Raw genomic sequence first — 266,901 nt, 5'->3', positions numbered from 1 at the left:
CCAGGACTCTGCTGTCTATCTTCATCTTAAAGGAACAGTCCACCATACTTCCATAATGAAATATGCTCTTATCTGAATTGAGACGAGCTGCTCCGTACCTCTCCGAGCTTTGCGCGACCTCCCAGTCAGTCAGACACAGTCAGACGCGCTGTCACTCCTGTTAGCAATGTAGCTAGGCTCAGCATGGCCAATGGTATTTTTTGGGGCTGTAGTTAGATGCGACCAAACTCTTCCGCGTTTTTCCTGTTTACATAGGTTTATATGACCAGTGATATGAAACAAGTTCAGTTAAAAAAATTGAAACGTAGCGATTTTCTATGCTATGGAAAGTCCGCACTATAATGACAGGCGTACTAACACCTTCTGCGCGCTTCTGCAGCGCATTGATATCTGAGCTCCGTATCAATGTGCTGCCGAAGCGCACAGAAGGTGTTAGTACGCCTGTCATTATAGTGCGGACTTTCCATAGCATAGAAAATTGCTACGTTTCAATTTGTGTAACTGAACTTGTTTCATATCACTGGTCATATAAACCTATGTAAACAGGAAAAACGCGGAAGAGTTTGGTCGCATCTAACTACAGCCCCAAAAAATACCATTGGCCATGCTGAGCCTAGCTACATTGCTAACAGGAGTGACAGCGCGTCTGACTGCGTCTGACTGACTGGGAGGTCGCGCAAAGCTCGGAGAGGTATGGAGCAGCTCGTCTCAATTCAGATAAGAGCATATTTCATTATGGAAGTATGGTGGACTGTTCCTTTAACAACAAAGGTCACTCATTTCAGGATTGCAACATACGCATTTTAGCCAGAGAGGATCGTTGGTATGAGCGAGGAGTTAAAGAAGCCATTTTTGTCAACCTGGAATGGCCATCACTGAACAGAGGTGGGGGTCTAAGACATCACTTATCAGCCACCTACAATGCAGTCCTTGGCACACTTCCCAGACAACTGAATGCACACCAAAACCCAGCTGTTTTCAGTGACTCACAGGAGGACAGAGAGAACCAACAATCCATTGATCATGCCAACGACTCTCTAGGCCGTTCCACCCAGCCCCCACTGACCCACACCAACAGGATGACTCAGCGACACCTTAGGATTGATTTTCATCCATGAGAGGATAAATACCTGATACTCCCTATCAGTCAGACAGAACTGAAGAAGCCTTTCGGATGAGAGGTGAAACGTCTTCAAGAATCTTCAAGCAAGTCCAGTTGCTCTCTTTTACCACCCACAAAATTCTAAAGGGTTCACAAACTTTCAAGCACCACTGTACAAGCTATATATAGAAGCTATATCCACCCTGGGAATACCAACCTATTTGCCAGAAAGAATCCAAAATGATGAGGAATTGACTAAGAAGAAGCGATTTTTTTGTTGAACTGCTCATTAAGGCTTGATTAGTCCATAACTTCATTAATAATTGTAATTAAGCAAATCTGGGTAGAAGTTATATGCACCCTAGGTACCCCTATCTTCATGCCAGAAAGAATCAAAATTGGTGAAGAATTGAGAGAGAAGAAGTGATTTTCGTGAAATGTGGACAATGCCGGATGGACGACGGACAACACATGATGGCATAAATTCATCACCTGTCAGCCGGATGACCTAATAATATTGCAAGTCACTGATAAATATTTAGTTAGATAATTACTTACATTGGCTAACTTTTTTCTTTCCAAATATATATCTTAAATAAGTTTAAAAGACTCAAAATAAATCCTAACAAATGATCTAAAAGTGTTTATGAAAGCAGTCATTTCATATCAGTAGCTTTTCTGATAGATAGATAGATAGATAGATAGATAGATAGATAGATAGATAGATAGATAGATAGATAGATAGATAGATAGATAGATAGATAGATAGATATGACTTTACTAGCTAAGTAAATGTTGACTGCAGAGGCTAGTTATTACCTAGCTAAGTTCATTAAGTTCATCTGTCAGCTATTGTCCTTGATTGCAGACAAGGTGCAGAATGTAATTCAAGTTTAGTTAATTTTCACAGAGTAAATGTCTTCAATGGAGGATTTTAGGTTGCAAACTTGATGCTAAAAAGTAACTTTACCCATGGTTTTAGCTAGCATCAGTCCTTATATTACTGAAGCTAGGCTGTTTTGTCAAAAATGAGCTAGTGGAGATTCAGTACTTTTGTGCCTAGTTTTACAGTAAGATTTTTCAGGACTGTAAATATTTTCCTGCTGTATCAAAAACATACAACATTATTTAAAGCATTATTTTGGTTTGAACAGTATCCAGTATATAAATGTAGATATTATAGAAATTCTTCTAACTGCATTGCTCATCCTGGGTAAATATCTTTTCGATTGTCACAAAACAGCTTCACAGAAATCTGGATATACATGTAGATTCCTAATGAGCAAGCAAGCTGCAACACTGGCAGGAAAAAACTCCCTGAGATGATATGAAGAAGGAACCCATCCTCTTTTGCATGGCACCAGATACTAATATTAATTAGAAGGACACTAGGTAGAGTCCATACCTCCACCAAGCCACATATTATCAACATCAAAATCAAATCACTTGAACGTAGGATAGTAGTAAAGCTGTACACCAAATTTCATTCAAATCCATTCAGTACTTTGAGTTATGTTGGGAAAAGACAAAAAAAAAATCTTGGCTCTGTATATATATATATATATATATATATATATATATATATATATATATATATATGGATTTGCATCAAAATCTAATCAGTTGTTCCTTGGCCAATGAGTCACCTTTCCTCAGAATTTGATCAAAATCCATTCACTACTTTTTGAGTTATGTTGGGAACAGGCAAACAAACAAACAAACAAACAAACAAACAAACAAACAAACAGAGGTGAAAACATAACTTCCTCCAACAAAGTTGGCAGAGGTGTAAAAAAAAAAACCCACAATATACAGGTGCAAAAAATTAGAGGTAAAGCGTCGTCAGGCTGTTCAGTATGCCATAGGTGTGAAAGAAGGCACCTGGACTTGCTTGAAATCCTTGAAGAGGTTTCACCTCTCATCTGAAAGACTTCTTCAGTTCTGTCTGACTAGTGGGGAGTTCCAGGTATTTATCCTCTAGTGGACCAAAAGCAACCCTAAGGAGAGTCGTTGAGGTCACGTGGGTCATTGACCCGATCAGTCATCCTGTAGGTTGTTAGAGTCACTTTAAGCCAAGCGTGAACGACTCTCCTTAGGTTTGCTTTTGGTCCACTAGAGGATAAATACCTGGAACTCCCCACTAGTCAGACAGAACTAAAGAAGTCTTTCAGATGAGAGGTGAAACCTCTTCAAGGATTTCAAGCAAGTCCAGTTGCCTTCTTTAGCACCTACGCATTACGATGACCTGGATGACCGAGAACCTTCACAGACAGATGTTCAGTATGAGTATACTGTGAATAAGAGTCCTGGGATGAGCACAGGACAGTCTTTACGACTAAAGCAACTTTTTTGGGGTACAAATCTCCAGTACCAAGCTGAGATTATCCACTGAAGCAAAGGTGAGTCTTGGGAAGTGCATATTATCGCAAGTGTTCCTTAGAGTAAAGTTAAATAAATATGCAATAGTCTACAGAGGCTTTGAGACAAAAGTGCCAATATCATCAGTTCTAGTGCATTTGAAAGATTTTGTGGTGTGATGTTGGGTTTTTTCTCTCAGGGTATAAATGAATAATCATCAATGAAAATTTTAGATTAACCTTTCAGTATTACAAAAGCTGAGTCATGTTTTAAATCTTTTGACACACTGCAAAACAAGCAGAAATGCCCTCAGAGTAGAAAAGAAGTTGAATGGTAATAAGCTCTTAGAAAATAATAGAGTTATACTGTACCCACCTCAAGGCAGAATGCAATCTCTCAGAACAATCTACCGATATATAGATATATATATATTTATTTACTTACAGAATCACCAGATCAGAAAGTATATAACTTTCTGGAGCGTGTATGAAGCTCTGTGTGTGTGTGTGTGTGTGTGTGTGTGTGTGTGTGTGTGTGTGTGTGTGTGTGTGTGTGTGTGTGTGTGTGTATTCTAGGTCTTCACATGTTCCCCGAGCTGTTTTTAGAAACCTCAGTGAACAGTGACGCACGAGACACCCATCACGGCCCACCCTTTATCAAAAACATCCACTCCTAAAAATAAGGTGGCAGCCTGCAGCGATATATTGAGACTACCTGTGATCTCTATGAAGCTCTAATTCTGTGTGGATGGAGGTGGCAAAGGAGCACCAGAAGGTCACAGTGATATTCTTGATGACCTACGTCATGACTGAGAACACTAATGAGATGACTGGGTAAGGGTCGATCATATCAGGCTGTAGACATCACCATTGGATTAAGAAAAAGTGGATTGCTTGAGCATGATATAAATAGTGCTGCAGAACTGAGGGAAAATGGCAGCGGAAAAATAAAATAGCTCATGGGAACACGAGTCATTGATTTGAACAGTTATTCCTACTGCAAAAGCACAGAGTGGCACCATTTATTTTTATACAGGTCAGGTTCAAACAATATTGAAATTTATTTGGATGGATGTACTGTGTGTGTGTGTGTGTGTGTGTGTGTGTGTGTGTGTGTGTGTGTGTGTGTGTGTGTGTGTGTGTGTGTGCACTCATCACTTGCTCTGGCTGAGTCCAAGGAAACTTTAGAAGGTCAGCAAGCTGCTGGAAACCAATTACTTTTGAAATTATGAGGAGAATGGCTAAATGTATCAAAATTTTATGACACATCTTATCACAAAGTCTCCTAAAGTGGTACAGACCTAATTTACAGAACTGCTTGCACCAGTCAAGCAAAATCCCAGAGCAAACCATGGAGGACATATTGTATACAAATATAGTATAAGCTAAAAATAAAAGAAGCATGCACTAATGCACTATTTTACTTATTAAAATCTGCTTACAGAACTGAAAGAACACAAACAGCCTAACTATTATATGATCATTTCTAGATTTAGGTGAAATTATTACAAGATTTACAACCCCAATTCCAAAAAAGTTGGGACACTGTGTAAAACATAAATAAAAACAGAATGCGGTGATTTGCAAATCATGGAAACCCTATATTTAATTGAAAATAGTAAAAAGACAACATATCAAATGTCGAAACTGAGAAATTTTATTGCTTTTTGAAAAATATATGCTCATGTTAAATTTGAGGTCAGCAACATGCTTCAAAAAAGTTGGGACAGGGGTATGTTTACCACTGTGCTGCATCACTTCTACTTTTAACAACACTCTGTAAACATGTGGGAACTGACAAGATCAATTGCTGTAGTTTTGAAAGGGAAATATTGTCCCATTCTTGCCTGATATACCGTACAATTTCAGTTGCCCAACAGTTCGGGGTCTCCTTTGTCGTATTTTGCACGTCATAATGTACCAAATGTTTTAAATGGGAGACAGGTCTGGACTGCAGGCAGGCCAATTTAGCACCCCGACTCTTTTACTACATGGAGTTTTAATGTGCAGAAATCGGTTTGGCATTGTCTTGCTGAAAGAAGGAAGGCCTTCCTGAAAAAGATTTTGTCTGGATGGCAGCATATTGCTCTGAAACGTGTGTATATCATTCAGCATTAATGATGCCTTCCCAGATGTACAAGCTACCCATGTCATGTGCACTAATGCCCCCTCATACCATCACAGATGCTGGCTTTTGAACTGTGAACTGATAACAAGCCAGATGGTCCCTCTCCTTTTTAGCCTGGAGGACGTGGTGTCCATGATTTCTAAAAAGAATTTCTACTTTTGATTCATCAGACCTTGGGACAATTTTCCACTTCACCTCAGTCCATCATAAAAGAGCTCAGGCCCAGAGAAGGTGGTGGTGTTTCTGGATATTGTTTATACTAGTAGTTATTGCCCGTGAACCTGATTTCCTCTGAATGGGTGCTCTTCACAGGGGCTGTGTTGGTCAATGTGTTCCATCAAAATGACGTAAATCACTCCCCGCCTCTCCTCAGTGACGTAGACTCGAGCCTAGCGGAAGTCTTTAGCGAGGACCGCTGATTGCGAGGTCCTTTAAAACTTTAAAATTGAAGTTGAACTATGTTGTATAAAGATTCCTTAGCAATTTATCCTATTTTCATTAATTCATATTTATTTTACATAACCACTTTATACTGGTCAGGTTCATGCTAAATCCAGAGCCTATCCACAAAACCCTGAGTGTGAGGCAGAAATACACCCTGCATGGGGTACCATTCCATTGAACCCTCTCACTGACACCTAGGGGCAACTTATCAGAGCCAATCCACCTACCAGCATGTGTTTGGGAGGTTGGAGGAAACCAGAGAACCCAGAAGAAGCCCATATGGACATACAGAGAGCATGGTAAACTCCATATAGTAATCCGGTTTCAGGATCAAAATTATGTCCCTGGAGCTGTGAGGTGGCAACAGTTAATTACTTGTATCATGCTGGACTTTGGGATTTTTGTTTTGATAGTAAGGAAGCAAGAAGTAGACTGAAGGATTTCGGTCAGATGTTAAAAACAAGTATCTAAGTATCTGTTAGTAGTTAGATTGGGAGAATAGGGGTATTGGAAAGTTTTGGAAGATGTTGGTTGTGGTCTAGTTCTTTATTACTTGCTGCTTTGATTTATTTGTTTGCCTATTTACTTGTCTGCTCTGCTGAATGGAAGCAGATTGTCCACCTGCTGAATTTGTTGGCTTTGCTTAATCAAGGTATGGGCAAAGTTAAGAATTTAGGATTCAACATTTCAGTTTGGAGCGGCATGGTGGTGTAGTGGTTAGCACTGTCGCCTCACAGCAAGAAGGTCCTGGGTTTGAGCCCAGTGGCCGACGGGGGCCTTTCTGTGTGGAGTTTACATGTTCTCTGCATGGGTTTCCTCTGGGTGCTCCGGTTTCCCCCACAATCCAAAGACATGCAGGTTAGGCTAATTGGTGGCTCTAAATTGACTGGGAGTGTGAATGGTTGTTTGTCTCTATGTGTCATCCCTGCAATGATCTGGTGACTTGTCCAGGGTGTACCCTGCCTCTCACCCATAGTCAGCTGGGATAGGCTCAAGCTTGCCTGCAACCCTGTACAGGATAAGCGGTTACAGATAATGGATGGATATTTAGGATTGACTTCTTGTTTAAGCAGAGCATACTATACTGTCCATCCATCCACCCAATTTTAACTAATTCATCCATTCATTCCATCCATCTAGCCATTCAACCAATTCTATCCATATACTCAACTATTCTATTTATCCATCCAGCCAACCAATTCCATCCATCCAGTCATCCAACAAATTTCATCTCATCCATTCAACAATCCTATCCATCCATCCATCCATCCATCCATCCATCCATCCATCCATCCATCCATCCATCCATCTATACATCCAGCCAACCAATTCCTTCCATCCAGTTCCATCCCATCCATCTGTCAATCCATTCATCCATCTGTCCAATTCCATACCATCTATCTCCAGGAAGTGCTTTAGCTTTCTCAGGGTTGCAATGACTCACCTCTTCAGGCTGCACCTCTCCCTTTCTTCCCTACCCACTGTGTAACTACATTTCAGTCTAGACCAACCCAGGCTGTGTACTGTCTAGTCTGGGGTTAGCTGTTTGAATTCTCTGTTTAGTTGTACTTTGTATGGTTAGCTTGTTTCCTTGGCTTGGTATTGATACTTCAACAGAATATTACACTAAGTATCATTGTCACTTGTTCAGTTGGCACTAGAACTTTCTTGTGCCTGACTTTTGCACTTGTTGTACATCACTCTGGATAACAGTGTTTGCTAAATGCCATGTAATGTAATGTAATGTAATGGTGAATCCTGGGAACACTGGGTGCAAGATGGGAATACACCCTGGATGGGATGCCAGTCCATTGCAAGGCAACACTACCCCCCCACCCCCCCCCCACACACACACTTTTCACACCAGGGGTCATTTTTAGCAGAAGGATGAAATCCACACATTCACAGTGAGAACATGCAAAACTGGCCAAACAGTAACTAGATTTGTCTAAATTTGGACCCTAGAGCTGTAAGTTGGGAACATTACCCAGTACGCTACTGTGCCGCCGAATTTCTCTCTGTCCTTGTACAATCCCCCTTGAGTTTCCTTGCTTAAACTGTTTGTTTGACATGAATTACAGGCAAACAAACCAAAAGCAGTTTTGAGCTGAACATCACTATCTGTGAAATGTAATTTCTATTCCCTAAATTAACGAACACTGTTTCAGTTATAAATAGTCCTTCATCAAGAAGCAAACCTGCTCCTCTTGTGATTTTTACAAATTAGTCCAAAATTCAAGAAACAGCTTCTGATGCCTCATGAAGTTTTTTGAAGGTTTTGAGAAATTGGATCCATTCCCAGGAGCCAAAAATTTAATGTAATTACACTGTTTTACTGAGATTACCTTAAAAGTTATTTTAATGATCCTTGGCAACAGCTTTTGAAATTCTCCCCACCACAGCTAATCATTCTCTTGAACTGGGCTCTGTCTCATCCATAAGAACAAAAAATGAACCATGCAGTCTATACATTTTGCTTTTCTCATCTATCATGAATTATGACTCTAAATCTCTAAAATCAGGCAAACCATAACACGTAAACCATCATAATTAAGTTTATTGATTCCCTTTCATTCTCGCTGTCATGTATTTTCTCCAATAAACCCAGCATGATGGCACAAGTCTGAGCATATTTTATTTTTTGTGCATGTCTGTCAATAAACAAAACCACAAGCTGTGAATATGTACTTTTAAAAATTAAATTCTTCAATAACAAAACTGTTTTGGTTGCAAAATAAACCTTCTACATACTTGTCTTGTGAAATTAGTTTTAGAATAAACACACTCCTAGTGCCCAGTAATATTACTTAATTGTAAAAACACAACATGCAGGACATGCTGCTATAGGAAAACGAGACCGTCAATAACGGTGTAGCTCACTCCAGCCCCATCTAGTCCAGAAGGAATGATCTGAAGTGGGCCACCTTGTGCAATAAATGTTGAAAGCTATATACACTATATACAAGCTATATATAGAAGTTATAGCCACCCTAGGAATACCGACCCATTTTCCAGAAAGAATCCAAAATGGCAAGGAATTGACTGAGAAGAAGCGATTTTTGTTGAACTGCTCACTAAGGCTTAATTAGTCCATAACTTCATTAATAATTGTAATTAAGCAAATCTGGGTTGAAATTATATGCATGCTAGGTACCCCTACCTTCATGCCAGAAATAATCAAAATCGGTGAAGAATTGAGGGAGAAGAAGTGATTTGTGTGGAAACTGTTCATTTGGGCTTAATTACTCCATATCTTCATTATTAATTGCAATTATGCAAATTTGGGTAGAAGCCATATGCACCCCAGGCAGACCTACCTTCCTGCAAAAAGAATAAAAATCGATGAAGAATTGAGACAGAAGAAGTGATTTTCATGAAATATGGACGACGACAGACAACACATGATGGCATAAACTCATCACCTGTCAGCCAGCTGAGCTAATAACCAACAACAGGGTGGTGTGATACAGCCCAGTGTGGAGCAGAGTTATTGTTACCACCCCGAAGTTGATTATTTCCCAATAGCACCACATTTTATTCTTCTTCCAACACAGCAAGGACACATAAAAAATTTAACTGTTTATAATTATTTTTAATGTTGTAAAACTTCCTGTTGTCTCTTACATTACAGAGCTGTAACAGTCATTCCCTCACCAGCATCTCTCTTTTTTCTCTCTTGAAATGAATAATCATGAGACCTTGTCCTCCATCCTGAAGACTCTTTAATAGGAGAATAATTACTGAAAGTTACAAAGCACTGACACTGGAGGCTCCTTCCATATACATGAAACAAGCATCTCCTTACAGAAAATATCACCATATCAACAATTGGTTTTTTTTCCCTTTCTTATACAGCAATACATATTTAAATCTGTTTACTGGTAGCTATAAAATATTATTATACATACAGGAGACTTTTTCAATGGAATAAAAACTTTTTTTTTTTTTGCGGTCCAAATCCTGCGCTCTGATTGGCTGGCGAGTGGGTCCATATCCTACAGTATGGACCCCAGTTATGGACCCCGGTTACAGACGTCTGGCGACTCGCTCGTTCACAACAACAAACAACATAGTAGTATTTTTTGTCAACATTTATTTTCGCATTTTTCAGGAGAATAATATTAATTTTACATCATGGATAGCAATAACGACAGTGTTCACAGCGAAAGCGAGTTTTACTGCCCTGAAGAAGAAGAAATAAAAGAAAACATTTCAGGAGAAAGATAAAAACCTAACTTGCTAACGCCGAGCAAAAACATGGCTGAATCCTGAATGACTCCTATTTGTATAAATAGGGGAGTACATAGGGGGCAAAATGTAGGTTTTTTTTCCTGCCATGGAAGTGCACTTGTATACTGAGGAGAAAGCAATTTGCATTACAGCCATGAATGAGGATTCAAAATGGTGCCTCGCCTCAATTTTCCCTTTCGGGCGCTCTCGTTTTCTGTTAGAATTTGGTAAAGAAAAAAAAATCAATATATTATTTACCAGCTTAAGGTCGGTCCGTATGGTGAAATACCGCGACCTTGGCCTTGAATACTGACCTCGGCCCAGAGGGTCTCGCTCAGTACTTTCAAGACCTCGGTCACGGTATCTCACGATACGGACCTCCCAGCTGGTAAATAATATACTGTATATGTATTCTATTTCCTTCTAGCGAGTTTCCTTCATTTGGTTTGATCACATGCAATATTGTTAGCATATCACTTATCCTACATGTATTACGTCACTCTACCCAATGGAGAATGAACATTGAATATGGGTTACAATATTGTATGGTTGTCAAGACAACATGACATCAGATGTCGGAGCTGAAGCGAATATCTAATGACAAAACTTTTCTGCTGCGTATGCGCAGAAGCATTTCTTTGTTTGCCGGGAAAGAGAAAGTTGCATTGAACAACAAAAAGGCTACCAAAACTTCATTAGATATTCTTTACACATATTTACAAGAGAAAAACATGCCAACGGATATCAAAAACTGGAAAAGAGACACATTGGAGACATAAAACTTCTGTGCTAGTAAGCGACTGTGGCAATTTGTAAACAAACATAGCCGCCAGGTTTGCTTCATTAAATACGGAAGATTTTGAGAGAATTTTGAAAAAGAAAGACGCGCTGAACACTCGAAAGGAATGCGTATGTATAATAATAATAATAATAATAATAATAATAATAATGGCTAGCTTATTTTCATGGTATATCAGATAACTCATCTTCAACTCGTTCTATATCATGCTAGCTGAATGGAATACATATGATATACCATGAAAAAAAGACAGCCAATATTATTTAAATGTAAATTGTCCACAATACAAGTTACTTTATAAGTTATATAGAAAAGTAGAAATGTATAGAGGAGACAGGATGGAGGATTTCATACAGAAAGCTTAATTTAGCTATTTATTTTTCACATAGTTCAGCTCATATTGCTTACCTCTGTGGCTCGGTCAGGTCACTCCAAGCTGTCAGTCCAAGGGTCCACCTCCTGTGTTTTAATTAATTTCCTGACCTCTGTTCAGGAAACGATGCTCATAGTTACCTATCTAGAGTGCCTCCATCCCCTTGGGCACAATTATCAGCCATGACTGGTGACTCCAGGTTTCCACACCACTTTTTAAAAGTGCAGTTCAGTTAAAAAAATACTCATATTAAAACAAGTGACAAATTCAAGAAAAAAAAACTAACAAAGTGCTTTAGTAAGGTGTTGGACCACCATATGCCACTAATACAGCTTCAAGTCTTTGGAATGGCACTGAATTAATAAATATGGTCCTATCAAGAAATCTTCTCTCGATTGTTGCTTTGATAATGACAGAGAGAGAGAGAGAGTGGTCAAACACATTACTCTACAATCTCTCATTAGCGTTCAGCTGGGTTGAGATTTCATGACTATGAATCCAGATCCTACAAGTCATATCATTTTCATCTTTATTAAACTGCTCATTGAGCCCATCCATCCATTCTCCCCTGATGTCTGTCATCAATAAGGCATTATCACCCACAACAGACACTCACTGGATGTTTTTTTTTTTTTGCACCATTCTTTTCAAGTCTGTTGTGTGTGAAAATCCCAGGAGATCAGTGGTTTTGGAAAAACTCAACCCAGCCCATGTGGTACCACCAACCATGCCATGGTCAAAGTTAGTGAAACTATACTAAACAAGTGTTGCCAGGCAAAACAAATCTCGCCTGGCAGCGCTTATTTTATATCTATATGTTGATAATGGGGGCGGCACGGTGGTGTAGTGGTTAGTGCTGTCGCCTCACAGCAAGAAGGTCCGGGTTCGAGCCCCGTGGCCAGTGAGGGCCTTTCTGTGCGAAGTTTGCATGTTCTCCCCGTGTCCGTGTGGGTTTCCTCCGGGTGCTCCGGTTTCCCCCACAGTCCAAAGACATGCAGGTTAGGTTAACTGGTGACTCTAAATTGACCGTAGGTGTGAATGTGAGTGTGAATGGTTGTCTGTGTCTGTCAGCCCTGTGATGACCTGGCGACTTGTCCAGGGTGTACCCTGTCTTTCACCCGTAGTCAGCTGGGATAGACTCCAGCTTGCCTGCGACCCTGTAGAACAGGATAAAGCAGCTAGAGATAATGAGATGAGATGTTGATGATGGTAATATTTCTCACTCATCAGCTGTCAGATTATAGTCCTATGAAAATCCATGACCTTGAGTTTGACATTTCAAAGTCATTCAAGGTCAAAGTTCATAGTGCCAAACAAAAGCCCATATGGCATTTCCTATAAGTTGATAATGGTAAAAATCTGTCTACCATCAACCATTTTCAAGTTACAGCCCTCTGAAAATCTGTGACCTTGGGTTTGACCTTTCAGGATCACTCAAGATCAAAGAGCATGGTGCCAAATGAAAGGCCATATAGGAGTTCCTATATGCTCATAATAGTAAACATCTGTCTGTCAGCAACTGTTTTTGAGTTATAATGGAAAATATGTTATTTTGACCAAAAGGTTGAGCTTTCCAGTGACCTTAACCTTCACCTTGACCCGATTACCCCACAAAATTTAATCAGGTAATCTACAGACCATTAGCCACCTACCCTTAAAATTTGAAGTCAATCTGTGCAACCGTCTAGACACTAGATTGTTAACAGGCAGACACACAAACAAACAAACAAATGAGAGTTTGAAAGAAAACTATGAGAGATACCCTGTCATGTAGCATGTCAATGGAAGCAGAATTGAAAGATGAACATTTTGGAATTGGTTTAAAGTAAATATGATGAATATGAAGGAAGATATCATGAAAAAAATGACTTTGACTTTTTTGGTGACCTTGACCAGATGACCCTCAAAATGTTGGAGGTTCTATTTGAGACCAATGCCCATCTATCCTGAAAGTTTCGTGAAGATTGGTCCAACTATTTTCCCATAATGTTGCTAACAAAGAAACCCCACCGAAAACAATACCTCAACCCCTGGTGGACTCTATCCTGGGTGAGGTAATTAGCAGGATTTCTAAAATGATTATTTAAGACCTATTCGTAACATTCATGTTCAACAACAATAGAATTCTGAAAAGATTTCTATTATTCTTCTATCTACATTCACTGGATATGAGCAATTGTGCACTCTGATTGGCTACTCTACTACTAGACTATCAGCTCATATACCGTGAGTAGAGAAAAACAAAATGGCAGAGCATGTTGCTGAACCAATCGAGGATGAAATAAAAACTCTCCTTGAAAACAAAACCCCCAAAAAAGTTATTAAGTATTTAAAAGAAACAGAAATAGCTAAAAGAACATCGTTCCCCCCCCAGTATCTCCTGTTCCACACTCCAGCCCATTCGGTGGCAGTAATGCACCTTTAAGTTGGTTTGCCAACCGCTGAAAAGCCCAAAAGAAGAAGAATAACACAAAAAAATACAAAAAAAAGCAACAAAATACAGAATAAAAGTATTTGATGGTAAGAATATATCTTTTTTATTTTTCAAAGATTATTACTACTGCATTTTTCACAAATTGTGACTGTCATTTCGCTGGTTTGTTTACATTCGAAGCAGAAATTATTTTGTCAGATGTTTTGTATAAAGTTTTTATTTATCAAATTTCTCATCTCGTCTTCTTCCGCTTATCCGGGGCCAGGTCGCGGAGGCAGCAGCCTGAGCATGGAAGCCCAAACTTCCCTTTCCCCAGACACCTCGGCCAGCTCCTCAGGAAGAAAACTGAGGTGTTCCCAGGCCAGCCGAGAGACATAGTCCCTCCAGCGTGTCCTGGGTCTTCTCCGGGGCCTCCTCCCGGGGGGACATGCCTGGAACACCTCCCCAGGGAGGCATCCAGGAGGCATCTGAAAGAGATGCCTGAGCCACCTCAGCTGATTCCTCTCGATGTGGAGGAGCAGCAGCTCTACTCCGAGCTCCTCCCGAGTGACTGTGCTTCTCACCCTATCTCTAAGGGAGTGCCCAGCCACCCTGCAAAGGAAACTCATTTCGGCCGCTTGTATCCGCGATCTTGTTCTTTCGGTCATTACCCAAAGCTCATGACCATAGGTGAGAGTCGGAATGTAGATCGACCGGTAAATCGAGAGCTTCGTCTTTTGGCTCAGCTCCTTCTTCACCACGACGGACCGGTAAAGTGACCGCATCACTGCGGAGGCCGCACTGATCCGCCTGTCGATCTCACGTTCTATCCTTCCCTCACTCGTGAACAAGATCCCGAGATACTTAAACTCCTCCACTTGAGACAGAACTTCTCCACCAACCTGGAGAGGGCAAGCCACCCTTTTCCGGTCGAGAACCATGGCCTCTGACTTGGAGGTGCTGATTCTCATCCCAGCTGCTTCACACTCAACTGCAAACCGCCCCAGTGCATGCTGAAGGTCCTGGTTTGAAAAAGCCAACAGGACAACATCATCTGCAAAAAACAGAGATGAAATCCCGTGATTCCCAAACAGGATTCCTTCCGGCCCCTGGCTGCACCTAGAAATTCTGTCCATAAAGATTATGAACAGAACCGGTGACAAAGGGCAGCCCTGCCGGAGTCCAACATGCACTGGGAACAGGCCTGACTTACTGCTGGCAATGCGAACCAGACTCCTGCTCCGTTCGTACAGGGACCGGACAGCCCTTAGCAAAGAGCCCCGAACCCCATACTCCCGAAGCACCCCCCACAGAATACCATGAGGGACATGGTCGAATGCCTTCTCCAGATCCACCAAGCACATGTGGACTGGTTGGGCAAACTCCCATGAACCCTCGAGCACCCTATGAAGGGTATAGAGCTGGTCCAGTGTTCCGCGACCAGGATGAAAACCGCATTGTTCCTCCTGGATCCGAGGTTCGACTATTGGCCAAATTCTCCTCTCCAGTACCCTGGAGTAAACCTTCCCTGGGAAGCTGAGAATGTGATTCCCCTATAATTGGAGCACACTCTCTGGTCCCCTTTCTTAAAAAGAGGGACCACCACCCCAGTCTGCCACTCCAGAGGCACTGTCCCCGACCGCTACGCGATGTTGCAGAGGTGTGTCAGCCAAGACAGCCCCACAACATCCAGATACTTGAGATACTCAAGGCAGATCTCATCCATCCCCGGTGCCTTGCCACCAAGGAGCTTGCTAACCACCTCAGTGACTTCGGCTTGGGTAATGGACGATTCCACCTCTGAGTCATCAGCCTCCGCTTCCTCAATGGAAGACGTGATGGTGGGATTGAAGAGATCCTCGAAGTATTCCTTCCACCGCCCGACAATGTCCCCAGTCGAGGTCAACAGCTCCCCACCTGCACTGTAAACAGTGTTGGCAGAGTACTGCTTCCCCCTACTGAGGCGCCGGACGGTTTGCCAGAATTTCTTTGAGGCCAATCGATAGTCCTCCTCCATGGCCTCACCGAACTCCTCCCAGTTCCGAGTTTTTGCCTCCGCAACTGCCTGAGCTGTGGCACGCCTGGCCTGCCGATACCCGTCAGCTGCCTCAGGAGTCCCGGAGGCCAACATGGCCCAATAGGACTCCTTCTTCAGCTTGACGGCATCCCTTACTTCCGGTGTCCACCACCGGGTTCAGGGATTGCCTCCACGACAGGCACCGGAGTCCTTGCGGCCACAGCTCCAAAACAGCCGCATCGACAATGGAGGCAGAGAACATGGTCCACTCAGACTCAATGTCCCCTGCCTCCCTCGGGGGAAGCTGGGAGAAGCTCTCCCGGAGGTGGGAGTTAAAGACCTCCCCGACAGAGTGCTCGGCCAGATGTTCCCAGCAGACCCTCACCATACGTTTGGGCCTGCCAGGTCTGTCCGGCTTCCTCCTCTGCCAGTGGATCCAACTCACCACCAGGTGGTGATCAGTTGACAGCTCAGCCCCTCTCTTCACCCGAGTGTCCAATACATAGGGCCGGAGATCCGATGAAACGACAACAAAGTCGATCATCGACCTCCGACCTAAGGTGTCCTGGTGCCACGTGCACTTATGGACACCCCTATGCTCGAACATGGTGTTTGTTATGGACAAACCATGACTAGCACAGAAGTTCAATAACAAAACACCACTCAGGTTCAGATCGGGGAGGCCGTTCCTCCCAATCACGCCCCTCCAGGTATCACTGTCGTCGCCTACATGAGCATTGAAGTCCCCCAGTAGAACAATGGAGTCCCCAGTCTGAGTACCTCTCAGTACCCCTCCCAGGGACTCCAAGAAGGACGGATACTCTATACTGCTATTCGGCCCATAGGCACAAACAACAGCAAGAGCCCTCTCCCCGATCCGAAGGCGCAGAGAGGCGACCCTCTCATTCACTGGGGTAAACTCCAACACATGGCAGCTGAGCTGGGGAGCTATAAGCAAGCCCACACCAGCCCACCACCATTCACCATGGGCGACTCCAGAGAAGTGGAGAGTCCAGCCCCTCTCGAGGAGCTGGGTTCCGGAGCCCAAGCTGTGTGTGGAGGTGAGCCCGACTATTTCTAGCCAGTACCTCTCAACCTCCCACACAAGCTCAGGCTTTTTCCCCCCCAGCGAAGAGACATTCCATGTCCCAACAACTAGCCGCTGTGTTCAGGGATCAGGTCGTCGAGGCCCCTGCCTTCAACTGCCGCCCAATCCACACTGCACCAATCCCCTATGGCTACCTCTGTGGGTGGTGAACCCACAGGAGGTCAGGCCCACGTCACCGCTTCAGGCTGAGCCCGGCCGGGCCCCGTGGGCAAAGGCCCGGCCACCAAGCGCTCGCATATGAGCCCCAACCCTGGGCCTGGCTCCAGGGTGGGGCCCCGGCTGCGCCATACTGGGCAACGTCATGGTCCTTGATCGATTGTTATCCATAAGGGGTTTTAGTGAACTGCTCTTAGTCTGGCCTGTCACCTAGGACCTGTCTGCCTTGGGAGGCCCTAACAGGGGCGTAATGCCCCCGACAACATAGCTCCTAGGATCATTCAAGCACACAAACCCCTCCACCACAATAAGGTGGCAGTTCTAGGAGGGGTTATCAAATTTGCAAAAAATAAAAATGCTCCGTTTCTCAAAATCCAATGAATGTGGATAGAATAAAACAGTTATTCCACTCAATCTCATCATACATGACTTATAGCCAACTCGGTTGTAGGTGCATTTGGTAATTATTAAGTGATCAATCTCATTAAATCAGTCTCATTAAATCTGAAGGTTAATAATTAAATTGAATCAGTCTCATTTGAATCGTTTAAATTGAATCAGTCTCATATTATCATTAAATCACTCATGGAATCAGTCTCATTAATTAATACCATTAATTTGTGCTTAATAATAAATTACTAAACAGCTAAATTATGGTATATTCCAAATTATTATGATCACTTACCACATTACATAAATCATATGCACCTTTGAATTCTTAGAGATTGTGTGACTTCATAAATATTGGAACACAAATAAATACACAGTTTCAATAATAAATGAATTTATTATAACAAAGATAAAAATGGATAATAGCAGATGGAATCATTATATACAAATATGGTGTGTGTGTGTGTGTGTGTGTGTGTGTGTGTGTGTGTGTGTGTGTGTGTGTGGCCTACACAAAAGAATTAGCTTTGGTTGCTAAGACAAAAGAATGTTACCTAAGTAAAACAAAGAATTAGCACGTGTTGCTAATGTGTGCTTGTGTGTGTGGCCTGTGTGTGTGAAAGGCCCTATGGCCTGAGCAGAAGGAAGGCTAGCGTGGGTTGCTAGCTAAGGTAAAGGAATGCTAGCTAAGGTGTGTTTGTGCACGTGGTGAGGCCTAGATTAGCTTTGTGTTGCTAAGTGGACAAAAGAATTAGCCATGTGGCTAGCTAAGGCCCAAGGACCCTACCTCGTGGAGTTAAAACAAAAGGTGTGTATGTGAGTGGGGGGAGGACCGCCACATGTTGGAGACAAAAGATTAGCTCTGGGTAACTAACTCCACATGTGTTTGTGGGGGAGGGGTTGACCACGTGGTTGGGCCTAGATTAGCCTCGTGTGGCTAAGCTAAGACAAAGGAATGCTAGCTAAAGGTGTGTTTGTGTGTGTGGGGGAGGACCGCCACGTGTTAGAGACAAAAGATTAGCTCTGTGTAGCTAACTCCACATGGTGGAGGCCTTGTGATCCCTTGAGACAATACCCTTAGCCCTGGAGGCCAATGGGACAAAAGAATTAGCCGTAGGCCAATTTCACTAGCTTATAACAGTACTAGAGCCACTGAAATCTTGATGCGATCAAGATACGTGTAATAATGAAATCAAAATGTTAGTAAGGGATAAAGACGCATGCACAGCCTATCTATTAAAACAATTGAGAGATTACAAAACAGAACAATCAACAATTCAACACGCTGCGTGTCGAACAGTGTAAACAATTAAACCTGAGTTTAAATTCACACTACTTCAATAAAAGCTAATTCCTAAGACTAGCTTTAATTATGCCCAAATGCCAAATCTTACTCAGTATCTTGCCTCTAGCAAGATTATGAAGAGATGTTCCAAGACTTTTGGAGTTTCGCCGTTGTAGAGCATGTGAGTCGCTTCCGTGAGGCACAGAGAACTTCCTGGTCCGACGCGTGGTCGCTCGTGATGAAAAGAAAGTCTCTGATTAAACAATGTGCACAGCTTTTGAATTAAAAAGGATCCAGTCGCTTCTTAACTTTAAAATAACTGCCTGGCTGTAGTAGTACATACTTATAAGGAACAAATGAAAAACCGGTTGTAAACTCAAGCTGAGTTTAAAATCGCGCTATTCTGGATTTTTACCGTGGCCAGTGGTAAACAAAGAAATCGCGCTGAATCGTGGATCTTGCAAGAAAGAGAAGAAAAAGACGTCTTTCTGGGTTTGCTCGTGGAGCGAGCGATTCCTCCCTGTGTCCGTGTTGAAATCACGGCGCCAAAAGAGGAGGAGCTAGGAGTTTCCGGGTGGTTTATGCCTTCCTGGAGGATGTGACGTTGGTGATCCCGCCCACGCGTGCCGTAGGTCAACGCGGAAGTTGGCTGATGGGAAATGTAGTTTCTTAAAGGGATGGGCTGTATGTACCTACACGGTGCTATGCGCCTCATCAGCTATCAGCTCATGTACGACTCGATTTCATGGAATAACTGTTAAATATTTCAAAAGAATTCTAAAAATTATTAGAATTTTTAGAATTCTAATTAGAATTTTTTGAATTTGAGAAAAATGCTCCGTTTCTCAAAATCCAGTGAATGTGGATAGAATAAAACAGTTATTCCACTCAATCTCATCGTACATGACTTATAGCCAACTCGGTGCTATGCGCCTCGTCAGCTATCAGCTCATGTATGACTCGATTTCATGGAATAACTGTTAAATATTTCAAAAGAATTCTAAAAATTATACCTAACCTGAAATGTTTGTGTTTCTTTATGTACACGCTGTATATGACACACCCATGAGTCTGCAATCTGCAAGAAAGATCCTAAATATTTAACAGTTGCTTCTGATTTTTTTTTTAAATCCAGTATAAAAGTCCACTCAAGTTTAAGACGAATACATCTGTTTCTTGTGTATCCTGATGAAAACCAGTGCAGTAACATTTTGTTCCTTTGCTGCACACATGTTCATCCATCTTGCACCTTGCATGTGAAAGAACACGACCAATTACTCATAGTGTCAGTTGACTGTGATGTAACACACTGCTACTATGCAGGATACAGAGGGAATTCAGCTTTAACTGCACCCTGACCTACATACCTGAGCCTGGTGCTGTTGCCCTAAAAAATGGATGACGACAGAAGCAGGAAGTAGAGCAAAGGGAGATGGGGACTGGGTGTGATTAAGGTAGTACAGTAGAGTGCAGGAGGAAAAACATGGAAGGTAAGAAGAAGGTCATGAAGAAGAATGAACAACTTTGCAGCAGATTTTCTGCTCGTGGTTTTGCTTCCTTCCTCCAGTCAAGTACCGTTTGCTGAAATCTGATCTATAAATGAAATTACAGAGATCTGATTACATGGCATTGGACACCACATAGAGACATCATCCACTATGATTTATGTCAATATGTCATTTTTTTTTCTTTCCACTCCTAAACTCCATTGTGTCATTTCTTTCCTCCATCTTGTCTATCTCATCTCATGTCTGGCTCCTGAAACACATTGAGCTGACGGCTTATTCCTGACAGCCACCTGCCCTGAAACTCGTTATCTGAAGTGCTCAGCTATTCTCCAGAGACTCAAATGCATCCTCCTCAGGGATTCCAGCCACATCAGGGGCCGTGCTCAGCACTCAGTGCTTGTTGTCCTACATCCACATATATCCAGATGTCTTCGTGTTTTGGCCTCCCGTCCACATGAAAATGAAGATTAAACACCCTCAAAGTGCTTTTGAGGACAGATGTTCTCTTTTTTCATGAGGATGGAAAAAATGCTGACACACTATCAATTTGGACATTTCTGGTTGGTGTTTTTAAGCATTTGTCTACTCTACCATTCAACATCCATCCATTATCTATAACCACTTATCCTGTGCAGGGTCGCAGGCAAGCTGGAGGCCTATCCCAGCTGATTATGGGTGAGAGGCAGGGTACACCCTGGACAAGTGGCCAGATCATTGCAGAGCTGACAAACAACAAGCATCACAGAGAGACAAACAACCATCCACACTCACAGTCAATTTAGAGCCTAACTTGCATGTCTTTGGACTGTGGGGGAAACTGGAGCACCTGGAGGAAACCCACATAGACACGGGGAGAACATGCAAACTCCACACAGAAAGGCCCCTGTTGGCCACTGGGCTTGAACCCAGAACCTTCTTACTGTAAGGAGACAGTGCTAACCACTACACCACCACACTGCCTACCACGCAACATACATGCTCTTAACCCTATTCTCAAATGTTTATGACTATCATTTCAATCACTGAGCTGGTGTGATGTCTTCTTCTTCTTCTCTTATGGTCCCCATCAATACTAACAATGGGGGACTCTTCGGTGTCATCGGGTGCACCGCTAAAGTCTCTGCTTGCAAAGAAGCTTGCCATTGGTTATGTGGTGCCTCCAGGCAGGACAGTTGGCCATTAGGTGATGCCAATCATTCTCCAGGTCAAAGATCTTGACCCCCTCCTTAATACAGTCCTTCCACCTTTTCTTTGGTCGGCCACGCAGTTTATGTCCATGAGCTAACTCACTGAAGAGAAGCTGCTTCAGCAGCCGGTAGTCTGGCATCCTAAAAATGTGGCCAAGCCACCTCAAGCAATTGCCACGGATCATGGTCTCTATGGTTGTGGAGCTAGCCCTTCTCAGCCCTTCACAACTTTGGTCACCTTCTGCCACTACTTGATCTTAAGGATTTGTCTTAATGATCTTTGATGGAACATTTCTAGCAGGTGCACATGATGTACGAGTGTGCACCACATTTCACTACTGTGAAACACAGTCCAACATACATGCTCTTAATCCTATTCTCAAATGTTTATGACCACCATTTCAATCACTGAGCTGGTGTGGAGATGTAAATGTGTTCAAATTGCATTGCTTCACTCCAGCTTACAACACAACACAAACTTGAGCCATGCAAAAAAAAAAAAAAAATCCTGTGGACAATTTCACAAGTTGAATGCAAGTTTCATGATAAGCCATGGTGTAAAGTTGATCCTGAGCCATACATAGTTTAAAACTTGTATGGTGTAGAATTTTGGTTGCACGACAGATACTTAAGGTACCTCATAAGCTTTTGGTGCATAAAAAAATGGTAGCTTAAAACTGTCTCAGAAAAAGTAACGCATTTCATAATCATGAGCCAATCAGAAACGCAATTCCACATAAACCAGGAAATACCGTACTGCGTCCACAATCAAGATAAATCAAATCAAAGTTCTTCCCATGCCATGTCCATCTTTTTTTCTGGCGGCATGGTGGTGTAGTGGTTAGCACTGGCATGTCACAGCAAGAAGGTTCTGGGTTCGAGCCCAGTGGCCGACGGGGGCCTTTCTGTGTGGATTTTGCATGTTCTCCCCGTGTCTGTGTGGGTTTCCTCCGAGTGCTCTGGTTTCCCCCACAGTCCAAAAACATGCAGATTAGGTAAAATACTCAGCCACTAGAGTTGCACAAGCCAGTGCATACTTGGTACCAGTCTCAAGCCCAGATAGACTGGGGAGAGTTGCATCAGGAAGGATGTAAAACCTAAGTCAAATCAAATATGTGGATCATAAGTTGGGAAGGATGATCTGCCGTGGCGATCCGTAATGGGAGCAGCAGAAAGAAGATACTGATAATGGACTTATATAACACCATTTCCGTGAGTTCAATAGTGCTGGAATCATCCTTTCTTACAGCTGAATTATGAAGGACACAACTCAACATGGCCGAGTCGAAGGCATACACTACCGTTCAAAAGTTTGGGGTCACTTTGAAATTTCCTTATTTTTGAAAGAAAAGCACTGTTCTTTTCAATGAAGATCACTTTAAACTAATCAGAAATACACTCTATACATTGCTAATGTGGTAAATGACTATTCTAGCTAAATTCTACTAAATGTCTGGTTTTTGGTGCAATATCTCCATAGGTGTATAGAGGCCCATTTCCAGCAACTATCACTCCAGTGTTCTAATGGTACAATGTGTTTGCTCATTGCCTCAGAAGGCTAATGGATGATTAGAAAACCCTTGTACAATCATGTTAGCACAGCTGAAAACAGTTGAGCTTTTTAGAGAAGCTATAAAACTGACCTTCCTTTGAGCAGATTGAGTTTCTGGAGCATCACATTTGTGGGGTCGATTAAATGCTCAAAATGGCCAGAAAAACTTCTTGACTATATTTTCTATTCATTTTACAACTTATGGTGGTAAATAAAAGTGTGACTTTTCATGGAAAACACAAAATTGTCTGGGTGACCCCAAACTTTTGAACGGTAGTGTACAAAAGTGCAGCTGGCAGATGCCATACTACTCGTACTCAGATATTCACACTTGAGGGCAATTTAGAGCAGCCAGTTAACCTAACTGTGTGTCTTTAAACAGTGGGGGAAACCAGTAGGCTGACCAGTACACCACCATGCCACCATGGTGATGAAGAACAAGAAGAAGAGCCATCTTTTTTTCCCCCAATGTTATTATATATTTCAAGCTAGACGGCCTTTTGATTTCATAAAATCAGTGAAATTTAGTTCCCTCTGAAATTTGGTCATTGTGATATATGTTTATTTCTGTAATATCTCACAAAATATCAGGCCATTCTGTGTCTGGGAAGCTATTTAATTTGAGGTGATTAAAGCAAATAATGTGAATGAAATCACTCACTTAACACAGTCAAGCAGACAAAGGAAGTCCATGTGGGCATGCGCAGGTTTACCTGCTGCTGCTTCTTCATCTTCTTCCTCCCTTGGATTTTATAGTAGCTGGCCTCCACAGTGTTGCATTACTGCCATCTACAGGTTTACCTTTGACCGTGCACTGACAGTTCCATCATTCTGTTGCTAAACGAACAGCTGATCACACCGAGGTGCTCGCTGACTGCTGATATTTATTAGTTTGGTCCTGCGTTTCCTTTCCTTTGTATATAACATAACGTCATTTCTTCTTGCTTTCCGTTACTGTAGTCAGTCTCTCACATCCTCCATTTTTCTCTCCTGTTTCAAATTTGTATCCCACAATGCCTTGCGCAAACGGGGAAAGCCCACCACATAATTCATGATGTAGTATCTTGAATTGGGTCATGGTGAAGCAGGAAAAAATAGCAGAGAATTCAGGGCCATGTGGCCTTAAATTCATTAATTGTTCTATTTTTAAAAAAACGAATAAAATTGGAAGTCTGTGATTCGAATTCAGTAGCTTTCAGTCCAGTAAACAAAAATAATTGGGTGTCGAGGAAAATTATTTTTATGACCTACACTTGAAAAATCTGAAAGGCAGTCTACCTTTAAGTTATATTTTAACTGTAGATAAATGAATAAAATTAAAAAAATTGATTTTGCTTTACAATAAATTAGTGACTCAATTTATCCATCTTTTGTAGATTTATTTACCTCCACCAACTTTGCTGGAAGAAGTTATGTTTTCGTCTCCATTTGTTGTTTGTCCCCAATGTAACTCAAAAATAGTGAACGGATTTTGATGAAATTTGGAGGAAAGGTGAGTCATGTACCAAGGAACAATTGATTAGATTTTGATGAAAATCCGGATATGTATATGGATCCAGGATTTTATTGCCTGTTCCCAACATAACTCAAAAAGTAGTAAACGGATTTGGATGAAATTTGGTATACAGCTTTAATATTATCTCAGGTTCAAGTAAGTTAATTTTGATGCTGATAATATGTGGCTTTGTGGAGGTACTCACTCCCCTGAGTGCTCTTCTATTTTGTACTGTTATGCCCTTGTTCTGTTGGGCAGCTTTGATTCTTGTGTTTGAGTTATATCTTATAACTTTATGAAAGACTACTTTGAAACTACAGTGGTGCTTGAAAGTTTGTGAACAAAAATATGATACTTGGTCATTTGATTTATTGAGGAAAATGATCCAATATTACATATCTGTAAGTGGCAAAAGTATGTGAACCTTTAGGATTAGCAGTTAATTTGAAGGTGAAATTAGAGTCAGGTGTTTTCAATCAATGGGATGACAATCAGGTGTGAGTGGGCACCCTGTTTTATTTAAAGAACAGGGATCTACCAAAGTCTGATCTTCACAACACCATGTTTGTGGAAGTGTATCATGGCACGAATAAAGGAGATTTCTGAGGACCTCAGGAAAAGCATTGTTGATGCTCATCAGGCTTGAAAAGGTTACAAAACCATCTCTAAAGAGTTTGGACTCCACCAATCCACAATCAGACAGATTGTGTACAAATGGTGGAAATTCAAGACCATTGTTATCCTCCCCAGGAGTGGTCGACCAACAACGATCACTCCAAGAGCAAGGCATCTAATAGTCGCCAAGGTCACAAAGTACCCCAGGATAACTTCTAAGCAACTGAAGGCCTCTCTCACATTGGCTAATGTTAATGTTCATGAGTCCACCATCAGGAGAACACTGAACAACAATGGTGTGCATGGCAGGGTTGCAAGGAGAAAGCCACTGCTCTCCAAAAAAAAAAATATTGCTGCTCATCTCCAGTTTGTTAAAGATCATGTGGACAAGCCAGAAGGCTATTGGAAAAATGTTTTGTGGACGGATGAGACCAAAATAGAACTTTTTGGTTTAAATGAGAAGCATTATGTTTGGAGAAAGGAAAATACTGCATTCCAGCATGAGAACCTTATCCCATCTGTGAAACATGGTGGTGGTAGTATCATGGTTTGTGCCTGTTTTGCTGCATCTGGGCCAGGACGGCTTGCCATCATTGATGGAACAATGAATTCTGAATTATACCAGCGAATTCTAAAGGAAAATGTCAGGACATCTGTCCATGAACTGAATCTCAAGAGAAGGTGGGTCATGCAGCAAGACAACGACCCTAAGCACACAAGTCGTTCTACCAAAGAATGGTACATTTGTCCTCTGCTTTTCTCACCCTCACCTCTTTAGCTTTCCTTGGAGCTCTTTATGGACAGGTCAGTTTTAATCAGTCGAATGCTGTACTGTTTAGTTTTGTCTCAGTTGACGGAGCGGTCATCCTCCAGGCTTGGAAAATGGGATGTTTCTGAAGAAAGGAGGGAGAAAAGAGAAAACTATAACAAGGGAATGATTGAAGGAGGAGGTCAGAGAACCATTATCTAGAATGTTTCTAAATGGATGTCTGAAAAGCCACTGTTAAGCACAAATAAAATTACATCATTAGCTTTACATGCCGGGAGATTAAAGTACTATTCAGACAGAATAAGATTTCCGTCAGCAAATGAGATTTGTCATGATTATGTCTGATTCATATGGGATAAGTTACAGAGCTGGGAGTGTGTGCACTCCATTGTTGTCACACCAAAAAAGCCATTCACCGTCTCTACCACTTATCCATCAGGGTCATGGGGGAAGTTGGAGCCAAGTCCTGCTGACTTCCAGTGAGAGGCAAGGTTCACCCAGGGCAGAGTAGGCATCCTTCAGTCTCAAGAGACTATAGAGTTGCGTTCTGGGCATTGATTCTGGTACAGCGCCAGGTGTGGCTGAACAGGCTGATGCAGGAGTGACAGTCTCTCCTGCACAGAGCACACATGAAGTCTGATGCTGATCTGTCCGACTGGGCTCTGGCTTTCTTTCTCTGTCTCTTTGTCTCTGATTCTTGGGCAAGCATCTTTTCAAATGTGGAGAGGCCTTTCTGGACAGTCTGTCTCCAGACTGATTGTTCTGAGGCTGCCGCTTCCCAGGTGTTTAGGTTGATGCCCAAGGCCTTGATGTCTGTCTTGCAGGTGTCCTTGTAATGCAGTTGTGATCTGCCTATGGGGCATTTTCCCTGAACTAACTCGCCATACAGGAGATCCTTGGAGATCCAACCATCATCCATACGCACGATGTGGCCGAGCCAGCGCATGTGTCTGTGCTTCAGCAGTGTGAACATGCTGGGGATTCTGGCTCTCTCTAGTACAGCATTATTTGCAACTTTGTTCTGCCAGGTGATCTTCAAGATGCGTCGTAAGCAGTGCATGTGGAGGGTGTTGAGTTTTTGCACCTGCCATGCACGCAGAGTCCAGGACTCCCTGTCATAAAGGAGGGTGCTCACAATGCATGCACTGTAGATATGGATCTTGGTGTGCTCAGTCATCTTCTTGTTGTTCCATGCTCTCTTTGTCAGTCTGGACATACAGTGGTGCTTGAAAGTTTGTGAACCCTTCAGAATTTTCTATATTTCTGCATAATTATAACCTAAAACATCAGATTTTCACATGAGTCCTAAAAGTAGATAAAGAGAACCCAGTTAAACAAATGAGACAAAAAATATTGTACGTGGTCATTTACTTATTGAAGAAAATGATCCAATATTGCATATCTGTGAGTGGCAAAAGTATGTGAACCTTTGCTTTCAGTATCTGGTGTGAGCCCCTTGTGCAGCAATAACTGCAACTAAACGTTTGCGGTAACTGTTGATCAGTCCTGCACACCAGCTTGGAGGAATTTTAGCCCATTCCTCCGTACAGAACAGCTTCAACTCTGGGATGTTGGTGGGTTTCCTCACATGAACTGCTCGCTTCAGGTCCTTCCACAACATTTCGAATGGATTAAGATCAGGGCTTTGACTTGGCCATTCCAAAACATTAACTTTATTCTTCTTTAACCATTCTTTGGTAGAACGACTTGTGTGCTTAGGGTTGTTGTCTTGCTGCATGAACCACCTTCTTTTGAGATTCAGTTCATGGACAGATGTCCTGACATTTTCCTTAAGAATTCGCTGGTATAATTCAGAATTCATTGTTCCATCAACGATGGCAAGCCGTCCTGGACCAGATGCAGCAAAACAAGGCCAAACCGTGATACTACCACCACCATGTTTCATAGATGGGATAAGGTTCTTATGCTGGAATGCAGTGTTTTCCTTTCTCCAAACATAACACTTCTCATTTAAACCAAATATTCTATTTTCGTCTCATCCATCCACAAAACATTTTTCCAATAGCCTTCTGGATTGTTCACGTGATCTTTAGCAAACTGCAGACGAGCAACAATATTATTTTTGGAGAGCAGTGGCTTTCTCCTTGCAACCCTGCCAAGCACACCATTGTTGTTCAGTGTTCTCCTGATGGTGGACTCATGAACATTAGCCAATGTGAGAGAGGCCTTCAGTTGCTTAGAAGTTACCCTGGGGTCCTTTATGAACTCGGCGACTATTAGATGCCTTGCTCTTGGAGTGATCTTTGTTGGTCGACCACTTCTGGGAAGGGTAACAATGGTCTTGAATTTCCTCCATTTGTACACAATCTGTCTGACTGTGTATTGGTGGAGTCCAAACTCTTTAGAGATGGTTTTTTCACCTTTTCCAGCCTGATGAGCATCAACAATGCTTTTTCTGAGGTCCTCAGAAATCTCCTTTGTTCGTGCCATGATACACTTCCACAACCATGTGTTGTGAAGATCAGACTTTGATAGATCCCTGTTCTTTAAATAAAACAGGGCGCCCACTCACACCTGATTGTCATCCTGTTGATTGAAAACACCTGACTCTAATTTCACCTTCAAATTAACTGCTAATCCTAGAGGTTCACATACTTTTGCCACTCACAGATATGTAATATTGGATCATTTTCCTCAATAAATAAGTGGCCAAGTATAATATTTTGTCTCATTTGTTTAACTGGGTTCTCTTTATCTACTTTTAGAACTTGTGTGAAAATCTGTTGATGTTTTAGGTCATATTTATGCAGAAATATAGAAAATTCTAAAGGGTTCACAAACTTTCAAGCACCACTGTAGTGGTAGCTGCCAGGACTGCTGACTTCCGGTGAGAGGTGAGGTTCACCCAGGGCAAGTCACCAATCTATCACAGAGACCGATAACAACCACACTCGTATTCACACCAAAGGGCAATTTAGAGTTAATATACATGTCTTTGGACTGTGGGAAGAAACCAACACAGGCACGAGGAGAACAAATAAACCCCAAACACAAAGGTGCCAGCTGACCAAGAGATTTGAACCCACAACCTTCTTGCTGTGAACCAACAGTACTAATCGCTGCACCTCCATAAATGTTAAATAAACATCTACTTCCAGAAAACATCACCATAGTTTTAACACAATGCCACTTTTTCTTTTCTGATACCATACCGAAACACATCTGAGATTTGTTTTCTTTAAAAACTACTAAGCTTTGAATTAAACTTCACACAAAAATCATTTATAGCACAACTCCCTGTGTGCAAAGTACGCAGAGCGAAGCACCATACTGAAGAGAATATGATAATTCATCGACCTGATTGTTGATGGCTTTAGCAAATGTGCAACATTCATCTCATCTCATTATCTCTAGCCACTTTATCCTGTTCTACAGGGTCGCAGGCAAGCTGGAGCCTATCCTAGCTGACTACGGGTGAAAGGCGGGGTACACCCTGGACAAGTCGCCAGGTCATCACAGGGCTGACACATAGACAACCATTCACACCTACGGTCAATTTAGAGTCACCAGTTAACCTAACCTGCATGTCTTTGGACTGTGGGGGAAACCGGAGCACCCGGAGGAAACCCACGTGGACAACATGCAAACTCTGCACAGAAAGGCCCTTGCCGGCCACGGGGTTCGAACCCGGACCTTTTTGCTGTGAGGCAACAGCGCTAACCACTGCACCATCGTGCCACCCCTTATTACAACATTTTCATATAAAACTAGTTCAAGCATATATATATATATATATATATATATAAAGTATACAGTAAATATAATAAAATCAAATCTAGCAAAAGAAAAGACAAATCACACTTTTATGTTCAACTTTCCAGTTCCAAAAATGAATTTATTCTCCAAATCCAGTTCCAATCTTTGCCATTTGTAGCAGGCAGGATGTGATATCTGATATGTTTTTTTTTTCTGATGTCTGATATGTTGCAGGATGCATCCACACCAGCCCCTAGTAGAATGCCCTTTTAAAAATGCGGTACCTTTTAGCAGCACTAACAGGGTCATTACATTACATCCTGGAGCCTTTGAACTTTAAAGCTAGATGGCCTTTCAATTTCATAAAATCAGTGAAATTTAGTTCTCTCTGAAATTTGGTCATTGTGATATAATGTTTCTTTCTGTAATATCTCACAAAACATCAGGGCATTCTGTGACTGGAAAGTTATTTAATTTGAGGGGATTAAAACAAATAATGTGCATGAAATTACTCACTTCGCGCAGTCAAGCAGACAGAGGAAGTCCGTGTGGACATGCGCAGGTTTACATTTTTCTTCTTCCTTTGGGTTTTACAGCAGCTGGCATCCAGTGTTGCATTACTGCCATCTACAGGTTTACCTTTGAGCGTGCACTGACAGTTCCATCATTCTGTCACTAAATGAACAGCTGATCACACCGAGGTGCTCGCTGACCGCCGATATTTATTAGTTTGGTCCTGTGCTTCCTTTCCTTCACAACATAACGTCTTTTCTTCTTGCTTTCTGTTACTGTCGTCAGACTTCCATGTTTCATTTGCACACTAACATCCTCCATTTTTCTCTCCTGTTTCAAATTTGTATCCCACAATGCCTTGCGCAAACAGGGAAAGACCACCATGTGATGCATGACATAGTATCTTGAATTGGGTCATGGTGAAGCAGGAAAAAATAGCGGAAAATTTAGGGCCACGTGGCTTTAAATTCATTAATTGTTCTATTTTTTAAAAACTAATAAAATTGGAAGTCTGTGATTTAAATTCAGTAGCTTTCGGTCCACTAAACAAAAATAATTGGATGTCGGGGAAAATTATTTTTATGACCTCGACTTGAAAAATCTGAAAGGCAGTACAGCTTTAAGGAGAGAGATAAAGTAAGAGCGGTTTGGCGTGTCTGATACAATTAAGACCAAAACCTGATCATGCATCCATGCGAAGAGATAAAAGCCTTAAGTAAAATTCCATCACTTTTGACAAAGTAATGCTATATTGATTCGCATTTATAAATGCATGCTGCTGGCACGTACAATCACTCTGCCTGAGGCAGAAAGAGAAGCGAAGTGTGACGCAATGCTTGCTGTGCTCTTTTCTGCACTGTTCCTGTGTGAACTGATATTGGATAGTGCTGCTGTAGGCTTTAATACAGCACAAGGATGGTTATGTACCATACAATATATTAGCACAATACATAACACTCACTGTCCCAAAGCAATAATAACGTTTTAAGATTTAGTAATAATCTTAGTTTTAAGATTATTGCCAAGCAAAACTCGCTTTAACATTCCATGATGTGTTATGATGCTTTTGGGTCAGTAATAAACACCGGTGACTCATGTTCCCTAGTTAGTCATGCCATGGATGTGTGTTGTGTGCCGTCCTCGCTGTTCTGCTGAATGTGAGCTGAGTGTTCTGGAGCTCTGGGGCCTTTAGTTTCTGTTGTCTTCTTCAACAGCTCCTAGTTCTTGGCTATTTAAAAGAGCAGCCATTCCCGGGTGGCCTTCTGAGACGCCAGACATTTCTCCAGCTCCTGCAATGATAAGGACTACCGTTACTATGACCACCGCATTGGATGTAACATGGACCATTTTGGTCAAAAATGCATTTTAATCACACAACAAACAAAATTCTGTTCTCGCTTAGGATAAGAGTATTTAACAGAGACTTGACAGCTCTTTTCTGGGGATACACGCTGATTAGTTCAGCTCAGAGCGCCTTTCAGTTTATCCGTTGTTGATCAGTTTGATTGCATGCCGCAGACTGCCTGCTTGATCCATTGGAGAACACACACAAAAGAACAGACTTTCAATCAGGATTTGATTAATCAATTAATCATTCACTCAAAGCACAGGTTTATATGAAAGCACACTTTCTAATATGTTATTGTTTCTATAGTAACAAAAACAGGGATGCATATGGCAAACACTTCACATAATCTAAAACTAACAAGACCGTCAGTGACGGCATACAGTGGTGCTTGAAAGTTTGTGAACCCTTTAGAATTTTCTATATTTCTGCATAAATATGACCTAAAACATCAACAGATTTTCACACAAGTTCTAAAAGTAGATCAAGAGAACCCAGTTAAACAAATGAGACAAAAATATTATACTTGGTCATTTATTTATTGAGGAAAATTATCCAGTATTACATATCTGTGAGTGGCAAAAGTATGTGAACCTTTGCTTTCAGTACCTGGTGTGACCCCCTTGTGCAGCAATAACTGCAACCAAACGTTTCCGGTAACTGTTGAGTCCTGCACACCGGCTTGGAGGAATTTTAGCCCATTCCTCCGTACAGAACGGCTTCAACTCTGGGATGTTGGTGGGTTTCCTCACATGAACTGCTCACTTCAGGTCCTTCCACAACATTTTGATTGGATTAAGGTCAGGACTTTGACTTGGCCATTCCAAAACATTAACTTTATTCTTCTTTAACCATTCTTTGGTAGAACGACTTGTGTGCTTAGGGTCGTTGTCTTGCTGCATGACCCACCTTCTCTTGAGATTCAATTCATGGACAGATGTCCTGACATTTTCCTTTAGAATTCGCTGGTATAATTCAGAATTCATTGTTCCATCAATGATGGCAAGCCGTCCTGGACCAGATGCAGCAAAACCAGCCCAAACCATGATACTACCACCACCATGTTTCACAGATGGGATAAGGTTCTTATGCTGGAATGCAGTGTTTTCCTTTCTCCAAACATAACACTTCTCATTTAAACCAAAATTCTATTTTGGTCTCGTCCATCCACAGAACATTTTTCCACTAGCCTTCTGGTTTGTCCATGTGATCTTTAGCAAACTGCAGATGAGCAGCAATGTTCTTTTTGGAGAGCAGTGGCTTTCTCCTTGCAATCCTGCCATGCACACCATTGTTGTTCAGTGTTCTCCTGATGGTGGACTCATGAACATTAGCCAATGTGAGAGAGGCCTTCAGTTGCGTAGAGGCTGTCCACATGGCAACGGATTCAGGTGAATCTGATAAAATTGTTTATCGTTTCGGCCTGGCGTCCACACGACACCGGCGTTTTGGGTGCCCCAAAATGAGAACGGGTTCCAGAGTGGAAAAATCTGGCAACGGCGCCGTTGTGAAGTCGTCTGGATGAGTAGAATGGATTTGTTTACAATGACATCACAACCACATGACTAGAACAAGCAGCACTCTCGCTGTTTTGTATGAACCACTGCATTGCATTCACTTTTGTATACAGCTTTTCTTTTAAATAAACAAGTAACTGAACCATTTCTTGAATTTCTTTTTTTATTGGATAAGACTGCTTTTCAAAATGTTCACAGACAATATAAAAAGTTATATAAATTATATAAAAATGCTTTTCAAAATGTTCACACACAATAAGAAAATTAAGTTTTATATAAAACTATGCACACTAATAAAACTAATTTGTACACACAGAAGGCACGATTTCTTTGCGTAGTCGCAGCCATCTTCTTCTTGTTGTTGTGTGTTTGTTCCTGAGAGTGCTTCACGCCGGGTAGAAGAAGGGGTTTATGCGCATGCGTCCTACTTCTTCTATTGTTCTGGTGTCTCCGATGGGACCGTCTTACAGCGCACGTAGAGGTGTGGCATGTGTATTGCATCGTTTTCAGCAAGCGTTGCGTTGCCATACGTACCTGATATTTTACTGATCCGTTGCCCATGTGGATGCGATATTATTTTTTAATAAAATCTCATTGCCGTTGTCATGTGGATGTAGCCTTAGAAGTTACCCTGGGGTCCTTTGTGACCTCGCCGACTATTACACGCCTTGCTCTTGGAGTGATCATTGTTGGTCGACCACTCCTGGGGAGGGTAACAATGGTCTTGAATTTCCTCCATTTGTACACAGTCTGTCTGGCTGTGGATTGGTGGAGTCCAAACTCTTTAGAGATGGTTTTTTCACCTTTTCCAGCCTGATGAGCATCAACAACGCTTTTTCTGAGGTCCTCAGAAATCTCCTTTGTTCGTGCCATGATACACTTCCACAAACGTGTTGTGAAGCTCAGACTTTGATAGATCCCTGTTCTTTAAATAAAACAGGGTGCCCACTCACACCTGATTGTCATCCCATTGATTGAAAACACCTGACTCTAATTTCACCTTCAAATTAACTGCTAATCCTAGAGGTTCACATATTTTTGCCACTCACAGATATGTAATATTGGATCATTTTCCTCAATAGACAAATGACCAAGTATAATATTTTTGTTTCATTTGTTTAACTGGGTTCTCTTTATCTATTTTTAGGACTTGTGTGAAAATCTGATGATGTTTTAGGTCTTATTTATGCAGAAATATAGAAAATTCTAAAGGGTTCACAAACTTTCAAGCACCACTGTAGCTCACTCCGGCCCCATCTAGTCCAGAAGGAATGATCTAAAGTGGGCCACCTTGCACAATAAATGTTGTGAGCTATATACACTATATACAAGCTATATATAGAAGCGATAGCCACCCTAGGAATACCGACCTATTTGCCAGAAAGAATCCAAAACAGCAAGGAATTGACTGAGAAGAAGTGATTTTTGTTGAACTGCTCATTAAGGCTTGATTAGTCCATAACTTCATTAATAGTTGTAATTAAGCAAATCTGGGTAGAAGTTATATGCACCCTAGGTACCCCTACCTTCATGCCAGAAAGAATCAAAATCAGTGAAGAATTGAGGGAGAAGAAGCGATTTGTGTGGAAACTGCTCATTAGAGCTTAATTACTCCATATCTTCATTATTAATTGCATGTATGCAAATTTGGGTAGAAGCCATATGCACCCCAGGCAGACCTACCTTCCTGCCAAAAAGAATAAAAATTGATGAAGAATTGAGAGAGAAGAAGCGATTTTTGTGAAATGTGAACAATGCCTGATGTACGATGGACAACACATGATGGCATAAGTTCATCACCTGTCAGCCAGATGAGCTAATAATTAACAGATTTGAAAAAAAATTGTTCTCAGGGCAGCATGGTGGTGTAGTGGTTAGCACTGTCACCTCACAGCAAGAAGGTCCTGGGTTCGAGCCCTGCAGCTGATGAGGGCCTTTCTGTGCGGAGTTTGCATGTTCTCCCCGTGTCTGCGTGGGTTTCCTCCGGGTGCTCCGGTTTCCCCCACAGTCCAAAGACATGCAGGTTAGGCTAATTGGTGGCTCTAAATTGACCGTAGGTGTGAATGTGAGTGTGAATGGTTGTTTGTCTCTGTGCCAGCCCTGCGATGACCTGGTGACTTGTCCAGCGTGTACCCCGCCTTTCGCCCGTAGTCAGCTGGGATAGGCTCCAGCTTGTCTGCGACCCTGTAGAACAGGTTAAGTGGCTACAGATAATGGATGGATGTTGTTCTCAAACAAGTAATAAATTATAATCATGGGTGCAATGAGGAGATTTGTTAAAGAGAGATTATTTTACGTTTATGGAAGGAGTCTCCAGTGTTAAAGTTTTGTAGCAGTAAATTTTCCACCATGTGAGTTTTCAGAACAAAGGACTGGGCTTTCAAGTTAATTTTTTTATTAACATTGAGAGATAGAGAGAGAGACTAGTGAGGGAGCAACTGTTTATAGCTGCTAGAGAAAGTATGTGATGATGTGATGGCAGGAGCTATAGTAATTTCTTTTATCGGTTTCCCACAACATTAAATGTGACTATAAATGGATAAAGAATGATTGCTGTTCTTTAATAAATAAATAAAATGTAATAAGTGGACAATGGCTGTGGTATAAGAGGAATAAAGCACATCCAAGAGCACCCTGCTGTGTTTTATTCGTTAGATATCAGAATATTGTTTACGATGTATTATCATACTCTGAACTGCAGCAGGACTTTTGTGCTCAGCCACAACTTCAGGTATATCCTTTTCTCCCAGGGCCACAGAAAACACACCATAGATAAATCTGACATTTCTGATACCTTTAGGATATGAACAAATTTTTCTTATCACATTCAGTTCCACTCACCTCTAAAAAAGTAATTTTGATTTCTCCAAGCTGTTGTTGATTTTCAGAGCAGGCATGGCGTTGTGTTATTCATTCTCTCTCTTGCTTTCTCTCTCCCCAACTCCTGGTCTTTCTCTGCCTGTGCTGCACTCATCTCTTTCTCCATGACCTGCTGCTCAAGCATCATCTGCTTCTCCATTTGCATCAGCCGAGACTGCATGCAAAGAAGCAGGGTCATGGAAAACAAGTTGCTGTTATTAAACACTGAGTAGGAATGACATCTACATCAGTGCTGTTCATATGAGTTAGTACACAGCGTAGCAACCAGGTCAGCTTCCTGAGCACCAAACAGGTACAGCGCAATGGGTGCTGAAGCTTTTCCAGTTCCTGGGGCATCTCCATCACCTTCTGAGAAACACAAAAGGACAAAAGTGTATAGTGTATATGCATGTTTCTTCAGAACTAGAAAAGAAGCTGATCACAGATTCTTTAGATGAGAACTTTATTTTAGGCAGACTTTTTTGGGGGGAGGGGGTCTTTTCTTTCTTTTTTTAATTTTCTTACAGAATGTTTTCTACCTGGCTCACCCTCTGCTATAAATAAACATGCACAAGAACACACATTTAATTGAAAGTATATGCTCCATGGTATGGTGGATTAGGATAATAATGGTACTGAATAATAAACCCTTAGAGTACAACATGAAATAATCACTTCAGTGCAAAGGATCACCTGCGTATTCCGGCAGGGAAAAAAATTGAATTGCATTGTACAATTTTTTTTCTACAAAATTAAATAATTCCAAGTTTAAAAAAAGAACTCTTTGACCCTTTCCAAAATTGGTCTGAAGAAAGTAGTGTATGATATTCAGCACAGTTATAATGCAGATGTGAAGAAGCATGAGACAAAATTTCTCAAACAATCTGGAACAGTTAGAAGTGAAATGGAAGAAAGAATAAAGTGTGAACAGTGCAACTCAAAGGTTCCAAACATCGGTCAAAGGGTTAAAAAAAAAAAGTTTGCCGCAGTGGACATACAAACTATCAGAGAATATTTATATCACATGTGAATAGCACACAGTGGTGCATCTGGTTTCACTGTTGCCTCACAAGGATTAATATCGGTATCATTTTCATTTCCATAGTAATATCTTAACATACAATGTTTAAGCATTTTTATTTAAATGATAAAGTGACACATTAAATGTCTTTTCTGGATTCAATTAACCTTTTTCTCCTAGCTTGATTTTGTCCCAGGGTGCACAAACATTTTCATCTGACTGTACACACTACACACTGTGAATCATAATGATGAATGTGCAAACAAGCACAGTGGATTCTTGGCAACAAGCAGCTGTGGTCTGTGAAAATTAAAAATCATAGAAATGTACATCCAGCTGGATCAGAATAAACCTGCTGGCATCATTTACTGAAACAGTAAACATTTTGGCCGCTCTGGTGAAGGTAGGAATAGAGTTGGGGTGAAGATAAGTTCACACACCAACTGTGCTCAGACTGGCATCGCAAATGTCACAATATCAGCAGTATGTCCAATTTGTCCATTTTATTGACATCTATCTGAGTTACATTGTCTCTGTCCATGGCACTCTTACCCAAGTTAAATTGTCTTTGTTCATTGTACTGAAATCTATTTGGGTTAAATTGTCTCTGTCCACTGTGCTGAAATCAACTGGAGTTAAATGGTCTCTCTCTGAGGAAGTGGTATCTATTTGAGTTAAACTGTATCTGTCCATTGTCCTGACATTTATTTGGACTAAACTGTATCTGTCCATGGTACAGGAATATATTTGAATGAAAGTGTATCTGTCCATGGTAGTGAAATCCATTTTCGTTAACCAGTCGCTGTCTGTGGTGCTGAAATTCAGTTTAGTCCTGCTGTGTCTGTCCATGGTACTGAAATATATTTTTTAAGTGAGATTGTCGCTGTCTATGGCAGAAGAAGAAGAAAGAAGAAGAAACCTTTTATTTGTCACATGCACACTTCAAGCACAGTGAAATTCATCCTCTGCATTTAACCCATCTGAAGTAGTGAACAAACACGCACACACCCAGAGCAGTGGGCAGCCCAGAGTGCCCGGGGAGCAGTCAGGGGTTGGGTACTTTGCTCAAGGGCACCTCAGCCCAAGGCCGCCCCATGTCAACCTAACTGCATGTCTTTGGATTGTGGAGGAAACTGGAGCACCTGGAGGAAACCTACGCAGACACGGGGAGAACATGCAAACTCCACACAGAAAGGCCCTCGCCGGCCGCTAGGTTCAAACCTGGAACCTTCTTGCTGTAAGGCGACCATGCTAACCACTACACCACCGTGCTGCCATGGTACTAATATCTATTAGTTAAATTTGAAAACAGAAACTTATGAGTTTTGTGCTTCAGTCTTCAACCTGCAACTTCCTGTGCTGTGCTTTCAGAGTGTGTTATATATATATATATATATATATATATATATATATATATATATATATATATATATATATATATATATGGGTCTGTCTCAGACACTGGGTACTGTGGGGGTACCCCACTAAATATACTCAGCCAATCTATACGGTTTTGAATGGTGATGTTGGTTTTAATTTGAATGATGAAAGAAATAATACAGATAAAACTAAATCTTTGATGTGAATACTCTATTCAGAATTTGGCAGAAATTCTGCAAATTTATGGAAAAATGGCAGCTTGATCTGGGACATGATAAATGGTTGACTACATCGCATTCCCTTAAAAAGGTTGCAGTCCACTGAAAAGTCTACAGTTATCACTAATTGTATTTTATGTTGTAACTTTATGCACCTAAGGATTGGTGCGCTCACAGAATAATCATAACCGTAAGAAAACATCATGCAAAACATTTGATCACCGTTGTAACTCCATTTTCCGCAGACCCAAAACCAATACGATCGTGTGTTTTGATCTAAATGGAAAGCCTCAGGGTCGAGGTCACTACCTCACCAAAAGTAGTAACTTAAAATCACTACGCCATATAAAAATTTCATTATAAATGTGATTTTGTTTTTTTAAACGAAAGCTGAAAGTTAGGTATAGAATATGTTTCTTACAGAATATGTTACGATGGTAGCTGGTCTTGTATGAATTTCTGAGCTATAAAATGAGTTTTGGTCTATTTTTTACCGTAGCGTGTTATTTGTGTGCGGGGAAGGACACGCATTAATAATTTGCATGTGTAGAATGGAATTTTCCACTCCATCAGTTAGAAGTTGATCGTGCTTCCATTTGCAGTCTTTCTGTTACGCGAGTGATCTGTTCGGATGTTATCACTGAAAAGGTGAGTTTTGACAGTTTTATTTTGTTTTAGTCTTGCAGTATAAGGCAATAGAATGTTTCTTTTTCATCGTACTTTCATATTTCATAGTATTTGCATATTTTTGGCCAATATTTTGCAACCATGGTCAATTTAGATCGAACTTCTGATAGAATCTACGGCCAGTCATTTTGACCCGCCCCTGCCTCGCGCTCCGTCCGGCGTGATAGTGATGTCCCGTTGCTCACGCGCCGCAGCAGAGACCCACGCGACCTTCAGCCGGTACAGTCGCTGTTCTTTTACCAGCGCCGTTATTCTCATCTTTCCCGTGTGTTCTTGATTTTTCCATTGTGTCCTATTTCGCCATATCAAATACCCAAAATGTATCATATTATTCATATTTAAGTGAATAATCAATTCAGTCATCATAACTTGGCATTTTTCACCCAAGCAATCAAAAAGAGGAAATTTATTCAATATTTTCACTCATCTGTGAAGGAGGGGCTTTAATTCTTCATGATGTAGTTATTTTATATGTAAATCAATTTTACAAAAGCATTTGAATTGTAATCAAAAACATTTTCCACAGTGGAAGCCAGATAAAGCATGATACTATCTTTATTCTTATTAAACATGATGAAAGAAACATTGAGTGTTGGGTAAATGCAAAAAAAATAGTAAAATTAGAAAATGTATTTTTTGACCATAATGTCCCAAATGAGAGACCAGTTTCTGAGACAGACCCATACACACACACACACACATACATACACACACACACACACACACACACACACACACACACACACACACACACAACCCCGATTCCAAAAAAGTTGGGACAAAGTACAAATTGTAAATAAAAATGCAATGCAATAATTTACAAATCTCAAAAACTGATATTGTATTCACAATAGAACATAGACAACATATCAAATGTCAAAAGTGAGACATTTTGAAGTTTCATGCCAAATATTGGCTCATTTGAAATTTCATGACAGCAACACATCTCAAAAAAGTTGGGACGGGGCAATAAGAGGCTGGAAAAGTTAAAGGTACAAAAAAGGAACAGCTGGAAGACCAAATTGCAACTCATTAGGTCAATTGGCAATAGGTCATTAACATGACTGGGTATAAAAAGAGCATCTTGGAATGGCAGCGGCTCTCAGAAGTAAAGATGGGAAGAGGATCACCAATCCCCCTAATTCTGCGCCGACAAATAGTGGAGCAATATCAGAAAGGAGTTCGACAGTGTAAAATTGCAAAGAGTTTGAACATATCATCATCTACAGTGCATAATATCATCAGAAGATTCAGAGAATCTGGAAGAATCTCTGTGCGTAAGGGTCAAGGCCGGAAAACCATACTGGGTGCCCGTGATCTTCGGACCCTTAGATGGCACTGCATCACATACAGGCATGCTTCTGTATTGGAAATCACAAAATGGGCTCAGGAATATTTCCAGAGAACATTATCTGTGAACACAATTCATCGTGCCATCCACCGTTGCCAGCTAAAACTCTATAGTTCAAAGAAGAAGCCGTATCTAAACATGATCCAGAAGCGCAGACGTCTTCTCTGGGCTGAAGCTCATTTAAAATGGACTGTCGCAAAGTGGAAAACTGTTCTGTGGTCAGACGAATCAAAATTTGAAGTTCTTTATGGAAATCAGGGACGCCATGTCATTCGGACTACGTGTGTGTGTGTATATATATATATATATATATATATATATATATATATATACACACACACACACACACACACATACACACACACACACACATTATATATATATATATATAAACACACTTTTAAAGCACATCTTTCATAGACAGCATGCATGAATGTGGATGGCCTGAGCGCACACAGCAATATCAGTAAGCATTGTCATGAAAATGAGTACAAGGTGTTATGCAAACAGACAAAGGTATTCATGAGTATGGAACAGCAAATGTGCAGACAAACTGTCACTTCAGTTCTGCAAGCACCGAGAACTAAGCCACGCTCTCCAGTGTCTACATTTGACCTCTGAATCAGGGTGCAATTTCTAGCACCTAACACACAATTTTTAGTGATCACCACTTGCGAATGCTGCTTTGCGAGTTCGGGTTGGACGCCCTTACACTGTCTAGCATGAGGCTCTCGAGCATAAATTGAGTTCAGTGCTTGCAGCACACAACAGCAACCAGAATAAATGGTGATAAAATATTCCATTATGTGCCTGATTGATTGATATTAAGCAGATTATTCATTCATTAGTTTCGGTATTGATGGGTACAAAAAAAAAAAAAAGAAAAAACCCCAAAGTACTCATACATGGTCTGAAAAAATGGTATTCTTGCATCCCTGACTACAAGTGTGCAAATTGGAACATAACCACAGAACCATATCAACCAACAGGGAATGGGTTTTTGAACTGGTTCTGTCCAGGATTCTTTGAACCTTTGTGCCTGCTTGTGAACCAGCCCACATTTTCACCAGTTTTGAGCAGAACCATTGTAATCAAGGACGTGTCATGAACAGAGGGTGTTGTACAATGCACAATGGAAGTATACAGTAGTCGCAAGATGGCGGTGCATTGATTACCTGTGAGCTTTTGTTGTGTTATCCATTGCTGTGCTCCACTTCCTCTCCAAACTAATGACATGCCCACTGATGTCGTCACAGTTCACGCTGGAAAAACCAATTATATTTTGGTTCCAACTGGGAATCAGCTTTTCAGGTTACAAAACAATTTTTGGTCGAAATGCTCCAAATGGGTCAAAATATGGTGCATGAAGAAGAATGTAACCCATTCCCTACTGGTTGAAAACGGGTACCACGGAATCACATTGGCATCAAACAAGATACAAAAACACACTCAGTCATACGTTTTTTTGAAAATAATTTTTATTTTTAGGTCACATTAGTTTAGAGTAGTTCAACAGAACCAAACACATATCCGAAATGTAAAACCCTGCATTAAAAACAGAGTTGGTTCCAGGTTGACAATAAAGCATTTCCTATGTGTTAAATAATACTGAAACACCGTCTACTTCATCATAATGAATGTCAATCACACACTACAGTATTACATTAACATCAAAACATACAGACTCACTAAAGCTATTTTCTCACTGATTGACAATCACAGACAAACAAAATAAGAACAAAAAGGTTCACACACACAAAAAAAATTATATATAAATAAATTGCATTGATTGGCTTGCGGAGTTTGCATGTTCTCCCCGTGTCCGCGTGGGTTTCCTCCGGGTGCTCCGGTTTCCCCCACAGTCCAAAGACATGCAGGTTAGGTTAACTGGTGACTCTAAATTGACCGTAGGTGTGAATGTGAGTGTGAATGGTTGTCTGTGTCTATGTGTCAGCCCTGTGATGACCTGGCGACTTGTCCAGGGTGTACCCCGCCTTTCGCCCGTAGTCAGCTGGGATAGGCTCCAGCTTGCCTGCGACCCTGTAGAAGGATAAAGCGGCTAGAGATAATGAGATGAGATGAGATGATTGGCTTGCATTAGAAATGCTATTAGAAATGAGAAACCGGAGCACAAAGGCCTGCGCGATATGTACGTGTGTGTACAGCAGCATATCTAGGAGTCAAATATTTAGTATTAAAGGGATACTCACGAGTTTATCGACCTTATCTCTATCCACTGGATCTGTACAGTATGTAGAAATACCATGGAAAAGAATTAACGTTTTCCTGTATTAGGAAAAGAACAAATATCTTGTTTGCTCAAACTTCACTTAGAATAAAAGTCTAAGGGCAGTCGCTAAACATTTACGCAAAAAATTTTACTTGTTAATTTTCAAGTACAGAGAATTATAATGAATTCCTTGTCTCTAGTAATAACGGATATGCTACAGATGAGGTGGAGAGAGATTAGTGTGAAAATCACTGGAGTATCCCTTTAATCTATGGAAGATACACAGTTCCAGGCTTGAAGGATCACAACACTGGCCACCTTTTTTTTTTTTTAAATACTTGTCCACTAACTCTGAATCAAAACACTGAATTGTACAAAACTCAAAAACTGTAGTCAGAAATATGGGCCCTTGATTTCACAGGAAACATTGACTGCTTTAAACCCAGTTTGTCTGTCCGTCCTGTTCACTTTACTCAAGCTGCATTTAAAACTCAAATTACATTCCCTCCCTTTTTGCTTTGAAATGACCAGTGAACAACTGTTACATCATCTAAAGAATATGCAAAAGCCAGAGATGTGGCCTCTAGGGGTGAAACCTCAGGCTTCCACATGACATGATATGATACTAATTCAATTCATAAAGCAAAGATTTCATATTTGATGATAAAACTGAATTTGCTAAGACATCAATTTGATATTTTTGACGACACCACTGATTCTGCTATGATACAATAAGATTCCCTTCATAAGGCAACGATCCGATATTTGACAATATGACTGAATCTGTAACAATACAGTACGATTCTTAAGGCAATGATTCAATATTTGATGATACCACTGAATTTACTGGAGTATGATATGATTTGATTTCGTAGCCTCCTGATCAATATTTCACCAACCCTGTTCAGAATCAGGACTACTAATGTATTTATAGATTGTTTCCACACATTACACTCACCCCAAAGCACGCGTTACACTCACCCCTAACCGCGCATTACACTCACCCCAACCGTGCATTATATTCACCCCTAACCGCGCATTACACTCACTCCTAACCACACATTACACTCACCCCTAACTGCGCATTACACTCACCCCAACCGTGCATTACACTCATCCCTAACCACACATTACACTCACCCCTAACCGCGCATTACAATCACCCCTAACCGCGCATTACACTCACCCCTAACCTCGCATTACACTCACCCCTAACCGCGCATTACACTCACCCCTAACCACGCATTACACTCACCCCTAACCACGCATTACACTCACCCCTAACCACGCATTACACTCACCCCTAACCACACATTGCAATCACCCCTAACTGTGCATTACACTCACCCCAACCGTGCATTACACTCATCCCTAACTGCGCATTACACTCACCACTAACAGCGTATTACACTCACCCCAACCGTGCATTACACTCACCCCTAACCACGTATTACACTCACCCCAACCGTGCATTACACTCACCCCTAACAGCACATTACACTCACCCCTAACCGTGCATTACACTCACCCCTAACTGTGCATTACACTCACCCCTGACTGTGCATTACACTCACCCCAACCGTGCATTACACTCACCCCAACCGTGCATTACACTCACCCCAACCGTGCATTACACTCACCCCAACTGTACATTACACTCATCCCTGACTGTGCATTACACTCAACCCTAACCGTGCATTACACTCACCCCAACTGTGCATCACACTCATCCCTAACCGCACATCACACTCATCCCTAACTGTGCATTACACTCACCCCAACAGTGTATTACACTCATCCCTAACTGTGCATTACACTCAACCCTAACCGTGCATTACACTCACCCCAACTGTGCATCACACTCATCCCTAACCACACATTACACTCATCCCTAACTGCGCATTACACTCGCCCCTAACTGCACATTACACTCATCCGTAATTCATAAAGGAACAATTTCATATTTGATGATAAAACTGAATTTGCTATGAGACCAAGATAAGAATTTGCTATGAGACCATCACATAGAGGAATCAGAGTATCTCTCTCACACACACACACACACACACACACACACACACACACACACACACACACACACACACACAGCGAATCACCTTAATAGCTTATTTATATATCAATTTAAAAACATGAATTATTTTCTACACACAATCAATTTATAGTGGAGCTCCTCGAGCTCGATATGCACGGAACAACACTTCATATTTAAGAGAATATGGTAATGCACTGACCCGATTTGTGATGACTTTTGTGACCGTACGATGTCCGTACATACGAATGACAAACGCGTACCAGCACAGGGAACCCGATCATAAGTGCAAGGCATCTCATAAACACTTGACCACCGGACAACGAAATTTGTATCTTTATTTCCATAAGACGGATGGGTTTTAAATCCAGCGCTTATTTTTAATTTGCTTTTTAAAAAGCATAACGTGGGATTATTTATTAACACATACACTCGTCAGGAGCTCCGCTTTTAGGCACTGCCTGTATGTATTTATCCTATCCACAGTCACTGGATATGAGCAATCGTGTGCTCTGATTGGCTACTCTACTACTAGAATATCAGCTCATATACCGTGAGTAGAGAAAAACAAAATGGCGGAACGTGCTGCTGAAGCAACCGAGGAGGACGAAATAAAAACTCTACTCGAAAACAAAACCCCAGAAAATACAAAAAAAACCAAAAGCAACAAAATATGGAATAAAAATATTTGATGGTAAAAATGTATCTTTTTTATTTTTCAAGAATTATTATTATTATAGCATTTTTCACAAATTGCGACTGTCATTTCGCTGGTTTATTTACACCCCAAGCGGAAATGTGTCAGATGTGCGCGCTTTGGCACGTGCAGCAGACAGACTCTCGCATGTGCGCCGTTAACAAGACACACCTGCACAGGATTAAGATGCATCAGCGTGCCGATAAAGATTTTATCAACACACTCAGTGCAAAGTATTCCGCTACATTACGTGCACATTACCCAGCCTTGATTTCCTGTAGTTGTTTTCCCAGTTTACTAATTCCTGTTCTCGTTTCCCGATTGTGTTTTTATCTGTTCCTTTGATGCTCTGTTTGTGCCTCGCCGACCCATTGCTTGTGTAACGTTTATGATTCTCTGCTCACTGAATTGGATTGTTTGCCTGATGTCACTATTATTATTAAAAGTATCTTCTGCACTTACAGCCATCTCTGACCCTTCCTTGACAAAATGATTTTGTCGGATGTTTTGTATGAAGTTTTTATTTATGGAGTTTGCAAAAAATAAAAATGGGGCGTCACGGTGGTGTAGTGGTTAGCGCTGTCGCCTCACAGCAAGAAGGTCCGGGTTCGAGCCCCGTGGCCGGCGAGGGCCTTTCTGTGCGGAGTTTGCATGTTCTCCCCGTGTCCGCGTGGGTTTCCTCCGGGTGCTCCGGTTTCCCCCACAGTCCAAAGACATGCAGGTTAGGTTAACTGGTGACTCTAAATTGACCGTAGGTGTGAATGTGAGTGTGAATGGTTGTCTGTGTCTATGTGTCAGCCCTGTGATGACCTGGCGACTTGTCCAGGGTGTTCCCCGCCTTTCGCCCGTAGTCAGCTGGGATAGGCTCCAGCTTGCCTGCGACCCTGTAGAAGGATAAAGTAGCTAGAGATAATGAGATGAGATGAGTTTACAAAAAATAAAAATGCTTTGTTTCTCAAAATCCAGTGAATGTGGATAGAATAAAACAGTTATTCCAGTCACTCTCATCATACATGGCTTATAACTGTATAAAATGGTCAATTTATGATTCCAATCATTGCCTCTTAAATCGTCTGATAGTCATTGATCCAAACCGTCTGATCGTTACACACCGAGTATCCTCACTCCTTCCTCATTCCGTGTCATGGCTTGTATGATTGGTGTTCCGGTGCCGTCTTTGTCTCCTCACCATCTTGATTTCTTCATCCTGTGTAAAATATGACATCATCAAAAACAAACAGTGCTCTTTACAAACCAGACTTTATTCAAGCGGTCTTACTGTATCGGCAGTGTCAGCTGTCTCGTCTGTGTTCTCGTCCTCCGTCTGCTCAGGCTCACTGCTGGGGTTGGACAGGTCAAAGTCGGACAGCACCATGTCCTCATCATAGTCTGTGTGATACTCCGAATCCTCTGTGTGATTCGTAGATTAAAGGAGTGAGTATAATGTGTGGAATTAAACAAACAGTCTATAAATGTATGAAAAAGCTGCTCAGTTCTCACCGTTCGCTATGACCTGCTTCACTGGATCTATCCGGGACACGATCTCAGCCAGGTCAGTGAACGAGGCATTAGGACAGGTCACCACCTGCAAGGCAAGAAAACTGGGTCTTTATTTATTCACTGATTATCATCAGTTAGGAAAGAAATGATTGGGTTTATAACAGCTCGCAGAGTAATTCATTAAAAGGTTATTAAGAATTACTGAGCAGCTGCTTAATGAAGAAAATGCTACAACTAATCTAATATTTAATCAAACGACTGAGCAAGACCGTGTTGCGTATACAGTAGGGTCCAAAAATCAGAGACGACTACTAAATACTTTTTCGACTGAGAAAAATTCTAGCATCTTGTTTGACAGTCAACAATACTTCTTACTGACTGCAAACAGTAGCAATAAGTAAGTAATACAAGCGTCATCAGGAGATGACATATCTCTCCCTGACCCACACATGAAACCCCACTCCAAATTTCCCAAAGTTGAATTGGTTGCCATGGAAATATGGAAAAATTAAAAATCACACAAATCCCAAAATGTCAAAAGGTACAATTCCTCTAGTCACTTAACATACAGTGGGGCAAAAAAGTATTTAGTCAGCCACCAATTGTGCAAGTTCTCCCACTTAAAAAGATGAGAGAGGCCTGTAATTTTCATCATAGGTACACTTCAACTATGAGAGACAGAATGGGGGAAAGAATCCAGGAAATCACATTGTAGGATTTTTAATGAATTAATTGGTAAATTCCTCGGTAAAATAAGTATTTGGTCACCTACAAACAAGCAAGATTTCTGGCTCTCACAGACCTGTAACTTCTTTAAGAGGCTCCTCTGTCCTCCACTCGTTACCTGTATTAATGGCACCTGTTTGAACTCGTTATCAGTATAAAAGACACTTGTCCACAACCTCAAACAGTCACACTCCAAACTCCATTATGGCCAAGACCAAAGAGCTGTCAAAGGACACCAGAAACAAAATTGTAGACCTGCACCAGGCTGGGAAGACTGAATCTGCAATAGGGAAGCAGCTTGGTGTGAAGAAATCAACTGTGGGAGCAATTATTAGAAAATGGAAGACATACAAGACCACTGATAATCTCCCTCGATCTGGGGCTCCACGCAAGATCTCACCCCGTGGGGTCAAAATGATCACAAGAACGGTGAGTAAAAATCCCAGAACCACACGGGGGGACCTAGTGAATGACCTGCAGAGAGCTGGGACCAAAGTAACAAAGGCTACCATCAGTAACACACTACGCTGCCAGGGACTCAAATCCTGCAGTGCCAGACGTGTCCCCCTGCTTAAGCCAGTACATGTCCAGGCCCGTCTGAAGTTTGCTTGAGAGCATTTGGATGATCTAGAAGAGGATTGGGAGAATGTCATATGGTCAGATGAAACCAAAATAGAACTTTTTGGTAAAAACTCAACTTGTCGTGTTTGGAGGAGAAAGAATGCTGAGTTGCATCCAAAGAACACCATATCTACTGTGAAGCATGGGGGTGGAAACATCATGCTTTGGGGCTGTTTTTCTGCAAAGGGACCAGGACGACTGATCCGTGTAAAGGAAAGAATGAATGGGGCCATGTATCGTGAGATTTTGAGTGAAAACCTCCTTCCATCAGCAAGGGCATTGAAGATGAAACGTGGCTGGGTCTTTCAGCATGACAATGATCCCAAACACACCGCCCGGGCAACAAAGGAGTGGCTTCGTAAGAAGAATTTCAAGGTCCTGGAGTGGCCTAGCCAGTCTCCAGATTTCAACCCCATAGAAAATCTTTGGAGGGAGTTGAAAGTCCGTGTTGCCCAGTGACAGCCCCAAAACATCACTGCTCTAGAGGAGATCTGCATGGAGGAATGGGCCAAAATACCAGCAACAGTGTGTGAAAACCTTGTGAAGACTTACAGAAAATGTTTGACCTCTGTCATTGCCAACAAAGGGTATATAACAAAGTATTGAGATGAACTTTTGTTATTGACCAAATACTTATTTTCCACCATAATTTGCAAATAAATTCTTTAAAAATCAGACAATGTGATTTTCTGGATTTTTTTTTCTCATTTTGTCGCTCATAGTTGAGGTACACCTATGATGAAAATTACAGGCCTCTCTCATCTTTTTAAGTGGGAGAACTTGCACAATTGGTGACTGACTAAATACTTTTTTGCCCCACTGTAACTTCTACCCAGATTTGCTTAATTACAATTATTAATGAAGTTAATAGTGGACTAATTAAGCTTTAATGAGCAGTTCAACAAGGGGCGGCATGGTGGTGTAGTGGTTAGCACTGTCGTCTTACAGCAAGAAGGTCCGGGTTCGAGCCCAGCGGCCGGCGAGGGCCTTTCTGTGTGGAGTTTGCATGTTCTCCCCGTGTCCACATGGGTTTCCTCCAGGTGCTCCAGTTTCCCCCACAGTCCAAAGACATGCAGGTTAGGTTAACTGGTGACTCTAAATTGAGCGTAGGTGTGAATGTGAGTGTGAATGGTTGTCTGTGTCTATGTGTCAGCCCTGCGATGACCTGGCGACTTGTCCAGGGTGTACCCCGCCTTTCACCCGTAGTCAGCTGGGATAGGCTGTAGAACAGGATAAGCGGCTACAGATAATGGATGGATGGAGCAGTTCAACAAAAATCACTTCTTCTCTGTCAATTCCTCATCATTTTGAATTCTTTCTGGAAAATAAGTCGGTATTCCTAGGGTGGATATAGCGTCTATATATAGCTTGTATATATTGTATATAGCTCACAACATTTATTGTGCAAGGTGGCCCACTTTAGATCGTTCCTTCTGGACTAGATGGGGCCAGAGTGAGCTACGCCGTCATTGACGGTCTCGTTCCTTTTATACCACAGCAATTTGCCAGCAGTTACTTATTAAACAATGACATGCAGCACAGTTTACGCAATCATGGAATGATGGGGGGGGGGGGGGGGGGGGAACCCAAGTTCCTGTTATTTCTTCTTATACAGTTGTGTTCACAATTATTCAACCCCCACTGAAATTAAGTGTTTTGGCCAGTTTTACATTGATTTTGATCATTTCAGTCATCTTATTTACAATTAAATCAAAGAGGCACTTGTAAATTAGACAAATATAACATAACATTTATAATAAAATGGCCACAAATGTATTTTCTGTGCTCACATCATTATCAGTTTTATTCAACCCCCAAGTGGCATTCATTCTTAGTACTTAGTACAACATCCTTTTCCAGTTATTACACCTTTCAAGCGTGAAGCATAGCTTGACACAAGTGTCTTGCAGCGACCAACGGGTATCTTAGCCCATTCTTCATGGGCAAAAGCCTCCAGTTCAGTCACATTCTTAGGCTTGCGCGCTGCAACTGCCTTCTTTAGGTCCCACCAGAGGTTCTCAATCGGATTTAAGTCTGGTGACTGCGATGGCCACTCCAGAATGTTCCAGCCCTTCATCTTCAACCATGCTCTAGTGGACTTGGATGTGTGCTTAGGATCATTGTCCTGTTGAAAGGTCCAACGTCTCCCAAGCCGCAGGTTTGTGACAGACTCCATCACATTTTCTTCCAAGATTTCCTGGTACTGAAGAGAATTCATGGTACCCTGCACACGATGAAGCTTCCCTGTACCATTAGAAGCAAAACAGCCCCAAAGCATAATTGACCCCCCGCCATGCTTCACAGTAGGCAAGGTGTTCTTTTCTTCATAGGCCTGGTCCAAACATAGCGCTGGTCCATGGGCCCAAACAGTTCTAATTTAGTTTCATCAGTCCACAGAACACTTTCCCAAAACTTTTGTGGCTTGTCCATATGACTTTTGGCATACTGCAGTCGACATTTCTTATTCTTTGGAGTCAGCAAGGGGGTGCGCCTGGGAGTTCTGGCATAGAGGCCGTCATTACGCAGTGTGCGCCTTATTGTCTGTGCTGAAACCTCAATGCTCAATGCCCACATCTGACAGATCTTTTTTCAGTTCCTCACCAGTCACACGGGGATTTTTATCCACCTGGCGCTTCAGGTAGCGCACAGCAGTCGCCGTCAGGATCTTCTTTCTGCCACGACCAGGTAGCGTTTCCACTGTGCCCTTTGCCTTGAATTTACAGATGATGCTTCCGATAGTATCTCTTGGAATGTTTAACATTTTGGAAATCTTCTTATATCCATTGCCATTCTTGTGAAGAGAAATAACCTCTTCTCTTGTCTTCTGGGACCATTCTCTTGCCTTCACCATGTTTGTCAACACACCAGTAAATGTCTAGAAGGAGCTGAGTATCACAGTCCTTTTAAATCTGCCTAATTGGTGCTTATTATGCTTGACTGATGCTCGTTGACATCCACAGGTGTTTTCAATACCTGATTGAAAACACTTGAATGAACCTCTGTTCTTAAGAGTGGTAGTCTTAAAGGGGTTGAATAATTGTGTCAATGAAGAAATCACAAAAAGGCCATTTAATACTTTATTACAAAAGCAGTTTGTCATTTTAGTTGCATTTGGTTCTTTAACAAGTCCTTGTAAGATGTCATTATGAACACAATCACAAATGTACACTGAATTCCCTAAAACCCTTTACAGCATTGGGGGTTGAATAATTTTGAACACAACTGTAACAGCTATAAACAGTCATATTTCCACCAGCATCTCTTTTTTCTCTCTGATGAAGTCAGTTAGACAAAAGAAATCAGTTTTTTACAGAGAAACTGGGAAATACACTGGGAAATGTGCGCGTGCTTAGGAAACACCTGATACTGATTTAAGCGCAAATCAGCATACATACTGTAGGTACGGACGCTGTTTTCACAGAGGCTTTGCGAAGTATTATCATTATCACGGTCACATTTGTTTCTAGTAATATTCATAACGCTGTTTAAATACTCTGCTTTTGGTTTTGCTTGTGTTTAAAAAAAAACACACACACACACCTGGAAGACGGCTCTGGACACTTACAGTAATGCATCTGTCTGAGGACTTCAGTTGACTTGCTAACTTTGGAACTGCAGTCATCATGAACAGTTTTGCACTCAAGTTTCCATCATCGAACAGTTTATAACTTCAACAAAACAGACTTCATGTCAAAACTATCATGAATTTCCTGGTTTCACAGTTATACTTTGTGACTCTATAGGACACTGTTATAGAAGCGAGTTATTTATAATCATGTTGTCTGTCATCATCCAAATGAGGATGGGTTCCCTTTTGAGCCTGGTTCCTCTTGAGGTTTCTTCCTCATGTTGTCTGAGGGAGTTTTTCCTCGCCACAGGCTTGCTCATCGGGGATAAGTACGGGATAAAATTAGCTCATGTTTAAAGTATTTAATTCTCTGTAAAACTGCTTTGCGACAATGTTTGTTATTAAAAGCTCTATAAAAATAAACCTGACTTAAATATCACACCTGCTAATAAACACTCTTCCTGCATTTAGATTCATCTACCGCCATCTAGCTTGTTGTGTCCTGATCCCAAGATCTTTAACCCAGCCACATACAAAAAGTTGTTCACCTCCATGCTCTTCCAGGTTTTCATCTGCGTGTCTGTGTAGAACGAAGTCTGCAGCACCAGGTAGTTTGAGACGTCGGGGAACTCAACGGATGGGTAATTTTCCAACTCGTAGGAAAAATCCTTCTTTGTTAGTGTGTAAGGATCTCATCCCATTGAGTGGTTTCTATATCCACTTCTTTTGAGTGTACTTCTTGGTTTTAATAGACCCCTTCGCAGTAAACGTCATTCATACGTAAGCGGAAATTGCGTGCGCAGCCTGGACCCAAAAAAGACTCAGAAATGCCTAGTTGTTGTGTTGTCGGGTGTCAGACTCGTAGCAGTGATGGGGTTAAAATGTACAGAATTCCAGCAGGATCTCACCCATTCCAAAAAAATCGCCGACGTCTATGGCTACAAGCCATCAAACGTGTAGACTGGGATGAAAGCACTATCAAAAATGCGCGGGTTTGCAGCGCCCACTTCATCACAGGTAAGATCAGGCTATTTATTAAATCTTTCTTTTTTATTCTTTCTAGTCTTCGTTTATTGATGTAGCAAAATACTTTGGTAACGTTTGTCTGATTAGCTGGGTCATAGTTACACAATGTAATGAATATTGTTAGCATGTTAACTTAGGTCTCGCTTGACTCAAGCAGTCCAGGTTTTGTGCCATCATTATTTGTGTATGCCGAAAATCACAATTTTAAAGCAAGGATGGAAAGGTAAAATTGTGTGCCCTCACTCTAAATGCCAACTTACGTTGACTGCTCTAACCTAGCTCCCGCCCCGTTCAGTTTCATTTCTGCTCTCTGCCTCTCGCTTTTTACGCAGCTCTGATTTCTCTTAGCTGCACTCTTTACACTATCATTCCTTTCATGCCATCACCTCCTGCAAATTGCTGTTTAGTGTTGGTATTTGCTGTTGTAGCTAAAGCCACATTGCCATCACATCACTGGCATAATTTGATTAAAACAAAATGAATATGAATGTCCCATTGTTAATCAAGTTGTACATGCCCGCACATAACATAATCCTATGCGTCTAAAGACTTGTAGGCACAAAGTTTTTCGTGGGTGTACACTGAAGTCTTGTCAATAAGGTACGAGTATATCTGGCCATTGTATACCAGGGAACTTACTAACATCGTCCGTCCACTCTTTAATTAAATGCGGATCCGGTAGGCGATGTCCACTTGTTAGAGTTAACTTATTTATGTAGCATTCTCGATCTTGTAACGACAATTGTTTGGCATAATCTGACAGCTCATAATGCCGGTCTATGGGCAGCGCCATTGTTTCTGAGTCCAGGCTGCGCGCGCATCCTGGCAACGGTCGGTTTGTTTACAAACATGCGAAGGGGTCTATAACTTGCTTGTTTGCTGAACACAAATATGGCAATAAGTTCTTGTGTTAATGGACCAGACTCCACTTTTGGATCATTAATCCCTTTTGACTGAGAATGATCGGCATGCATGGTTTTATTTTGGCTTCTGGCACATCCATACAGTTTTAAATACAATACCTACAATTAAAAACAGTTTGTTTTTATTGCACTTATTTAATTCCTGGGCTCCCATCTGTAACAGATGGGAGCCCAGATGTTGCATCCCATTAATACAATTTACAGTAGATTATTAGATTCTAATAGAATAGATGAGCCAAAATAATCTATTTTAATGTGCTCCAACTCGTTACAAGCATGAATAGGTGCCCCTTAAAGCAGAAAAGGTTGAGAACCCCTGCTCTGGAGGAACTCTTAGAGTTACTCAAATCACTGTATCTGCACCGTATATTAGTTTATACCCCCATGGAGTTCTCCAAGCTGATGTGCATTATTTCTGTACAACGGCAGGGACAGGAGTGCCGACTGTAACACGAACAATAGGTTTATATTCATGGGCTCATTCTAATACGTTACTGTTTCTAGAGTAACAGCTCATACACAGGGATTTGTACAGTGGATGCGCCACGTGATCCAAGATGGCTAATAATTTTTTTTTAAAGTGTTGCTTTACAAAGTAAAGTGTATAATCGTAAATGTTGTGATGTTTTTGTTAAAAGACATTTCATTCACATTTATGGAAGGAGTCTCGGTTTTCAGTGATTTGTAACAGTCATGGTGCTTCACCTGCATGGGAAAGTGTTCAGGACGGAAGAGTTTATGCCTTCGAGTTTCTATAAAAATGACGAGGTATGTTTTAGAGAGAGAGAGAGAGAGAGAGAGAGAGAGAGAAAGAGAGAGAACAAATGAATACATGAGAGCGAGACAACAGGGGAGTGAGAGTACAAATGAATAAGTAAGAGACAGAGAGAGAGACAGAAAGTGAATAAGCGAGCGTGAGATAGCATGAGAGAGATAACAATTGAGTGAGAGAGAGAGAAAACAGGGGAGTAAGTGAGAGTGCGAGAGTGAGAGAGAGAGAGAACGATTGAGTAATTAAGAGACAGAGAGAGAAACCAAGAGTGAGAAAACAAGTGAGAGTGAGACAGAGAGAACAAAGTGATAGAGAGAGAAAACAAACTGAGTAGTGAGAGAGAATAAAGTGAGTAAGAGAAAGAGAGAGAGAGAGAGAGAACAAAGTGAGAAAGAGAGAGAGAGAACAAAATGAGTAAGTGAGAGTGAGCTACAGAGAGAGAGAGAGAGGGAGGCAGGCAGGTAAGGGAAGGACTGTTGAATGTGACGATGATGAGAAGAGAATCTTATGCTGTGTTCACACTTATACCGGTACGAAAGTGGTATAACTGTATCGATGCAAAGTATACCGGTACAGTTTAGTGCATCTGTCCACACTAGCGAGAAATGTTTGCGGTTTATCTTTCACGGTAGTTGAAATGCGCATGCGTGAAATGTTTCCGTGGTTACCAAGTAACTTCCTTCCGAGAATATATGGCATCCGTTATTTCGAGATCTCAAGAAAACAAAAGAATTATTTCATGATCTCAGCTGGATCACTGTATCTCCGTCGGTAGAGACGAAGCCGGGCCAGTCTTCTGCGGAGGTGCCGCGGACTAATTTTGAAATTATCCCTTATTAAAAGACTTAATGCAATCTCTCCCTGTGTCAACCCCTGATCAAAATATTGCCTTATTAGGTGATCGATTATTCCAGACATTCTAATGACCAAAGTTGCGTCTATACAGAATGAGAAATAGCCCCAAAGTCAGCATATCTCAAGTCTCTTGGCGCACCTGAATGAACCATTTCTCAGCTGTTTACTCGAGATCATGAAATAATTGTTTTGTTTTCTCGAGATCTCGAAATAACGGTTTTGTTTTCTCGAGATCTCGAATTAGTTGTGTTGTTTTCTCGAGATCCTGAATTAATTATGTCGTTATCTCGGGATAACAAGGTGAATAAAAAAAAAGGATTATATGAAGGGCCTCTTTCGGCTTCCGTACGGATGAAACAACGTGTGTGTGCTTTTTGTTGTCAGTGTACAGTCTGTATTTCTGGTGGTCATTTATTCAGTCGAATCGTATAAAACGCGCGAGGCAGTTGAGAAAGAAACAAATGAATCTCCGTTCTTCACTATTTTATTCAGCGAAGGCATCGATTGAGGTGTGTGACTTTGCGCATGCGCGTTATATTTGTATCGATACAGAGCCGCTTCATCTGTCCACACTACAGCGAAGCGCTACAGTACCAATACTGTACCGGTACGAAACCAATACATTTGTGGGTTTCGTACCGATACAGTTATACCGCTACAGTGCCGGTATAGTTGCTAGTGTGGACAGGTGTTGCGGTACGAAAGTAGTTTCGTATCGGTACAAAATCCCTAGTGTGGACAGGGCATAACTTGTCTCTTGGCTGTTCCCAACATTAAGTCCACCATAAACCGTTAAAATGTGTGACGTGTCGTTCGTTAATTAATTAAACACTGTAATCACTGGCCAATTGCTGCGGTATAAGTGGAATAACACACTCCAGAACCTGCACCTTGGAGTTCGTGTCAAACCACCCCGGAGTGAGTTATGTTTATAAAACCAGACAGTCAGTGGTGTGTTATTCTTTATTCAATAACAGATTAATAAAACACAGACAGTTCGTCTTGGACTTTTGAACCCGACTCTAGATGACTCTTAGCCTGGGCCCGCCCATCCTAAGCGTGACGCAACACGAGGCCCTGTTCCGAGCTTAGTCTGGCCAGGCAGGCTATCTACAGCATTTCCAAGCTCCCGAAAAATCGGGAACCAATCAACTTTGAGCATCTCCAACGGCCCTGGGTAGAGGCGTGTTCAAGGCAGTGACGTAGTAGAACTGCGACCGGAAGCCATAGATTGTTTACAGAATCTATGCCGGAAGCGCTTCATTCACATCACGAACATGGAGCAGCGGCAAGCCTTTGACACAGCGGTAGATGCTGTATTGAAAGCATTCAACGGGAAGTTCTCATTGAAAACGGAGCAAAGAGCAGCCCTGGAGGTATTTATTGAAAGGAAGGACGTTTTCGCCTTGCTCCCGACCGGCTTCGGTAAGAGTTTAATCTACCAGTTAGCCCCATCGCGTCGCATACATCAGAGGAAAGAGTGATGTGATTGGTTTAAGCTTCATCACAGCCTTTTCTGGCTTCGACCAGTAGCAAACTGAGGCATTTCAGGGAGGCGGGTCAACCACGGGCTCTGGGAAACGGTTTGGCTCAATAGCTTGGCCAGACCAAATGCTCGGAGAGCTTTGAAGTCGCGTTAGCCAGGCTAGATGACTCTCTCTTACTGAGAGTCGCTGTTCTACTTACATTGGTGCTCTTTGTCTTGTGGAACTCCTCCTGGTGTCGATCCTTCAGCATTTTCTCCACCACACCACTGCGGCACCACACGTCAAACACCGTCTTCCCGTGCTGATAGCCCACATCCTGCAGAGACGAGAAAACGGACAGACGAGACAGAGGTGTTATCATTGTGCTATCACTGTTCTCATTATCATGCTAATTGTGCTGCAACGATGCTCAGAAAAGGTCGATGGAGTCATGATTACAGCTCCTCCACATGGAACCACCTCAGACGTTAAATGAACATGTCCCTTAGACTGTTTAATCAGAAAAAAGAGTTTTATAAACTGAAATGTCCTTTCTTACTACTCATGTGTTAATCAGTGGAACTGTCATAAAGGTTTTTTTTCATATTCTACATCTATTAACTTTATTAACATACTAAAATTGATGATTGGTAGATTGACCTTCAGCTGTACTCCAGCCAGAATGCATGAGTGTGTCACACTTTCTGAAATCACAAATTTTATTTCGCACATAGTCTCATGCCAGTGAAACTAATTCCTGGCTACACAACTGCGGAAGCCATGTCCTGATGGTTAGAGAAGCAGCTTTGGGACCAAAAGGTCACCAGTTTGATTCCCTGGACCAGCAGGAAAGGCTGAAGCTGGAAGCCCACTACATGATGCATGACGTAGGTAGTATCTTGAATTGGTTCATGGTGAAGCACGAAAAAATAGTCATGCTGCTTCACCTGCAGTGTTCAGGATGGAAGAGGTTATGCTTTAGAGTTTCTGTAAAAATGGTGAGGTATGGTGAGAGAGAGAGAGAGTGAACTAGGCACTGTAAAAAATAATTTGCGGTGTTAACTTAAAAAAGTGGGCGGCGTAGTGGTTAGCGCTGTCGCCTCACAGCAAGAAGGTCCTGGGTTCGAGCCCCGTGGCCGGCAAGGGGCTTTCTGTGCGGAGTTTGCATGTTCTCCCCGTGTCCGCGTGGGTTTCCTCCGGGTGCTCCGGTTTCCCCCACAGTCCAAAGACATGCAGGTTAGGTTAACTGGTGACTCTAAATTGACCGTAGGTGTGAATGTGAGTGTGAATGGTTGTCTGTGTCTATGTGTCAGCCCTGTGATGACCTGGCGACTTGTCCAGGGTGTACCCCGCCTTTCGCCCGTAGTCAGCTGGGATAGGCTCCAGCTTGCCTGCGACCCTGTAGGACAGGATAAAGCGGCTACAGATAATGAGATGAGATCTTAAAAAAGTGATTAACCTGGTTGCCTTAAAATTTCAAGTTTGTTGAAACTCATATAGTAAGTTAGTACAATGCAAGTTGATTGCATCATTATGCTCACTTACTATACGAGTTTTAATGAACTCAAATTTTTACAGCAACCAGGTTGCTCACTTTTTTTTAATTCAAAACAATTTTTTTTTTTTTTACAGTGGGGAGTAAGCAAGAGTGAAACAGAAATAGACAGAGAGAGAGACAGAGAAAGAGAGAAAGCCAGAGTGAAATAGAGAGAGAAAGCAAGAGTAAAAGAGTGAGAGAGAGCGCGCACCAAAGTGAAAGAGTAAAAGAGAGTGAGCGAGACAGAGAAAGCAAGAGAGAAAGCAAGTGTGTGTGTGACAGAGAAAGAAAGAAAGCATGAGAAAGAGTAAGCGAGAGAGAGAGAGCAAGAAAGAGAAAGCAAGCATGAGAGAGAGAAAGCATGAGAAGGAGAGAAAGAAAAAGCAAGAGAGAGAAAGCAAGCATAAGAGAGAGAGAGAGAGAAAGCAAGCATGAGAGAGAGACAGAGTAAGCAAGAATATGTGTGTGTGTGTGTGTGTGTGTGTGTGTGTGTGTGTGTGTGTGTGTGTGTGTGTGTGTGAGAGCTCTGAGAGAGAGAGAGAGAGAGAGAGAGAGAGAGAGAGAGAGATTGTGAGAGAGAGACAGCAGGAATGGCTGAAGTGCCCTTGAGCAGGCCCTCTAACCCCCAGCTGCTCCCCAGTTGATCTGGGTGTGTTGTACGTCACTCTAGATAACAGCGTCTGCTAAATGCCTGTAATGTAATGAAACACGGAGGGCGGATGAACGAGGAAAGGTTGCTCACAGCGATCTCGTCGAATTTGCCGAACTCCAGAGTGCCATAGCGGTCGATAGCAGGCCGGATGTACTCGCAGTAGTTGCTGTCTTTTACCAATTCCATCTGACGCACGCAGCACACGTAGGCCAGTCGCGTCTGGATCTCCGCCATGTTCAGCACCTACAGGGTCATTCGTCACGGTTACAAATCACATGCCTTAAGGAAACACATTTTTCACGTTACTGTTCAGCAGCTTGTGCCTCCAGGCCAGAACGAATAAAGAAAAGCCAATGAGGCAGAGTTTGCTCAAAACCAGATGGTCATCACTACATTATCTTTGCTGGTGAATATATATTTTCACTGCTACAGCCAAGTGGTAGGAGTTTGTCACTGATGTCGGGCTGCACTGCATTATTTATTCCACGAGCTGCTTCCATAGTCCTAACCTTCACTCTCTCCGCGAGAGGGTTCAAGCGTTTCCATAGCAGCCACCACCCGGATAGAGAGTCTCCATAGTTGGTGAGGTTGGTCTCATCCTGGCTGCCCACGTCAATCGCAATCACTACTTTGGCACCCATCGAGTGAGCTACATCAGCTGGGAACACAGGAACGCACAGGATTTATTCGTACATCAGAAACCCTGACTTATTCAAACACATGTAACCAACATGCGATCTTACCAGGCAGATTGTTGATATAGCCACCGTCCATGAGTAAATGTCCATCTTTCGGGTCACAGAGTGGAGGCAAATAGCCCGAGAGAGACATGCTGGCACGCACGTACCTCCATAGAGAGCCTAATTGTCAAAAAGATCAAATAAACAAATATACAGTTCACTGACAATCCAGAGAAAGACAAAGAGAAGAACAGAAGAATTTGAAGGGAAAGCGCTGACCGTCGGTGTGCACTCTCATGGCAGAGGCGCTGATATCTGTCGTGATGTTAAAGTATGGAATCCAGAGGTCCTGTAAGAAAGTGAAAAAAAAAAAACACCCACACAGAAGCTCAGAATTAAATAAGGGTGTATAAATAAAAAGGTTACACAGCTGCATGACTCATCACAGCTCTGATAATGAGTTGATGAGATTTCTCAGCTCACAGGGAACACAACCGAGCATGCTGAACAGCAATACCTTTCAAGCTCAGCAAGCAAGAACAAGCAAGAACAAACTACATAACAATTACAGGCCTTTGAGATATAATTAACATTCTTGTACTGCACTGTATTTACAAACCCCTTATCAAGGTCTTTACCAAGCTCAGGTGCTCCACAGGTGGGCCATTCTCAGAAAACGTGATGAGCAACGGTAAAGACATTTCAAAATTTTTGTACATACTAATTTTAGTTAATCCCTGTAAATATATTTAATAGATAAAAAAGCATATGAATTCACAAAGCAAGAAATATCATATCATTATTATGAAAAAAATAATAATGCCCAGTTGTTGTCTTTACCGTGACCCTGTAGAGTCACGGTAAAGACAACACTGGGTAAAAGTAAAGACATCTCATGGCATTTTTGGGTCACTGAGTGCACAAAAAAAAAAAAGATAAACAAATTACGCATTTATTATCCCGTCCTTACTTGCTACTTGGCTAACTAAACTTTTTCAACATGCAGCAGTATTATCTTTAGCATTCGGGGTAACGGCAAAGACAGTTAATTTCCCTGACATCTCCAAATTTCATATTTACCTGATCAGTATCCTGGATTCCAACATTCATGCACCAATGATTTTTTTCAAAATGGCTGCTCAATAGCCCGGTCCTTCCTCATGTAGCTGTACTACCCTCTATTGTCAAAGTCCTGAGTTACAGCATGATTTTACCATTCGGGTAACGGTAAAGACATCCAGAAAGTACACATTCTTGCACGTATATTTTAGGCTATACACCAAAAATCAGTGAAGCAAAGATCATAATATTTTCCACAATAAAAACTGAAGGTATAGAGGTAATATTTCAGAAAGAATAGTGAAAATAAAATTAAAAAAACAAAGGAATTATTTTCATTCAAATTTCACTAATCCTCATTTAGACACATGGTGGTAAAGACATCTTGGTATATTTAGGCTAAATAGAATTTTTGCAAATGCAGACAAGTTGTCTAAATTTTTTTACTGTGCTGTTAAATGCTTTCTTAAAATAAATTTATAATAGACGGCCAGGATTAATGGTTTTAGAGAGAAAAAAATACAAGCTTCATGTTTAAAATTGAATTTGTCACATTTTCTGAGAATGGTCCAGGTAAAGGACTGGTTTTAAAGAGGAAAACTGCAAGAAAACCTTGACAAGGCTTCACCTTCCTGCCAATCAATTAACCTTGATGTCTCTTAATGCTTTGAATGTGACCTGGTTCGATTCCCTGGACCAGCAGGAATGGCTGAAGTGCCCTTGAGCAGGGCATCTAATCCCCAACTGCTCTCCAGGCTGCTCTGGGTATGTTGTACATCGCTCTGGATAACAGCGTCTGCTAAATGCCATTAATGTAATGTAATGAATGCAGAGTGAGCTGTTTATAAAGGAAACAGAGGGTTCTGTCTGGAGGTATAGCTAATTTCAGGGCCAGAAAATGTAAACCAAAGCCTTAAAGGGGCCAACTCAGCCTTCCCAGAATCCAGTTTGTTGTTTTTGTTTTGAAAGCATGTGACAGCTATCTGCTAGCTCTCCATGCAGCAAAACCTCCGCAAATTAACTGTTAGTGATACCTTCGAAATCAATCTCAAATGTTTCTTTCACAACAGAATAATTGGATGGTGTAGTGGTTAGCACTGTCGCCTCACACCAAGAAGGTTCTGGGTTCAAACCTCACAGCTGATGGTGGCCTTTCTGTGTGGAGTTTCCATCTTCTCCTCCGGGTTTCCCCCACAGTCCAAAGACATGCAGATTAGGTAATACCCAGCCACTGGGGTTGTACAAGCCAGTGCATACTTCGTGCCAGTCCCAAGCCCGGATAGATTGGGGAGGATTGTGTCAGGAAGGGCATCCGGTGTAAAACCTATGCCAAATCAAAGATGTGGAACAGATCCACTGTGGCGACCCTGAACACACGTGAGCAGCCGAAAGAAGAAGATGATACCATATGAAAACAACTTAAATATAGATGTTTTAACAACATATCTTCAATTGTATGTTACAATTGAAGATATGTTGCCAGATTGTTTTTGGACTATCGCCATCATCGAAAATGGTGACTGGCTGCTTGGTGGAGAGGATTCTGGGAAGGGTGAGCTGGATACTTTAAATCAAGAAACTAATTACATTCATGGCATGGCAAAACTGCAAATCACAGCTGTTCTATGGTAGCTTAAAGTGTAATTAAAATTTAATTAAAATGCATATTATATACTTTTGGTAACACTTTATATTAAGTAAAGAATAAAACTTGCGACAGGGAAATAATCAATGGCAAGAAGGTGTGATGGAAATTCCTCGGTCTTAAAGACTTTCTGCCAAAAATGCCAAAACCTCACAGAAATCTTTACCATATCAACAATTACACACATTTTTGATGAATTTATTTGGAGCGTCCACGATACAAGTCCTCATGTTAACTGTTACTATAGAAACTATATCATATTAGAGTGACTGCATTAATATAAACCATATAAACCTGTGATTTGCCCCTCAGACAAAACTTGTCATGCTCCGCTCCGGACATCCACTCCGGAGATTATGAATCTCTCACGCCAGCACCGATCCAAATCCGGAACGGGAATTCCTTCATGCCTGCATTCACTTCCTGGTTTTCTCTGCTGTTATAAAAACGCCGTTCCCAGACAGGAACTTTGCCAGAACGTCTCGCTTTGCTTCTAGCCGTTTCTGTGCCTCTGTTATGTTTCATGGTTGTTTGCTCAAGCTCATTTTTCTATTTCATGGTTTTTGCACTAAGGGTTTATTCTAGTTCATGGTTTTTGCACTAAGGGTTTATTCTAGTTCATGGTTTTTTGCACTAGGGTTTTTTTCTTGTTTTTGGTTTCTTGTCCTAGCATTTTTTGTCCTTGCCTGTTTCGTGTTCTTGTCTAGTTCTCTGTCTATTGTTATCTGGATTATTTTTGCCATTTGTTTTTGTCCTGTTTGTTTACCCTTGTGCCACACCCTTTTCCCTGGATTAAAACTCTCTATTTATTTGATTACTGTCTGTGTTCTATTCTTGGATCCTACTCACCACATCTCACCTCCCATAACAAAACTAGCATCAGAGCTACTGTTAGAGAAAACTAATCAACACCTCTGACCAATAAGAATCGAGAATTCAGCAGCGGCGTGGTAAGAGTCCCTCCACAAGCATTAATTACAGCATTCAGCATACAGTAACAAACCATAAAGTTCAAAATTAATAAAATACACCTTTATTAAAGATAATTAATATTTTTTTTCTTCTTAAGAAACCATAACAGATTATCAGCAATTCTGCTAATTTATGATTATGGATGGAAACTGAAATAAAACGACCCAGTCAGTTTCTTTTGTTCTGCCCATTTCAGTAAACATGTGCTTCAACAAGCTGTTCAGATTTCCCTCCCCTTTCTATGTCACAAGGGGAGCTCATTAGAATAACCCCACCCCCTCACCTAGGTATCTCCACTCATGGCTTGAGAACCGCCTTTGTGAATGAATATTCAAGAGGAAAGTGCAACCTGATTGGCTGGCAAAAGAAGGCTGTGGACCAAGCAGTGGCTCATTATCATTTAAAGGAACAGGCCGCTCCTCAAATGGGCTGTTTAGACAGCGTGAGAAGGGAGCTGTGGTGTTTTATCTTTGTGGTATTTTGACAACGTCACAGACATTTCATTAAGACCTCAGGGCAGTGTGTTAACTTGTGGAAAAGGGGTAGGTCATATTTAAGGAAACTTTGTATCTAGGGCTGAAGAAAAGATCAGAAAAAAAAGAATGTGGATTTTCTCCACATGATAAGACTATTTAAGCTCAGAGAAAGAGCTCGTATTTATCATATCCTAGACTTGAATCAAAGACAATTTAAAAAACCTTAACCCGGAGCTAAAAAGTTCACACTATTTCCCACCTCAATTTGTTTGTCCTTAAACATTGCACTGATGCTGGAGTTAAAGGACGCCCCGGTAAACATGGAGGTCACTGGATACGTCAGGTCTAGGATTTTCTTAAACATTGACCCAAATTCCTAGAAAGCAGATGAGAAACAAATAAACAATGTGTTTGAAAATCTAGACAGTTGTTGAACACAGTGCTGCTGAAATATCCGGTCTGTTGTTCTCACCATGGCCCATTCACGTGCTCTGACTCTCATTCGGCTGTAGCTTCTCTCCTCGGCAAACAGCGCCCCCATCAGGGAGCCGATAGAAGTGCCGCCCACCAGATCAACCGGAATCCCTGCTTCACACAGAGCCTGGATGATGCCCACCTGAGAGCAGCCTCTGTAGGGTGGAGAAGGTCAGTCAGCTGAAAGGAATGTAATCCTGCACTAATAATATGCACATGTTTAAATAGAGCTCTTTTCGCATCATAGATGACGACTGAAAGAGAATATAACTGAAACCCAGGCATGCTTTATATCATCTTTTCACCCACCTTTAATATAATCCAGAGTCTGAGAGGTAAAAAGTACAGACAAACAAACACGATCAGCAAAGGATACATAAACACACACATGCATATATCTAATCAGATTGCAAATTATGTATAGGACAGAGAGTTCCAAGAAAATTCCAGCAAACAGAAAGGAAAAATACTGAAATTCAGTGGAGAACGTGTGCACAAAGCAACAGTAAGAAATCAGCATCTGATAATTAGCATTTCCTTCATTTTTTACTGACCAAAGAGACCACAGTCCCTCAATGGGTGCCACTCGTTCTCTATTGACTCACAAGACTGTTCTTCATGAACTCACAGCTCAAATTTCACCTCGATAAAACTGACAAGAAGCAAAAGTAACTGGTTCGAGAAGCAAATATGAGACTTTCACGTCCCACGTCCTTTTCCTTTGGCTATTCTGCCTGGAGAAAACATTTATTCGTGTTTTTTTTTTTTTTTTCCCTGACCGCTGCTTTAGCTGAAAAAAAAAAGCATAAAATGTCACTTCAGTTGTATTTTACATCTGTATTTGTGTCAGTCCACCAGATTTTCATATCAGATACTCAGATTATGGATTTTGAGTTATACCTGCTGCATTAGTCCTGGGTATGACTTTAAACTGCAACCGGTGGTGAGTCTCAGGTCCAGGAGGACTTGAGTATTGGGGGAAAATGGAGTTACCCCTTAATCACCATTGCTCCCAGGTCTGTTCTGACCCGGAGTGGTAGCACCTGCCTGGGTTCCAGCTATGGGTTAAATAGTACGTCACCAATAAGGTGCTGGCAGCAGGGCGCTTTTCGATGCAATGTGGCAGATGAACCCAACAGGGTCAATGGCGCACCACCGGATGGCATGTGGAAGACCCACTCAAATGGTCAACGGATGACATCACTGGGCAAGTCACTTGTCACTGTGAGGCAACTTCCATACCCATCAGGTCTGTGGCACTTTTGTGCACCACTTGCCATCAGGTCTGGCGGTCCAGATAGACAACACAGTGGGGGCACGACATAGTTTGTCTTACCCTACTGTACAAGGTGCTTCGTTAGGAGAGGAGAATAGCATGCGAGAGCTCACAAAGACAGACATTCCATGGCAGCTTGGCAGGGCCGTTCGTGCCGCTGGTGCGGACCTCGCGGCCCATCTACGTTTCTGCGCATCCTAATGAAGGAGTCATCATCGCTAGTGATGGATAGCCGCCGATGACGGCATTACACTCCCAAGCCTCCGTATGCAGGAAATACAACCCAAAGTGAAATTGGACCAAGGGAAGTTACTGTAAATCTGACATGAAATCATGTGCACACAACCCAAAATGGTACATTTTCCAGGTACTGACTACAGATAATACAGAACTTTGTGAATCCATCAGGAGACGATCTCGACTGTAGATTATTGGCAAATTTCCCAGATTTGTTGAGCAACAGACCAGAAAATGCTACTCGGAAGGTCAGGAAAACGTGGTGAACTATTAGCGCCGCCAAGCGAATGTTGCGCAAAAACAGAGCTTGCATGATTGGTGCATTTTCACAACAAATCAAAACATCATTCGTTGATTTTTATGGCAGAAGGAAGATCTATACTTGTTTTTGCACCATTCTGTGTCATCTCGAAAGACTATTGTGTTTATGGAAATCCCAGGAGATTAGATTAGCAGTTCTAATTTGTAAATGTTAAATGCTAAACTGTTGGCACCTCTGTTGAGTCCATTTGTGTTATTTAGTGGGTGGAGAGGATCGCAGAGCTGAAATTAAATCAATGTTTAGACTAATGGGAAATATTGGAAAGTCATTAATTAAAATCGATTAACGTGTCATGAATATGGGCATGTGTTTGATTGATGATGGTGCTGGCAGCAGGTGTTGAGTGAGTGAGCAGAAATGAAGTGTGTGTTTGTGCGTGACAGCGAGAGAGAGAGAGAGAAAGTGTGAGACAGAGCAGTACCTAGCACCTCCTCCCCCTAGCACCAGGGCTATGGCATTGCCTGTCAGCAATCGGGCCAGGCGAGAGAAATCAGAGTGGCGATCTGGAGGCTTCTCAAACACACGCTGATACATCTCTCTCTAAAAAGAAGAAAATGAGAGAGAGTACTTTTTTTTTCTGTGTGTGAACTTGAGATCAGCATTTCCATTAGGCATATCAGATGCTCGCTGACCGTGCTGTGAAAATTGGGCATGCAGATGCTCATCTATGTTTCCAAATTTATTATTGCTTAACTCTTGAATATTTTATATTGTGAATAGGATGATTAGAAAGCTTATAACCTCTGCTTTCCAAAGAAATTTATATCGTTAAGATCTGTTCAGTATTTTGGGAGTAACGGCAGGTTGAAGTCAGTACAACAGAGTAAACTCTCTGCTCACGGGACATCGGGAAACTGCCGGTGCTTTTCTTTTTGAATCACAGGAAAGTGGTCAGGCTCTCTCTCTCTTCTGATCGGTTTCTGACTGGATTACTCATGAATATCAAATCAGATAACTTTTATAGGGATGTTCTCTCGCGCTCACTGTTTCTAATGAAGTATTCAGCAAAATTTTCCGTCTGCTAGTTTTGATGTTATGATTCACGGAAGACTTTGAAATGAGTTTTCATAGCTTTACCTACTTATTTTTTCAAATCAAACTGATTCATGTAAATAAATAGCTATTTTAGAATATAACTGGAGTTGTTTTGATGAAAAATATTGGGATCTTAGTGGTCGGAATAATATTTAAAAAAAAAAACAGAAGTCAGAAACTCGAGTGTCAATTTCAATTAAATTAACTGGAATCATTTATTGGATGTGGATCAGACAGATTTTTCAAGGTTAGCCTTGAAAGCTGTGAATATTAATCGAAATAATAATTTACATTCTTTCACATAAACACTAGTAGGCCCTACTTAGAAATACAAAGGCCTACAGAGCACAGAGGGTATTAGAAATATTCTTTTATTACTTTTTGATTGTGATAGAGAATGGGAGATGTGAATGACATTCAATGCTTATTTATGCAGATTTTATAATTAAGATTGATTTCTGTATAAATGAGAGTTAAGATCAGCTTTATATTGCACAAATAAAGCCATCTGGTGAAACTTTGAAGAAGAGAGAGTACCGATTTAACGCTTTTACCTAATTAGCATAATTAATACTAATTAAATACTAATTTGCATCATTGGTTTTTACTCATTTATCAAACTTTGTATTCAGTATACAACCATCTATGTGCTGCCAATTTCCATGTAAATATCCTGAAAAATAAAAAGTTATTAAGAAAAAAAACATTTGATCTCATTGGTTAATGAGGCCCATTTTGGACCATGTGCTCCTCATACAGAATATTACTGCAGTTTTCTAAAAATTAAGCTGTTTTTTCAATCTTTGATTTGTAATACCTCAAGAACAGATAAACATATTTTAACTCTGTAAAGTATGTTGTCCTGCATTCAATTCTGAATTCATTGAGAGCAGTTTCAAGCAATTTGGACTGAATTTGAATTTTCACCTGATATGCCTATTTACATTAATGGTGAGATTAGCATAAACTGGCTGTGTGTGTCAGATCACTCAGATCATATTTTCGCATTAGCAGTTAGTTTTAAAATGAGCGTGTCGGCTTTGGCACCAGTTTGGGCAGGCTCCTGCGACTGAAAACCCTACGAGGGCAGGACAGGTGCAGATGTCTGGAGATCCAGCTGCGCATGTTCAGCCACTCAGCTGTTCCTCGAGGTGGAGGTCCGTCCTCCCGATGCAGGAGCACCAGCTGCTTCTGAGCCCGAACCGCGCTGCCCTCCAACATCTGCTCCAGCTACAGCAGACAAAAAGATGCATATGAATGTTCACAATATCAGTGCTTTTGAATTCTCATCACTGACTAGTCAGATGTTGATTAACTTTTCTATAACAGTACAGAGCTCGACATTAACTTTTTAATCTACTCGTCCAGTCAGACAAGCAGCAATGTTTTTCACTCGTCCTGCCCATAACCTTTTTATTACTATGTATTTAGTAGTTCAGTGAAAGGAAAGCGGTTAACTTTAATTATGAACATGCTATGTTCATTGCTCTGTTGATAGTGGGGTTTGCTTGCTGACCGGTGAACTAGCTAGTGTTAACCCTCTCTCATGTTATTTGCCCTGTTGATAGTGGGCAGGGCTTGCTGAGCGATGAACAAGCTTTTGATCTGTAGCCTGTTAACTAAAACAGGGCAGTCGAGCAGTAACGTTAGTCCAACACAGTAGCAGAGACACTTTCACATAAAGGCAGCAACAGCCACCGTCAAATGGTGCGGTTGGAGTCTTGTTCTCGGACTTGACTCGGATCAATAGTGGACTCGACTGAAAATTTTCTTTAATGACTTGGACTTGAACACTGGGGACTTGAGACTGCCAATCACCTGAAAAGTACTGCGCTTATTGAAGACAAAGCTGATTTACAATTAGCAATGTTCACAAAACTCCATAACAGGGAAGCTGAAAATGACAAAATGATGACTACACGGTAAAAAAGTGTGTTAAATCCTCCAGTAATGCAGCTCAGCCACTGCAGCTACCACAGGCACACACACTACTTCTTCCAACTGCTATGGATTGACGTTACATTTGTCATAATTGAACACCTAGGGTTATTTGTTTTAATTTACAAATTTGTTTTAAATTGTGTTCTTTCAAATCAGTGATTTGATATTAATATGAAATTTTCACTAAATTAATATGAAGTCAAATCGATCAAGGTTTACATACGGTAAGTGAGTTTACTTATATGTAAATGTACGCTCAGGAGTTCTTGTATTTCCAAATGTTTTTTTTTCTGAAAATAAATTTTTTTCCACGTATACCATGTTGATAAAAGAGGCCCAATATGTATAGGATTCTAGGAATTTCGACCAAAAAGCACTTTTTTTTCCAAACTATAAGTAAAAAAATTCAAGCATCAAGCGCAGTGTGTATAGTGTGTGCATGTGTGTGTACCTCTCCTACAGTGGGTTCTTGCTCTCCCAGGCCCACAATGAGAATACAGTCGGCCTGGCGGATACAGCGTTGCGTCCACGGAGTCAGTGTTCCATCTGACTGATACACAACGATCCTGTGGATGTCCTCCTGCTGGCCCAGCCAACTGGACAACCGATACTCATGAACACTGAACATGAGACAGGACAGTACAAGTCACAGAGATATAGTACCTGGAAGAGAGAGGTTGTGCTACAAAAATGCTGGCTGAGTAACCAGGCTGACCTGTCAAGTGCTGCGGCACCCAGGCGCTGTTTGATGATGTCACTGGTCAGGAGTAAAGTGGGCCCTGGGATAGGGACAAGGTCATGATCATTTGTTATTAAAAAAAAAAAAAAAATCCCCACACTACATACAGTTGTGGTCAGAAGTTTACATACAGTGACATGAATGTCATCTTGGATATGAATGTCATGGCAATATTTGGGCTTTCAGTAATTTCTCTGAACTGTTCTTTTTCTGTGGCAGAATGATTGTATAGCATACATCTTTAATTTAAAAAAACCTACAATTTGGTGCACAAGTTTTAATTTTCTTTGGGTTTTCTGAAATCAACACAGGGTCAAAATTATACATACTGGGTCAAAAAATTTACATATGCTCACTTAGATTATTAATTCAGAGGTGCTGAAACTTCCAAAATGTATTTTATCTTGCCAAGGCCAAGGTCTCTTAACTTCCTGTTAGTGATCATGATTGACTACAGCTGGTAGCTCTGTGCCTTCATAAAAAGGGTTTGTTTACAGCACTCATTGGATTGACCAACACACAGTAAAATGGGAAAGTCCAAGGAGCTCAGTGCAGATCTGAGAAAGAGGATCGCAGATGTACACAACTCCAGAATGTCTCTTGGAGCCATTTCTAAACAACTGCAAATTCCAAGATCAGTTCAAACAATTGTATCCAAGTTATTGTGAGGTGTAGTCACTTTGCCAAGCCACTTTGCTTCAAGAAAACCCAAACTGTCACCCTCAGCTGAAAGGAAATTGGTTTGGATGGTTAGGAACAACCTGGGAACCACCATGGCACAGCCCTGCCATAAACTGGAAGCTGAGAGATTACTGTCTATAGTTCAGATCACCATGGACTAAGAGGCTGCTATCCAAGAAATAATCCCCTGTTCCAAAATTGACACCTTCAAGCTTAACTAAAGTTTGAAGCTGACCACATGGACAAAGAAAAAGCCTTCTGGAGGAAAGCTGTATGATCAGATGAGACAAAGATTGAATTGTTTGGCCACAATGACCACCATGTACAGAGGGACACTGTACCAGCTGGTGGTGGTGGTAGGATCACCATACTCTGGGGTTGTTTTACTGACAGTGGAACTGGTTCATTGCACAAAGTGGATGGAATAATGAAGAAGGAGGAATTCTTCAGCATAAACCATCAGAAACTTGAACACGACTTGGGAGTTACAACAAGACAGTGAACCCTAAACACGCATCAGAGCTGGTTGTGGAGCTTAAAACAAGTCCTGACTTCAACTCTATTGAAAATATATGGACCGTGCTTATAAGTCAAGTCCATGCCAAGAAAAAAAAATTAATTGAACTCTACCAATTCTACCATGAAGAGTCATGAAAAATCCAACTATAATTCTTCCAGAAGCTTGTTCATGGTAAACAAAAAATGTTTGGTCAAGGTGAATCTTGCAAAGAGATATTTTACCCAAATATTAGGTGTGCTGTATGTATATTTGTGACCCAGTATGTATATTTTTGACCCTGTGTTGATTTCAGAAAACCCAAAGAAAATTAAAACTTGTGCACCAAATTCTAGTGTTTTTTCTTTTGTAAAGATGTATGCTGTACATTCTGCCACAGAAAAAGAATAGTTCAAAGAAATTATTGAAAGACGAAATGTTGCCATGACATTTATATCCAAGATGACATTCATCTCACTGTATGTAAACTTCTGACCACAACTGTATCCTGCTGATATCTTTCGGCTTATTAAAATACTCAAGCTTCTCTTTCCCACTGATTAGACAGAGTGTTTTCTCCACTCAGATATTTCATTTCTTCCTTTCACTTGTCTCTTGTCTGAATATTAAGATATGTAATGTATATTAAAATGACTTTTCATGTTCGAGTACCTAAGCTAAACAGAAACTTGAAAAATATTAGCAATTTAGAATTGCCCAATTTTTTTTTTTTACAAATGTAAAAAGGGGCATGGCCTTATATAAGGCTGTGAGGTGAAGTTACCGATAGCACTGAGAGCGTGCTGCAGCTCCAGAGCAAAGGATGTCATGGGCACGTCATCAGAAACAGGCAGGATGGAAACGGTTGACAGGTTGGAGACAGGATTACCTGCATCCCACTTACTGCCAGAAGAGTGCAGACCCAAACCATGAGCTTGGGGGTGCAGCCAGGAAAGGAGAAAATCAGGGGGAGGGAAAATAAAAGAAAGTATGTTATTTTATAATGTTTATCAATGCTGTATTATTATTATTATTATTATTATTATTATTATTAACTAACCTCATTTCCAGAAAAGTTTAGATATTTTCCAAAATGCAATAAAAATAAAAATCTGTGATAATTCACGTGAACCTTTATTTAACTGACAAAAGTACAAAGAAAAGATTTCCAATAGTTTTACTGACCAACTTGATTGCGTTTTGTAAATATAAATGAAGTTTGGATTTGATTCCTTCAACACACTCAAAAGTAGGGACAGAGGAATTTTTACTATTGTATGACTACACCTTACCTTTTAATAACACTTTTTAATCGCATGGGCACTAAGTTTTCCGATTCTCCTCTTCATGATGCGCCATACATTCTCTATAGGAGACAGAGCTAGACTGGCAGCAGGCCAGTCAGGCACACGCACTCTGTCTCCAAAGCCACGCTGTTGTAGCCCATGTAGAATGAGACCTGGCATTGTCCTGCTCAAATGAGCATGGACTTCCCGGGAAGAGACGTCACCTTGATGAATATGTCTCTCTAAAATCCCAATATATGCCTCTGCATCAATGGTACCTTCACACACATACAACTCAGACATACTGTTGGCACTGATGCCCCCCATACCATCACACGTGCTGGCTTTTGCACCTTTCTCTGACAACAAACTGGATGATCGTGTTCACTTTTGACACTGAGAACTCAACATCCAGTTTTCCAGCAAACAAGATGAAATGTGGACTCTTCGGACCACAGAAAATGTTTCTACTGTCTTTCGGGCCATCTGAGATGAGTTTGGACCCAGAGAAATTGGCAGCATTTCTACATAGAGGGGAGGAATCGCTTCCTCCTTGCGAAATAATTACAGTTTGCATTTCTGGATGCAATAGCAGATTCTGTTAAGTGACAACAGTTTTCCAAAGTACTTCCGAGTCCATGTGGCTATATTTGTTACATTAGCATGACGGTTTCTCAGGCAGTGCCACTGAGGGCTTGAAGGTCAGGCACATTCAACAGCAGTTTCTGACCTAGCCCTTGATACATTGAGATGTCTCTGAATTCCTTGAAACTTTTCACAATATTATGTACTGTAGATTTTGAAAGACCTAAAACCTTGCATTGAGAAATGTTCTTTTTGAATTGATTAAAAATTCTCTCACAAATTTGGGCACAAAGGTTTGAGCCACGCCCCATCCTTGCTTGTAAATACTGAGCCTTTGATGCTGCTCCTTTTATACCCAATCATGTTCCCAATTAACCTGCTTATTGTGGAATCTTCCAAAATGGTGTTACCTGAACATCCTGTAAACTTTTCAGTCTTATTTTGCCTCCGTCCCAATTTTTTTTGAATGTGTTACAGGCATCAAATTCTAACTTTGTTTATATTTAAATACAATTAAGTTGGTCAGTTAAATAAAGTTTCACATGAAGTACAAAATCACAGGTTTTGGTTTTTATTGCATTTTGGAAAATATCCCAACTTTTCTGGAAATGGGGTTAGTACTTCTCTTCACTTTTCCAATCAGCTTTAAGATAATAACTTGAGCTTTATAGAGGAAAACATACAAGAGGTGGTACTTAGGATTATATACTAATGTTTTTATACTGTTTCAAATGTATAAAGGGAGTATAATGTTAATTTGTCAAGAACAATGACAAATTTGTTTCATTTCTTTGTTCCTTATTTACTTCCTTTCTTCCTCTTACTTTTGAGGCTGTTGATGCTGCCTTCAGGGCTGTGGTTTTTGTCCACATGGGAAATGTTGCATGTCTGGTTGACCACAGGATAGCTCAAGTAAGGAAAGATTTACCTTTACAGCATTTGGCAGACATGCTTATCCAGAGCGACTTATATTTTCTTATTTATGCCAATGAGAAGTTGAAGGTTAAGGGCTTTGCTCAAGGACCAGCACTGGCAGATTGATTTGAAATCACAAGCAGCTTCTATCTCAAGCAGGTAGACAGGTGGATCTGACTTATCTTGGAAATATTTATACCTGATGCCTGTATGCAGTGATTACATTAAACTAAGGACATGACCCCTGAAGACTGCAGGGACCAGTGTACCCTCTTTATAATGGGCACTCCAATACTGTGTATGGAATTAAATATTTGTAACTGAGCTGTAACTCACTGGCATTTTAACTTTGATCATGGAAATCATTGTTTAGATTTTAGAATTGAACAGTGACATCTTTATAATGCTAAAATGTTTCATGTTAATGATGGATACATGAACTGCAAAATAACCTACTAGACTTTTTCACACTATGACATCCGGAAATGTATGTTTGATGCAGTAAGTGCTGGCTTTTTCCACAGTTGACACCAGAAACACCCACACTTCTGCTTACTCGTTCAGCTCGAAAGTTCTCACAGCTCTACCACAGCATCTAATAATGCAGCAGCTCACTCACCACTCCAATCCCAACTGGAAACCTGGTTGCCAGTATTGTAATGGAAATTTGCTTCATGCTGGGAGTCCCTGGGAATATTGCTGTAGTGGTACATTTAGCTGGATGGCTGAAGGTAGACAGTTTCACCCCCAAGCCTGATGTTAAGCCTGGCCATATCAGATCTGCTCACTCTGCTTCCTCTGCCAGTTTGGATTTGGGCTCTTCTTCATGGCTGAATCTTTGGCGTGATCCTGTGTAAGCTCTTCTCCTATTTGGTGTACTTAAGCTTGTATTGTAGCACGTGTGTGGTTTTGATGAGTGTTTAGCGATATATGCAAGTGCTGCATCCTCAGAAATGGAACAAGCTTGGCAAGAAAGGAAAGAAGATACTCTTGAGTGGAATTTGGATCTTCAGTGGAATAATATTGGCCTATGCTCTTGTACAACGCAATGTAAGTCGGGACAAGGAAGGATGGCTTCTGTGCATGCGGTGCTACCAGAATGATGTTGAACAAGTGGCTATTTTAATCTTGGAGATCCTAATTTTGATGGTTTCATTCCTCACACTGGCTTACTTCTACTTTTGTCTTCACCAGGGAGTTAATAACTCAATTTTCTTCAGCAGTAACTGTGGCAGCAGGGGCGTGGTCAAGCGTCGGTTTGTGACCGGAGGGGGGAGTCAGGGAAGGTAAGTGGCAGAATCACTGCACCTGATGTCAGTTAACATGTGTTTTGTGTGTCTTCCCTAGTGACCACGCCCTATATAAGGAGAGAGAGGGCAGAAGAAGGGAGCTGTCTCCCCAACCAGATGCCTTGTGTGTGTGTGTGCATGTGTGACTGGGAGAGTGGCAAATAAGTACACTGAAAAGTGGAAAATAAAAAGAGTTTTGGTGAACTCAGTTCTGGCCTGCCGTCCTTCTGTGCTCCACCCACCCGTCAGAATTCCTACAGTGGTGCCGAAACCCGGGACCGGAGCACAGAGAAGAACAGCCCCATGGAGTCCTCCCCCTTCGCAGACCTGGTCCACGCCCTCACCACGGCCCAGCAGAGCCAGCACTAGGCGCTAATCGCCCTCCGGAAGGAGCAGGAGCAAAGGGTCGAGGCCCTGGTGCTGGCACAGCAGGAAGATCGTCAGACGTTCCGGCACCTCCTCGCGTCGGAGGGGTCCACCACCTCCACGGGCCCTCCCCACCTCACCCTAACGAAGATGGGCCTGCACGACGACCCCGAGGCCTTCCTCACGCTCTTTGAGCAAGCAGCAGAGGCCTCAGGCTGGCCGGTGGAACAGCGCGTGGTGCGCCTCCTCCCCCTGCTAACAGGCGAGGCGCAGCTGGCCGCGCTACAGCTCCCCACCGACAGCCGGCTGGTCTACGCGGACCTCCGCCAGGCCATCCTCCAGCGTGTAAGGTGCACCCCCAAATAACATCGACAGCGCTTCCGCGCTCTGCACCTGGAGAAAGTCGGCCGGCCGTTCGCGTTTGGCCAGCAACTCTGGGACGCCTGCTGGCGGTGGCTGAGGGCTGACAACTGCGACGCCGAGGGAATCGTCGATCTGGTGGTACTGGAACAGTTCATCGCCCGACTACCCGAAGGGACCACGGAGTGGGTCCAGTGCCATCGCCTGGCATCGCTGGATCAAGCCATCGAGCTGGTGGAGGACCATTTGGTGGCTGTTCCAACGGCAGGACAGCAGATCTCCTCTTCTCCCCTCTCTCTCTCTCTCCCCCTCCCCTTCTGTGTCTCGTCCTTGCCCCGTTCCCCCACCACGGAGGCTGGGGCCGGCTCCACCCCAGCCAGCCCGCCGCACCCGCGGTGCCCTCCCGTTTCCCGCTTCTGTGTCTGTCTCTTCCCCCCCTCAGGTGAGTGAGCCTCAGAGTACCGGTGCAGAGAGAAAGCCCGGGCCGGTTTGCTGGCGCTGCGGGGAGCCGGGGCACCTCCAGCAGCAGTGCTCGGCAATGGAGGTGGGCGCGGTGGTCCGGATCCCCGACACGCCAGGAGCCGCCCTCGATCGGGCTGGAGCATATCGCATACCGGTGAGTGTCCAAGGGGATACATATCAGGCGTTGGTGGACTCCGGCTGTAATCAGACCTCAATCCACCAAAACCTGGTGCAAGACAAGGCATTGGGGGGAGCACAATTGGTGAAGGTGTTGTGTATGCATGGGGATATTCACAACTACCCTTTAGTGTCGGTCCACATTCTTTTTCGAGGGGAAAATTTAGTGTAAAGGCGGCAGTTAATCCTCGCCTTACCCACTCGATAATTTTGGGGACTGATTGGCCGGGATTTCGGGAGTTAATGAGGCATTTAGTGAAGAGTGGGTCCTGCCGTAGTTCAGCAGGGGGAGGTCCTGGAGTGGCATTGGTGGGAGCAGCTGTCACAGAGCCGTCTACGTCATCTCCGTGTCAGAGTGAGGAGCCGCAGGCTCCTCCTCCCTCTCTCAGGGATTCCCTTGCGGATTTCCCATTAGAGCAGTCGCGAGACGAGACTCTGCGGCATGCGTTTGACCAAGTGTGAGTAATCGATGGTCAAACGCTCCAGCCAAACGCCACCCCGTCCTTCCCCTATTTCTCCATTATGAGAGATAGATTATACCGAGTGATGCAGGACACTCAGACTAAGGAGCCGATTACACAGCTTTTGATTCCAAAGTGCCGCCGGGAATTGGTATTCCAGGCGGCTCACTTTAATCCCATGGCTGGACACTTGGGGCAGGATAAGACACTAGCCCGAATAATGGCCCGGTTCTATTGGCCAGGGATTCGCGGTGATGTCTGTAGGTGGTGTACGGCGTGCCGCGAATGCCAGTTCGTAAATCCAGTGGCCATTCCAAAAGCGCCTTTGCACCCCTACCATTAATCAAGACCCCGTTCGAAAGAATTGGGATGGATCTCGTTGGGCCATTAGATCGGTCAACACAGGGGTATCGCTTTATTTTAGTTCTGGTGGACTATGCAACGCAATACCCGGAAGCAGTGCCTCTTCGCAGTATCTCAGCAAGCAGTATTGCAGAGGTGCTCTTCCGCGTCATCTCCCGAGTCGGAATCCCCAAAGAGATTCTGACTGATCAAGGCACCTCGTTTATGTCACGCACACTGAGCGAACTGTATGGGTTATTGGGAATTAAACCGATCCGCACCAGCGTTTATTACCCACAAACGGACGGTTTAGTCGAACGGTTCAATTGCACACTCAAGAATATAATTTAAAAATTTGTTCGCGAGGACGCACGCAATTGGGATAAATGGCTCGAACCCCTGTTATTTGCAGTGCGAGACGTCCCACAAGCCTCCATGGGGTTCTCCCCATTCTAATTATTATATGGGCGTAAGCTGCGCGGCATCCTAGATGTACTGTGAGAAAATTGGGAGGAGGGACCTTCCCCCAGCAAAAATGAAATTCAATACGTTATTGACCTGCGCGCAAAACTCCACACACTCACACACTTAACCCAGGAGAATTTGCGGCAGGCCCAAGAATGGCAAATGCGCCTGTACAACAGGGGTACACGCCTTAGGGAGTTCGCACCAGGAGGTAAAGTACTCATACTGTTGCCCACATCGAGCTCCAAATTGATCGCCAAGTGGCAAGGACCCTTTGAGGTCACACGGCGAGTCGAGGACGTCGACTACGAGGTGAGGCGAACGAACGGGGTGGGGCGCTACAGATTTACCACCTCAATCTGCTCAAACTCTGGAATGAGGAGGTCCCCGTGGCGTTGGTGTCGGTGGTTCCGGAGAAGGCGGAGCTGGGGCCGGAGGTTCAAAAGGGAACATTGACATAGCATACCTCTCCGGTCCCCTGTGGAGACCACCTCTCCCCGACCCAACTCACGGAGGTTGCCCAGTTGCAGACCGAATTTTCGGACGTGTTCTCGCCCCTGCCCAGCCGCACCGACCTCATAGAACACCACATTGAGACGCCCCCAGGGGTGGTAGTGCGCAGCCGCCCTTACAGGCTACCCGAACACAAGAAAAAGTGGTTCGGGAAGAACTTGAGGCCATGCTTGAAATGGGCATCGTCGAGGAGTCCCACAGTGACTGGAGCAGCCCGGTGGTCTTGGTTCCCAAGGCCGACAGGTTGGTCCGGTTCTGTGTGGACTATAGAAAAGTCAATGCGGTGTCTAAATTCGATGCATACCCAATGCCTCGTATTGACGAGTTGCTGGATCGACTAGGCACGGCTCGCTTTTACTCGACACTGGATTTAACAAAGGGTTATTGGCAGATCCCCTTGACTCCACTATCCCGAGAAAAAACGGCCTTTTCCACACCGTTTGGCTTACACCAATTTGTTACACTTCCTTTTGGCCTGTTTGGGGTGCCCGCTACGTTCCAGCGGCTTATGGATAGGGTCCTCCGCCCCCACGCCACCTATGCGGCCGTGTACTTAGATGATATCATAATCTATAGTAATGACTGGCTGCAGCATTTAGAACACCTAAGGGCCGTCCTTAGGTCGCTGAGGTGAGCGGGTCTCACGGCCAACCCGAAGAAGTGTGTGATTGAGCGGGTGGAAGTACGGTATCTGGGCTTCCACTTGGGCAACAGGCAGGTGCGTTCCCAAATTAACAAGACAGCAGCGATTGCGGCCTGCCCGAGGCCCAAGACCAAAAAGGGGGTAAGACAGTTTCTGGGGCTGGCTGGCTACTATCGGAGGTTTATACCTAATTATTCGGACGTCACCAGCCCGCTGACTGATCTCACTAAAAAGGGGGCACCAGATCCGGTCCAGTGTACGGAGCAATGCCAGCGGGCTTTTTCTGAGGTGAAGGATGCACTGTGTGGGGGGCCACTGTTACACTCCCCTGACTTTTCTCTCCCCTTTATGTTGCAGACAGACGTGTCGGACAGAGGGCTGGGGGCTGTTTTGTCCCAGGAGGTGGAGGGGGAGGATCGTCCAGTGCTGTATATCAGCAGGAAGCTGTCGGTGCGTGAGGGGCGCTACAGCACCATCAAAAAAAGAGTGCCTAGCCATCAAGTGGGCGGTCCTCGCCCTCCGCTACTACCTGCTGGGACGCCCTTTCACCCTCTGTTCGGACCACGTGCCCCTCCAGTGGCTCCACCGCATGAAGGATGCCAACGCGCAGATCACCCGTTGGTATCTGGCACTCCAGCCCTTTAACTTCAAGGTGATCCACAGGCTGGGGGCGCAGATGGTCGTGGCGGACTTCCTCTCCCATCGGGGGGAGTCGGCTGCAGGCCGGACGGCCGCCAGGCCTGAGTCGGGCGGTGGGGGTATGTGGCAGCGGGGGTGTGGTCAAGCGTCGGTTTGTGACCGGAGGGCGGAGTCAGGGAAGGTAAGTAGCAGAATCACTGCACCTGATGTCAGTTAACGTGTTTTGTGTGCCTTCCCTAGTGACCGCGCCCTATATAAGGAGAGAGAGGGCAGAGGAAGGGAGCTCTCTCCCCAACCAGATGCCTTGTGTGTGCGTGCGTGTGTGACTGGGAGAGTGGCAAATAAGTACACTGAAAAGTGGAAAATAAAAGAGTTTTGGTGAACTCGGTTCTGGCCTGCCGTCCTTCTGTGCTCCACCCACCCGTCAGAATTCCTACAGTAACTTAATAACAAAGCTGGTGACCAGAATTGTGGTCTGTTTCTTTATTTTTTGGTTCCCAATGGTCATCTCCAACATTGTGATCATCATTGCCATGTTGGTTCGGAATGACAGTCTGTTAAGATCTGCAGAAGCTGCTGACAATATTACTGCAGCTTTGAATGAATGAATTTATTTATTTCGAACATGTATAAAAATGTATGTAACTATTTATACATACAAAAGAAAGAAAATGAAAAAAGTGACAAAAAAAGAATAAATAAAATAATATAAAGAGCTAATACATTACAATACACCGCACATTGTTCGAAAAAGGAGTGGGAAGAAGTACAATACTTTTTTTAATTTCCCACCCCTTTTTAACTACCCCGAAATCCAAACTACATTAATACACTTATAAAAATATATACCACATATACACTTCATGATTATCCATATAAATATATAATTACAAAAATAAATATATACTACATACCATATCCATATCCATATATATACATATACACATAACTATCTATATAAATATATAATTACAAAAAAAAAAATATCTACTACATACTTATCCCTGTAAATATGAAGATATCTATCCCCATAAATAAATATATACCATATACTAAGCTAGTTCTAATATAACAATCAACCCTATTCTATTTATCCCTCATCATCCTCCATTAACATATTTCCTCTGCAATATACTTGTTTAAAAATATTTTTTTGTACCTTTTTTTAAACAGATTTATATTTGCACTTTGTTTTATTTCTGTCTCCAGTCTGTTCCATAAAGTCACCCCACAGCTCGATACGCACATGCTTTTCATATTTGTTCGAACCTTTGGTTTTTTAAAATTTAGGTCTCCCCTTAGATTATATCCCCCCTCTCTCTCACTGAACATTCCTTGTATATTTTTTGGCAATAGATTATTTCTTGCTTTGTACATTATTTGTGCTGTTCTGAATTTGACCAGATCCATAAATTTCAACATGTGTGATTTTATGAATAGTGGGTTTGTGTGATCTCTGTATCCTGTTTTGTTTATTGTCCTTATTGCTCTTTTCTGTATTGTACATATCGGCTGCAGAGTGGTTTTGTAGGTGTTTCCCCAGACTTCGACACAATAAGTCAGATATGGCAAAAATAATGAGTAATATAGAGTATGCAAAGATTTACAATCAAGAATATATTTTGTTTTCCACAGAATTGCCGAGCACTTTGCCAGTTTTGCTCGTACGTATCCTACATGAGGTTTCCAGCAGACTTTAGGATCCAAAATCACACCAAGAAATTTAATTTCCTGTACCATTTCTATCTTAGTATTGTCTATTATCAATTCTACATTACAATCTATTTTATGTCTCCCAAACAACATAATCTTTGTTTTGCTTAGATTTAATGATAATTTATTTTTGTCAAACCATAGTTTTAGTTTATTTATTTCAGTTGTGATTATCTCTAAAGTCTGCTGCAAATTCTCACCGGAACAAAAAATATTGGTGTCATCTGCAAACAAAACAAATTTCAATTCTTGCGAAATTGTACATATGTCATTGATGTATATTATGAATAATTTCGGACCTAATATTGACCCCTGTGGTACCCCGCAGCTTTGACTTTCATTAACAGTTGTGTGAACCCCTTTCTGTATGCTTTCTCTGCTCGGGCTGTACAGCAGCACACAACTAGAAGAGAAAACATTTAATTCCTTCATGACGTCGAAATTTGAGAGAGTTGATGGTTTCTTGCTGATAGCCAGTGGCTTGTTGCATTTTAAATGGAACTGCAGATAATTTTACTTCTTATTGCAGTCTATTGTTATTGTGATTTGTTTGCAACTTTTAAAAGATTATTTTAAAGGGGTTCTTATGGCCTCCTTTTTTTAAATCTACAATTTAAAAAAGTGTACTTTTTGTCACTGTAACTTTTGGTATCGTGACTCTGCAAGCAATGCATTTACCTGCACAAACACCACAGGACTTCAGACTTCTGCTCAAATTTCTCAAGTTTTCAGTCAGTTTTTAAATAATAGAGTGAATAAATAAATAAATAAACTTTGATTTTTACAGCTGCTGAGTGCCAGCTCTCATGCCAACCATATGCTCTTTCTTTGGTAATAAACATTCAGAGATGCCATCATTGACAAATGAAAAACGGTAACATCTTTGAGCGCAACTTGATGAAGCCGAGCAAATCGAGGCTTCCTATTAGGCCCGGGGTCTGGGGGCTGTGACTTTTCGGTCTTATTTTGCATCTGTCCCAATTTTTTTTTTGAATGTCTTACATGCATTAAATTATAACTTCATTTATACTTACAGTCGTGCTTGAAAATTTGTGAACCCTTTAGAATTTTCTGTATTTCTGCATAAATATGACCTAAAACAATCAAATTTTCACATAAGTCATAAAAGTAGATAAAGAGAACCCAGTTAAACAAATGAGACAAAAATATTATACTTGGTCATTTATTTATGAGGAAAATGATCCAATAGTACATATCTGTGAGTGGCAAAAGTATATGAACCTTTGCTTTCAGTATCTGGTGTGACCCCCTTGTGCAGCAAAAACTGCAACTAAACGTTTCCGGTAACTGTTGATCAGTCCTGCACACCGGCTTGGAGGAATTTTAGCCCATTCTTCCATACAGAACAGCTTCAACTCTGGGATGTTGGTGGGTTTCCTCACATGAACTGCTCGCTTCAGCTCCTGCCACAACATTTCGATTGGATTAAGATCAGGACTTTGACTTGGCCATTCCAAAACATTAACTTTATTCTTCTTTAACCATTCTTTGGTAGAACGACTTGTGTGCTTAGGGTTGTCTTGCTGCATGACCCACCTTCTCTTGAGATTCAGTTCATGGACAGATGTCCTGACATTTTCCTTTAGAATTCACTGGTATAATTCAGAATTCATTGCTTCATCAATGATGGCAAGCCGTCCTGGCCCAGATGCAGCAAAACAGGCCCAAACCATGATCCTACCACCAACATGTTTCACAGATGGGATAAGGTTCTTATGCTGGAATGCAGTGTTTTCCTTTCTCCAAACATAATGCTTCTCATTTATACCAAAAAGTTCTGTTTTGGTCTCATCTGTCCACAAAACATTTTTACAATAGCCTTCTGGCTTGTCCACGTGATCTTTAGCAAACTGCAGATGAGCAGCAATATTCTTTTTAGAGAGCAGTGACTTTCTCCTAGCAACCCTGCCATGCACACCATTGCTGTTCAGTGTTCTCCTGATGGTGGACTCATGAACATTAACATTAGCCAATGTGAGAGAGGCCTTCAGTTGCTTAGAAGTTACCCTGGGGTCCTTTGTGACCTCGCCGACTATTACATGCCTTGCTCCTGGAGTGATCTTTGTTGGTCGACCACTCCTGGGGAGAGTAACAATGGTCTTGAATTTCCTCCGTTTGTACACAATCTGTCTGACTGTGGATTGGTGGAGTCCAAACTCTTTAGAGATGGTTTTGTAACCTTTTCCAGCCTGATGAGCATCAACAACGCTTCTTCTGAGGTCCTCAGAAATCTCCTTTGTTCGTGCAATGATACACCTCCACAAACATGTGTTGTGAAGATCAGACTTTGATAGATCCCTGTTCTTTAAATACAACCCCGATTCCAAAAAAGTTGGGAAAAAGTGCAAATTGTAAATAAAAACGGAATGCAATGATGTGGAAGTTTCAAAATTCCATATTTTATTCAGAATAGAACATAGATGACATATCAAATGTTTAAACTGAGAAAATTTATCATTTAAAGAGAAAAATTAGGTGATTTTAAATTTCATGACAACACATCTCAAAAAAGTTGGGACAAAGCCATGTTTACCACTGTGAGACATCCCCTTTTCTCTTTACAACAGTCTGTAAACGTCTGGGGACTGAGGAGACAAGTTGCTCAAGTTCAGGGATAGGAATGTTAACCCATTCTTGTCTAATGTAGGATTCTAGTTACTCAACTGTCTTAGGTCTTTTTTGTCGTATCTTCCATTTTATGATGCGCCAAATGTTTTCTATGGGTGAAAGATCTGGACTGCAGGTTGGTCAGTTCAGTACCCGGACCCTTCTTCTACGCAGCCCTGATGCTGTAATTGATGCAGTGTGTGGTTTGGCATTGTCATGTTGGAAAATGCAAGGTCTTCCCTGAAAGAGACGTCGTCTGGATGGGAGCATATGTTGCTCTAGAACCTGGATATACCTTTCAGCATTGATGGTGTCTTTCCAGATGTGTAAGCTGCCCATGCCACGCGCACTAATGCAACCCCATACCATCAGAGATGCAGGCTTCTGAACTGAGCGCTGATAACAACTTGGGTCGTCCTTCTCCTCTTTAGTCTGAATAACACGGCGTCCCTGATTTCCATAAAGAACTTCAAATTTTGATTCGTCTGACCACAGAACAGTTTTCCACTTTGCCACAGTCCATTTTAAATGAGCCTTGGCCCAGAGAAGACATCTGCGCTTCTGGATCATATTTAGATACGGCTTCTTCTTTGAACTATAGAGTTTTAGCTGGCAACGGCGGATGGCACGGTGAATTGTGTTCACAGATAATGTTCTCTGGAAATATTCCTGAGCCCATTTTGTGATTTCCAGTACAGAAGCATGCCTGTATGTGATGCAGTGCCGTCTAAGGGCCCGAAGATCACGGGCACCCAGTATGGTTTTCTGGCCTTGACCCTTATGCACAGAGATTCTTCCAGATTCTCTGAATCTTTTGATGATATTATGCACTGTAGGTGATGATATCTTCAAACTCTTTGCAATTTTACACTGTCGAACTCCTTTCTGATATTGCTCCACTATTTGTCGGTGCAGAATTAGGGGGATTGGTGATCCTCTTCCCATCTTTACTTCTGAGCGCCGCTGCCACTCCAAGATGCTCATTTTATACCCAGTCATGTTAATGACCTATTGCCAATTGACCTAATGAGTTGCAATTTGGTCCTCCAGCTGTTCCTTTTTTGTACCTTTAACTTTTCCAACCTCTTATTGCCCCTGTCCCAACTTTTTTGAGATCTGTTGCTGTCATGAAATTTCAAATGAGCCAATATTTGGCATGAAATTTCAAAATGTCTCACTTTCGACATTCGATATGTTGTCTATGTTCTATTGTGAATACAATATCAGTTTATGAGATTTGTAAATTATTGCATTCCGTTTTTATTTACAATTTGTACTTTGTCCCAACTTTTTTGGAATCGGGGTTATAAAACAGGGTGCCCACTCGCACCTGATTGTCATCCCATTGATTGAAAACACCTGACTCTAATTTCACCTTCAAATTAACTGCTAATCCTAGAGGTTCACATACTTTTGCCACTCACAGATGTGCAATATTGGATCGTTTTCCTCAATAAATAAATGACCAAGTATAATATTTTTGTCTCATTTGTTTAACTGGGTTCTCTTTACTTTTAGGACTTGTGTGAAAATCTGATGTTTTAGGTCATATTTATGCAGAAATATAGAAAAATTTTAAAGGGTTCGCAAACTTTCAAGCACCACTGTATAAGATGTGGTAACTGCGAGTATATAGATTTTTTTTTAAATTCTGTTTCAAATGTATTAAGGGAGTATAATGTTAATTTCTCAAGATCAGTGACAAATTTGTTTCTACATTTCTTTGTTCCTTATTTACTTCCTAACTTCCTCTGACTTTTGAGGCTGTTGATGCTGCCTTCAGGGCTTTTGTTTTTGTCCACATGGGAAATGTTGCATGTCTGGTTTACCACAGGATAGCTCAAGTAAGGAAAGATTTATCTTTACAGAATTTGGCAGACACGCTTATCCAGAGCGACTTATATTTTTGTCTTATTTACACCAATGTGAAGTTGAAAGTTAAGGGCTTTGCTCAAAGACCAGCACTGGCAGATTGATTTGAACTCACAAGCAGCTTCTATCTCAAGCAGGTAGACAGGTGGATCTCACTTATCTTGGAAATATTTATACCTGATGCCTGTATGCAGTGATTACATTAAACTAAGGACATGACCCCTGAAGACTGCAGGGACCAGTGTACCCTCTTTATACTGGGCACTCTAATACTGCATATGTACCGTAATTAAAGATTTGTGACTGAGCTGCAACTTACTGGCATTTTAACTTTGACCATGTAAATCATTGTTTAGATTTTACAACTGAACAGTGACACATTTATAGAGCTCAAATGTTATAATGTTAATGATGGATACATGAAAAACTACAAAATAACCTGCTAGTCTTTTTGACACTATGACATCCGGAAATGTATTTTTCACCCAATGAGTGCTGGCTTTTTGCACAGTGGACACCACAAACACCCACACTTCTGCTTACTCATTCAGCTCAAAGTTTCTAATAACTCTACCACAGCATCTAACAATGCAGCAACTCAACTCATCCAACAGCTCACTCACTACTCCAATCCCAACTGGAAACCTGGTTGCCAGTATTGTAATGGCAATTTGCTTCATACTGGGAGTCCCTGGGAATATCGCTGTAGTGGTACATCTGCCTGGATGGATGAAGGGAGGCAGTTTCACCCTGAGACTGATGCTAAGCCTGGCCATATCAGATCTGCTCACTCTGCTTTCTCTGCCAGTTTGGATTTGGACTCTTCTTCATGGCTGGGTCTTTGGCGTGGTCCTATGTAAGCTTCTCTCCTATTTTGTGTACTTAAGCATGTATTGTAGCATACTGTGTGTGGTTTTGATGAGCGTTCAGCGATATATGCAAGTGCTGCATCCTCAGAAATGGAACAAGCTTGGCAGGAAAGGAAAGAAGATCCTCTTGAGTGGACTTTGGATCTTAAGTGGAGTACTATCATCCTATGCTCTTGGACAGTGCAATGTAAGAACGAACAAGGAAGGATGGCTTCTGTGCAAGCGAGGCTACCAGAACAATGTTGAAAAAGTGACTATTTTAATCTGGGAGATAATATTATTTGTGGTTTTCTTCCCCATAATGGCTTACTTCTACTTTCGTCTTCACCAGGGAGTTAATAACTCAACTTTCTTTAGCAGTCAATCATTGACAAAGCTGGTGACCAGAATTGTGGTCTGTTTCTTTATTTTTTGGTTCCCAATGGTCATCTGCAACATTGTGCTCATCATTGCCCAATTGCTTCAGAATGACAGTCTATTAAGATCTGCAGACGCTGCTGACATTATTACTACAGCTCTGATTTTCATTAACAGTTGTGTGAACCCCTTTCTGTATGCTTTCTCTGCTCGGGCTGTATAGCAGCACGCAACTGGAACAGAAAATATTTAATTCCTTCATGATGTCGAGGTTTGAGAGAGTTGATCATTTCTTGCTGATAGCCAGTGACTTGTTGCATTTTAAATGGAACTGCAGATAATTTTGCTTCTTATTGCAGTCTATTGTTATGATTTGTTTGCAACTTTTACAAGGAGTATTTTACTTAAGGGGGTTCTTATGGCCTCCTTTGTTAAGTAATTTTTGTCACTGTGATTTTTGGTATCTTGACTCCGTAAGCAATGTATTTGCCTGCATAAAAACCAAAGGACTTCACACTTATGCTCAAGCTTTCAGTTAGTTTTTAAATGAATGAATGAATGAATGAATGAATGAACTTTAATCTTTGCAAATGCTGAATGCCAGCTCTCATGCCAACCCTATCCTCTTTCTCTGGTAATAAACAATAAATCATGATTTCCTGTAATTTTATACATCATGATATTTATACAGCATAGCCGAGGTCCTGTGTCCAAGTGGTTTTACTGTTACTCGGTTCACATTATAAATACTATAAATGTCTAATTGATTCTGCATGAAAGCAGGTTGTGTTAATTTGCCAATATCAATGAGAAATAATTGTTTCTTACCAAACAATCTCCATGTATATTGTTTAGGAATTCTGACACTGTGGTTGGCCCGAGGCTATTTTTTGCCTGGATTAAGGATGATTACCTTTAAAATCGGGTCCTTCACTCTGTTCAGCCAGTGGACAAGGGGATCACCCATCAAGGGATTTAGAAAAAAAACCCTCTCTGTTACAGTTGGGGTCAGAGCACAGGGTCAGCGATGATATATCACACATGGAGCAGAGATGGTTAAGAACCCACAAACCTCTGATTAATAGTTTTGAAAAAAAAAAAGTACATTTGAACTTCCATTCTGTAAATCAGCATGTAGATTTTGGAAGTCATTCAACAGTGAAACATTTATAAAGCTTGGATGATGAAATCATCATGAAATCTTGCAATTAATTTAATTTTAATTAACACTGAGGACACTTTTAAAGGGATTTAAAAACAAAAGGAATGCATCCAGAACTGACAAATGCCTTATTAGGTTTTATTTTCATAAGTGTAGCTATGATGCCTGTAATGTTATCTTTATCTACACAGATAACCACAGACACTTACACTTCCCCTTACTTGATCATCTTGAGCTTACATCCGGGTACCCTGCAGATGTGTCAAACCATGCAGCAGCTCAACTCATCAAACAGCTCAGTATCCAATCATGTTCCCAATTAAGCTGCTTAACTCTGAAACTTTTCACAATATTATGTACTGTAGATTTTGAAAGACCTAAAAGCTTGCGTTGAGAAATGTTCATTTTGAATTGATTAACAATTCTTTCACAAACGTTGGCACAAAGTTTTGAGCCACGCCCCATCCTTGCTTGCAAAGACAGAGCCTTTGGTGCTGCTCCTTTTATACCCAGTCATGTTCCCAATTAACCTGCTTATTGTGCAATATTCCAAAATGGTGTTACTTGAACATCCTGTAAACTTTTCGGTCATACACTATATTGCCAAAAGTATTTGCTCACCCATCCAAATTATCGGAATCAGGTGTTCCAATAATTTCCATGGCCACAGGTGTATAAAATCAAGTACCTAGGCATGCAGACTGTTTTTACAAACATTTGTGAAAGAATGGGTCGCTCTCAGGAGCTCAGTGAATTCCAGCGTGGAACTGTGATAGGATGCCACCTGTGCAACAAATCCAGTCGTGAAATTTCCTCGTTATAAGAACTGTATTATAAGAAAATGGAAGTGTTTGGTAATGACAGCAACTCAGCCACGAAGTGGTAGGCCACGTAAACTGACGGAGCGGGGTCAGCAGATGCTGATGCGCATAGTGCGAAGAGGTCGCCAACTTTCTGCAGAGTCAATCACTACAGATCTCCATACTTCATGTGGCCTTCAGATTAGCTCAAGAACAGTGCGCAGAGAGCTTCATAGAATGGGTTTCCATGGTCGAGCAGCTGCATCCAAGCCATACATCACCAAGTGCAATGCAAAGCGTCGGATGCAGTGGTGTAAAGCACGCCGCCACTGGACTCTAGAGCAGTGGAGACGCGTTCTCTGGAGTGACGAATTGGACTTCTCCATCTGGCAATCTGATGGACGAATCTGGGTTTGGCAGTTGCCAGGAGAACGGTACTTGTCTGACTGCATTGTGCCAAGTGTAAAGTTTGGTGGAGGGGGGATTATGGTGTGGGGTTGTTTTTCAGGAGCTGGGCTTGGCCCCTTAGTTCCAGTGAAAGGAACTCTGAATGCTTCAGCATACCAAGACATTTTGGACAATTCCATGCTCCCAACTTTGTGGGAACAGTTTGGAGCTGGCCCCTTCCTCTTCCAACATGACTGTGCACCAGTGCACAAAACAAGGTCCATAAAGACATGGATGACAGAGTCTGGTGTGGATGAACTTGACTGGCCTGCACAGAGTCCTGACCTCAACCTGATAGAACACCTTTGGGATGAATTAGAGCGGAGACTGAGAGCCAGGCCTTCTCATCCAACAACAGTGTGTGACCTCACAAATGCGCTTCTGGAAGAATGGTCAAAATTCCCATAAACACACTCCTAAACCTTGTGGACAGCCTTCCCAGAAGAGTTGAAGTTGTTCTAGCTGCCAAGGGTGGACCGACGTCATATTGAACCCTATGGATTAGGAATGGGATGTCACTTAAGCTCATCTTAAGCTCATATGTGAGTCAAGGCAGGTGAGCGAATACTTTTGGCAATATAGTGTATTTTGCCTCTGTCCCAAATTTTTTATTTATAATAATAATAAATTTTATTTATAAGCGCCTTTCAAGGTACCCAAGGACACTGAACAGTAAAAAAACAAACAATAAAAAGCAAAACATTAGGATAAGAACAACAATAATAAGATAATGAGAAATCAATAATAACAATAACATTATTAAAAATCAGACAGAAAGGGCCAAGCTAAAGAGATGTGTTTTTAGCTGTTTTTTGAAAGTGGACAGTGTTGAGCATTGGCACAACGCTAGTGGCAGGGCATTCCACAGCTTAGGGCCATTAACACTGAAAGCCCCATCACCCATAGAGCAGATCCGAGAGTAAGGGACTGCTAACAAGTGGACATCATTTATGTGTTACAGGCATCAAATTCTAACTTCGTTTATACTTAAATACACTTAAGTTGATCAGTTAAATAAAGTTTCACATGAAGTACAAAAACACAGATTTTTGTTTTAAATACATTTTGGAAAATATCCCAGTTTTTCTGGAAACAGGGTTAGTACTTCTGTTGACTTTTCCAATCAGCTGTCAGTAACAACACTGAAAGCCTGAGTTTGGAGCAGCCTCCAAACATGGCCGCTCTGGAATACACTCCCCATGAGTCAGAGCACCCCTCATCACCACAGTACTGATTACATCACCTGCCACCAATTCACCTGCCAATTACCTCGCCTACTTAAACCCCGCTCAAACTCTCGTTCACTGTGAAGTGCCATTCTGTGTCCTGTGTCTGACTTTACTAAGCCGTTTGTTTTCTGACTGACTTCCTGTTTAAGACCATCGTTTATGTTCATTCTCGACCTCGTCTTCACGTCTACTCTGCACTAAGCTGTTTGCTGCTCAGTGCGAGTATATTCCACAGGGGCCACCACAAAGACCCACACTTCTGCTGACTTGTTCAGGTCGAAGTTTCGCACAGCTCTACAACAGGATTTTTGATGCAATGAGTGCTGGCTTTTTCCACAGTGGACACCACAAACACACACACATTCTGCTTACTCGTTCAACTCAAAGTTCCTCACAGCTCTACCACAGCATCCAACAATGCAGCAACTCAACTCATCTAAAAGCTCACTCACCATTCCAGTCCCAACTGGAAACCTGGTTGCCAGTATCTCATCTCATCTCATCTCATCTCATCTCATCATCTGTAGCCGCTTTATCCTGTTCTACAGGGTCGCAGGCAAGCTGGAGCCTATCCCAGCTGACTACGGGCGAAAGGCGGGGTACACCCTGGACAAGTCGCCAGGTCATCACAGGGCTGACACATAGACACAGACAACCATTCACACTCACATTCACACCTACGGTCAATTTAGAGTCACCAGTTAACCTAACCTGCATGTCTTTGGACTGTGGGGGAAACCGGAGCACCCGGAGGAAACCCACGCAGACACGGGGAGAACATGCAAACTCCGCACAGAAAGGCCCTCGCCGGCCACGGGGCTCGAACCCGGACCTTCTTGCTGTGAGGCAACAGCGCTAACCACTACACCACCGTGCCGCCCGGTTGCCAGTATTGTTCTGGCAATTTGCTTCATACTGGGAATCCCTGGGAATATCACTGTAGTGGTATGTCTAGCTGGATGGCTGAAGGGAGGCAATTTCACTCCGAGACTGATGCTAAGCCTCGCCATATCAGATCTGCTCACTCTGCCAGTTTGGATTTGCGCACTACTTCGTCACTGCATCTTTGGCTTTGTCCTGTGTAAGCTTCTCTCCTATTTGGTGTACTTATGCATGTACTGTAGCACACTGTGTGTGGTTTTGATGAACGTTCAGCGATATATGCAAGTGCTGCATCCTCAGAAATGGAACAAGCTTGACAGGAAAGGAAAGAAGATCCTCTTGAGTGGAATTTGGATCTTAAGTGGAGTAATATCTTCCTATGCTCTTGTACAGAACACTGAATGTAAGGATGGGGAAGGATGGCTTAAGCCAGTATCTCACTGGGCTGTGACAGCTTGCGATAAATTGCGAACGTCATTCACGAGAGTGTTTCAAAAGTGTCTTGAAATATTCGCGGGGCTTCTCAGTTTCCTCGCATGAGCCGCAAAGTGTCGCTCCTTCGTCGCTGAAATTTTGAACATGTTCAAAAAAATTTGTGTGACAAAATTTCTCTCAAAATAGCCGCAAACACGTCGCTGGTATCACAAAGCCATCACAAACCCTTCTCAAGTCAGTTTCCGTGAGGCTTCCTCTACTTCCCTGCCTGCCGAGGGAAAGCTGGGCTGCGACAGCCTGCAACTAGTTGGAGACACAACAATTGCGGTAAAATATGCGAATATCAGTTCAGTGTGATTCCAAGTGAAAATTGTCGCTAATTAGCATATTTTATCGCAATTGTTGTGTCTCCAACTAGTCGCGGGCTGTCGCAGCGCAGTGAGATACTAACCTTAGTGCATGCGACGCTACCAACATTATGTTGAACGACTGGCTACTTTAATCTTGGAGATTATAATATTGATGGCTTCATTCCCCACACTGGCTTACTTCTACTTTCGATTTTGCTGGGGAGTTAATAACTCAACTTTCTTTAGCAGTCAATCATTGACAAAGCTGGTGACCAAAATTGTGGTCTGTTTCTTTATTTTTTGGATTCCATTTCACATCAACAGTGTGATCATCATTGCTGAGTTGCTTCAGAATGACAGTCTGTTAAGATCTATAGAAGCTGCTGACAATATTACTACAGCTCTTATTTTCGTTAACAATTGTGTGAACCCCTTCCTGTACGCTTTCTCTGCTCAGGCTGTACAGCAGCACGCAACTGGAACAGAAAATATTCAATTCCTGCATAATGTTGAGATTTGAGAGAGTTGATGGTTTCTTGCTGATAGCCAGTGACTTGTTGCGTTTTAAAGGTCATAGGCAACGGTTTTCAATTTATGCACATTTGAAACTTTATATGTTAAAAAACCCTCTGTAATTTTCTTCTGGTCCCAAGAAGTATTGTTAATAAGTAATAATTAAAATAAGTTAGTGTGGATCGTGGCGAATTTCTGTTCGGCAATTTTCGTGACCACTCGGCGCGTGACGTCATTCAAGACAAGCAAACCACTTGAGTTGAGTCCACTTCTGTTTACTTGCATTGCCGTTCGGCTTGAGTGCAGATGTGCGTTCGGGAAATTTCAAAGAAAAACCCCCATGCCTTATTGTTGTGCAGTGAACTGCAACAACGGGACCGGTTCAGGAAGAAGTTTTTACCTTTTTCCGAGAGAGGAGAAGAGGCGAAAAGAGTGGATTGGCTTTTTCCGGAAGAGGAGAAGAGGCAGAACGAGTGGGTTGGCTTTTTCTGAAAGAGGAGAAGAGGCGGCGCAAGTGGGTTGGCTTTTTCCGAAAGAGGAGAAGAGGCGGAGTGAGTGGGTTGGCTTTTTCCAAAAGAGGAGAAGAGGCAGAGTGAGTGGATTGGCTTTTTCCGGAAGAGGAGACGAGGCGGAGAGAGTGGATTGTGCACGTGAAGCCAGAGGGTTGGCTTTTTCCGAAAGAGGAGACGAGGCGAAGAGAGTGGATTGTGCGCGTGAAACAAAATCAAGCAGTCAAAGAAGAAACGGACCAGCAATGCTCAAGCAAAAAGGAAAAGATTGGAGGTAAACATTTTTACCGGTGCTTGCAATTGACAAGTCAAGAATCCTGAGGGATCCTGTACAATCATTGTGGAAATGAAGCAAAGGGATATTTCCTCACTTAGAGTAGGCTATAAATAGTATAATGCCGCGGATAGCAGGTTAATGTGGCCTACCGGCGCACTGTCAAGTAATCGTTACCTATATCCACTAGGGAGGGTGGTTTAATTATTCTTCAAAAGGGCTCTTATTTAGTATTACGACAAAAGTAGGAATTTATCATAACTACCAGGGTAAAGTGTTTGGGCGCGAGTCTTGTTGAGGTCCGGGGTCACCGCGGTCAGACTCGGCCGAGTCGCTGGTCTGATTCTGAGGCCGCACAGTCAAACCAGTGAGCCACATTCACCGATTGCTTCGCAATAGCCATAGGTTCATACATATATGGTTTCACCTCTCGATATTCAATTTGGAGAGTTCCTACTTCAAATTTGCTATCGCTTTTAGACATTTTACACAACCTCTCACGACCAAAGTCCGTACACGTGTGCTCAGTTCGCAAGTAAACACAGAACTGCTCCCAGTCTGTTTGCCTTGAATGACGTCACGACGACGGTCCCCTGGCAGTAAAAGTGCGCATAAGTGAGATGTAAACAAACCTTTGGAACTTGCGCAAACCAGTATATTTTAACCATTTTATTCAATTTTAGGGTGCAAATTAGACACCAGGAAGATTGAATTCGCTTTTTGGGTTGTTCTTCTAGAAAATAAAGTTGATATTCTACGTTCCACCTCCGACCCTTGCCTATGACCTTTAAATGGAATTGCAGATAATTTTGCTTCTTACTGAAATATATTGTTATTGTCATTTGTTTGCAACTTTTAAAAGTATATTTTAAGGGGGTTCTTTTGGCCTCCTTTTTTTAATCTACTTTTTGTCACTGTGACTTTTGATATCTTGACTCTGTAAGCAATGTATTTACCTGCACAAAAACCACAGGACTTCAGACTTCTGCTCAAATTTCTCAAGTTTTCAGTCAGTTTTTAAATAAAAGAGTGAATGAATTAATAAATAAATAAACTTTGATTTTTGCAGATGCTGAGTGCCAGCTCTCATTCCAACCATATCCTCTTTCTTTGGCCATAAACTTTCAGAGATGCCAACATTGACAACTGAAAAACAGTAGCATCTTCGAGTGCAACAAGGTGAAGCCAAGCAAATCGAGGCTTCCTATTAGGCTGGGGGTCTGGGGGCTGCTGAGGGCCCCAGAAACCAAATTTCAGGGAAGCTCAGAAATGCAATCTAGGCCATTTTGCTCTACTTTTTGAGCAAAATAAACGCAGGGTTTCCTGTACTGGATAAGCTAAATTATCCAAGCTCTATGAGGAAAAAGTTTGGCTAACTAAGTGGATGTTCAGATAAAAGGGGTTATGATAACTGAGCTTGTACTGTAATACAGTGTTTCAGTAGTTTCATCATGATCAACAACAAAAGTCAGAGTGAAAGACAAAAGATTTATGCATAGGTCTTTCAATAACAACAAAATTAATACAACCCCCATTCCAAAAAAGTTGGGACAAAGTACAAATTGTAAATAAAAACAGAATGCAATAATTTACAAATCTCAAAAACTGATATTGTATTCACAATAGAACATAGACAGCATATCAAATGTCGAAAGTGAGACATTTTGAAGTTTCATGCCAAATATTGGCTCATTTGAAATTTCATGACAGCAACACATCTCAAAAAAGTTGGGACAGGGGCAATAAGAGGCTGGAAAAGTTAAGGGTACAAAAAAGGAACAGCTGGAGGACCAAACTGCAACTCCTTAGGTCAATTGGCAATAGGTCATTAACATGACTGGGTATAAAAAGAGCATCTTGGAGTGGCAGCGGCTCTCAGAAGTAAAAATGGGAAGAGGATTACCAATCCCCTAATTCTGCGCCGACAAATAGTGGAGCAATATCAGAAAGGAGTTTGACAGTGTAAAATTGCAAAGAGTTTGAACATATCATCATCTACAGTGCATAATATCATCAAAAGATTCAGAGAATCTGGAAGAATCTCTGTGCGTAAGGGTCAAGGCCGGAAAACCATACTGGGTGCCCGTGATCTTCGGGCCCTTAGACGGCACTGCATCACATACAGGCATGCTTCTGTATTGGAAATCACAAAATGGGCTCAGGAATATTTCCAGAGAACATTATCTGTGAACACAATTCACCGTGCCATCCGTCGTTGCCAGCTAAAACTCTATAGTTCAAAGAAGAAGCCGTATCTAAACATGATCCAGAAGCGCAGACGTCTTCTCTGGGCCAAGGCTCATTTAAAATGGACTGTGGCAAAGTGGAAAACTGTTCTGTGGTCAGACGAATCAAAATTTCAAGTTCTTTATGGAAATCAGGGACGCCGTGTCATTCGGACTACAGAGGAGAAGGACGACCCAAGTTGTTATCAGCACTCAGTTCAGAAGCCTGCATCTCTGATGGTATGGGGTTGCATCAGTGTGTGTGGCATGGGCAGCTTACACATCTGGAAAGACACCATCAATGCTGGAAGGTATATCAAGGTTCTAGCGCAACATATGCTCCCATCCAGATGACGTCTCTTTCAGGGAAGACCTTGCATTTTCCAACATGACAATGCCAAACCACATACTGCATTAATTACATCATCATGGCTGCATAGAAGAAGGGTCCGGGTACTGAACTGGCCAGCCTGCAGTCCAGATCTTTCACCCATAGAAAACATTTGGCGCATCATAAAATGGAAGATACGACAAAAAAGACCTAAGACAGTTGAGCAACTAGAATCCTACATTAGACAAGAATGGGTTAACATTCCTATCCCTAAACTTGAGCAACTTGTCTCCTCAGTCCCCAGACGTTTACAGACTGTTGTAAAGAGAAAAGGGGATGTCTCACAGTGGTAAATATGGCCTTGTCCCAACTTTTTTGAGATGTGTTGTTGTCATGAAATTTAAAATCACCTAATTTTTCTCTTTAAATGATACATTTTCTCAGTTTAAACATTTGATATGTCATCTATGTTCTATTCTGAATAAAATATGGAATTTTGTAACTTCCACATCATTGCATTCCATTTTTATTTACAATTTGTACTTTGTCCCAACTTTTTTGGAATCGGGGTTGTACTGTATTTACTTCCTGAACTGTGCATCAGTCTAACACTAGACTTAATAAAGCTAATACCAATGCCCAACAAAATCAATACTGTATTTACTTCCTGAAGTGTGCACAATCCATGGTCTGTCTTCACTTCACACCTGACATTAGTTTGTGAGAGAAATCGAAAGTTTCAGTTCTGGAACATGACCGACGAAAACAGTTTGCTTCCAGAAAGATGACTACACATCACTACTCTGCATTTCTGAGCACTGCATTTCACAAACGCTGTAATTAGCTAAGGGCATGACTCAGGTCACCTCTCAGCCAATCACAGCGCAGCTAACATAAGGATGTAGAAATTATTGGAATTATCTGGATCAGCGTAAATCATGACATGTGGAACAGTCCAAACGCCAAAAATATGTTGATTCGATCAATATCTGGGCAAAACCGGTTGAAAAACGTATTATTTTCAGGTCTACACATAGCACCGTAATTGTGCTTCAAATCCATAGCTGCTACGCCTAAATTGTGTATGTTGGTATCTTTGAACATAAAATCATGACTTCCTGTGTTTTTATATGTCATGATATTTATACAGCACAGCCTAGTTCCTGCGTATAAGTGATTTTACTGTTATTTGGTTAACATTATAAATATTATAAATGTCTAATTGATTCTGCATGAAAGCAGGTCATGTTAATTTGCCAATATCAATGAGAAATAATTGTTTCTTAGCAAATATCCTTAGTATGGGCACTGTGTGAGACGGCTGCCTCTCCAGTAGCGCTGTAGTTTTTAGCTCTTTAAACCTCTTTTTTTACTTTTCTGCTCTTCTTACAAAGACATAGTGTGTTTTACTTATATAACATGGATATTTTTTACTTTAACACGCAACAGGAGCCAGTTTTCTCACTTATTCAAGAGAGGAGCTGCTGGCCCTGAAAACAATGGGACGAGCCAGGATACAACACCCCATCCCGGCCGAGCTGAGGAGGAAACCCAGGGGCTGCAAAGCTGGAGCTAAGCTAAAGGCTAGGCTAGCGGACAACCGGCGGCGCTACAAAGCATCCATCCCCTCTGTTATCATGAGGAATGTGAACTCGCTGCTGAATAAAGTCGACGAGCTTTCTGCTCTGAACAACCAGCGGATTTACGGGAGAGCAGCTTATTTATCTTTACAGAGACATGGCTAACACACCTTGTACCGGATGCTAACGTGGACCTGCGGGGATTCACTGCTGTGAGAGCCGACAGAGACACTAACACATGCAGGAAAAGCAAAGGTGGGGGACTCATCATGTATGTCAACGATTGCTGGTGTAACCCGGGACATATCTCCGTAAAGACAGTTTTATGTTGCCCGGACATGGAGCTGCTAGCCATTAGCCTGCGGCCATATTATCTGCCGAGGGAGTTCAGTCACGTGATCACCATCTGTGTTTACATCCCTCCGAGGGCAGACGCAGCCGCTGCATGTGAGAGGATTCACTCTGTCACAGCAAGGCTGCAGACACAGCACCCTGAGGCATTTATCATCATTTCTGGGGACTTTAATCACACTACTTTGGACTCTACTTTGGCTGCTTTTTACCAGGCTGTGGATTGTCCAACAAGGAACAACAGGACAATTGACTTGCTGTATCCTAATGTGAGGGATGCATACAGAGCCACACCCCTCCCCCCACTAGGGAAGTCTGACCACAACCTGGTTCTTCTACAGCCGAAGTACACCCCCCTGGTTCAAAGGCAGCCTGCAACAACTAGCTCCATCAGGAGGTGGTCCCCTGAAATGGAAGATGCCCTCAGGGACTGTTATGACATCACAGACTGGGATGTGCTGCTTAGCCCACACTGTGAGGACATAGAGGGGCTGACACACTGTCTGACGGATTACCTTAACTTCTGTGCAGACGTGGTCTCCCCTGCCAAGACTGTACGGTGTTACCCTAATAACAAGCCATGGGTAACACAGGAAGTCAAAGCTGTCCTCAACAGGAAGAAAGCCGCCTTCAGGAGCAGGGATAGGGAGGCGATGAAAGCAGCACAGCAGGAGGTAAAACGCTGCGTGAGGGAAGCTAAGGACAGCTACAGGAGGAAGGTGGAGCAGACGCTGAAGGAGAACAGCATGAGGGAGGTCTGGGAAGGTGTGAAAACCATCACAGGCCACAATACAAAGACCAGAGTCATTGAGGGGACAGTGGAGAGGGCAAAGGAGTTGAATGACTTTTTCAATCGGTTCAACCAGCCCACATCCCCCCACCCTCTCCCTCACTGCAACCATCTCTCCTTCTTCCCTCAACACACCTCCCCCCAGTCATCACAGCAGCCCCCTCCTCAACACAGACTCCTCCATGCATTACTGCAGGCCAGGTCAGAGGTCAACTGAGGAAGCTTCACCCCAGGAAAGCAGCAGGCCCGAACAAGGTGTATCCCCGACTACTGAAGACCTGTGCTGCTGAACTGGGTGTACCACTCCAACGCATCTTCAACCTCAGCCTGCAGCTGGGGAGAGTGCCCACCCTCTGGAAGACATCATGTATCGTTCCAGTTCCCAAAAAGAATTGGCCCAGCGAGCTGAACGACTTCCGACCGATGGCGCTCACTTCACATCTGATGGAAGACGTTGGAGCGGCTCTTCCTCAGCCTCCTCAGACCCCAGGTACAACATGCCCAGGACTGTCTGCAGTTTGCGTACCGGGCAGGTGTCGGTGTGGAAGACGCCATCCTCTACCTGCTACACCGAGCCCACTTGCATCTGGATAAGGGAAATGGCACAGTGAGGATCCTCTTCTTGGACTTCTCGGGTGCCTTCAACACCATCCAGCCCCTATTGCTTCAGGACAAACTGAATAGGATGCCAGTGGACCCCTGCCTGGTCACCTGGATCTCCAGCTACCTCACTGACAGGCCGTAGTACATCAGGCTGAAGGACATCACGTCTGACACTGTGATTAGCAGCACCAAAGCACCCCAGGGCACAGTGCTGGCCCCTCTTCTCTTCACCCTGTACACCGCGGACTTCTGCTACAACTTGGAGCTGTGTCACATTCAGAAGTTGCCGATGACACAGCCATCGTTGGGTGCATCAATGACGACAGAGAGGAGGAGTATAGGAGCCTGGTGAGGGACTATGCTGTGTGGTGCAATAGGAACCATCTGCAGCTCAACACCTCGAAGACCAAGGAGCTGGTCATTGACTTTGGGAGGTCCAGACCAAGGTCACGACCAGTTCTGATCGAGGGAGTTGAGGTGGAGGCTGTGGATTCCTACAAGTACCTCAGGCTGTGGCTGGACAGCAAGCTGGACTGGACTTGCAACACCAAACACTTATACAGGAAGGGACAGAGCAGGCTATACTTCCTTAGGAGGCTGCGGTCCTTTAACATCTGCAGGAAACTCCTGTGGATGTTCTATCAGTCTGTGGTTGCCAGTGTCCTGTTTTACACTGTGGTGTGCTGGGGGGGCAGCACATCCAAGAAGGACACATCCAGGCTGGACAAACTGATCAGGCAGGCCAGCTCTGTGGTAGGCGTGAAGCTAGACTCTCTAGTGACGGTGGCAGAGAAGAGGTCTATGGACAAACTATTGAACATCATGGATGATGCCAGTCACCCTCTGCACACCGTCTTCAGCAACCAGAGGAGCTTGTTCAGTGACAGAATGCTGCTTCCCAAGTGCAGGACGAACAGACTCAAAAACTGTCCATCACGCCATCAGACTGTACAACTCCTCTCTGGGGGGGAGGAGGGGTAACAGGAGGACAGAGGATGGGAAGGAGCAGTAGCCTAGCTTAACAATAAGCAATACCGGACAATGTGCAATATAAAGTGCAATATCTCTCCTACCACCGCCCCCCCTTCTCCCCACCTTTCCCCCCTCCACCTTCCTCTCTTCCCCATATCTTATTCTTTTTATATATTTGTATATGTAATACTTAATTTATTTTAATTTATCTAGAAGTTTTCTCTATTTCTTTTCTCTGTTTATCTGTAATGATGCTACTGGAATCTCAATTTCCCTGAGGGAACCCGCCTAAAGGGATCAATAAAGTTTTATCTAATCTAATCTAATCTAATCTAATCTAATCTAATCTAATCTAATCTCCATGTACGTATATTATTTCCAAATTCTGACGCTGTGGTTGGCCCGAGGCTATTTTTTGCCTCAATCACCCATCGAGGGGTTGGGGGGGGGATACTAAATTTATCTACATAGGTAACCACAGACACCTACACATCTCCTTACTTGATCATCTTGAGCTTACACCCAGGTACAGCGCAGATGAGTCAAACCATGCAGCAACTCAACTCAAACAGCTCACTCACCACTCCTGTCTCAGCTGAATACCTGACTGGGAGTAGTGTACTGGCAGTTTGTTTCATATTGGGAGTTCCTGGTAACATAGCAGTAGGGGTATATCTCTGTGGATGGCTGAAGGGAGACAGTGTCACCCCAAGACTGATGTTAAGCCTGGTCATATCAGATCTGCTCACTCTGCTTTCTCTGCCAGTTTGGATTTGAGCTTTTCTTCATGGCTGAGTCTTTGGATTGGTTGTATGCAAGTTTCTCTCCTACTTACTGTAATTAGGCCAAACAAAAAAAAAATACTTTGTTTCTGGTTACCCGACCGACACCCCCCGTGACTCCGACCCCCTCTCAGTCTACAAAACGTTCATGTGATGCACACAGTGTGGTTGTCCCTGATCATAGACCAACGTCCGTACGTTATGCATAGCGTGAGTGTCTCTCGCATCATAAGTGGCCGATTGTACGCATGCACGTGACTACCTCTAACGGGAAGCAACGAAAATGGTGGTGGTTTGTGTGCTGAAAGACGCGTGTCTTGCACATTGCAAGCCCAGTTTTAGACAAATTATGTCGCTAGAAAAAGAGACATTTAAAGACATTGAAGATTTGTTAGCTTGTACCAGTAGTTCTAGAGTAAATATAGAAATAATCTATGCGAAGCATCGGTTGACACACCGACAACAAACAGCACTCACTGTGTTGCTGTCAGAGTTCGAGTACTCTTGCGGGGCACCAGTAATACCCCCCGAACATTTTCTTGCCTCAGTTTGTGGTGTCAGAACGCCGCTCAACTGTGCAGATCCTGCTGAAATAGCCTACTATAGCAGTGGATTTGAAAGAACAGACATTTGTCCATATTTGTCCATATGTGTCAGTTCTCTGTCCATGGAGGTCATGAATGGGGTCCCCCAAGGCTCAATATTGGGTCCAGTCCTTTTCACCATATACATTAACACCATTGCCTCTGTTGTTGGAAATGCTAAGATCCATCTGTACGCAGATGACACAGTTTTATATTGTGATGCCTCGACCCTGTTTCAAGCGAACCAATTGTTACAGCAGTCCTTTAACTCATTACAGAGTACTTTTGCTGACCTAAGATTGATTTTAAATGCCAAAAAGACTAAGGTCATGCATTTCACTAAATCACGATTAGCTTCCACTTCCCTAATAATAACCACCTTAGATGGCCAATGTATAGAGAAAGTCTCAGTATACAAATACCTAGGTTTGTGGATTGATGATAAGATCACTTTTAAAGTTCACATAGAGAAACTGGCCCAGAAACTGAAAATTAAGCTTGGATTTTATTTTAGAAACAAAGCATGTTTTACTCTTCAAGCTAGAAAGAAACTGATAAATGCCACCTTTCTTCCTGTACTGGACAATGGTGACATCTTATACATGAATGCTGCCTCTACCACCCTGCATGCCCTCGATACAGTTTACCATGGTGCACTACGTTTTATTACGAATGCCAAACCACGCATTCATCATTGCACTCTTTATGAGTTGACTGGTTTCAGCTCTCCCTCACTGCGCAGATGGATCTCATCTCATTATCTCTAGCCGCTTTATCCTTCTACAGGGTCGCAGGCAAGCTGGAGCCTATCCCAGCTGACTACGGGCGAAAGGCAGGGTACACCCTGGACAAGTCGCCAGGTCATCACAGGGCTGACACATAGACACAGACAACCATTCACACTCACATTCACACCTACGGTCAATTTAGAGTCACCAGTTAACCTAACCTGCATGTCTTTGGACTGTGGAGGAAACCGGAGCACCCGGAGGAAACCCACGCGGACACGGGGAGAACATGCAAACTCCGCACAGAAAGGCCCTCGCCGGCCACGGGGCTCGAACCCGGACTTTCTTGCTGTGAGGCGACAGCGCTAACCACTACACCACCGTGCCGCCCCTGTGTGAAACCAGATCTGAGAAAAAGATTTAAAACAGTTTGTGGCAGCGGGGGTGTGGCCAAGCAGTAGTCTGTGAATGGAGGGCGGGGTCAGGGAAGGTAAGTGGCTAAGTCATTCCACCTGCTGTCAATGTGTGTGTGTGTGTGTGTGTGTGTGTGTGTGTGTGTGTGTGTGTGTGTGTGTGTGTTACAGGGATGGACCATAAAAGGAGAGAGCAGAGAAAAGGGGCTCTCTCCCCGACCACAACACATGTGTGAGTGAGTGAAAGAAAGAAAGAAAGAAAGAAAGAAAGAAAGAAAGAAAGAAAGAAAGAAAGAAAGAAAGAGCTGAAAAGCTCAATAAAAGTGTTTGTGTTTAAACATCAATTCTCGCCTGCCGTGCTTCTGTGCTCCACCCACATCAGGAACTGTTACAGTCCGACAGCAGGTGGAATGACTTTGCCACTTACCTTCCCCGACCCCGCCCTCCATTCCCAGACTGCTGCTTGGCCACGCCCCCACTGCCACACAGTTATTGAAGTATGTGACGAGTGCCTTCAAAAAGGCATAAAAGACATTTGCTACAGGCCATATGGGAAGTACACATTGAACAGCTGATCTTTACAGTTCAACGCACATGCTCAGTGTGAGAAGTTTGTATACAGTTCGAAATAAATCTTTGAAAAGTGTTCTTTAGTGTTTATTTCTGAAAACAGAATACCTGCAAACATGCATTCAAACAGAGTGCTGGGTGGGTGGATATTTTATAGTGAATATGGGGGAAAAGAGTGGCGATAGCCATGGAAACATTTCTTCCAAAAAAAAAAAAAAGAAATCCCTACCGACCTACCCTAATTTTTCAAGGCAGGTAATAGGAAACAAACTATTTTTTTTGTTTGGCCTTAATCCTGTACTGTAGCATACGGTGTGTGATTGGGCACTGTGAACCCAATCAAGTTCCCAATTAACCTGCTTATTGTGGAATCTTCCAAAATGGTGTTCCTTGAATATCCTATGAAAAGTTAAGTCTTATTTTGCCTCTGTCCCAACTTTTTTTTTGAGTGTGTTATAGGCATCAAATTCTGGCTTTGGTTATATTTACAAAATACAATTCAGTTGTTCAGGAAAACTACTGAAAATCTTTTTTTGTACTTTTGTCAGTTAAATAAAGGTCTACATCACTGGTGCCATGGTGGCGGCCCGCGGGCCGGATCTGGCCCGAATGAACATCTAATCCGGCCCCCTTGCTGATGGCCCTCTAATCGTTTGGCCGGCAGAGAGCCATCAATGTCTGCTGCACCCCATCGAACAATTATTACAGAACAATTACCTGTCTTTCACTGCCGATCGCATTGACGTCAGAGGCGGAGATTTGCCTGATGGCCCTGCCATTTGCATCGGTCCAATTCGCGCCACAGACTGTTTAAATTTTTAATTATATTGCCACTGTCAATTTTATCAGAGCGAGAGGGCTCAACCACCGGCAATTTGATGCATTTTTATCTGAAAATGACATCCACCAGGGCCTTCCCTATCACACCGATGTGCGTTGGTTGAGCCGAGGCGCAGTGCTCAAACGGTTCTACAAATTGCGCAAAGAGATAGCCGAGTTCATGCACGCTAAAGGGAAGCCTGTGGAGGAATTGGACGACACCGAATGGACCAGGGACCTTGCCTTTTTAGTGGACATTACCGAACACCTGAACTTATTGAATGTTAATATGCAAGGTCGCAACAAACTCGTTACCGAGTATTACGACGGTGTCCGTGCGTTTCAACGTAAACTTGCGTTATGGAAGGCACAGCTCTGTCAGCGCAATGCAGCCCACTTCCCCTGTTTGAAATCTCTGTCTGTCAGTCATCAGAGCATGGACAAGTATGCAAACTTGCTTTCCGGTCTCATGCACGAGTTTGCCAATCGATTCACGGTTTTCACTGAACTGAAAAAGGACTTTGCGTTTTTTGGCTCTCCATTCACCACGGATGCTTCCGAGGTCCCCGAGGCGATGCAAATGGAACTGATAGACTTGCAATGCTGCACGCGGTTGAAGGACATGTACAAATCTGTTGGTATTGAATCATTCTACCAATCGTTGCCACCTGAGTACCCGACTATCACTGCATTTGCAGGTAAAATACTCTGTATGTTTGGGACAACATATTTATGTGAGCAGGCATTTTCAGTTATGAATATTAATAAATCGAAAATGCGCAATCGTATGACACATGGACATCTCAATGATGTCATGAAAATAGCCACGGCCCAGAGCCTGTCCCCCAATGTGGACAAGCTGGTGAAAAATAAAAGGCTTCTGGCTTCGACATGTAAAATGTAGCTGGCTTGTCTGCCCATAGTGCTGTGAAGTAATGATTGGGAGGGTATGTTTGTGGGAGTGGGAGTTTGTGGGAGTTGTTTAAGTTAATGTACCATCTGTTATTTATGTCTTTTTATTATTAAGTTCTAGTGAATATTTAGTCACTTGGCCTGTTGGTGGAGTACTTAACCTTGGCACATCTTTTGACTTCTTTAGGGCTACTTAGGGCCATCTTTTTTAATTGGCCTAATTAGGCCTGTGTATTGACATGGTTTTATGTGCAAGTTGTCAATAAATCTGATCAAAGTAATTTACAGTTTAGTTGTGTTTTTATGTGTCCTTGTCCATTTTGTTGTTTTTTTATTATTTAAAAAAACAAACATTTATAAATAATATTTATATTCATAAATGATATCAAATAGTATGTCTATTTGTTTAGTGTTTGGTCTTGTCACGCCGGTAATGCGGCCCCCTGAGGTCCCACTTGAAAACAATCTGGCCCCCTGACCAATTTCACCCTGGCACCCCTGGTCTACATGAATTAACAAATCACCGATTTTTGCTTTTATTGCATTTTGGAAAAAATATCCCAACTTTTCTAGAAATGGGGTTCGTAAATCATTGTTTAGACTTTACAGTTGAGCAGTGACGCGTTTATAAAGCTCAACTGTTATAATGTTAATGATGGATGCATGAAGAACCGCAAAATAACCTACTCAACTGTGACACTATGACGTCCAGAAATGCATGCTTGATGCAATAGGTGTTGGCTTTTTACACAGTGGACACCACAAACACCGACACTTCTGCTTACTCATTCAGCTCAAAGTTTCTCACAGCTCTACCACAGCATCTAACAATGCAGCAACTCAACTCATCCAACAGCTCACTCACCACTCCAATCCCAACTGCAAACCTGGTTGCCAGTATTGTAATGGCAATTTGCTTCATACTGGGAGTCCCTGGGAATATCGCTGTAGTGGTACGTCTGGCTGGATGGCTGAAGGGAGGCAGTTTCACCCCGAGACTGATGCTAAGCCTGGCCATATCAGATCTGCTCACTCTGCTTTCTCTGCCAGTTTGGATTTGGTCTCTTCTTCATGGCTGGGTCTTTGGCTTGGTCCTGTGTAAGCTTCTCTCCTATTTGGTGTACTTATGCATGTACTGTAGCATACTGTGTGTGGTTCTGATGAGCGTTCAGCGATATATGCAAGTGCTGCATCCTCAGAAATGGAACAAGCTTGGCAGGAAAGGAAAGAAGATCCTCTTGAGTGGACTTTGGATCTTAAGTGGAGTAATATCATCCTATGCTCCTGTACAGCGCACTGTGAGAAGAAACAGGGAAGAACGGTGTCTGTGCAAACGAGACGATCAGAATTATGTTCAACGAGTGGCTACTTTAATCTTGGAGATTATAACATTCATGGTTTCATTTCTCATACTGGCTTGCATGTACTTTCGTCTTCACCGGAGAGTTAATAACTCAGCTTTCTTCAGCAGTAACTTAATAACAAAGCTGGTGACCAGAATTGTGGTCTGTTTCTTTATTTTTTGGATTCCATTTCACATCATCAACAGTGTGATCATCATTGCTGTGTTGCTTCGGAATGACAGTCTGTTAAGATCTATAGAAGCTGGTGACAATATTTCTACAGCTCTTATTTTCATTAACAGTTGTGTGAACCCCTTTCTGTATGCTTTCTCTGCTCGGGCTGTACAGCAGCACGCAACTGGAACAGAAAATATTTAATTTCTTCATGACGTCAAGGTTTGAGAGAGTTGATCGTTTCTTGCTGACAGCCAGTGACTTGTTGCATTTTAAACGGAATTGCATATCATTTTTCTTCTTATAGAAATCTATTGTTATTGTCATTTGTTTGCAACTTTTAAAAGAGTATTTTAAGGGGGTTCTTATGACCTCCTTTGTTCAGGAATTTTTGACACTGTAATTTTTGGTATCTTGACTCTGTAAACAATGTATTTGCCTGCACAAAAACCAAAGGACTTCACACTTCTGCTCAAGCTTTCAGTCAGTTTTTAAATAAATGAAAGAATGAATGAATCAATGAATGAATGAATGAACTTTAATCTTTGCAGATGCTAAGTGCCAGCTCTCATGCCAACCCTATCCTCTTTCTCTGGTAATAAACATTAAATCATGATTTCCTGTAATTTTATACATCATGATATTTAAATAGCATCGCAGAGTTCTTGTGTCCAAGTGATTTTACTGTTACTTGGTTAACATTATAAATATTATAAATGTCTAATCGATTCTGCATGAAAGCAGGTCATGTTAATTTGCCAATATCAATGACAAATAATTGTTTCTTACCAAACAAATAATCTCCATGTATATTGTTTAGGAATTCTGACACTTTGGTTGGCCTGAGGCTATTTTCTGCCTGGATTAATGATGATTATATTTGAAAATTGGGTCCTTCACTCTGTTCAGCCAGCAGACAAAGGGATCACACATCAAGGGGTTTCGGAAAAAAACGCTATCTGTTACAGTTGGGGTCAGAGCACAGGGTCAGCCATGATATATCACACGTGGAGCAGAGACGGTTAAGAACCCCCAACCTTCTGAAGAATAATTTTGAAAAAGCACATTTGAACTTCCATTCTGTAAATCAGCATGTAGATTTTGCAAGTCATTCAACAGTGAAACATTTATAAAGCTTGGATGATGAAATCATCATGAAATCTTGCAATTAATTTCATGTCAATTAACATTGAGGACACTTTTCAAGGGATTTCAGGTCAAAATGAAGGCATCCAGAACTGACAAATGCCTTGTTAGGTTTTATTTTCACAAGTGTAGCCGTGATGCCTGAAATACTAAATTTATCTACATAGGTAACCATAGACATCTACACTTCTCCTTACTTGATCATTTTGAGCTTACACCCGGGTACAGCGCAGTTGAGTCAAACCATGCAGCAACTCAACTCAAACAGCTCACTCACCACTCCTGTCTCAGCTGAATACCTGACTGGGAGTAGTGTACTGGCAGTTTGTTTCATATTGGGAGTTCCTGGTAACATAGCAGTAGGGGTATATCTCTGTGGATGGCTGAATAGGAGGTAGTTTCACCCCGAGACTGATGTTAAGCCTGGTCATATCAGATCTGCTCACTCTGCTTTCTCTGCCAGTTTGGATTTGGGCTTTTCTTCATGGCTGAGTCTTTGGATTGGTTGTATGCAAGTTTCTCTCCTACTTACTGTACTTAATCCTGTACTGTAGCATACGGTGTGTGATTGGGCACTGTGAACCCAATCAAGTTCCCAATTAACCTGCTTATTGTGGAATCTTCCAAAATGGTGTTCCTTCAATATCCTATGAAAAGTTAAGTCTTATTTTGCCTCTGTCCCAGCTTTTTTTTGAGTGTGTTATAGGCATCAAATTCTGGCTTTATTTATATTTACAAAATACAATTCAGTTGTTCAGGAAAACTATTGAAAATCTTTTTTTTCTACTTTTGTCAGTTAAATAAAGGTCTACATGAATTAACAAATCACCGATTTTTGCTTTTATTGCATTTTGGAAAAAATATCCCAACTTTTCTAGAAATGGGGTTTGTAAATCATTGGTTAGATTTTACAACTGAACAGGGACAGGTTTATAAAGCTCAACTGTTATAATGTTAATGATGGATGCATGAAGAACTGCAAAATAACCTACCCAACTCTGACACTATGACGTCAAGAAATGTATGCTTGGTGCAATAGGCGTTGGCTTTTTACACAGTGGACAACACAAACACCTACACTTCCGCTTACTCATTCAGCTCAAAGTTTCTCATAGCTCTACCACAGCATCTAACAGTTCAGCAACTCAATTCATCCAACAGTAGGGCTGCACGATATCAGAAAAATATGCGATATTCGATAACATGACTGAATATCTCGATATCGATATGTATCAGGATAATTAAATATATAATGTTTTTCTTACCTCTACTCGCCGTTCTGCCCTGTATCTAGCATTTTAAAAAAACACCCAATGCATTGCTTCCATTCCAACATTATTTTTTATTGGAAAAACATGGCTACACCTGCAATGGTGTCCATCAATCATCTTTAAATCTCTTAATTTTTGTGAGCGCAGCAGAAAATGTCTTAAGTTGAAATAAACAAAAAACTGAAAACTACACTACATTACATTAACATAAAGCATTCAAAATGGCAATTTCAGCGGCTCCCGGGAGATGAAGGTGAGCGACACAGATTCACCATAAACTCAAACACAATCTGTTAATAACACATGCGGGTGAGAGAGCAGTGGTGTGTGTGTGTGTGTGTGTGTGTGTGTGTGAGAGAGAGAGAGAGAGAGAGAGAGCGGTAGCGTGTGTGAGTGAGCGAGCGGTAGTGTGTGTGTGTGTGTGTGTGTGTGTGTGTGTGTGTGTGTGTGTGAGAGAGAGAGAGTGAGAGCGGTAGTGTGTGAGAGTGAGAGGTAGTGTGTGTGAGAGAGAGCGCGGTTTTATGTTTTTATGCTTCTGTACAGCAGTGTTTGCCCCAGTGAGCCGCCCCACCACTGTTTTACAGGTACATGTCTTGCAAAGTACCTGAGTTTGCAGTACATCACCCCTCCTGAATCCAAAGTACTTCCAAACAGCAGACGTGCATTTTTTTTTTTTTTGGAAACCAGTTCCTCCTCACACAAGTTTGTCTCACCACACTTGCTCCCGCCTTCCGCCATCACCATGAGGCTTTTACTTGTTTTGCAATAGGGGGCGGAGTTATCCCGCGGCGCTTGTTGACATTCAAATGTGATTGGACGGCACAGAAAAATGTGCCTTTTATCGAAATTTAAGTAATTTTTGCGGTATGTGTATCGCAAACTATGATATCGCGATATCGATACTTTTTCGATATATTGTGCAGCCCTATCCAACAGCTCACTCACTACTCCAGTCCCAACTGGAAACCTGGTTGCCAGTATTTTAATGGCAATTTGCTACATACTGGGAGTCCCTGGGAATATCGCTGTAGTGGTACGTCTGGCTGGATGGCTGAATAGGAGGCAGTTTCACCCCGAGACTGATGCTAAGCCTGGCCACATCAGATCTACTCACTCTGCTTCCTCTACCAGTTTGGATTTGGACTCTTCTTCATGCTGCATACAGCACGTTCTGCGTACAGCATGCTGTGTACAGCATATTCGACTCTGTGGGCTCCGATCACCCTGTGGTCTCTATGAGGGTGCGCCTGATTCTGAGGGTCCCCAAATACACTCCGAGGGCCCGGCCTGATTGGGAGACCTTCGCAAGAAGCCCCAACCTCCAGGCCAATTACACAGCGGAGGTGAGAGACCACTTACACCTGCTGGCCGAGGAGGATGAGCCTCATACAACATACGGGCGGTTTCTCACCGCAGTTGAGGAGGCAACAAGGAGGTGGGTGCTGACGAAGGAGAGAAACAGAGCTTCCCTCAGATCCAAGCACCCGGAGGTCACGAGGGCGCTGGCAAGGGTGGAGGAGGCACATAGGAACTTCAAGAGAGAAGGGACCACAGAGAGCCGGGAGGTGTTGAACGAGGCCAAACAACAACTGTACAGCACCTACGACAGGATCAAAGGGGAGGAACTGATGGAGAAAGTGTGGAAAGTGGAGGCTGTGCATGGCAAGCAGCAATACAAGGAGTCATGGAAGGTTATCAACGAGACAAGCGGGCGCAAGAGGTCAAAGGAGGGACAACTTGCAGGCTGCAGTCCAGCGGAGAGAGTGACCTGCTGGTTTACCCACTTCTGGGATCTCCTCCGCACACCCCTGACAATGGCGGGAGATGAGGAAGAGATGCCTGCAGTCCTTGCAAATCTCGACACTGACGATGGCCCCTTCACAACTACAGAGTTTGCCACAGTGAAGTCCACTCTGAAGCAGGAGAAAAGCACTGGGCCAAACGGCATCCCCCCAGAGGTCCTCAAGAACTGCGACCTCGACAACATCGTATTGGAGGTCTGCAACCAGGCTCTAATAGAGAACATCAAGCCCAATATATGGTCTCTCTCCAACATCATCCCGGTGCCCAAGTCTGGAGATCTGTCTAAGCCAGACAACTATTGTGGCATTAGCCTGAACTGTATCATAGCGAAAATGTACAACCGCATGATACTAAACCGGATCCGGGAGGCCATTGACCCCCACCTGAGGGACAACGAGAATGGGTTTAGAAAGGGAAGGTCCACCGTATCCTAGATCCTGGCCCTAAGGAGAATCATCGAGGAGGTGAAAAAGAACAACCTCACAGCGGTCCTGTGCTTCATTGATTTCAAAAAAGCATCTGACTCAATACACAGAGGCATGATGATGAAAATCCTTAAGGCCTACGGAGTCCCCTCCAATCTACTCTGGGCCATAGAGGCCATGTACACGGGCACAAGACCCAAAGTAGTCACCCCGGATGGTGAAAGCGAGGAGTTCGACATCCTGGCAGGGGTGCTGCAGAGAGACACCCTTGCCCCCTTCCTCTTCATCATAGCTCTGGACTACATGCTAAGGAAAGCCATCAGTGGGCGGGAGCAGGAGCTTGGCTTCACAATTACACCTAAGAAGTCTAGAAGAAACCCTGCTGTTGTCCTGACAGACCTGAATTACGCAGACAACATCTGTCTGATGTCTGACCGCGTGGAGCAGGCACAGGAGCTCCTGAGTAGAGTGGAGGCGGAGTGTGCCAGGGTAGGCCTCAGGCTGAATGCCAAAAAGATGGAGGTTATCACCTACAACACCCCCTGGACCACCCACCTCTCAAGACAGCAGGGGGCAGTGCACTGGCAGAAGTCAGTGACTTCAAGTACCTGGGCTCCTGGGTTAATTCTTCTGAACAGGACTTTAAGGTGAGAAAGGCACTGGTGTGGAGGGCCCTGAATGGCATGAACAGTGTGTGGAACTCCAAAGTCCCCCGACACATCAAGCTGAGCTTCTTCCAGGCGACTGTTGAGTCTGTCCTCCTGTATGGTTGTGAGAGCTGGACTCTGAAGCCCTCCATGCAGAAGTCCCTGGATGGGTGCTACACGAGAATGCTGCGTGCTGTGCTAAACATCGACCAGAACCAGCATATCACCAACAAGCAGCTGTATGGAGGGCTACCAAAGCTCAGCGAGAAAGTGGCTTCAAGGAGGATGAAGCTCGCTGGCCACTGCCATAGACATCGAGAGCTCCCAGCCAGTAGACTGGTGCTATGGGAGCCAACACATGGGCGGCGGGCACGAAGACGTCCCACCCCAACATACGTGGACGTGCTGAGGAGAGACGCAGGAGTGGAGAGTTCTGGGGAACTGGCCGGATGTATGGAGGATCAAGACGACTGGAGAATCCGCTGTCAAGCTCGTCTGAGGACGACTTAATTTTCATGGTTGGGTCTTTGGCTTGGTCCTGTGTAAGCTTCTCTCCTATTTGGTGTACTTATGCATGTACTGTAGCATACTGTGTGTGGTTCTGATGAGCGTTCAGTGATATATGCAAGTGCTGCATCCTCAGAAATGGAACAAGCTTAGCAGGAAAGGAAAGAAGATCCTCTTAAGTGGAATTTGGATCTTAAGTGGAGTAATATCATCCTACGTATGCTCCTGTACAGCGCACTGTGAGAAGAAACAGGGAAGGACGGTGTCTGTGCAAACGAGACGATCAGAATTATGTTCAACGAGTGGCTACTTTAATCTTGGAGATTATAACATTCATGGTTTCATTCCTCATACTGGCTTACTTGTACTTTCGTCTACACCGGGGAGTTAATAACTCAGCTTTCTTCAGCAGTAACTTAATAACAAAGCTGGTGACCAGAATTGTGGTCTGTTTCTTTATTTTTTGGATTCCATTTCACGTCATCAACAGTGTGATCATCATTGCTGTGTTGCTTCGGAATGACAGTCTGTTAAGATCTATAGAAGCTGGTGACAATATTTCTACAGCTCTTATTTTCATTAACAGTTGTGTGAACCCCTTTCTGTATGCTTTCTCTGCTCGGGCTGTACAGCAGCAAGCAACTGGAACAGAAAATATTTAATTTCTTCATGACGTCGAGGTTTGAGAGAGTTGATAGTTTCTTGCTGACAGCCAGTGACTTGTTGCATTTTAAATGGAATTGCATATCATTTTTCTTCTTATAGAAATCTATTGTTATTGTCATTTGTTTGCAACTTTTAAAAGAGTATTTTAAGGGGGTTCTTATGGCCTCCTTTGTTCAGGAATTTTTGACACTGTAATTTTTGGTATCTTGACTCTGTAAACAATGTATTTGCCTGCACAAAAACCAAAGGACTTCACACTTCTGCTCAAGCTTTCAGTCAGTTTTTAAATAAATGAATGAATGAATGAATGAATGAATGAACTTTAATCTTTGCAGATGCTAAGTGCCAGCTCTCATGCCAACCCTATCCTCTTTCTCTGGTAATAAACATTAAATCATGATTTCCTGTAATTTTATACATCATGATATTTAAATAGCATCGCAGAGTTCTTGTGTCCAAGTGATTTTACTGTTACTTGGATAACATTATAAATATTATAAATGTCTAATCAGGGGTGGCACGGTGGTGTAGTGGTTAGCACTGTCGCCTCACAGCAAGGAGGTCCTGGGTTCGAGCCCAGTGGCTGGCGAGGGCTTTTCTGTGTGGAGTTTGCATGTTCTCCCCGTGTCCACAAGGGTTTCCTCTGGGTGCTCCAGTTTCCCGCAAAGACATGCAGTTTAGGCTAATTGGTGGCTCTAAATTGATCGTAGGTGTGAATGTGAGTGTGAATGGTTGTCTGTGTCTATGTGTTAGCCCTGCGATGACCTGGCAACTTGTCCAGGGTGTGCCCCGTCTCTCGCTCATAGTCAGCTGGGATAGGCTCTAGCTTGCCTGCGACCCTGGGAACAGGATAAGCGACTACAGATAATGGATGGATGGATAGATAAATGTCTAATCAATTCTGCATGAAAGCAGGTCATGTTAATTTGCCAATATCAATGACAAATAATTGTTTCTTACCAAACAAATAATCTCCATGTATATTGTTTAGGAATTCTGACACTTTGGTTGGCCTGAGGCTATTTTCTGCCTGGATTAATGATGATTACATTTGAAAATTGGGTCCTTCACTCTGTTCAGCCAGCAGACAAGGGGATCACACGTAACCACAGACACTTACGCTTCCCCTTACTTGGTCATCTCGAGCTTACACCCAGGTACAGTGCAGATGTGTCAAACCATGTAGCAACTCAACTCAAACAGCTCACTCACAACTTCTGTCTCAGCTGAATACCTGACTTTTCACAATATTACGTACTGTAGATTTTGAAAGACCTAAAACCTTGCACTGAGAAATGTTCTTTTTGAATTGATTAACAATTCTCTCACAAGTTTTGGCACAAAGGTTTGAGCTACGATCCACCCTTGCTTGCAAAGACTGAGCATCCACTCTCCCCTGCAATTGCATCCATAAGTGCCTATGCTCTGACAGGATACTTCGCCATCTATGGATGCAGCAGAGGAGGCAAAGCAGACTGAGATCAACATACAGGGGCATTTGTTAGGCGAGCACTAGCAGATGATCAGCAATCTCAACACCAGGATGTCGCAGCTCATTGCTGTAGTGTTGCAAGCTGTCCTCACATGCCTCTCATCACCCGCTGGTGCATTTCCAAGCATTCCTCTAAAAGAGAAGCTTTCTGAAGACACTTCCAACTGCAAGGGATTCCTCCTTCAGTGTTCACTGTATTTTTCGTCTCTCACGGGGGTGACCTACATACACAAGATTTCTCAGTTCATCAGCCTTCTCACTGGTAAAGCTCTCCAGTGGGTAAGTGCGGTGTGGAGGCATGGGGGTGAACACAGCACGTCTTACGACCACTTTCTGGAGTCCTTCGCAAGAGTTTTTGACCACCAGCCCAAGGGAATAGAGGTTAGAGACAGCCTATTAACGATCCGACAGGGCAAGGCAAGGCAAGGCAAGTTTATTTATATAGCACATTTCATACACAATGGCAGTTCAATGTGCTTTACAGAAGTAAAAACAAAAACAGTAAACAATAGAGAAATAAAATTACATAAAATAATTTTATCTTTATTCTAAAATAATTAATTAATTAAAAGAATTAAAAGAAAATAATAAGAATTAAACAATAGTAGAAATAAAATATTAAAATGCCAAAAAGAAAAAGAAAAAGGAGAAAAAGAAAGAAAGAAAAAAAAAGAAACTAGCAGAATAAAATAGAATAAAGTTAAAGTAAATTTAAAACATGCAGAGAAAGTAAAGATTATAAAAAATGTAAAAATATTAATTATTTAACAGAAAGCATCTGAAAACAGCTTGGTCTTTAACCTAGATTTGAAGCTGCCAACAGCAGGAGCATTTTTAATGTCCTCTGGCAGTTGGTTCCATAGCTGTACTGCATAGTAGCTAAAAGCTGCTTCACCACACTTTGTTTTAACAACTGGTTTTAATAGTAAATTTTTCTGTTGCGATCTGGTAGATCTGATTGGGTTAGGCCGCTGCAACATATCAGAGAGGTAATTGGGCCCTGTACCATTTAGAGATTTGTACACCAGCAGCAGGGAGAGAGAAGTGTTGCAGAATATGCATTGGACTTCTGTACCTTAGCTGCTGGCAGTGGCTGGAATGAGCCAGCACTGAAAGCCAAATTTCACTAGGGTTTGTGTACAGAAGTGCTCAGTGAGCTGGCCTGCCGTGATGAACATCTCTCTCTGGACTCACTTATTGACCTAGCCATCCAACTAAATAATCTCAATTCGTAAGCGGCCCTCACTACAGTCACCTCCTGTTCCCTCTCACTACATGAGCCCAGTAACTCCTATGGAGGTCTTACGTACATGACTACAACATTCTGAAAGAGAAAGATGATGACAGGAGGGCCTCTGTTTTTACTGCAAAGATGCCGGCCATCAGATCTCCAAATGCCCCATTCAACCCCAGCAGGACAACCAGCCCAGTAAAGCTACCAGCCCACCTAACCCAGTGAGTTCAGACACTACTCGCAACTCACATGCTTTTCAAGTACCTGTGTTACTAAAGCTGCCAGACTCAACCCATGTGCTTTTTGTATTCATTGACTCAGGGACAGAAGGAAACTTCATAAACAGCGCAACTGTCCAGAAATACAACCTGACCACTCTCAAACTTCTGAGACCAATCACGCTAAAGGCCATCAACAGGGGTCCCATCGGAGGAGATTTGGTCTCAATGCCCATGACCCCCCTTGAGATTCAAGGAGGAGCCATTCACACTGAGTACATATCCCTACTTATCACTCTTACGGCAGACCACAACAAAGTATTTGGCTATCCTTGGCTCCAACTCCACGATCCTCTGATATCATGGCAACAATGGGACATTCTTCAGTGGTCTCCTTCCTGTTTACAGAATTGTTTAAAATTTCCCCAACTAATGCACTCATCCACCTCTGTAGAGAGCACCCAGCCTAACTCCCTTGACAACATTCCCTCTTGTTACCTCGAATTAGGGGAGGTTTTCAATAAAGAGAAAGCCTGTAATCTGCCTCCTCACCATCCTTGCAACTGCATTATTAAATCTCCTCCCAGGTATAACTCCTCCTTGTAACTGCATTTACCCTTTGTGCCTAACCAAACAAGCTGCCATGGAGGAGTACATACAAGAAGTCTTGCAGTGGGGGTACATTAGACCCTTGACGTCTCCAGACTCAGCAGAGTTCTTCTTTGTCAAAAAGAAAGGAGGGGGTGTCCAGCTGTGCACAGAATATCAGAGCCTGAACCAGATCACAGTGAAATACCCTTATCCACTCCCGCTGGTACCTTCATCCCTAGAACAGCTCAGATCAGCCAAAGTCTTTTCTAAACTAGACCTTCATAGTGCCTCCAACCTGGTCAGGATCCATGAAGATGACGAATGGAAGACTGCGTTTAGCACCACCGTGGGCCACTTCAAGTACCTGGTCATGCCATATGGCCTTTCTTGTGCAGCAAGTGTCTTCTAGTGTCTCATAAATGACGTGCTCAGGGACATGTTGGGGAGGTTCATTATCACATATATCGACGACATCCTAATCTACTCCCCAGATGAGAACATCCACCAGGAGCATGCCAGGTCAGTGCTCTTACGTCTGTTCCAGAATCACCTACATATAAAAGCAGAAAAATGTGAATTCCATGTCACCCAGATCTCATTCCTAGGTTACATTTTCAGCTCAGAGGGGGTGAGCATGGATCAGGAAAAAAGTCAAAGCTGTGACATCATGGCCCACTCCCACTTCTGTCAAGGAGGTGCAACGCTTCCTAAGGTTCACGAATTTCTATCGTTGGTTCATCTGCGGGTTCAGCACCATCGCAGCCCTGCTCACCTCACTCCTGAACAACGGACCCTGTCGCCTCTACCAAAACCCTGCAGCTGCTAAGTTCTTCAACCAGCTCAAGTTGGCATTGACCACAGCTCCCATTCTACAACATCCAGACACTTCTAAACCCTTCATTGTGGAGGTGGATGCATCAGAAACAAGAGGAAGAGGGGTTTTGTCTCAATGTTTCAGAGAGAAACCCAAGCTTCACCCAGTCACGTTCTTCTCTAAGAAGCTCATGCCTGCAGAAAGGAATGATGACATTGGAAATCGAGAGCTCTTGGCTGTCAAGCTGACCCTAGAGGAATGGAGACACTGGTTGGAGGGCACAGCACACCCGTTCATGATACTGATCGATCACAAGAACCTGGAATACTTAAAGACCACTAAGCACTTGAATCCCCGTCAGGCCAGGTGCGCTCCATTCTTCACTACGTTCCAGTTCACTATCTCTTATCACCCTGGTTCCAGAAACACCAATGCAGATGCTTTCTCTCTCTCGAGCCAACACATCCTCACCAGACTCTTCTGAATCCACCATGATCCTTCCACCTGAATGTTTCCTGGAAGCCATAACCTGGGACATCGACAGGGAGATCAGACAGGCACAACCCACAAGCCCTTCTGAAAACTGTCTGCCTGGACTTTTGCATGTTCCACTCAAGCTCAGAGGAAAACTCATCACCTGGGTGCACTCCTCTCCTGCCACCAGACACCCCAGCAGCCATCGCACTTACCAGTTGCTCCAGAACAAGTACTGGTGGGAAAACATGATATCAGACATCAACCATTTTGTCTCATCATGCTCCGCCTGTGCCCAGGCCAAGGTTCCCAGAGCTCCCCCTGCTGGTAAACTATGTCCTCTCCCAGTACCCCAGCGACCCTTGTCACACATCGCTATCGACTTTATCACCGACCTACCTCACTTGCAAGGCAACATGGTCATTATTGATACGTTCTCTAAAACATTGTAGCTCACCCCACTACCAGGTCTTCCCACTGCCTTAGAAACCACCGAACCCTTATTTTCACATATCTTTCGCTACTATGGTATCCCAGAAGATACAGTCAGTGACCGGGGACCCCAGTTTATTTCTAGACTATGGTCACGCTTTATGGACAGACTAAGAGTGTCCGTTAGCTTCACTTCTTGGTATCACCCGCAGTCCAATGGCCAAGTTGAAAGCAAACCAGGAAGTGGGTTGCTTCCTCCACATATTTTGCACACAGAATCAGAAGGACTGGGCATGATTTTTTTCCAGGGGCTGAGTATGCACAAAACTCGCTCAAGCATTCAGCCACTCAGCTAACCCTGTTCCAGTGTGTAGTCGGTTACCAACCTCCACTTTTCCCTTGGGATGATACCCCATGCAGATTCCGGCCATTGACTCCTGGTTCTAGAGGGGTCAACAGCTATGGGAGGAGGTTCATCAGAGACTAGAAAACGTTAACACCAAGTACAAGCACCGACATGTGACCCCAGAGTATGCCCCAGGTGATCAAGTATGGGTCTCTACTAAGGACCTCAGGGAACCCAACTCATGCAAAAAGATACATCGGCCCATTCAAAGTGCTATGCAAGATCAAGGAGGTCTCATACAGGCTCGAGCTCCCGCCTCACAGTAAAATGGCTTACACATTTCACGTCTCCTGCCTCAAACCCACTATCCAAGGTCCCCTAGCCTCTGAGACACCCACCCAAGAAACACCCACCCTGGACATCGAAGGAGAACCCCTCTATCAGGTCAGCAAAATTCTCAATTCCCATCGCAGACAGGGACAACTTGAGTACTTGGTCGATTGGGAGGTTACGGCCCTGAGGAACATAGTTGGGAAGACAGGTAAACAATCCATAACAGCAGGCAAAATCATAAAACAGTGAAACAGGCAATAGGTCGAGCGAGGCACAAACAAGCTATCATAGACTTGGCAGAATCAAAGATGAGAAACAGGAAATCAGGGATCAGGAACCCAAGCAAGGAAATAAGGCTCAGTAATGTGTCAGGAACGCAACTCAATACTTCGCAATGCAAGTGTGTTTTCACAGTTTTTATACAGGCGAGCTGATTGTGCCTTAATCCTGTGCAGGTGCGAGTCATTTACCGGGCACACGTGATATATATATATATATATATATATATATATATATATATATATATATACACACACACACACACACACACACACACATACATTAGTGCATCTCAAAAAATTACATATTGTGAAAAAGTTCAATATTTTCCATCAGTTATTTAAGAAAGTGAAAATGTTATATTATAGACTCATTACACAAACTAAAATGTTTCAAGCATTTTTCTATTTTAAATTTTAATCAGTATGGCATACAGTACAAAAACATAAAAAACAACATCTCAAAATACTAGAATATTTCATTTCGAGTTTGAGTAAAACAGTATGAACACAGTGTATCTCTCAGTCTAGTTCAGTACACACAACCACAATCATGGGGAAGACTGCTGACTTGACTGTTGTCCAGAAGATGATCACTGATGCCCTCCACAAGGAGGGGAAGCCACAAAAGGTCATTGCTGAAAAGGGTGGCTGGAAAAGGTGCACAAGCAACAGGGATGGCCGCAGTCTTGAGACGATTGTCAAGAAAAGTTGATTCAAGAACTTGGGAGAGCTTCACAAGGAGTGGACTGAGGCTGGTGTCAGTGTATCAAGACCCATCACGAACAGACATCTTCAAGAAAGGGGATACAACTTTCGCATTCCTAATATCAAGCTACTCCTGAGCCAGAGACAATGTCAGAAGTGTCTTATCTGGGCTAAGGAGAGAAAGAAATGGACTGTTGCTCAGTGGTCCAAAGTCCTCTTTTCAGATGAAAGTACATTTTGCATTTAATTTGGAAATCACGGTTCTAGAGTCTGGAAGAAGAGTGGAGAGGCACAGAATCCAAGGTGTTTAAAGCCCAGTGTGAAGTTTCCACAGTCTGTGATGATTTGGGGTACCATGTCATCTGCTGGTGTTGGTCCACTGTATTTTATCAGGTCCAAAGTCAACACAGCCATCTACCAGGAGATTTTAGAGCACTTCATGCTTCCACCTGCTGACGAGCTTTTTGGAGATGCTGATTTCCTTTTCCAGCAGGACTTGGCACCTACCCACAGTGCCAAAACTACTACCAAATGGTTTGCTGACCATGATATTACTGTGTTTGATTGGCCAGCCAACTTGCCTGACCTGACCCCCATAGAGAATCTATGGGGTATTGTCAAGAGGAAGATGAGAAACACCCGACCCAAAAATACAGATACGCTGAAGGCCACTATCAAAGCAACCTGGGCTTTAATAACACCTCAGCAGTGCCACAGACTGATCACCTCCATGCCACACCGCATTGATACAGTAATTCATGGTAAAGGAGCCCCAACCAAGTATTGAGTGTATAAATGAATATACTTTTCAGAAGTTGGACATTTCTGTATTGTAAATCCTTTTTTTGATTGATCTTGGGGAATATTCTAATAATTTGAGATACTGGATTTCTGATTTTCATGAGCTATAAGCCATAATCATCAAAATTAAAACAAAAAAGGCTTTAAATATTTCACTTTACGTGTAATGAATATAGAATATATGAAAGTTTACCTTTTTGAATTAAATTATGAAAAAAGGAACTTTATTACATCTTGTGTGTGTGTGTGTGTGTGTGTGTGTGTGTGTGTGTGTGTGTGTGTGTGTGTGTGTGTGTGTGTAAAATCTGCTCCATAGCAGGAATATAATGTTAATTTGTCAAGATCAAGGACAAAACAATTGTTTCTACATTTCTTATTTACTTCCTTCCTTCCCCTTACTTTTGAGGCTGTTGATGCTGCCTTCAGGGAAGTGGTTTTTGTCCACATGGGAAATGTTGCATGTCTGGTTTACCACAGGATAGCTCAAGTAAAGAAAGATTTGCATTTACAGTATTTGGCAGACACGTCAACCACATCTCTGGAAATAAACATAAAATCATGATTTCCTGAATTTTTATACATCGTGATACAGGCTTGTAGTACTTGATTCTGACTCATATCCTAATTTTAAGGGCTCGTGACTCGACTTGGACTTGAGCACTGATGACTTGGACTTGGACTCGTGCAGTAACTGCACTCAGACTTGTAAATTGGAGACAAGGACTTGGGTTTTTTCTTTATTTTTTGTAATGTGCCATAATAAATCTGGCATAAAATATTTATCTACATTCATTTTGTACTAATGTCGTGCAAGAGTATCACACCTGCACGCTTTGGTGTGTGCATCAGATAGACTCTCGGACGTGCTCCGGACAGTGCGCGCCAAGCGGACTCTCATGTGCGCGTTGTAAATGACTCGCACCTGCACAGGATTAAGGCACAATCAGCACGCCTGTATAAAAACTGTGAAAACACACTTACATTGCAAAGTATTGAGTTGCATTGCTGACACATTACCGAGCCTTATTTCATTATTTGGGTTCCTGGTCCCTGATTTCCTGTTTCTCATCTTTGATTCTGCCGAGTCTACGATAGCCTGTTTGTGCCTCGCTTGACCTATTGCCTGTTTCACTGTTTTATGATTTTGCCTGCTGTTATGGATTGTTTACCTGTCTTCACTTGTATTAATAAACACACCTTCTGCACTTACATCCATCTCCCAACCATCTCACACAGAATACTTCGCAGTCCCTGACAAAGAGAAGCACATTCACCTGTTCATACGTCATGTTCAGGAAAAAAACTAATGTTAAATGTCACTAATACAGCCATTGTCACATAATGCGGTTGGAGTCTTGTTCTCAAACTCGACTCGGATCAATTGTGGACTCGACTCAGACTCAACTCAAATTTTTTTTAATGACTTGGACTTGACTTGGACTTGAACACTGGGGACTTGAGACTGGACTTGGACTCGAGGTCCAGTGACTCGACTACAACACTGTCGTGATATTTATACAACAAAGGATATTTATACAACAAGAGGATCACCCATTGAGGGGTTTAGAAAAACACCCAATCTGTTACAGTTGGGGTCAGAGCATGGGGTCAGCCATGATATATCACATGTGGAGTAGAGACGGTTAAGAACCCCCAACCTTCTGATTAATAATTTTGAAAAAGTACATTTGAACTTCCATTCTGTAAATCAGCATGTAGATTTTGCAAGTCATTCAACAGTGAAACATTTATAAAGCTTGAATAATTAAATCATCATGAAATCTTGCAATTATTTTCATATCAATTAACACTGAGGACACTTTTAAAGATTAAAAGTATTTAAAGTCAAAATGAACAAACCCAGGTTTTATTTTCATAACTGTAGCTGTGATGCCTGTAAGACTAAATTTATCTTCATAAGGAACCATGGAGGCCAACACATCTCCTTACTTGGTCATCTTGAGCTTACACCCGGGTACAGCACAGATGTGTCAAACTCAACTTATCAAACAGCTCACTCACCACTACTGTCTCAGCTGAATACCTGATTGGGAGTAGTGTACTGGCAGTTTGCTTCATACTGGGAGTTCCTTGTAACATAGCAGTAGTGGTATATCTGTGGATGGCTGAAGGGAGACAGATTCACCCCGAGACTGATGCTAAGCCTGGCCATATCAGATCTGCTCACTCTGCTTTCTCTGCCAGTTTGGATTTGGGCTTTTCTTCATGGCTGGGTCGTTGGATTGGTTGTATGCAAGTTTCTGTCCTATTTAATGTACTTAAGCCTGTATTGTAAGACACTGTGTGTGATTGGGTACTGTGAACCCAATCATGTTCCCAATTAACCTGCTTATTAATCTGTTCAACCCTGAAACTTTTCATAATATTATGTACCGTAGATTTTGAAAGACCTAAAATCTTGCATTGAGAAATGTTCCTTTTGAATTGATTAACAATTCTCTCACAAATGTCGGCACAAAGGTTTGAGCCACACCTTGCTTGTAAAGACTGAGCCTTTGGTGTTGCTCCTTTTATACCCAATCATGTTCCCAATTAACCTGCTTATTGTGAAATCTTCCAAAATGGTGTTACTTGAACATCCTGTAAACTTTTCGGTCTTATTTTGCCTCTGTCCCAATATTTTTTAAAATGTGTTACAGGCATCAAATTCTAACTTCATTTATACTTAAATACAATTAAGTTGGTCAATTAAATAAAGTTTCACATGAAGTACCAAATCACAGATTTTTGTTTTTATTACATTTTGGAAAATATCCCAACTTTCTGGAAATGGGGTTAGTACTTCTGTTCACTTTTCCAATCAACTATATGATGATCACTTGAGCTTTACAGACGAAAACATACAAGATGTGGTAATTACGGTTATATACTGTTTTTTTTATTCTTTTTCAAATGTATAAAGGGAGTATAATGTTAATTTGTCAAGATCAGTGACAAATTTGTTTCTTCATTCCTTTGTTCCTTATTTACTTCCTTCCTTCATTTTACTTTTGAGGCTGTTGATGCTGCCTTCAGGGCTGTGGTTTTTGTCCACATAGGAAATGTTGCATGTCTGGTTTACCACAGGATAGCTCAAGTAAGGAAAGATTTACCTTTACAGCATTTGGCAGACACACTTATCCAGATCAACTTATATTTTTGTCTTATTTACGCCAATGTGAAGTTGAAGGTTAAGGGCTTTACTCAAGGACCAGCACTGGCAGATTGATTTGAACTCACAAGCAGCTTCTATCTCAAACAGGTAGACAGGTGGATCTCACTTATCTTGGAAATATTTATACCTGAAGCCTGTATGCAGTAATTACATTAAACTAAGGACTTGACCCCTGAAGATTGCAGGGACCCATGTACCCTCTTTACACTGGGCACTCCAATACTGCGTATGGAATTAAAGATTTGTGATTGAGCAGTAACTCACTGGCATTTTAACTTTGATCATGGAAATCATTGTTTAGATTTTACAATTGAACAGTGACACGTTTATAAAGCTCAAATGTTATAATGTTAATGATGGATGCATGAAGAACCGCAAAATAACCTGCTAGACTTTATGACACCATGATGTCCGGAAATGTACTTTTGATGCAATGAGTGCTGGTTTTTTATACAGGGGACACCACAAACACCTGCACTGCTGCTTACTCGTTCAGCTCGAAGTTTCTCACAGCTCTACCACAGCATCTAACAATGCAGCAACTCAACTCATCCAATAACTCACTCACCACCTCAATCCCAACTGGAAACCTGGTTGCCAGTATTGTAATGGCAATTTGCTTCATGCTGGGAGTCCCTGGGAATATCGCTGTAGTGGTACGTCTGGCTGGATGGTTGAAGGGAGGCAGTTTCACCCCGAGACTGATGCTAAGCCTCGCCATATCAGATCTGCTCACTCTGCTTCCTCTGCCAGTTTGGATTTGGACTCTTCTTCATGGCTGGGTCTTTGGCGTGGTCCTGTGTAAGCTTCTCTCCTATTTGTTGTACTTCTGCATGCATTGTAGCATACTGTGTGTGGTTTTGATGAGCATTCAGCGATATATGCAAGTGCTGCATCCTCAGAAATGGAACAAGCTTGGCAGGAAAGGAAAGAAGATCCTCTTGAGTGGAATTTGGATCTTAAGTGGAGTAATATCATCCTATGCTCCTGTACAGCACACTGGGGAATCCAGCCACTGGGGGTGCATAAGCATACTCTTGGTGCCAGTCTCAAGCCCGGATAACTTGAAGAGGGTTGAGTCAGGAAGGGCATCCGGTGTAAAACTGTGCCAAATCTAACATGTGGAATGAAAAGAGAAATACCATACCGGATTGGTCGGGGCCCAGGTTAACAATGACCGCCTCTGGTACTGTTGGTCAACAGGGTGCCGGTGGAAAGTGTGCTACTGTTGCGCCAAAACAGAGAAGGAGAGAGGGGGGAGGCATGTTAGGAGAGAGTGAAAGATGGAAGGGAAGGAGCTTAGAATTGAGGGTAGGAACACAATGTGGGAACATTGACTGTGTAGGTATCATGCCGCCATCTTGTGTCAGAACTACAATTCCCAGTCCACTTCCGTGTGACCTACGTCACGCGTGGGCGGGATCATCTACGTCATCATACAAGGAAACATAAAACAATGGGACAACGCTTCCATCTTTGTCTCTCACGTCTGGCTTCCGATGGATCTGGATGTATAAAGAGGCGCTCTCCACCCCAAAAAGACGTCTTCTTTCTTGCAAGATCCATCACTCAGCGCGATTTTGCTTCTTACCCTTGGCAAAGGTAAACTCTAGAGTCGCGCGATCTTTAAACTCAACCTGAGTTACAACCGGTTTACTTGCATTAGAAGTGACGTCACGACTGCAGCCCAGGCAGTCAAAAGTTAAGAAGCGATTGAATCCTTTTTAACTCAAAAGCGCTGTGCATCTTATTCTGATCAGAGACTTTTCCTCACGAACGCTGAGGTTCGGACCAAGAATCCTCTGCTTTCCACGGGAACCACCCAAGTGCTCCGCTGGACCCGAAAGTTTTCTCCGCCTCCATCACGAGCGGCTCACGTGCTCCCACGGCGAGGCCCGAGACTACACCGGCGAATAGTTCTTCATATCTTGCTAAAGGCAGGATTAAGTAAGATTTTGGCATTTGGGCATAATTAGGATAGTCTTAGGAATTTGCTTTTATTTGAAATAGTGTGAATTTAAACCCAGGTTTATCTGTTACACTGTTAGACACGCAGCGTGTTGATTTATTTTGTTCTATGTTCTCTCAATTGTTTAATAGATAGGCTGCGCATGCTTCTCTCTCTCTCTCTTATTCTGACTAACACTAATTTCTTTATCATACATTTTGACCTTATCAAGGTTTCAGTGAGTTTGGTAATGTTATGAGTGTGGAATCTTTTTGTTACTGAGAACACGTGCTCACCAGGCCTGACCAGGCCTGATACACTTTAGATAGCTTCCCTTTGTCTTTAGCCACACGTGCTCAGTAGGCCTCACCAGGCCTAACAAACACACTTTAGCTAGGCCATAGGGCCTTTCACAAACACACTAGCAACACAAGGCTAATCTAGGCCTCCACCACGTGTAGTTAGCTACACGAGGCTAAACACAGAGCTAATCCTTTGTTCTGTTTAGATAACATTCTTTTGTTTAGCTACCAACAAGCTAGGCCTCCACCACGTGTAGTTAGCTACACGAGGCTAAACACATGGTTAAGTCCTACACACACACACACACACACACACCTCACTGCTTGTATATATTGATTTATTATTTTTATCTTTTTATCTTTGTATAATAAATTCATTTATTAAACAAACTGTGTTTATTTGTGAACAACAATATCTGAAGTCCCCAATCTTCTCGAAGAATTCAAAAAGGGTGCAAATGTTATATAATATGGTAAGTGATCTTAATAATTTGGAAATGTACCATAATTTAGCTGTTTGGTAATTTATTATTAAGCACCAGGATTAATGGTATGATTCACTAAATGATTCATTGAACGATTCACCAAATGATTCACTAAACGATTCATTGAACGATTCACTAAATGATTCACTGAATGAGACTGATTCTATGGTATGATTCACTTCAAGTGAGTCAAAGTAAATGATTCAATGGGATTGATTCATTTTAATTATTAACCTTCAAAATTTAATGAGACTGATTTAACGAGATTGATCACTTAATTTCAATAATTAACTGATTGCACCCACAGTTAAATTGGTGCCCCGTGTGAGGCAGATTGGTTTGTTGACTTCTTGAAATATTGTTCAACAACAAATAAACTCAATTGATTCAGCAACTGCTAAGGTATATCCCCAGGTGTGTTAAAACGGTTAACAGTAGTGTGATAACCATATCACAAATACTCATAACCTATTTAACTTGCAATAAGAGAGCATTTCCAAATAAACCTTATTAATTAATTACATAGTTAATTAATAATTATTAAATTAATAATTAACTTGATTAATTATCTAGTTTCCAGCCTAAGTAAAATGGCATCCCCTCGTGTCTCAAAATTGGAAGACAACGCTCAAGACGTGTCTCTCCTTGAGGTCATCGCAGACCTCCTTCACTGCTCTGCCTCCGGAAAGGCAAACATTAAGAACACGAGTGAGAGTGAATGCCAAAACAACTTAGATAATTCAAACAAACATATGAGAGATCCAAAAAGAACAACTATTAGTGTCCAAGCGGCACTAGGTAAGCTATTCCTATCATACTTCCAAGATGCTGATTCAGAAATCAGATGCCTCCACGGAGAGGTTGAAAGGCTGACCACCAGCAACGCCAAGCTGACAGCCGATAATAATGATTTACATAGGGAGTGTGAGCTCTTGAAGACCTCCCTTGATGATTGCACCAAGCGGCTAGAGAAAGCCGAAATGGTTGCTAAGAGGGCTGCCCAGGAGCAGACCCCCCATGAGCAGCGCGAGGGGCGTGAAAGACCCCCAACAATGCGCCAAAGCTCAGAGCGGGAAGAGGCGTCCGAACCGGACACCGTAAATGATCTGGTCGAGGACCAGACACCCCGCCAAACTCCATCAACTCGCTACACGACTCCGTCGTCGTCGTCTAGCCAGGATGGAGCCGCCCTGCGCTCATCCCGAGCCCAGGCCCGTAGCACACCTAGGTCAGTGCGCTTCAGTCTCCCTGATCCATCTTCAAATGAATCAGACCACGAATCTAGTGCGAAACGGGAACAACACCAGAGTAGCTTAGATAGTGAGTGCTCAGAAGAGCCAAGAAGGTCGCACAAGGACGTGCACCAAACCCTTCGCCTACGGCAAATTGACCTACTTGCCCAAGATATCGAACAATTTGATCCCGACAATCAAAGAACTAACGTAAATGATTATTTACGAGGAATTGACCGATGCCTGATGGACCTGCCGAACGCCACAACATGTGAAAAACTTAGACTAATCTGGAAGACCTCCAGTAGTAGCGTTCGTGCCTTTTTAGAGACACTACCCCCAAACATTCGCGATAGTTATTCGAAACTTCGCAATTACATGAGGGAAGAATATGCGCCATACACGGACGAAACCTCCGCGATATTGTGTGCATTACAAGTCAAACAAAAACGGTCTGAGGCGCCTCGTGAATATTACAGACGGCTACGTACTGCCTATTTCGAAGGTAGTAGCACACCAGGGTTGGAAGAAGATAGAGGTTTCATATCTCTCTTCTTACATAACCTCCACCCAAGCGTGCGGACCCATGTCACACTGACGTGTCGACAAGGTCGCTATTCGATGAGGGAAATTAGGCGACTAGCCCAAATGACCTGGGAGACCATTATCAAAACCGCAAACGGAAACGATGATGACCCCGGAGTCCTTAGGCTCCAGGATGCAAATGGGCCCCCGCTAACCTTAGAAGGAGGCGAAGCTCCAAAAGGGGGACCCACCTGGAGAAATTCCGGTCCAGCCCGATCCTTGCCGAGCCATCACAAGGGTGAGTGGGAAAATCGACAAGGTAAGGCCAGGAGGGACCGAGGGCGAGTCCACAGTGACTATGGCAATCGCCCATCAAATGAAAAGGGTCGTAGGGAACAAAACGGTTGGCAGCAAAACCGTCATCCCCGCTCTGACCAGAAACGGCAGAAGCGTTCCGACCGTAGCTCTAAATGTAAGGGTAGAGACGACCAACACAGTGACTCAGACCAACCTGGTGAGTTCCACTCAGAGCTGGACTCTTTAAAAGCCCAGTTGGCTGAGATTAAAGAACTGTTACAGGAGACGTCAGACCCCTCAACAGAGAAAACAAAAGAGCCCAAGAAAAATGGCAAAAAGCTATTTGCTGGCATGACTAGGCCAGGAACCACGGGTATATCTCGTGAAAGGGGGAAGAAGATCCCTCTGAAACAGCAGGCGAGGGTCAGGATGTAGGGCCCCCCCTGGTGGCGAAGGCAAACACACAAGACGCACCTCTCGTGTGCGCTAAAGTCTTCACCACCATTTCTCAGACACACAGCTCTCACAAGGCGACCCAATCCCAACCAAGCCCTGTGACATAAACTTAGTCAACTTCACACAAAACAAAACCCCACAGTCGTTGGATCCCACAAAATATGCACAAAACCGTTGCGACGAGATTAGTGCGAACACCGATCAACCGAGCGCCACGCGAGATCAAATCTCGTATGAACCTCAGTTCATGTCTTTGCACACCAAGTTCGATGTCGAAACACCCGACATCGCGACTCCCCCTAGTAGCAAAAATCTCCCTCTATCCATCGACTCAGACACAGACACCCATTTCACTGCTGGTGTAATGGCTGTGCTGTGGAACGTTAGGCGTTGAGGTGAAATTCCATATCGCATACCACCCTCAATTCTCTGGTCAGGCTGAACGAGCCATTCAAGCCATTGTGAACATGCTGCGAAAGTATATCACAAACCATGGTAAAATTTGGGACGTGAAACTTCCCTTGGTGCTAAGGGCCATTCGGTCCACCCCTCATTGCGCCACTGAAGTCACACCCTTTGGGATGATGACTGGGCGAGAGTCGGTTCTTCCCCCGCATCTCCTATACTAACCAGAGGCCATGAGCGTCACGATTGCATACACCGCACATCAACATGTCGCCGACCTACAACGCCACCTACAGTCAATCTTTACAGGTGCCCAAAAGAATCTCGATTCGAGAGTAGAAGGACACAAAGCCTACTACGCCCGAATCTCAGAGAAGTTCCTACCACCCTGGTCGAGACCTTTCGATCGTGGGAAAACCATTCCCCGTCGCGTATCACATTAGGACATCTAGGCCTAATCAAACGCTTTCATATCGATTTCCATGATAATCGAATCAAACCTTTTGAACAGTCCTCACTCCAAAAGGGGGTGGACGACAGCTAGGCCCATCCTGTCCCCTTAGCTTGTACGCATCACTCAACCATAAGCGTACACTAACATTCCCGGTCAGACTTCACCAACACAATGAAGTAACCCTTCAGTATAACATGGTAGATAAAATACTAAAATCCGCTATTATTACTAGTGTGTATTCATCGCAAATACACCTGGCATATAGTCTTGGCAGTGCTATCCTCACTTTTGTGAATCCACAAAACTTAGAGATGTGCACCTTCACGAAAGACATCCACTGGGTCTGCCCAGGCAACCCATACATAACACTGCACACCTAGCTAGATAAGATGGTCTGTGTCCCCGACAGCTAGCCGCAGTAGCGCACGCTTTCTAGCCAGACCCCCCACTGCTATCACCTTCCCAGAAGATTAGGTTTGCCAACCCAAACACTAATACTTCTTTCCTTCCTTCATTTCTTCTCTTTTCTTGTTTTTTTATGCATAAGAAATTGAACACTACATGTTTCATGTTCCATGTTTAATTTTTTTTTATGTGGTTTTGATCTAGTTAGTTAGATAATGATTATATGCCCAAAATGCCCATAGTGATTATATTATGCCCAAAATGCCTCTGACTCCAACTGTCTTACTGGAACTCACAAGTTTACACAGTCTCCGCAGGACACCATGGACTGCACAGGACAAGTCTACCTCAAGGACTATGGACACGGCGATGATACGATACGGTGCTCTCAGTGCTACGACTCCGTCATACCCCTGAGACCAAAAGGGGGACTGTAGGTATCATGCCGCCATCTTGTGTCAGAACTACAATTCCCAGTCCACTTCCGTGTGACCTACGTCACGCGTGGGCGGGATCATCTACGTCATCATACAAGGAAACATAAAACAATGGGACAACGCTTCCATCTTTGTCTCTCACGTCTGGCTTCCGATGGATCTGGATGTATAAAGAGGCGCTCTCCACCCCAAAAAGACGTCTTCTTTCTTGCAAGATCCATCACTCAGCGCGATTTTGCTTCTTACCCTTGGCAAAGGTAAACTCTAGAGTCGCGCGATCTTTAAACTCAACCTGAGTTACAACCGGTTTACTTGCATTAGAAGTGACGTCACGACTGCAGCCCAGGCAGTCAAAAGTTAAGAAGCGATTGAATCCTTTTTAACTCAAAAGCGCTGTGCATCTTATTCTGATCAGAGACTTTTCCTCACGAACGCTGAGGTTCGGACCAAGAATCCTCTGCTTTCCACGGGAACCACCCAAGTGCTCCGCTGGACCCGAAAGTTTTCTCCGCCTCCATCACGAGCGGCTCACGTGCTCCCACGGCGAGGCCCGAGACTACACCGGCGAATAGTTCTTCATATCTTGCTAAAGGCAGGATTAAGTAAGATTTTGGCATTTGGGCATAATTAGGATAGTCTTAGGAATTTGCTTTTATTTGAAATAGTGTGAATTTAAACCCAGGTTTATCTGTTACACTGTTAGACACGCAGCGTGTTGATTTATTTTGTTCTATGTTCTCTCAATTGTTTAATAGATAGGCTGCGCATGCTTCTCTCTCTCTCTCTTATTCTGACTAACACTAATTTCTTTATCATACATTTTGACCTTATCAAGGTTTCAGTGAGTTTGGTAATGTTATGAGTGTGGAATCTTTTTGTTACTGAGAACACGTGCTCACCAGGCCTGACCAGGCCTGATACACTTTAGATAGCTTCCCTTTGTCTTTAGCCACACGTGCTCAGTAGGCCTCACCAGGCCTAACAAACACACTTTAGCTAGGCCATAGGGCCTTTCACAAACACACTAGCAACACAAGGCTAATCTAGGCCTCCACCACGTGTAGTTAGCTACACGAGGCTAAACACAGAGCTAATCCTTTGTTCTGTTTAGATAACATTCTTTTGTTTAGCTACCAACAAGCTAGGCCTCCACCACGTGTAGTTAGCTACACGAGGCTAAACACATGGTTAAGTCCTACACACACACACACACACACACACACACCTCACTGCTTGTATATATTGATTTATTATTTTTATCTTTTTATCTTTGTATAATAAATTCATTTATTAAACAAACTGTGTTTATTTGTGAACAACAATATCTGAAGTCCCCAATCTTCTCGAAGAATTCAAAAAGGGTGCAAATGTTATATAATATGGTAAGTGATCTTAATAATTTGGAAATGTACCATAATTTAGCTGTTTGGTAATTTATTATTAAGCACCAGGATTAATGGTATGATTCACTAAATGATTCATTGAACGATTCACCAAATGATTCACTAAACGATTCATTGAACGATTCACTAAATGATTCACTGAATGAGACTGATTCTATGGTATGATTCACTTCAAGTGAGTCAAAGTAAATGATTCAATGGGATTGATTCATTTTAATTATTAACCTTCAAAATTTAATGAGACTGATTTAACGAGATTGATCACTTAATTTCAATAATTAACTGATTGCACCCACAACTGGCAGAGCGAGGGAGTTAGCAGGTATGATGAAAAGAAGGAAGTTGGACATTTTGTGTGTGCAGGGGACAAGGTGGAAAGGAAGCAAAGCCAAGAACATTGGAGATGGATGCAAATTGTTTTATTTTGGAGTCGATGGAAAGAGAAATGGTGTTGGTATTGTTTTGAGGGGAGAGTTGGTCAACAGTGTGATTGATGTGAAGAGGGTGTCAGAGTGATAGGCATGAAGTTGGAGATTCAAGGAGTGGTAATCAATGTTGTGTGTGTGTACGCCCCACAGGTTGGATGTGAGAATGAAGAGAAAGAGTCTTTCTGGGAAAAGATGGATGAAGTGGTAGAAAGTATACCGAGGGAGGAGCGCATGCTAATAGGACCAGATTTCAACAAACATGTTGGCGAGGGAAACCGAGGAGATGAGGACGTGATGGGCAGACATGGTGTAAGAGAGAGAAATGTGGAAGGGCAAATGGTGGTTGATTTTTCAAAGAGGATGAATTTGGCAATAGTCAATACATACTTCGAGAAGAAAGAGCAGCACAGGGTGACGTTTAAGAGTGGAGGAAGATCTACACAGTTGGACTACATACTCTGCAGAAGGGGTAACCTGAAGGAGATTGGAGACTGTAAAGTGATGGCAGGGGAGAGTGTAGCTAGACAACATCAAGTGGTCGTGTGCAGGATGACCTTGAAAGTGAAAAAGATGAGCGTGAAATAGTGGCGCCGAAGATCAAGTGGTGGAAACTAAAAGAGGTTGAACATCAGAAGGAGTTAAGGGAAGAAATGAGACGAGCATTGAGTGGTCATGGAAGTCTGCCAGAAGATTGGAATACTACTGCTGTACTCGTAACAGAGGCAGCAAGGAAGGTGCTAGGGTGGTCATCGGGAAGGAGGAAGGAAGACAAGGAGACATGGTGGTGGAACAAAGAAGTGCAGGAAATTATAAAAGAGAAGAGGCTAGCAAAGAAGAATTGGGATGATCAGAGAGATGAGGAAAGCAGGCAGTTATACAGAGAGACGAGACAGAAGGCAAAAAGAGCTGTAGCAAAGGTGAAAGCAGATGCATACCAGGAGTTGTACGAAAGACTGGAGACCAAAGAAGGGGAGAAAGACCTGAACACACTAGCTAGGCAGAGAAACAGGGAAGTGAGGGATGTACAGCAGGTAAGAGTGATGAAAGACGTAAATGGAAATGTGCTGACAAACAAAGAGAGTGTATTAAGAAGGTGGAAAGAGTACTTTGAGGATTTATTAAATGAGGAGAACCCAAGAGAGAAAAGGTCAGATTCATTGGAGACAGCAAATCAGGAAGCAGAGTTGGTTAGTAAGGATGAGGTGAGGGCAGCCATGAAAAGAATGAAGACTGGGAAAGCAGTCGGACCAGATGATATCCCGATTGAGGCTTGGAGATGTTTGGGTGAGACGGCTGTGGAGTTCCTAACGAGATTGTTTAATAAGATCCTAGAGAATGAGAAAATGCCAAATGAATGGAGAGTGCGCTAATCCCAATATAAAAGAATAAGGGAGATGTACAGAGCTGCAGTAATTACAGAGGAATAAAATTGATGAGCCACACCATGAAGTTATGGGAAAGGGTATTGGAGGCGAGACTGAGAAGAGAGGTAGCAATCTGTGAACAGCAGTACAGGTTTATGCCAAGGAAGAGCATGTCGGATGCAATGTTTGCTTTAAGAATGTTAATGGAGAAGTACAGGGAAGGCCAGAGAAAGCTACATTGTGTGTTTGTAGACCTGGAGAAGGCATACGATAGCGTGCCGAGAGATGAGTTATGGTATTGTATGAGAAAGAGTAGAGTGAATGAGAAGTATATTAGAGTGGTGCAAGACATGTATGAGAACAGTGAAACAGCAGTGAGGTGTGCAGTTGGAACAACTGAATGGTTCAAGGTGGGACTTCATCAAGGATCTGCTTTGAGTCCTTTTTTTGTTTGCCATAGTGATGGATAGCTTGACGGATGAAGTGAGGGAAGAATCACCATGGAACATGATGTTTGCGGATGATATTGTGATATGTGGTGACAGTAGAAAGGAGGTTGAGTTGGGTTTGGAGAGATGGAGGTATGCATTGGAACGAAGAGGAATGAAGGTGAGCAGTAGCAAAACAGAATACATGTGCATCACTGAGAATGGGGATGAGAGTGTAGTGAAGATGCAAGGAGTAGACGTAAAGAAAAGTTGGTGAATTCAAGTACCTGGGGTCAACTGTGCAGGAAAAAGGGGGCTGCGATAGTGAGGTGAGAAAGAGAGTGCAGGCAGGGTGGAGCAGTTGGAGAAGGATTTCGGGAGTCATTTGTGATAGGAAAGTCCCAGCAAAAGTGAAAGGTAAGCTGTATAAGAGAGTTGTGAGACCAGCTGTGATGTATGGATTAGAGACCGTACCCTTAACGAAGAGACAGGAGGCAAAGTTGGAGGTGGCGGAGTTGAGGATGTTAAGGTTTGCGATGGGAGTGACAAGGTTGGACAGGATAAGGAACGAGCACATCAGAGGGACAGCACATGTGGAGAGCTTGGGAATTAAGCTAAGAGAGATGAGACTGAGATGGTATGGGCACATCCTGAGAAGAGATGCAGAGCATGTTGGAAGGAGAATGTTGAGGATGGAGCTGCCAGGCAAAAAAAAACGAGGAAGGCCAAAGAGGAGATACATGGATGTGGTGAGAGAGGACATGAAAGTGGCAGGTGTGGTACAGAAGGATTTTGAAGACAGTGAGCAATGGAGACGAAAGATCCGCTGTGGCGACCCCTAATTGGGAGCAGCCAAAAGAAGAAGAAGCAGCTCTTGTACAGCGTACGCCAAGTACAAATGAGGAAAGAAAGCTTCAGTGCAAGCAATGCTACCAGAATAATGTTCAAACAGTGGCTACTTTAATCTTGGAGATTATAATATTGATGGTTTCATTCCTCACACTGGCTTACTTCTACTTTCGTTGTCACCGGGGAGTTAATAACTCAACTTTCTTTAGCACTAACTTAATAACAAAGCTGGTGATCAGAATTATGGCCTGTTTCTTTATTTTTTGGATTCCATTTCACATCATCAACATTGTGCTCATCATTGCCGTGTTGCTTGAGAATGCCAGTCTGTTAAGATCTATAGAAGCTGCTGACAATATTACTACAGCTCTTGTTTTCATTAACGGTTGTGTGGACCCCTGAAGATCTCAGGGACTCATGTACCCTCTTTATACTGGGCACTCCAATACTGCGTATGGAATTCAAGAATTGTGATTGAGCTGTAACTCACTGGCATTTTAATTTTGATCATGGAAATCATTGTTTAGATTTTACAACTGAACAGTGACGCATTTATAAAGCTCAATTTTTATAATATTAATAATGGATGCATAAAGAACTGAAAAATAATCTACTAGACTTTTTGACACCATGATTTTCGAAAATGTATGTTTGATGCAATGTGTGCTGGCTTTTTGCACAATGGACACCACAAACACCTACACATCTGCTTACTCGTTCAGCTCAATGTTTCTCATAGCTCTACCATAGCATCTAACAATGCAGCAACTCAACTCATCCAACAGCTCACTCACCACTCCAATCCCAACTGGAAACCTGGTTGCCAGTATTGTTCTGGCAATTTGCTTCATACTGGTGTAACACACCCTGCTCATCAGCAATAGATTACACTACAAGTTCTTTACACTCTAGGGATGATACTCACTTATACAGAGGCCTGGGGTAAACTATGGAAATGTTTACAGTTGACTGCTGTACTTCTATACAGTTGTGCTCTGAGCCCCCACTCTGATTAACCTCAGAGAATGACAATTTAACATATTTACACTATACATATTGGAGGCCATTAATTACCACGACATAGGAAAGTAAGATCAGGCATACAGTAGATTATATCAGAAAATAAGTAATAAACATTTATTATAAACCCATTACTGTGCTTAACCTTCTTCAAAAGTCGTTAATAATATTAAATGACAACAACACTGAACAAACCACACATCAAAATAGAAAAGGGAAAAGAAAGAAAATACCCGGCCGGAATTAAAACAATAACGTATGAGTACCCAAGTTGGCGAGCGTTGGAGCTCTAAACATCCGAGGGAAAGAAATCACTGTTTACTCACGAACCGCTGTGAGTCAGCTTCACCAAGCTAACTGTAGTCACTCTAGGACGTTGACCCCAAATACCAACATTGACCGTCGTCCATACGACCCCACTACCATCCGCAGCAGCTGAGAAGACTCTGTCCCACGAACATCCCTTGGACACCTCGAAGTAGTCCTCTTTTACGTGTTCAATCCCGAGTCAACATTGCTAGCCGAGACTCAACAGCTCGTAGCAACAGCGGTAATTGAAAACAGCTGTGACTCCACCCTGTCCCGCTGAACCAACTCAAGTGGAAACAAAAAATACAACCGTGGATCAACTGGTCTCAAAGTCCGTAACTTTCACGTAGTGTTACTATTAATCAAAAATCACTAATGTCCGGGGGACCGCAGACGAGAGGATATTCACATAACTTGTTCTTGCACTCCCCTCCCCCGTTACCCTAGCAACCCACACACCCTCTGGAACACAGGCTGCATAGGAAGTAACGTGTGTTACACTCGTGTAGTTTGTCGGCCTACAGTCCGACAAACAAAATACGAAGCACATACTACAGTAGGCCTATTGGACCTGAACAACCATTGTAAACAATATATATTTAAACAATTATATTAGATATTAAAATCTGCATATAAAATGCATATTTTTACACCCCAATATACAGTACATTGAAAAATTACATTACATATTGAACTCTCCTGTTAATAACACATACTAGTACACAATATACAATACATTAACATAAATTAGGCTTAACCTGAACACTCTCCCCCTACTAAAACAGGGTCATATCCTCATGACAAAGGAAAATAAAGATGAGACTACCATATCACACACACACACACACACACACACACACACACACACATACCAAAGTGAGTCATATGTACTATTTTAACTTTTCTCTTGCCTGGGGCTAGGACCTATCCATGTAAACAAGTTACTAACATATCGAGGACCCATGTTTGGGGTGGTGTCTGACCTATTAACTATTGGAGAGAGGGATAGTGTGGTTACTGAGGTGGGCTGCCCTAAGGAGTCATATGTCAGTCTTGCCGGTGCCCTTCTCACCCTCTGGGGTCTTGGAGCTTCGGGTGCAGGATGGCTCTCCGTCCTTAAGTCACAAGAGGACATTTCATGCTGTCTCTGGTTATCTTCAGCACCAGGTAGAGGTAAGGATTCACTTGAGTCAGCGGTGGACCTGTCCTCAACAGGAAGTGGGCTGGGACAAGAAAGGCTGGGTGGATTGTCAGGGTATGGCAGAGACATATTTGTACAGGAGTGACCAGGTGACTGATCAGAAGAATGCTTGTGTATTTCTAGACTAAGGAGATCTGGGGAGGCAGCCCCATGGGTCAGAACAGGAGAGTGTGAACCGGACTGCCTTAACAGAGAGTCAGAGCCATTGGGTACAACAGGCCAATCTCTTTCAAAGACCAACCCAAGAGGCACATCTGGGTCATCTACATCCATCTGCTGGACCATCGGTGGATAGTGGAGGGTGTATGCACCCAGCTCCTCTCCTTCTGACTCAGAGGTAGATGTTCCACTGCCAAAGATGCTCTTCGCTTCCTCAGGCACTGGGACTTGTTTCTTTCTAAGCCGTCGGCTTGACCTTCTCTTGTGCTCTTTCCTCTCTGAAGTGTCTTGTGGCCCTAGTTGTACATCTTCTCCTAGGGGTAACAACAGATTGCGATGTAGAACCTTGTCAGGACCCTCTCCATTCTCTGGTCTTAGCTTGTACACAGGTAAGCCAGGCAGTTGACTATGCACAATGAAGGGATCTGCACACCACCGATCTGCTATCTTGTGTTTCCCTTGTAAGCCAATGTTTTTGAGTAATACTCTGTCACCCGGAGCAAGTGGGCAGTATCAGACCCTCTGGTCATATCTGTGCTTGTTCCCCTCATTCCTCTTCCCACACATGCTTTCAGCAGCCTGATAAGCAACTTGAAGATCTCGTCTCATGTTTGCAACATATCTTGCATACGACTTTTCAGATGAACTGTCACTGGACACGCCAAAGCACACATCAACTGGCAGCCGAGCTTCACGTCCAAACAGCAAAAAGTAGGGACTATAACCAGTGCTGTCATTCTTTGTGCAGTTATAGGCATGGACAAGGTAACTGATGTGCTGGCTCCATTTTCCCTTTTCCTCAGGTGACAGTGTGCCAAGCATATTGAGCAGTGTTCTATTAAAACGTTCAGGCTGTGGATCTCCCTGTGGGTGGTATGGGGTTGTTCTTGACTTCCTCACTCCCAGCATGCCCAGTAGTTCATGGATGAGACGACTCTCAAAGTCTCTGCCTTGATCTGAGTGCACTCTGTTTGGTAGGCCATAATGAACGAAGTACTTCTCCCACAACACTTTGGCAACCGTGGATGACTTCTGATCTTTTGTGGGAAAAGCTTGTGCATACCAGGTGTAGTGATCGGTGACAACCAGCACATTACAAATGTTCTTGGAATCTGGCTCAAGGGACAGGAAGTCAATGCAGATGAGATCCATCGGTCCATTACTACTGAGATGGTAAAGTTCAGCAGCTCTGGTAGGCAAGGTCTTCCGTTGAATGCATCTAGCACAGTTCTTACAGTACTTGTCAATCTCTGCTTTCATCTGGGGCCAGTAGAATCTCTCTCGCACAAGCCTATAAGTCTTTTCAAATCCCAAGTGGCCAGAATGATTGTGAAGGGACTGTAACACGGTCTCTCTAAATTCTTCTGGGAGTAGTAGCTGCTGGCGAGGTGGTGTATTAGGTGGCTTTGACACTCGGTAAAGGACAGAGTTCTTTAACTGTAACTTATCCCACTCTTTCAGCAACAGCGAGATGTCTGGATGCCTTGTTCTGTCAGCACAGCGGCAATCTTTTTGGGAAACAGCTTTCAGCACTTCACCGATACATGGGTCTGCAAGCTGGGACCGTGCAATCTCGACTGAGCTCAACCGGGGGAGATGGTGCATGGTCACAGCTGAGACATTGCAGAAGGCTCGAGGTACAGCTTGTTTGGGAGCTCCAAGCAGGTCAATGGTTCTGTGAGGCTGGAAATGTTTCGAACAGCAGACCTGGGACACTTGGCACATGGCTTTGACACCAGCGGGTGGAATCTGCTCCCACCCATCATCAAACGGGCCAAAGACACCAAGAGGAGCTGAGTGGGGACGGCGTGACAAAGCATCTGCATCAATGTTCTGCTTTCCAGGTCGGTACTTCAAGCTGAAGTCATAGGTTGACAGTGCTGCTAGCCAGCGGTGTCCAGCGGCATCTAACTTGGCGGTTGTAAGGACATATGTGAGTGGGTTGTTGTCTGTATGGACCTCAAACTTCACTCCATACAGGTAGTCATGCAGCTTCTCTGTAACAGCCCATTTGAGGGCCAAAAACTCCAGTTTGTGTGTAGGGTAGTTCTTTTCAGATGCAGACAGACTCCTGCTCACAAAGGCAACTGGACATAGTCCACCTCCTTGATCCTGATACAGCACACCTCCCAAGCCTTCTCTACTGGCATCCACATGCAAGGTGTAAAGATACTGTGGGTCAGCAAAGGCTAGGACAGGTGCTGTGGACAGGCTCTGCTTCAACATCTCGAAGGCTGCGTCACATTCTGGGGCCCATCTGGATCCAAACGGCTCTGACGCAGGAAACAATTGCTTTGGCTCTTGGTGGATCTTGGCCAGTGGTGCACTTTTGTCTTCTCGGATCTTTGATCTGTGTGAACTAGTGGGCATGCAGCCCTTCAGCAGCTGGTTAAGTGGGTAGCAGATTCGTGAGTAGTCTTTCACAAAACGCCTGTAATACCCACTAAAACCCAGGAAAGAGCGGAGGGCAGATATATTGTTCGGGCGCGGCCAAGACTTCACAGCCTCCACTTTAGCAGGATCTGTGGAGACACCCTCCTTCGACACAATGTGCCCTAGATAGTTCACAGACGTGCAGCAGAACTGGCATTTATCCAGCGACAACTTGAGGCCCTCCTCTTTTAGCCTGTCTAAAACTTTCAACAGCTGTTGCTCATGTTCTTCTAGCATCTTCCCAAACACAATGAGGTCATCAAGGTACACAAGCACCTCCAACAGGTTCATATCTCCCACCGTTCTTTCCATTGCACGCTGAAATGTAGCCGGAGCACCAGAGATTCCCTGCGGCATCCGCTCAAACTGGTAAAATCCAGCGGGACAGATGAAAGCGGTCTTCTCTTTGTCAGCTTCACTTAGGGGTATCTGATAGTATCCACTCCTCAGATCAAGCACGCTGAACCACTGGCTTCCACTCAGGCAGGCAAGTGCATCTTCGATCCTTGGCACAGTGTACTGGTCAGGGACAGTCCGTCTGTTTAATGTCCTGTAGTCCACACACATACGGATGGTACCATTTTTCTTCCACACCACCACAATGGGAGATGCATATGGACTTCGGGACTCTGAGATAATGCCAGCTTTAAGCAGTTGATCAAGATGTTGTCTCACATCAGCCACATCACCTGGAGGCAAACGTCTGGAGCGCTCTCAGAAAGGCTTCCCCTCCGTCACTCGTATGGTGTGCTCGGTGGTCTTTGCGCAACCAACATCAAACTCTCCTTGAGAGAAAACTTCTTTCCTTTGCAGCATCTTCTGGCACAGTCTCTCTTTCCATTCCTTTGGCACTGGTGAGTCTGCAAAATTGAATGTAGAGGGTGTCAGCTCATGCAGGCCAAGATTGTCATTGGGCTGTGTTGGGCCTTTATCCACAATATCCACAGGGAACAGCTGAGCAATAGGCATTCTTCTAGAGAGCCTGACCTCCCGAGTGGACATATTTCTCACAGCAGCTGTGATGCGACGATTCTGAATCTCCTCAGCACTCTTGATGATGGGCAGAACCATGAGTTCATCAGGCAAAGTTGATTCTTCAGCCTGCTCCACCAGCACAGTTTGAGTATTCAAAGGATGAGGGAACTTTGGAATACCGCTTACATTCACTGTTGCCCCTGGGGGTATAATCTTGTGCTTCGCCTCAGCGAGCCAGACAGTGCCCATCTTCATGTCTGCTGCTTCATCAGGTACTTTCTGGAACCTCTTGTATGCCTCTTTAATCTCAGGGTGCACAGTCATTAAAAAATCCTCTCCTCCGATTGACTTGCAGGTATTAAACAAACGTCTCACTACTGATGTATTTGCTCCAACTATTATTGAGGCCTCCCCTTTAACTACCGGGTCTGGACACACAAGCACAAGTGTTTCAACTGTCTCAGTCACTCCCACTACATCACTGTTGAACTCAAGCCTTAAGCATATGTAGCCATCATAGGGATATTCTTCCACACTAAGTCCCCATAACTCCAAGCAGTGAATTGGAGTCAGTGGCATGTGCTTCAAGTACTTGTTGTAAAATGAGCGATAAAGGAGGGTAACTTGAGATCCACTGTCAAGTAAAGCTTTTGCATATATGTCTTCAATTCGTACTGAGACAACAGAGCTAGGGCCAACAAGGCCTGCTGGGAGTGCAGCTTTCTGTCCTTGTTGCGGTTTACACTTTGTGGAACGTGTCATCACCGGGACACCAGTTCGTTCCCTTACTGGGTCCCTGGGGAGTTTCCCGTCGGCCGTCTGAGCTTTATGAGGTGCTGACTGACTTTCCTGAGGTTCTCGGCATTCTGACACTCACGTTGAAAATGACCATCTTCCCCACACTTGTAACAGAAAACATCAGCTCTGTCCTGCCGTACTCTGTGTGTATTTGCATGTCTTCCCTCTACTCTTTGACTGCCTCTCTGTGAAGGAATCACTGTGGCTTCTGAGGGCAGTGCAACAGAGAATGAGAGCAGGCGTGTAATCTCATTTTTCAAATCTTGCACCTCTTTACTCAGACTCTCAACTGAAGGAACAGTTACAGGCACTGAATTGTAGTCAGAGAACACAGCAGGGCTGGTGCTGTACTGAACAGGAGCTACCATAGCAGAGACAGCAACATGACCAACAGGCGGCCTGTCCAATATCATAGCCTCCTCTTCTCTCACTTCACGCAAAAGTTCAGTGAAACTGGGTGGAGGCTTGAATTTGTATGTCAATTTGATACGAAGGGCAACCAAGTCATTTGGCAACATGCCCCGTGCTATCTGTTCAATGCGAGTTCTGTCCATTTCTGATAGCAGGATTCCTCCTTTGCGGAAAACAGAGTGTAGCAGCTTGTCAATTCTGAGGACGTATGCTGAGAGTTTTTCACCGTGCAGCTGAAAGGTGTTACGGAACTTAAACATGAGATCGAGGGCACTCTCAGTGGTTCCAAATGCTGTTTCAAGTGCAGTAAGGTAGTCATTAGCTGTTGCACTGGGGTTACTCACTCTCAAACATCGGACAATGTCCGCAGCAGGCCCTTTCAAACTTTCTGCTATTTTCTGCTTTTTCATGGTGTCCGGACACTTCCATTCCTCTAGCAGGTACATCATCTGTTCTGCCCATGCATCATATTCCTCTTCTCCTGGAGGTGTTGGCTTTATACCGGAGAATACATGAAGCTTGCGGTAGACTGCACTTTCCACAGGAGCTGTCTGACATCTGTCTACTAAAGAGTTGATAGCACTGACAAGCTGCATGTTCAAGTCTATTGGTGCTGGTGGTAGCATGGTAGGAGATGGAGTTGGCCTGACAGGAGTTGGTATGGAAGGAGTTAAGAGGCCTTGTATATCAGCAACAGTCTTTCCCTCATGAGCCAAGAAGGCTTTCAGTTTGGCTTGAAAATGTTCCTCTGGGACAACCTTCACAGACCAGGCTGCGGCAGCGATACTGACCACCCAGGGAGCCACCTCAGTACTAAAAGCTACCTGCTCAGGCATTTGAACTACATTAACATCCTGTGATATCTCAAGGAGAATTAACTGGCTTCTCCCACAAGGAGCTAGGCAACGACCTCTGATTTTGGACCTACCAAAGACCGCTACATTATCTAGTGTACTGTACACAACCTCATCAGTAACATCTACAGGTACATTACCTATCACTATTGCTCTGTTAAAATCAACACCTGTGTCTTTACACCAGCTAATAACCTGTTCAGCATCCATAGTTCTACACACATAAGTTAATACCAGTATATCCACAGTATATAAGTACCCAATATAATTAATAAAATTAATAATAATACGCATTAAAATAGCACCATTAAAATATTCAGTATTAGCAATAATAAATACACACTAGATTATATTCTCAAATTAACCATTAAAAACACAGCAATCAACTTCACTCTCCCGGACGAGCCCCCACATGTAACACACCCTGCTCATCAGCAATAGATTACACTACAAGTTCTTTACACTCTAGGGATGATACTCACTTATACAGAGGCCTGGGGTAAACTATGGAAATGTTTACAGTTGACTGCTGTACTTCTATACAGTTGTGCTCTGAGCCCCCACTCTGATTAACCTCAGAGAATGACAATTTAACATATTTACACTATACATATTGGAGACCATTAATTACCACGACATAGGAAAGTAAGATCAGGCATACAGTAGATTATATCAGAAAATAAGTAATAAACATTTATTATAGACCCATTACTGTGCTTAACCTTCTTCAAAAGTCGTTAATAATATTAAATGACAACAACACTGAACAAACCACACATCAAAATAGAAAAGGGAAAAGAAAGAAAATACCCGGCCGGAATTAAAACAATAACGTATGAGTACCCAAGTTGGCGCGCGTTGGAGCTCTAAACATCTGAGGGAAAGAAATCACTGTTTACTCACGAACTGCTGTGAGTTAGCTTCACCAAGCTAACTGTAGTCACTCTAGGACGTTGACCCCAAATACCAACATTGACCGTCGTCCATACGACCCCACTACCATCCGCAGCAGCTGAGAAGACTCTGTCCCACGAACATCCCTCGGGCACCTTGAAGTAGTCCTCTTTTACGTGTTCAATCCCGAGTCAACATTGCTAGCCGAGACTCAACAGCTCGTAGCAACAGCGGTAATTGAAAACAGCTGTGACTCCACCCTGTCCCGTTGAACCGACTCAAGTGGAAACAAAAAATATAACCGTGGATCAACTGGTCTCAAAGTCCGTAACTTTCACGTAGTGTTACTATTAATCAAAAATCACTAATGTCCGGGGGACCGCGGACGAGAGGATATTCACATAACTTGTTCTTGCACTCCCCTCCCCCGTTACCCTAGCAACCCACACACCCTCTGGAACACAGGCTGCATAGGAAGTAACGTGTGTTACACTCGTGTAGTTTGTCGGCCTACAGTCCGACAAACAAAATACAAAGCACATACTACAGTAGGCCTACTGGACCTGAACAACCATTGTAAACAATATACGTATATTTAAACAATTATATTAGATATTAAAATCTGCATATAAAATGCATATTTTTACACCCCAATATACAGTACATTGAAAAATTACATATTGAACTCTCCTGCTAATAACACATACTAGTACACAATATACAATACATTAACATAAATTAGGCTTAACCTAATTTTCAGGTGTGTTACACTGGGAATCCCTGGGAATATCGTTGTAGTGGTACGTCTGGCTGGATGGCTGAAGGGAGGCAGTTTCACCCCGAGACTGATGCTAAGCCTGGCCATATCAGATCTGCTCACTCTGCTTTCTCTGCCAGTTTGGATTTGGACTCTTCTTCATGGCTGGGTCTTTGGCGTGGTCCTGTGTAAGCTTCTCTCCTATTTTGTGTACTTAAGCGTGTACTGTAGCACACTGTTTGTGGTTTTGATGAGCGTTCAGCGATATATGCAAGTGCTGCGTCCTCAGAAATGGAACAAGCTTGGCAGGAAAGGAAAGAAGATCCTCTTGAGTGGAATTTGGATCTTAAGTGGAGTAATATCGTCCTATGCTCTTGTACAACGCAATGTAAGCACGAACAAGGAAGGATGGCTTCTGTGCAAGCAAGGCTACCAGAATAATGTTGAAAGAGTGACTATTTTAATCTGGGAGATAATATTATTTGTGGTTTTGTTCCCCATACTGGCTTACTTCTACTTTCGTCTTCACCGGGGAGCTAATAACTCAACTTTCGTTAGCAGTCAATCATTGACAAAGCTGGTGACCAGAATTGTGGTCTGTTTCTTTATTTTTTGGTTCCCAAAGATCATCTCCAACATTGTGCTCATCATTGCAGTGTTGCTTCGGAATGACAGTCTGTTAAGATCTGCAGAAGCTGCTGACAATATTACTACGGCTCTGATTTTCATTCACAGTTGGGTGAACCCCTTTCTGTACGCTTTCTCTGCTCGGGCTGTACAGCAGCACGCAACTGGAACAGAAAATATTTAATTCCTTTATGATGTCGGGATTTGAGAGAGTTGATAGTTTCTTGCTGATAGACAATGACTTGTTGCATTTTGAAAGGAACTGCATATAATTATGCTTCATACTGCAGTCTGTTTTTTTTTTTTGCAATTTTTAATAGAGTATTTTAAGGGGGTTCTTATGGCCTGCTTTAAAAAAAAAAACACTTATTTTTGTCACTGTTACTTTTGGTGGCTTGACTCTGTAAGCAATGTATTTATCTGTACAAAACCAACAGGCGTTCACACTTCTGCTCAAGTTTTCAGTCAGTTTTTAAATAAATAAATGAATAAATAAATAAATATGCTTTAATCTTTGCAGATGTTGAGTGCCAACTCTCATGCCAACCACATCCTCTTTCTCTGGTAATAAACATTAAATCATGATTTCCTGTATTTTTATACATCATGATATTTCTACAGCATAGCCAAGTTCCTGTGTCCAAGTGGTTTTACTGTTACTTGGTTGTATGCAAGTTTCTCTCCTGTTTGGTGTATTTAAGCCTCTACTGTAGCACACTGTGTGTGATCGGGTACTGTGAACCCAATCATGTTTCCAGTTAACCTGCTTATTGTGGAATCTTCCAAAATGATGTTAATTGAATATCCTGTAAACTTTTCAGTCTTATTTTGCCTCCATCCCAACTGAAAACCTGGTTGTCCCTGGGAATATCGCTGTAGTGGTATGTCTGGCTGGATAGCTGAAGGGAGACAGGTTCACCCCAAGACACTTGCTAAGCCTGGCCATATCAGATCTGCTCAATCTGCTTCCTCTGCCAGTTTGGACTTGGACTCTTCTTCATAGCTGGGTCTTTGGCATGGTCCTGTGTCAGCTTCTCTCCTATTTTGTGTTATTAAGCACATATTGTAGCACACTGTGTGTGGTTTTGATGAGAGTTCAGCGATATATACAAGTGCTGCATCCTCAGAAATGGAAAAAGCTTGGCAGGAAAGGAAAGAAGATCCTCTTAAGTGGAGTAATATCATCCTATGCTCTTGTACAGAATACTGAAAGTAAGAAGGAGGAAGGATGGCTTAGTGCATGCGACACTACCGGAATGATGTTGAACGAGTGGCTACTTTAATCTGGGAGATTATAATATTGATGGTTTCATTCCTCATACTGGCTTACTTCTACTTTCGTCGTCACCGGGGAGTTAATAACTCAACTTTCTTTAGCACTAACTTAATAACAAAGCTGGTGACCAGAATTATGGCCTGTTTCTTTACTTTTTGGATTCCATTTCACATCATCAACATCGTGCTCATCATTGCCGTGTTGCTTGAGAATGCCAGTCTGTTAAGATCTATAGAAGCTGCTGACAATATGACTACAGCTCTTGTTTTCATTAACGGTTGTGTGAACCCTTTCCTGTACGCTTTCTCTGCTCAGGCTGTACAACAGCACACAACTGGAATAGAAAATATTTAATTCCTTCATGACGTTGATACTTGAGAGATTTGATGGTTTCTTGCTGATAGCCATGGATTTGTTGCATTTTAAAAGGAATTGCAGATAATTTTGCTTCTTATTGAAATCTATTGTTATTGTCATTTGCTTGCAACTTTTACAAGAGTATCTTAAGGGGGTTCTTATGGCTTCCTTTTTTTTTTTTCAATCTACTTTTTGTCACTTTTGGTAAATACATTGCTTTCTGTAAGCAATGTATTTCCCTGCCCATAAACCACAGGACTTCAGACTTCTGCTCAAATTTCTCAAGTTTTCAGTCAGTTTTTAAATAGAAGAGTAAATGAATTAATAAATAAATGAACTTTTATTTTTGCACATGCTGAGTGTCAGCTCTCATGCCAACCACATCCTCTTTCTTTGGTAATAAACATTCAGAGATGCCAACATTGACAAATAAAAAACGGTAGCATCTTCCAGCGCAACAACGTGAAGCTGAGCGAATCGGGGATTCCGATTAAGCCGGAGGTCTAAGGGCTGCCGACTTTTCAGTCTTATTTTGCCTCTGTTCCAATTTTTTTTGAATGTGTTATAGGCATCAAATTCTAACTTCGTTTGTACTTCAATACAATTAAGTTGGTCAGTAAAATAAAGTTTCACATGAAGTACCAAATCACAGAATTTTGTTTTTATTGCATTTTGAAAATGTCCCGACTTTTCTGGAAATGGGGTTAGTACTTCTGTACATTTTTCCAATCAGCTTTAAGATTATAACTTGAGCTTTACAGAGGAAAACATACAAAATGTGGTAATTGCGAGTATATAGGGATTTTTTTTTTTTAATTCTGTTTCAAATGTATTAAGGGGGCGGCACGGTGGTGTAGTGGTTAACGCTGTCGCTTCACAACAAGAAAGTCCGGGTTCGAGCCCCGTGGCTGGTGAGGGCCGTTCTGTGCGGAGTTTGCATACTCCCCGTGTCCGCGTGGGTTTCCTCCGGGAGCTCCGGTTTCCCCCACAGTCCAAAGACTGTGACTGGCTAGGTTAACTGGTGACTCTAAATTGACCGTAGGTGTGAATGTGAGTGTGAATGGTTGTCTGTGTCTATGTGTCAGCCCTGTGATGACCTGGCGACTTCTCCAGGGTGTACCCCGCCTTTCGCCCGTAGTCAGCTGGGATAGGCTCCAGCTTGCCTGCGACCCTGTAGAACAGGATAAAGCAGCTAGAGATAATAAGATGAAATGAGATTTCTTTGTTCCTTATTTACTTACTTACTTCCTCTGACTTTTGAGGCTGCTGATGCTGCCTTCAGGGCTGTGGTTTTTGTCCACATGGGAAATGCTGCATGTCTGGTTTACCACAGGATAGCTCAAGTAAGGAAAGAGTTACCTTTACAGCATTTGGCAGACACGCTTATCCAGAGTGACTTATATTTTTGTCTCATTTATGCCAATGTGAAGTTGAAGGTTAAGGGCTTTACTCAAGGACCAGCACTGGCAAATTGATTTGAACTCACAAGTAGCTTCTATCTCAAGCAGGTAGACAGGTGGATCTCACTTATCTTAGAAATATTTACACCTGATGCCTGTATACAGTGATCACATTAAGCTAAGAACTTGACCCCTGAAGATCTCAGGGACCCATGTACCCTCTTTATACTGGGTACTCTAATACTGCATATGCAATTAAAGATTTGTGACTGAGCTGTAACTTACTGGCATTTTAACTTTGATCATGGAAATCATTGTTTAGATTTTACAATTGAACAGTGACACTTTTATGAAGCTCAAATTTTATAATATTAATAATGGATGCATAAAGAACTGCAAAATAATCTACTAGACTTTTTGACGCCATGACTCCCGGAAATGTATGTTTGATGCAATGCGAGCTGGGTTTTTGCCCAGTGGACACCACAAACACCTACACATCTGCTTACTCGTTCAGCCCGAAGTTTCTCATAGCTCTACCACAGCATCAAACAATGCAGCAACTCAACTCATCCAACAGCTCACTCACCACTCCAATCCCAACTGGAAACCTGGTTGCCAGTATTGTTCTGGCAATTTGCTTCATACTGGGAATCCCTGGGAATATCGCTGTAGTGGTACGTCTGGCTGGATGGCTGAAGGGAGGCAGTTTCACCCCGAGACTGATGCTAAGCCTGGCCATATCAGATCTGCTCACTCTGCTTTCTCTGCCAGTTTGGATTTGGTCTCTTCTTCATGGCTGGGTCTTTGGCGTGGTCCTGTGTAAGCTTCTCTCCTATTTTGTGTACTTAAGCATGTACTGTAGCACACTGTTTGTGGTTTTGATGAGCGTTCAGCGATATATGCAAGTGCTGCATCCTCAGAAATGGAACAAGCTTGGCAGGAAAGGAAAGAAGATCCTCTTGAGTGGAATTTGGATCTTAAGTGGAGTACTATCATCCTATGCTCTTGTACAACGCAATGTAAGAACGAACAAGGAAGGATGGCTTCTGTGCAAGCAAGGCTACCAGAATAATGTTGAAAGAGTGACTATTTTAATCTGGGAGATAATATTATTTGTGGTTTTGTTCCCCATACTGGCTTACTTCTACTTTCGTCTTCACCGGGGAGTTAATAACTCAACTTTCTTTAGCAGTAACTTAAAAACAAAGCTGGTGACCAGAATTGTGGTCTGTTTCTTTATTTTTTGGTTCCCAAAGATCATCTCCAACATTGTGCTCATCATTGCCGTGTTGCTTCGGAATGACAGTCTGTTAAGATCTGCAGAAGCTGCTGAGATTATTACTACAGCTCTGATTTTCATTCACAGTTGTGTGAACCCCTTTCTGTACGCTTTCTCTGCTCGGGCTGTACAGCAGCACGCAACTGGAACAGAAAATATTTAATTCCTTCATGATGTCGAGGTTTGAGAGAGTTGATGGTTTCTTGCTGATAGCCAGTGACTTGTTGCATTTTAAATGGAATTGCGTATAATTTTGCTTTTTGTTGAAATCTATTGTTATTGTCATTTGCTTGCAACTTTTACAAGAGTATTTTAATTAAGGGGGTTCTTATGGCCTCCTTTGTTAAGTAATTTTTGTCACTGCGGTTTTTGGTATCTTGACTCTGTAAGCAATGTATTTACCTGCACAAAAACCACAAGACTTCAGACTTCTGCTCAAACTTTCGATCAGTTTTTAAATAAATGAATGAATGAATGAATGAATTAATTAATTAATGAACTTTAATCTTTGCACATGCTGAGTGCCAGCTCTCATGCCAACCCTATCCTCTTTCTCTGGTAATAAACATTAAATCATGATTTCCTGTAATTTTATACATCATGATATTTATACAGCATAGCTGAGGTCCTGTGTCCAAGTGGTTTTACTGTTACTCGGTTCACATTATAAATACTATAAATGTCTAATTGATTCTGCATAAAAGCAGGTCATGTTAATTTGCCAATATCAATGAGAAATAATTTTCTTACCAAACAATCTCCATGTATATTGTTTAGAAATTATGACACTGCGGTTGGCCCGAGGCTATCTTTTGCCTGGATTAAGGATGATTACATTTAAAATCGGGTCCTTCACTCTGTTCAGCCAAGGGATTTAGAAAAAAAAAACCTCTCTGTTATAGTTAGGGTCAGAGCACGGGGTCAGCGATGATGTATCACACATGGAGCAGAGATGGTTAAGAACCTGCGACTTTCTGATTAATAATTTTGAAAGAAAAGTATATTTGAACTTCCATTCTGCAAGTCAGTATGTAGAATTTGCAATTAATTCAACAGTGAAACATTTATAAAGCTTGGATGATGAAATAGTCATGAAATCTTGCAATTAATTTCATGTCAATTAACATTAAGGACACTTTTAAAGGGATTTAAGAACAAAAGGAATGCATCCAGAACTGACAATTTCCTTGTTAGGTTTTATTTTCAGAAGTGTAGCTATGATGCCTGTAATGTTATCTTTATCTACACAGATAACCACAGACACTTACACTTCCCCTTACTTGGTAATGCTGAGCTTACACCCGAATTCACCGCAGATGTGTCAAACCATGCAGCAACTCAACTCATCACCAGCTCAGTATCCAATCATGTTCCCAATTAAGCTGCTTAACCCTGAAACTTTTCACAATATTATGTACTGTAGATTTTGAAAGACCTAAAAGCTTGCATTGAGAAATGTTCATTTTGAATTGATTAAAAATTCTCTCTCAAAATATTGGCACAAAGGCTTGAGCCACACCCCAACCTTGCTTGTAAAGACGGAGCCTTTCGTGCTGCTCCTTTTATACCCAATCATGTTCCCAATTGACCTGCTTATTGTGGAATCTTCCAAAATGGTGTTACTTGAACATCCTGTAAACTTTTTGGTCTTATTTTGCTTCCGTCCCAACTTTTTTTTTTTGGTATGTGTTACAGGCATCAAATTCTAACTTTGTTTATACTTAAATACACTTAAGTTGATCAGTTGAATAAAGTTTCACATGAAGTACAAAATCACAGAATTTTGGTAGAGCTGTGGGAAACTTCAAGCTGAACGAGTAAGCAGAAGTGTCGGTGTTTGTGGTGTCCACTGTGTAAATGGCCTACGCCAACTCCATCAGACATACATTTCCGGCCATCATAGTGTCAAAGTCTAGCAGATTATTTTGTGGTTCTTCATGCATCCATCATTAACATTATAATCTTTGAGCTTTATAAATGCGTCACTGAAAAAAAAACTGCCTCCCTTCATCCATCCAGCCAGATGTACCACTACAGCGATATTCCCAGGGACTCCCAGTATGAAGCAAATTGCCATTACCATACTGGCAACCAGGTTTCCAGTTGGGATTGGAGTAGTGAGTGAGCTGTCGGATGAGTTGAGTTGCTGCATTGTTAGATGCTGTGGTAGAGCTATTAGAAACTTCGAGCTGAACGAGTAAGCAGAAGTGTGGGTGTTTGTGATGTCCACTGTGCAAAAAGCCAGCACTCATTGGATCAAAAATACATTTCCGGATGTCATAGTGTCAAAAAGTCTAGCAGGTTATTTTGTAGTTCTTCATGCATCCATCATTAACATTATAACATTTGAGCTTTATAAATGTGTCACTGTTCAATTGTAAAATCTAAACAATGATTTACATGGTCAAAGTTAAAATGCCAGTGAGTTACAGCTCAGTCACAAATCTTTAATTACATATGCAGTATTGGAGTGCCCAGTATAAAAAGGGTACATGGGTCCCTGCAATCTTCAGGGGTCAAGTCCTGAGTTTAATGTAATCACTGCATACAGGCATCAGGCATAAATATTTCCAAGATAAGTGAGATCCACCTGTCTACCTGCTTGAGATAGAAGCTGCTTGTGAGTTCAAATCAAGCTGTCAGTGCTGGTCCTTGCTTCCTCTGCCAGTTTGGATTTGGACACTTCTTCATGGCTGGGTCTTTGGCGTGGTCCTGTGTAAGCTTCTCTCCTATTTTGTGTACTTAAGCATGTACTGTAGCACACTGTTTGTGGTTTTGATGAGCGTTCAGCAATATATGCAAGTGCTGCGTCCTCAGAAATGGAACAAGCTTGGCAGGAAAGGAAAGAAGATCCTCTTGAGTGGAATTTGGATCTTTAGTGGAGTACTACAGTCCTCTGCTCTTGTACAGCGCTCTGTACGAACAAACAGGGAAGGATGGTGTCTGTGCAAACGAGACAATCAGAATTATGTTGAACGAGTGGCTACTTTAGTCTTTGAGATTATAACATTTATGGTTTCATTCCTCACACTGGCTTACTTCTACTTTTGTCTTCAGTGGGGAGTTAATAACTCAGCTTTCTTCAGCAGTAACTTAATAACAAAGCTGGTGACCAGAATTGTGGTCTGTTTCTTTATTTTCTGGATTCCATTTCACATCAACAGTATGATCATTGCTGTGTTGTTTCAGAATGACAGTCTGTTAAGATCTAGAAAAGCTGCTAACAATATCACTACAGCTCTTATTTTCATTAACAGCTGTGAACCCCTTCCTGTATGCTTTCTCTGCTCGGGCTGTACAGGAGCACGTAGCTGGGACAGAAAAACATTTAATTCCTTCATGATGTCGAGATTTGAGAGAGTTGATGGTTTCTTGCTGATAGCCAGTGACTTGTTTGTATTTTAAAAGGAATTGCAAATAATTTTGCTTCTTGTTGCAGTCTATTGTTATTGTCATTTGTTTGCAACTTTTACAAGAGTATCTTAAGGGGGTTCTGATGGCCTCTTTTTTTTTTTTTTTTTTAAATCTACTTTTTGTCACTGACTTTTGATATCTTGACTCTGTAAGCAATGCATTTACCTGCACAAAAACCAAAGGACTTCCCACTTCTGCTCAAATTACTCAAGTTTTCAATCAGTTAAAAAAAAAAAAGTGAATTAATAAATCAATAAACGTTGATTTTTGCAGATCCTGTCTGCCAGCTCTCACGCCAACAACATCCTCTTTCTTTGGTCATTTTCAGGTCTACACATAGCACCATAGTTGTGCTTCAAATCCATAGCTGCTACGCCCAAATCATGTAGGTTGGTATCTCTGAAAATAAAATCATGACTTCCTGTATTTTTGTTTTTTACCAAATAATCTCCATGTATGTTGTTCTGGAGTTCTGACACTATGGTTGGCCCGAGGCTATTTTTTGCCTCGATCACCCATTGAGGGGTTTGGGGGGGGATGAGCCTTTATCTGTTACAGCTGGGGTCAGATATATCACAGGATATATCACACATGGAGCAGAGAGGGTTAAGAACCTGCAACCTTCTTTTTCAAAATTATTAATCAGGACATTTCAATTTCCATTCTGTAAATCAGCATGTAGATTTTACAAGTCCTTCAAGAGTGAAACATTTATAAAGCTTGAATGATGAAATCATCATGAGACCTTGCAATTACTTTCATGTCAATTAACACTTGAGGACATTTTTAAAGCTTAAAAGGTATTTAAATTCAAAATGAATGCATCCAGAACTGACACATGCCTTGTTAGGTTTTATATCCATAAGTGTAGCTGTGACACCTGAAATGCTATGTTTATCTACAGAGTTAACCACAGACGCCTACACTTCTCCTTACTTGATCATCTTGAATTACACTCGGGTACAGCGCAGATGTTAAACCATGCAGCAACTCAACTCAAACAGCTCACTCACCACTCCTGTCTCAGCTGGATACCTGACTGAGAGTACAGTACTGGGAGTTCCTGGTAACATAACAGTAGGGGTATATCTCTGTGGATGGCTGAAGGGAGGCAGTTTCGTCCCAAGACTGATGCCAAGCCTAGACATGTCAGATCTGCTCACTCTGCCAGTTTGGATTTGGGCTTTTCTTCATGGCTGAGTCTTTGGATTGGTTGTATGCAAGTTTCTCTCCTGTTTGGTGTACTTAAAGTGCATATCACGGGTAAATTCAGGAGCAAGATCAATGTAATTCTCCTATTTTACATTAAACTTTGGTCAAATATCTGTCATATTTTGTGCAATTTTTCTACCTTGCTCAATACCAGAAAAATTCAATTGAAATCAAGCCATTTGAGGCGAATTGGTCAGCCTCTGAAAAAACTTGGCCTTTGGATTTCCTGGCAAACACTGATTTTCGTGACGTCACATATGGGACACCTCCTTCTGAATCCTACGTCAGCGCTGGCTTGTTTATGAGAAAATGACTTGGTGGTTTTCCTGCAAATTTCTTCAACATTATCACGTAATTATTAAAATGGTTAACAGATGTATCGTAGGAGGGTGTAGCAACACCAATCTTGATGGGATTACTACTCTTCATTTTCCAAAAGACCGGACAATGAGAGCAAAACGGGAGCACTTCGTACGAGGCTCCCGGAAGCCGAGGACCAAAGCAGAGCCGAGAAAAAGACCAAGAAAATCGGCGCTTCACAAGTTGACTGTTGCCAGGGTGAGAAATAAGAGAGACTATAAATTAGGTGTTCCTGTGTTTGTGTGGTACACGGATAATGCTATTTATTGACACACACAAAAGTAAACATGAAAGCACAGGGCGATAATACACTTACTTAGATTAGATAGGACTTTATTGATCCCTTTGGGAGGGTTCCCTCAGGGAAATTAAAAAGGTACAGTCCACAGCCTGGTAAGAAGCAGCCAAAGTAGCGTGTTTAAAGTCCTCAGAACTGATCATAAATGCCTCAGGGTGCTGTGTCTGCAGCCTTGCTGTGACGGAGTGAATCCCCTCACATGCAGCGGCTGCGGCTGCCCTCGGAGGGATGTAAACACAGATGGTGATGCTAGCAGCTCCAAGTGCGGGCAACATAAGACTATCTTTACGGAGAAATGTCCCGGGTTACACCAGCAGTTGTTCACGTAAATGATGAGTCCCCCACCTTTGCCTTTCCCACATGCTTTAGTGTCTCTGTCGGTTCTCACAGCAGTGAATCCCCACAGGTCCACGTTAGCATCCGGTACAAGGTGTGTTAGCCATGTCTCCATAAAAATAAATAAGCTGCTCTCCCGGTAAATCTGCTGGTTGTTCAGTGTGGATCGCTCGTCGACCTTATTCGGCAGCGAGTTCACATTCCCCATGATAACGGAGGGAATGGATGGTTTGTAGCGCCACCGGTTGTCCACTAGCCTAGCCTTTAGCTTAGCCCCGGCTTTGCAGCCCCTGGGTTTCCTCCTCAGCTCGGCCAGGATGGGGGTGTCATATCCCGGCTTGTCCCATTGTTTTCAGGGCCAGCAGCTCCTCTCTCAAATAAGCGAGAAAACTGGCTCCTGGTTGCGTGTTAAAGTTAAAAATATCCATGGGATATGAAGATAAAACACACTGTCTTCATAAGAAGAGCAGCAAAGTAAAAAGGTGGAAAAAAAGAGGTTTAAAGAGCTAAAAACTACAGAGCTACTGGAGAGACAGCCGTCTCACACAGCGTCCAAGGTCACATTTTCTTTACATTTTACTTCATGTGTATCAAGGGGGGGGGGGGGGGGGGGGGGGGGTATGGTGGTGTAGTGGTTATCACTGTCCCCTCACAGCAAGAAGGTCTGGGTTCAAGCCCCGTGGCCGACGAGGGCCTTTCTGTGTGGAGTTTGCATGTCCTCCCCGTGTCCGCGTGGGTTTCCTCCGGGTGCTCCGGTTTCCCCCACAGTCCAAAGACATGCAGGTTAGGTTAACTGGTGACTCTAAATTGACCGTAGGTGTGAATGTGAGTGTGAATGGTTGTCTGTGTCTATGTGTCAGCCCTGTGATGACCTGGCGACTTGTCCAGGGTGTACCCCGCCTTTCGCCCGTAGTCAGCTGGGATAGGCTCCAGCTTGCCTGTGACCCTGTAGAACAGGATAAAGCGGCTAGAGATAATGAGATGAGATGTATTAAGGGATATGCGTGTCAGGGCTTGAGATCTTGGGACCGGTCAACCACATTAAATGTATATACAACCCTGCTTAGCCGATTCCATATGTGTAGCTTATGAAATCTTTCTCCTACAGTAGCCAGTGCTCTTCTAAATGAAGAAATATATAAATACATAGTCATTAGAAAAAATATTATTTATGTAACAATAGATAGATGAGCATTGATACATGAATCCATGGGTTTAGAAGCTGAAGGTGACAATTCCATATTTCAATGCAAAATCGCTAGCTGCTCTACACAGGCTGCTCACTGAAACCGTGCAAGCTGTCGCAGCCTGCCGGCAGATCCGCAGGTGACGTCACAAATCTGGCTCCAGACTCCCTTGGAATTTTTCCAGACGCATTTTATTTTATTTTTTTCTGCTGTAGACAGATGGCCTTGTGCAAAATTACCCTTCTGGATGAGTATGTAAAGGGACATACTTTCATAAAAAAAAAAAACGAAATTGGTCCAGGATATGCACTTTAAGCATGTACTGTAGCATACAGTGTGTGATTGGGCACTGTGAACCCAATCAAGTTCCCAATTAACCTGCTTATTGTGGAATCTTCCAAAATGGTGTTACTTGAATATCCTATGAAAGGTTAAGTCTGATTTTTGCTTCTGTCCCAACTTTTTTTTTTTTTGAGTGTGTTATAGGCATCAAATTCTGACTTTGTCTATATTTACAAAATATAATTCAGTTGTTCAGTTAAACTATTGAAAATCTTTTTTTGTACTTTTGTCAGTTAAATAAAGGTCTACATGAATTAGCAAATCACCGATTTTTGCTTTTATTGCATTTTGGAAATAATAACCCAACTTTTCTGGAAATGGGGTTCCTAAATCATTGTTTAGACTTTACAGTTGAGCAGTGACACGTTTATAAAGCTCAAATGTTAATGATGGATGCATGAAGAACTGCAAAATAATCTACTCAACTCTGACACTATGACGTTCAGAAATGCATGCTTGATGCAATAGGCATTGGCTTTTTACACAGTGGACACCACAAAACACCCACACATTCTGCTTTCTGTTTTAGTTCGAAGTTTCTTACAGCTCAACAACGGCAGCTAACAATGCAGCAACTCAACTCATCCAACAACTCACTCACCACTCCAGTCCCAACTGGAAACCTGGTTGCCAGTATTGTTCTGGCAATTTGCTTCATACTGGGAATCCCTGGGAATATCGCTGTAGTGGTATGTGTGGCTGGATGGCTGAAGGGAGGCAGTTTCACCCCGAGACTGATGCTGAGCCTGGCCATATCAGATCTGCTCACTCTGCTTTCTCTGCCAGTTTGGATTTGGTCTCTTCTTCATGGCTGGGTCTTTGGCGTGGTCCTGTGTAAGCTTATCTCATATTTGTTGTACTTCTGCATGTACTGTAGCATACTGTGTGTGGTTTTGATGAGCGTTCAGCGATATATGCAAGTGCTGCATCCTCAGAAATGGAACAAGCTTGGCAAGAAAGGAAAGAAGATCCTCTTGAGTGGAATTTGGATCTTAAGTGGAGTACTATCATCCTATGCTCCTGTACAGCGCAGTGCAAGTCAGGACAAGGAAGGATGGCTTCTGTGCATGCGATGCTGCCAGAATGATGTTGAACAAGTGACTATTTTAATCCTGGAGATCCTAATTTTGATGGTTTCATTCCTCATACTGGCTTACTTCTACTTTCATCTTCACCGGGGAGTTAATAACTCAACTTTCTTCATCAGTCAATCATTGACAAAGCTGGTGACCAGAATTGTGGTCTGTTTCTTTATTTTTTGGTTCCCATTAGTCATCTCCAACATTGTGACGATCATTGCCCTATTCCTTCAGAATGACAAGCTGCTAAGATCTACAGAAGCTGCTGACAATATTACTGCAGCTCTGACTTTCATTAACAGTTGTGTGAACCCCTTTCTGTATGCTTTCTCTGCTCGGGCTGTACAGCAGCACGCAGCTGGAACAGAAAATATTTAGTTCATTCATGACATCAAGGTTTGAGAGAGTTGATGGTTTCTCACTGATAGCCAGCTCTAAGAACATGTCTTTCTCTGCCAGTTTGGATTTGGGCTCTTCTTCATGGCTGGGTCTTTGGATTGGTTGCATGAAAAAGTTTCTCTCCTATTTAGGGTATTTAACTCTGTACTGTAGCACACTGTGTGATTGGGTACTGTGAACCCAATCATGTTCCCAATTAACCTGCTTAACCCTGAAACTTTTCACAATATTATGTACTGCAGATTTTGAAAGACCTAATATCTTGCATTGAGAAATGTCCTTTTTGTATTGATTAACAATTCTCTCACAAATGTTGGCACAAAGTTTTGAGCCACACCCCAACCTTGCTTGCAAAGATGGAGCCTTTGGTGCTGCTCCTTTTATACCCAATCATGTTCCCAGTTGACCTGCTTATTGTGAAATCTTCCAAAATGGTGTCACTTGAACATCCTGTAAGCTTTTAGGTCTTATTTTGTCTCTGTTCCACCTTCTTTTGAATGTGTGGGTCAGTTAAATAAAGTTTCACATGAATTATAAAATTACAGATTTTTGTTTTTATTGCATTTTTGAAAATATCCCAACTTTTCTGGAAATGGGGTTAGTACTTCTTTTCACTTTTCCAAATCAGCTTTAAGATGATAACTTAAGCTTTACAGATGAAAACAAACAAGATGTGATACTCGCGAGTATATACACTGATTTTTTTAACCCGTTTTATTTGTATAAAGGAAGGTAATGTTAATTTGTTAAGATCAAATGACAAAACAATTGTTTCAACATTTTTTTGTTGCTTATTTACTTCCTTCCTCTTACTTTTGAGGCTGTTGATGCTGCCTTCAGGGCTGTGGTTTTTGTCCATGTCAGAAATATTGCATGTCTGGTTTACCAAAGAAGAAACCTTTATTCATCACATGCACACTTCAAGTACAGTGAAATTCATCCTCTGCATTTAACCCATCTGAAGCAGTGAACACACGCACACACTCAGAGCAGTGGGCAGCCACACCAGAGCACCCGGGGAGCAGTCAGGGGTCAGGTACCTTGCTCAAGGGCACCTCAGTCCAAGGCCGCCCCACGTCAACCTAACTGCATGTCTTTGGATTGTGGGGGAAACCGGAGCACCCGGAGGAAACCCACGCAGACACGGGGAGAACATGCAAACTCCACACAGAAAGGCCCTCACTGGCCGCTGGGTTCGAACCCGGAACCTTCTTGCTGTGAGGCAACCGTGCTAACCACTACACCACCGTGCCGCCAACCTGTGACCTTGGCGTTATCAGCACCAGGATAGCTCAAGTAAGGAAAGATTTACATTTACAGCATTTGGCAGACACGCTTATCCAGAGTGACTTATATTTTTGTCTTATTTACGACAATGAGAAATTGAAAGTTAAGGGCTTTGCTCAAGGACCAGCACTGGCAGATTGATTTGAACTCACAAACAGCTTCTATCTCAAGCAGGTAGACAGGTGGATCTCACTTATCTTGGAAATATTTATACCCGATGCCTGTATGCAGTGATTACACTAAACTGACTTGACCCCTGAAGATCGCAGGGACCCATGTACCCTCTTTACACTGGGCACTCTAATACTGCATATGTAATTAAAGATTTGTGATTGAGCTGTAACTCACTGGCATTTTAACTTTGATCATGGAAATCATTGTTTAGATTTTACAATTGAACAGTGACACGTTTATAAAGCTCAAATGTTATAATGTTAATGATGGATGCATGAAGAACTGCAAAATAACCTGCTAGACTTTATGACACCATGATGACCAGAAATGTATTTTTGATGCAATGAGTGCTGGTTTTTTACACAGGGGACACCACAAACATTGATGAAATCATCATGAAATCTTGCAATTAATTTCATGTCAATTAACATTGAAGACACTTTTCAAGAGATTTCAGGTCAAAATGAAGGCATCCAGAACTGACAAATGCCTTGTTTGGTTTTATTTTCATAAGTGCAGCTGAGATGCCTGTAATGCTAAATTTATCTACATAAGGAACCATGGACGCCAACACGTCTCCTTATTTGATCTTGAGCTTACACCCGTGCACAGCGCAGATGTGTCAAACCATGCAGCAACTCAAACAGCTCACTCACCACTCCTGCCTCAGCTGAATACCTGACTGGGAGTGGAGTACTGGCACTTTGCTTCATACTGGGAGTTCCTGGTAATATAGCAGTAGTGGTATATCTCTGTGGATAACTGAAGGGAGACAGTTTCACCCCGAGACTGATGCTAAGATCTCATCACATCGCTCCTGTGGAGGAGGGCCCCATACGGACATTTGAAAGTCACACTTGGAAGACACTCTGGACACTTACAGTAATGCTTTTGTGACTGACGACTACAGTTGGCTTGCTAACCTTGGGACTGCGGCTGTCATGAACAGTTTTGCACTCAAGTTTCCATTAATGAAGAGTTATAACATCAACGAAACTGACTTCATGTTGAAACTGTTAATATGTTATAGTCATGTTGTCTGTTGTTGTCCAGGTGAGGATTGGTTCTCTTTTGGGTCTGGTTCCTCTTGGTTTCTTCCTCGTGTCGTCTGGGGGAGTTTTTCCTTGCCACCATCCATGGGCGGATCTACCGGGGTGGCATAGGGTGGCAAATGCCACCCTAAAAGAAAGCCTTGCCACCCCTGCTGCCACCCCAGTTGGCAGCGACGAATTCAAAGAAAAATTACGGCCAATTTGATATTTACATGTGCAAATTTCCAATGTCCGACTGCGGCGAATGCAGCACGAGATAACGCCAGAGATTGGTTGTTTTGGAAAATTGAGAGGCATGAAGCGAGGGAGCCAGGAGTCGCGAGGAAAGAGGTAAAAGCTGATTAACTATCTATCAAGAAATGAAATTATAATGAATGAACAGTGCTAGTATAGTTGCGATGCTGATTTTGAGAGTATAAAAATCAGGTTGGAGAACGTTATTTAGCTAACTATACATGTAATGTTAGCTAGGTCTGACGTTAGTTTTGTGTAAAGTCGGCCACAAAAGTTAATATTGATTCAACGTCTGTCAAGGAAAACATTGTAAAGTTACACTAAGTAACTTTAAAAACGCACATTGATAAAACTTGCTGAATTCATGCTGAGTTTATCTCAAGAAGAAAAGAAATATATCACAATGGAAAAATAACTTCGTTCCGCCCGAATAAGTTCCAAATCTGTGCTCAAATCAGAATTTAAGGGAGTTGTACTCAATAACGTACAATATGACTCGGGTAGTCAATGACATGGACAGGCTTTAATTTTCAAACAAATTTTGCATACACTGTACACACACAATCTTGCCTATAAATACCCGGGGGAAATGATGGGAAAATTGTCATTATTGAAGATGCCACGCCTAAGCCAAAATCAACGTGAACAGGCCATTGGGATGTTGCGTGCCGGAAGTACACAGACAGAGGTCGCCCGGCACTTCGGTGTTCATCATTCGACCATTTCCCGTTTGAGTCAGTGTTACAGACAGACAGGGAGCACCAGGGATCGTCCACGCCCTGGTCAGCCTCGAGTCACGACGCCAGTTCAGGATCAGCACATCAGGCTAGCTCACCTCCGTGACAGATTCCTGACACCCTCAGTCACTGCTGCTGAGACCCCTGGACGACACAGACCCAGAATCTCCAGCATGACGGTCCGAACATGGACCAACTGTCACTTTGAATTTTTTTATTGTGAATTAATTCTTGAGTGTGACAATAAATGTCCTTTATCGATGTTTCAAGATGTGTGTGCATTACATACAATATCATAAATTTCAAATATATGCATGGATCTAAAGTGATATCGTGTTGAATTCCACTGTGCGTTTTTAAAGTTACTTAGTATACTTTGAATCCTACATAAAGTCATAAAGACTTATTTGCGGTCGACTATGACAGAAAAGAGACCATCAAGTTTGGCTGTACTCAGCATTGAATCAAAGCACACAAAAGCATTAGATCTTGATAAATTTGTGAAGCGTTTTGCTGAGCAACATGGAAATCACCGCATTCAGCTGTTGTAGGCATGACAAGTTCATGTTATGCTCACTGGTGAGCCTTTACAAAGCGTAAGAAAAAAAAAACTATAAAATGTGACAGGCGGCACGGTGGTGTAGTGGTTAGCGCTGTCGCCTCACAGCAAGAAGGTCCTGGGTTCGAGCCCCGGGGCCGGCGAGGGCCTTTCTGTGTGGAGTTTGCATGTTCTCCCCATGTCCGCGTGGGTTTCCTCCGGGTGCTCCGGTTTCCCCCACAGTCCAAAGACATGCAGGTTAGGTTAACTGGTGACTCTAAATTGACCGTAGGTGTGAATGTGAGTGTGAATGGTTGTCTGTGTCTATGTGTCAGCCCTGTGATGACCTGGCGACTTGTCCAGGGTGTACCCCGCCTTTCGCCCGTAGTCAGCTGGGATAGGCTCCAGCTTGCCTGCGACCCTGTAGAAGGATAAAGCGGCTAGAGATAATGAGATGAGATAAAATGTGACACTGGTGTAAATGGTTTAAATCATGCTGAACTTGAAGCAGTGTTATTGTTGTTGTTTTTTAGTGTCTGTTCTTTTGCATATACAGTGTAAAACTGTCCAGAAACGGTATAGACCTCATCTGAGAATGTGTGTTCTTCGTGAACAATAAAAGCATGAGATTAAGTTTGTCTGTATGAGTTTGTAAATGGCAGCCCGTGCCCTTTTGTACTGTGTACATACTATTTGTCATCAAACTGTGATAACTGTGATTAAATTCAGTATATATACACACACGTCTGTAATACGTTGCCACCCCTCAAAAATTCCTGCCCCCCTCTTGCCACCCCATAAATATTTTTCTAGATCCGCCCCTGCCACCGTCGCCACGGGCTTGCTCATTGGGGATAGATTAGGAATAAAATTGGCTCGTGTCTTGGGTCATTCAGATTCTGTAAAGCTGCTTTGAGACAATGTCTATTGTTAAAAGTGCTATACAAACAAACTTGACTTGACCATATCAGATCTGCTCCCTCTGCCCGTTTGGATTTGGGCTCTTCTTCATGGCTGGGTCTTTGGATTGCTTGCATGCAAGTTTCTCTCCTATTTACTGTACTTAAGCCTGTACTGTAGCACACTGTGTGTGATTGGGTACTGTGGACCCAATCAAGTTCCCAATTAACCTGCTTAACCCTGAAACTTTTCACAATATTATGTACTGTAGAGGGGCGGCACGGTGGTGTAGTGGTTAGCGCTGTCGCCTCACAGCAAGAAGGTCCTGGGTTCGAGCCCCGGGGCCGGCGAGGGCCTTTCTGTGTGGAGTTTGCATGTTCTCCCCGTGTCCGCGTGGGTTTCCTCCGGGTGCTCCGGTTTCCCCCACAGTCCAAAGACATGCAGGTTAGGTTAACTGGTGACTCTAAATCGACCGTAGGTGTGAATGTGAGTGTGAATGGTTGTCTGTGTCTATGTGTGAGCCCTGTGATGACCTGGCGACTTGTCCAGGGTGTACCCCGCCTTTCGCCCGTAGTCAGCTGGGATAGGCTCCAGCTTGCCTGCGACCCTGTAGAAGGATAAAGCGGCTAGAGATAATGAGATGAGATGAGATGTACTGTAGATTTTGAAAGACCTAAAACCTTGCATTGAGAAATGTTCTTTTTGAATCAATTAACAATTCTTTCACAAATTTTGGCACAAAGGTTTGAGCCACATCCCATCCTTGCTTGCAAAGATGGAGCCTTTTAGTGCTGCTCCTTTTATACCCAATCATGTTCCCAACTGACCTGCTTATTGTGGAATCTTCCAAAATGGTGTTACTTGAACATCCTATAAACTTTTCGGTCTTATTTTGCCTCTGTCCCAACTTTTTTTTTTAATGTATTACAGGCATTACATTCTAACTTTATTTATACTTAAATACAATTAAGTTGGTCAGTTAAATAAAGTTTCACATGAAGTACCAAATCATAGATTTTTGTTTTTATTGCATTTTGGAAAATATCCCAACTTTTCTGGAAATGGGGTTAGTACTTCTCTTCACTTTTCCAATCAGCTTTAAGATGACAACTTTAGCTTTACAGATGAAAATATACTTGATGTGATACTTGCAATTATATACTGATTTTTTTCATCTGTTTTATTTGTATAAAGGAAGGTAATGTTAATTTGTTAAGCTCAATGACAAAATTTGTTTCTTCATTTCTTTGTTCCTTATTTACTTCCTTCTTTCCTCTTACTTTTGAGGCTGCTGATGCTGCCTTCAGGGCTGCGGTTTTTGTCCACATGGGAACTGTTGCATGCCTGGTTTACCACAGGATAGCTCAAGTAAGGAAAGATTTACCCTTACAGCACTTGGCAGACACGCTTATCCAGAGCGACTCATATTTTTGCCTTTTTTACGCCAATGAGAAGTTGAAGGTTAAGGGCTTTGCTCAAGGACCAGCACTGGCAGCTTGACTTGAACTCGCAAGCAGCTTCTATCTCAAGCAGGTAGACAGGTGGATCTCACTTATCTTGGAAATATTTATACCTGATGCCTGTATGTAGTGATTGAATTAAGCTAAGGACTCGACCCCTGAAGATTGCAGGGACCCATGTACCCTCTTTACACTGGGCACTCCAATACTGCGTATGGAATTAAAGATTTGTGATTGAGCTGTAACTCACTGGCATTTTAACTTTGATCATGGAAATCATTGTTTAGATTTTACAATTGAACAGTGACGTATTTATAAAGCTCAAATGTTATAATGTTAATGATGGATGCACGAAGAACTACAAAATAACCTGCTAGACTTTATGACACCATGATGTCCGGAAATGTATGTTTGATGCAATGAGTGCTGGCTTTTTACACAGTGGACACCACAAACACCTGCACTGCTGCTTACTTGTTCAGCTCAAAGTTTCTCACAGCTCTACCACAGCATCTAACAATGCAGCAACTCAACTCATCCAACAGCTCACTCACCACTCCAATCCCAACTGCAAACCTGGTTGCCAGTATTGTAATGGCAATTTGCTTCATACTGGGAGTCCCTGGGAAGATCGCTGTAGTGGTACGTCTGCCTGGATGGCTGAAAGGAGACAATTTCACCCTGAGACTGATGAGCCTGGCCATATCAGATCTGCTCACTCTGCCAATTTGGATTTGGGCTTATCTTCGTCACTGGGTCTTTGGCTTGTTCCTGTGTAATCTTCTCTCCGATTTGGTGTACTTCTGCATGTATTGTAGCACAATGTGTGTGGTTTTGATGAGTGTTCAGCGATATATGAAAGTGCTGCATCCTCAGAAATGGAACAAGCTTGGCAGGAAAGGAAAGAAGATCCTCTTGAGTGGAATTTGGATCTTAAGTGGAGCAATATCATCCTATGCTCTTGTACAGTACACAACGCAAGGACAAGGGAGGATGGCCTCAGAGCATGCGACGCTACCAGCATAATGTTGAAAGAGTGGCTACTTTAATCTTTGAGATTATAATATTGACGGTTTCATTCCTCACCCTGGCTTACTTCTACTTTCATCTTCACCGGGGAGTTAATAACTCAACTTTCTTTAGCAGTAACTTAATAACAAAGCTGGTGACCAGAATTGTGGTCTGTCTGTTTATTTTTTGGTTCCCATTACCCATCTCCAACATTGTGATCATCATTGCCCGGTTTCTTCAGAATGCCAGTCTGTTAAAATCGACAGAATCTGCTGACAATATTACTATAGCTCTGACTTTAATTCACAGTTGTGTGAACCCCTTCCTATATGCTTTCTCTGCTTGGGCTGTATAGCAGTAAACAACTGGAACAGAAAATATTTAAATTCCTTCATGACATCAAGGTTTGAGAGAGTTGATGGTTTCTCACTGATAGCCAGTGACTTGTTGCATTTTAAAAGGAACTGCATGTAATCGCAATTTTTAATAGAGTATTTTAAGGGGGTTCTTATGGCCTGCCTTTTTTTTTTTTTTAAAGTACTTTGTCACTGTGACTTTTGGTATCTTGACTCTGTAAGCAATGCATTTACCTGCACAAAACCCATAAGACCTCACACTTCTGCTCAAGTTTTCAGTCAATTTTTAAATAAATAAATAAATAAATAAATAAATATGCTTTAATCTTTGCAGATGTTGAGTGCCAACTCTCATATCAACCACATCCTCTTTGTCTGGTAATAAATGTTAAATCATGAGTTCCTGTATTTTTATACATCATGATATTTCTACAGCATAGCCAAGTTCCTGTGTCCAAGTGGTTTTACTGTTACTTGGTTGTATGCAAGTTTCTCTCCTGTTTGGTGTACTTAAGCCTCCACTGTAGCACACTGTATGTGATTGGGTACTGTGAACCCAATCATGTTCCCAGTTAACCTGCTTATTGTGGAATCTTCCAAAAATGGTGCTACTTGAACATCCTGTAAACTTTTCAGTTCTATTTCGTTTCTCCTGACCGCCAGAGGCGGTGCTTTCAGCACATGGATATCCATCACACAAACGTGCAGGTCGAGTAATAGTAACAACAAAGTCACGTGTGACCTGGGTGACGTCACCCCGTGACCCCGGCACAAAAGACCGGTGAACCCAGGAAGTGACCTCTTGCATCTTCTCGCATTTGCAGGTTGCGAGTTGGATTGGAATTTGGACAAAGCGCGTGTTAGTTTCGTTACCCATAGGGTTGGGGCTGTGCTTACGCATCCTCCAAGAAACTGCGTTAAGTCCACCAATTCTTTTCTCTTGTCGCTATATTCGTTGATTTGTTACTCCGTTAAGCTGAGCGCTCTCGCTCGGTGGAGTTAGCTGATTAGCTCTCCGAGGCGGTGTTCTCGCCGCTGGAGGCCGGCTTGTTTTCGTTCAGGTAAGCGGTTTTCATTCATTTAAATTAAAGCGGTGTTTCTCGCCGCTGTTTATCAGTTCTGTGGTGCACGGCGCCTATCCTTGTTAATATTATCGACCGCCTTATTTTGTGTAGCCTTGTCTCAGGCCTGCTCACGGGCTGGCTGTCTTGTGTGTGTTGTATTCGTATTGTTTGTTACTCCGTTAAGCTGAGTGCTCTCGCTTTGTGGAGTTAGCTGACTAGCCCTCCGAGGCGGTGTTCTCGCCGCTGGAGGCCGGCTTGTTGTCGCTCAGGTAAGCGGTTTTCATTCATTTAAATTAAAGCAGTGTTTCTCGCCGCTGTTTATCAGTTCTGTGGCGCACGGCGCCTATCCTTGTTAATATTCCCGACCACGGGTGTGTTCGCCAGGTCGTTTTTCGTTGCCGCCTGATTGTTTATTTTGGGATACTTACTTGGGGTGTTCTCGCCCTATTTTTTAAGTTCCCTTCTGCCAGCCAGGTGTCATGGACCTATTCTCTCGCTGCGCCAACTGCCGGGCCCCCCTCGAGCCGGAGGACGGCCACCGCGAGTGCCCCTCGTGCCTGGGTATTGATCACCTGCGGCAGGGGCTGATGGACATGGCCTGCACAGACTGCATGTGCCTGAGTGTGGCTGCGCGGACCGCCAGGCTGGCTCGGTTGGATCCTCCGTCTGACATCCCCCGGGCCTCGGGGGGACAGGACATGGTGCCGGCTGCAGCAGTGGGGCCCAGCAAGCACCGTGGGGCTCCCCCACGCGTCTCCGCTTCTAAGGCGAAAAAGAAGCGCTCGGGCGATTTGGCTCGGAAGGTGGAGGTGATGTCCACCGAGCTGGAGGAGATGAAGGCCCTGCTGGCGAATCTCCAGCCTCCGCCACAGGGCAGCAGTGTTCCCGCAGCCACCCCTTCTGCCTGGCAGCCCGACCATTCACCATCACCACCACTTCTGTCACCGGCCGTTGATGCACGCGGCCTGGATGAACTGTCGATCCGGGCGTCGGAGAGCTTTGACTGCGGTGGGTCTGACGGTCACGACTCCACCTTTCCGGCCGGTTCCCAGGCCACCAGCCATGGCACCGTGGTAGCGTCGGAAGGCGGACGCTCATCCATCCAGCCAACGCTGAGGGCTGCATTGGCCCGTCTGGGGTTGGACACGCCCCCGGTGGCCCAGCATCAGAGCGCTTTCTTCAGAGGCTCCACACAGCCTTCCTCGTTGTCTGTTCCGCCCTCGGCCCCATACATCGAGGAGTTACAGAGGTGTTGGGCGGACCCTAGACGCCTTTCCCACCTCCCTAGTGACTGCAGGGCCCTGGCAGCAATGCAGGACGCCCCTACCTACGGCCTCCAGCAGATGCCCAACATTGAGCCCTCCGTGGCTGCCCTCGTCCTTTCGCCCAACGAGGCTCTGCAGCCTGACGCCCGATGCCCCCGCACTCAATGCCGTGCGACCGACGACCTCATCGTGCGGGGATACGACACGGCGGCACGAATGGGTCGTATTGACAATTCCATGTCCCATCTGCTGCTGGCCCTCGCCCAGACGCTGGAGGGGACGAGCGCGGCATCACGGGAGCTGTGCGACGCGGCTCTCCAGGCCTTTGCCTACTCGTCGCGGGAACTGGGCCGGCTGATGTCGTATCTCACCCTCGCCCGCCGGCAGATATGGCTGGCACAGTCCCCTCTGGCCAAGCCCGACCGGCGTGTGCTGCACTCTCTCCCTGTTGTCCCCGGGGAGCTGTTTGGCGAGGCCGCTCAGCAAGCCCTGGACCGGAGTGCCCAGGTCGTCCAGGCACAACAGCAGTTCGCTGGCCTCCGCCAGGTCCACCACCATGGCAATGCTGCCCAGTCCTTCAGGGGGCCCACACCGACTCTGTCTCGGCCACGCACCCGCCAGAAGACCAGACGGGTTGATGACTTTCGTCGCCCCACCACCTCCCGGACCCGCGGTGCCGCCCCCTACACCCAGTCCGCTCCTCGTCGCCCCCATGGTGACCGACGGGGGCGCTCTGGACGGCGCTGACATCAACGCGCCGGCGGTCGGCCGCTTTTCCAGCGAACAGCTCCAAAGCTGGAAAGCGTTGACCCCAGACCCCTGGGTGCTGGTGACCCTCACCGAGGGTTACCGCATCCAGTTCTGCCGCCGACCGCCGCGTTTTCATGGGGTCAAACACACCACCGTGAGCCATCCAGGGAAGTCCCTCGTCCTCCGGCAGGAAATCGCCACCCTCCTGGAGAAAGGAGCAATCTCTCCCATCGACAGGCAGAGACAGCAAGGTGGGTTCTACTCCAGGTATTTTCTGGTTCCGAAGAAGGATGGCAGTATCCGCCCGATCCTCGACCGGAGGTCCCTCAACTCCCACTTGAAGACCATGAGATTCCGCATGCTGCATACAGTTGGCACTCTTGTGCCCAGAACTCTTGTGCCCAGTTCACGCCCTCAGGGCGTACGTGTCCCGTACGGAGGGCTTCCGTAGGAGTGACACCCTGTTTCTGTGCCACACAGGGCCGAGGAGGGGTCTGGCGCTCTCTAAGCAGAGGCTATCCAAGTGGATAGTCGAGGCCATATTACATGCCTACAGGCACGGTGGCTCCCCGATTCCTCCGGCTGTCAGGGCGCACTCTGCATGGGGTGTGGCGGCCTCATGGGCATCACTGAAAGGCGTGCCCCTTTCAGACATATGCAGCGCAGCCTCCTGGGCTTCCAGCTGCACCTTCACCAGGTTTTACCGTCTTAATGTCGTCCCACATAATCCTGTGGCGACGGCCGTCATTCCAGGCCCGTCGCAGCAGCACTGAGTACGGGTAGGCACTCCTCATGACCTGGTTGGTATTAGTCATCCATGTGCTGAAAGCACCGCCTCTGGCGGTCAGGAGAAACGAAATAGAACGAGGGTTATGTATATAATCGCGGTTCTATGAGTTTCGGATGACCGCCAGAGCTTGGCAGTCACTCAGAGTGTACACGAGAAGATTTGCCAAGAGGTCACTTCCTGGGTTCACCGGTCTTTTGTGCCGGGGTCACGGGGTGACGTCACCCAGGTCACACGTGACTTTGTTGTTACTATTACTCGACCTGCACGTTCGTGTGATGGATATCCATGTGCTGAAAGCACCGCCTCTGGCGGTCATCCGAAACTCATAGAACCGCGGTTATATACATAACCCTCGTTTTAGTTTGCCTCTGTTCCACCTTTTTTGCGTGTGTTGCAGGCATCAAATTCTAATACTCGGAGCAGTAGTAGTATCAGTAGTCATAACAGTACTATGCATAATAGATGCAATAAGAGGAGAAGGAATAGTAGTAGTTGGAAGAGGAGGAGGGAGAGGAGGAGGAGTAGCAGTAGTAGGAGGACTTGTAGTAAGAGGAGGAGGAGGAAGAGGACGGTGTCGATGGGGATGCCTCCGCCTGGTAGACTACACACCTTGTGATTTGGGGATGGACATTTGACCTCACAGTAATCTTGACCTGTGACCTTTTAACCTCAAAATCTAATCAGTTCATGTTTGTCCCAAAGTGCACAAATGGTGAAAGTTTGGTGAAATTCCTTTCATTTGCCTTGGAGATATTGTGTTCACAAGGTTTTCGGACAGACATTTGACCTCACAGTGACCTTGACCTTAGATTTTGAGATCAAAAGGTCTAATCATTTCATCTTTGTCCCAAAGTGCACAAATGGTGAAAGTTTGGTGAAATTCCTTTCATTAGTCTTTGAGATATGGTGTTCACAAAGTTTGGGGATGGACATTTGACCTCACAGTAATCTTGACCTGTGACCTTTTAACCTCAAAATCTAACCAGTTCATGTCTGTCCCCAAATGCACAAATGGTGAAAGTTTGGTGAAATTCCTTTCATTAGTCTTTGAGATATGGTGTTCACAAAGTTTGGGGATGGACATTTGACCTCACAGTAATCTTGACCTGTGACCTTTTAACCTCAAAATCTAACCAGTTCATGTCTGTCCCCAAATGCACAAATGGTGAAAGTTTGGTGAAATTCCTTTCATTTGCCTTGGAGATATTGTGTTCACAAGGTTTTCGGACAGACATTTGACCTCACAGTGGCCTTGACCTTAGATCCTTTAACCTCAAAATCTAATCAGTTCACGTTTGTCCCAAAGCGCACAAATGGTGAAAGTTTGGTGAAATTCCTTTCATTAGCCTTTGAGATATCGTGTTCACAAGGTTTCGGGACGGACGCACGCACGGACAACCCGAAAACATTATGCCTCCTGCACCTTAACGTGGCGGAGGCATAAAAAAAAAAAAAAGTATAAATCCTATAAAATTCTTTGTTATCCTATAAAACAATGAATTTTAATATGATTCTGATTAGTGCTATTGATAAATGATGCAAATATACTGAATAAACGTGTACTTTTCATCAATAATACAGTACGATTTAATCCTCAACTCAAAGATAAAAAGCACCCGTTTCTCCATGCAGCTCTTTACACACCTGATAACGGTCCACTGACTTGCTGCATGTTTCCCAGGATCTTCTGACCGAGGAGGTGAATCAGCCTCGTCACAACCTGTTTAAAAAAAAAACAACAGGATAAAGCTTACAACAGATTCCTCTCCGTCTACAGTTGCTGTGTTACTACTGCTGATTACGAGAACCTGAGGGTATTTTCTTTTGATGGAGATCAGCGCTCCTTCAGGCAGCTTGGCCAGCTCGGAGTCTCTCACTGCGTGAACTGTGGTGGCTCGGTTCATATGGGTCAGAGCTTCCACCTAGGGAAAAATGTGAGGTTTCAGAAAGTAATAAGGATCAGGAGCACCATGTTCACCTCTTCAACTATTAACAGCATGAAGACTCTTACCACACCAATGAGGTCGCCTCTCCCGTACTCTCCAGCCAGCTCTTTTTTCTTGTCCTCCCTCATGATGACGGAGCGCAGACGACCGCTCAGTACGATGAAGGTGCTGTCTGACTTTTCATCCTGCCTGAGAGAGAGAGAGAGAGAGAGAGAGAGAGAGAGAGAGAGAGAGAGAGAGAGACCCCATTAGGCCCAGTAGTTAAAAGAGATAGTAAAGTCATGAGCAAGCAAGACAGAAGTAGAAAAGTAGTTTGGTTTTTCACTTGTAATTTCACACTCTTGGGTGAAATCAAATTTATTTATTTGATTGATGAACTGATAGAGGGTACCTATAAACGGCCCTTCCAGCCTCCACTGCCATCCAGTCGAGTGCAAAATCAAACTGTCTGACAAAGGGCGAGAGTCTGCGCACCACTGTGTGAGCCACGTTCAACACCACCTGTGGCTCCTCACGCATGATCCTGAATGTGTTTGGAACATCAGAAGACAGTCAAAACACACATGCGTTCCATAAAGTGAATACATTTATTAGCTAGTCCCATACCCAAGTGTAAACTCCACCGTGTTGCCCAGTGCCATGGTTTGCTTGCCTAAAAACTGCTAGCTATTGAAATACAATAATGGATTTTCTAGCTAGTTATAAATAGAGGATATTACACAGTGGCACGAAGATATGAAGTTTGAGTGGTGAATAGATTTTCAACACGAGAAGGTAAACGTCATATCTTCGTGCCACTATGTAACGTTCTTTATTATATACATCATCATGAAATATCGGTGATTATTATACATACAGGACACTTTTTCGATGGAATAAAAACTGGTATTCCATTCCCTTCTAGCAGGTTTCATTCATTTGGTTTGATAGCATGCAATATTGTTAGCATATTGCTTATCCTGTGTGTATTACATCACTCTACCCAATGGAGAATGAGCGTTGAATATGGTTTACAATATTGCATGGTTGTCAAGACGACACGACAATCACATGTCGGAATTGATGCGAATATCCAAAGAGAAAGTTTTCTGTTGCACATCTGCACAAGCATTTCTTTGTTCACCGGGAAACAGAGACATGTTGAACACCTGAAAGGCTACCAAAGCTTCATTAGATATTCTTCATGCCTGGTTACAAGAGAAAAATATACCAACGGACATCGAAAAGCTGGAAGAGAGACACATCGGAGACGTAAAACTTCCATGCTAGCAAGTGACTGACAATTTGTAAAACAAACATGGCTGCCAGGTTTGCTTTGATAAATATGGAAGATTTTGAGAGCATTTTGAAAGAGAAAGACGCACTGAACACCCAAAAGGCTACCAAAACTTCATTAGATATTCTTCATACATATTTACGAGAAAAACAGTTGTTTTTCAGGAGTTGGACCATTTTTATTGTTAGAACTTTGACTTTGTACATTGACTTGACAGAACATGGAATTACATTCGATCAGAATCAGCATTCGATATTGGAAAGTTACCCCTGTTCTTAACTTTCTGTAAAATCTATAATTGTTCCATTGAATGTGTATGTATTATACATACACATTCAATGTATGTATTATACAAACACATTCAATGTACTGTATGTATTATACATACACATTCAGTATCATGCTAGTGAATGGAATATATCTGATATACCACTCAAAGCCAGCCAATATTATTTAATTATATGTCATTCAGATCTGCAATGTATTTTGTATGAAAAATGCGACTTTTTCAACACAAGAAGATAAATTTCATATCTTCAAGCCAACGTGTGATTTCTTTTTATTATATAGACACATTCATAAACAAAAAGTACCCAAATTTATCAAAACAATTCATCAATTTATTCCTGAGTGACAGAGATACAAAAAGTCAGATATACAAAAAGTCAAAACCAGAAGGATGATACAGAGACACAAGGCTTGGTAATGTGAGACACAAGGTACAGCACGTAAACTTCGCAAAGTCTGTGTGTTTTCAGAGTCTTAATGAGCTTGAGCACAGTGTGCACGAGTAGCAGTTTGAGGCAAGCCGTTGCACGCGCACGTGACACAATCCCTGTGTCCGAAAATCACTCCCTAAATACTGTAAGTGGACTATATGGTGAGGTCGCCATTTTGTAGTGCTGTCCAAAAGTATAGTGAGAATTATTACACCCTATATAGTGCACTCAAAGCATTCCACAATGCATCACGAAAAGTAGCGTACAACCGATGGTCACTAACCAAGTGTAGCACTTAAAATGTGCAAGGACTTTTATTTTGAGATGGGACTTAAAAACCAGGAAGTGCAGAAGAAGAATGGAATGTTGGAATATAAAACCAACATAGTGCTAATGTTTTGGGTTGATCAGTAACCTTGAGTGGTGAGCAGCCCTTTAGAAATTGTTGTATACTTTGAGGTAGGTTAAATAAATAAATACCTGTAAATAAATAAATAAACTTCCTTCAAGAGTTCCAGATACAACGAAACTCTGTGTTCGGTCGTGTTTGATGCCCACACAGAACTTAAAGCAAATACGCAGAACTTTTATTTTTTAAATAAATTTCTGAGTACATAGTATCTCCATCCTTGACTCTTGTATGCTGCATAAATGGGAATAAAAAAATATATATATTTTTTGAGAATTAAAATCAACCGCAAAGTTGGCATTTGAGCGGCCCTGCTGAGCTAGCCCTGCCTGAGTGTGTGATGTCACTGTGGTAACCGGTTTTAAGGCCGAGGCCTTTTACAGCTATAGACCAAAGTCATAAATAAAAATGTATGGTGAAAATAAATACCGTTACAGATTTGCTCAACTAAGACTGATTTGACTTCATTGATTGTGGGTTGACTCCCATTAAAACAGGATAGGTGTTATAACTTATGCAACATACATGTACATGCATGCATTTTTACTGTAGGTGAATGGGATTATGTGTCCACAGCACGCCTGTGCAGCTGCTGACTACACGACCCATCACACTAGTCACCACTGACCTGATGATGTCCACAGTCGGCGCTGCTTATCGGATAACTATGCCTCATCCTGCACGTCACCATGGCGTCCCTCATCTCATGATGACCACTCTCCACCTTGGCGCCACCCTCCAAGACGATGGCAGACCCGTCAGCCTCCCTGCTGTGAGGATGCCTACTCCAATTGTCATAGCCACTCTCCTTCTTACTACACACGAGTCTTTTCATGGCAACCCCCCGCATCACTGCTCCCAAGAAGGAGAACGGCTAGGAAAATCAGTGTGGTAGGCTGTAGGGAATCTACAGCCTACCACACTGATTCTCCTAGCCGTTCTCCTTCTTGGGAGTGGTAGTCTCACCCTGTAGCTCACTCCTCCCATGCTAGTCATGTCACATATTCCCGTAGCCCTCGCTCACCCTCTCCAAGTTAGAGTTATTAACCCCACTCTGGAACCCGCTCTCCTTGATGGTGGATGCCCCATAGGGCAGTTTTTGCCATCATGGGTTGCCCACACGAGGAATACTCAGTTGTGTTATCAATCACAGTGAGTGACAAGCCAGCTCACCCAACACCCCAAGTCTCTTTGGATGAAGCATGCTTGTCTTTAAAAGAGCAGTCACAACTCTTGAAAGAGTTTGCTGATGTATTTAACACTCATCTGCATGACTATGGCCAGACATCCCTAATCACACATAATACTGGTGATGCCAAACCGATTAAACTCTGCCCCTACAGAGCATGCCCAGCGACACAGGCTATCTTACAACAGGTGGTGTCAAAGCTTTTAGAACAAGGGGTGATTGAAGAATCTTGTAGCCCATGGTCAGCACCTGTGGTGCTTGTCCGAAAGAAAGATGGTACCCACTGTTTTTGTGTGGACTTTCGGTGCTTAAAGTGCATATTCTGGACCAATTTCGTGGGTTTTTTTTATTTGAAAGTATGTCCCTTTACACACTCATCCAGAAGGGTAATTTTGCACAAGGCCATCTGTCTACAACAGAAAAAAATAAAACAAAACATGTCTGGAAAAATCCCAAGGGAGTCTGGAGCCAGATTCGTGACGTTATCTGCAGAAGCGCGAGCAGGCTGCGCGAGCTTTGCACAGTTTAAGTGCACAGCCTGTGTAGACCAAGCACTCCCATTTCTCTCTCATTGTCCGGTCTTTTGGAAAACAATGAGCACTAATCCCATCAAGATTGGTGTTGCTACACCCTCCTACGATACATCTGTTAACCATTTTAATAATTACATAACATTGAAGAAATTTGCAGAAAACCACCAGGTCATTTTCTCATAAACAAACCAGCGCTGACATAGGATTCAGAGGGAGGCGTCCCGCAGATGAGGTCACGAAAATCAATGTTTGCCGGGAAATTCAAATGGCAAGTTTTTTTCAGAGGCGGACCAATTCGCCTCAAATGGCTTGATTTCAACTGAATTTTTCTGGTATTGTGCAAGGTAAACAAATTGCAGAGAATGTAGAATGTTACAGATATTTGACCACTTGTCTCGGTTTTGCCCAAGAGACAAAACCGAGACAAGTGGCGCCAGAACCTGTGACAGGGTCGAGCCAGCTGTGAGGCTGAACTAGCAACCCGTGCCACACGCCACCGCCAGAAGTGTCATAACAGGGTTCCCCATGATCTCAAGTGACAGGGATTGGAGAAGAGAGAGAAATTCAAGATTTAGTGCACATTGCAGATCCATTACACCGGCTTACTCACAAAGGGGTGCCATTCATTTGGTCCACTGAAGCTGAGGGAGCTTTCACAACATTGAAATGGGCATTAACATCACCACCAATTATGGCTTTCCCAGATCTTTCTGTACCCTTTCTCCTCTACACAGACACCTCACTCCAGGAAGTTGGCACAGTGTTATCACAACGGCTTGATGGCAAAGAACACATTATTTCATATGCCAGTCATCTGCTCTTGGCATCAGAGAGAAAGTGGTCTAAATTTGACCGTGAACTTTGGGCCATTGTAAGGGCTGTTCGTTATTTTCACCATTAGCTCGCCTCTCATCATTTCACCATAGTTACTGACCATAAGCCTTTGGTGGGTCTCAGGAAGTTGCCCTTGGGCCAAGATCCCACGGGACGAAGAGCTTGGTGGTCAGTAGAGTTAGACCTCTACGACTGGCACATAGTACACAGAAATAACAAGCATCTAAATGCTGATGCCATGTCTTGCTGCCCACAGCAGAAGGCCACTGAAAGTTCTAGCCCCTCTCAGCTCACACTGTCTCAATCTTCAAATGCTGCTACTCTCTGTCTGGCATCCTTCGGTCTCGGAAGAGAATGAAGCACCTAGTCAGTCTTTCGTTGAGTTGCAGCATCTACTGTGACTGTACAGTCCAATCCTGGAGCGGCAGAGTCCGTTGCAGTCTGCAGGTGAAGTCTTTTTTTTTTCCTCTCCGTGGGTGCCGAGTCAGCCTTGAGTCGTCTGCACTGTCCTCTCTCCTCCCACTGCTCAACTCTCCTCTTCTCTGCTGTCTGGACTCCAGTCTTGATGGCAAGATGCCAACTGTCACGGTCGGCTGCCACAGTCTCCAGGTCCACTGGGTTGATGTCGCTTGCTCTGAGGTCGCATTTGCAAACATCTTTGAATCGAAGGATGAGCCTTCCTGCAGGTCTGGAGCCAGCGGCCAGCTCGCCATACAGCACGTCTTTTGGAACATGGCCATCGTTCATGCGGTTTACGTGCCCGAGCCAGCACAGTCATTGGGTGAGGAGGGCGAAGAAGCTAGTGTTTTGGCTTGGGCTAGAACTTCAGAGTTTGGAACACGGTCCTGCCATGTGATGCCCAGTAGTCATCTGAGGCAGCGCAGGTGGAAAGCATTCAGTCTGCTTTCCTGGCAAGAGCATAGGGTCCAAGTTTTGCTTCCATAGAGAAGAGTGCTCAGTACACAGGCCTGATACATTTTCATCTTGGTGTTTGTGGTTAACATGGAGTCATCCCACACTCTCTGACAGGCAAGCCATTACTGAGGATGCCTTGCTGATCCTGGTGTTCAGCTCAACATCTAGGGAGAGGTTGCTGGAGATGGTGGAGCCAAGGTAAGTAAAATTCTCCACCACTTCGAGGGTATGGTCACCGATGGAGATGCAAGGAGTGCTGGTGACCTCTTGGCCCAAGAAGTTAGTCTTCTTTAGGCTGATGGTTAGACCAAAACTCTGTGCAGGCACCGGCAAAGCTAGAGATGAGATGTTGTAGGGCTTCCTCCGTGCGGACAGTCAGGGCGGCATCGTCTGCAAACAGCAGCTCACAGATGAGAACTTGCCACACCTTGGTCTTTGCTCGGAGGTGGGCCAGGTTGAAGAGTGCCATCACTTCTGGTGTGGAGGAAGACTTGATCATCAGAATGCTTGAAGGCATGGCGGAGCAGCAGCGAGAAGATGCCAGAGAGCGTTGGCATGAGCACACATCCTTGCTTTACCCCATTCTTGATTGGGAAGGGGTCCAAGGATAAGCCGTCGTACTGGACAGTCCCCTTCATGTCATCATGAAATGAAATGAAATGATCAACCTCCGGAGCTTTGGGGGACATCCAATCCTCTGGAGCAGGGTGAAGAGACTTTTTCTGCTGACTAGGTCAAACGCCTTGGTCAGGTCGATAAAAGCAATGTTGATGCTGTTCGCGGCACTTCTCCTGGAGCTGTCAAAGGGAGACGACCATATCAGTGGTTTATCACTGGGCTCTAAAGCCGCACTGTGACTCTGGGTAGACCAGCTCTGTGAGTTTCTGCAGCCTGTTCAGTATCATGCAGCCAAAGGCCTTGCCCTTGCCGACAATGCTGAAGAGGAAGATTCCATGATAGTTGTTGCAATTGCTGCAATCACCTTTGTTTTTAAACAGCGTGATTATTTTTGCATCTCACATGTCTTGAGGCATTGCCCCGTCTTCCCAGCACTGTAGCAGGAGTTCGTGGAGATGGTTGAGGAGAGAAGTCTCATTGCCGGCCTTGATGACCTCTGGAGGAATGCCATCATTTCCTGGAGCTTTGCCACAGGCAAGGAGGTTGATGGCCTTGCATAGTTCCTCAACAAAGGGCGGGGTGTCGAGCTCCTCCATGACAGGCAGAGGGGTGGTGTTCTCTACTGCTGTATCGGTGACAGAGGTCACTCTAGCACATAGATGCTGGTAGTGCTCGCCCCATCTCCCCATCTGCTTGCTGCAGTCAGTGATGACATCACCCGAGGCAGACTTGAGGGGAGTGGTTTTAGTGGCGCAGAGACCGAACACTTGCTTCATGCCTTCATACATAGAGCGAATGTTGCCGCAGTCAGCAGAAAGCTGGATACCCCAACAGATTTCCAGCCAAATGGTCATTGGTGCATTTCCAGGCGATCCACTGGGCATCGCTTCTAGCCTTCCTATAAGCAGTGAGGGTCTTCTCTGAGGGATTGTTCTTATAGTTAAGCAGTGCAGCTCGCTTGGATGAGATGGCTGGTTCCATTTCGATGATTCCTGCTTCAAACCAGTCTGGGTTCTGCCTCTCTTTCCTGCCGAAGGATTCCATGGCAGCTTGGTAGGTGGCTTCACAGATATAGTTCCACCTCGCTTCTACAGTGGTTGTTGGGCAGTTCTTCAGGGCTTCGTTAATGGTATTGGCAAAGCGTTCACATAAGTCAGGGACCGAAGTCATGGCTGTATTAATGCAAGGGTGTCCTTTCTGCTTTGAGCGGTGGATTTGTTTAGGTTGAAGGCACACCTTGCTGCTGACCAGCGAGTGGTCAGTGTCACAGTCAACACTATGGTAGCGGCTGGTGATAAGCACGTGGTTCAGCGAGGCTCTTTGGGTGATAAGATCCAGCTGGTGCCAGTGGCGTGATCTGTGGTGTCGCCAGGATACTCAACAGTGGGGTTTTGTGGGGAAGAACGAGTTTGTGATACAGAGGTTGTGGTAAGAGCAGAGCTCTAGCAGCCGCTGCCCGTTCTCGTTCAATCTGCCAACACCAAAGTGACCGATGCAGTGAGGCCAGGAGTCGTGGTCAGTCCCAGTGCAAGCATTTAAGTCCCCGAGGAAGAACAGGTGTTCAATGTCTGGCATGGCTTTGACTGTGGACTTAAGTTCGTCATAGAACTCATCCTTTACTTCAGCAGAAGAGCAGAGTGTTGGAGCATAAACACCCAGGATGTTTACTGTTCCTGAAGATGTTGAGAGGTGAAGGGAGAGAATATGGGACCTACCATTTGCTGGCAGTTCTATTGAGGACAGGAGAGAGTCTCTCACTGAGAATCCAACACCGTGCAGTCGGGGCTCCTCTGGTTCCTTCACCTGCCAGAAGTAAGTGTAGTCCCGTTCCCTAAGGCTGCCATTTGAGGAGAGTCTGATCTCTTGTAGGGCGGCTGTATCGGCGTTAAGTCTCGATAGCTCCCAGTCAATGATGGCCGTTTTTCTACGGTCATCTACTTTCTGCAAGTCATCAGAGAGGCCAGGGCGCATAGTCCTGACATTCCAGCTTGCCAGCCGCAGGGCTGGTCTTTTGAGTTTCTTCTTACTGTCTTTGCCTAGTGCAGGGTTTGCGGTCTGCTTGTCAGTGTAGTTCCTAAGCTCCAAGCACCCATTGAAGCAGGCAGACTGTGGCAGGTCAGCACCTAACTGGCTGGGGGCTGCCCAGCTTGAGGTGGGCGATAGCGGACCAATGGGACCCAAAGATCCCTCCCACTGTCGGAGACAACCCATAGCATCCGAGCTTACGGCAATTCACTCTGGACTTATAACTTGTAACTGCTGCCTCTTGTGTTGTTTCGGCGCTGGAGTGATCTCTCCAGGGCGCAAGCCTGGGCAAGAAATATGGAGATCCTGGGATGCCCAGTCATCAGAACCCCCCTCTTGGCCTCACTGATGTGGTCCAAAGGAATGCAGCACAATACATTTGGCACCAGCTCGGCTGCAGGAGCTGCCGGAAGGTGTGTGAAGTTCACAGTACTAGCTGCCTTAGGGGCTCCACTCCAGATTTTTTTGCTGGGGTTTACTCCCCTAGCCTTTGCTTCTCCCGAAGCTCACACAAGGCAGTGTGACTAAGCCCTAGCTGGGATCCTCTGCGTGACCACATCATTCACTGTGCTGTCCCCATCAAATACTGATGGATGATCGCCAGAGGAACAACTGCTAACCATGGAGCATTAGCAGGATTTTCTGTTGGGGTTTACTCCCTTAGCTCTGTTGTGTTTAGCCACAGGTCCAACCTACATTACCAGTGTCACCTCAAGGAGGATATGGCTCTCCACCACGCACAGCGGGTACTGACTATAGGAGAGGCTGAGTGGCCAGCTCTTTAGTGGCCATGTATTATGCCTCACATAGCCCTGGGGTGCATGAGGACCAGTCTGAGAAAACTCAGAAAAGGTACTACCTCTATACACCACCTTTGCTACTCAGACAGTTAACATCACACAGACTCAGTTCAGAGCCACATGACTACTAACCACATACAAATTCAGACTGAGTGGAACATTGCAGAGCAACAACAGGCAGACCCAGACATCATCATGGTCTTGTCCTGGATTACAACCAGTTGACAACCACCATTGTGGCAGTTACGTGGTGCATCTCCCTACTTTAGAAAAATGTGGTCTCAGTTCAGTCGCCTCACTGCGATCAATGAGCTATTGGTCAGAAGTGTACATTCTCACAATGGGACAGAGCAGGTAGTGGTCCCCACATCCCTCATTCCTGACATACTGCATCACATACATGGTCACCCTGGTGCTGGTCACTATGGTTTAGCCAAATCACTGCACAGAGCACAGCGGTCATTCTGTTGGCCCTACATGTCTGCTGACATTTCAAAACATTGTACTCAATGCCTAGCCTGTCAGTCATGGTGTTGTCCTGTGCCTCGTTCTCAAGCGCCTCTGATTTCCATTTCCCCTGACCGCACATTCCAAATTGTCGCTGCCGACATTACAGAATTGCCCATGTCAACCAAAGGCTACCATTATGTTTTAGTCATGATGGAGTTGTACACCAAGTTTGTCAACCTCTACCCTTTGAAAAGGCCAGACAGCTGTCTCTGTCACACATTGCATCTTTAAGCAGTACATACCACAGCATAGAGTCCCAGAGACACTGCATTCTGATCAAGGTAGACAATTTGAATTGGACCTCGTGAAGCAGCTTTGCAATCTTTTGTCCATTCGTAAGCTTCGCACTTCACCTTATCACGCACAATGTGATGGGGCAGTAGAGCATTATAACTGCACACTAAAAGAAGAGCTCGCCAAATACCTCATTGAGGTTGGACAAGAATGGGATAACCATCTGCCCCAGATTGCACTGGCTTATAACACCATTACACACACAAGCACAGGGTTCACACCTTTCTTTTTGGCTCATGGCCGTGAAGCCCAAGTAGCCCTTGACAGTCTGCTCACACAGGACACGCATCACACTGCAGCCACAGGTGGAACTCCTGCTGCGTATGCCAACCATCTACATCAGCATCTTGCCAGTGCCTATAAATCATTCACTGCGTTTAGAGACAGAGCTCAGGACCAACATCATTATGACCATCACCTGAAATTCACTCCGTACAAGGCAGGTGATTGATTTCAGTGGATGATCCAGCCCACCAGCGCAACAAATTAGCCCCGTGCTGGATTGGCCCATATGAAGTCATTCAACCTCTGGCCCCTTCTGAGAAGTCCCCACCTGTCACCTTAGTGCGTGATCTTTCCCAGCCTACTGCCAAACCCAAAGTCATCCATTACAACCACACCAAACCATTTATTAGTGATTCATCACAGCCCTTACAGCACATCACACCCTCTCACAGACACCAGTCACCTTTGACTACTCTCTCAGGGTTTCTGCCATGTCCCAGTTTGCCAGCCACACCAACATTTCCCCAACAGCCCCGTGTACATCCATCCACACCACCACCACCCCCAACATACACCTACTGATGACCCCTGCTGCTGGGCCTTCATCAATGTTCAGCCCCCCTGCACCAGCAGGTCCCCCCTCTACACTGAACACAAGGATGGCCACTAGGTCACTTCCAACTCGGGCACAACATCTGCCCTCTCACTTCCGTGACTCCGAGTTAACATAATGGACACTCGAGCCCATTCTTTATGTTATGGTCATTGTTATTTTCTTTCTTCAGGCCCTGTATTAGCCATGGTTAGTGATTTTTTTTTATTTTCATTTTGGCTGCTCACCTAACTTTTTGTTATTCCTAAGGGTCATTATAACGTCTAGATGGTTCATGTTATGATATTTGAATTTACTACACAGACAATGCTGTGCTCTATGGATTTTTTTTGTTTTTTCTTCTGTGTATGTTGTTGCTTTTGAAATGAGAAAATTTCTTTTGGGGTGGGGGAGTATTATGTAGTACTTAAAATGTGCAAGGACTTATTTTGAGATGGGACTTAAGAACCAAGAAGTGCAGAAGAAGAATGGAATGTTGGGGTATAAAACCAATGTAGTGCTAACGTTCTGGGTTGATCGCTAACCTCTTGTAGTGAGCAGCCCTTTAGAAATTGCTGTATACTTTGAGGTTAAATAAACAAACAGACAAACAAGCAAACAAACAAGAGTTCCAGATACAATGAAACTCCGTGTTCGGTCGTGTTTGATGCCCACACGGAACTTAACATTACACAAGCAATATATCCCATCATGCATTGTGGTCATGCTGAAAGAAATCAAACCAAAAGCCTCAAATTTGATTTAATAAAAGGCAGCAGCAAAGAAGAAAAAGTATTCACCCTTGATTTAAGAAGAACTGAAAGATGCAGCAGACACAAAGAACTTTGGATTTATTAATGTGGGAAATATGCTCAGTATAATATGTATTTATCATAAGAACACACACATCCATTTATTATTTTGAACACCCACCAGCCGACTGATCTGGTATGTTTTAATTGTGTGACAGTCGTCTTCTTCTTTTGGCTGCTCCTGATTAGGGGTCGCCACAGCGGATCTTTCGTCTCCATTGCTCCCGGTATTCCGGATCCTTCTCTACCACACCTGCCACTTTCATGTCCTCCCTCACCACATCCATGCATCTCCTCTTTGGCCTTCCTCGTTTTCGTTTGCCTGGCAGCTCCATCTGCAACATTCTCCTTCCCACATGCTCTGCATCTCTTCTCAGGATGTGCCCATACCATCTCAGTCTCATCTCTCTTAGCTTAATTCCCAAGCTCTCCACATGTGCTGTCCCTCTGATGTGCTCGTTCCTTATCCTGTCCAACCTTGTCACTCCCATCGCAAACCTTACTATCCTCAACTCCGCCACCTCCAACTTTGCCTCCTGTCTCTTTGTTAAGGGTACGGTCTCTAATCCATACATCACAGCTGGTCTCTCAACTCTCTTATACAGCTTACCTTTCACTTTTGCTGGGACTTTCCTATCACAAATGACTCCCGAAATCCTTCTCCAACTGCTCCACCCTGCCTGCACTCTCTTTCTCACCTCACTATCACAGCCCCCATTTTCCTGCACAGTTGACCCCAGGTACTTGAATTCACCAACTTTCTTTACATCTGCTCCTTGCATCCTCACGACACTCTCATCCCCATTCTCATTGATGCACATGTATTCTGTTTTGCTCCTGCTCACCTTCATTCCTCTTCGTTCCAATGCATACCTCCATCTCTCCAAACCCAACTCAACCTCCTTTCTACTTTCACCACATATCACAATATCATCCTCAAACATCATGTTCCATGGTGACTCTTGCCTCACTTCGTCCGTCAAGCTATCCATCACGATGGCAAACAAAAAAAGGACTCAAAGCAGATCCTTGATGGAGTCCCACCTTCACCTTGAACCATTCAGTCGTTCCAACTGCACACCTCACTGCTGTTTCACTGTTCTCATACATGTCTTGCACCACTCTAATATACTTCTCATTCACTTCACTCTCTCTCATACAAATACCATAACTCATCTCTCAGCACTCTATCGTATGCCTTCTCCAGGTCTACAAAAACACACAATGTAGCTTTCTCTGGCCTTCCCTGTACTTCTCCATTAACATTCTTAGAGCAAAAATTGCATCCGATGTGCTCTTCCTTGGCATAAACCTGTACTGCTGTTCACAGATTGCTACCTCTCTTCTCAATCTCACCTCCAATACCCTTTCCCATAACTTCATGGTGTGGCTCATCAGTTTTATCCCTCTGTAATTACTGCAGCTCTGTACATCTCCCTTATTCTGGTATATTGGGACTAGCGCACTCTTTCTCCATTCATTTGGCATTTTCTCATTCTCTAGGATCTTATTAAACAAACAATCTCACCCAAACATCTCCAAGCCTCAATCGGGATACCATCTGGTCCAACTGCTTTCCCAGTCTTCATTCTTTTCATGGCTGCCCTCACCTCATCCTTACTCACCGACTCTGCTTCCTGATTTGCTGTCTCCAATGAATCTGACCTTTTCTCTCTTGGATTCTCCTCATTTAATAAATCCTCAAAGTACTCTTTCCACCTTCTTAATACACTGTCAGCACATTTCCATTTACATCTTTCATCACTCTTACCTGCTGTACATCCCTCGCTTCCCTGTTTCTCTGCCTAGCTAGTGTGTACAGGTCTTTCTCGCCTTCTTTGGTCTCCAGTCTTTTGTACAACTCCTAGTATGCATCTGCTTTCGCCTTCACTACAGCTCTTTTTGCCTCCTGTCTCGTCTCCCTGTATAACCGCCTGCTTTCCTCGTCTCTCTGATCGTCCCAATTCTTCTTTGCTAGCCTCTTCTCTTCTCTTTTATAATTTCCTGCACTTTGTTCCACCACCAGGTCTCCTTGTCTTCCTTCCTTCTTTCCGATGACCACCCTAGCACCTTCCTTGCTGCCTCTCTTACTAGTACAGTAGTAGTATTCCAATCTTCTGGCAGACTTCCATTACCACTCAATGCTCGTCTCATTTCTTCCCTTAACTCCTTCTGATGTTCAACCTCTTAGTTTCCACCACTTAATCTTTGGCGCCACTATTTCACGCTTCCTCTTTTTCACTTTCAAGCTCATCCTGCACACGACCACTCGATGTTGTCTAGCTACACTCTCCCCTGCCATCACTTTACAGTCTCTAATCTCCTTCAGGTTACCCCTTTTGCAGAGTATGTAGTCCAACTGTGTAGATCTTCCTCCACTCTTAAACGTCACCCTGTGCTGCTCTTTCTTCTCGAAGTATGTATTGACTATTGCCAAATTCATCCTCTTTGAAAAATCAACCACCATTTGCCCTTCCACATTTCTCTCTCTTACACCATATCTGCCCATCACGTCCTCATCTCCTCGGTTTCCCTCCCCAACAACATGTCTGCTGAAATCTGCTCCTATTAGCACGCGCTCCTCCCTCGGTATACTTTCTACCACTTCATCCATCTTTTCCCAGAAAGACTCCTTCTCTTCATTCTCACATCCAACCTGTGGGGCGTATGCACACACAACATTGATTACCACTCCTTGAATCTCCACCTTCATGCCTATCACTCTGACACCCTCTTCACATCAATCACACTGTTAACCAACTCTCCCCTCAAAACAATACCAACACCATTTCTCTTTCCATCCACTCCATAATAAAACAACTTGCATCCATCTCCAATGTTCTTGGCCTTGCTTCCTTTCCACCTCGTCTCCTGCACATACAAAATGTCCAACTTCCTTCTTTTCATCATGCCTGCTAACTCTCTCGCTCTGCCAGTCAATGTTCCCACATTCAGTGTTCTTACCCTCAATTCTAAGCTCCTTCCCTTCCATCTTTCACGCTCTCTCCTAACACGCCTCCCCCCTCTCTTTCTCCTTCTCCGTTTTGGCGCAACAGTAGCACACTTTCCACCGGCACCCTGTTGACCAACAGTACCAGAGGCGGTCGTTGTTAACCCAGGCCCCGACCGATCCGGTATGGTACTTCTCTTTTCATTCCGCATGTTAGATTTGGCACGGTTTTACATGGATGCCTTTCCTGACGCAACCCTCTCCATTTTATCCGGGCTTGGGACCAGCACAAAGAGTACGCTTATGCACCCCCAGTGGCTGGATTCCCCAGTGGCTGGATTTTTAATTGTGCGACAGTAATGACGTAAATAACAGCGCGGCAGAGTAGTGTTCGAAAGCTTTTTTTTTTTTCCATTTTACCAATGAACTCACCATATAGTCCACTGTAGAGAATTAGGGAGTAGTGAATGAGTGAGTGATTTCAGACACCGGGCATGTCAAAAATAATGCAAATATTGTAAACTTTCAGTTAGTAAGAGTACGATACTAGTGTCTCATCAGTTTTATTTGAGGAAGAAACTTGTAATCCTGGACTGCTTTAATTTTAGGCACATTCTCCTTATCATGAATTTCTCCTTCTGAGTCACTATCACAGTTCACTGACCGAGTTAAAGGATCACGAACAGAGGTGATGATTATGGAGGCGCGTGTTATGGAAATGATGGCGGTTACTGGTGTATCCACCCACTGACTCGGTCCATTTTCTAAATCTTCACCATTCAGTTCATTCATGTGTTGCAAAACACAGATGACGTCAGCAGTCATTTTGTCCATTTATCGAGACTATGATCACTGTTCTTGATAATAGATGACTTGCAACTATGTGATTAAAATGTGCTACGTCGTGAGCTTCCACCATGATGGTGGAGATACAAAGCAACTAGGATGGCAGCTGCTGAAAGCATGTCTGTAAACAATGCTGAATTTTCTTACCATGATTTGAATGGTCAAGTGAAGATTCGATACAAAGAGAAGATGATGTGTAGTTTTGACCGATATTATTTACAAAAAAGTCAAACTTTTGCTGAAGAGAAGACACTTCTACCGACCATCGAATACCCAGATATCGCGTTCTATCTGGTTTGGCTGCCGAAAAATCAAGTCCAACCTTGGACAAAACACAGCCCATTTTATGAGTGGGTCCCCAGTCTGGATTGTTTCGATCGTATAATTTTGCTGGCGCTCCTAGAAGCGAAATAGCAATACACGTGTTAAAATTATAAAAACAACGACCGAGTGAACTACAACAAGAGAACGCTCATTTTATAGCAAAATTCTTCCATGATGTTATTAAGAAAGCTTTTGAATCTCATCTCATTATCTCTAGCCGCTTTATCCTGTTCTACAGGGTCGCAGGCAAGCTGGAGCCTATCCCAGCTGACTATGGGCGAAAGGCAGGGTACACCCTGGACAAGTCGCCAGGTCATCACAGGGCGGACACAAACACAGACAACCATTCACACTCATATTCACACCTACGGTCAATTTAGAGTCACCAGTTAACCTAACCTGCATGTCTTTGGACTGTGGGGGAAACCGGCGCACCCGGAGGAAACCCACGTGGACACGGGGAGAACATGCAAACTCCGCACAGAAAAGCCCTCACCGGCCACGGGGCTCAAACCCGGACCTTCTTGCTGTGAGGCGACAGCATTAACCACTACACCACCGTGCCGTCCCGCTTTTGAATCTCACTTGAGATAAAATGATCACTGCAAACACGAGCTGTTTTGGTTTTAGCCTCTGTTAAATCAGCCCTGCTGACGTTGTTCAGCCGTGCTGGTCTCCTCTCCATACTAAGCCTCAGAGTTTCCTCACCCTCTTTCTGAATCATGGATGGAATTCTAAAATAAATAAATAAAATTAATATCAGAACGTGCCACGGTCACGAGTACTGTTGACTACACCCATATACAGCACAAAGATATGGCATAGCTAAAAGAACGCTTAAAGCATTGGAAAAAGAAAAAAAAAGAGTTGTGCATGCGTGACTACGGTATGTTTTGTATGGAATGTCACTTGACCCTGCATTAGTACAGTATATCCACCAATATCCAGGTTTCTATTTTGCTTTGACGCCACTTGCAAGTTAAGGACTGTTAGCAATTGACAGCTAAGCAAGACTTGTTAAGCCTTTGTTTTATAGCGTTAACACGTATTGTTAACTTGACTGCAAACTCAATTATTTGTTGTTTGTCTCTGGCAGGGGGAGAGGAACCCATGGCTCAGTGATGTCTTTGTTTTTTTTGTTTTGAAGACTCCGACTCCATCACTAAAGGTGGAGGACATGAACTTATTTCATTATATGTGAAAGTTCTCATTCTCATTATCTCTAGCTGCTTTATCCTTCTACAGGGTCGCAGGCAAGCTGGAGCCTATCCCAGCTGACTACGGGCGAAAGGCGGAGTACACCCTGGACAAGTCGCCAGGTCATCACAGGGCCGACACATAGACACAGACAACCATTCACACTCACATTCACACCTACGGTCAATTTAGAGTCACCAGTTAACCTAACCTGCATGTCTTTGGACTGTGGAGGAAACCGGAGCACCCGGAGGAAACCCACACGGACACGGGGAGAACATGCAAACTCCGCACAGAAAGGCCCTCGCCGGCCACGGGGCTCGAACCCGGACCTTCTTGCTGTGAGGCGACAGCGCTAACCACTACACCACCGTGCCGCCCTATGTGAAAGTTCAGAGTAAAGAAAGAGTTTGTTATAATGCGGTTGCAGTGCAGTAGTCCTGTAGTACGTTTCTCTATCTCTGGATGTTGGACAAGAGTGAGTGAGTGAGTGAGTGAGTGAGTGAGTGAGTAAATAAAAGCTGTTGATAGCTGACAATATTGAAAAAAAACAAAAAAAACAAAACATGAGCCTGGACATCAGATTCCTCCACCCTTGTATTCATTCACAGACACATAACCTATGAGATATCACATATGTGATGTGCAAACGCAAAATGAGCAATAACCAACGCCCTGCGATACTGAATCTGGAAAATGCAGTTCCGAGAACCTCACACAGTGATTCTATATCTGCAAACCAAAGATGAGGAAATCATCCTGTCTAACAAAGCGTAATGAATGTCTGATTTCACTCTGACAGTTCAATGCAAGTGTTTTTACTTCCAAACTCTCAGAAAAACATTCTGCTATCCGTCCAAAACGGTTTGTCGTCAGATGCAGCCATAATACCTGCAAGAAAAATCAATGGATGATATTTTTCTGATGTTAATCACCCATGACCTTTGTCAGAACAGTTGAGACCAATATTTCCAGGACTATTACTCACATGAGCACTTCACTGCACATTAAGAGCTCCCAGGAAGAGACCTAGGGGATGTATCATTTATGAGTGAATCACCAGCAGACTCCAGGAATGCAGCATCAGTGTACAGCAAGGAGACAGACGGTAAACAACTCGAGTATTTCTTTATAAATACAAACTCCTCTCTCTTTCTCTAAAAAAATAAAATAAAAAACCCACACTCTCATAACAGGAGAACACTGAATACAGCGCAATGTGTTAAGAACGCAGTTCATACCAAAATTGCACATCTGGCTATTAAGACCACATATGTAACTCTGGCATGAGCGTTTGTGTGTCTCAGTTACATGGGATTCTGACCTTAGAACGATTTCTCTTGCATGATATCAGCTCAACAATATCAGAAGTGTGATGTGGCCACAATACATCATTCAGATACTTATCTTCCATCCATCCATCATCTGTAGCCACTTATCTTGTACAGGGTCACAGGCAAGCTGGAGCCTATCCCAGCTGACTACGGGCGAGAGGCAGGGTACACCCTGGACAAGTCACCAGATCATTGCAGGGCTGACACAGAGACAAAACAACCATTTCACACTCACATTCACACCTACGGTCAATTTAGAGTCACCAGTTAACCTAACCTGCATGTCTTTGGACTGTGGGGGAAACCGGAGCACCCGGAGGAAACCCACGCGGACACGGGGAGAACATGCAAACTCCACACAGAAAGGCCCCCGTCGGCTACAGGGCTTGAACCCGGACCTTCTTGCTGTGAGGCAACAGTGCTAACCACTGCACCACCGTGCCGCCCCAGATACTTATCTTGTGGGATCTAAATATACTCAAACTACGAGATGCTTTTTAGGTCAATGGTAAAGACAAAACAAATGACACTATTCATTTATTCATATTATTAAAGGAATAAAATTATAAATTAAATTGAGCCATTATATTTTATCCATAGAAAAATGCGTACAAAAGACGTGCTTGGTCATATCCTTCAAAACCATGAATAGAGTGCATCACAATAATAATAATAATAATAATAATAATAATAATAATAATGGGCGGCATAGTGGCGTAGTGGTTAGCGCTGTCGCCTCACAGCGAGAAAGTCCGGGTTCGAGCCCCGTGGCCGGCGAGGGCCTTTCTGTGTGGAGTTTGCATGTTCCCCCTGTGTCTGCGTGGGTTTCCTCCGGGTGCTCCGGTTTCCCCCACAGTCCAAAGACATGCAGGTTAGGTTAACTGGTGACTCTAAATTGAGCGTAGGTGTGAATGTGAGTGTGAATGGTTGTCTGTGTCTATGTGTCAGCCCTGTGATGACCTGGCGACTTGTCCAGGGTGTACCCCGCCTTTCACCCGTAGTCAGCTGGGATAGGCTCCAGCTTGCCTGCGACCCTGTAGAACAGGATAAAGCAGCTAGAGATAATGAGATGAGATGAGATAATAATAATAATAATAATGGGCGGCATGGTGGCGTAGTGGTTAGCACTGTCGCCTCACAGCGAGAAAGTCCGGGTTCGAGCCCCGTGGCCGGCGAGGGCCTTTCTGTGTGGAGTTTGCATGTTCTCCCCGTGTCCGCGTGGGTTTCCTCCGGGTGCTCCGGTTTCCCCCACAGTCCAAAGACATGCAGGTTAGGTTAACTGGTGACTCTAAATTGACCGTAGGTGTGAATGTGAGTGTGAATGGTTGTCTGTGTCTATGTGTCAGCCCTGTGATGACCTGGCGACTTGTCCAGGGTGTACCCTGCCTTTCACCCGCAGTCAGCTGGGATAGGCTCCAGCTTGCCTGCGACCCTGTAGAACAGGATAAAGCGGCTAGAGATAATGAGATGAGATAATAATAATAGGCACTTTTTATGGTTATGTATATTCTTTCGCAGCTCTCAGCTCTACGGTAGTCACCTAGAATGCTTTTCAGTTAATGGGTGTGCCTCATCAAAAGTTAATTAGTGCAATTTCTTACCTTTTTAATGTGTTTTAGATCAAATAGTAAATATACAGTAAATATCCCTATTCCACAACTGCAGTCATCCATATTATGGCAAGAACCGCTCAACTAAATAAAGAGAGAGGACATCCATCATTACTTTAAGACATAAGGTGTCTTAATTAATACAAGTAAAGAATAAAAAGCTGTAGCTCATACCGGCCACTGCTGTTGCGTGCGAGTTTGAAATTTCAGACGCCCATAAAATTGTAAATATGACAGATAGCGCCACTGTCTTGACAACTTTTATGCACACCCACCTGGGGAACATTGGATTTCGATCAAACTTGCATACAATCAATCAATCCTGTAGGAGAAGTAGCGATTTTTGTAAATCGTGGACGGACGAGGACGAGTGATTGCATAAGCTCATCCGGCCTGGCTTGCAGCCAGATAAGCTAAAAACTGCTGAACTAGAAGGCGTGTCCAAACTCTTGACTGGAAGTGTACTTCCATGTTGCCAAGTGTTTGTTACGTTGTCATGTGCGTTTTGTTTCGGTTCATGTCTTGTCATTGGTTGATTACTTTCATCTGCTTTCATTTTGCCCCTTGATTAGTCTTTGTATTTAAGCCTTCATGTTTCTTTGGACACTGAGATGTATAAGCTCAGGTGTTCTGTACCCCCTCCCCACACCCACCCCCCATTTTGCTGCGCTAGTGTTCATGGTCCCGACTACGTTTCTCGTTTTTGTGTTTTGCTCACCCTGTTTGCACACTGCCCAACTCCTGCCTGTATTCTAACCTTAATTCCACTTCATGCTTTGGATTTGTTCACCTGCTTCAAAACAAAGACCATCTCTGTTGTTTCACATTTTAATCCATTTCAAAATAGACTGAATACAAACAAAAAGCACAATTATCCAATTAAATAGCCAAGCACAATTGTCTATCAAATTCACGATAATAAAATGATAAAAGACAAAATAATACATTGTGCTGCATCAAGCGTTATTGTGCAAGCTGCTAAATAAGCCATGTTGGTCAATTAAAACCAATTTTGCAATGATTAACCCTTTGATGCAAAACATGGGTCAAAAGTGACCCGGCTGAGTTTTTATCTTCTATATCTTTGCAATAAATTAATTCCATCATTCAGTATTCAAGGTATTCCTCAATTAACTTGTTTTTGATCATCATACATCCTTATTTTATTTTTTCCTTTCTTACTTTTTGAATAAAAACACTTTGTATCACTACCCTTCTAATGCACAACATGGGTCAAAAACGACCTGCGTTCATTTTCCAGGTTATTTCATGTATGGCTGAGTGTTTCTATGATATACTTTTGAAATAAATTCATTGTCATTTACTTTTCCAAATATGCAGTAAATATCTTGTTTTTGTTTAGCACAAATCATCATTTTTATTTTTCCTTTCTTAAGTTATGAACAAGCACAGCTTTTGTAATTCTGCATCAAGTTTACACACATGGGTCAGAACCGACCCGCATGCATTTACTCCAGCGTTTGGTGGGAACTGTGAATTGTGCTTGTGTCAGACATTTCTCAGCTCAGCACAGCGCCCTTTGCCCATCTCATACATGTAAGTCATGTTTTTCAATTGTTCTAACTAGTGCTGTCAAAGTTAACGCGATAATAACGCGTTCTCAATTTAACGCGATTTTAAAAAATAGTGCCGTTAACGCAAATTCTAATTTGGCCCTGCGAGTCACCCGTAGTTCCTGTTGAGGCTTGTCGCGCACTGCTTCAATAAGAGTACGTGTGAGTGATGGAGAAAGGCACAGACATATAAACATCCTCGCCGCCATATTGGATGGGGCAAAGTGGAGAATAAAGATGCCTCATTCATGTGCTGCGTTTAACTGTACCAACAGGTTTACCGTCCAAACGAGATCACATGGGATTACCTTTCACAGGTGAGACTGGAAAAACACTTTTCAATACTGTTCCTTCAGTCTTCAGTTTCCCAGCTCATCTCCACCGGGGAGGTGTAGAGTTATAAGCAGTGAGAATTAGAGAATACAGTGCCACACTATGATGAATGTTTTTGAACGTACTGTATGATGAATGTTTTTATTTTTGTTATCTGTTTTTTCCTTCTTTTATGGCAAATACTTCTCTTCAAAAGAAACTAATGAAGAGTAAAATAAAACTTTATTTTCACAGTGATATGCACTTTATTTTTCATCCCTTGGTTTTCTCATCTAATATGGAAGTTATGGATGTCAGTGGCTGTGACAAGACGTGTTATGCTCTGCAATTAAAAAAAAAAAAAAAAAATTGGTATAAAGCAAGCCCATTCACTTTTTTATGCTGATAAGAGAATTACAATGGTTTTTCATGTGACAAAAATGTGTGATTAAATTGCGATTAATCGCGAGTTAACTATGACAGTCGCGATATTAATTGCGATTAAATATTTTAATCGCTTGACAGCACTAGTTCTAACATTAGAAAAAAATTAGAAAAAAATTATGTTTAGGTTACCTTGAGAGTGAGTAGATTACTTGTCAGAAAGTTACAAGTAATTACTATTAGCTACCGAGCTGTTGACATATTCTACTTTAGTTAGCTAATTTTATTGTAGTTGGCTTAGCTAACTACATAGTTAATAAATAAATAACTGGCCCCATTCACTGCTAAAGTAATTACTTGAAACAAATTATTAAGACATTTAATTTTAAATCAGGGCGGCACAGTGGTGTAGTGGTTAGCGCTGTCGCCTCACAGCAAGAAGGTCCGGGTTCGAGCCCCGTGGCTGGCGAGGGCCTTTCTGTGCAGAGTTCGCATGTTCTCCCCGTGTCTGCGTGGGTTTCCTCCGGGTGCTCCGGTTTCCCCCACAGTCCAAAGACATGCAGGTTAGGTTAACTGGTGACTCTAAATTGACCGTAGGTGTGAATGAGAGTGTGAATGGTTGTCTGTGTCTGTGTGTCAGCCCGGTGATGACCTGGCGACTTGTCCAGGGTGTACCCCGCCTTTCGCCCGTAGTCAGCTGGGATAGGCTCCAGCTTGCCTGCGACCCTGTAGAAGGATAAAGCGGCTAGAGATAATGAGATGAGAATTTTAAAAAATCACACTTGGATGACCCATGTGTAGTAATATAAAAAGTATTTTTGTTCATAAAGTAGGAAAGAAAAAATTAAAGATTTGTGGTAATTAAAAACAAGATATTTAAAGAATACTTGGAACATTCAATCATAAAATAAATTGATTTCAAAAGATAGAGCAAAGAAAAACTCAGTCAGCATGAAATAGCCTGGAAAATGAATGCGGGTCATTTTTGACCCATGTTGTGCATTAGAAGGGGTGTGCATATGTTTTGCATCAAAGGGTTAATATGATAATTATGAGATGTTTATTTCAATGCTTGCAATCTTCTCATATGTCACTGGATTAGCTTTTATTGTTCATTTTTAAACTGCTTCTTAGTTTTATGGAACAATGAATTGCATTTGACAGCAAAAAACAAACAAACATGCCTCTTCAGTCTGCATTTTCTACCCCCAATTTTTTTTTTTCCCCAGGCTTCAAGGCAAGTGTTTGTAGTTAAAGGCAGTTTCTTTAAAGACCATGCTGTAGACACTTCAGCTGAAGAAACATCTGGCAACACTAGAGGCATGAACTACATGCAGGTGATTTGTTACTTACTCATAAAAGTGTGTTTTGGAGATAGACAGGAAGCTGCAGTCACGGTGCGCACGTACGCTGAAGATGAGCGGCTCTCCAGTGAGCACGGACAGGTGACCCACCAGCTCACCCGGGTGAGTCACGAACAGACAAGAGTCCTCGTCTCTGTCGATCATCCGCTGATATACGTGCAGCATGCCAGAGATCACAAACTGCATGCTCACATCCTGAAATATGAGGAATGAAAATACACAGAGTGTGAAATGCTGGCAGTGAAAGGTCTAACTTTAAAACTCAACAGCCTGGATATGTAACTATGTAAACCGATTTCTCCAGCTGCTTTAGCAGACATAGAGTGTATATTATATACAATATATACAGGTAAATGTCATGCAAGAAATGTTCAGAGAACACAGAGGAAAATATGATCATCGCTAAGATCATCTAGATGTGAACTGTTTAGTAAAACCAATGCCATTTTACAAACAAGAGTGCTCCGAGAGCACAATATCCCCAGCTGGCAACTCTGCCATAACTCTGGTAAAATACAACTGAAGTGAACGAAATTACAATATGCGTATTACCGACATATAACAAAGAATCCTGTCAAGTTTCGTGAAATTCCTCCACAAATTGTGAGAGAAGTTGATTTCAGAAAGCAAGGACACCTTGCTGAAATTGCCAAAGTCTGTTAATAATCAAAGTCATAACTCTAGTAAAATTTGCCCAAATTAAACAAAATTTCAATGTGTGTATAACTGTCATATAACAAAGCCTTTTCCCAAGTTTGGTGAAATTCCTCCACAAATTGTGAGAGGAGCTGATTTCAGAAGAACATCCACCCTCAAATTTTGAAACTGTCAAAAGTACAAGTTATTTAATCAAGGGTCAAAACTCTGGTAAAAGTTTCAAACAAAATTAAATTGCAATATGCGTATTACCGTCATATAACAAGGCCTTTTGCCAAACTTCGAGAAATTCATCCAAAAATTGGGAGAGGAGCTGAGGTCAGAAGGCAAGCACACTTTCATGAAATTGTCACAGTACAAGGTGGCTAATCAAGGCCTGTAACTCTGGTAAAATGCAACCGAATTGAACGAGATGCGTACTACCGACATATAACAACGCCGTTTGCCAAGTTTGGTGAAATTCCTCCACAAATTGTGAGAGAAGTTGATTTCAGAAGGTGAGTACTCTTTCCTGGGATGGACGGACGGACGGACGGACATCGTCACGATATAATCCCCCTTCGGGCCTTTTGGCCAGCGGGAGATAAAAAGTCACAACAAATAATGGTAGTATACATAACTCAAGACAGCTGCACTACAGGATAGACCGAAAGAAGTTGTGCTATCAGTGTATGAAGGCAGCTGAATATCATGACAGACCTGGTCTCCTTGTTTTGCAACCACACTTCCAGCCTTCACGTGTCTCAGAGTAACTCTGCCTTCCAGAAGACTTGGGTCCTGGACGACAAAGACAAATAAAAATCAATATTATTACCAAGCCTGAGGCATGGCTCCACCCACACCCGCACAATGTATTTGTTTAATTATTCCATGTAGAACAAAGCTTTGCCTGGAGCTGAATGATCTTGAGCAGGTCTTTCTTGGCAGCCTGAAAGATGGCGTTGACTTTGTTGTAGTGGACGTGGCCAGAGTGCCCCCCGGTGTCAGAGTAGTGATACACGGCAGAAGGAGCAGGCTGCATGGTCACGGTCTTCTTCAGAATCGACTTGAGAAGAGAGAAAAAAAATAGCATTAAAATAAATAAATAAATAAATAAATTTTAATTAATAAATAAATAAACCCCTCATTCTATATACATTCTATCCACACTCACTGGATACGAGCAATCGTCTGCTCTGATTGGCTTACTCTAGTCTAGTAAGACTATTAGTTCATATACATTGAGCAGAGAAAAACAAAATGCTGGAGCGTGTTGCTGAACCAACCGAGGATGAAATAAAAGCTACCTGGGGGAAAAGCAACAAAATATAGAATGAAAGTATTTGATGGTAAGAATGCATTTTATTTATTTTTCAAGAATTATGATCGCATTTTTCACAAATTGCTCCTGTCATTTCACTGGTTTGTTTACATTCTAAGCAGTAATGATTTTGTCGAACGTTTTGTATAAATGTTATTTATTGCATTTGCAAAAAATAAAAATGCATTTTTTCTCAAAATCCAGTGAATGTGCAATGAATAAAACAGTTATTCCACTCAACCTTGTCATACATGGCTTACACTACGTTCAGACTGCAACCTGAAACGACCCATATCCGATTTGTTGTGAAATCCGATTTTTTTGTTAGGCCGTTCACATTACCAATTATATGAGACTTGTATGCGATCTCCAATATGAACGGAAAACGATCCAAAAGTGTCCCGCATGCGCAAATTGACACGTAATAAGCACATCGTGTGTGTGAGTGAGTGTGTCTCTGTGTGAGAGTGTGTGTGTGTGTGTGTGTATGAGAGTGTCTCTGCATGAGAGAGAGAGGGTGTGTGTGTGTGTGTGTGTGTGTGTGTGTGTGTGTGTGTGTGTGTGTGTGTGTGTGTGTGTCTCTCTCTCAGAGAGTGAGAGAGAGAGAGAGAGAGGGTGTGTGAGTGAGTGGGGCCGTGGCAGCAACCTCCGTTGAAAGATAGATTGATTGATTGATTGAAGTGCGCATGCTCTCTACATAAACACTGTCTAGTGCAGACATCCCAAGTCTCCCGGAAGTTCCGGGAGTCTCCCGCATATTGATAGCGGCTCCCTGAATCTAGAGCAAGTGAGCAAGCGCGTGCACGCGAAACATTAATGTCTGTATCGCGCATATGACGGAGTGCGAGAGAGACTGTGTGTGCGCCTGTTCATGTAGCGCATTATGTCATTGTTGTTGTTTTCCACCAAAGAGGCGGGATTAGCCAACGCAGAATAGTGACGTTTGTCTCTTGCTGATGACGTGTAGGTCGCATGAATACGACCTGTCCAGTCAGACTGCAGTCGCATGTGAAAATAACAGATATGAATCGGAATTAGGACCACATATCCAAGCGGCCTGGGTCGCATGTGAAAAAATCGGATCTGTGTCGTTCAGATTGTCAATAACAAATCGGATATAGGTCGCATATGGGCAAAAAAATCGGATATGGGTCGTTTCAGGGTGCAGTCTGAACGTAGTCTTATAGCCAACTCGGTGCTACGCGCCTCATCAGCTCATGTACGACTCGATTTTGTGGAATAACTTAAATATATATCTCCTCTCATATTATATAAAATTACAGTACTGTGCAAAAGTCTTAGGCACCTTTTTTTCATACAAACTTTGTTATAGATTTCTATTTTATGACTTCTACATTATCGAGTCAGTACAAAAACATTTTAGGAGTCCAAACGTTCGTTTTCCAGCATAAAATTAAATGTTACAGGGGGGAAAAAAAAAGTTTGTCTCTGAGCAGCACATTACATAAGAGAGCACTTTTCAGATTAAAAAGAAAACATAATGAAGGCTACTGGGTTTTGGTGCAAAATGAAGAAGCGAGTGTGACAGTCAAAGTGTCCAGAAGAACTGTGGCTGGTTCTGGAAGATGCTCAGTAAAACCTACAGCTCATTTCCGCATAAAACTGCACTCATTGGACCTGAGACTTTTTTTTTTTTAAGCAAAGGGTCGTCTCGCACCAAATATTGACTCCATTTCGTTTATTATGGCTTACTTTATTATGTTTACAATAATGTTTTAATGTTGAAACATTTCATTTCATTATTTTTTAAACCATTTTTGGTCTACAGCATTTCTTTACACGTGCCTAAGATTTTTGCATAGTACTGCATATTTTATATGCATACAAGTTGTCAGGTTGGAAATTATCAATGAAAGTACCTTATACACTACAGGGTTTGGAGGAAGTGCAGTTTTAGTCAGTCCCTCGAAGGCAGTGTTTAGATCACCACCTCCTGCTGTAGGAAGGGGGGAAGAGACAATTATTTAAAATAGGTTTACAATGGGAAATAGATTCTCACTTACACTAAAAGCAACATCCACATCAATCTCTGTTTCATGTGAACATCAGGTGGGGGCACGGATCGTATCAACCCGATCACACTGCAGATCGTTAAGCCTACATTTGCTTTTGTGTCACCAGTAGCAAGTACGGCGAATGAATGAATGATAGAATTAAACATGTAGGCCTAAGGATTTATGTTCCGTGTCTCCCCACTATATCCCAAGTCTCCCAACATAAATGTCCCATGTCTCTCCTCAAAAAAATAATGATGGAAAAAGTGAAGCCTGAAGGCCAGTATAATGTGGCAAGCTGAGAAACTAATGTGGTAAGGGGGTATAGTAAATACTCTCTAATGCATTATGAATGTGACGCTATCTACAAAAGCTGAAAACTTGTCCCAAGTTTCCCCCGCTCTCCCCTACTGCACTGCACATCTGTGCGGACTCAAAAACTCACGTACACGAGGTGAGACTTGACCATAGCCTCCGCTCATGTCCACATTAATAAATGCTGAGCTGTGTGTAGAAATGATCATACACCCAGCTTCCTGTCCTACATTATTTCCATAAAGGAAGGCCAACGTGTTCAAAATTGCACCTTTTATTACTAGAGCTTTTCTTCTAAAGCAGGGCTTTTCAAAGTCTGGGGTGTGCCTCCCCTAGGGGGCGCCAGAGTTCTTCAGGGGGGCGCAACGTGAGGAAAAATAAACCGGAATAAGTTACTATTACGGACATTTGGCAAACTTCAGCTAGCCTTTGCCAGAGACAAAATGGATCGATTTTTAGTACCTAAAGCTACAGTGAGTGAGGAGACAGAGTCTGGGCCAAGCAAATAAAGAAGGAAGTATGACCACGATTATTTAAAGTTTGGATTTTCATGGACTGGATCTGAAGATGCTCCACTGCCACAGTGTATTGTCTGCCAAGAGGTGCTAGCTAACGATGCTATGAGATGTTTAAAATGTGTAAAACAAGATGTGTTCTTTTTTTTTTTTTTAAAGCACAGGTGTTTAAAATGTGTAAAAAAAATGTTTTAAAAAGCACAGATGTTTAAAATGGGTAAAAAAAAAAAAAGGTTTTTAAAAAAGCTCATATGTTTTAAATGTGTAAAAAAAGATGTTTTCAAAAAGCACAGATGTTTAAAATGTGTAAAAGAAAAAAATTAAAATGTGTACAACAACCATTTTTTTAAAATACGAATGGAACATTAAGTATTTGTTTTTACAAATGTGTTTGCTTTTAGCTGTCTGTGTTACTTTGTTTAATCATAGTCTGTCATTACTAGTGAGCTGGTGTGTGTAATATGTTATGTAGTGAGTGTAGTATGTTATTTGTAGTGTAGTTGTGGTTTGTCCTGTCTTTTGTGTATGTGTAACTATTTTGCCGTCCGTCTTGGCCAGGACTCCCCGGTGGAAGAGTTACTGTAACTCGGTGGGATCATTTTTTTTCCTGGTTAAATAAAGGCTAAATAAAAATAAAAAATAAATAAAAAGTATAGCAACAACAAAAATTGTGGGGGGGGCGGGGGGGGGGGGGGGGGGGGGCGCTGTTTATTTGCTCTCTGAGGGGGGGGCTGACTCTCCCACACTTTGAAAACCCCTGATCTAAAGGCTTGGTATTCAGCAAAGTAAATGTGCATGAAGAGAACTAGCAGAGTACAGGTCACATGCTTTCAAAACGCAGTAACCCGTGCGGAAACAACAACAAACTGGATACTGAAAAGTTGATCTGGCCAAAATAAGTCAGTCAGTCAGTCATTTCACCCAGGACAGCATTTCTGTCTGCTGAAAGAAATCCATGTTGAATACATCTCTATATTATATGGACAAGTGTTTTACTGGGAAATACGCTAATTGTATTTTTCATATGAGCTCCATCAGGGACATGGAGAACCAAAACCATGGCATAAATCTCTATAGGTCACTCGTGAGGAAATCGATGAATAGTTTTGATAAATTGACACTTTGTGAATGCATCTATAATTAAAAAAACACCACATTGGCTTGAAGATATGAAAGTTTATCTTCTCGTGTTAAAAAAACTCACATTTTGTCTGAAAAATACATCTCGGATCGGAGTAACATTTTCCCACATTTTGCTCCGATGACGTCACTCCAAGTGTTTTCCCGCTGACTAGACGTGCGTTGTCAAAATAGCAAACTGGTTCAAAATTAAAATTCTTTTGATTAACTTTTTTTTTTTTTTTTGGTGGATGTGTCCATTAAACAGAAAGAAGATTACATAACTGCGTGAAGATATGAAGTTTATCTTCTCATGTTGAAAATATTTTCACTCTTTCGCATCCCTCGCTCGTAAATATGCTCACCACTCAAAGACAACCTTCATATCTTCAAACAACCGTGTAATATCCTCCATTTATAGCCAAGTAACATTCAGTAGATATGTCTAAATCTAAAATCCAAGTCACATTTGTAATCTTTTAACCTCAAGTCCACTTCCCGAGTTCTCCAACAGCGGTGTCCAGATTTCCTCAGACAGACAATGAGAACAACCTGTAAATCAAACTACCTGAAAGTGAGCTTTCTAACGGAGTGGACATGGAACGAGATTTCCTGAAGGCCGCTCTGGGACTCTGCATCGGTCTGGGCTTTGCGTCACCTGAAATGACCAGAATCAAAATTACACATTATTTAACTGAGGCATGGGTGGACAAAACAAACATACTCAAGTCGTTTTGTTTCAGAGGTTCCCTTTAGTGCTGTGATAAAATCACTGGCGACTTTAATAGGAACTTGTTCTTGATTCTAAGATCCCTGTTCTTGGCTGCAGGAGAGGAACCCAATGTGGTCTTCTGTTTTCTGTTGCATGCTGAGATGCTTTTCTGCTCACCACGGTTGTAAAGAGTTGCTATATCTTTCCTGACAGCTCGAACCAATCTGGCCATTTTCCTCTGACCTCTCTTATCAACAGGACGTTTGTTTCCACCCACAGAACTGTTGCTCACTCAGGTCAATGGGTTTTTTTGTTAATTTTCACACTATTCTGTGTAAACTCTAGAGAGTGCTGTGGGTGTGAAAACCACCGGTTTCTCAAATACTCAAACCAGTCCATCTGGCTCAAACCAACATCCATGCCACAGTGAAAAAGTCACACTTTCAGATCATAATTTCTCATTCTGATGTTTGAAGTGAACATTAACTGAAGCTCTTGATTTGTATCTGCATGGATTTTTTTTTTTAAATGCACTGTGCTGCTGTCAAGGGATTGACTGATGAGATAACTGCATAAAACAGCAGTTGGATATATGGGTGTTCATAATAAACTGGTTGATGTGTAGTTCTGAAATAGTTACACCACAGTGTTAACACAAAAATGTCATTTCCAGATACAACACTTCCTAGGATTTTTCCGTCGGTTCAGAAAACATTTTGAAATCACTCAGCTTCCCTGACCAGAACTAAAACAATAGTCTTCTACCGTTTACACTTCTGAATAATACATTCTGACCGACGTAAAATCGCAAGAACAGGGAAAAAAAAGGGGGGGGGCAGAAATCGTTACTCTGTACATCAATAACAAAGTGGAGGACTATAGATCTTTTAACACATCTGATTACAATATATATTGAAAAATCGTCTTCAAGTGTCATGGTATAATCATTCTGCCCTCCCGTAGGACAAACAATGCATTTGGTCAGGGTTGTGATAGATCTCAAGCCAGTTCCAGGAACACTGGATGCGAGGTGGGAGTACACTCTGGACCAGGGCTTTGAACCGGTTCAAGGAACAGAAACGAAAACCGGGAACTTTTTCTATTTCACATGGAACAGAAACGAAACCAGAAACTTTATTATTTTTTATGTTCCGGAACAGAAACGCTTATTAAAAATAATGGTAACCGGTTAATACCGGTTTTTATTTCATTCCTCAAAGTTTCCGTAGCCTACAAATAAAAAAGCCATTCTTCTCCTGCACAAGTTTCTATGACCCGCTGGGGTTCACGTCCTGTGTGACGTTCGCTGACTGAATGGAGAGCGCGGGAAGGTGGACTACTATCACGTCTCCATTACTGAGTGTCTGAGCAAAGAAGAGCCTGAACGTTGCAACCTCCCTATTGGCTGTTTGTAAAAATGTATCAGTTGTTGCCCTTCCCACGGGAATCATCGCGGGCTCGAGAGCCGAGACCTGACGAGTTAGTTCGTTGGTAGCAGAACAAAATGTCTGGACACAAATCGGGTTTTCAGAAAAGGAAAGAAAATAAACGGAGGGTCGAAAATACAAAAAAGGAGGCAGAAAATGCAAAACGAGTTTTAAGGTAGGACAAATGGTTACTTTTTAAGGCAGCCCGCCGTGGCTGCAGGCTTTCAGTTGTGTCATTGAATGGTTACTTTTCTGAGGCAGCCCGCCGTGGCTGCCTGCAGGCTTATTTATTATAGCCCATTTAGTTAAAATAGTTGATATAAAATGTTTATAGTTATGTGATGGTTGTCCTGATTTAGACTGTTTTTTTTTTTTTTTTGGGGGGGGGGGGGGGGGGGGGGGGGGGGTTTGCGCGATGTTGCACCCGGGTCCAGATTAGGGCAGAACCGGCCCTGGCTACATTTCAGGTGTAGTTTGTTTTATGTATGTATGTACTTGCATAGATGTGTACTCGGTCTTCCGATATGGCGCCTAACAAAATCTCGCGGCGCGGTGACGTCATGCGGTAGCCCTCTATAGGGCCTGACTCGCCTTTGGTAACACACTAAACGAATTATCTTTCATTTTTGGCACTTTTTCTGTTTGTGTAGATGGGAAGACATACTGAGAATCCAAATCGCCAACATTTGAAATAATAATTGTTTTGAATTATTTCTTGTCTTATTTAATGAAGGTTGTAATAGAATTAGCCTACATTTGGCTTAAGCCGGATGAGACAGAGACATAATTTTATAGCCATTTGTTAAACCGCTGACAGGGAACGTAATTAACCGTTCTGGGAACGAAATTTTTTTGTTCTAACCGGTTCGGGAACGTCTATTTAATGGTGGAACCCAAAACCGGAAACGTTAAAATTCCGTTTCTGTTCGGAACGAACCAATAGGAAAAAAATTCTGGTTCAAAGCCCTGCTCTGGACTGAACACCAGTCCATCACACAGCACCAGTTTTAATAAACTACTGAAGTAACAATCCTCTAAAGGAAAGGGTCACATTAGGTGGTTTGATTAAAGGGATCCTCCAGCGGATTTATTCTCAAACTTATTTTAAAGTAAAAAGTAGTCGCAGATTTCAAAAATCAAACTTTCGTTTTTGGAGACCAAATAGTGTTCGAGAAGAATGAATTTTCTTTAAAAATGTCAGATGGGCTTCCTGCGGTGGTGACGTATGCGATGACCTCATGTAGTGGTCACTTGAAGCAACTCAGCGGTTTATATTCTCTGTTTACATCATAGTTTTGCGAGTTTTACAAGCATTTTTAACGAATGTATCAGTTTCTAATTAAGTATGCCTCATTGTGTAGCATATACATGCTACAATGATGCTAAAAAGAAAGCACAAGCTGGAACTAGACTGCATTTCCGCACAGAAAACACAAAGCGTGTTTAATCAGCTGTAGCAGAGGGTCACCAACAGAAACTGGATCAGACTTGAGACCCCAAGCTGCAAAATCTTTTTTTACATGATCTACAACAAGTGTGTGTGGCATAGTGCTCACTCGAGTTTGTTGACGGTGTAGTGGCTGGCTGCTTTATGTCCCGGGGCTCCTTCATGCCTGTGTTACCTTCTGGCTCTCCCCTTTTAGTTATGCTGTCATAGTTAGTTGCCGGAGTCCCTGCTTGTACTCAGTGCAATATGTATACTGTTCCTACTTATTCAGGTGACATTGGGCATACCTAACAACCTGTGTTTTCTTTCCCTCTCCCCCCCCAAAATCTGTCCCTCTGAGTTACATGGAGTCAACAGGAAATCTTTTGGTGGAGAGGGTGGAGACCTCGACTGGCTATCGTAGCCTGCAGGAAATCAGCCGTCAGACATTCTGTCGCATGTCCAGACCCGGTGAAATGTAACTGAATTGTCTTGGCCAGCCCTAAGGGTCCCATCTGCATCTCATCATTGCTGAGGAGTGTGCTCCCATCACCCAATCAAGCATCCAGCCAGAGCAGGTCATGATATTTTTTAACCATATTAACATGCCATTGTTGTGTATTATGCCTGATGTCAAGACTCTTGTCTCTGTGAGCCTACCACACAGATTTAATACTTGTGTCATTTTTAGGGCATACCTAACAACCTGTGTTTTCTCTCTCTCCTTCCCACCCCCAAACTGTCCCTCTAAGTAACATGTTGGTCCTGGGATTGAGATGCTGGCCTCTTCTGCCCCTCGGACCTGCTTGAGCCATCCTGGTGCCCTGTGTCTGGTCGGAGTTTTATCGCATTGCTCCTGTGAAGGACGGCCCCATGAGGACAGTTGAGGGTTACACCTGGAGGACGTTCTGGACTCTTACAGTAATGCTTTTATGGCTGAGGACTACAGTTGACTTGCTAACTTTAGGACTGCAGTTGTCATGAACAGTTTAGCACTCAAGTTTCCATCAATGAAGAATTACAACATCAACGAAACGGTCTTCATGTTAAAACTGTTAATATTATAGTCATGCTGTCTGTTGTTGCCCAAATGAGGATGGGTTCCCTTTTGAGTCTGGTTCCTCTCAAGGTTTCTTCCTCATGTCGTCTGAGGGAGTTTTTCCTTGCCACCGTCGCCACAGGCTTGCTCATTGGGGATAAAATTAGCTCATGTTTTAAGTCGTTCAAATTCTGTAAAGCTGCTTTGCGACAATGTTTATTGTCAAAAGCGCTATACAAATAAACTTGACTTGACTTGTGTGTGGGGCTGTGAGCTCTAAAATCACATTTTAAAATGGCTCAACTTGCAGTGCAATAACACTGTGCTGTAAAAATTTTTTACATGATCTACAGCTGGTGTTTGGTAAATTAACAAAGAAAGTGTGTGGCATATTTTAAACCGAGATTTTAGAGTGTGCAGCCACACATACTACACACACTTTCTGTAGATCATGTGAAAAAAAGATTTTGCAGCATGAGGTCTCATGTCTGATCCAGTTTCTGTCGTTGACCCTCTGCTACAGCTGATCAAACACACTTTGTATTTTCTCTGCAGAAATGCAGTCTAGTTCCAGCTTGTGCTTTGTTTTTAGCAATCATTGTGACATTTTTATGCTACACAATGAGGCATACGTTTTTAAAAACTGAAATTCAGTAAAAATACTTGCAAAACTACGATCTAAACAGAGACTATAAACAGCCGAGTTGCTCCAAGCGACCACTACATGATGTCATCGTATACGTCACCACTGCAGGAAGCACATTTGGCATATTAAAAAAAATTCATTTTTCTCGAACACTATTTGGTCTCCAAAAACGAAAGTTTGATTTTTGAAATCTGCGACTACTTTTACTTAAAATAAGTTTGAGAATAAATCCGCTGGAGGATCCCTTTAACAGGAGTTTTGTTTCCGTTCCACAAAACGAAGAAAATGAGACAAACCTGCATCGGTTTGCTTCTCTGTGCTTCCGTGAGCAAGTTTCTCAGTTATAGCTTCCTCTCCAGTGTGTGCGTGTCTGTGATGGCTTCGGCCTGGACTTCCGTCACCTAGCACTCTGGCTACATTCTCCAGAGGAACAGCCTGACTTTCCTGAGACACACAACACACACATCTGGCTGTTGGATATTACAGATCAAGGTGCTGATTAGTGTTGTACTCAAAACCACCTAAAGCAAGACCAAGTCAAGACCAGAGTGCATCAAGGCTGAGACAAGACCAAAAACTTGAGGGGTTGAGACCAAGATCAAGGTAGGGCCGAGACCGAGTCAAGACCAGGACCAGACCAGTGTGTATGAAGGGGCTGGGGAGGGGCAACAACCTTTAATAGTAACAAACCCTGTATCAGAAAATCACTGCCTACTCACTATATAGGGCACTACATAGTGGGGACGCCATTTTGTAGTGCTGTCCGAAACCTTAGTGAGGATTATTTACACCCTATATCGTGCACTCAAAGTATCCCACAATGCATCACGAAAAGTAGTGTACAACCGAGGGTCACTAACCAAAGCAATATATCCCATCATGCATTGCGGCTGCGCTGAAAGAAATCAAATTAAAATTCTCAAATTTGATTTAATAAAAGGCAGTGGCAAAGAAGAAAGTATTCAGCCTTGATTTTAAAAATCTGAAAGATGCAGGTACTTTGTATTTATTAAATGTGGAAATACGCTCAGTATAATATGTATTTGTCACAAAAATACGCACATGTATTTATTATTTTGAAAATCCACCAGCCGACTGATCCGACACGTTTTAATTGTGCGACAGTAATGACGTAAATACCAGCGCGACGGACTAGTGTCCGAAAGTGTTTTTGGTTTTTTTCCATTTTACCAATGAGCTCACTATATAGTCCTCTATATAGTAATTCCCTATATAGGGAGCAGGGAGTAGTGAACGAGTGAGTGATCTCAGACACAGGGACAGACTTCAAATTAGCAATGAGTCACATTATTGGTCGCATTTGAAGCAGGAAGTTTTACATGCAATAAATCATACAATGTAGTGATATCTCTGTAGTTGTGGTCTTGACCGGTCTTGAAATAAAATCCCGGGTCTTCTATGTCGGAGACCGAGACCTTCGATAAGTGCTAAACATCAGTGTTGAATGTTATCTAAAAAAGTCAGTCATTCATTTTTAATTTGCGAACTTGACATTGCCATCAGTGTAACGCTTTTCAGGCAGCATGTTTTCATGCATGTGTCGATATTGCAATATTGCAGCTCTAACCGGGTTAAACAGCTCGGTGGTCAGCCCCAGGTAGTTGTACAAAGCAAGGAAGGTCACTCTCTGCAGACGCACCATCATGATCTGTACAAGATACACACAGTCAGAATCAACATACAACATCGAAAAGCTGTTTTGTTGATTTCACAGTGGGAGCTCCCTTATTTGAGTATTATCCATTCAAGCTGTACTTAAATGATCACTACTGGTTCATTTTTACCCAAATATCTTCAGACTGGAATCTATTTCCATCTTTTCTTATCAGTGCTTAGAAATGTGTTATTGCTCTTTAGGTACTGTGCCTACTTGCTGTCCAAATTTACATCAATTAAGGTTTTACACAAGCTGCAGCTTCACTATGGGAGTTCCTCAGGGCTCAGTTGCTGGTCCATCCTTGTTCTTATTATATAATACATATCTAAGCTTAGTGATTGATTGAGATCCCTTTAAAATATGTCCAGATCTTGTGTACATCTAGAGTAACTGTTTTATCCTGGTCAGGGTCATGGTGGATCCAGAATCTATCCTGGGAAGCAACACATTCTGGATAGGATGCCAGCCCATTGAACGGCATCATAGAGACACGTTTACCCCTAGGTGCAATTTAGAGTAACCAATTCACCTATAGTGGGAGAACCCTGAGGAAATCCACACAGACAGGAGAGAGCAGGTATTCGCGAAACCTCACACACAGACAGTAACCCAAGCTCAGGATCAAGCCAGGGACCCTGGAGCTTTAAATCGGCAAGGCTACTCTACCCGCTGTACCACCACACCACCATCTTTAATTTAACAACTGAACCGTATTCAATAATCAGTACCTGAACGACTCGGACCAGCGTTTCAGGATATTTCTCAAACACTGACTGAAATGCTGCAGCAGGGAGACGGAGCACAGTGGACGGAGCTGCAGCGCGGGCGGATACTGTCTTATAGGGGGCTGGATGTCCCTATACAGGACAAATACATAACGTCAAACATCATCGTAGTCATTTACAGAGTTGCACATGTGACCAAAATAAATGAATGAGCTCTGATGAATCTTACAGTGATGACATCCAGGATACTAAGCAGACTGTGAACACTGTCTCCAGGCAACACATGCTTTACCACCAGCTCTGTGCCATCCTGAAAGAAGAAACCGTTTATTTATTCTTAGCAACAGATATCTTATGTCTAGCCCGATATGTTATTTCAGACGGCCCGGTACTTACAACCTGATGAACACAGAGGTCCAGTCGGCCGTTCTGCACCACAAAGATGCTATCGTCTGTGTCTCCAGGCCGGAAAAGTCCCTCTCCCTGCTGCAGCTCCACGAACACCATGTGACGGCACAGTTCCAGGAACAGGGGCTTCTCAAAGTGACCCAGAACCCTGAGCACGGCACAGGAGAACACAGAACACTACGGTCAGGTGAGGAATCTACTTCCCTAAAGCCAACAAAGGATACGTTTCTAAACTAGCCAGGGGTTTCATTAAGGGCTGGAGCAAAATCCAGCTATGATCAGCCTGGCGCCGGTTACTTTTCAAAGTTCCTCAACCAACAATGTTAGTAGAGCCCCTATTTTCCATGCCCTTTTCTTTCCTATGGTTATCAGTGGTTATTTTACACTTTTTACTGTGTTTATGGCCTTGACCTTCAATCACGTCAGCTACACTGTATGAAAGCTTGACGCTGATTGGCTGCTCATCACAGCAACACTGGGGCGCCAGAAAGCTCGCTTCTGATTCGCTACAGTTCAAAACGAAAAGGCGGTAGGACCAACCAACCTTGTGCAGATTCTTTCCAAGTTTGGCAAGAAAGGTGCTCAAACGAGGAGAGATCGGTACACAAGAGATCGTCCTGTATTGAGGTTGCCTAGCTAATGGCGCATGAAGGAAAGTACAGATACCATTCACCTTGTTGTTGTGTTACAAACAGGTTAGCACACTTCAGAGGGTGACTAACACTACGTTCAGACTGCACCCTGAAATGACCCATATCCGATTTTTTTGCCCATATGCGACCTATATCCGATTTGTTATTGACAATCTGAACGACACAGATCCGATTTTTTCACATGCGACCCAGGCCGCTTGGATATGTGGTCCTATATCCGATGCATATCCGATATTTTCACATGCGACTGCAGTCTGACCGGACAGGTCGCATTCATGCGACCTACACGTCATCAACAAGAGACAAACGTCACTATTCTGCGTTGGCTAATCCCGCCTCTTTGGTGGAAAACAACAACATTTGTACAGTTTTCAGAATTTAAATAGACTTTTATAGAATTGATCAAGCTAATGGTGGATTTGGTAGGGACCTGGATGTTGATCTGTTAACCTGATTAAATAAAACAGTTTCTATAACTGATTTATAACTTAAACCATCCTGTATTACAAGATTATAAGATTGTTCTGGAAATTTCCAGTAATTTGACATCTTCAGTCTCATTAGTCTGCTGTTAATCAGATTATTGTGTGAGTTCCGCCACCGCCACAAAAACCACATCGCCAGGTCTCGCCTCATCTCCATAGCAAACTGCACTGGTGTTTCTGCACCTTGAGCCAGCGCTGAGAGAAGTTGCAGAATTCAGCTGGCTATAAATAATCTAAATAAATATTTATAAAAATGTAGAAAAAGTTTATTAATATGACGAAATAAACGTGCAAATTATTAAGCCTGAATTAAGAGTTTGGTAATACAGCGGCCGTATCCCAAATGACTGCCTGCTGAAGCTCGAGTGCACTATATAGAGTTTAAAAATCCATTACTTCCTAGTAACATGCAGTGCACTTATATAGAAATTAGAGAGACATTTAGGAGTCAACCCTCGTTACCAGGCTACACGTTTTCATTTCAGTTCAGAAACAAAAACACACACGAGACCTCACACTTTAACACTAACCAGATAATTAAACAAACAAACAAACAAACAAACAAAAAAGAAATAATTAAACTTGAAGAGTGCGCTTTTTTTTTGTTTACGTATTACGTAGATGTGCTTATTACATGTCAATTTGCGCATGCGGGACACTTTTGGGTCGTTTTCCGTTCATATTGGAGATCGCATACAAGTCTCATATAATTGGTAATGTGAACGGCCTAACAAAAAAAATCGGACTTTACAACGAATCGGATATGGGTCGTTTCAGGTTGCAGTCTGAACGTAGTGTAAGAGCCAAAGGGGAGCATAAAGGGTACTACACTGTACAGTAGTACAAGCCATAGACAAACAAACAAAGGAAGGTGTAGAAGGATGAAATGTAAAAATGTTATGCCACACACTCAGTTTCATGCACAAACTGATCATAAACACCCATAAAATAGCAATAAAAATGGTCATTATCAGCAGTGAAAATGGGGCCCAGAATGCACCAAAGAGCCTCTAAAAACTGAAAACTTTCTGGGGGAGGCCCCCCCAGACCCCTCCAGCAGGTGGGGGATACCCCCTTCTGTACTCTCTCCCGCGCATTACTCCACCCCCGACTTCCTTCTTTCCACGACCTACTTCATTTCTTAATGAAACCCCTGCTAGTCCCTGGACAATTTGGGATTTCATTCCCAGAACTACTCAAAAAACTGACTGGAAAAATTACAGAACCATTCTAGTTCTTTGAAAGTCTCTAATGGAACCCACCTGACGTTCTTCAGCATGTACAGCACCTCAGAAGGCAGGTGAGAATTTTGAACGTCATTCTCGGTCAAATCTGCCTCCAGAACTGACGGAGGCGGCTCCTTGGGCTGAAGTGTGGGAGGCTCCCGCCGAATACGCAAAATCCTTATTGGATAAAAGCAAAGTAAGAAAGCGTGACATGGGAAATTGAGAAATAATAACTGGACTAGAGCTGGAAGGGTTTTATGTACTTGCGTGCAATTGAAAGAACTTTGGTTCTCTTTCTGGTTCGTTTTTGAGAAATTGGACCTGAATTGGTTGAGGAGGATAACGTCTGCACCTAAAACCAAAAAAAACACAACCCATTTATGTACAAGGATGTCAAAATATGAGAGTTTAATAAATACACACAGTGTTCATCATTAACTAGGGCTGGGGTGATATGATGGAAATGGGAAAATCATTAGATCTCACTGCAGGTGTGAAACAAATCGAGATATTTTCAAAACGAAAATAATATTTCAGTTTTCAGTATCCAGGACTAGAGTTAGAACTGTAAAATGTCATCATATGGAGGGTTTTCCCAGTAGAACATCATGATTAGTGTTCTTTGTTTACAGAAATAGCTGACGGTCACTTCACTCCATATCAGGCTCCATCACGCCACCTAGTTGTTGAATATTTTCCACAAGAGCTCTCTTATTGCCACCAGACTACTCAAGCATTTATACAAATCAGCCGTTATATCTTTCATCTAACTGAAATCACGTTCTAATCCACTTTCCTGAGTACTGGAATACTGTCAGCAGTTGGTCCTTTTATAAATCATTCACTGTATTATTTAACAGTTATTCCACGAAATCGAGTCGTACATGAGCCGATAGCTGACGAGTTGAGTTTTGAGAAACGGAGCATTTTTATTTTTTGAAAATTTGATAAATAAAAACTTTATACAAAATGTCTGACAAAATCATTTCCGCTTAAAATGTAAACAAACCAGTGAAATGACAGCAGCAATTTGTGAAAAATGCTATAATCATTCTGGGGGGGGGGGGGGGGGGGGACGACACACGTTCTTACTATCAAATACTTTTATTCCATATTTTGTTGCACTTTTTTTTGTATTTTTTTTTGGGGGGGGGGGTTGTTTTCGAGTAGAGTTTTTATTTCGTCCTTGGTTGGTTCAGCAACACGCTCCGCCATTTTGTTTTTCTCTACTCACAGTATATGAGCTGATATCCTAGTAGTAGAGTCGCCAATCAGAGCAAGTGACTGCTTTTATCCATTGAATATGGATAGAATAAATATGTATATATAAGCACTACCTAACAGAGGAACTCCTGATGAGTGTATGAGCAAAATATTAGCAAGGGCACAAAATCAACCTGAATAGAATAATAGGATTGCATCGCCGCAGACTGCAACACGCATGCAGCACCATTAGGACTAATTACCATGCACCTGTTCCTGATTAGAGCACAATCACAGCACATAAATATAAGGACTCTCAGTAACACACAGACTTTACAAATAAGTACACCGTTCTGTACACTGCACCTGAAGTCACCAATCCTTGTATTTTTTTATATTGTTTTTCTGGTTTTGACCCTGTTTGTGTTTTTGGTCTTCGAGTATTGTATTACCTCCGAGATCCTCTCTGTACCTCACTTGACCCCTGCCTGCTTTGCGACTCTACCTTCGTCTATGTTTTGGATCCGTTTGCTGGCGTGCTTTCAAAGAAACTCTTCCTGCACTTACATCCGTTTATCGCCCATACATAACAGAAACGGTCAACTGTCCAACAAGCTAGTGGACTAATGAAATGGTTTTGACTAGTTTTATATGAAACTGTCATGAATATTTTCCATAATGTGTTAATAAATAATCCCATGTTATTTTTTCTCATCTCATCATCTCTAGCCGCTTTATCCTGTTCTACAGGGTCGCAGGCAAGCTGGAGCCTATCCCAGCTGACTACGGGCGAAAGGCGGGGTACACCCTGGACAAGTCGCCAGGTCATCACAGGGCTGACACATAGACACAGACAACCATTCACACTCACATTCACACCTACGGTCAATTTAGAGTCACCAGTTAACCTAACCTGCATGTCTTTGGACTGTGGGGGAAACCGGAGCACCCGGAGGAAACCCACGCGGACACGGGGAGAACATGCAAACTCCACACAGAAAGGCCCTCGCCAGCCACGGGGCTCGAACCCAGACCTTCTTGCTGTGAGGCGACGGCGCTAACCACTACATCACCGTGCCGCCCATGTTATTTTTTGAAAAGCAAAATTAAAAATAAGCATTTGATAAAACACCTATCTATCTTATGTAAATAAAAGATACAAATTTCGTTGTACAGTGGTCAAGTGTTTATGAGATACGTTGCCTTGCACTAATGATCAGGTTCCTTGTGGTGGTACACATTCGTGCATATGGACGTCGGACGGTGTCATCAAAAATCTGGTCGATGCATTCTCTTAAGTATGGGGCTCCGCTAATAAGCTACTAATGGGACATTAAAATCTGTCACTGTACCAATTTGGTTTCATTTGACCTTTACATTTTTGTAAATGTTGAGCCAAAAATATCTTTGAACTTATAGTTTTTATACTGCAGCTTCAGTATTTTACCTGCACTTAGTTAGCAAAACCTGGGTGAGATTAAGATGCTGTCATGACGCATACAAGTATGACAGTCCATGCATATACTGTACAGATTATAATATTTTTGCCCTGTCACCCATAAGCCTTTCTTTGAGGTAATATCCACAAGATGATGTACCTTTCTCATGATTTTTCGTCCATAAAACATCACTTTATCCCTTTTCCTGAAGCGATACTTTGGAGCTCCAGTTTGTTGTTCTGTAAAACAGTGAATCATGTATATCCACAGGAGACAAAACATTTATTGCTTTTGAGACAAAACAAGCAGGCCATTATAAATCTCTCTTAACAGACAGCATCAAGGAAAGTGACTAGACTACAAGTGACCAGGTTGTGCTATAACCTTGAACGGAGCTTCATTAATACTGAAACATTATAACCATCACTTTATTATTCTATCCACATTCATTGGATATGAGCAATCGCATGCTCTGATATCCTAGTTGTAGAGTAGCCAATCAGGGTCTGTCTCAGAAACTGGGTACTGTGGGGGTACCCCACTAAATATACTCAGAGTCAATAAACTATACGGTTTTGAATGGTGATTTTGGTTTTAATTTGAAATAAAATGATGAAAGAAATAATACAGATAAAACTAAATCTTTGATGTGAATACTCTATTCAGAATTTGGCAAAAATTCTGCAAATGTGTGGAAAAATGGCGGCTTGATCTGGGACATGATAAATGGTCGACTACATCGCATTCCCTTAAAAAGGTTGTAGTCCACTGAAAAGTCTACAGTTAGCACTAATTGTATTTTAAGTTGTAACTTTATACACCTAAGGATTGGTGCGCTCACAGAATAATCATAACCGTAATAAAACATCATGCAAAATATTTGATCACCATTGTAACTCCATTTTCCGCAGACCCAAAACCAATACGATCGTGTGTTTTGATCTAAACGGAAAGCCTCAGGGTCGAGGTCACTACCTCACCAAAAGTAGTAACTTAAAATCACTACGCCATATAAACATTTAGTTATAAATCTGCGGTTTTGTTTTTTAAAACGAAAGCTGAAAGTTAGGTATAGAATATGTTTCTTACAGAATATGTTACAATGGTAGCTGGTCTTGTATGAATTTCTGAGCTATAAAATGAGTTGTGGTCTATTTTTTACCGTAGCGTGTTATTTGTGTGCGGGGAAGAACACGCATTAACAATTTACATGTGTAGAATGGAATTTTCCACTCCAACAGTTAGAAGTTGATCGTGCTTCCATTTGCGGTCTCTCTGTTACGTGAGTGATCTGTTCGGACGTTATCACTGAAAAGGTGAGTTTTGACAGTTTTATTTTGTTTTAGTCTTGCAGTATAAGGCAATAGAATGTTGCTTTTTCATCTTACTTTCATATTTCATAGTGTTTGCGTATTTTTGGCCAATATTTTGCAACCATGGTCAATTTTAGATCGAACTTTTGATAGAATCTACGGCCAGTCATTTTGCCCCGCCCCCGCCTCGCGCTCTGTCCGGCGTGGTAGTGATGTCCCGTTGCTCGCGCGCCGCAGCAGAGACCCGCGCGACCTTCAGCTGGTACAGTCGCTGTTCTTTTACCAGCGCCGTTATTCTCATCTTTCCGGTGTGTTCTTGATTTTTCCATTGTGTCCTATTTCGCCATATCAAATACCCAAAATGTATCATATTATTCATATTTAAGTGAATAATCAATTCAGTCATCGTAACTTGGCATTTTTAACCCAAGCAATCAAAAAGAGGAAATTTATTCAATATTTTCACTCATCTGTGAAGGAGGGGCTTTAATTCTTCATGATGGAGTTATTTTATATGAAAATCAAATTTTACAAAAGCATTTGAATTGTAATAAAAAAAAAAAAAAATTTCCACAGTGGCAGCCAAATAAAGCAAGATACTATCTTTAGTCTTATTAAAAATGAAAAAAAAAAAAAAAAAAAAAAACATTGAGTGTTGGGTAAATGCAAAAAAAATAGTAAAATTAGAAAATTAATTTTTTGACCATAATGTCCCAAATGAGAGACCAGTTTCTGAGACGGACCTTATCAGCTCATATACCATGAGGAGGAGAAAAAAAAAAATGGCAGAGCGCGTTACTGAACCAACTGCGGACAAAATAAAAACTCCAAAAATTGTTAGCAAGTATTTAAAAGAAACAGATATAGCTAAAAGAATATAGTTCCCACCCACCCAAATATCTCCTGTTCCACACGCCAGCTCAGTCGGTGGAGGTAAGGCACCTTTAAGTTGGTTTGCCAACCACCAAAAAAAAAAAAAAAAAAAAAAAAAAACTTAAAGAAGAAAAACTCCAAAAAAAAAAAAAACCAATAAATTATGGAATAAAAGTTAAGAATTATTATTATAGCTTTTTTAACAAATTGCTACTGTAATTTCGCCAATTTGTTTACATTCTAAGGGGAAATGATTTCGTCGGATGATTTGTATAAAGTATTTATCAAATTTGCAATAAATAAAACGCTCCGTTTCTCAAAATCCAGTGACTGTGGATAGAATAAAACAGTTATTCCACTCAATCTTGTCGTACACGACTTCTAGCCAACTTTGTGCTACGCGCCTCATTGGCTATCAGCTCGTGTACGACTCGATTTCATGGACTAACTTAAATATCTTGACTAATTACTGTGTAATAAACATTAAAGTGGCATTAAAGACTGGCATACATACTTGCTTTGTATCTTCTGTACAGCAAGAATACGATGACACTAATGAGTGAGACAGCAGCTGCGACACCAATCAGCACACCCGTCCACTGAAACATCAGAAACATACAGCAGGACATCACACACTCTACATTTTACACAAGTGGCACTGATTTAAAGGAATGCGAAGTATTACCATACTGGTGTGCATCTGGTCCTCCAAAAAGTAGAGCAGCCGAGCCCTAATGTCATCTCTGGAGGGCAGACGTGCCTAATGAACAGAATCCTCAGTGTGATCAGAAAGCACACACACACACACACACACACACACACACACCCTCTCCTAAAGGTATACACCAGCATGGTGTTGTGTACCGAGGAGGCGCAGAACACCTTTTGACTTGAAACTTACTAATAATGGAAGACTACGGCCTGTTAAGTAAGGAATAAAAAAAAAGGGGGGGGCATGCTGGGACAGGAAAATAATCAATGTGATAAAGCATGACGTGAAGCAGAATTACTCATCACCCCAAAAGTTGCTTATTTTCCTAAAAAACTACATCCTGGAGTATTTTATTCCTCTTAGCAATTTACCAATGATTATCATTTTTAACTGATTTAAGACTAACACATCAGACAGTATATACTATTGTTGTATCGTGTTTATACTAAATAACAATAATGCCTAATCTGCAGGATGTCTCTAACAGCATGAACAGATTATAATCTCTTTGTAGGAAAGTTGTAGACATTAAACTAAAACACAGACTGTATATTTGGGAACATCACCACAAATTCTTCCTTTTGAAAAGGTCATTGCCCCAGTAACTCCCTTTCGACCAGTGTTTCTCAGCGGGCCGTGAAGCGCCACCTAGTGGGCCGTGATTTTTAAGTTGAAGCGAATTTTTAGTCGGGTACAATTGCTGGGTTGCATCCGATGTCACATCCACCTCATTAGATACGCAAGACATGAAGTGGTGGTAAGCTGAGCTCACTGTTCACAAAGCATTATTATCGCTGGGGCATCTTGCTAGTCGTTAAAATGCCCTACGCTTGCTTTGTTTTGGTCTATTCAAATCAAACAAGCCATAAAACTGATAAAAATTTCTTCCGGATTCCCCGTTAAGTGATAAAGGGTGAAAGAGCAAAGGATTTTACCAAAAGATGACAAGAAAGGTGGCTCGAGCCTCAAAAGGGAGCAGAGTCGAATAACGCTCAAGTTTACAGTGATCATTTCGTGAAAGGTTCAGAAATTCCTCAGATTTATTTCGTTTGGATTTGCAAATCACTTTTCTCACCATTTTCCATTATTTCGTGATGCTTTGAAGTTCAGGAGACGCTTAAGTCCTCAGATGTGTTTTTGTTTACTGCTTGATCATGGGCGCCATATTGTAAACTAATGCATATATAATACATGCAATACCCAGGTCTTTAAAGGGGTTTCTGTGGATCTTTGTGTACGATTTACCTGGAAGAGAAGATCAGGGAGGATTGAGAATCAAGCAGCTGTGGTTTGTTTACACCCGATACTAAAACTTGTCGCATCCTAGCAACCATTGCAAAGACGCATATAAAAAGCCCAGAAATTCCTCCTTACCTGGGCAAAAATCTCATCTCATCTCATTATCTCTAGCCACTTTATCCTGTTCTACAGGGTCGCAGGCAAGCTGGAGCCTATCCCAGCTGACTACGGGCGAAAGGCGGGGTACACCCTGGACAAGTCGCCAGGTCATCACAGGGCTGACACATAGACACAGACAACCATTCACACTCACATTCACACCTACGGTCAATTTAGAGTCACCAGTTAACCTAACTGCATGTCTTTGGACTGTGGGGGAAACCGGAGCACCCGGAGGAAACCCACGCGGACACGGGGAGAACATGCAAACTCCGCACAGAAAGGCCCTCGCCGGCCACGGGGATCGAACCCGGACCTTCTTGCTGTGAGGCGACAGCGCTAATCACTACACCACTGTGCCGCCCTTGGGCAAAAATGATACAGAATTTATCTTGTAGTGTCCTGATCTCCAGATCTTTAACCCAGCCCCATATAAAAAGTTGCACGCCTCCACATGCTCTTCCAGGTTTTCATCCATGTGTCCATGTAGAACGATGTCTGCAGCACCAGCTAGTTTGAGATGTCGGGGAACTCAACAGATGGATAATCTTCCAACTCGTAGGAAAAATCCTTCTTTGTTAGCATGTAAGATCTATCCCATTGAGTGGTTTCTATATCCACTTCTTGGTTTTAATAACTTGCTTGTTTGCTGAACACAAACATGGCGATAAGTTCTTGTGTTAACTGACCTGACTTTACTTCTCATCTCATCATCTCTAGCCGCTTTATCCTGTTCTACAGGGTCGCAGGCAAGCTGGAGCCTATCCCAGCTGACTACGGGCGAAAGGCGGGGTACACCCTTTTGACGGAGAATGACCTGCATGCATGGTTTGGCTTCTGGTACGTCCATACAGTTTTAAATACAATACCTACAATTCAAAACCTTTTGCTTTTATTGCATTTATTTAATTTCCTGGGCTCCCATCTGTAACAGGGAGTGATGTTGCATCCCATTGATACATTTTACAATAGATTATTAGATTCTACTAGAATACATGAGCCAAAATAATTTGGGATCTTTTTTTAATGGACCCCGACTTGTTACAAGTATGAATAGGTAGGCCTTATAGCAGAAAAGTTTGAGAAGCCCTGCCTTAAGGCCAATTTATGCTGACAACCCAGTCCTCGCAGATAGCGTCGCAGACAGTGTCTGCATAGCCCCCCCACCTTCGCAGACGCTCTGCGCGCACCTCCCAAAAATTGTGACCACCGCAGAAGCCTCGCAGACAGCGCCGCAGACAAGAGGGCTCTGATTGGTCCACTCTACATCCGCTGTACACGCACTTCCGCTTCCCTACTTTCCCGGTTTGTTTTGTTTTCACGACCGGCATTTTTAAAAACACAAGCGAAGATGGAGCAGCATGAAGAGCGGTTGATCGAGGAAGTACGTACATCTATACGACTCCAGTTCTAGTCATTATAAGTAACCGGAGGATAAACACTCCACTAACCACACCCACCAACTACTCCTAGCGACTTCGCGCCCCCTTGCGTTGTGCCGGTGAATAACATCGCGCACGCCTATTATCCCCGCTCAACAATAAATTACAACTGTCTGTGAAAAGCTATCTGCGAAAGCCTTGTCGCAAGAGCATGCAGAGGCCTTTCGACTTCCATTATAAGTGAGTTTTGAGTTTTCTATTCTCTCCTTAACACTAGTAAGGATTTCAGCAACTTCCCAAACACAGACATACAGAGAATAGAAACTAGCTTCAAAACAAAACAATGGAGAATCAGTTTATTTTCCAAAGTTTGGTGGAGAAATTAAGAATACTTACTGAATAAATAACGCAACTGTCCTCTTCTTCTTTCCCGTCTGTCCCGGTCTCCATTCCTACAGAAGATTAAATTCAGCATGCATATTTAGAGATGCACTTCTCTCACTTCTTTTCATTGTTGATAAGCTGATATCGCAAATTCAGAAATACAGCCCCAATTCTATAAATTTGGGATGCCGTGTAAACTGTAAATAAAAACAGAATGTGAAGATTTGCTAAAAATCACGGAATCCCTATATTTCACTGAAAATAGTGCAACAACATACCAAATATTCAAACTGAGAAATTTTTATTGTTTTTGGAAAAAAATACGCTCCTTTTGAATTTGACGTCAGCTACATGTTTAAAAAAAAGTTGGGACAGGGGCAACAAAAGACTTAAAAAGCTGTGTAATGCTAAAAAAAAAAAAATCTAATTTGATTAATTGGCAACAGATCAGTAGATGATTGGGTATAAAAAGAGCATCCCAGAGAGGCGGAGTCTCTCAGAAGTAAAGACGGGGAGGGGTTCACAGGTCTGTGAAAGACTGCGTGGGCAAACAGCGCAACAATTTAAGAATAACGTTCCTCAATGTAAAATTGCAAAGAATTTGGGGATCACATCATCTATGGTCCATAATATCATTAAAAGATTCAGAGAATCTGGAGAAATCTCTGTATGCAAGAGACAAGGCTGAAAACTGACATTGGATGCCTGTGATCTTCAGGCCCTCAGGCGACACTGCATTAAAAGCAGACACATGTCTGTAGTGGAAATCACTGCATGGGCTCAGGAACACTTCAGAAAACCATCGTCTGTGAAAACAGTTCATTACTGCATCCACAAATGCAAGTTAAAACCAGATATAAACAATATCCAGAAACACCACCACCTTCTCTGGGCCCGAGCTCTTTTACAATGGACTGAGGCGAAGTGGAAAATTGTCCCGAGCAGCGTTCGAAACTAACGGTGTCCCGACGTCCCGGGGACCATAAAAAATGTCATCGGGACACAAAATTATCATATCTGGGACAATCCCGGGACAATGGAAAAAAATAGATCTAGAAAAAAAGTTCTACATTAATATTATTTACAAAGCCGTAACACATACGTAGACATTCACCTAATTTGTCAATTTTAATTTTAAAACGTTAACAGCGAAAAATACATAGTAGCTACACTTTCGATGCACCTGCATCTGTAGGCTACAGAGCAGCGCATTCTGTTCTAGAATCTTCGGCCGGTGTCCGCATTATATGGACTTGGAATGGAATTGCTACCGCACACGCTGCGCCGACTCTTGCCAGAACAAAAATGCTGAAGTGGTTGAAGCGGACCGACCGCGGGGAAGAAACTGAAAGCCCAGACATAACGTCTCCGGGACCTTCAGGATCCAAAGTGTCATCGCCTGGTCTGCAGGCAACGCTAGCAACTGAATGAACTTAATGAACACTGTTAGACACGTTATAAAATACAACAGGAATGATGTGGATGATATTGACGGAAGATACCGTTCAACAGAATAAGTGAGTTTTCTTGGTGTCTTTCTAGTTCAGAAAGTTTAGTCAGTCAGCAGCACAACTAGGCTCGGACCTGGCACTATGCTGATGTTGCTAACATTTGCACCCACGTTTCGGCAGCGAAAGTTCATAAAATGGATAACGGAAAGTTCATAAAAATAGATAACGGTCTCATATCATCTGTAGCCGCTTTATCCTGTTCTACAGGGTCGCAGGCAAGCTGGAGCCTATCCCAGCTGACTACGGGCGAAAGGCGGGGTACACCCTGGACAAGTCGCCAGGTCATCACAGGGCTATGGATAACGGTAATGGTGAAAATTATAAGTTGGCCTTATAAGTGCCAACAGATATTCAAGGTACAAGTAGATGAAATGAACATAAAAGGGGTCTTATTTTCAGCTAAAGTGTACTGCAGATGTAGGGAGTTGAAACATTTTCTGAATGAGCTAGTTGGCCCCTTTAAATAAACGGGTATCTATTCATACAGTGAGATCGCCAAAGTTTAATAAACTGAAAATGCAATAACTGTAATTTTGAAGTAGATGATGTATAGGACATGTGTCGCTTGTGTCTTGTGACTTATTGTAAAAATGATATAAAGGGTTCAAAATCGCATAGTTACAAATATAATAGTAACTTCATATGATAATATTAACCACTGGTTATTTCAGAGAGGAAAAAAATGGGGACACTATTGCTTCCATTCGGGACAATACAACACAGAATTCGGGACCACTGGGGGACACAAAGAAAAAAAAGTTAATTTCAAGCCCTGGTCCCGAGGTCTGACGAATCAAAAGTAGAAATTCTTTTTAGAAATCATGGACACCACATCCTCCAGGCTAAAGAGGAGAAGGACCATCCAGCTTTCATGTGACAAAAATCAAAACACCAGCGATGTGGCATCTGGGAAACCCAACAACACCCTGGCGAAAAGTCTAGCATATGGTCAGAATTTTTTGTATTTTCTCGCCTAGTTTGACAACTGCTACACTGTGTTCCTTGATGTTCCTTCTGTAGCCATGATTGTCAATTTCAGACTCTCCTCCCTGACAATGTGCAAGGACATACAGCAGTGGTCTCCAACCTTTTTAAGCCCAAGATCCCTGACCTCCACCTTGGTGACAGGCAAGATCTACCTATTGAAGCACTGAAAGAAAAAGGCAGCCCAGATTGCAGATTGTACTTCCAACTTGACGCCTTTTATTCAGGCTAATTGGATTTGAATTACATGAAATGCTTTGGTCCAACGTTCATATTAATGCAACCAAGAAAACACTGTAACTAACATATCAAACTGGGCATTGCTGTCTTCTACAACACATCAACTTCAATTCTAAGTTGAATTATTCATTTCAACACAAAAAGTAAAGGCATGTGACCTATTTTCCACTTATATGAGGACAGTATTTTGTTTATGGTAGACAAACAGATCATATCAAGTTTTATGCTTAGCTACTGAAGCTTCATTCAAGTCACATTAATATCAGCATTTTAGAAAATAGAACTGTAATGCTAACAAAATTCTCAGTCAACGCAATTGGGCCAAGTGCAGCTTTATGTCCAACACAAAAAATAAAGGTGTGGCCTATTTCCTTTTCTCATCTCATCTCATTATCTCTAGCCGCTTTATCCTGTCCTACAGGGTCGCAGGCAAGCTGGAGCCTATCCCAGCTGACTACAGGCGAAAGGCGGGGTACACCCTGGACAAGTCGCCAGGTCATCACAGGGCTGACACATAGACACAGACAACCATTCACACTCACATTCACACCTACGGTCAATTTAGTCACCAGTTAACCTAACCTGCATGTCTTTGGACTGTGGGAGAAACCGGAGCACCCGGAGGAAACCCACGCGGACACGGGGAGAACATGCAAACTCCACACAGAAAGGCCCTCGTCGGCTACGCGGCTCAAACCCAGACTTTCTTGCTGTGAGGCAACAGCGCTAACCACTACACCACCGTGCCACCCCTATTTCCTTTTGTATGAGGCAATTATTTTGTTCATAGAAGGCGCGCACACAAAAAAAAAAAAAAAAAAAAAAAAAAACACGAGCAGTGAGCAGATCACATGCAAGTTACATAACATCAACATTTTAGAAAATAGAACTGTAATTGTATGTCCCATCTTATGCATCATCACTTTTCACATTGCTATCAGATGTCAAAACTGTCATGTTATTCACCCAGGTTAGTGAGATGGCTGCGACTGTATACCGTCGGAGTGCTTTGTAGTTTGGCTCATAGCTACTGACAGCTAGTCTGAGACAGTCTGTGAGGCGTGTCAGTAAGGCAGCTCCTGTACTTTGATTTGATTATTTTCATCTATGAAAACGGGGGCGGCACGGTGGTGTAGTGGTTAGCGCTGTCGCCTCACAGCAAGAAGGTCCTGGGTTCGAGCCCCGGGGCCGGCAAGGGCCTTTCTGTGCGGAGTTTGCATGTTCTCCCCGTGTCCGCGTGGGTTTCCTCCGGGTGCTCCGGTTTCCCCCACAGTCCAAAGACATGCAGGTTAGGTTAACTGGTGACTCTAAATTGACCGTAGGTGTGAATGTGAGTGTGAATGGTTGTCTGTGTCTATGTGTCAGCCCTGTGATGACCTGGCGACTTATCCAGGGTGTACCCCGCCTTTCGCCCATAGTCAGCTGGGATAGGCTCCAGCTTGCCTGCGACCCTGTAGAAGGATAAAGCGGCTAGAGATAATGAGAATGAGATGAGATCTATGAAAATGCCATTTTCACAGAGGCAAGTGGATCCAAAGTAGGCACTCACTCTTAGTGCACGAGGTGAGGAGGGGAAACTTCTCCCTGCTGACAAGTCCCCAAGAGTCACCGTTCCATGATCTTGCTTTAAGTTCAATGTCATTTTGTAAATCAACCATCTCCATGTCAACCCCAATAGGCAGAGCAAATACCTGCTGAAATTTGGTTGCTACCTGTTCTATATCAATGGTCAGGAATGGGTTTGAGACGAATGCAGCAACATCTTCCATGATGTCTAATTCACCAAAACGCCAACTGAACTCTGCTGCCACTTTGTCCAGGTGAACACAGTACTGCTCAGGGTGAAAAGCGTCCTCGTCACTGATGGCCTGTGACATTTTCTCCAGATTGGGAAAGTGTCTCAGCCTCCCGTTTTTCAGATGCGTGTTCCAAAACACCGAGCTTGGCCTTGAATGCATTCACTGCGCTTATCATGTGGGGCAGGTGTCGGCCTTTTCCCTGGACCTCGTTGTTCAGTTTTGCCGTCAGGTCTGTCAGAAACCCCAGGTCCAGCAGCCACTGATCATCTGACAGCTCCTCATGCTCCTCGTGCCTTGTCTCCAGAAAAGTCTTTATCTCGGGCAGCAAATCAACAAATCGCTGCAGCACTTTGCCGCGACTCAACCACTGGACATCAGCGTGGAGGAGTAGGTCTCCGTACGCGGCATCGAGCTCATCCTATAACGCCTTGAATAAGCGGTGCTGAAGCGCTTTTGCTCAAATCGAGTTGATCAGTTTGACCACCAGAGTCATAACATGAGAAAAGTTCACGACCTTCCCCGCCAACGCCTGCTGATGCAGGACACAGTGGTAATTCACGAAGTCAGGAAAATCATGGTCATTACGGAACAGCGCAATAAATCCAGTGCGCACACCGCGCATCTCTGGGGCTCCATCAGTAGTAATTGCCACCAGTTTGTGAATGGGGATGTCATTATCGCGGACATATTTTTTAAACTCGTTGTAAATATCCTCACCTCTCGTTCTCTCCTTTAAGTGCAAAAGAGTGAGGAGATCCTCTTTTGTTGTAGAGTCCAGGAACACCATCCTGACAAACGCAACAAGCTGAGCTGTGTCCATTACATCCAGGGATTCATCAAACTGTAGTGAAAAATATCCAGTGTGACAAGTCTTTTAGCAACTGTCGATCCACGTCCCCTGACCTTTCCTCGACCCTCCTCGCCACTGTATTGGGGCCAAGCTGAACACTGCGGAGTGCAGTTTTGATGTCGTCTTTGTTTTTGAAGCCGTTGAAAACTGTCTCTGCAGTGATGGCCATTGCCTCCTTGAATAAATCGCCATCTGTAAAAGGCTTCTTGTGTTTAGCCAAAAGGTGACTTATACGAAATGAAGCTTCAGTCGCAGCCTTATTTTGAGCAGCAGGTTTTGTGAAAAAGAGACTGCTGGGCCTTCGACTCCGCTTTCAGCTCAGCAACTTTCTTGGCGTGGATTGCGCTCTTGGCGGGGAAGCTCTTTTTGAATTTGTCGTGGTTGGTGTTGTGGTGCCGCTCCAGATTCCCTCTTTTAGACAGCGCTAGAGTTTGGTGGCACAGCATACACACACACACACACCTGTCTTTCACCATGGTGAAAAGAAATTCCTCTTCCCCTTCTGGATGAAAATGATATGTTTTCGACTTCTTTCTTGGAGCCTCCGCCATGCTAGCTGACAACATCGTAGTCTATCGGCTATTACCCGCTAGAGCCGTATATTGTCATTTTGTGACAGTTAACGTGCCAGTATCCTTCTTTGATCTTATTGGTCAATTTAATGCAGCCTGTAATGCTGAAAAAAAACCCCACAAGGACTGGATCAAGAGAGACAAAGAGAGGTGCTTGCAAAACTGAACATTAAATCAGCCATAACGTATTTGTTATTTTTCTATTATTTTCGGGATCTACAGGGAATGTTTCAAAGATCGACCAGTTGATCGCGATCGACGGGTTGGCGACCACTAACATACAGTATATGATGACAGATCGGGGTCAAACTTGTGCCGTTGCCAGTCTCTTGATCAAGACACGGCAAGAATCCATAGCACTATGAAACATTCCTAATCTGAGACAGTGGCCATCATGAAAGACAAGAATATTGTGCAAGTCTAATCCTGTCATAAGAGGCGTGAATACTTATACGTATTTAAGTTATTCCACAAAAATCGAAGTCGTACATGAGCTGATAGCTAACAAGGTGCGTAGCACCAAGTAGGCTATAAGCCACGTTCGAAGAAATTGACTGGAATAACTGTGGTTGGTAGAAGAGAGCAACTGGACTTGCTTGAAAAGTCTTGAAGACGTTTCGCCCCTCATCCGAAAGGCATCCTCAGTTCTGTCTGTCTAATAGTCTTATTTATTTGCATTACCTACAATGCAGCCATCAGCATTCTGATTCTATGATGATCCATGAGAGGATAAATACTTGATACTCCCTATTAGACAGGCAGAACTGAGGATGCCTTTCGGATGAGAGGCGAAACATCTTCAAGACTTTTCAAGCAAGTCCAGTTGCTCTCTTCTACCAACCGCAGATTACTATGTACCTGGATGACTGAGTATCTTCACAGATATGACTGGAATAACTTTTATTATACCCCCGCTCCAAATGGGGGTGTATACTGGTTTACCTCCGTCCGTCCGTAACACTTTTTCTCAGCAGCCATAAAATCATAGCCACTTGGTACCAAACTTCAGTTTGGGGTTCCATACCGTGTATATCGTTTTCAGGTCTGTCGCACATCAACTTCCTGTTTACCGACTTAATGTATTTACAAAACACACTGCGTGAACTTACAAAAAGTTTCCTAACATTTCTCTTCAGCAACTACAAATCACAGCTGCTTGATATTTGGTACCGAGCTTCAGCTTGGGGTTCTATACCGTGTATACCATTTTCAGGTCTGTCGCACATCGACTTCCTGTTTACCGACTGAATGTATTTATAGTGTGGATTTTGATGCTATTTCAAGAAGCAAAATCCTATTTCAAAATGACAGTTTACTGGGATGCTATTTGAAACCCCTGGGGAGAGACACTGATCTTTACTTACTTGTTTCAGGGTTCATTATTTGTTGAAGTCAACATTCATAACAAGTGTCCTGTTCCTTCGATTGCTTGCATTCTGATATAAGCGAGAGTGGAGGGATACGCAAGTGAGCAGTAGTTCACAGTTGATCTTGTTCTATCCACATTCACTGGATTTTGAGAAACAGAGCATTTTTATTTTTGCAAATTCGATAAAAACTTTATACAAAACGTCCAACAAAATAATTTCCACATTTAGAATGTAAACAAACCAGCAAAATGAGAGTAGCAATCTGTGAAAAATGCTAATTCTTGAAAAATAAAAATGCGTTCTTATCATCAAATACTTTCATTTCATATTTTGTTGCTTTTTTTTGTATTTTCTGGGAGTTTGTTTTCAAGTAGAGTTTCTATTTCGTCCTCGGTTGGTTCAGCAACACGCTCTGCCATTTTGATTTTCTCTACTCACGGTACGTATATGAGCTGATATCCTAGTAGTAGAGTAGCCAATCAGAGCATGCAATTGCTCATATCCAGTGAATGTGGATAGAATAATAAGGTGATAAGCCAAGTATGTTGATTTTCAGTAAAGAGTAAATGAAGTTGATTAAATTAAAAGTAATAAATTGATTTATGAATGATCATAATTACAGGAAAATACAGTAAAGACATTGAGACTGTTTATACTGAAGGCTGTTTTGTGCTAAATCACAGGCCTATAGAGATTTTCGACCTGACGTCATAGGGTCACGTGATACTGTTTACGCCGGCATTTTGGAGGTCAAACAAAGCCACGCTTATCAGCAAACAACGCTTGTAATATCCATCTTCTTCATCACTTACTTTTATCGTAGAATGCCCGATACGTGTTGTGCAGTTAGCTGCCACAACAGAAGAGGGGATAAACCTGGATTAACGTTCCATAGGTTCCCGGCCGATCGACAGCGTCGCGAAAAGTGGATCGCGGCGATCAGGCGAGAGAATTGGCAGCCCACCGAACACACACGTTTGTGTGGCGAACATTTTGTCTCAGGTAACTTTTCCAAAAGTTTAAAGATATCGTATACGAGATAAATGACAAATTATACATGTAGCCTAGCACCTAGCCTACACGTAAGCCCTGTTAGGCGGTGTTCAGGCTACCTGGCACCGAGCCCCACTAGTCAGGCTATGATGGTTTTATCTTTATACATCCGTGGTTTTATATACGTGAGACGGGGACCGCTCGGCCTCATCAATGGGGCTCCCTGGCACCGGGCTTCTTACTAGTGTTTGGGCGGCTTACGTGTAGTCTAGGTTTAACATACACGGTGCCCTCAGGCGAGGCAGAGCCATGTTGTTGGGTGGGTTGTACTTTTTAGATGTGAATATGCAATGGACAAAACTAGAATTCGATACTAGACATATTAATTATTATGCGTTTTTCTATATGATTAATGTAACTCTCTCTCAACCTGGACACTATTTTTCTAACTGCAATGAATTTACTTTTATTTGGTATCACGTTGAAGTAGACTGTTATGGAATTTTTTTGCCACAAAATGTTGTTGGAAATCTTTGCATATGTTGTCATGGCAACCATTCAAACAATGCATGCTGTGAAAAGGGAAAATACATATTTTTTGACAAATCTCTGACATGTTGGGCTAGCGGGAGTCACCATTGTTGTGACCGCCAAAATGGCGCCATCTACTTGTTGACATGGCAACGGTCACGTGGGTCGAAAACCTCTACTCATAAAGTGCATTAGTCTAACTCCAGCACCTGCAGTGTTATCATATGTTGTAACGAGTGAGCCAAGACTATGCTGAATTAAGCAATTGTTCATTCTGGAGTGTTTTGCATGCTAACGTAGTACATTTTATCAAGTTATTCTGAATTGGGTAGCATTACCTCACCCAGGGCGGAGTCCACCAGGGGGCGAGGTATTGTTTTCGGTAGGGTTTCTTTGTTAGCAGCATTACAGAAAAACGGCTGGACCGATATTCATGAAACTTTCAGGATAGATGGGCACTGGTCTCAAATAGAACCGTCAGCATTTTGAGGGTCATCCAGTCAAGGTCAGCAAAAAGGTCAAAAAAATTTTCACACACACGATATCTTCCTTCATATTCATCATATTTACTCTGAACCAATTCCAAATTGTTCATCTTTCAATTCTGCTTCCATTGATATGCTATATGATGGGGTATCTCTCATAGTTTTCTTTCAAACTTTCAGGTGTGTTTGTTTGTGTGTCTGTTAACAATCTAGTGTTTAGACGGTTGCACCGATTGACTTCAAATTTTCAGGGTAGGTGGCCAATGGTCTGTAGACTACCTGATTATACCTGATTTGGGGGTAATTGGGTCAAGGTGAAGGTCAAGGTCATCGGAAAGGTCAACCTTTTGGTCAAAATAACATTTTTCATTATAACTCAAAAACAGTTGCCAAAAGACAGATGTTTACTATTATGAGCATATAGGAACTTCCATATGGCCTTTCAAACTCAAGGTCACAGATTTTCAGAGGGCTGTAACTTGAAACGGTTGATGGTAGACAGATATTTGCCTTTATCAACTTATAGGAAGTGTCATTTGGGCTTTAATTTGGCACCATGACCTTTGACCTTGAAGGACTTTGAAATGTCAAACTCAAGGTCATGGATTTTCATAGGACTATAACCTGACAGCTGATGACTGAGAAATATTACCACCATCAACATATAGATATAAAATAAGTGCTGCCAGATGAGGTTTATTTTGCCTGGCAATGCTGTTACAAGCTGCAATGTGCATTTTCTTTTGTTAATCCTATGTTGTGGTAGACTGGCCAAGGCCACGAGTGTTGTGTTCGTTTGCAGCCTGTATCAGTCTTTAAGCTGATTTGACTCCAGTCATTTTGAATCATGTATTGTATATTCTGAATGCTGTGTTGTTTATGATGCATCACTTCTTATCATATGTTTTGATTCTTCCTGAATTGACCATTCATACTGGAAAATTTGGCTCAGTTGATACAAAATATGAGAAGCGTGAGACGTACTGCCTGATAGTACATCTCACGCACTTCCTGATTTCCGAGTTGTTTGCGACAAGTCTTCTTTTCCGCGAGTGTTGGCATTAATCACTAATCTTTTTTTATTCTTTCTACAAATAATTTTCCAGTATCCTCTTAAATTTTTTTATTGTATTTTCGCTTTCCTTTTTCTGTTTTTTCCCCTCTTTTTTTTTCCCGGAAGAATGCCAAGACCGGAAGCTTTCTTTTTTTCTCCTCCTGCATAAAGACCACAAGCGGAGGCCATCTACATCGGATCTGCTTTAATATCAACAGATCTTCGATTAAGGTACGTGAATCTTTTCATGATGGCACACCTTCAGCTTGTTCAGTGTGCTGAGTGCAGGATGTTTAGTCATTCTTCCTCCGTCACTAGTGACAGCTTTATTTGTGAAAAGTGCAGATTAGTTAGCTCTCTGATGGAGAACACTGCAGTTTTAGAAGTGCATATCCAGGCTTGAGAGAAGGCCAGTGAGAATGACAACAGTGTAGTTTCTGTAGGGGAACGTCTGGATGCCCTAGGTGGAGTTAGTAATCCTTCAACTCCGGCATTAGAGCCCTTACAGCGGGGCGAATGGGTGACGACTCTGCATCATAAGCGTAGAGCCAAAGCTACCGCTGAGGCTCGCCCATGGGAGCACCACTCCTCTCCGCTTCACGTGTCGAACAGGTTTGCTCTCCTTAGTGATGCACCTACTGAGAAACCTGAAAGAGCTCTGGTTATAGGGGACTCCATCATACGGCATGTGAAATTAGCTAGGCCTTTAGGGGCACCAGCATCTTTAGTCAGGTGTATACCGGGAGCCAGGGTGCCAGACATAGCAGGTAATCTTAGGGTCCTAGGCAAGCACAGGTTCTCAGATAGTTATCCATGCAGGAGCTAATGATATACGCCTTCGTCAGTCTGAGGTTACCAAGAGTAACTTTGTAGAGGTGTTTAAATTAGTGAAGGTGATGTCCAATGCTGTAGTATGCTCTGGCCCCATCCCAATGCAGCATGGCGATGTAGTTTACAGCAGGCTATGGTCGCTGAACTGCTGGTTGTCCAGGTGGTGCTCTGAAAACAGTGTGGGCTTTATAGACAATTGGGCTAATTTTGAGGGCACTGCTGGCCTGTTAGGGCGGGACGGTATCTATCCCACTCAGGAAGGTGCTGCTCTCATTTCTTGCAGCATAGGTCATAGTCTCAGAACAGGTCTAGTTAATTTCTGACAATCCAGAGCCAAGGCCAGGGAGTAGACGAACAGGCTAAACCGACTGTCTGCTAGCTGCACAGAGTCGTCACTCAGGGTCCACTACATTGAGACTGTGTCTGTTCCCCAAGCTAAACAAAAAAGTAGAAATACTCAGAGTTTGTTCCAGTAACCTAATCAATATAAAATTAGATCATACTGACTGTACAGCCACTGCCAGCACATTTGATCTAAAGGTGGGGCTATTAAATATTAGATCTCTTACATCTAAAGCGCTAATGGTTAATTAACTTATTACTGATCAGGAGTTTAATATACTTTGTTTAACTGAAACATCTCATCTCATTATCTCTAGCCGCTTTATCCTTCTACAGGGTCGCAGGCAAGCTGGAGCCTATCCCAGCTGACTACGGGCGAAAGGCGGGGTACACCCTGGACAAGTCGCCAGGTCATCGCAGAGCTGACACATAGACACAGACAACCATTCACACTCACATTCACACCTACGGTCAATTTAGAGTCGCCAGTTAACCTAACCTGCATGTCTTTGGACTGTGGGGGAAACCGGAGCACCCGGAGGAAACCCACGCAGACACGGGGAGAACATGCAAACTCCACACAGAAAGGCCCTCGCCGGCCCCGGGGCTCGAACCCAGGACCTTCTTGCTGTGAGGCGACAGCGCTAACCACTACACCACCGTGCCGCCCTAACTGAAACATGGATTAAGCCAAATGAATATATAGCATTAAATGAAGCGAGTCCTCCTGGATACAGTTATATACACCAGCCTCATGGGCGGCACGGTGGTGTAGTGGTTAGCGCTGTCGCCTCACAGCAAGAAGGTCCAGGTTCGAGCCCCGTGGCCGGCGAGGGCCTTTCTGTGTGGAGTTTGCATGTTTTCCCTGTGTCCGCGTGGGTTTCCTCCGGGTGCTCCGGTTTCCCCCACAGTCCAAAGACATGCAGGTTAGGCTAACTGGTGACTCTAAATTGACCGTAGGTGTGAATGTGAGTGTGAATGGTTGTCTGTGTCTACGTGTCAGCCCTGTGATGATCTGGCAACTTGTCCAGGGTGTACCCCGCCTTTCGCCCGTAGTCAGCTGGGATAGGCTCCAGCTTGCCTGCGACCCTGTAGAACAGGATAAAGCGGCTAGAGATAATGAGATGAGAGATGAGACACCAGCCTCGCCTAACTGTCAGAGGAGGAGGCGTCGCAGTTATTTATAATGATTATCTAGGTGTAACACACAAACCTGGTTATAAATGTAATACATTTGAAGTTCTTCATACTAATATAATGTATGTAGCCTCGAAAAATAAGTCTACCCAGTTAATTCCATTACTTATTATTTACAGGCCCCCGGGGCCATATTCTGAGTTTCTTTCTGAATTTGCAGATTTTCTCTCAGATCTGGTTATTTCCTTAGACAAAGCTTTAGTTGTCGGAGATTTTAATATTCGCTTCGATAACCCAGAAGACCCTTTGAAAACAGCATGTGTCCATTTTAGATTCAGTAGGGGTTAATCAGAATGTCATAGGACCGACCCATAATGGTGGTCACACCCTCGATCTAATACTAACATTCAGGTTAAACGTAGAAAATATAGTCATACTTCCACAGTCTGAAGTTCTCAGATCATTATCTCATCTCATTCAAAACATGTCTGAGTAATAATATATGCACCTCACCACGCTACTGTATTGAACGTACATTCACAACAACTACTGCACAGAGCTTTATAAATGATCTCCCAGAGTTATCAACTTTGATTGGGTCACCATCAGCCCTTGCAGAACTTAATCAGGCAACTGAATGCTTAGTCAACATCTTTTCTTCTCGCTTTCCGTTACTGTAGTCGGTCTTTCACGTTTCATTCGCACACTCACATCCTCCATTTTTCTCTCCTGTTTCAAATTTGTATCCCACAATGCCTTGCGCGAACAGGGAAAGCCCACCACGTCATGCATGACATATACCCCTTTTCCACCAAATCAGTTCCAGGGCTGGTTCGGGTCCAGTGCTTAGTTTGGAACCGGGTTTTCTGTTTCCACTAACAAAGAACTGGCTCTGGGCTAGAAAAACCGGTTCCAGGGTAGCACCAGCTCTTTGCTGGGCTAGAGGAAAGAACTGCTTACGTCAGCAGGGGGCGGAGTTGTTAAGACCAACAACAATAGCAAGATCACAAGAGGGCGCCATTTTTAAATAAGCGACGAGATATCATGGATGCAGTAAAGCAGCAGTGACCCATTATTGTTGTTGCTGCTGCTGCTGCTTCTTCATGTTGTTGTTGCGTCGATGTTCGCGCCAAGGTTTATGCAAACACAGCGACGTAACTGACGTATACAGGGACGTAATGACGTGGCTCCCTTTAGCACTACAAGCTATGGAAAAGCAAACTGGTTCTCAGCTGGTTCTCAAGTTGAACGAGTTTCTACTTTCCTGATGTTGCATTTGGTGAACTTTTACTCATAAATTACTTTTTTGAAGTTATTTTTATTGGGTCATGCAAAAACCTCCCGCACCCAACATCACCTCACTTTTGATAAATACATGTATATTAAATAAATCATGATTATAAAATAAATTCATTGAAAGATGTGAAGTACTTTTTTATATAACAAATTGCTTAACAATTCATCTCATTCATTATCTCTAGCCGCTTTATCCTGTTCTACAGGGTCGCAGGCAAGCTGGAGCCTATCCCAGCTGACTACGGGCGAAAGGCGGGGTACACCCTGGACAAGTCGCCAGGTCATCACAGGGCTGACACATAGACACAGACAACCATTCACACTCACATTCACACCTACGGTCAATTTAGAGTCACCAGTTAACCTAACCTGCATGTCTTTGGACTGTGGGGGAAACCGGAGCACCCGGAGGAAACCCACGCGGACACGGGGAGAACATGCAAACTCCGCACAGAAAGGCCCTCGCCGGCCACGGGGCTCGAACCCGGACCTTCTTGCTGTGAGGCGACAGCGCTAACCACTACACCACCGTGCCGCCCTGCTTAACAATTGTTATAGTAATAATTATAATTGTTAATTAATACAAATTTAATAACAAACAATTATAATTATTATTACAACAATTGTTAAGCAATTTATTGTTATATAAAAAAGTACTTCACATCTTTCAATGAATTTATTTTATAATCATGATTTATTTATTTAATATACATGTATATATCAAAAGTGAGGTGATGTTGGGTGCGGGAGGTTTTTGTATGACCCAATAAAAATAACTTCAAAAAAGTAACATATGAGTAAAAGTTCACCAAATGCAACATCAGGAAAGTAGAAATTTTTTTAAAACACTTTCACAGTCATAACCCTATTCTGCACTTTACACTAATATACAACCCCGATTCCAAAAAAGTTGGGACAAAGTACAAATTGTAAATAAAAACAGAATGCAATAATTTACAAATCTCAAAAACTGATATTGTATTCACAATAGAACATAGACAACATATCAAATGTCGAAAGTGAGACATTTTGAAATTTCATGCCAAATATTGGCTCATTTGAAATTTCATGACAGCAACACATCTCAAAAAAGTTGGGACAGGGGCAATAAGAGGCTGGAAAAGTTAAAGGTACGAAAAAGGAACAGCTGGAGGACCAAATTGCAACTCATTAGGTCAACTGGCAATAGGTCATTAACATGACTGGGTATAAAAAGAGCATCTTGGAGTGGCAGCGGCTCTCAGAAGTAAAGATGGGAAGAGGATCACCAATCCCCCTAATTCTGCGCCGACAAATAGTCGAGCAATATCAGAAAGGAGTTCGACAGTGTAAAATTGCAAAGAGTTTGAACATATCATCATCTACAGTGCATAATATCATCAAAAGATTCAGAGAATCTGGAAGAATCTCTGTGCGTAAGGATCAAGGCCGGAAAACCATACTGGGTGCCCGTGATCTTCGGGCCCTTAGACGGCACTGCATCACATACAGGCATGCTTCTGTACTGGAAATCAAAATGGGCTCAGGAATATTTCCAGAGAACATTATCTGTGAACACAATTCACCGTGCCATCCGCCGTTGCCAGCTAAAACTTTATAGTTCAAAGAAGAAGCCGTATCTAAACATGATCCAGAAGCGCAAACGTCTTCTCTGGGCCAAGGCTCATTTAAAATGGACTGTGGCAAAGTGGAAAACTGTTCTGTGGTCAGACGAATCAAAATTTGAAGTTCTTTATGGAAATCAGGGACGCCGTGTCATTCGGACTAAAGAGGAGAAGGACGACCCAAGTTGTTATCAGTGCTCAGTTCAGAAGCCTGCATCTCTGATGGTATGGGGTTGCATTAGTGCGTGTGGCATGAGCAGCTTACACATCTGGAAAGACACCATCAATGCTGAAAGGTATATCCAGGTTCTAGAGCAACATATGCTCCCATCCAGACGACGTCTCTTTCAGGGAAGACCTTGCATTTTCCAACATGACAATGCCAAACCACATACTGCATCAATTACAGCATCATGGCTGCGTAGAAGAAGGGTCCGGGTACTGAACTGGCCAGCCTGCAGTCCAGATCTTTCACCCATAGAAAACATTTGGCGCATCATAAAACGGAAGATACGACAAAAAAGACCTAAGACAGTTGAGCAACTAGAATCCTACATTAGACAAGAATGGGTTAACATTCCTATCCCTAAACTTGAGCAACTTGTCTCCTCAGTCCCCAGACGTTTACAGACTGTTGTAAAGAGAAAAGGGGATGTCTCACAGTGGTAAACATGGCCTTGTCCCAACTTTGAGATATGTGTTGTCATGAAATTTAAAATCACCTAATTTTTCTCTTTAAATGATACAGTTTCTCAGTTTAAACATTTGATATGTCATCTATGTTCTATTCTGAATAAAATATGGAATTTTGAAACTTCCACATCATTGCATTCCGTTTTTATTTACAATTTGTACTTTGTCCCAACTTTTTTGGAATTGGGGTTGTAAAAAGAAGTATACACAACATATGTGATACAAAACATCAGCTCCAAAGAAGAAGAAAAAAAAATGTAGACTCAATGTAGGCACAAAAACCTGCTCCAGGTTATAGATTTCTTCCTGGAATAAAAGAAGAGCAATTTACAATCAGCTCCAATCCAAAATAAACCAGTCCAAGAGGATTTGAGTCCTCCATGATGTGGCCTCAGTGCTGAGTGTAAGCAGACCCTCAGCACTGCAGTGTGTGTGTTTGTTTGTTTCAGGGGTCAAAATAAAGTCAACATGAAGTCCAACTCGACTTTATGAGAACAAACTAGAGTCCAGCTGAGATGTCTAGAACACACCTGGTGAACTTGTGATGTGTTTATTAAGATGAAAACAAAAACAAACCACTCAAGAGATCACCAACTCGTCTACTGCTTATTATGGACGCAACCAAGATCCCTATAAACATAAACAACAACAACACAAGCTGCAATACTGTACAACTCTCCAACATTCAAGTTGCACATACATCTCCCAGTACAGTTCTGAAATTAGTGAACGTTTTAGAAAGTTTACTTACTGAATCTTGTTCCACCTTCTATTCTTTACCCTTCCTTCTTTCTTTTTTTTTTTTTTCCTTCCCTTACCCAATACTGTAAACTTGCCTGTTTGAATCAATGCACACCATTAGATTCCCCCCCACCACAACCGTTTCCTGTTAAATCCCGCCTCCGGCTCAACGATTGGTTAACACTTTATATGCGTATCTTTTAACTGGTTGATATCGTGTGAGTAAAACGTACTAACCAATCGCTGCGCAGGAGGTGGGATTTGCGTCGAAAAAGAGTTTTTTAATGTCCGATATTTCTGTGACGAAAGAAAAGGTTTTGACCAATCAGAAGAGAGGTCTTTGAAACGCCCATTTGAGGAGCTCAGAAGCAGAGCTTTGTTGAGCGCTTTCCAAGGTGAGTGTGGGGTAAATAAAACAAAATAAGGCGCATTATAGTCTAATTCTTATTGTAATTACGGTTTTTTAAATTTATGTAAGATTTACATGCAGGTTTGTGGCGTGTGGAAGGGGTATTATTGTTAATATTTATGCTATAGTCGTATTGACCGGTTAAAATGCTAATGCTAACTGATAATATTGTACTGTAGATATTAGCAGGGCTCGCGCGTGAGCTTCTGAAATTATTAATTATAAGTTATTTAAGGTTAGACTGTACCGCTGAATAGCGTAATTTCTTTAAAAATAAAATATTTCACAGTAATAATAATAATAATAATAATATATTGCTAATAATTAGTTTTTGTATTGGAACTAGAGCGGCGGCTACAATTATCGACACCTTAACGATTTTTTGACCGTTGCAAAAATAGAAAAGACTTTCAATACATAAATTGTGCATGAATAATTACTCAAACTTCCACTGAAAAAAACCCCAATTGATTCCCGGTTACTCAGTGTATCAGATCACGTGACACTGTTCCACAATTATCGACACTGTTCCATAATTATCGACACCGTTCCACAATTATCAACATCGCATCTCCCATAACCCGGTACGGTACAGAACGGGACGGAATAGTACCGTAACATATTTTAATGTGTTATCACATTTTATTTTTTCGCGGTCCTGTTTCCATCAAATCGTGCACTCTGATTGGCTCGCGAGCGGTCCGGAATCCTACGATACGGACCTTTAGCGACTCGTTCGTTCACAACAACAACATGCATAGTATCAATTTTTTGTCAACATTTATTTTCGCATTTCTCAGTATAATGGCATTAATTTTACAACATGGATAGCGATAACGACAGTGTTCACAGCGAAAGCGAGTTTTACTACCCCGATGAAGACGAAATAAAAGAAAACGTTTCAGGAGAAAGCCGAAAACCGTAACTGTTGCTAACGCCGAGCAAATCCAGCAGTTTATTGAGGAGCAGAAAATGCATCAAAAAGACGCCCTACGACCTCAGTGTCTTTGGGAAGTTCTGTCGAAACCTAAATGAAGGTCGAAAGGTGGAAGACATACCTGGCGAAGAACTAAACATGTTGCTGTGCAACTTTTTCATGTCCACAACAAAGAAAAATGGCAACGTGTACGAGCTGTCCTCGCTCACGTCTTTCCAGAGAAGTATCCAGCGCTATCTGAATCAGTCTGGCGCGAAACTAAATATCTTCATGGACCCCGAGTTCAACAAGTCAAGAGAAGTCCTTGTGGCCCGTAAATGGCAGTTGGTCGAGGTTTTCGCGAAGGGAAACAGTCCACAAGCAACCAGGGCGCATTTTTGACGAGCTTGTAGCAGGTTTGTTCTAAATATGGTTTCCCTTTCAGGCACTCTCATTTTCGGTTAGAATTTGGTAAAGAAAAAAAATTAATATATTATTTACCAGCTTAAGGTCGGTCCGTATCGTGAAATACCATGACCTCGGCCTTGAATACTGACCTCGGCCTAGGCCTCGGTCAGTATTTTCAAGACCTCGGTCACGGTATTTCACGATACAGACCGACCTTAAGCTGGTAAATAATATATGATCAAAGAATATATGACAATGATACGTGTGAGTACATATGTTATTTACCATCTGGGAGGTCCATATTGTGAAATACCGTGACCGAGGTCTTGAAAGTACTGAGCGAGGCCCTCTGGGCCGAGGCCAATATTCAAGGCCGAGGTCACGGTATTTCACCATACGGACCGACTTTAAGCTGGTAAATAATATATTTATTTTTTTCTTTACCAAATTCTAACAGGGGCGGCACGGTGGTGTAGTGGTTAGCGCTGTCGCCTCACAGCAAGAAGGTCCGGGTTCGAGCCCCGTGGCCGGCGAGGGCCTTTCTGTGCGGAGTTTGCATGTTCTCCCCGTGTCCGCGTGGGTTTCCTCCGGGTGCTCCGGTTTCCCCCACAGTCCAAAGACATGCAGCTTAGGTTAACTGGTGACTCTAAATTGACCGTAGGTGTGAATGTGAGTGTGAATGGTTGTCTGTGTCTATGTGTCAGCCCTGTGATGACCTGGCGACTTGTCCAGGGTGTACCCCGCCTTTCGCCCGTAGTCAGCTGGGATAGGCTCCAGCTTGCCTGCGACCCTGTAGAAGGATAAAGCGGCTAGAGATAATGAGATGAGAATGAAATTCTAACAGAAAACGAGAGCGCCCGAAAGGGAAAACCGAGCCGAGGCACCATTTTGAATCCTTATTCACGGCTGTAATGCAAATTGCTTCCTCCTCGGTATACAAGTGCACTTCCATGGCAAGAAAAAAAACTACATTTTGCCGCCTATGTAGTCCCCTATTTATACAAATAGGAGTCATTCAGGATTCAGCCATGTTTTTGCTCGGCGTTAGCAAATTACAGGTTTTAGCTTTCTCCTGAAATGTTTTCTTTTATTTCTTATTCCTCAGGGTAGTAAAACTCGCTTTCGCTGTGAAGACTGTCGTTATCGCTATCCATGCTGTAAAATTAATGCTGTTCTCCTGAGAAATGCTGGCAAAAATTTATAAGATTTTTCATAATCTTATAAATAAATCTTATTTAAAAAAAGATAAATATTGACAAAAAATGCTACTATGTTTGATGTTGTGAACGAAGCGAGTCGCCCACTCTCCAGCCAATCAGAGCGCAGGATTTGGACCGCAAAAAAAAAAAAAAAAAGATGTTAAGTATGAAACCCCTGAATATTTAGAAAATGTAACATTATTGTAATGTACCATCTCATTCCCGTTCATCCTTTCCGTACCGGGTTATGGGAGATGCCTATCAACATCCAGATGATTATTTATAAAATAATCGGTATGTGGTATTAAGTTGACAAAACATAGTTTTTTCTTTAAAATTTGTTTTATATAGACTTATATTTAGTACAAAATATCTTTTATATAAATATATCGATGTCTGTGTTTAGGCAAATGAAGTAATTCTAATGTTTGTAAACAAATGAACTGATAATGTTTAACCTGTGTCAAAATCTTTTTGTTCCACCTTCTAAGTATTTTTGTAGATCCCATTTTGTTAATCATTCGCTGTTGTTTGTATTAATTTCTAGTTTTGTAGTTTACTAATAAATATCAACAAGCAATTGATATTGTAACCGCATGAAACTCCAGGTCAAAGGTTGCATCTCATTCGTCGAACCAAAATATAAAATGTCTACTGATATTGTAATATGTGGTAGATATTTACAACAAACTGCAAAAAAAAAATTCTGAACGGAATAGAAAATATCTGAATATTTCAAGCATGTAATTTTTTTTTATATGCTCGGGATTTAATTCTGCTCTAATTCTATTTATTGCAATAGGATTCCAAATACTCTATAAACATTCCATTCTGTTATGAATCAGAAAAAATTTATTATAAATCACAGCACTTCTATTTTTTAAAAGTACTTCATCTACAACAATGTTACACCAACTGTTATCGATCCATAACAGTTGTAAATGTCACTTAATTCCACAGGGTGTCTATAATGGTGGACACCAGTGAAAGTGATCGCTATTATCGACACCTCACGTGACTCTCAAACGTGCGTTTAGATACAAATGGCGACTGTCAAATGAAAGAGTAAGAAACAAAGTAGGTTTCGACAAGGAGATCATGAAATATCGGTGAATTTGATCAGTAAAAACATATCCGTGATTTTTCCACCATGCTTACGTGCGATGATAACGTACAGGTTTTCCTCAAATTGCTAATTGTGCTAAAAAAAATTTCCATCTCAGGTAACGAGCTGTGTCATCAGACGACAAGATCAAAGGGCGAGGGGGGGGGGCTTATGGTTCATTAATAACCAGGGCTTTGAACCGGTTCAAGGAACGAAAACGAAAACCGGGAACTTTTTCTATTTCACATGGAACAGAAACGAAACCAGAAACTTTATTATTTTTTATGTTCCGGAACAGAAACGCTTATTAAAAATAATGGTAACCGGTTAATACCGGTTTTTATTTCGTTCCTCAAAGTTTCCGTAGCCTACAAATAAAAAAGCCATTCTTCTCCTGCGCAAGTTTCTATGACCCGCTGGGGTTCACTTCCTGTGTGACGGTCGCTGACTGAATGGAGAGCGCGGGAAGGTGGACTACTATCACGTCTCCATGTGATAATAAGTGAATTACTGAGTGTCTGAGCAAAGAAGAGCCTGAACGTTGCAACCTTTCCTATTGGCTGTTTGTAAAAATGTATCAATTGTTGCCCTTCCCACGGGAATCATCGCGGGCTCAAGAGACGAGACCTGACGAGTTAGTTCGTTGGTAGCAGAACAAAATGTCTGGACACAAATCGGGTTTTCAGAAAAGGAAAGAAAATAAACGGAGGGTCGAAAATACAAAAAAGGAGGCAGAAAATGCAAAACGAGTTTTAAGGTAGGACAAATGGTTACTTTTCTGAGGCAGCCCGCCGTGGCTGCCTGCAGGCTTATTGATTATAGCCCATTTAGTTAAAATAGTTGATATAAAATGTTTATAGTTATGTGATGGTTGTCCTAATTTAGACTGGTGTTTTTTTTGGGGGGGGGGCTTGCGCGATGTTGCACCCGGGTCCAGATTAGGGCAGAACCGGCCCTGGCTACATTTCAGGTGTAGTTTGTTTTATGTATGTATGTACTTGCATAGATGTGTACTTGGTCTTCCAATATGGCGCCTAACAAAATCTCGCGGCGCGGTGACGTCATGCGGTAGCCCTCTATAGAGCCTGACTAGCCTTTGGTAACACACTAAACGAATTATCTTTCATTTTTGGCACTTTTTCTGTTTGTGTAGATGGGAAGACATACTGAGAATCCAAATCGCCAACATTTGAAATAATAATTGTTTTGAATTATTTCTTGTCTTCTTTAATGAAGGTTGTAATAGAATTAGCCTACATTTGGCTTAAGCTGGATGAGACAGAGACATAATTTTATAGCCATTTGTTAAACAGCTGACAGGGAACGTAATTAACCGTTCCGGGAACGAAATTTTTTTGTTCTAACCGGTTCGGGAACGTCTATTTAATGGTGGAACCCAAAACCGGAAACATTAAAATTCCGTTTCTGTTCGGAACGAACCAATAGGAAAAAAATTCTGGTTCAAAGCCCTGTTAATAACCAATAATAACTGTTGGAACTGAAAGTCACCTTTGTAAAATTGTGTTTTATTGGTAAATCTGAAAAGGTGTAGATAACTAGCCGCCGCCCTAGTATTCTTTTTTTTTGGGGGGGGGTTAAAGTATAAAATCTAATCTGAGCCCAGGAGTTATCACCATTTTATGAAATTCTTTTTCAGTATCACGTTATTATTAGGTATAGGAGAGAACATGTTAATGAATGCAGGATATCTTAAACTAAATATCTTGGTTCTGAATAAAGAAATTTTTTAGTTTTTAGATAGAGATACATAAATTGACATGAGGAGCCAACCTTTTCAGGGATATATAACATGACGTCATTCAGCCAGGTGGGTGGAGCTTAAATAGTTTCGAATAATAGGTTGTATCTAGTCACGTGAGTTTTGCTTGTGAGGTTACTTCCAGTGAAAAGTGATCAGGCAAACTGATTCCAGAGTAGAGGCTGTTGGTCTGGGTAACATCGTCCAAAAATCCCTGTTCAAAAATTAATATCCCGTTCAGAGACTTGTGCCTGCATGTTACATCCCATCTGTGGAGTTTATGCAGTAGCCAACCAGAACCAATCTGGCCACAGAGAGCTAGTGAAACCATCTCTGACTATTTTTGCAGTTTAGAGGCCAATACACAGTCAAGATACCTTCAGAAAGTTGCTGTTTGCAATGGGATAGATCCTTACACGTTAATAAAGAAGGATTTTTCCTACGAGTTGGAAAACTGTCCATCTGCTGAGTTCCCTGACATCTCAAACTAGCTGGTGCTGCAGACATCGTTCTACACGGACAAACAGGTGAAAACCTGGAAGAGCATGGAGGCGTACAACTTTTTATATGTGACTGGGTTAAAGATCTGGGGATCAGGACACTACAAGATAAATCCTGTATCATTTTTACCCGGGTAAGTGGGAATTTCTGGGCTTTTTGTCCGCATCTTCGAGATGGTTGCTAGGATGCGACAAGTTTTAGTATCGGGTGTGAACAAACCCCAGCGGCTCAATTCTCAATCCTCCCTGATCTTCTCTTCCGGGTAAATCATTCACAAAGGTCCACAGAAACCCCTTTTAAAGACCTGGGTATTATGTGTATTATATACGCATTAGTTTACAATATGGCGACCACGATCAAACGGTAAACAAAAACACATGAGGACTTAAGCGTCTCCTGACCTTCAGAACATCACGAAATGGCGAGAAAAGTCATTTACGAATCCAAACGAAACAAGTGTTGCCAGGCAAAACAAACCTCGCCAGGTAGCACTTATGATGAATGTGAAGGAAGATATCGTGAAAAAAAATAGGTACCCTATGGGTCCATGTGGCTACTGCTTATAAAGAAAATTGTTTTCTGATCCCATGTCCATACAGTAAATATTAGGGTTGGGCGGTATTACGGTAAGAAGGTATCCCGAGGTATCCAAAAGTACCAACGGTATCGGTCTCATTACCGTCATTTTAAAAAAATATATAATATCTAAATAAATATGGAGTACATGAGGTCATAATATAAAATAATAAATTGAAGATCATCCCGAATAACTGTGTGATCGTATTTTCACTAATTCTATCAATTTCCTAAAGAAGTTCTCATCGCGTGCAGGGTTGTTTATGTCGTTACCATGGCAACCCTGCGTGACATTGGGAGTCTGACAGAAAGCTTCGCAAGAGACTGAGACCGCGGTTGAAAGATGGCAAGTCAAGATAACGAGTTAGTGGCAAAAAAAAAATACAACATCGGCAGTGTGGCAGTATTTTGGTTTCAAACGAAAAGGAAGAGCCAGCAATAATGTAAATGACCGCGCAAAATCGAAAAAAATCTAATATGTCCCCTAAGGCACACCATAGCCTGGGGTACTCCACTTCCACGAGATCTCTCCAATGAGTTGTGTTTTGAGTAGGTTACATGAGTAACAACAAGGTAAAATAATATAACGTATGACATTTGGGATGTGGGTAATAAACGTTTGAAATGTCATCTACTGAAGAAACGGAAGAAAACATCGTAGCGTAAACTGTTCGGTTTCTGGTGGGAATTAGCAATGCGCTTGCTATCTTTGTTGGGTGTGTTAAACCGTATGGATTTAAGTGGAATAATTGTAAGGAGTTATGTGATCAAGACAATGTTCTAAGCAAGGTAAGGCCATTTGATTATTAATTTCCCCGCCATGGCATGACGTGGGCCCATATGATTTTGCCTTGTGCAGCTATCACGCATTTGAATTAGGTTCGCCTCATTTGCGCTGAAGAATATGGTTTATCGCGCAGTCTAAACGGGGTGTTGGTTGATTCTTTTTCTTTTTTTTATTTCCCATGCTTGAAAGGGTATGATCCTGCTCATCGTGTATTTTTTTTGATGGAGTAGGTGAAATAGTGCTGCAAATGGCGTTTCAACGCAGACATGTGTAAACGCCAGTTGAATGCTATTTTCAAGATGAAGGAAGAGTTGCGTGATGCTTTGAAATATCTCTTAATCCATTCATCAATGCACAAAATTCGCTTTGCTGCTTAATCCATACCACAATGCACATAATTCGCTATGCTGCTTTTAAATAGTACATTTGAGGCATAGGCGCAGGTCTGGACAAGGTCCGCCGGTATAGGCGCACGTTACACAGTAGGCCGAAACAAAATATTATTTTTTTCTCGGTAATACCGTATACCCCGGGAAAACACAGAGACAGTTTAAAGGTATCAAAATTTGGATACCGCCCAACCCTAGTAAATATAGCATATATATATTTACTCTATGAGGCAGTAGCCACAAAAATGAAGCGTAATCCAACAATGAACAATTTAAAAATCACAGAAGTAAAATATACCAAGTGTCTGTACTTTAGATTATTCTACTCTTACCTCTTACAGTTTTCGAAACTGAAACCTTCACGCCAAGGCTGTCATGCACACGCTGTCGCCATGACCAAAACTCCTATTTCCCGGAAATGGCCTGGCGCTAGAGCTCAGTGGAACGCACTTTCCCTCTGTAATAAGCATAAACATGTCTGAAAGTGATTTTCTTTAGTCTAGTCTGTAGCAGGCGAGGCAATAATAATAAATCAACAGAGCGGGAAAGATTTTATCAGTGGGGTTTAAAAGTGGGCGTGGTCAAAACCCTTTCCTTAGCGTATGTGAACGAACCAAGAAACCATCCAGTTACAGCACAGTGTATGCAAATGAGGCAGGTAGTGATCCAATTAGCGTGTTTGTGGGAGGAGTCTTTCCAAGGCAGCGCTCCTGCAGTCTGAGCTCAGAGTTTTTTGGGTTTTTTTTTTACCTTTTTGGTCAGCGTGACCTTGACCAGATGACCCTCAAAATGTTGGAGGTTCTATTTGAGACCAATGCCCACCTATCCTGAAAGTTTCATGAAGACTGGTCCAGCCGTTTTCCCGTAACGATGTTAAGAAAAGAAGCAAAGAAACCTGACTGAAAACAATACCTCCCCCCACTTAAGGCCTCTGCATGCTCTTGCGACAAGGCTTTCGCAGATAGCTTTTCGCAGACAGTTGTAATTTATCGTTGAGCGGGGAGTAATAGGCGTGCGCGATGTTATTCACCGCCACAATGCAAGGGGGCGCGAAGTCGCGAAATCGCTAGGAGTAGTTGGTGGGTGTGGTTAGTGGAGTGTTTATCCTCCGGTTACTTATAATGACTAGAACTGGAGTCGTATAGATGTACGTACTTCCTCACTTCCTCGATCAACCGCTCTTCGTGCTGCTCCATCTTCGCTCGTGTTTTTAAAAATGGCGGTCGTGAAAACAAACCAAACCGGGAAAGTAGGGAAGCGGAAGTGCGTGTACAGCGGATGTAGAGTGGACCAATCAGAGCCCTCTTGTCTGCGGCGCTGTCTGCGAGGCTTCTGCGGTGGTCACAATTTTTGGGAGGTGCGCGCAGAGCGTCTGCGAAGGTGGGGGGGCTACGCAGACACTGTCTGTGACGCTATCTGCGAGGACTGGGTTGTCAGCATAAATTGGCCTTTACTCCGTCGTAGGCGAGGTAATAAACTGGAAGAACTTACAAACCTTTCACAAAGTGATCACTGCAGTTCTTCGACTCCGCTCGCTTCCATTGCAGCAAAAGGTTTAAGAGCCACCTTTCTTGTTGTCTTTTGGTAAAATCATTTGCTCTTTCACCCTTTTATTACTTCACAGGGGACCTGGAAAAAACTTTTATCAGTTTCACTGTTTGTTTGATTCAAACAGCCCAAAACAAAGCAAGCGTAGTAGCCTAGTAAACTAGACCCACCCGCCTAGCGGCCAAAAATATTTTTGCCTACGAGTGGGTCTAGCCTCGCACCATATCAACAAAACACCCCGGGCATCAAATCGTGCCCGCCAATCACAACGCAAGGTTTTTGTTTGGATTCTTTGGGCGGGCTTTTGCAGGAGTGACGACAAAGCTGCGCGACGCTGGAGAAAGTGCAACAGGAAAGATGGCTACGGCTAGTGAACAGCGCTAGTTTGACTCCGCTTTGGAATCAGTTTTAGAAGAATTAGACTTGGAGTTTTCGTTGAAACATGAGCAGGAAGAGGCTCTCCGCTCATTCCTTTTCAAGAAGGACGTTTTCGCTGTTTTGCCGACCGGCTATGGCAAAAGTCTGATCTACCAGCTGGCTCCGCTCGTAGCCAAAAGGATGGGGCTAGTTTGTGTAGTACGAAGAATTAATAAACAGCTTTGAAACATTACTTTTTGATTAAATTTAAGGGAAATTATTTCACCAAACACCACTAAATAAAAATAAAAACTCTCAAAAACAGTTTAAGCAAACCCTTGAAAAACACTTGAAAAAAAAATGTGTATGTTAAGTATGTGGTACAGACTCCAAACTTGTGGTCATTCTCTTCAAACTTAATATCTAGAACCTGTTTATTAATTAATACGCATTTTGAAAAATTATTTATTTCAAGGCCTCCCCCACTGCTTTCTGTCGCTCTGACTACATCACAGTCAGTGTTTCGCTGATTGGTCAGAGCGTTGGCCTATACGCACAGAGACAGATTGAAAGACAGCGGGTTGTTCCTACCCACACCCGTCGGAAATGTCTACGACCAAGACCAGACTAAATATTCACATTTAGTCTGGCTTGCCAGGCTACAAGCGTAGTTCATTTTAACGACTAGCAGGACGCCTCAGCGATGGGAACACTTTGTGAATGGTGCGCTCAGCTGACCACCACTTCATATCTTGCATATCTAATGGGGCAGATGTGACCTCAGATGCAACCCACCTATAGATTTAATATATAGATTTAGGCACTGACTAAAAGCAGAGCTCCTGTCTGTTTCTGGGTTGTGGAATTTTCTTATATCATAGCCAGCCTCTTTTATTTTATTGCTTTACCGTTATATCGACTTTTATCCAAAAAGTAGAATGAAGAAGAATGAGTCGGATTTTTTAATCGAGAATCACCAAAAAAATAAAATTTCAGGCATGATGCGCGCTCGTCGTGCATGGAGATTTTCCTGCCATGATTGGGTTGCCTGTGATGGTAGGCACGCAAGTATGCGACACACAGTGACGTCGGGCAACAACAGTGACAAGTTACTCACTACTATAACTGTCCCGACTACTACTCTACTTTACACTTCACTAGTTGTTGGGTTTCCTGTGGTGGCAGGCACGCACGCACACACTGGACCGAATCCATCAGAAAACAACTCAGTGGGTTTCTTTATGTATCCACACACTATGCCTATGCTCAGGCCTTTGGCCCACGCAGGAGCGCCGCTAAAATTTATTTAACTTTGCTTAAGCATATTCTTGGGATATCTTTTATGATTTGTAGCAGGTTTTCTTTTTTCAGGATTTGGAGTTAATGGAATATTGCTTGTTTGTTTGTCAGGAATCCTACCTGAACTGGTTGAAGAGGTGAATAAAGAAAATGGGGCTGCTTTCAGCCCTGACTCGAGGACTGGTCCGGGGAGCAGACCGCACAGCCGAGTTCACCAGCAAACGCGGCCCCAGGACCTTCTACAAAAGCCGAGGAGCTATGCCGACCGGAGTGGTCACCTCCAGCAGGAAGTTCATCCCTGTCCGGGAAATGATCCCCGAGTTCATAGTGCCCAATCTGGAGGGCTTCAAGCTGAAAGCATACGTGTCGTACAGGAGCCCGCCGGGTACAGAGCAGCCCATCACTGCCGAGAGCCTCTTCAACCAGGCTGTGGCTCCACACATCCAGAGAGACTTTGAAGCCGGTGCATTTGACCCACAGCAGCTGGACAAATACGGTTTGGAGAAAACACAGGAAGGGAAGCTGTTCAAATTGCATCCCAAAAACTTTGTACGTTAAATGTAGTGCTGTGAAGAGAAAACGATTTGGGATTTTTGCACGTCGAGATTGGTATGGTATTGTATTGTATTGCTGAAACCACAATTTGTATACAATAAATTAAAACTGACCTCAGAATACAGATTGGGTTGGATATTGGTGCTTTTAGTTCTAAAAACTGGACAGGAATATCTTTATTACCTCGTCCGGGACGGAGTCCACCAGGGGTCGAGGTATTGTTTTCGGTGGGGTTTCTTTCTTTGTTGTTTTGTTAACGATATTACGGGAAAACAGCCGGATCAACCTTCATGAAACTTTTCAGGATAGATGGGCATTGGTCTCAAATAGAACCTCCGAGGGTCATCCAGTCAAGGTCACCAAAAAGGTCAAAATAGTTTTTGTTGTGGCTACTGCCGCGTATAGAGGCGCTAGCCACTACGTCATCATGCTGTAAGAGTGTAACAATCGCGCACTGCGCATACACGTATTCCAATTCAAATGGCCGGTGAGCGTATGCAATTCGGTTCACCATTCAAGTTCCCCAACATCTCAAACTACCTGGTGCTGCAGACATCGTTCTACACGGGGCCATCCTTAAAAAAAAAATCAGTTTCCTGTCCACCGGGTGAGCAAAAAAATTTTCAGTCGGGAGGGAGGGATTTTTTTTTTTTTTTATTATACAGCCCCGATTCCAAAAAAGTTGGGACAAAGTACAAATTGTAAATAAAAACGGAATGCAATGATGTGGAAGTTTCAAAATTCCATATTTTATTCAGAATAGAACATAGATGACATATCAAATGTTTAAACTGAGAAAATGTATCATTTAAAGAGAAAAATTAGGTGATTTTAAATTTCATGACAACAACACATCTCAAAAAAGTTGGGACAAGGCCATGTTTACCACTGTGAGACATCCCCTTTTCTCTTTACAACAGTCTGTAAACGTCTGGGGACTGAGGAGACAAGTTGCTCAAGTTTAGGGATAGGAATGTTAACCCATTCTTGTCTAATGTAGGATTCTAGTTGCTCAACTGTCTTAGGTCTTTTTTGTCGTATCTTCCGTTTTATGATGCGCCAAATGTTTTCTATGGGTGAAAGATCTGGACTGCAGGCTGGCCAGTTCAGTACCCGGACCCTTCTTCTACGCAGCCATGATGCTGTAATTGATGCAGTATGTGGTTTGGCATTGTCATGTTGGAAAATGCAAGGTCTTCCCTGAAAGAGACGTCGTCTGGATGGGAGCATATGTTGCTCTAGAACCTGGATATACCTTTCAGCATTGATGGTGTCTTTCCAGATGTGTAAGCTGCCCATGCCACACGCACTAATGCAACCCCATACCATCAGAGATGCAGGCTTCTGAACTGAGCGCTGATAACAACTTGGGTCATCCTTCTCCTCTTTAGTCCGAATGACACGGTGTCCCTGATTTCCATAAAGAACTTCAAATTTTGATTCGTCTGACCACAGAACAGTTTTCCACTTTGCCACAGTCCATTTTAAATGAGCCTTGGCCCAGAGAAGACACCTGCGCTTCTGGATCATGTTTAGATACGGCTTCTTCTTTGAACTATAGAGTTTTAGCTGGTAACGGCGGATGGCACGGTGAATTGTGTTCACAGATAATGTTCTCTGGAAATATTCCTGAACCCATTTTGTGATTTCCAATACAGAAGCATGCCTGTATGTGATGCAGTGCCGTCTAAGGGCCCGAAGATCACGGGCACTCAGTATGGTTTTCCGGCCTTGACCCTTACGCACAGAGATTCTTCCAGATTCTCTGAATCTTTTGATGATATTATGCACTGTAGATGATATGTTCAAACTCTTTGCAATTTTACACTGTCGAACTCCTTTCTGATATTGCTCCACTATTTGTCGGCGCAGAATTAGGGGGATTGGTGATCCTCTTCCCATCTTTACTTCTGAGAGCCGCTGCCACTCCAAGATGCTCTTTTTATACCCAGTCATGTTAATGACCTATTGCCAATTGACCTAATGAGTTGCAATTTGGTCCTCCAGCTGTTCCTTTTTTGTACCTTTAACTTTTCCAGCCTCTTATTGCCCCTGTCCCAACTTTTTTGAGATGTGTTGCTGTCATGAAATTTCAAATGAGCCAATATTTGGCATGAAATTTCAAAATGTCTCACTTTCGACATTTGATATGTTGTCTATGTTCTATTGTGAATACAATATCAGTTTTTGAGACTTGTAAATTATTGCATTCTGGTTTTATTTACAATTTGTACTTTGTCCCAACTTTTTGGAATCGGGGTTGTAAATTGCAAAGAAATTGCAATGCTGTGTTTTTTTCTTTCAGTACTTTTTTTTTTATTACAAAAGCAGACACATTTAATAAAATGACAGTTGTACAACTGAAACTTGTACAAAAACTTTAAGTTAGCATTTTAAATGCTGACTGCAACATTTGCAAAACTTTTACAAAGGTACTTAAAATGTCCGACACGCGGACTTTTTGTAGTTCTAAATCGAGCGTTAGGCCGAGTTCGGATGAAATTACACTATTAAAATGATCACTGAATGATTTGTTTTTCTGAATCTTTACTATTTTGTTGTTCGCTAGAATACCATTTTGCGATTTCACACTTAAGCAAATGTTTGAAAACTCCGGATCTCCTTCCTTCATGGTGGCTGCCATTTTTTTGTGCCGCACGGCGCATGCGCAGAGCTGATTCGACAGGGCTTTCCACAAGCACCGGCTGCGGCCACACAATTAAGTCCAGCCGGCTACTTTAATGACAATATTTAGAGCCTGTGGGCTACAAAAATAAATTTTCGATTTTAATAAAATTAAATATTTATCTAACAGACTGACAATGTCAAACTGAACCGCACTCATTTAAAGTTGTGATTCGTGCTGTTTGTACCGATAATAACCACAAATTCCCCGCAGACTTCGTTGATCAGGGGAGAGTAACTCATCTGCGGCCCCGACATGCGGTGTGCGCGCGCACTCGGCGGAGGCAGTATGAGCCTTAGTGGAAAGCCCTGGGAATGTGTAAACGTCAAGTTCGAGTTTAGATTTACGAGCCCGAAAAAAATGTCGAAAAACCGGCGTTAAAAAAAAAATTTCACCCGCACAAACGGCACTCACCCGGTGGACCGGAAACAGAACATTTTTTAATAATGGCCCGGACAGTTTCGAGTAGTTTTTATTTCATACTCTGTTGGCTCCACAACACGCTCCGCTATTTTGTTTTTCTCTACTCATGGTATACGAGCCGATAGCCTAGTAATAGAGTAGCCAGTCAGAGCATGCGATTGCTCATATCCAGTGAATGTGGACAGATGTGGCGTGGTCAAATGTCGGTCTGTGACCGGAGGGCGGAGTCAGGGAAGGTAAGTGGCAGAATCACTGCACCTGATGTTAATGTTTGTGTGTCTTCCCCAGTGACCGCGCCCTATTTTAGGAGAGAGAACGAAAGCAGAGGGAGCTGTCTCCCCAACCAGACGACTGATGTGTGCGTGTCTGAGAGAGTGTGACGCTTAAAAGTGTCACAATAAAAAGAGTTTTGTGAACTCACTTCTGGCCTGCCATCCTTCTGTGCTCCACCCACCCATACGAACTGTCACAGTGGTGCCGAAACGCCCGACGATCTTCCTGTTGCACCAGGGCCTCAAACTGTTGTTCTTGCTCCTTTCGGAGGGCGAGCAGCGCCTGGTGCTGACTCTGTTGGGCCGTGGTGAGGGCGTGGATCAGGTCTGCGAAGGGGGAGGACTCCATGGGGCTGTTCTATTCTGTGCTCGTCCCCGGTTTCGGCACCACTGTGACAGTTCGTATGGGTGGGTGGAGCACAGAAGGACGGCAGGCCAAAACTGAGTACACAAAACTCGTTTTATTGTGACACTTTTCAGTGTCACACTCTCCCAGACATTCAGACACATGCACACACATCAGTCGTCGGGTTGGGGAGAGAGCTCCCTCTGCTCTCACTCTCTCTCCTTAAATAGGGAGCGGTCACTGGGGAAGACACACAAACACATTAACATCAGGTGCAGTGATTCTGCCACTTACCTTCCCTGACTCTGCCCTCCGGTCACAGACCGATGCTTGACCACGCCCCCGCTGCCACAACAGAATAAAAGTAGTTTGCTACGGGGTGGAGATACCGTGTCCGTACCAAAAAAAAACACCACTGAAAGTTCATGAAACTTTTTTGAGTCACTAAATAATGTCCACTTAAACCTCAAGTGTTCTGTTTGTCTAAAGGTAATGAATAAAAAAAAACTATGGCTTTAATAAATAGCCAGAATATTATTACATAACTAAATTATCATCTAACGAATCCCTGGCTAGAAAAAAGCCCTAGTACTTCAGTAAATGGTTACTAAATAGACGCTAAAGGCCATCATACACATACTGAAGTCCGTTTCCTCATGGGGCCCTTTCAGGTGACAACCAGTTGCTTCATGGTCTGAAATTCTGACGCAAACCTAAAAGAAGAGTCCTGTTTAAGCATACTGTTTGTACTGCGTTCAATGGGAACAAGAAATAAAAAGTGGAAGCCAAGTGCGCGCGTGCGCACACACCATACTGTCACTGTAAATAACAGAAAAAAAAATTATACAAGTGTAATTTATTGATATTTGTATTCATGCATGTGTGTTTTGTGTGTGCGCTTTATGAACAGCTGATATAAAGGTATGTAAAATATTCCATGTGGAGGAAATGACTGGAAGATCTTGAGTCCCAGCTGAACGGGAAAACCTTTTTTTATATTTATATATATATATAAATAAAAAGTCCAATCGGTGGAGATTTATTAGCTATAGTATCTGTTTAGTTCCCAGAATACCCTGTCTGTTCTCAAAAGAACCCGGAGCTGCTCTTCTGTGTCCATCCAAAGATCTGTTCAAGAAGAGGAAGTCGGCCCAGTGTCTCCCGATCGCGCCTCAGTCTCTGGACTCCAGTCCCATCTCCATACGTGCAGCATGTGGTCGTAGAAGGAGCAGGACGCCAGCAGGCAGGATAAAGACGCTGGGTCGTGTCCGACGCCGGGGACAGGAGCTGGAGCCGAGACGGCGGTGGTGTGATCGGGGATGTAGCATCCACACTCGTCTTCCAGCGAGGTGTCGAAGCTGGCAGTCGGGGACTCGTACTGGATCCTGACGTGGCCTTTGGGCTCTGAAGGGGCGACGCTGGATGGTGTTTCCGGAGGAGGCGAGGAGGGCGGAGGGCCGCTCAGGGGGAGCCGTGACCAGTCGGCTCCGTACGCTAACGAGTTGTGAAGGATGTAAGATGCCAGGATGGGGCACGAGCCTTCATTTCCATCTGTTGAAGCAAACATGGAGAGCGAAGAAAAAAAAAGGACAGCTGATACCATGATCATAACCACCTTATCACGATATTTAATACCAATTTCAACATGACCGTGATAAAACATAAGTCAGGATTAATACATAAGGGTGTGATGTTATAGGAAAATAATCAAAAGATAGAAAGCTGCAATGTGTACCAGCATGAAGCGGAGTTACTGTTTCCACTACGGAGTTGCTTATTTTCCAATAACAGCATGTCTTGAAGTGTTGTATTCCTCTATACAAGAGCAATTTACTATTAAGAAATGATTAATGCAAGATACATTGTGCTTTTTAGCTCATCTGGCTGCAAGCCAGGCCGGATGAGCTTATACGATCACGCATCACCCGTCGACAATTTACGAAAATCGCTACTCCTCCTCCAAGATTTCAATTAAACTCGCGTACAATGTTCCCCAGGTGGCCGTGCATAAAAGTTGTCAATTCTTGGGTTTCAGTCACATGACTTTTCTTAGCGATTTCACTTCTGGTAAAGCAGCTGGTGGTCGAGCCAGTCAAAATGGCTGCCGTAGTGCAAACAACTAGTGATAAGTTATCAGAGTATGCTCATAATCTAGAAGCCACTGCTGGCTTTAGATCTACAGTGGTGCTTGAAAGTTTGTGAACCCTTTAGAATTTTCCATATTTCTGCATAAATATGATCTAAACATTCAGCAGATTGTCACAAGTCCTAAAAGTAGATAAAGAGAACCCAGTTAAACAAATAAGACAAAAATATTATACTCGTTCATTTATTTATTGAGGAAAATGATCCAATATTACATATCTGTGAGTGACAAAAGTATGCGAACCTCTAGGATTAGCAGTTAATTTGAAGGTGAAATTAGAGTCAGGTGTTTTCAGTCAATGGGCTGACAATCAGGTGTGAGTGGGCACCCTGTTTTATTTAAAGAACAGGGATCTATCAAAGTCTGACCTTCACAACACATGTTTGTGGAAGTGTATCATGGCATGAACAAAGGAGATTTCTGAGGACCTCAGAAAAAGCGTTGTTGATGCTTATAAGGCTGGAAAAGGTTACAAAACCATCTCTAAATAGTTTGGACTCCACTAATCCACAGTCAGACAGATTGTGTACAAATGGAGGAAATTCAAGACCATTGTTACCCTCCCCAGGAGTGGTCGACCAACAAAGATCACTCCAAGAGCAAGGCGTGTAATAGTGAGTGAGGTCACAAAGGACCCCAGGATAACTTCTAAGCAACTGAAGGCCTCTCTCAGGGCTGGGTATGGCTGGGTAAAGGACCTCGCTGTCAAGTCACTGCCGAATGAATCCTGTATTGTTTTTGCCCGTGTAAGTACAGTGCCTTGCAAAAGTATTCATATCCCTTGAACTTTTTCACATTTTTCCACCTTACAACCACGAACTTAAAAGTTTTTTATTGAGATTTTATGTGACAGACCAACACAATTGTAAAGTGAAACAAAAATGATAAATGGTCTTCAAAATTTTAAGCAAATAAAAATCTGAAAAATGTGGTGTGCATTAGTATTCAGCCCCCTGTCCTCTGATACCTCTAAATACAATCAATTGCCTTCAGAAGTCATCTAATTAGTTAATAGAGTCCTACTGTGTGTAATTTACTCTCAGCATGAATACACTTGTTCTGTGAAGGCCTCAGTGGTTTGTTAGAGAACAATGAAGAACAAACAGCATCATGAAGACCAAAGAACTCACCAGACAGGTCAGGGATAAAGTTCTGGAGAAGTTTCAAGCAGGGTTAGGTTATAAGAAAATATCCCAAGCTCTAAACATCTCAAGAAGCACTGTTCAATCCATCATTCAAAAATGGAAAAAGTATGGCACAACTGCAAACCTACCAAGACATGGCCGTCCACCTACACTGACAGAGTGAGCAAGGAGAGCACTGGTCAGAGAAGCAGCCAAGAGGCCCATGATCACTCTGGAGGAGCTGCAGAAATCCACAGCTCAGGTGGGAGAATCTGTGCACAGGACAACTATAAGTCGTACACTCCACAAATCTGGCCTTTTTGGGAGAGTGGCAAGAAGAAAGCCATTGTTGAAAGACAGGCATAAGAAGCTATGTAGGGGACACAGCAAACATGTGGAAGAAGGTGCTTTGGTCAGATGAGACCAAAGTTGAACTTTTTGGCCTAAATGCAAAGCACTATGTGTGGCGGAAAACTAACACTGCTCATCACCCTGCACACACCATCCCCACTGTGAAACATGGTGGTGGCAGCATCATGCTATGGTGATGCTTTTCTTCAGCAGGGACAGGGAAGCTGGTCAAAGTTGATGGGAAGATGGATGGAGCTAAATACAGGGCAATCCTGGAAGAAAACCTGTTGGGGGCTGCAAAAGACTTGAGACTGGGAAGGAGATTCACCTTCCAGCGAGACAATGACCCTAAACATACAGCCGGAGCTACAATGGAATGGTTTAGATCAAAGAATATTCATGTGTTAGAATGGCCCAGTCAAAGTCCAGACCTAAATCCCATTGAGCATCTGTAGCAAGACTTGAAAATTGCTGTTCACAGACGCTCTCCATCCAATCTGGCTGAGCTTGAGCTATTTTGCAAAGAAGAATGGGCAAAAATTTCAGTGTCTAGATGCACAAAGCTGGTAGAGACATACCACAAAAGACTTGCAGCTGTAATTGCAGCAAAAGGTGGCTCTACAAAGTATTGACGCAGGGGGGCTGAATACTAATGCACATCACATTTTTCAGATTTTTATTTATTTAAAATTTTGAAGACCATTTATCATTTTCATTTCACTTCACAATTATGTGTTGGTCTGTCACATAAAATCTCAATAAAAAACTTAAGTTTGTGGTTGTAAGGTGGAAAAATGTGAAAAAGTTCAAGGGGTATGAATACTTTTGCAAGGCACTGTACATGTGTTTTTTTTTTTTTTAGATTTTCGTTCACGTCTTTACAGTGAAGTGCTGCAAGGTGAAGTGTAAACAAACAACAGTTCGCTTGATTCTCACTTGTGTTGGCTCTTATCTCTCAGCTAAATCATTCACAAAGAGCATCAGAAACCCCTTTAAAGACCTGGATCTTAGTTAAACAAGACGGAGAAGTGATCACGGCGCATTGTAACTGTACGGCTGGGGAAGAATTTTGTCATGACCTTCATGCATATGGACTTTGTAAGGAGTGAGGAGGAAACAAAGAAACAGCTGGGGACTTCAGCGCTTCGTGACTAAAAAAAAAAAAAAGTAGTACCGTAAAATAACGACACATAAAAGTACTTGGAAAACACTAAGGATGTAGCTGAGAGGGAAATACAAACCTTTCACCAAGTGATCACTGCAAACTCAAGCGCGCTTCAACTCGGCTCCCTTCGATTTCTGTGAGAGATTCAAAAGCCACCTTTCTCAACGTCTTTTTGTGAAATCCTGTGTTCGTTCACCCTTTTTTAAAATTTATTAGTTCATGGGGAACCCTGAAGAAACTTATCAGTTTCACGGTTTGATCAATTCAAACAACCTAAAACAATGCAAGCGTAAGGCATTTTTCCTGCAAGCAATACACCTTCTCCGTACAAACGCTTTGTCAACTGAGCTTTGGTGGATCACCAGCTAAAGTTTTGAATAACTAATTAGGAAGCTGTGATGTCACATGAAACCCAGCAATATGGTGGCACCACTGGTCATATTTACGATTTCATAGGCATCTTGGCCGACATAGGAAAAAATAATTTTTAGAGAATTTATGACTGTAGTGATCTTTAGAAAGTAAGCTTCAGAGACAGTGTCTCATGTTTATACAAGATGAAGAATGTTGTTTTGTGTTACACTGTTCTGTTTTACAAGGTTATCATAAGCTTGCATACATAGCAGAGATAAAATGAACAGAGGAGATGCCCCTGGCCGTGAGAGGAGATAAACGGGAACAGCCGATATGCAGGTTCATGCTAAACTATATAAAACAGTGTGTATGAATTCAGAGGGCGCTTCTCTGGGTGAAACGCTGTGTGGGTTTTCATTTCGGAGAAGCCCTCTTGCAAGGGTATTAAAGGGGAACAGAGGGCAATATATAGAGTAAATATAACAATAAAACACACATTAACGAACCTTATTCAAGACTTACAAAAGTTTTTTGTTCTAAGGTTGGAAAGTTATAGTGTTTTGAAAGTAGCTCGAGCAAACTATTTCCGCAGTTTGAACAGCCCGCCATGATATTAATTTTATCCAATCAGAATGCACGTTCATTTTCTCTGCGTAACACTCATGACGTATGTATGTGCCCAGTTGTGTTGGCTCATTGAGGTTGGGAATAGCACGTGTGAATCGGAAAGTAGGATGAATTGTAAGTGATCGGCTACACAATGCCACAGTGTGTTGCTTTCGGGTGTAATAACAGGATCGATGGAAAGCATAACGATCCTCCAGACGTGTCTTTTGCGGGATCTCTTCGTATGATTCGACAGAGCTGTCGCTTTCACTTGATGCGCCCGACGCCATGATTACACGCTTCTCTCCTAGTGCAGTGGGTAGGGCTGATGTCACGGTCTTTTAAAAATGGCGACTCTTGTGCCGTTTAGCGTACCGACTATTATATTTACAATTACCAAGATATTTCGTTGTTTTCTAGTATATAAATTTGATAGAATACTTAAGAATACGTTACTTTGTCCCATCAGCAACTGTATATATTATATTTGGTACCCCTTTAAAAAGGAGAACTGAAGGCAAATTTATGATATTCTATTTCTCTCATTTTATTAAATATCGGAATGCATTTTTGATCGCTATTTTGTCGCTGCTATAGCAAGTTATGAGTGTTTGAAATGTGCTCTGTAATATATCAGTCCATATGTCAAAGCAATGTCTCAACGAATCTCGTTTACGGCCCTGTGCGAGACATCGTAGGGCGGAAGTAAAACGTACAGCGGAAATCAAAGTGACCAACACATCTGCCAACGTTGTCAAAAGACACGCGCGCCCTCTTTCGAATGCTGATGTAATCAAGCCGGAAGTTTTGTTTGTTTTGATAGCAATCAGGAAAGTTTGAAAAAAGTAGGCAGTAATCGTCATTTAAACTCGTTTTTGTGCAATATTTCATTTGGAAAACAATTTTTAAAATGGCGGCGCTGACACCTGGCTGACACTTGACGTTTCGAAGTCTCGCACAAGTCTCGTGAAGATTGTGTGGATAAGCGACGCCTGCCGTGGACCAAACGAACTAAATTCAACATGGCTAAAAACTGAATAGGCCGATAAGTATAATATTTAATTGCAATTAGTTGCCAATACGAGTCACGATATAAAAGGTTACTAAAACCGAAAACGTAACTGAATAACACATTAAGAAATAAAGCAAGTTTAAAAATGACTTCAGTTCCACTTTAATCAACTCGTATATCTGTCTGCTTTTTCCTAACAGCCTCGAGTCTTAAGTTTTTCCACCACAAGGCTTTTTTTTTTAATCCAATTACAGATGGGAAGTTTGTACTTAATGTTGGGGAATGTCCATGAGACAGGTTAGTCCCTCTTATAACGAATGGCCTAATGGTTAGAGAAGCAGCTTTGGGACCAAAAGGTTGCTGGTTTGATTCCCTGGACCAGCAGGAATGGCTGAAGTGTCCTTGAGCAAGGCACCAAACCCCCAACTGCTCTGGGTATGTTGTACATCGCTCTGAATAAGAGCGTCTGCTAAATGCCTATAATGTAATGTAATAAATTAGAAACAGTCGTTCCTTCAAGAGCCCCTTTTTCCTCTCTCTTGAAGTGAACAAAACTTTATATGAAAAAAAATAACTCAATGAGGCTGTAGCTCATACCGGCCAAGACGCCCATGAAATCATAAATATAACAAGTGGCACAATAATCTTGGCAACTTTTATGCACACCCACCTGGGGAACATTGTATGCGAGTTTGATCGAAATCCAATCAATCCTGTAGGAGGAGTAGCGATTTTTGTAAATTGTGGACGGACGACGAGATGTAAACACATCAGCTGATCCAACCCGGCCTGTGGCTATATGAGCTTAAAAAAAAAAAATATCACAGCTTATCCTGTTACCAAGAAAAGAAAGTGAAGACTTTTTTTTGGTCTTTCTTTATCCTGTGAACTGCACATCAGACCACCAAGTTTTTTTTTGTTTGGTCCTGTGGGATTCCAATCCTGAAGCACACTTCTACCATAAAGCATTAACTAACTATGCATTACGTTTAGCTCCATTAATAATAAATCAAATATACCATGTGCTGAGAGGCTCCGCTTGAAATTATGGATTCTCTGAGGTGACTGGCATAGTACTATTTTGGGAGGGGCGGAGCCCTGAAGAAAAAAATCCTATGCCAGTCACTAAAGAAAATCTGTAACTACAGATGCCTCTCAGTACTAGCCTGGGCCCGCACATCCTAAGTGTGATGCAACACGAGGGCCTGTTGCGAGCTTAGTCTGGCCAGGCAAGCTATCTACAGCTCTTCCAAGCTCCCGAAAAATCGGGAGCCAATCAACTTTGAGCATCTCCAACAGCCCTGGGTAGAGGCGTGTTCGAGGCACTGACGTAGTAGAACTGCAACCGGAAGCCATAGATCGTTTACAGAATCTATGCCGGAAGCGCTTCATTCACTAGAAACATTACGAACATGGAGCAAGTTCTCACTGAAAACGGAGCAAAGAGCAGCCCTGGAGGTATTTATTGAAAGGAAGGACGTTTTCGCCTTGCTCCCGACCGGCTTCGGTAAGAGTTTAATCTACCAGTTAGCCCCGTCGCGGCACATACGTCAGAGGAAAGAGTGATGTGATTGGTTTAAGCTTCGTCACAGCCTTTTCTGGCTTCGACCAGTAGCAAACTGAGGCATTTCAGGGAGGCGGGTCAACCACGGGCTCTGGGAAACGGTTGGGCTTAATATCTTTGCCAGACCAAATGCTCGCAGAGCTTTGAAGTTGCGTTAGCCAGACTCTCTCAGTACATGGTATATTTATATCCTTCATGGAATTTTTTTTTTTTTATTCCAGACTCAAAGTGTCAACTACAAAAAATTAGAAATAAACCTGAAAAAACAAGATCAGGGTGGCACGGTGGTGTAGTGGTTAGCGCTGTCGCCTCACAGCAAGAAGGTCCTGGGTTCGAGCCCCGGGGCCGGCGAGGGCCTTTCTGTGCGGAGTTTGCATGTTCTCCCCGTGTCCGCGTGGGTTTCCTCCGGGTGCTCCGGTTTCCCCCACAGTCCAAAGACATGCAGGTTAGGTTAACTGGTGACTCTAAATTGAGCGTAGGTGTGAATGTGAGTGTGAATGGTTGTCTGTGTCTATGTGTCAGCCCTGTGATGACCTGGCGACTTGTCCAGGGTGTACTCCGCCTTTCGCCCATAGTCAGCTGGGATAGGCTCCAGCTTGCCTGCGACCCTGTAGAAGGATAAAGCAGCTAGAGATAATGAGATGAATGAGAAAACAAGATCAACTATGAGCTCCTGCTCACTTGCGTATCCCCCCCCGCTCTCGCTTATATCAGAACGCAAGCAACCGAAGGAATAGGACACTTATTATGAATGTTGACTTCAACAAATCATGAACCCTGAAACAAGTAAGTAAAGAGCAGTGTCTCTCCCCAGGGGTTTCAAATAGCATCCTGGTAAACCGTCATTCTGAAATAGCATTTTGCTTCTTGAAATAGCATCAAAATCCACACTATAAATACATTCAGTCGGTAAACAGGAAGTCGATGTGCAACAGACCTGAAAACGGTATTCGCGGTATCGAACCCCAAGCTGAAGCTTGGTACCAAATATCAAGCAGCTGTGATTTGTAGTTGCTGAGAAAAATGTTATAAAAATTTTGTAAATCCACGCTGTGTGTTTTGTAAATACATTCAGTCGGTAAACAGGAAGTCGATGTGGGACAGACCTGAAAAACGTATACACTATAGAACCCTAAGCTGAAGTTCGGTACTAAGTGGTTATGATTTGTGGTTGCTGAGAAAAAAGGGGTGTTCACACGGCACATATTTGCATCGATGCTGCACCGATGTATTTTGTTGCGATATATCTTACACCGGTGTAAATTTTGTGGAGCGTTCACACGTCACAAACCTGCTTACTTGAGAGAAGCGTGTTAGCACCGGTGCAGCCCCACTTGCGTTCACACGGCAGTTTTTGCGACCGTGCTATACGATAGTAATAATGCGGAAATGAAATATGCGCATGCGTGAAAACGTACTTCCTTTTCCCGGTTGTCATGGCATCACCAAGCGCCGGGAAAACAACGTGGATGAAGACACCAGTGTTGCCAGATACTGCTGACGTTTTCCAGCCCAAAATACGTTCAAATCCGCCAAAATGCACTTAAAACCGCCCAATCTGGCAACACTGGAAGATACGCAGTTCTGTTGTTGTTGATATTCTCCATTTTGGAAGCGCAAAATACCAGGATGCAAATTATGCAATGCCCGTATGTAATCAACTCTCCTCACGCATAGCGAGTCTACCCCTGTAGCGTTCAGACGTCCCATTTTATATCGGTGCTGCCCCGCAAACTAGCATTTACTCCGGAGTAAATTTCTTAAACCACCTCCCGAGCAGGGTTAGATTTGCACCGGTTTAAGCAGCTTTCAGGGGCTACACCGGTATAACTTTGTACCGTGTGAACGCTCTACCGGGGCAGCCCCAGTGCTACACCGGAGTAAAAGTTGCCATATGAACACCCCTAAAGGATGGGCGGACGGACAGAGGTAAATAAACCAGTATACTATTTCCCATCACGTGAGCCATCCTTGGTCGATCCCTACACGATAGGGCTGTAACGATATGCGTATCGAAATCGCGATACGCAGAGCCACGATCCGTATCGTGATACAAGAAGGCAGAATCGCGGTACACCCTTTCAAACTTCTCCTCAGCCCAAAAACAGAGGCGCTTCCAAACTTCAATTTATGAATACTTTACTTTTTATTTAAATTACATTTTAAACTTACTTAAATTACTTTTATTTTTTTTATATCTATTAGTAAGTCGTTTTTTCGCCGACCTGCGACAATCTTCTGCGAGTCACGCAACGTCCACACTCGCCACTGGCAAAGCATTCGTTTCTTTTAAGCGGTCGCCATTCTGGTTGCGATGCGGGGAGCGAATCTGTAAACAAGCAGATCATTGGCTGGCTAGGTGTCCCACAAGCCAATCACAATCACTTGACCGGAAAGGCATGCAGTGTTGCCAGATTGGGCAGGTTTAGGTGCTTTTTGGCTGGTTTTGAACATATTTTGGGGTGGAAAACGTTAGCAATATCTGGCAACACTGAAGGCGTGTCTGCTTGGGCGGAAGCCTTCTGCGGCAGTTACATTTTGACACGAGAACAATGTTTCACTATAAAAATTCCGTAATTTCCATCTGTTTTCCGCGATCACAGAAAATCATTGGCCCTATGAGAGTGAGACAGTGAGAGAGCCACCCCCCCAAAAAAAAAATCTTAACGGATTTACACGATTTGGAAAAATTACTTTTTCAGAACCGAAAAAACCAGAGCTTCCGGCTCAACAGTATTATTTTGAGAAATAAAACAATCTTTGGATATACATTTGTTCATTTTTGCATACGTATTACTCATTCTCTGCAGTGGTCTGAATTATTTGTTATTAAATAGTTAATGTAAGTAAGTAAATGTTAATAAGTCAAATTTACTACTTTAAAAAAAATTTTTAAAAAAATTGTGGGCGTATCGAATCGTGGGTCAAAAAATCGCGATACGAATCGAATCGTGAGTTGGGTATATTGTTACAGCCCTACTACACGAGCATTTTTTGATGGCGGATATAAAACAATACCTTGCTTGAAGTGATTGACAGAGCTTTTCGAAGAGTATTAATCTGAGCTCATTTTCCGCTGTCACTAGATTACTTGGTGGAAAAGCACCTCTTCATTTCTTGCTGTGCTTAATACAGTCTGTTAAAAACGTTACAGATTGTGGAGCGAACGGGACATCCTCGGAAACTAACACACACTTTTCGGCTTCCCGGCAGCTTCCTGGCAGTGAAGAATGTGAAAGTCGTTGTGCATGCACGCAGCTAACAGCAGGTGTTCGTGAACAGGGTGCCACTTCAGTCTCCACACTCCTCCACCCACTGCCGTCTCACTGACAGGCTGTCTCATGTTCCTTCCATCCCATAATAGTACGGTTTCATCGTAACTAAAGGAAACAGGAATAAAGTAATACAATTCAGGCGTGTGTACCAGGTTCCATGAGCTCCGTGTGTGTGTGTGTGGCAGTGAACTTAGAGCTGCTTTACCTTCCTGTAGCTAAGACGTGCTCTCGGTGAGGGTTGCTGTGTATGCTACACACTCCCATCGAATGCCTTCGAAAGAAAACAGAAACAAGAGGATCTGACATGACAAATAAGAGCAGATGCAGTGATGACATGGTGACGGTTAGAGCTTTTGGATCTGCACTAAAATCCATGCAAGTGTCACCTTTTACTGGTGAATACAGCGGAAGATGGACTCGTCCTCAGATCCCAGCCCTTGAGTTTGCAATCATCACCACCTGAGAGATCACATTACAAACAAACAAAAAGATGTTTCTGAAAGTGATATCACCATTTTGTGATTAAATCCGTTTTATTTTCTGCATATTCATAATTATTAGATCTCTCTGAAGGTATTTGTTTGCCTCTCAGATCCTCACTGCAGCAGTTTTACTGTATTTTGTAAGAAACAGCCTCAAAATCTGCCTATTACTAGTGAAGGGGGTGTGTCCATTTGGGGTTGAAGGCGTGACTAATTTGCATATTCATATGTTCTGACTCTTGGGCGGCACGGTGGTGTAGTGGTTAGCGCTGTCGCCTCACAGCAAGAAGGTCCTGGGTTCGAACCCCGGGTCCGGCGAGGGCCTTTCTGTGTGGAGTTTGCATGTTCTCCCCGTGTCCGCGTGGGTTTCCTCCGGGTGCTCCGGTTTCCCCCACAGTCCAAAGACATGCAGGTTAGGTTAACTGGTGACTCTAAATTGAGCGTAGGTGTGAATGTGAGTGTGAATGGTTGTCTGTGTCTATGTGTCAGCCCTGTGATGACCTGGCGACTTGTCCAGAGTGTACCCCGCCTTTCGCCCGTAGTCAGCTGGGATAGGCTCCAGCTTGCCTGCGACCCTGTAGAAGGATAAAGCGGCTAGAGATAATGAGATGAATGAGATATGTTCTGACTCTCTTCAAGCATATACGCGGAATCATGGCTTCACTTTCGTTTATAAATGCCTTGAAACCTCAAGAATGGCACAGGAATAGTTTTAAGCATTAATAATTAATCTAATATAGTAATTTTTACGATTAAAGTGATTTATATAAGTCGCGGTCTGAGTGAATGACCTCGACATCCGTCACGTCACAGCAGAAAGTCTATCGGTCTCATCGGCATTTCCGCTATACTGAAAGACAGCGCTGACTGCAACTCCGATCCTCCATTTTGAGCTAATTTATCGCCATGACACATAGACGTGT

General features: G+C 42.8%; 9 protein-coding genes and 1 pseudogene across 11 annotated transcripts in view; 8 read left to right on the top strand and 2 right to left on the bottom strand.

Annotated features, from left to right (window-relative positions):
- Positions 1 to 46,250: 46,250 nt before the first annotated feature.
- pnpla7b (patatin-like phospholipase domain containing 7b) lies at positions 46,251 to 238,467 on the bottom strand. Its single transcript, XM_060907369.1, has 36 exons — positions 238,375 to 238,467; positions 221,344 to 221,399; positions 218,141 to 218,215; positions 217,970 to 218,054; positions 215,429 to 215,508; positions 212,891 to 212,979; positions 212,664 to 212,804; positions 210,252 to 210,411; positions 210,085 to 210,165; positions 209,859 to 209,987; positions 209,041 to 209,121; positions 207,749 to 207,896; positions 202,771 to 202,860; positions 200,119 to 200,195; positions 197,828 to 197,983; positions 197,638 to 197,715; positions 196,271 to 196,476; positions 173,027 to 173,158; positions 172,701 to 172,824; positions 172,498 to 172,611; positions 172,334 to 172,409; positions 71,977 to 72,126; positions 69,992 to 70,055; positions 69,728 to 69,896; positions 68,383 to 68,565; positions 66,722 to 66,840; positions 64,464 to 64,620; positions 64,251 to 64,367; positions 60,119 to 60,188; positions 59,903 to 60,019; positions 59,669 to 59,817; positions 59,250 to 59,402; positions 57,191 to 57,307; positions 47,014 to 47,098; positions 46,793 to 46,923; positions 46,251 to 46,720 (listed from the first exon to the last, which is right to left on the bottom strand). Exons 2-36 carry the CDS (start codon positions 221,395 to 221,397, stop codon positions 46,646 to 46,648), a joined length of 4,032 nt encoding a protein of 1,343 aa, XP_060763352.1. The 5' UTR covers positions 221,398 to 221,399; positions 238,375 to 238,467; the 3' UTR covers positions 46,251 to 46,645.
- Positions 86,497 to 87,357, top strand: LOC132872488 (C5a anaphylatoxin chemotactic receptor 1-like). The gene has a single exon (XM_060907374.1). It carries the CDS (start codon positions 86,497 to 86,499, stop codon positions 87,355 to 87,357), a length of 861 nt encoding a protein of 286 aa, XP_060763357.1.
- On the top strand, positions 106,201 to 107,528 carry LOC132872485 (C3a anaphylatoxin chemotactic receptor-like). Its single transcript, XM_060907371.1, has one exon. It carries the CDS (start codon positions 106,226 to 106,228, stop codon positions 107,114 to 107,116), a length of 891 nt encoding a protein of 296 aa, XP_060763354.1. The 5' UTR covers positions 106,201 to 106,225; the 3' UTR covers positions 107,117 to 107,528.
- On the top strand, positions 124,807 to 136,093 carry LOC132872490 (leukotriene B4 receptor 1-like). The gene is made up of 2 exons (XM_060907375.1): positions 124,807 to 125,262; positions 135,695 to 136,093. The coding sequence occupies exons 1-2, from the start codon at positions 124,807 to 124,809 to the stop codon at positions 136,091 to 136,093; spliced, it is 855 nt and encodes a 284-aa protein (XP_060763358.1).
- Positions 136,451 to 146,313, top strand: LOC132872487 (leukotriene B4 receptor 1-like). The gene is made up of 2 exons (XM_060907373.1): positions 136,451 to 136,548; positions 145,506 to 146,313. Exons 1-2 carry the CDS (start codon positions 136,451 to 136,453, stop codon positions 146,311 to 146,313), a joined length of 906 nt encoding a protein of 301 aa, XP_060763356.1.
- On the top strand, positions 149,717 to 150,684 carry LOC132872486 (leukotriene B4 receptor 1-like). The gene has a single exon (XM_060907372.1). It carries the CDS (start codon positions 149,717 to 149,719, stop codon positions 150,605 to 150,607), a length of 891 nt encoding a protein of 296 aa, XP_060763355.1. The 3' UTR covers positions 150,608 to 150,684.
- On the top strand, positions 158,140 to 159,610 carry LOC132872483 (leukotriene B4 receptor 1-like). The gene has a single exon (XM_060907370.1). It carries the CDS (start codon positions 158,160 to 158,162, stop codon positions 159,048 to 159,050), a length of 891 nt encoding a protein of 296 aa, XP_060763353.1. The 5' UTR covers positions 158,140 to 158,159; the 3' UTR covers positions 159,051 to 159,610.
- Positions 165,967 to 166,899, top strand: LOC132872489 (atypical chemokine receptor 2-like; annotated as a pseudogene).
- Positions 238,468 to 238,688: 221 nt separating the features above from the next.
- mrpl41 (mitochondrial ribosomal protein L41) lies at positions 238,689 to 250,296 on the top strand. Its single transcript, XM_060906688.1, has 2 exons — positions 238,689 to 238,759; positions 249,729 to 250,296. The coding sequence occupies exon 2, from the start codon at positions 249,768 to 249,770 to the stop codon at positions 250,173 to 250,175; it is 408 nt and encodes a 135-aa protein (XP_060762671.1). The 5' UTR covers positions 238,689 to 238,759; positions 249,729 to 249,767; the 3' UTR covers positions 250,176 to 250,296.
- A 3,823-nt stretch (positions 250,297 to 254,119) lies between these two features.
- Positions 254,120 to 266,901, bottom strand: part of dph7 (diphthamide biosynthesis 7) — a 22,857-nt gene continuing 10,075 nt past the window's right edge. Inside the window, exons 5-8 of one of the 3 annotated variants that reach the window (XM_060907366.1) lie at positions 265,883 to 265,955; positions 265,702 to 265,767; positions 265,417 to 265,601; positions 254,120 to 255,450 (exon numbers count right to left, since the gene is read on the bottom strand). In XM_060907366.1, coding sequence (XP_060763349.1) covers positions 255,032 to 255,450; positions 265,417 to 265,601; positions 265,702 to 265,767; positions 265,883 to 265,955 — 743 coding nt within the window. In that variant the 3' untranslated portion in view covers positions 254,120 to 255,031. The remainder of the gene's footprint in view (positions 255,451 to 265,416; positions 265,602 to 265,701; positions 265,768 to 265,882; positions 265,956 to 266,901) is intronic. The other 2 variants (XM_060907368.1, XM_060907367.1) reach the window with 2 other exon arrangements.

Source organism: Neoarius graeffei, chromosome 24 (assembly GCF_027579695.1).
Source record: "Neoarius graeffei isolate fNeoGra1 chromosome 24, fNeoGra1.pri, whole genome shotgun sequence".
Lineage (NCBI taxonomy): Eukaryota > Metazoa > Chordata > Actinopteri > Siluriformes > Ariidae > Neoarius > Neoarius graeffei.
Note: the sequence above shows the minus strand (reverse complement) of the source record. Positions and strands in the feature narration are given on the sequence as shown.

What these genes read in the sequence shown, in the direction of transcription:
- LOC132872485 (XM_060907371.1), top strand. Translation starts at nt 106,226, where the DNA reads ATGCAGCAACTCAACTCATCCAACAGCTCACTCACCACTCCAATCCCA.
- LOC132872486 (XM_060907372.1), top strand. Translation starts at nt 149,717, where the DNA reads ATGCAGCAACTCAACTCATCCAACAGCTCACTCACCACTCCAATCCCA.
- pnpla7b (XM_060907369.1), bottom strand. Translation starts at nt 221,397, where the DNA reads ATGGAGACCGGGACAGACGGGAAAGAAGAAGAGGACAGTTGCGTTATT. An exon ending in CAAACCCTGTAGTGTATAAG is followed by an intron (nt 197,984 to 200,118) that starts GTACTTTCATTG and finishes TCTCTTCTCAAG; the next exon opens with TCGATTCTGAAGAAGACCGT. An exon ending in GAGGCGACCTCATTGGTGTG is followed by an intron (nt 172,612 to 172,700) that starts GTAAGAGTCTTC and finishes ATTTTTCCCTAG; the next exon opens with GTGGAAGCTCTGACCCATAT.
- LOC132872487 (XM_060907373.1), top strand. Translation starts at nt 136,451, where the DNA reads ATGCAGCAACTCAACTCATCCAACAGCTCACTCACCACTCCAATCCCA. An exon ending in GCAATTTGCTTCATACTGGT is followed by an intron (nt 136,549 to 145,505) that starts GTAACACACCCT and finishes CCTAATTTTCAG; the next exon opens with GTGTGTTACACTGGGAATCC.
- LOC132872488 (XM_060907374.1), top strand. Translation starts at nt 86,497, where the DNA reads ATGCAGCAACTCAACTCATCCAACAGCTCACTCACTACTCCAATCCCA.
- mrpl41 (XM_060906688.1), top strand. Translation starts at nt 249,768, where the DNA reads ATGGGGCTGCTTTCAGCCCTGACTCGAGGACTGGTCCGGGGAGCAGAC.
- LOC132872490 (XM_060907375.1), top strand. Translation starts at nt 124,807, where the DNA reads ATGCAGCAACTCAACTCATCCAATAACTCACTCACCACCTCAATCCCA. An exon ending in TAATATCATCCTATGCTCCT is followed by an intron (nt 125,263 to 135,694) that starts GTACAGCACACT and finishes AATTGGGAGCAG; the next exon opens with CCAAAAGAAGAAGAAGCAGC.
- LOC132872483 (XM_060907370.1), top strand. Translation starts at nt 158,160, where the DNA reads ATGCAGCAACTCAACTCATCCAACAACTCACTCACCACTCCAGTCCCA.